Raw genomic sequence first — 255,043 nt, 5'->3', positions numbered from 1 at the left:
AATGGGAAAGAAGAGCCATTCAAATAATGAAAGAGGGAGAAGGCTAAATGACCCTTATGGAATGGATTTAATTTCAGGTGTTGACATAGATTCATGATTTCTAATATGTGTAAAAGTATAACTGTGAATAAAAATATGTGTGGATTATTTCCCAACCATATCCACAAAATAGGCCTATTAGCAAAGGTACCTATTGTTAGTTCTTTTCTTGTTGCTATAACAAAATATCTGGTGACAGTATTCTGAAGAAGGTAGGACTTGTTTTGGCTCACGGTTTCAGGGTTCAGGCTATCAAGGCAGAGAAGACGTAGTAGCAATTACAGGAAGCAGCCGGTCACATTGAGTCCACAGCAGGAAGAAAAGCAAGATAAACGCTGCTGTTTGTTTTGTCCTTCTGACTCAGTCCAGGAACCCAGCCCATGAAATGGTTTGGTGCTTGCCATATTCAGGCTGGTTCTTCCCAACACAGAAAAGCTCTCTGAAAACACCTTCACAATCGTGCCCAGAGCTTTGTCCCCTACGGGGCGCTAAACCCCATCAAGATTAGCAGTGTTGCCCAGGGCTGACCTCTAATGGTGCTTCCCCGTGGGAGACAGCCTTTAGAGAAATCTCTGACTCCAGAAATGGGCTGGGGTGGACGTAAGGCCGGTCATGAGCTTAGCCTCTGTGGCAGAATTTAAGGGGTACTCAAGTTTTAATGGGGTGTGTTGACAAGGCACAGCTGTCGATTTGAAGCTTCCAGTGGCCAAATCTGAGAAGATTGGGAGTAAACAGCCAGGATGTATACATTTTTCTGTCATGTGGTCATAAAAATACTAATATAAGAGAAAAAGAATGTGGGAGAGAAAGTGAAAGCAGAAGATGAAACAAATGGAGCAAGATGTTAATAATTTGTGAATATGGATAATGTATTATTCTTGAAACTTCTCTTTCAATTTTAAATTATTTCCCCCCAAAATCCTTAGAGTTATTTATTTTTTAGATTGCTATCTTGATTTTTTTAAGCTTTATTGTGTGTGTGTGTGTGTGTGTGTGTGTGTGTGTGTGTGTGTGTCAGGGTATGTGCCAGGGCATGTGCACATGTGAGAGCCCACAGCAGACAGAAGCGGTTGTTAGATCCCCTGAGCTAGAGTTTTACCCAACAATGCAGATGCTCAAAACTGAATTGGGTTCTCCGTAAAAGCAGTATACACCCTTTACTGCTAACCCATCTCTCCAGCCCTTGACATTTTTATTTCTATAAAATAAGACCAAGGAGATGGTTCAGTGGGTGAGGTGCTGTGGCAGAAGCAAGAAGACCTGAGTTCAGATCCCCAGCCCCCGAGTAAGCCAGCTGTGCGTTAAGGTGCACACATGTACATAACCTTGCCAGCTGAGCTGGAAGATGAACAGGGACAGGAGATCCTGGAACCTTTTGGCCAACCAGTCTAGCCAATTAGTGAGCTCTAGGTTCAGTGAGAGACCCTGTCTCAGAAAATAAGATGATGAAGCAGTTAAGAAAGACACAAGTGTATCCCCCTCTGGCCTCCACATATGTCGTCATGGGCCAGCACACCTGAATACATGCAGACACCATACATACAACTATTCAAAGTATAAACAAAATAGATATTTATTTTGCAGAGTAAAATACTATCTTCCTAACAGATTAAAGATTAATACAAACATACATTCCACATACTATTACAGTTATAGAGAATCACTGTCACAAACAATTTAGCACAAGAGGAAACATTTATAATGTGAGGGCAATGCAAAATAATAAAAGATCCACACATGTAAAACATGTTTCAATATAGAAAAACTTGGAAAGATATATGTTAAACAGGAAAGGGCGTGATAGGGTTCCATGCCAATATACTCATGATCCTAGCACTATCTGAGGAATAATTAATGTTCTAATTCTGAAATCTGAACCACCAGCATAATCCAAGGGGTAATTATAATTCCCCCTCCTTTATGGCAGGCTCTTTGATGGCTGGTGAAGCTGTTTTGCTTTATCTTTGTGATGTACAGTTTGGAGAGCTTCCTTTATCATCCCCAAGCACATGATGCTTTTCAAAAAGAGAAAACAAAGGGGGTGAGAGGGTTCAAAGGCTGGTTTCAAAATAGTCTATGTACTGTCAACTACTCGTTGGTTAAGAGGCACATGGAATAAAGAAGGTGTTCATTCACAGGATAGTTAAATATTCAGACTTTTAGGAAGTCATTTCTAATGTCAAAATAAAAGCACAGGTTTTTTTTTGCTAGTTTAAAGTTGATGCAATTAACAACACATAACTACCTGAGTGAATTCTGACCTGTATATTCATCCATGTCTGCTCACCCCCTGCTGTTCAGAGTAAACGTTCGTGGGTGATACAGACATCCAAAATAATAAGAGCCTGTATGGCTTTCCTCCCTCAATTTTAACTAAGGAGTCTATTAATTAATCTGCTAATCTAGGCTTCTGCAATCCTTTGTGGGGTTCTTCCCTCTCTCTCTTTCTCTCTTTCCTTCACCCTCACCCCCTTCACCCCTCCACAGTACTCCCTGCATCTCTCTTTTTTTTTCTTTATTCCTTCCCTATTTTGTTTTAGAAAAACTCTTTTTTTGCCATTCTACTTTTCTTGAGCCCCAAATCTACTCCCTTTATATTCTGTGGTCACTACACCTGAATGAACATGAGTCAAACTTTCATTTTTAAAAATATACATACAGAGAAAACCAGAGAGACGGCTCAGTGGTTAAGAGTACTTGCTGTTTCCCAGAGGACCCAGTTCCCAGCTTCCACATCAGATGGCTCACAACTGCCTGTAACTCCGTTCTGGGGAATCCAGTGACCTCTTTGGCAGGTATCTGTACACATGTAGTGCTCTTACATACAGTCAGGTACACACACATACACACAAAATAAAAATAAATACACCTTTTTAAAATTATGCATATGTAGAACTAAGCATAGTGGCTCATGTCTGCAATCTATAATCTGAACACTTGGAAGATGGAATAGGAAGATCAATAGTTCAAGGTCAGCCTGGACTACATGGTATTCCCTGTCTCTAAATAACAAGCCTGTATCATATTTTTTTATATACAGACTATCTACCAAAAGGGGTCATTATTCCTAAAGAACACTTTCCCGTGCCAGTTTTTAGGGAGATGAGAATGAAGGTACTGATGAAGATTTGCCCTGCCATCCTGTAAACCTTGAGAAGCTGGTGTAAGATAGAAAGACTCTTCCTGCACTGGGAGTACATCCTAGGTTCCAGCCCTAGGACCATATAAGCCAATCATGGTGGCACACACCTACAGTCCCAGTATTCAGGAGGATAAGATGAGGGATCAGAAATCCAAGGTGATTGCCAGCTACATATGGTCAGTTTTGGCTGCTTGAGACCTTTCAGAGGGAAAGAGAGGAGGGGAGGGAGGAAGTGCAGGGGAAAAGGAATGGGGGAGGTAGAGAAGGAAAAGAGAGAAAGGATTCTTCCTGTAAGATGTGGAGATTTGGATCGCATTGGTGGAGTCTTTGACGTGGAGTCTGTCAGAGATGTGAAGCACAGCTAGGCTGGGGAACTGACAGACAAATATAAAGCCATGGCCAGGATAGAAGGAGTATTAGAGATTGCTGTTTTTCAAATAAGTTAAATTGTCGTTCTCTCTGTTTCTCTGTGTCTCTGTGTCTCTGTCTCCCCCTCTCTCTCTGTCTCTCTGAGAATGAAGAGCTGCCTTCACTGTACCGAGTTCTCCGTACACCTGGTGATGTTTCCCTCCACGTGCTTTCTGGAGGAACTTCAGCCACACATTCTTTTTTTTTTTTTATTTTCTTTCTTTAAATTTTATTTATTTATGATTAATACAGCATTCTGCCTGCATGTGTGCTTGAGAACCAGAAGAGAGCACCAGCTCTCATTGTAGATGGTTATAAGCCACCATGTGGTTGCTGGGAATTGAACTCAGAACCTTTGGAAGAACAGCCAGTGTTCTTAACCTCTGAGCCACCTCTCCAGCCCTCAGCCACACATTCTTACAAACTGTTGATCCTGAAGATACATGTAAGAATGGCTTCCAGGAGACGAAGTTGCTGCTTCCCTAGAAGATGTGGAGCTCTGCATATTGGCGGTCACTTCACAGCCCGGAAGATAAAAAACAAAACGAGGCTGCTAGGGCATGACCTTGAGGGTAGGTGGCATTTGCCACATGAGGGACCATGAACTTGGCCCAATCGCTGGCATTCTCACAATGGATGCTGCAGGAGACTTCCCTTGACCTCAGGGGCTAGCAGTCACTGATTAATCCCAGAAATTGAACAATGATCAGGCTGACTCACTGCTTCCAGGTATCTAAAGGAGTGTCCGATGGCAATTTTACAGAGCATATGCCTGAGCAAGACCACATTCTCCATCATAATCCAAGCAGAAGGTGTAGAGAGGAAAGGGCCAGAATTACACATCCCTTTAAAGGGCCAGTCCCAATAGCCTCTTTAGGGGGCTTTCAAGCCCGCCCCACACACACACACTAAGCCCCACCTCTTAAATGCTCTCACCATTCAATAGTACTACCCTGGGAATATGATCTAGGGCATGAAAGATTTCTTGAGCTAATCTTTATAGGGATGGAAAGGTGGGCATGCTTTCTGTCTCTCATCGAGTCAAGGATTGTGGTTATCTTGAAAAACAGCTGTCCCTATGGGACACTGTGATTACAGCATTTTCTACCTGGGCTTGCTTCTAAGATGTGGCAGTCCATTTTTGTCCAGAACAAGGGACTACTGTCCTTCATGAATTCAAGAGAAAGCCGAAGGTCCCTCCAACCCATATGCATCTTGAGGTACAATGCCTTAAGCCGGGACACATGAGTTTCACATGGATAAATGGTGATCTATCCACCAGACATAGTGAAAATATCAGCTTGGCCACTTGGCTTTGTGCACTTGAAAAGATAACTAACCTCTCTGACCTTCAATTCCTTGGCCGTGAAGGTCTCTACTCAACAGCTTTCATTGTGATCACAGGCAACATAAATAAAGTATTTGGCCCAGTAGCTGACACATGTCAATAAATGAGAGCCGTTGTTATTATTTTCCCTACAAAATAATCCCAGGAGGCAAGAACTACTGGCATCAGACTCATAGCCTTTTACAAAGGAAAACATTGGAGCTTAAAAGGTCGCAGAACTTGTTTGAGTTCACATGACCAGCAAGCTGAACAGCTGAGATCCAACCTGCTTCTGCCTGTTTGGGAGAGCCATGTTTTTAAACAGGGTGTCACCTAATAACACCGTCTGAAAAGTCTCCACTCGTAAAAGCCATCCACGCGGGTCTCTAGACAGCTGGTTGCATGGGCTCTGGGTGTCTGCAAGACTGTTTCAGACAGCTGGAGCCAAGGAAGTCCAGACCGAAGGCATCCGTGGGAAGCGCTCTACAGGACGGAACAGGGGTCTGGAACAAATGCCTTCTACAGAATCCCAAAGGTTCTTGTCGTCACTACAGTATCAAGGTTTAGGGCTGGAAGGGTGGCTCAAGGGGTAAAGGTGCTTGCCGCACAAACCTGGTATCTGGATTTCGGTCCCCAAAACCCATGGCAGAAGGAGAGGACCCGCACATGTGTGCCATGGGACACACAAACACACAACTAATGTTTCAAATCTTTAAGTAATACAGTCTAGTAGAGAGAACAGAAAAAATCCAATTCATCAACTGGAACTGCTGGAATGTCTTTGGAAGGGTAATAACAATGTTTTTATGTCATGATCTTCATACCAAACAATGCTTGGCAGGGCTTTCTGGGAACCATAGCACACTCTTTAGCACTTTTTTTTTCTCTCCAAAAATAATGAGCGAGTGGAAATAGCCACCATGACAGAGAACATGGTGCTCATGCCACGGAGCAAACATTGTCTGGTTCTTTCAACAATTCTGAGGTCAGGACACCGCATGACCTCTGCTTCAGACAGCCCGTGCTGACAGTGCTAACATGTCCTGCCTGTTCTGTCCACCCTAGGGAATGTCTTTGAAGTTGGTGGGAAACTCAAGACTTCATAGAGAAGCTACAGATCCGTGTCTCTTACCATCAAGATAATATCTACATTCATATTAGTATAATCAACATACTTCATTCACAGCTGCAGGACAGCCAAGTCTTCCTGTCTCATACCGACAGGTAACTAACTCTTAAAAACTTACAGGCTGGCTGGTCTCAGAAACACTCCACCTCTATTATGTCCTCAGAATCCATTGTCCTTGAAGCCTATTGAACTCTTGGTTTTACTCCCACTGTGTTTCAGTGACTTAATCTCATCTAACCCCCAATACTTCGCCCCAGTTTAATGCCATGCCCCCCTTGCCCAGCATCCTTGAAGTCTGTCTTCAGCTATAGTCAATTAGAGCACAAGTTCCTTCGTTCCGTTTCCTGTAACAGTTCTTCGATTAATCAAAGACAGTGGTACGTAATGCTACTGCCTGCCCGTAGAGTCAGCAAACGGTTTCCTTTCAACCTTGTCCTAACCACCCTCCAAAGGAGATTTGGTAGACTATAACGAGATGCTAGTTGTTTTAAGGTGTGAAGCTTTGGTGTAGTTTTCCAGGCAGCAATACATAGCACGCAGTGTTACACCAATCGATAAACAATATTATATAAGCACACAAGTAAATGCCTCAGAACATAAACACTGGGGTCAGGCACCAGCAACCACTTTGTGACTTTCTACTGTCCAAAACAGTGGCTCTGCCAGGCACGGTGGTGTGACCTACAGTCACAGAACTCAGAAGGCTGAGATAGAGCCATCTACAGAGCCAACCTGGGAAACCATAGGGAAACCTTGTTTCAAAACACAACAACACAAAACATTTCTTAATTTTGTTTTGTTTGAAGACTAATAGTAATATTTAACATTTACCTGCAGGACTTGTTGCCAAGGATGTGCCCCAATAGCCGTGGGTGACCATTGCAAATTGGGTGATAGGCTAGGAAGCTCCCATTGGAAAGAGACCCAGCATTTGTACGCATCTACAAACATGGAGCACTTGTTTAAGTACAATTATGAAATGTAATGTTTCACTTAAGATTTTTTTAAATCCCACTTCAAAATTTAAAGAGCCAGCACTCCACACATATCACACCACAGATATCACAAGTATACACAAAAAATAATTGTTCAACTGATTCACTTTATGAAATATTTTCATAAACATTTTCCTGACTTCTTGACCGTAGAATCTTCAATCAGCTCCTCATACCATATCGATCTGGGGATATTATTTTTCTGAAAAGAAAGTAAAAAAAAAAAATTATTTTATCCTTTGGCATAATCAGTGAGTTTTTACTTGTTGGCCCCTTGGAACTCTGGACTTCAAAACATTTTATGGTTAGTGTGGTATAAATTTTTAGGAATACTGTCAGACTTGGGGAGACCTCTCTCAAGGTCTCTTTCATGTAGAAGCTTCAGATATCTAGGCAAACTTATTATTGATAAACTTAAATATGTTTGGGGTTGAGATATATGAAATATTTATAGTTGTGTATACTGTAATTTATAGAATATTACCAATAGGAAAGAATTTTTATTTTTAATCACTGGTGTAGACAAAATCCTTTTTTCACAATTTTACTCATGTAGTGATGAAAAGGATTTCTTGCATATTGGTTTTTCTTTCATATATTTAAAATACTATTTTCTACTCTCCACATGCATAACTCTGGAGCTGGGCACTATAAGATACTTTTAACCTCTGGACTTACAAATGTTCCTCTCACCTTTGAACCCAAGAACAAAAGCAGTAAAGGACAAAGGACGTTTGTGTTATGGTTTCCCCGTGTTGAACTTGTATCCTAGAAGGTGTTATTCAATAGATTATGGAGAAAACAGGAAGTAAAGGTTATTTGTGGGTGCTCTCTGTGTGGAGAACTCAGGGAAGGAACTCATACTCCACAAAATATAGTCTTAAAAAAAATGCAGCAGCTTAAAAGTGCCCGTGAGTGGTAGTTAATGAAATGGTCCTCAGTTATCACTCCTGAACATACCTTGTCTGGGGTCCAGAGGTCATACATGCTATCAATGACCAGGAAGGTAGCAGAATAAGAATCAGAGGTCATGGTACTGATGAAAGTGTTTAATCCAAGCCAGGGACCAGCCCTGATCTCGTGAACAGAAAGGAACAGTCTGTCCTAGGAAACGTGAAGAACAAAGAATAGATGGCTCAGCTCCAACTAGCTCCACAGATGTGTACAAGGCACTAGGCAGGCACTCCACAGCAGAGGCTGGCAAAGGCCACACGAGAGCACTGGAACCAGGCACCCATCTCACACACCTTTCCTTTCCAAGTGGCCCCACCAGGGAGCAGGTTCACTCTGTCTGAAGCCATGTTCCTTTAGCTATTGCTCCAGGAAGAGATTTAATGTGCCAGAACCAAATTTACAAATCATAAGGGAGACCCCTTGGAACCTTCCATTAATGCTTTTAATTACATCTGATGCTCACCAGGAAATTCACATTGCCATAACAAAGCTTTGCTTTTTAAGTTATCTCCCACAATAAATAACTCTAAATCAGAGGTTCTATTGCATTCACATGGAGAAACATGAAGCCAGGGAAAAATTAAGTAATTTCCTAAAGCCACCTACCTGTGATCCCACAAGAACTCTGGAGTTCACACTCAAACTCTTGGGCCCATTGCCCATAGCAGCTGGAAGAACTCCGGACAGCTCATAGCAGTAGTTCCATCTGTTTGGGTTGACCATTCTCCATAGAAAATCCTTTCTCTGCGTTAAGATTTAGTGTCCTTCAGGATAAACAATCCATCCAAACTTAAGGGCTGTCTCCATTCCACCGTTGAGTCGAAGGCCACGGTTGAACATCTAGAGAGTTTCTGTTAGGTTTGTTTTGTTGTTTGTTTGGCCACCATCAGCAGCATGTGACATCAGTGACAGATCCCGAAGAAAAATAACCTGCTCCTGTGTTCAGTGTATTCAGTATACTCTGCTTCTCACAAAACAGCTCAAACTGTTCAAGGAAGGGTACCTTCTGGAGAAGCAATGAGTGCCAGCTGTGATTCTGCCGATCCCACCCTGGGGCTATGCTGGCAGCAGCCACACCATTCCCTCTGCTCTATTAAAGAAGTCTGTGGTGTAACTCAAGGCCTGTCCTCTCCCAGCACAAGTATGTGGCGCACATTCCAATTCACGGAAAGCCATTAGGAAATGGCTGCAGGGAACCCAGAAGCCAGCGCTGCCTGCAAGGTCTCCGGATTCCATTCTCAGGTTTATGATAAGAACTTGTAAAATTACACTGACCCTTCACATCCCTCTCATCATCTCTGCAAAACTAAAAGGGGTGCAACACACCACTATTGCCCATAGGCTCATCCCATTATATGCTTCTTATATAAAATTTCAGGGTTGCTCCCCGTGGAAGAGGAGAAGGAAAGAGTAGACGAGCCAGAGGGAATGGAGGATGTCAGGAAAACAAGGCCTTCTAAACCAACTTGTTCAGAGCTCATAGGAGCTCACAGAGACTCAGGCAGCAAGCACGGGGCCTGCATGGGTCTGCACCAGGTCCTCTGTGTATAGATGATGGCTTTCAGTTTAGTGTTTTTATGGGAGTCCTAAGTGTGTGAGCAAGTGGGTCTCTATTACTGTGCCTTCTCTTGGGCTCTTTTCCTTCTGTTTGTTTGTCCAACAACAGTGTGATAGTTTTTATGTTATCTAATTATATTTTATTATGATCCCTTAGAAACCTGTTCTTTTCTAATGAGAGACAGAAGAGGAATGGATCCAGATGGGAAGGGAGGTGGGGAGGAACTGAGAAAAGAAATCGGAGAGGAAATCATAATCGGGATATATTATGTGAGAAAAGAATGTAGTTTCGATAAAAGGAAGAAGAGTTTTCAGCATTGAAAACTGAGCATTGCTGCCAGAGTTGGAAAAACATCTCTCCAGTCTCATTCGTGTAGAAGTTTCAAATGTGATTGTTTTTGCTTGAGAAAGCACTCATGTTAAAGGTACTTCTTTGCCCCACCCCCCCACTCCAGGTCAGCCCCTCCACTACTGTTCCCTTGTCAGACCTGTTTTCCTCTGAGCTCCTGAAGACAGAGCCCTGTTTTCAGTGCTGCTGCTGACACCGTGCTCACGGAGTAAGACAGGAGCTATGCCAGGCAGGCAGACGGCTGATGCCCTCCAAGTCTCTGGTCCACTGGGTACCACAGCTGGTAGAATTATATGCAGAGCCACACCTCGCTCCCAACTAGTTCTGTTCATGTCTAAGGAATCCCGTCCTCACCATTAGTTCTGCAGCTTCCCTGGCTGGGAAGGCCTCAGAGTCTCAGGAACTCCTTATCAGTGAGCATTAGAAATACTGTCTCTTCTTCACTCACCTCGCATGCCTCCTCCCTGTCCCTACCCCAGGGTGTCGGATGTTTAATCAATTTAGCACAAAAGTGTGTAGAGTGTTAACAACAATGGCTGCAAATAGATACTAAGAGGACTGAACAAACTGGAAAACAAACACTAGCCTCACTTGATTTATTTTGGACCTTAGCTCATTCATTCAAAAATTCCCCAACCGGATAGATAAAACCATTGTATATACGAATTTCAATGTGGATAAAATATTTTCCTTATTCCTATGTTACATATGGTGAGAAGTGTTCATGTGTGTATGGGAAAACAGTATTTTTACTCTCAGTACTGACCACATTTAAACCTGAAGGTCAAAACTAGCGTCCCATATTGGCGTTCTCTCCACATGCACATTTTTGTTTTATTTTATCCTACCCTTCTTGGGTGGTAACTCAGAGGACTTATCAAATTCAGGTCAATAAAGGAAAACTATGGAAGTTGCCCAAGGCTATATTAGGGAACTTGCTCTTTGTAGGAAAGGCAGGGTTTGTTTGTTTGTTTGTTTGTTTCCTCATCACAAACTTGCAGTATTATTTTTAAAACCCTGGAGCAGTGGTTCTCAACCTTCCTAATGCTGCAACCCTTTCCTTTCAAAGTTCCTCACTTTGCGGGGACTGCCAACCATACAATGCTTTCATTGCTACTTCATAGCTGCAATTTTGCTACTGCTCTGAATCATAACATAAATATCTGATACGAAGGATATCTGATATACATATGACCCACAGGTTTCGAACCACTGCTCAGTGGTTGGAGAGATGGCTCGGCAGCTCGGCAGCTCGGCAGCTCAGAGCACTTCCAGAGAACCAGGTTTGTTTCCCAACACCCAGATGGCAGCTCACAACTGCCTGCAACTCTAGTTTCAGGGGATCTGACGGGCTCCTTTCTTCCATGGGCTCCTGCACACACCTGATGCACATACTCACATTCAGGCACACACACACACAAGAGCTCTCCTCTTCTGCTGGTGAGAACTCTGCTCACACTCTCAAGCCTTCAGCAGCTTCCTCTACTGTGCGGTTTTTAAATATGAAACGCCCACCCCCATCCCCCACTGGCACAGGTTTTTGGAAACTTGGTCCAGCTGGTAAGGCTGAGGGAGAGGCTGTGGAACCTCTGGTGTAAGAGTCACGGATGGCAGAGGTAGGGCACTGGAGGGAAGCCCTGAAGGGCTTAGGTCCCGGCTTCCATTCTACCCTCACAGGTATTTGCTTCCTGGTCTGCTGCACAGAGAACAAGCCACGACGTCCCCCTGTCATGGGTTGAGCCACAACACAATGCCTTTTCTCCAGGATGGGTTGTAGTCCCTGAAACCATAAGCCAAAACAAACCCGTCCGCCTACAAATGGCTTCTGCCGTGTATTCCTCACCATCGTAAGAGAAGGGACGTGAACACATCCAAAGGCAGCTATGACCAGCATAGGCTTCTTACAGCACAAAGAACACCACCATTCACAGGCACATCGAAAAAGCTGGTATTGGACAGGATCTAATCTTGAGGGATGTCCTAGGTTATTCAGTACTTAAACTAAAATAATGGATAATACATGTTTTAGAATTATTTAGGTGAAAAGTAGCATAGATTCAACAACAACAAAAATGGCATCAACAAAAAAGGAGACGGTAACAGCTCAGACAGAACAGCGAGTTCAAGGTTGAACAGTCTCAGATTGCTGAGCCACTGCTTGTTGACACGATGGAGCCGGCAGGGTCTTTTCCTGTTTTGTGTTTTCCGTTCATCTTTGGGTTGACGTTTGTGTGCACATTTGTCCTCCATAGTTATAAAGTGACTGCCAAAGATGTGAATGTCCCATGAAGACACAGAAGAGCAAGCAAATGACGGCCTGTCTTCTGTTTTGAAACTTTTCTCCTCTGAAAGAAACGTTCCTAAAAACTCCTTGCCGTTCCCCACAGTCCTATTGCTCAGAACCGTTGTATGCATCCATTGCTAAGCTCACTGCTGACAAGCAAAACAGGCTTTCCCTACTTATGCTAAAGCAGACATGAAAACAGGTCTACTCTGGCATGGCAGTGGTGAATCAGCTATGGGGACCAGCCATATGCGATCCCAGGTTTGCCCTCAGTCTGAACGTTTGTAGCGTTCCTGGGTTCCTCCTCAGGTTTTTTGCATGGCTGAAGATTCTGTTTATCTCAGCACCCCATAGGGCCTAATTACAGAGTTGCCCGTGTCTTGAAGTGACTTAAATGACTATTATGTTTCTGCCTTTAGAAAATCAGTTTAGCCAAAAAGGCTCAGGGTGGAAATGCTGAATGAGTCATGGATTGTTTTATTCGGTGTTTAAATAGTTGGTTTGCAAAATGTCTCTCTTCTAATTCTTTGGAGTAATGCCTAAAACTGAGAAAATTATAAACATTTTTTTTTTAAATATAGATGCCTGGCTTTTCTTGAAAAATCAGATTGGACCAACTGGGCCTCCACACCTACACAATGACCCCCTCTGCAATGGAACAGCGGGACCTCCTATGATCAGCTTGCCACAAACCCCATTTTGAATTCTGCTGCTTGTCTGGGCCACCTAAATACCTGAGCTCAGTGTTGCTGGCAGCTAATCAAAAATACCCACAGGGCTGCTCAGTGGACCTGAATATAATAAACTCAAGAGTTTAGGCAGCTCACTCTGAGACTGAAAAGTAAATACACAGGTTAAAGAATAAAACCATCAGGAGATCTCAGGCCTAAAGCCCATTCCCAGGGGAAAAACATCCTGAACTTCACAGCCTGCTTCCTCTCCCCACACATCTTGGGAAGATGGCCAACACTGAGAGGAGAGAATGAGGAGAGAATGAAACTTCCCCTTGTTCCTTGGTCTAGTCTACAACAATCGCTGTGTCACAAGAGGCCCAGAACACTGGATCTAATTACCTGCTGATCACACTTTCAGCTTGCAGAACAAGCCAGTTCCCACTAGTGACAGTATACAGTTACTATCTGCTATGCTTGCTGGATCTGACCACAATATTCTTTTCAGGAATTTCTTACCCCGTCTATCACCCCCTAAGCACAGACATGCTTACCCTATCTTGATAGGCCCGATGGCAGCTGGCCTGAGAGAAGTCTGAACACCTGTCTCAAGGAGATTAGAGCTTTCAGTTTTCTATATTTCTCAAAGCCCACATTTCCTTCTTTTTTTAAATCCCACATTCATGATCCTGCCCATTAAAACTCATCTTTCTTTCCAAACGTTAAGATCCAAGACAGGAAAGGCCAGAGAGGCTATTTCCACTAGTTATTTCAGTAGCTGGCTGATTCCAAACTAAATTACAGCCAAAATATAACTTCTTGGGATCACAATCCAGAAATGGCTCATATTCAAAATAGACAAGAATGTGCCTAGGGACTAGGAAGAAGTCTCGGTGTGTAGAGCATTTGTCACGAAAGCCTGAGTTGGATTCCTCAAAACCAGACAAGATGGTGGATGTCTGCAACCACCCCCTTCCCCTGTGCCCCTACAAGGAGACGGAAGGCAGACACAGAAGACTTTGGAAGCTCCCTTGCCAGCTCCCTTGGCATGAAGAGCAGTGAACAAGAGAGACCTTGTCTCAAACAAGTTGGAAGTTTAAGAGTGGCACTGGAGGTTGTCCCCTGACTACACATGCATTCTGTGGCATGTATACACCCACGGTCACCCACAGGAACACACACACACACACACACCATATACTAACACAGAGAAAAATATAAGGCACATAGCACGGTACGATGTTGCCCATGAATGTGGGCGACCAAGTACAGATGCCATCGTTTATAAGATGACCGAAATAGGTTTTAAAACTAGGACAGTTTTTTTTTTTTTTTCCAGATCAGCAAAATGGGGAATTACATATCCTAGAGATCACTGTGGCCTTTGGAGACATTTCTATCAAACTGGATTTGGCCATAGGGAAATCAGGTCAGGGTAATGAGATCAGACATTTTGAGTCCAAAGCCCTCCTTCCAGCATGTAGAACCTGAACAGTGCTTCTTACTGACACCCAGGTGACGGTCTGTTGTGTGTTCTGTTGTATGTGGTGGCGTGGTCCGCATGCTTCAAGGAAAGCCAGCTGAATAAAAGACTGCATTCTTCATCATATGGGGTGTAGCAAGAAACTGTGCATTGTCTAGAACACCTCTCTCCTGGTCCTGTCAACACCCTAAGATGTGTCTGAAGCAGGGTGATTAGGCAGGGACCTGGGGACATTGAGATCTTACTTCATTTGCCTCTATTCTTTAGGCCAGCCCAAATTCAACTGGAAGTTGTTAGGCAGTTCAAACACGTCCAGCACTGTGCCAAGGGCCATATGAACTGTCAGACATGCCTATGGCAAACTCTTGACCTCCAGAAGCTTTGCTCTCGTGGTAGCTGGCTGAAATCATCCATACGGAGAAAATAAAAAATAGTTCAAGGGCATAGCGAGTATCAACAATGGTTTTGTATGCTTGTGACTTCAATTTTCTCGTGTGACACCCCACCAATACATTTACAACAAATTAAATTAATCATAATTTAAACATTTTAAAATCCAGCATGGGGTATATTCTAATCTATAATGAGAGGACAGATAGCGTCAAGTGTCGACAATGATGCGGGCCAACTAGAGCTCGTAGGCGTCAGTGGCAGAAGGACAAAGCTGTGCAGTTACTTTGGGAAACTGGCAGTATTTCGGAATACATGGACACTGGGCTCTCTAAATGTGTATGTTCTGTGCCCAGGGAGTCAACCAATCACAAGCAGAAAATATTTGAACAATTATTGCATTGACATTGAACATGTTGAAGACCTTCTTTCTTGCCATTAGTCCCTAAACAACATAATCTCCAATATATAATTTTTGCCTTTGCATTAGGTACTGGATGTAATGCATAAGAGAGAGGCCAAGCATAGTGACTCACAGCTGTCATTCCAGCACTCAGGAGGCTGAGGCAGGAAGGTTGCTGGGTGTTTGAGGCCACTCTGGGCTATGTTGTGACTTCAAAGCTACTCAAGGCTACAAAGAGAAACCCTGGCTAAAAGGGAAAACCAAAGAAGGGAGGCAGAAGACACAGAAGAAAGGTGAGAGGGAAGAAGGGGGTAAGGGATAAGAAGTACTCTACCATTTTCTACAACATCTGGGTATCCTCACCGACTCCTGGAGCCAATTTTCACAGATTCAAATGGATGCCTGTATGTTCTATGACCCAGCAATCTGTTCTTCTAGCTACCAGAAGTCCATGCATCTTCATCAAAATACACATACAGGGGTGGGCATCAAAGCACTATTTATAATATCCCCTAACAGGAAACAACCCGAGTGACTGCAAATAGTAGATATATAATATATTCAAGCATTAATACACTACAGAGTAGTGACAATAAACAAACTCTAATGATAAGCAACATATGGATGGGCCTCCCCAAAATGATGGGAAGAAGCCAGGTGAAAAGATAGCTACGTTCTGGACGGTTCTATTGATATAAAGCTCAAATATAAGTAAAACAAATCCATTTCACATTGAGTAAATTCAGAATGCTTACCTTTGTTTAGGAATGCTAGGCATTAGGTTGAAGCAAGATGAAAACTGCAGGGTGCCATTAGGGGTTGATGTCTTGATATCGGGGCTGGCTATATGTCTGAGTTCACGTTGTGAAAATACAATTTGCATGCTTTTTTACATGCTTATTTATTTAGCACTCACACAGGCAAGTAGAGATCAGAGCACAATTTGCAAGAGTCCTGGAAATTTCACTGAGGTTACCATGCTCTATGACAGGTTCCTTAATCTATTAAACCATCTTTCTCACTCCTACGTGGGTTTTTATGTGTGTTATTTGTCAATAAAAAAAATGTCAAAAAGAATCATATTCAGGTATTATAATACATCAGCATTTCTTTAAGATTTTTATTAATGGAGAATTGAAGCCAAGAGAAGTTGTAGAAATTGGCTTCTGGTGATCTTTGAATAAGACCAGATAGTTCAGAATTTTGAGCTCTTATGTGTCTTGGGTTTTGTTGTTTTCTTTTTTTTCTGTATTGTTTCTCTAGTAATTTTATTTTTTATTGTAAATTTTATTAATACATATGTTTTTTCCTGCATATATGTATGTTGCCCATAACCATGCTTGGTGCCCACACAGGTAAGAAGAGGGTATTAGATCCCCTGGCACTAACATTATGGATAGTTATGAAATACCTTGCGGACGCTTTTGATATTCATTAAGAATGGAAGTTCATTCACCCTTTTCATGTAAAAGTAGCACTACCTTTCTGCGACGAGGGGAATGTTGTTATCCAAAACTTAATGGGTACCACCATCTAGACTGGTCAGATGCTCTGCTGGACCCATGGGCGAACTTTGGACTATTTGTCACAGACATTCTTGAGGAAGCTAGACATATTTTACCTTCCCTATTAGGGTATTTTCTCATTTCTCACAAGTATGGCTTCTTCAGCTCCAGGGAGTTAAGGACAATCACAAGACGTTGGGACTGGGGGACAGAATGCGAAAAGAACTGATGTTGATGGGAAACGACCAAGCGCTGACACTTGCAAGGTGAAGAAGTTTAGGTGTATCCCTGCTGATTAGCTCCTCTCATTTTATCTACTTCTCTAGTGAAACAGAAGCCCTGTTTTACCTGCCTCATTGGGTTGTTTTAAGGTAGAAGTTAGATCATGCCTATGAAACTGGTTTTGAAAACTGACACATACAGAAGAACTTGTACAAATTCTATGATTCTGTGAAAATGCTATTAGTAAGTTGCTTATTTCCTTTGCACACAAGTATCCATGTGAACCATGACCAGTGATGAGGACAAGCCAAAGCAAACAAGACGAAGTCCCTGCTGTTACAAACCTCATCAGATAGAAGATGACAGGTAGTGAAAACTGCTGTGAAGAAAATGAAGCCACGCAAAGCACCACAGAGTCACTAACAGGCTTCTCTAGTTTGGGTGACCAGGGAAGAGGAGGTGCAGTGGACCTGTGCCCTGAGTGTGAGCATGAAGCTCTGTGGAGAGTTCTTGAGGCAAAAGCAGCATGAAATATGCTGATGTGGGAGGGGAAATAGAAAGATGCATACAGCTTAGACAGAGTATTGTGTCAGGAATGGGCTCACCTGGTGAGAAGAAATAGATAGCAAAATGAAGACAAAGCTAAGCCCTGTTTTCAGCAGCGGAAAAGTGAGAAGCAAAAGACTTTCTCCCCCATGAGATCATAAACTTTTCACATATCGATAATATCACACACTGGTTTCAGAGGTGTCTTTACTGGGAAGCTAATGAAGTACACATTTCAGCCCTAGGAGGCACCCCACATTCTTTGGTAAATTAGATAGATAGTTAGATAGATAGATTTTATATATTTATATATATTATTTATTTATTTATTTATTTATCCCTTTGACAGGTTTCTGTCATCAGGACCTCAGCAGTAGGTCAGGCTCTCTAGGGGTTTATAAATATGCCCGTTTGGTACTTTCTAAGTCTTCCCATATGACGCAGAAGGCCTGGCATGGAGGCTTCTGTTGGCCACCTTACTTCCTCTTTTCCTTACTAAGGCTCAGACCTTCCAGAACCGAGCATCTCCTTGCTTTTCTCTCTTCCTCCCACAATGCCCTCACTACACCTCTGTAAAACTCAACTGAAGTGCTCTCATGCTGGCAGTCCACCCATCCTTTTTCGGTCCCATGTTTTTACACAGGCTGTTTCTGTAGAATCCTCATGCTCTGTGAAGCTGAGGGTAAGTAAATGAGATCCTTACAGATAATCTTGTGGAAGGGTGACAGGCAATGGGTTGGGAGAAGGATGACAGCTCAGAGGAGATGCACAAGGATGAAGGAGTGTGGGCTTGGGAGGGAACAGAAGATGAAGCTGAGGGTAAAGCTTGGGAAGGAAGCAGATCTGGGTTCTGGGGAGCTTGTCCCTTTAAGGTCTCTTCTTTAACCTGAAGCAAAACTTTCCCAGAGCAGCCACAGGCCACTGTCAGCTCTGGAGAGTGACACTGGTCTCAGTGTTGACTACACAAAACAATGTGATTATCCTGTCAGGATCTGAAAGAGAAAAGACAAAAAATTAGCATAAATACAAGGCAACCTACTTAATTAAAGGCACAAACCAGGGCAGCTAAGAAGCAGAATATCAAACAGTCAGGGAGAGTTTCAGGGAAAGTGAGGTACATAATTGAGACCCAAACAAGGGTGTTTTTATCTCAAGGTTAAAAGAAGAAAATGAGCCAAGCAGAAGTTTCCAGACATTGTTCCTATATACTTTCTACCAAGCTCGCTCCTCTCCTTAGGAGCGAGACTGACAAAGGGCTCCTAAGCTAATCGTGGCCTTGGGTCAACAGGCTGTCCTCTGGGTGAGGTGTGGCTCTGTAATGGTGAAGTCACAGGGCTTTCAAGATCATCACTATTTCACAACACAAGGACTAGTCCAGCTGGAAGCAACCTTTGAGACCATGTGGCCAACCTGGTCTTGTTATGAATAAAAAGTTCCAAAGGTCAGAGAAAGTTGTGACGGGACAGAACTTGAGTCCCTTTGCTTCTACTGAGTGCTGCTTTGGCTTCACTTCTCCCGTTGTACAGCAGACACGTCAAGCACCAGCAGTCAGAGGGCTTTTGCTGGGGGCAACTGGGAACAGCCCATCCAGCAAGCTTGCTGAAGCTGGCTCCACATCTCTCTGCCCACAGCCTCCTCCTTTTCCCCTTTCTGTTTTATCCTCTCTTGTCTCTCCCCCAACCTGCCTCTGTCCTCAACTCGGTGGTGGCACCACAGAGAGTTTAAACATATTTTGTCTGACAGTGGCTCTGGGAGACAGGAAACAGAAGGCAAAGTATTTCCTTCTTTTTAAACACCTTCTTCCTCAGTTCCAGGCCATTTCTGGTGCTGCTTCTAAAACAACCCAAAAATGAAGCCTCCTCAGGGTGCCCAACTAGAGGGAAAGTCCAAGATAGTGAGTCATGGAGGGAGGGAATGGCAGGGTTAAAACAGAGAGAGAGCTGCCATCTGGTCCAAATCTTGGCCCACCCAGAGGTTTTTCTCCCATAGCTCTCTCTTCCCTGCTAGCCATTGTCCCTACTAGAAAACTGCTCATGTTTCAGGAAAACCCCTCCACAAAAGAACAACATTTTAATTCTATACTCTTAAGACCCAACAGCTTTCAATAAGAAACAAAGTCCTGTGTAGATACTTCTAAGAGAAAGATTAGGAGACAGGATCTTCTTGAGCCCCTTTAGATTATAACTCTGAAAAAGCCAGTCCTACCTGATGCAACTACAAGGGAAAATCAGAGCATTTCCCTACCCCACTGTCAAGGAGCAGGATCTCAGTATCCACTCCCATTGTCTATCACTCGCCCTAGTCAGGAACTCTTCTTTAATGGAACCACATTTCTCATAACGTCCTTTGAGGTTACAGCCTGAGCTGCCGTCCTCAGCAGGGACATGCAGCACAGCCTATACTCTCTGTGTCTCCTCCTTTGATAAAGATGAAAGGAAACATAAAACCTAATTGTGGCTCAAGAAATCCTGACTTAAATAATTGCATGCATGCTGACTTCTTAGCCACCTGTCCTGAGACAATCATAGCTTTAAATCCAGTACAATGTGGTCCAAGTTGGTTCAATGGGCAGTGAAGTGGTTCTTTGTTTTCAGGACCTGCTGGGCCAGGTTAAGAAAGAGACAAGCTCCTCACTTGGTTGGTATGCTCCCAAGGGTGTCAGCATTACACAATCCCCGGCTGGACGGCAGGCAGAGCTGGCCCTCTCACTGGAACACAACAAAGCCTTGGGAGAGACATTTTTCCTGCAACTCTGCCAGCATTCCTAATTACTCCAGCTCTAGACTTGGGGGGCTTTAAAAATGACAAAGGGATGGGTTTGGGATTTATTTTGCTCCCCCAGAGAAAACTGCAAGACTCTCGTGGACTTGAGATTTGCAGAAGTGCAGGCTTTCCCACTTTCAGTGCCACACCAACAGACCCTGCCAAGGAGAACTTGCAGTTCTGTGGGCACAGGGCTAGACAGACCTTTTCTCTTTATTAGGCCACCCTTGTCTTAAACTTGGACTGAAATAAAGAGCACCAGCATCAAACTGGGTGGCTGTTGCTGGGTTGCTTTGCATTTTGAGAGAACAACAAGACCTCTTTCATTCCTCTCATTGGGTTCTCTCCAAGTAGAGTGGTCTTTTCAAGCTAGTGCCTTCACGGGTAAGTAATGAATGGGTCAGAGAGAAAGCACGGAGTGTAAGTATATGTGGGCCAGCCTGTATATAGTTAAATTTCTAGTGCTAGCCTGGTACAGTTTTGTACACCTGTAATCCCATTATTCAGAAGGCTCAAACAGAAGGATCACACATTTGAGGCCAGCCTGGGCTACATATCAAGACAGTGTCAAAAAATACCCTGTCACAAATATGTTGAGGGCATGGTGGATTCATTATGCAAGACTGTCTAGATGAGGACCTCAGAGAAATTCTCGCTCTGTCTCTCATAGTTCTCCTAAGCAATTATGGTACTATTGAGCTCTTAGCATTTTTGCGGGCCATCTTCAGAACCTAGCCATATATTGTGGAGGCCTCTGCATCTGTAGCTTTGTCCGGCTGACCTGTAGGACACTGATTGCACATACTCCCAAATCCCAGAAGACACCTCTCATGGACAACTCAGAATTTCAAAAGGCCAGATTCAACCCCAAAACATATCCCAACATCTATGTTTCTGACAATAAAGAGCTCAATGGCAAATATTTAGAAATCTACTCTATACCAGGAGTAGCCATAAACACAAGAGAAAGGTCCTTATTCTTTGCCACCAGGTAGGATTTATCACCTTGTACATGCTTGAATTTGTAGATATGCTAATGAACTTAGCAGATGGCAAAGTGGAATCCTAGGAAAATGCCAAGATTTGCCCCGGAAGAGCAGATATGTTAAAAGGATCACCATGGGTGGTAACAATGTCTACTTCAAAAGAGAATTTTCAGTGTCTCTACTAAAAGCAAGTAATAAATGTTTGAGGTGAGGGGTTATGTTTGAGGTGAGGGGTTATGCCAACTGCACTGGTCTTAGTGTTGCATGTAAGTACGAAAACCATACTGTTTCCCATTACTACAATTATGCACCAACTAAAACGTGTGGCTGTGTAGGAGCAGGGTGGACTTGACTGTCTGTGTGACTGGACTGAGGGACCCTTAGGAAACTGGTAAGGAATACCTCAAAATGTATCTGCAGGACATTCCCAAAGATGGTTAGTCTGTAAGGGTTCTGACCTAATAAACCCACTGGTGAATCTAAACTTTATAGACACCTGGAAGGTTGTGGAATGCAGAAGGTATATCTTTGGTGGGGGGCGGGGAGGCTGCACTCAACAGTGTACCTCGGTCTGGTCCCTTATTGCTCTTCCCCTTTGCTTCCTGACTACCATGAGGTGAGCAGCCTTTCCTCTGCCAGACCCTTTCTTCCCTGTTTCTACTCAGAAACAAGAACCAAATGACTGTAGGGTAAAACCTCTAAAATCAAAACAAGTCTTTCCTTCCGTAAGCTGATTTTTCTCGGGTATTTGTGGTCTCGAGGAAAAACTAACTGACACAGTGCCGCAGATGTGAACGAGAGTGGAAGAATTGTGTTTTGTTAGCGGTGTGACAATATCTGAAGCCCAGTTTCCTTGCCTGTGTTGCCATCACAGATGCTTGTAGTGAGAACTGTGTTTTGTAGAGTTGATAAGGCAGTTGACGCAGTGCCTGCTCAGCACACACACTCAGTAAGTGTTCACACACGCTAGATCCAACAACTTCTATTCTTATCCAAGCTTCTCTGAGAGGAGAAGAATTCTGTTTGGATATTTTGACCATATGACCTATTTCAGTCTGAATAGTGTTAGAAATGGAGACATAGGAAGAAGAATGATGAGAATTCTATAGACGCCACAGCCAAGTGTACCCTGCTAAATCCTAATATTTCCAGTAGAAATACTCTCAAAGCAGCCTTTATTTTCTTTCCTCCAGCTTAATAATCTCTAATGTGGTTGTAGGTAATAATGGATATAAATTTGTAATGTAAAATTGGCTCTAATGTAATAATCCTTACATTTACCCACTGTTGGGGTTAGAGGGTGAATTCCATTGTTCCTTTCATCCTTCTGATGAGAGAGGTTTAGTTCCTGAGCACTGTTAAACATTTAGCACACACAGATAGTCCAAGCCTTCTAACTCATATCCAGTATTATTTGGTTGTTGTCGTCGGGGTTTTTATTCTTTAAGGTTGTTTTTCCTCTGTTCTTCTTGGTAATATTAGCAGTGTCACATGTAGGGACAAAGGCCTCAAAAGCACACATGCTATAACCTTAGAGTTCTTTGCAAGCAGCTTTGGGGTTAGTCTTTAAGGGTTTTAGTTGGATGCTTCACTAAGTATAATGTCTAAATATTTGTCAGCTGCAGGCTTTGAACTAGAATTCTGCAAAGTAGAAGAAAGTGGATAGAAAGGAAAGCTGGAAATGTTTCAAATTGCTGGTTCCCTCTTTGGTTCATAACTCAGCCTCCAGGGGGGGGGACTTTTTTGTGTGTTATGAATTGATCTTAAATGTAAAACATGGGCAGTAAAAATGATTTTCTAAATCAATGAAATCCCCAGATTCCAGGATCTTGGATTCCCTCCCAGACCCCCAACTTCTCTACTTCTTACAATTAGCCCACATGTATACCATCTCTCCAGGGCACCCCCATGCTTCTTAGCCCTTGGAGAGCCTTCTCCACAGCAGAGCAGAAAGCAGTTCCACAAACAAACCGGTAAGCAATAGGGATACCCACTCGGCGTAACCCCTTAGGAGATGAAAGCTCTTTAAAAGAAGCGATCTCTACTGCGTGAAAGCCGAAGAGGGCTAGTGTATCATGAAGAAATGACATGCTGATTACAACTTCTGTTCATGAAAAATGGTGGAACCAGCAAGCAGCATATGGAGAACAAGAACACTTTCCAAGCCCCCTTTCCCGAGTCACCCTTATGAGCTGAACACAGCATGCCCTCTGATAGCAAACAGATCAACTGAGAGCTATGTGTTCTCAGATGATGGAGTCCAGGACTTTTCGAGCTAAAATTGTCTTGCTGCCATCTGAAGCTTGGAGACATCCCTCCTAGTCAATATGCCAGAAAGCAACGGTCAGGGTGCCAACTCCAGATCCCTCTGCAAGCACTTAGCAGAGCTCCTGGAGTAGAGGTTTGCGCCTAAGTGTTCACATGTAAAGGAAAAGTAGGTAATCAGTTCCAGGAAACAAGCCTCTACGATGTCTTCCAATAACTTTGCATTTCAGGCTTCTAGAATTATATTAGGTGGTTTTCATAAACTATTCCATAACTCATAGGAGCAGCAAAAACTTCAGGGTGTGTATTACCTTATATTTCATCCTGACCAGATACTCCATGAATTAACCCAGGCTTGCCTTCTCTAGACAGATTATATTATCATGAATGCTTGGAAGTCACAAAGAAGATTATCGTATTATCTTAAGTGATCTTATAATTACTATATACATTTTTAACGTTGTATTTATTTGTTTTGTTTTTAGGGTTTTGTTGGTTGGTTGGTTGGTTGGTTGTTTTTTAATTGGAGAAGTGTATATGACTGTCTTGTTTTCGTATATGTCTGTGTACGACATGCGTGCCAGGTGCCTACGGAAGCCAGAAGAGAGCATGGGATTCTATGGGACTGGATTACAGGTGGTTGTGAGCTGCTTGGAGGTGCTGGGAATCAAACCCCAGTCTTCTGGAAGAGTAGCCAACAGTTGTAATCACTGAGCCACCTCTCCAGCCCCTTAAATATTGCTTTGTGAATGTAAAATATATTTTCATTATTTTTCACATCCAAAGAGTGACCCTATATTTAAGCATAATTTATCACATTATCTAACAGTGAATCTGGCCTCTGTCTAAATTACTCCCATGTCACCCCAATCAGCTCTCATGAAGAATAGTCATAGTTGTCATGTACCATCTACTATGTATGGACAGGAAACCTGTCAGGAGCTTTACCTATATGATTTCATTTTATCTTCATAACAACATTTGTAATTACACCCAGTTAAGAGACAGTGAGTCTGATGCTGGAGAGAGGATCTGAATTCAGTTCCCAGAACCCATGTCAGGAGACTCACAACTGTCTATAACTCTAGCTGCATGGGACCTGACACGTCTGTCTGCCACAGTCCCATACTCCTGTGTATGTTCCCATATGTACACACACAAATGCACAAACACACACCCACACATAATTTAAAACAATAAAAAGAAATCTTTTTAGAAAGATTTTAAAAAGATGCTGGATCTAAAATTCAGAAAAGATAAGTAATTTTCCCAAGAGCACAGCCCCAAGCAGCGAATCCCAGGGCAAATTCAGGCATGTCTGACTCCAATCCAGGGTGATCACATACTCCTTTGCCCAAGAAGGGACAGTAAAGGGAATGAAACACCTGGTGCCTTATTTTTTCCATCGGGGAGGGGGAACACTAGGAAAAAACCCATGAAGCCTTCTTGTGGGGACCATGAGATGGTGGCCAGTGTTCCACACCAATGACACTTGTTCCCGTGGTGTTTCAAATATATGTAAAGACCACAGCTTATTGGTAGCGTTAGATAGAAGGGACCTTGACAAGTCCAGGTGAGTCTTAAAACACAAGAGGCTGTTGGGGTCGGGGAGAAACTATCCATAGGAAAGCCAGACCAATAATCACCTTTTCATATTTATAAAGCTTAATGTAGATCAAAAAAAAAAAAAGCATCTCATTCATTCACTCACTCATATATCCAGAAAACACTTCTCCCGGATAAATTACATACAGTGCACTGAGCTAAATAGCGGAGAAGTAGGTCGGATGCCCCTGTTCGGTGTAGCCGTAGGAAGATCTGACACAAATCACTGCGGGTGTGGCGTTCTGCGACAGTATCGGGAAGCCCGAGAGTCTTTGCAGGCAGAAATTATGGAGGGATGAGAATGACTGGGGGAGGGGAGGCAGATTACAGAGCTGTCCTGGGCTCCTGGAAGTGAGGCAGGTGTTGGAAAGTAGGTCCTTGCTGTGAAAGTTTGACCAGAGGCGTGCTGGTGACCTGCCAGAAACAGGCTACAAGAGAGTCCCGTGGAGAGGAAAGGGTTATTGTGAAGACAGCTGTCCTAAAGACAGATTTTATTTTTTCTTCTCTGTGTAGCCCTGGCTGTCCTGGTACTCACTCTGTACATTGGGCTGGCCTTGAACTCAGAGATCCTCCTGCCTCTGCCTCCCACCACAGCCCCAGCTAAGTTTGGCTTTTTCAGCAAAGCTTTTCAACCCTTCCAATGGGCTACTGTCCCACAGTTCAACAAAGGTGTTCCTTTGTTCCTAGTTCCCAGCAAGGAAGGCAAAGAGGTCAATGAAAACCCAACTAAAGACGCCCACTTCAATGAAGGACCGCCTCCAATGCATGACTGATGGAAATGCGGATAAGGAAGACCTGTCCAGTACTAGCAGCAGCAGCAGCAGCACACAGGGCTGCAGGCTCAGCTGGCAACAGCTTGTAAACAGAGTTGTTTCAGAAATGCACACCTGTCATTGCTCTGCACCACAAAAGCAAGACACACACACCCCCCTCTTCCTCTTTTCTCCTCAGCCTGGCCCGGTGTACATCTTGGGTGCACTCAAGGAGAGTGATAGCACAGCCCGGCTCTTGTTTTCAGTGATAACCACTGCCGCCCTCCATTTTCTGTCCTCATTCTCAATCTAATAGCTGCCAGCCTGGGAAATATAACAATTTATTACCCGTGTCAATTTTGGAAGCTTGCAACTTTGAGTCAAACCAGAGAGACTGGAAAACAAAAAAAACACTGTATAAACCTAGCAAGCCTGAGTGGAAAAACTTCAGAGAAATGTAAATATATATTCCTTTTGACCAAATTAGCTAAGTTAGCCACAGACATTTCACCTCACAGATCACTGGCCCATTTCATAAGGATGGCTTACAGACAAGGGGCATTTCAGGAAGGGCTTACAGAACATCTTTGTCATCTACTGGCCCTCCCCACATACTAGAGTGTGTTTGTCTAGCATCATCAAAGAGCCAGTATTAAACTGTGAGCCAGAATCAGGCTGCTGTAGCCGCTTCCTCCACTCATGTCCTTGGGCAATTTTGTTTAAACTCTGAACACAATTTTCTCTTCTTCATGAGGTTGCTAAGATGCCAGAGACAGGTGAAGCTAGCAAAGCTTAAGCTTCAGGGCCTGCCTGGCGCACAAGCACGGACCTCATTTTTAACTCAGATTTCATGTCCATTTTCTTAAAGGGGAAGTCCCCAGTTTTAATAAGCTTGGGGGCCCAGAAAACCTGGTTCTTTCTCCTAATCATACCTGATCCACTTCATTCTAGAAAGAAAGGATAAGGCAAGCCTCCCCGTGGCTTCAACTTTGCTCCATAGCCTATGCTGACCCCATAAAATAGGCAAACCTTACTGGTATCCCTGTAAACTCCTTGATTCACATGAGTCAACAGCTCCGAACCCAGGACATCCGACTGCCAGATTCCACCCATTTAACATCTCACCTCCCTACCGGCTGGACCCAGCCCCTGCCCTACAGACTAAAAAGCCCAAGCTCAGGACTTGAAATCCCACCAACCCCGACCTTTGAGATCCTGGCCATGGAAAGCTCTACCCTGGACCACTCTGCCCCTCTCCCCTCCCAAAAAACAAACAAACAAACAAACAAAAAAAAAAAAAAAAAAAACCTTCTCTAAGCCCTGTCTTCTGCTCAGTTCTCTGCTGCCTCTCACCTGAGCAGAGGCAGCCACCCTCCTAAGTTTTCCCTCCCAATAAACCTCTCATGTGAGGTTTGTTGTGACACATGACCTTGTGGGATTCCGTGGCTCTTGACTGCCAGGATACCCTTCCCCTCAGAGCTGTGCTACTCAAAGTCCACCTTGGGTGGTTGTGAAGGACTCACAGGTGGTCCCTTCTCTAGAGAATTGACCTTGGCTGCACGGGAGACCCTTGTCTTAGAGTTTACACCACAACCCCCTCCAGGACAGCTCTAGTACTGGTTGGTAGAGAGTGGCTCCTTGTGCAAAATGCCACAGGAGGATCAGTGACACCCTTCACGATCCTTGAGGATTAGACTGGAGCTAGGCTCCGGCTAGGTCACAGCCATGCTCAGCTGTTTCCCCTGTCCCATCTGCTTCTCCCTCCCTTCATCCGACCTGTCCCACTCAGACATGTGCCCAGACTCCTGCCTGGGACAGAGCTTTTGGGGAATCCAGTCTAAGACGGAAAACGATCAGGAGAATATCAGTCATTTTCTATGGCAAAGTGCCCAGACCACTTGTGAACAGTCAGATGCCAGGAGCCTTCAAGACCTCTTGTGGCCCGTGCTAATACAGAAGCGTGTTCACATCTCAGTCCAATAGCTGGGTCTGAGAACCATGCTGGGGTCCAGTCTCAGCCTGAGAGTTGTGAGTAGGGCCTGGTGGGGTAGCTCAGTGGCAGTGCGCACACTTAGCATAGGCAAGACCCTGGAGCCAGCTTAGGAGATGCTCAGTAAGCAAAGTGCTGGCCTTATAAGCACAGGGACTTTACCTTTGTCCCCAGAACTGATGTTTAAAAAAAAAAGTTAGGCATGCACATATACAATCCTGTGATGGGCAGGCAGAACCAGAAGGGTTTTTTGGAGCTAGCTCACCAGCCAAACTATTGTATTGGCTAGTTCCAGGCCAGCAAGTGGCCTTATCTAAAAAATAAAAAGAAAGTGAAAAAGGAAAAGTGGATGTCACTTGAAGAATGACACCTATGGTGGTCCTCTGACCACCACACTCATGCACACACACACACACACACACACACACACACAAATACACTCTGGGTTCCATCCTCAATACGTGTGTACACACACACACACACACACACACACACACACACACACACACACACGTAAATGGGCACTCCCATGCGCGCATGTGTTGTTGTGTTTTGTATATAATAAAAGCTACAAGTAGCTTGACTTGGGAAAGGCTATTTTGCAAAACTCTGCAGTGTGGACCGCAGAATCATTTGCTTTGTATTAGAATCAAGAAAGATGTCAAAAGATGAGAAGAGAATGAGCCACAGCAGCGTGTCCCTTTGACCATTTCTGTGGCATCTTCCGCCTTCCGAAGCTTTATCCCCACTTACTGATGCTTACAAGAGTAACTCCAGCTATCTAATCCTGCCTCATTTTAGAGAGTTCCAGCGTTTAGCAGGAAAGAAACTGAGAGCCTTTCCTCTCTCACCTCTGAGTAGGTTTGTGACTTTGAATGAATTAACACTGGCCTTGGAGCACTCCCACCCGAGACACGGAAACTTCCATATGTCAAAGAGCAAAGACATTCAGGGAAAGATGACCAGGGCATGACCACCACCCACAAAAGAAACACAAACTTATATCATCTAAAAGGACACTCAAGAAATTCCACCTGAGAGAGAATAAAAGGTGAGACAGAAAGGATATATTCCTTTCCCAAGTAAGCGCTCATCCTGAGAGAGCTAGTGAAAATTAATACAATCCCTCCTTCCACAATGATCAAATAAAAGCTTTCCCTGCAAGCTGTGATGATCCAGAGCCAAGCCTGGGGTATCACTGAGGGGAGCAAAGAGCAGGTCAGGCTCACTAGCATTCCAATAGCAAGAGCCTGGGAGGAGCCCAGTCATCTGAGGCTTGCTCCCCCTACTAGAGTTTGTGTTTCTCAAGACAGGGTTTCTCTGTGTAGCCCTGGCTGTGCTGGAACTCTCCCGGTAGACCAGGCTGGCTTCGAATTCACAGAGATCCGCCTGCCTCTGCCTCCCCAGTGCTGGGAGGAAAGTTGTGCGCCCTAGCACCTGGCTTCCTCCTCTACTCTTTTTTCCTACTCTGTCCATCAGATTTGTGATCGCACATCTGGAACCGCTCTGTGTCAATCAGAAACACCGATGTAAGACAATAGACATAAGACAATAGTGGCTGTGCGGAGTCCTGGCTATAAAAAAGAAAGCCCTTCAGAACAGGCAGAGAAGATCCCGAGGCCCTGCTGGCTTGTTCCGCCCAGTCCTTGAGGCACAGAAACAGCAACCTTGAGCTGTGCGAGGAGGCTCCGCTATACCTGAGAGTTCACATAAGAGTTCCACACCTAGAGTCAGGTGTCCCTGGTGAAAATGAATCTGCCTGTAGAGAGACCCTGTCTTCAAGAAAATGATTTTTTAAAATATTTTCATTGCTGCTGTGGCGGCGTTTTACGGAAAGGTTAACATTTAACTGGTAGGCAGAGGAAAGCAGAGGGCCCTACTACACAATGCATCTGCGGCTCCATCCAATCAAATGAAAGGCTGAAGAGAGGGTTAACCCTTCCTGAAGTATAAGAGAATTCCTCCTGTCCAGGTGCCTTCAGAGAAAGACGTTAGATGGGGTTTGGTTAGTCTCCAGCCCCCGGAACTTCAGGCTGGAACCACACCAGGTCTCTGGGCCTTTGAGCCGAAACTACACCATCAACTCTCCCAGGATGTCACCTAGCCAAAACAACTTGCAGATCATCCACCTCTGTAATCATGTGAGCTGCTGCTCTTTACACACACACACACACACACACACACACACCCCTACTGATGGTTCTGTTCGCCTGAAGAAGCTAACTAATCTTCTCAAATACAATCGTTCTGTTACTCGCTTAACAGCTTGCACACACCTTGTGTTTCCCTTCATGACCAGGCAGGAGAAGGCACTGAGTGGCTGATAGCGGCGTGCCTCTTGGCCCAAAACGTCTGTATTCCAAGGCAGAAGAAAAGTAATCGTAGATACTTCTTCAATCCAAGATGTCCATGAAAACCCTCCAGGTTACTGTGAACTCCAGCTGACAGGGAGAATCAGCCTCATGGGCATAGACACTCAGGAAGCCACGCAAGACCACAGTGGGAACAGAGATGGGAAGCCATCCTAGAGCAGCTTTTCAGAGGGCTTAGCATGGCCGAGAAGGGAGTCATTTAAGCATCGAATGTTTCTGCATGTTCGTCTTCCTCCAGGAGCCTGCACGAGGAGACCAGGACCTTGGGTAAATAAGACGCCAACGACATTTCTGTGTTTAATGCGAGCTTACCTGCTGGTCAGAAAGCAAGGTGAGGACTTTTCCTTACAATCATGGCTCCAGCTACTCTCTTATTTAAACTTACCATGGGGCTTTTATTTCTGAATGGGTAAGCACTGATGACCACTGCTCACTGTCATGACAAATGGCCTTGGTTGAACCCTGTCTCTTAATACATCCTCTGAATTGCCAGCCTGTTTGAGCATTTCTCAGAGTCCTTAGCTGTGAAATGATCCCTCCTCTTCATATGCCTGGGAATCACCTTTTTATCCTGAACAATTAGGTGTTTCTTCTCCACCAAACTGCTTCCTCCATGTGGCTATGCTCTCCTTGGTGGCTACGGTGGTCTGAGCCACGTTTGCCAAATCTAAACTACCCCACCGGGAGATGCCCGGGTCTTAGCAGCACCTTTATTTTCAATGCCCAGAGCTAGGCACAAACAGAAATAAATAGGTACCTACCCAACGTCTATCGAATTGAGTTGAATTGAAACTGGCTGTAAGTCTCTTACAAGCCGTTTTCTTTTTCTCAGCTGACTCATAAGAGGTGTGAGAAGAAAGCTGAATGACCAATATTACCCCTCTGATACATTAAAGGGCCACTTCCTTATGGACTTTGGCTATGCCAACTGTTAGGGTGTCCCTCTAGGCCTCCATCACATCCAGACCTAGGATCACATCCAGTCATCCTTACACATCGGCGACTGTAAGAGAAGTAGATGTTCTGCTTCATCAAGTGACAAAGTGCCATCAAAGAAATCTGAAGGTCTGGATTCTTGCTCTGGCTGTTATGTTCTCTACTTCCCATGGGCAGTTAGCCTCACCAGGACTTTCAAGTATGGTCTTTAAAGTTTTCTCATTCAAGACTGCAGATAAATTGGAATGTAATCCCGCAATGTGAGGTATAGTAGGCATAGAAAACAAACTTCCCAAGAATAAACTTGGAAGAGTACAAAGGGTTTCTTTGATGATTTAAAAGGCGTTTGAGCACATGCCTGAGGCTCATCATGGTGAGCGCCGTTTACCATTGCGCCGTAAATCTGTATAAACAAGAGTTAATTAAAAGCTTCATTTGAGAGAACGAGACAGAAACTGGTTTTTAATAGCGTTATATCTTTATTTTCCCCAGTGCTGGAGAAGCAAGCCCAGGTCCTTGCACGCGTTAGTACTCCTGCAGGTCTGTATCCTGTTTGAATGGAGTAACAACAGTATCATTTTCAACCACCTTTAAGTGGAAACGTTCACTTCAACTCCCTGGTTTAATCACTGTTTACAAGTTCTCAGCGGTTTTGGAGAATGGCGCTAGGCCTTACAATATGTGGTCAGTGATTCACACCCAAATCACTGTTTTTAGGCCCAAGAAACAAACATTTGGACGTCTGTAAATCTTGTAAGATCCGCAGTTGCCAGGAGGTTGGGAGGCCTTGAGGGGGTTAGTCTCATCCAGAGAGAACTTTGCAAGCTTTCACAGCACCACAGAAACTGCCCTGAAGGAGGAACCCGGGGCTCCCCCAGACTGCCTGGAAGCATTGCCTACTCCAGAGTGGCCTGGGGGCCGAGCGGAAGTGCACCTGGAAGCAGACACCTTTGGGTGATCCGGCTTGTGGCTTTTGTCGAGGATAGAACCACGAGGAAACTCTGGGTGTGTGCTCCCTCTGTAAAGGCTGCGCTGTAGTCTCACTGCCTTTCACAGCAAGGTGGTCGCCAGTGGATCTCCCGAAGCCCAAAACCACTGAACACCCCCACCACGATTCAGACCTGCTGGTGCTGCACCACGACCTCCACCAAAGCCTATGCGAAGACAAAAGGCGTGGCTGACAGAGGACAGAGGGAAAAAAAAGCAAACACACACACACACACATACTCTTGGACAAGCAAAATGGAAGTTATGCTTAAAAAAAAAAAGAATAGAAAAGAAACTAGTTTGTGTAGAGTGAGGTGAGAACTGATGGGATAAGCAATGGAAGCTAAGAAAAGGCTGGAAATGAGATGAAGAAACATCAACATTGGGGCTGTGGGGATGGCTCAGAGGTCAGGAGCGCTTCTCTGCTCTTGGACAGGACCCAGCTTTGGTCCCTGGCACCCACATGTTGGCTCCCAACCATCTGTAACTCCGGGAGATCTGACACCATCTTCTGACCTCCATGGGCAGCAGGCAGGCACACAGTAAGCATACATGCAGGCATCTTATAAAGAAAAAAAAAATCACGGAGAAATTGCTGGAAGGGTTGTGCGGTGCTGCCAGGGGCACTGAAAGCTAGCTTCATTTCCAGCATCTGCATGAAGCAGAAACCATCTTTAACTCCGGAGAGGGCGGGATAGGGCAGATGGTAGAACGAAATGTGCCTTTGGACTGTGGCTAAAAACCTGCAGCCCAGGTGCGAACGCTGCTCGTCAGGTGAGTCCAAGAGCAGCACCGGACCTGATGCAAGACTCCTTGGAAATGCAGAACCTCTGCTCCTCCGGAGAGCTACCAAAGCTCAGCTTTTCCTTTAACCTGTCCCTCGGGATGGCATTTTGGAGCCCTAAGACTTATTCTCCTTCGATTTGTTCCCCTTTTCTCTTTAACTTTTACCATCTTCTCCCTCGAGTTTGCCAAAAGGGTCATATGTAAAGATCAGCACTGGGGGAGGGGGTGAATGTGTGTGAGTGTGTTTGTGTGTGTTTGTGTGTGCGTGTGTGTAGTTTATCTATTTTAAAGCCCAAACCAGCCTCAATCATTAAATGTCAGAGCAAAAATAACACTGGGCTCCCTAAAGGCACCAGCAATAGCCTTCCCCACAACATCTATATTTATAGTATTTATTTATGCAGCACCTTAAGTATACACAGTGGGGAGGCAGAAACATGCCAGAAAAAAATGCATACGGTTCCTGACCTACAAAAAAAGCATTTTCCTTTTTTTTTCTTATAACCCAAGGGAATGGCCAGGGTGGGGATGGAATTATGAAATCTTTAAACCAAAACACATGAAATGAATAGAAGGAAGCTGTAGGCATTTGTTAAAGTCTCCAGACCTTTCTAAGAAAACAACTGAGACTTTCCCAAACACTACGTGTGGGTGGATTTTTGCTTTGCATGAAATAAAGTCCTCAGTTATCTGAAGAAAGCACACATACACACTCTCTGCAGGAAGCAGATTTTGAAGGCATTTGGTCAAAGACATGTTTATTAAATTTCCAAGGGAAAAAAATATCTAATGATACAAAGAAACAGCAACATAAAGTAGGAAATAAGCATATGGTAGAATCTTAGATGCCCATTCAAATCTGCCTCCACAGTATTCAGTGCAAAACTCATGACAAGTGGCGACAGTGGACACCGAACTTCATATGGACCATCACCCCATTTCCACGTAAGTAAGCTGCTCCCAGATATTAATAATCAGCTTGTTCTCAAAACTTGATATGAATGATTTAAAAATTGTTCTTTCTCCTTTTCTATATCTTCAACTTGAAAACACATATTTCTCAATCGATTTCAGTGTAAACTTTCCTTTTCCTTTTTTTTTTTTCAGACAAGTTTGGCCTCCGCCTGTTGAACTGACAATGTGACACCATGACCAGGCAGTAAATGTTTCTTCCTGAAGTCACTTCCTTTCCTTTCTCACTTCAGCTTGTCTCTTTCTGCATAATTACTTCTCCCAAACCAGAACGGATGGCACCAAGGGCTGGCGATTCTGGTCACTTGGCAATTCAGTTGAGAGGTGGTTCAACTGGTAGAGCACTTCCCTTGCAAGCTTGAGGGCCTCAGTTTGATCCCCACTACCCGAATAAACCTGTGGAAGGTGGTAGCCCACACTTGCCTCACTTATAATCTCCATGTGGGGGCTGGAGGGGAGGGAGACAAGCAGATTCCCAGGACTCACTAGCTAGCCTGCTGGTCCTAATAGTGGACAGCTGTGTCACTGAGAGGCCTCGTCTCAAAGGAGATAGCCAGGCTTCCCAAGGATGGCCGTGGATATCGTCCTCAGGCTTGTGCACACAGAGACATACGTGTGCACCTGCACACATGAGTATTCTTGCAGACATTTCTATGGACACACACGCACACACATTTAAAATGTTTTATGTGGCTCTATACTATATTTAACTTGGATCAATTCTAGATTTAGGTCTCCAACTAGGCTCGAGGCCTACCCCCTTTCCTTTCATGCCTTGGAGCCAGGGAGGCAGGTGAGGAACCAGAACACGGTCGTAAGGAGTAGCGACTCCTTGCCTCTTTGGTCTTTTGCTCTCTCTAATCCTGGCCTAGCGTTCATCCTCATCCACTGCCCTGCCCTGTCACCACAATGACGTAGTAACTCCTCCTTGGAGGAGGAGCCAAGAAAACACGGAAACGTATTCCCTTCCTCCCTGTTATATGTGCTAGTGTGCTATATCCCAACTTCTAGCTTCAAAACAGGGCCAGCCCTAGCGGAGCTGGCTGCCCGTCAGGAGCAAAAAATGGAACCCTGGGCACAGTTTCTTGCCAGATGGCTCAGGGCAGGAGCCTCTCTGCTCTAACCCATGTATTGAATGGGTAAAATAAAACTTGGGGGGAGTCAAAGATGAATCTAGAATCCCTGAGGGTTTTTACTTCAGAATGTAAAAGGCAGAGTGGAGCAGGGGACAGTGACGCACACCTGTGATCCCAACACTCAGGGAGGCAGAGGCAGGCAGATCTCTGTGAGCTTGAGGCCAGCCTGGTCTACAGACAGCCCAGGACAGCCAAAGCTACACAGAGAAACACTGTCTTTGAAGAAGAAAAAAAAAACAAACTAATAAATAAATAAGTAAAAGGGAGAGTCAGAAGAGAGCAAGATAGAAGGCAAGTGGTCCGGAGAGTTCTTCTGGAACCAAAAATGCCAAACATGTCTGGCCATGCTTTACTGTTCTGGCCCCTCCCACTGGACATCAAAGCAAAGTTAAGAACTCAGAAGCATCTTAGTCCCAACTTATCACATAAAAAATAAAGGCATTTTAACTAGTCAATGGTTTGCAACCTTGATTATCATGAGGGGACAGTGCCTGAGTCTTGCCTCTGGCAATGGGATTAAATAAATCCATTTAGCCATTGGTTTTTGGTTGTTGTTGTTTTTTGTTTGTTTGTTTGTTTGTTTGTTTTTTAACTCTGCAGGTGGTTCTATTAAGTGGCCAGACCATGAGGACCCACGATGTCTGTGTCCCTCCACAGTCAACAATGCTGAAGAATGACAAGAAACTGCTTTTTTGTCTTCGTTTCTTTTGGCAGAACCCAATTCAAGCAGTCCCATTAAAATGCCCAAAATCCTGGAGAAAGGTTAAGGGTTTTTAATGAAGTCTCTGGCCTCCTGCCAGAGGAAATTGGAGAAAGATAGCCCATGATGACAGGGCTAATGAGTAAATTTTCAAGTAGAAATTGCATTCTTACAGCCACAGCAGCTGTGGAAAAGTCAAAATTGAATTACTCTCTGTACTCAGAAGGCAGTGGGCCCAGCCCCAGGGCATGGTTGCCTTGCCCTAGTCATGATGCAATTATCCAGCTGAAGTGAGTGGGTGCAGGTCTTTGGGCAAGCAGCTGACTCTCTTAGCTTGGCCTCCTGGGATGGCACCAATGCCAGTTAAGTAGAGGTCGCTTGAGTTTGAAAAGGATGGTGGCCAATTTGGGCCCCATAGACTACTAAGTCCACAGTAGACTGCTGTGAACTCGCTGGTCATGAGCTGGAACACAGTGACCTAGAGCTCAGGGAGGATTAGGCAACCATTGATTACAAGACCAAAGTCCCAAGGCAGGGAAGTACATCTGGTACTCCCTGGGAGATATTCCCAATATAGCTGCCCAGGCCAGAACAGCAGGCCCAGCGAGGTCTTAGCCAAGACAAAGATTTCTCTTCACTCCCTTCCTGCTTCTTAGTACTCTCCTGGGGACTTCCTGTGTCTACTGTAGACTCTAAGAGCTGTAAACAGCAGGTGATGCTGTTGAAAAGTCTGTTGTCCTGAAATAGGAAGGTGTTTGTGCCCTGGGATGAAAATTAGGGGAATCCATGAGCAGATGAAAAGAAGGCCAGGATACAGAGAACAGATATGCTTTCAGAAATCTCACTCTCTCTCTCTCTCCCTGTCTCTCTCTGTCTCTGTCTCTCGTTCTCTGAGACAGGATTTCACAAATGCTGAGATTACAAATGTATACGACCATGCCCACCCACCGTACCTACCACTGCCTTTCAAAGCTAATGCTATCTCTGAGTCTCACCCATTCAGGAACTCACGCGCCAATAATTAATAGTGCTGTGTTTTAGAGATACAAAGATGAATTAAAACCCAGCCTCTGCCCTAAGGGAACACATAGTCTCGAAGACAATGGTGTAACAGAAGATGGGATCATAAGAGTGTCCCCAAACACTTTATAGAAAGAGAGAGGGAGACCCGTGTGGTACCCTGCGCCACCTCAGAACTCCGTGGAGAGGCCCCAGTGGTAAGACGTGATCCCTCGACTTTGGGCATTCCAAAATATTAAAACTGTGAGCCGAATGAACCTTTATTCTTTCTAAATTATCCAGTCTGTGTTGTTAAATTATAGCAACAGAAGTAAACTAAAACAAGTCTGACGGGCCACGATACGCGGGTTGAGACAAGAAACAAGATGTGCACAGGTGCGCTGAACAAGAAAGAGCCTTGTGTGACCTCAGAGCCATCTGCAGATAGGACCTGAAGTTTGCGGCTACGGGGGAAGAAGGCAAGGTCCCGGAGAAAGCTGAAAAGAATGCTTGTAGCAGACAGGGCCGTCAATAGTAACAAGGATGTATGGTGTTCTGCCAGGTGGGAAGCTCTAAGGTGCGGCTGCGGGCACTGTTGCCAGGTAGGAGTGTGACTTTCAGAAGACTAAGAGTCAGTCCTTGCCACTTTGCGTCTCAGATGCAGATTCAAGAAGGAAGCTGAGTGGTGGCTGGGCGTAAGTGACGTATTAGAAAAGTTGGCACCACAGATGGACAGGCTCCTGAAGAGAGTTCCGGGCTCCAGCACCAGAGAGACAATATGAGAAAGTCTCTAAAGAGAAGACTCATGGCCCACATGACAGAAGCCAGATTGGGGGGGGACAAATGTCCTCTCGTTTAGCTCTCTGGGGAGGGGATGTCACAGCATAAGCCTGCAGCCACGCTCTCTGGTTCTCAGGCAGGAGACAGGAGAGGAGTTAGGCATCAAGATGTGCGCTGCGGACACCTGATGTAAACGCACTTCTCAATCCCAGAGCCTGGGAGTCTGGTCATCAGAGAGCCTGGGACAGCCGCCTCAGCGGGGTAACTGTCTGTGGGAATCTGTGAGAGCAGAAGGGCCGCTGCAGGCATCGTGGCCTGAGCTGCAGTGTGCTAAAGCGACATCCTCACAGCAGGTTTCTGTATCTCCAGCCAGCCAGCAATTATTTCTCCACAGCTGAGAGGAAGGAGGCCGCTGCTGTCTGTTAACAGGTCTCCACCGCTCACACCCACAAAAACAAAACATTATCTCATCGCTTCCGGAGTAATGCAAAAACCTGGTCTTGCAGAAAGGGTCCAATCATCTCTCTCATCCAACCTATAAAGAGAGATTTCTGCAGCCAAGAACAAAACAAAAGGAGCTAAGATTTGAACTACAGGGGTCTGCTTCCCAGGGGAAGGAACCACTCTCTAGGTGAGTTCTTCCTGTCTGCAAGCCCACTTGACTTTCCTTTGATGGTCGCGTCTCCCAAAGGCCAGCATGGTTTCATCACCGTTTGAATTCAACCTACTGATTCCATCTTTCCTCCCCCGGTTCCCTGCGGGAGAGGAACACAGAACCCCTGGGCGTGTTGATTCAACTACTTCTAGGGGGCTGGAGCTGGAGCTCAGTGAGAGAATGCTTGTGTGCCAAAAAGGAAAAGAGAGTTCTATACTTAGAAGTGGAACTTTTTTTTTTTTTTGATCTATGAGAAGAGACAGACGCACAGATACTATGCTTGTTAGTGAGTGCCAGAGAGAAGCCCTATTTATTCAACCAGCTTGATCAGTGAGTTCCAGACAGCTACTAAAACAAAAATCATGCTCTGGGGCAACCACATCTATTTTTGTCAGGGTGAGCCTCCACAGAGAGCCCCGGATAATGCTTCTTCTCTTTATCCACACTCACCAAATGTTTGAATACATAAAGATGTTGTTTGAAATCCTCTCTCTGTTGCCTCAACTGAAAATTGACACGGAATAGAACACTCGTGAGTGTCACATTCCATCTCATGGCAGTGTGGCTTCCATGGCCAAGACAAGAAGGAGCAGAATTCCTGGAACTAGAGGCTTGTGTAAAGACCTGTCTCATCTGATCTGGCACCCTCCTCTTTGGTTCTGTATGTGTGAAAACCAGTTCTACTCTTGAGTCCATAGTTCATTGGAGACTAGGAAAGCAAAGCCTCCACTAGGAAAGTAGAGGTTGGAGCTGTCCACATGTAGGCAATGTTAATCTCAACTGACTCCCAGACAGGCCCAGGTCAGGGACAAATACCAGAGAATGTTTTGTGTGCTAGTCCCATAGGCCTGCCTTACAAAGTCAGCCAGTGGTTTCCCTGGCTCTGACTTAGTGCCACTTGAGTATTCAGTCTACTTGAGATTCTCTGGGCCATGTGTCTTCTTGTTCTTGGGCCCTGGGAGAATATTGTTCAGTTCTCAGTTCTGTTTCTTTTATTTTTAACAGTCAACACTGGGCTTATGCTGGGCATAGAACTCCCTTGAGGCTATGACTCAAAACAAGAACACTAGTCTTTCCTCTCTGTCTCTGATTCTGCCTCTCTCTCTCTTTATCTCTCTCTCTCTCTTTCTCTTTCTCACACACACATGAATAAGTTCTAGTTTCCCGGAGGGAGGGACTGGGAGGGAATGAGGGATCGGGACACGGCTGGGATACAGAGTTAATAAAATGTAACTGATAAAGAAAATAAAAAATAAAAAAAATAGAGTTTATGCATTTAAAAAAAAAAGTTCTAGTTTCCCACATAGAGAGTTGGACAAATGCAGAAGATAATTCAATATTACAACTAGAGAGTTGTTTTATGAACTTTTGGCTAAGTATGAATTGATTCCACTTCCTGCAAATGTCCAGTTTCAACACAGAGAACCAGAAATGCCCAATCCATTTTGCCAATCAAGCCACAAAGACCATTGAGTGAGGTAGATTTGCCTTTTGGAAAAAAAAAAAAAAGTTTCCAACAGCCCAGGCATAAACATCTGCTCCATATGAAAACCTCTCTGATTATGGGTCATTACACCTCTTATCTCCCACAGATCACTCTTCTGTTGAAACTAAGGCCTAATTCCTCTTCAGAGGATTTGTAATGGAGCTGATGAATTAGGACCAAACTAAAACGAGCTTCCAAAAAGATGGTATTATCTGGCCCTCAAAGGCATGGAGAAAGTCAAAGGCTAAGATACAGCTGCCTTCAAACACAGCTGGACCAGGAGCTTTGTCTCTGCTTCTTCCTCCAAGAGGTCAAGTTCCTGCTCTCTCAAGTCTAACTTCCTCCTACAGCAGAACCTTGGTCACCAACAATTCCTAACCACTTCATCGTTAGAGAAAGGGCCTCCACTCCAACGCTCTGCTTGTCTGTCATCCTCAGATGTTTTTGCTATAGGCTCTGATGGAGGGTGAGGTACGTGACAATCCCACCATAGGGAAATGTCATGACTGATGAGAACAAGTGAGGTCCGTGTCTTGTTCCCGAGTTCTAACAATCAACCCCATCTAGAAAAACAATCATTCCTCTGTTGTGTCTCCATGTGCCAAAAGATAGAGGCTTCTGTCGGTTTTTAGATGAGCCACTTCCGGTATTTTTTTTGCACTACTGAATTTACAATAAGGACGATCCCCTTTCTATCAGTGTGTAGTGGTGAAAAGGAAAAATTGAGCCTCCCCCCCAATAGAAGTCCTGTACCTTAGAAAAAGATTATCTTCCATATTCTGGATGAGGTCAATCCTTAAGGAAGGCAGTAAGTGAGAAATAGTAAGCTCATGGGCTCTGGAGTTAGTATAGGGCTGAGTTCAAGTCCTTACTCTAACATATAGCTGTGTGTCACAAAATTAACTTGACCATCTGTAGACAAAGATAGTATTTACTAAGTCCTGTCACACTGGTTTTATGGTTTTTTGTTTTTTTTTTTTTTTTTGTGATTGTATTCTGAGTTAATTAGGCTTACCTACCTAAATCACCAATGATGTATTTTTGTGGAATTGCATATTTAGCAATATAATAGGGATGAAAATAAAACACGAAATCTTTCTCCCTAGGCTGTGCAAACAACCTGCCTGCACCACAGGAAATAGACTCCAGTGTTACAAATACCATGCTAGATCTTAAGTCTGGATGCTACCTACAAAGCCCTTCCTTTGAATAATCGCTATTGAAATGCTCAAGCTCGTTTCCCTTGCCTATGAACAGGGTTTATAATAGTGCCCATAAAATACAGAAGTACCATCAAAATTCAGCCTGTGTGGTATTGTCATGGTTACTGCTGAAAAAACCGATAAATACCCTAACCTCTAAGCTGTTGTTAGTTCTTGCCATATCCAACCATCGTCTGCTATAGGCTAATTCTAATCACAGTTTCTCTTTTCTTCCTCATGTCTGGGAATTGTATCTTATGAATGATGTTATATTGTATCGTAAATGAGACCTGGCTGTGTCTATTACGTATTATTGCCTCTCTCCACCCTAAGACTTTGTACGTTCACCAAGATTCACTTGTAGCCGAGCACTGCCCTTAGACGTCATGCTGTGGGACCAGGTCACAGCAAAACTTCTATAATAAGTTCCCCAGACATAGGTGCAGGGGAAAAAATCCTTGGGTAAAATAACCTGGCCTTCTACAAGTCAACTGTTAGTGAGTTAAGTCATAATGAGACGTCAAAATTGACTGTGAGAGTAAGGGTCATGTTGTTCATCTGGAAGAATCAGGTCTCTGATCTTAGGGATGCATAATGATGCATATATTAAAAATACTTTCTCCTGTTTGTAATTATTAGTAAGTTGCCCAGGGACTCATGGTAATTATCACCTGGGGCTGCTACTCAGAGGGCACTAATTGCTAGGGCCAGGTGATACTGGCCAGAAATGTCAAAGTGAGCAGGATGTGAAATAATCAGAGGACCACGATCCACAGGCTATCAGTACACTTGAGAGGTCTTTCAGCAGCACAGAAAGGAAAAAAAAACCAGGGCCTTGATGGGATTTACATATTTCTAAAGTCTGTCCTGCTTCTAATGGTGCTATTTGCAGCTGGCATCACCTAGGGTAACCAGCATTTAGATGCCAGAATGCAAACCTGAGATGAAGTGGAAGTTAGAGACCCTTTGTTCATTGCACAAACATTTAGGAAGCACTCACCGAACATCTGTCACAGCCTCGGGCCTATGAAGATAAGTCCCCAGCCCTAAGGGAGGGGGGATGTTGGAGCCAATAATGTGATAAGGGCAGCTTTCCAGGAGTACACAGAGCACCAGGAAGGCCCAGAGAAAGGTGTGGCTAATTCCTCCTGGGATGCTGGAGAGCATCTCTTTGACAACGTGGCTTTTAAGCGGAAACTTGAGAACCTCTCCTGCTAATCAATATGAGAAGGGCATTCCAGGTGAAAGAAGAAAGCAGGAGCTATGGAATCCCTGTTCACTAGGAAGCAGAGGGAACTCCAAGACCTGTGCCAGGATCTTTTTTTTTTTTTTTTTGCATTTTTCATTAATTATTATTTTTTTTGTTTTACTAATTACAATTTATTCACTTTGTATTCCAACTGTAGCCCCCTCCTTCAGCCCCTCCCAATCTCACCCTCCCTCCCTCTTCTCCTCCCTTGCACCCTTACAACCCACAACCGTCCACTGATAGGGGAGGTCATCCTCCCCTTCCATCTGACCCCAGCCCATCAGGTCTCATCAGGACTGGCTGCATTGTCTTCTTTCGTGGCCTGGTAAGGCTATACCCTCCTCAGGAGGAGGTGATCAAAGAACCAGCCACTGAGTTCATTTCAGAGACAGCCCCTGTTCCCCTTACTAGGGTACCCACTTGGACACTGAGCTGCCATGGGCTACATCTGTGCAGGATTTCTAGGTTATCTCCAGGCATGGCCGTGGTTGGAGTATCAGTTGCAGAAAAGACCCCTGTGCCCAGATTTTTTGGTTCTGTTGCCCTCTTTGTGGAGCTCCTGTCCCCTCCAAGTCTTTCTATCTCATAAGATTCCCTGCACTCTGCCCAAAGTTTGGCTATGAGTCTCAGCATCTGCTTTGATACCCTGCTAGGTAGAGTCTTTCAGAGGCCTTCTAGGGTAGGCTCCTGTCCTTTTCTGTTTTCTCCCTCTTCTGATGTCCATCCCATTTGCCTTTCTGAATGAAGATTGATCATCTTACCAGGGGTCCTCCTTTTTGCTTAGCCTCTTTAGGTGTATAGATTTTAGTATGTTTATCCTATATTATATGTCCAATGTCCACTTACAAGTGAGTATATACCATGTGTGTCTTTATTCTTCTGGGATACCTCACTCAGGATGACCATTTGCCTGCAAATTTCACGATTTCCTTGTTTTTAATTGCCAGGATCTTAAGGCCAAGCAAAATGAATAAGGAGGGACAGAGAGGAGCCAGCTAGTCCTTTACAGAGCTGGGAGGTCAACGGGGACAAAGTCTAGGTCAGGTCAACAGTCAACATGTCAGAAGCAGGTAGAACAGCCACAAAGCCCCCTGGTTGCTGGTAGCAACCACTTGTAAACAGACCAGTCAGCTTTCAAAGCATGACAGCCTGAGCTCAAGCCATGTGGTAGAAGGAAAGAAACTGACTCCAGTGCAGTTAGGACCCCAACAACATCTCTGCCCCTACTGCACCCATCAGCAGATCTCGCCATTTGGGTCACTACTGTAGCTCATGGGCTTCACAGGTAGATAAAACTGTTGAGGTTTTTTTTTTTCTCAGCAGCCTGCACAACACCTTCCTATACTGTGAAAAACTAGCAAACAGGAAGGATGCTTCCTGAACTTGACTTCTCCATGTCCTCTGACCAAAGCAGTAAACAATTATACCTCACCATTAAATTCTGGTGGCCGAGCAAGAACAATGCCAATACCCTGCACTGTTTCGTGGCTCTCAAAGATACCCTTGACCAAAAACTTAAGAAAGATATTCCTTACCCGGCACTGAGCTTTTTATTTGGCAATCTATGGCTTCTGGGAGATGCATTATCCTATCCCCTGTGTAGAATCACTCAAATCAAACTCATTTATTTATATTTGCAATAAAAAAATTATACACATATATTTGTAGAAAGCCTATAAAACAGTAGGTTTTTATGCAGATTTTTCAAACATCCTTAGTGTTAACTATTCCTCACCTGCCCCCTCCTCGGCTCTGCCCTCTTTCTTCTCTTCCCACCTGAATCTCCCTTCCATTATTCCCTTCTCCCCTTAATGTCATCTGTCAAGTACAGCTTTCAACATGCATAACTGATAAAATCTGAGTTTTTACAGCTTAAAAAGAGAAATTGAAGGAATAAAGTATTTTCACCCTCAAGATGAGGGTCGCAGGCTGCCTGCACTCCTCCCCACCCTGAATCTCTTCTGAGCTGAAATTTCACAGCATGCTCTCCACAGCAGCCCTTCCCCACAGCTCAAGGCAGCCTATGGTCAATGGCGTATCAGCATGCAGAGATGGGGGAGACCACCTCCAATCTAGCAAGAACAATGCTGGGGTTCTGAGAGGGAGCCCAGCTCTTCCTAACTGAACTCCATCAACTAATTTCATTCTCCCGAAAAATTCTCTGTGTCCTACAACTGGCCAGCCTTCAAGAGTCATCCGGGATCTCCTTTTATAGCTTCTTCCTCAATCAAAGCAATGCAGTAAAATTACCCGTGGTCCCTTGGTCCAGAGACTATGTCAACACAGGCACGCTTCCCCGTGGGCTCCATTTTCTCCCATAAGGACAGAAGAACTCTACTAGTTCAAACTATGATCATAATGGACATACTGCTTTATGATCTGATTTTTTCTTCTTAGCGTCTCATCAGTTCTCCTAGAAATCATTTTAAAAACCAACTGCACTATATTTTTAAATCATGCTTAGTGTTCTAAGACGTGTTGGTGTTGTCACTTTATTAGTTTCCAGCATTTCCATGGGAAGTACAACGTGCTGGTGGCATCCTCTTTGTGCACACACAGTTGTCTTCAGGATAAATTCCCACAGTGGAGTTTCTTGAGCAGGAAATGTTCCCTTTTAACACTGTGCCAGATAGCCTTTCACTACTGTGACAAATACCTGAGACAACAAACTTATGAAGAAAAAGACTCAATTTGGACCATAGTGTTGGAGGTTCTGGTCCATGAGGAGATGAACCTACTGATGTTAGGCCTTGAGCAGGGGCAGGACATAGTAGGAGCTTGTAATAGAGCAAACCTATGACATCATGGCCAGGAAGTGAAAGGAGACCAGTGGACTGGGGTCTCAGTGACCTGAAGAGCTCCGGCCAAGCACCCACCTCTTTCCTTCATCACCCCAAAGTGCCAAGTAGGGGCTCAGCCTTTAACATGTGTGCCTTTGAGAACATTTTAAGATAGAAACTGTAATAAATACAAAAGCAATTTCACCAGTGTGTGTGTGGCGGGGGGGGGGGGGGGAACTTGATTGAGGGGGTTATTGCTATGGTTTAAGAATGTGGTTAATCTTAGAGAACAAAACCAATACTAGCTTTAAAAAAGAAAAACTAAGTAAACTAAATCTTTTTGTGGTAATGTATGCTCTCCTATAAAACATAGCAGCACTTGGGAGGCTGGAGCAGAAGGAACAAGTGTTCAAGGCTGCCAGGCAGTGGTGGTACACGCCTTTAATCCAAGCAGTCAGGGGGCAAAGGCAGGCGGATCTCTGTGAGTTTGAGGCCAGCCTAGTCTACAGAGCTAGTTCTAGGACAGCCAAAGCTACACACACACACACACACACACACACACACATGCGCAAGCGCACACAACTGTCTCAAAAAAACCTAAAAGACAAACAAACAAACAAACAAAAAGAGTTTTAAGGCTATCCTGAGTTACACAGTGAGGCTGCATCACAAAAACAAATAGTATACTATAATTTCTAGGCAGCAAAGATTCAGAAATGTGTGTTTTGATACCACATAATGTTACCTACAACAGGGCAATAAATGCTGGATTTGAAAAACCAGACTCATAAGTCTCTATGAAAGATTTTCATCAAATAAGGGCAGAGTAGAGTCCACCGTGCTTTGTCCAGTGGCTCACAGCCTGACCGCACAGTAGAATCACCCAGGGAGCTTGGCAAGGTTCTCAAAGCTTGTACCCAATCTAGACCGGCTGAATGAGAGTCCTGGAAGGAGGCAGAGCCGTTCCTGGCATTGGCAGGGATCTACCGTGCAACAGGAGGAGGAAGCAAAAAATCCCCCAACATGGCAGATAACTGAGAAAGAAAAGGGGGTCATGCTGGCTCCCCTAATTACCATACAGAATCCAACACAGGGGGAACTAGAAACCTCAGCAACTGGGGACCCATAAGGGCTTACGGCTGGGTTTCATGGCATTTAAACTGAGAGAGTCAATTTAATGCCTTTCAAAGCACGGTGTTCTCGTCTGCTCCAAAAGTACCAGGCTTTCAAGAAAATGCTTGCATTTTCACCATCCCTATATGGAAACCAGGACAACAGATGGCAGGATAATGGATTGTATCTGCCCAAGTCAGAGCTGCTTTTATTTGCAAGGCACCAAATTCATACTGAGCGCAGGCTGATAACGATTCTTTCAAGTGGACATGAAAACATCATGGGTCCTGCCTTTACTCCCTCCCACAGGACAAGGGCTCACCTGTGACTGAAACATATTACATGGCCTCTGACAAAAAAAAAAAAAAAACTGCTTGCAGAAGCTGTAAGAGGCTCATCTCTTCAATGACTGAGCATTGGAGAATCTCCTGTGCCCAACAGGAAAGCCTGAAATCACAGCAGTAAAGGTTCCCACGAGCATACCACTCCAGCAGATGGGCCTGCAAAGCAAGCGCTGTCTGTTTATATTTATTTTTTACACAATGAATGTTAACACTCTAATGACATACCCCTTGTGTCCTCTCAAATGGGCAGCAGGGTATTTTGGAACGCAAATACAATATGCGCATGCGCAGGCCATCCATTTCCTAAAGGAACTCACCTACAGGAACCTGAAGCGGGCCTAGCCCCTGGCCTGGGCTCAGCAGCAGGAAAGCTTGAGTCTCTCATCAGTCAGAGGCGGCTGGCTGCCAGCTCTGCTTCTGGCAAAGTTGGCTTGCAAAAAGTCCTCAGCCTCGTGGGAAAGGAAGGAAGGAGAAAGAGCCCCAGAGAGGAACACAAGAGCTGGGCAACCAGTAGGCCCTTTCTCCCACCCGTGAGGCGGTAGCCTGGTGTAACTCCCTTATCCAATGTTGGAATGTCGAGTAGCACTCGGAGGGGTGTCGATAATATGACACAGGCCTCAGAAAGCTTCTAGTTCGGAACTGCTGATATACAGATGGGAAGAATGAGGCCAGAGAAATAACAGGTTTGCTGAACGCAGGGAAATCAAACAAGGGGGCCCATTAGCTTTGTAAGCCCAGCAGCAGTCCCCAACTGTAGCTTCCCTGGGAACTTTCAGAATAAACCGTGTCCATCCCCACCCTCCGGAAGGCTACCCAAACGGGTCTGAGGAGTTTCACGCCCTGCAAGACTTGACTCAGCTCCATGATGTAGCCACGTGGCATGTTTGTGGCTTGGTTTCTGCAAAGTGGAGGGTGAGGTAGAAGCAATGGAGAAAAGCACAGAGCCACCAAAAGCCATTTTGAAGGGTTGGGGGTTATTCTGAGACGATGCTTGTTGGTTACTTCTGACCTCAGTACCTGAAGAAAACAACCTGCAGGAAGAAAGATTGACTCGGGCTCCCAGTTTCAGAGGCTCAGTCCATCCTGGTGGGAACACATAGCAGAGGCCTGGTGGGACCAGGCAGTAAAGGCTGTTCACACCACAGGGAATCAGGAAACAGAGAGTGTCAGGATCCAGGGACCAGGCCCCAACCTTCAAAGGCCCAACCCCAGGGCTTTCTTCCACCAGTTAAAGCCCACCTCCTGCAGGGTCCACTGCCTCCCAAAATAGTGTCACTAGCTGGAACTAAGCCCTCAAAACATGACATTTCAGATTCAAACCATCAGCCGCTGAGAAATGCTATGAGGAAAATGCCAAAGTAAACCCTGTAATTTAGGAAAATAGCCCTAATGGTGGCATGAATAATGAACAGGCAGGGAAGAGGCTGGAGGTAGGGAAAGCCCTTGATTAGAGGAAGTAAAAAGATGAGAAGCTGGGCCAGAGGGAGCCTAGAGAGACGAGTCGTGGGCTGAGAGCAGAGGTCTGGCCAAATCCTCATCTTTCCCATTACATCATTGCATTTGGCAGGTGGAATTAATAGTGCCCTGTGGTGGACTGGCCAAGGGGTGGGGAAGTCTGGTATCTACCTCCCTACCCTCTGGTCCCTTTCATGTATTTACGACTGGAAAAAATCCCACTTCCTTCAAAACTCAGGCTGTGTGCACACCTGCATGCGCATACACATACTCACATGTAGGTGAAAGCCCACAGGCACCCAAGGAGGACACTGATGTCCTGCTCTATTACTCTTCATTTGTTTTTCCTTTGAGACAGCGTCTCTCACTGAACCTGAAGCTAAGCTAGAAGCCAGCAAGCCCCAACCATCTTCCTGTCTTTGCTACCCTCAGAGATAGGGTCTCTCTCTCTCTCTCTCTCTCTCTCTCTCTCTCTCTCACACACACACTCTCTCTCTCTCTCTCTCTCTCTCTCTCACAGGACCATGTCCAACTTTTTCTATAGGTGTTGGGATCTGAACTCGGGTCCTTCATGCTTGAACACAAGCACCCTTATTCACTGAGCCGCCTCCCAGCCTACCACTCAGGGTTTTTAATAAAGGGTGGAGTGAAGCAAGGCAAGTTTGTCCTCTGTGTTCTCATCCCACCCCTGAGAATAGCCCTCCATCTCTTTGGGGAAAGCTCCTCTGGGTGTCCCCTGGCCTGCAGGCAGCCATGTTGCCTGCAGACCTGGGTTACACTATTACCGCACTTCTGTATTCCTCTGTCAGTATTTGGAAAATTGTTCTGTGACCAGGATTTCTTGCTTTTCACATATGACAACCCCCCCGGCCCCTGTGCACCTCGTGAACTTCTGTCAAAATTCCCATCAACCTTCCAGCCCTTCAAAAAAGTAATCCCCTATGAGGATTAAGATAGTAACTGCCAAGGCTGATCATAAGCTCCCAGACAGCTTCAAAAAGACAGAGGCTTTGCCTTAGTCTGTGTCCCATCGTAACAATACCCAGAAGAAAGATTTCAGAAGACTGCTTGGCAGTTTAATGCTGGAGGCAGAACTCCTCGTGAACCCACAGAAACGCTTGCCATGGTGAGGACCACACTTACAGGTGCTGCAGTCCTGCCCCTCCAGCAGGACGCTCAGAACCAACCTTCCAGCGTCAGCGGGAGCACTGAGAAAGCACCTACCCAAGTTACTTGGCCAGTCTTCGGGACTGCATGGAGCACCCACCCTCGTGAGGCCAAACCCTATTTGAGAATTGTACATGGGGCCGGCTCTTAGTGGCTCTTAAACAACAGAGGGGGGAAGGTGGAAGTGAGCGTCCCCTGCCCGGGGTGCAGGAAATTTATCACGCTTTCTGGGCTGTTCTCCCCAGGACCAGGCCTTGGAGAGAAAGAGTGAGTGAGTGTGTGTGTGTGTGTGTACAGGTGTGTACACCTGTGCATGAAAATCTGGGGACCGCAGGAGGATGCTAGGTGGCGTCCTATTCTGTCATGCTCCATCCACCCTATTCCCAGTGTCTCCCATTGAGCCTGGATCTAGCTGCTGGCCAGCAAGCTCAGGCATAGCCACACATGGCTTTGTGCATGAGTGCTGGGGATTTGAACTCAGGTCCTCATGCTTGTACAGCAAGTGCTCTGACCCAGAGAACCATCTCCTCACTCCTGAGATTTTTCTGTTTGTTTGTTTGTTTGTTTGTTTTTGTTTTTTAAGAAACATGCTGCAAGATTAATGGGAATTTCAGAAGGGCAAAAACTTAGGCCTCAGCAATGCCCATTGGTTCCTTTGCCATGAACAAGATGGATCTGAGAACTCTTCTAGCTCCCTGAGAGCCAAGGAAGGGAGAAAGTGTTGACATTGAGCTCTCAACTAAAAGCCGAGAGCCAGCCCTGCAGTCAGAGTTCTGCTCAAGGGCAGCATTGCTAAGTCCAAAAGGAGGAACAGTATCTAGAGCAATCTCTCTACAAATTCTTCCTCCCCTGAGGCAAGTACCATGTCTCTGCTAAGGTTACAAATAGCTGAGATGTGGGAGGCAGGGAAGAGAGTCGGAAGAAATAGGGTCGGGGAAAGCCCTTCAACACTGGCTCTCTGCTGCAAGAAGTAAAGAGAATGATGCCTTCCAAAGGAGAGCATCCCTCTGGAGGAGCCCAGTGAGCACACCTGTGCCGTGCTATTCCTCCTGAGGCTTTGGCCAGTCCCACAGGTGGGACCAGGGGGTGCAGCTGGACTGGCCCAGCACTTCTCCCCCAGGCAAGTCTAGACACTTCAGGATCTTCCTGCTACTTAGGTATGTGGTCTGGCAGGACTCCAGGGAGTGGGTGGGAGTGGGTGGGGGTTGGTGGGGAGGGTGGGCCTTTAAGGTAGCCGTGAAGAGGAGATACAAAGCAACCACGCTGAGGGTGAGTTTTAAAGTCAGTCTGATGGAAACACAGCCCCTGCCTGCCTCTTCCGCATCTCTCTCAGCTCAGGTGGGAGCATATGTCCTCTCCAGGATGCCACTGAGAAACCTACAAAATGTCTTCTCCATCCATCTGTGCAGTCTCAAGACATTTCTTAAAAGCCGTGGTCTTTTGCTCAAGGCCTTGCATCTGGAAGCATTGCTAGACCGGGGCCTCAATACCCTTTGAGTTTTCAGTGAAAAGCAACACTGGTCTCCGGACTGCAGCTCCTCATCTGAGATCTGAGCAAAAGATTTTTTACCTCTGTCTCTCTAGCTGTAGACTTGCCTGCAGAAACACAATGACCTCACAGACTCCAGCTCTGGACCATCCTGTGTCCACTTCAAGTGGCCTGTGGAGCTCTCCCCAAAGCTGAGTTGTAGGATTTCAGATCTCACCCAGCCTTTGCTCTCCTTTCTAGGGCACCACCCATGCTGTGCTTTGAAGCTGAGATGCCCCTACATCGGCTCATGTTTTGAACACTTGGTCCCCAACTGATGGCACCATTTTGAGAGTGGTGGAAACCTTAGGGGGTAGGGCTTAGCTGGAGTGAGCCTTTTGAGGTCCTGCCTGGTCCCAGCCCCTACATGCCTTCCTCTCCACCATGAGAAGAGCAGCCTCTGCCATGTGCTTCCACCGCCATCATGTTCTCTCTCACTTGAGGCCCAGAATCTATGAAACGAAGGACTGCGGACTGAGGCCTCTGAAACTGTGATCTAAAATGCACCTCCCCCACCAAACCACCACCTTGCTTATGTCAAGTGTTTTGTCATCAAGGGTGAACGACTGACTCAATGAACACCTAACTTGATCCAGCAAACAAAAAGCCATTTTCCAATTGAGCTTGAAATCTCTTAAGTGCCTTTTTTTTTTTTTTTTAAATCTGGATGAACTTGGCAATCATTAGCTAAGCCTGATTACATGCTTAGAACTTTGCCTGGCAGTGGGAACACACAAAAGTAAAAAGAAATAGTCAGCCCTGGGTCTTCACTCTGTACGAAATACAAGGCTGACCATAAAGTGTGGCAATGGCCCTTAGAGACAGTTCATAAATCATTTGCATCCTCGGATTGTTCTAGGCCTCACTTCCTACTTCCACTGCAGTTGGCCTTCTGGGCATTGCCATAAGACAACAGAGGTAAATTCTTTCGCAGCTGCCCTGGCACAAATACACAGCACTGAGCTAGGGCGGGAGTGAGAGCACACAGGACCCAGACAGCCATATCATCCATACATTCTGTTCGCAATTTGTCGGTATCACCATCTGTTGGCTTGTTCGTGTATCCAAAGCCTGCACCTGCATCTCCACAGCCTGCCCTCCCCCTGAAGAAGGGGGGGAACTAACAACCGTGCTAAAACCAGCCTGACAGTCTTGACCCACATTTCAAGGCTTCTAAGCCGATGCAGCTGAGGCGTGTCTGCAGCTGTGCCTTTAAGGGAGCAAGACAGGCAGCTGGGCTCATCTTTAGCTGAGCACATTGCAGGGAAGTTGTGGTCTCTGGGAGAGTTATTGCAAAACAGCTCACTTTCCCTACCTGGGAGCGCAAGGAAGGCCAAGGCAAATACTGACATCCTAAAGAGTCATCCTGCTTAGACAAGAATACTAAATAGACATTGCCAGCTCCTTATTTAAGAGTTGATACCAATCATCAGGCCCTTTGTCCCTGGACCTCCGGCTTGAGACACTGTTCTGGGCAGTTCCAGGGACCAACGACAGCCAGGGGGTTGTACTGTCTGAGCCACAGTTTGCTCTCCACTGCAACTGGGTTTGCAGTAAAGATGAGTTAGGCCTCCAAGGGAGGCTAGGGAGCTAGCTCAGTCAGGGAAGTGCTTGCCATGCATGCATAAGTTCGGATCCCCAGGACCCACAAAATAAACCAGCTTGGGTGGCAGAAACCTCTAATTTCCGCTGGAAAGCAAAGACAGGGGCATCCCCACAGTGGGCTGATCAGTCAGCCGGTTCAGTTTAGTCAGTGAGTTCCAGAGTCAGTGAAAGACTCAAGACAGACAGGCGGACAGACAGATAGAAAGATGGAGACTGGAAAGGTAGCTCAGTGGTTAAGAGCATGTGTTGCTCTTGCAGAGGACTTGGGTTTCAGCATCGACGCTACGGTCCACAACCATCTGTTAGCTGGAGTTCCAGAGAATTCAATGCCTTCCTGTGAACTCTGAGGGCACCGGGCCCATTCGTGGCACTCACACAAGCATGCAGGCCAAACACTCTTAAAGTTAGAATAACTGAATCTAAAAATGTTTTTAAATAAGAAAAAAAAAGCAATGAGAGAGGCACCCGGCATGATCTCTGGCCTCCACATGCTGTGCACACGCTCCTCTCACTTCTGAACTTACTAACTAGCAATGTGATTCTGAAAAAGTGACTTGGTTTTTCTGAGTCATAGTTAATAATATGTACTTATAGAATTTATGTAATGATTAAATTATAGGTCACAATGTGCGGACCACGTTCCTTTGACAGCCACTGTCTTTAGCCACGGAGACATGGAAGGCAGCCATTGTGCCTCTTGAAATCCCGCCTCCAGTCCCTAGCCATGCCACCCTGACCGCACCCCATCTCTTCTCACACCCCCTTCCTCTATGCCCTCTACCTGGCACTTTGTTCTTTTTGTAGTCGTCATCCTGCTGCTCCCACAAAAGGGCAAAAGCTCACTGAGGCCGTGAGTCATGATCCAGAGGTCAGCAGGTGCCTCCTGTACAATGACTAATCCATAAAGACCTGCGGACAGATGTGTGGACTTGCAATCTCTCCCAACTGCGCAAGCGCTCCCTCCACCCTCCCTCTGTGTCTGTCTGGTCTGTCTCTATCTTGGCCTCACTATGTAGCCCAAGCTAGTCTCAAGTTTATAATCCTTCTGCTTCCGTCTTCTGAGTGCTGGATTTACAGATATGCACCTCTGTTCTCCTGCATGGACAGTTCTCCTCTGACTGGTTGGATATGAGTTCTCGCGTCAGAAATCGGGAATTATATGGTCCAAAGCTGGGGAGACATGAGCTTAATGTTTACTAAGATTAATCTGCCACCAGATTCCCTGGGGATAGGAAATGCAAATTCGGGAGCTCGTGCAGCCTTCTCTGCCTGGGTTGGATGACATACTGGGTAATCTGTAAGACATCACACAGGTCTGCCTTTCCCATCCTCCCGTTTCTGTTCTCCTCAAGTCACAAAGCTCCCCACCCCCGCCCCACCCAGCAATGATCAAACTCAAGGCTAAGAACTTTGCCTGGGAAGGTACTAAATGAGTCTCTGGGATGCAGTAAAAGACAGAGCCAGTCACGAGCACCTCCTTCTCCTGGGTTTCCTCCTGACTTCCTGCCACAGGCCCAGTTGAACAAGTGCTGATAGGGGAAGCTCCTCTTGGATAAGCAGAGAAGATATACATTAAAGGCTGGTTTCCGGTCACTGCTGGGTTCTTCATCGGTTCAGACCATGTCCCCAGGTACAGAGCAGTATTGGAGGTATCCCTCCTGGAAACAACAAAGGCCTATGGTATAGCTGAGACATAACATCGCTCCATAACAACATCTGCAAATCACCCAGGGGTTATCTGTATTGCCTTTAATCTGCATTCTAGGGAATGTCTGGTGCCCTGCTCCTGTCTGAGCTCCTGCAAATCACAGTGATAATGACAGCATGGAGGGTGAAGGTTATTACAGTCAGGGTGGTTTTACTTTTTAAGAAGAAAAGGCCCAGCCTGGCTCAGAGTGGCTCTGAGGGAATCTAGATCCCAGACAGGATACGGAGGGGGGATTTGTCTGTGTTTGCTTATCAGAGCAAGAAGTACAGAGAGCATTTTCCAATGCCAACGGCAGACTCCCTGCTAAGAAAAGACTATACTGTGGTGAGGGAATTTTCCTCTCCTGAGGGAGGGCATCTGCCCCCAGCAAGGTCCCAAGACTGAAAACAATGCTTTGCCTGCCCAGTGAGCATGCTGGCTTGCCTTGCAGTCTCTAAAAGTCACTTCCTTCAGGAAGCCCTGCCCAGCTGCTCCCAGCCAACCAGGAGGTCCAACTCGCCTTAGGAACTTAACTCTCCAGCCATCAGAACTCATTAAGCTTCCACCTGCTCCAGACTTTCTCTGCAAACATTTTACCCATAGTCCCCACAGTGAGGCTTGTGTGTCTGACAGGATAGCTCTGTAAGGATGATCGCAGTCCCCTTTACTAGTCCCTAACCTGCTCCATTCTCACCCTCTTTATGATGCTTTCTGGAGAAGCACATTACAGCCCTGGCCCCCTTCCCAGGAATCCCTATCTCTTTCTCCACAGAGATCATCTCTTTCTACTCAGTTATGTTATGCAAATATGCCTTTTGTTTGAATCCCAAGTGTGGGATTTTAGTTGGGCTCTAGTTTGTCCAGAGCTGAGATGGAAGATGTGGCAGTTTGGAGCAGAGAGATGGAGAGAAACGCTTCGGGGTGCAGTGGCTTGGAGGAGACTGCTTGCTATGCGTTTCCTGTTGACAGAGATTGGTATAGCCCCCAAAGACCCATCAACCCTAAACACCTGGGAAAAGTAAAGGTGTCTGCACCCCCTCTCCCCACTAACCCTTCTCTCTACTACTTAGGGTTGGGAGGTTGGAAGGGAGGTAGAGGCCTAAACACCCCAAATAAAGCAGAGTTTTAAAACTGAGTGCTATGGACTAAAGCTGTGCCCTCTGGTTGGAAGACTCAGAACGTGTGCCGTGTTTTCTTTCCTTTTATGGCTTTCACAAATCCAGATTTATTGCTCTCACAGGGAAAGATGGCTCAAGGAGGAAAAAACCCATTATATGAGCTGTGACACTTAAGCAGAAAACCAAAGTGCTTCATTTAAGTACAAGACATGGTCATTGAGGAGTGCTAGGTAGTTCACAAAATCCCTGGAGAGCCCCAGGCAAGGGCCTCCAGGGTAGACAGCTAGAATAGTAACCCCACACACATCACAGAACTGGTCCAGGACAGCCAGCACTTTCACTACTCTTGGATTCAGACACTGCAGTTTTAGCCTGTCCACACCCAGCCGGAGCAACTGAATGCTAGCACTGGAACCTCGTCCCCGCTGCTTGAGAAAGCAGGTATAACCTGATACCGCTTCCTCCTACGTGGATTCTTATATCTTCTGTAATCAACTGCAGAGTCTAGTGTCCTACTGAATCTGGCTCTGCTATTGGCTCCCTGGCAACAAGGGAGGCTGGGAAAGAAGGTATGCAACTTCTCTCATGAGAAATGAGTCCTCAGAGATTGAATGGGGCATTCCCCAAGTGCTGAACCATGATAAGGCATGGCAATGTCGACCTCACGAGTAGATTTAGGTGCCCTGGGCAAACAACCTCAGCCTCACCTCAACCTGTCTCTACATACTTCCCTTTCCTTTCTTCCTGTTTCTTTTTTCCTAAAGCTTGTCTCTACATATACCATTCAAGTTATCTATTTAAAGTGCATAATTCAGTGATTTTAGTTTTTACTATACTGAGAGTTATACAATGTGTAGGCACTTTTAAAAAAATCGGTTTTACTTTGGTGTTCCTTAATCCTCTACTTCTAACCCAGAGAAAGAAAGTTAGAAGGGACAGGTAACGTAAAGACCTCTTTAAACTCAGCTCCTTCTGACTAGGATTGCTGGGTATCCTGCAGTCCAGCTAATCAGCAAACCTGAAACACAGCAAACACAGCAGCAGCCTTCTTCCTTCTCAGAGAAGTGCTCTCAAATAGTCCCTTGGCTCTGGTATTTATACCCTCCCAGAGTCCTCAGAGTTAAACTATTTCCAGCTGGCAAAGACCACGCCCCTCTCTGAGCCACAGGAGGCCATTATCAGCTGTGGACAAACTAAAAGCAGCTCCATATCCCACACTTGGCATTAAAACAAAAACCTGCTTACATAACTTATCTGAGTTTGTAAAGAAACTTGCACTACATACTATGATCAATTTTAGGATTTTTTTTTTTAACTACACCAAAAAGAATTTCCAGATCACCCTCTCAGCCGCACCAACCACTAATCTATTTTCTGGCTCTATAGCTTTGCTTGTTCTAGACATTTCTCACATAGAGTATCTTACACTATGTAGTTGTTTGTCTGAATGCCTCTGTTAGTGTTATGTTTTCGAGCTTCACGAAGACTGTAGTGTATAATGCTATTTCAATTCTCTTTACTACCAATATGTTCTGTCGTGTAGACACACTACACTTTGTTTATCCATTCGCCCACTGATGGACATTTGGGTTGTTTCTACTTTGGGAATGTTATAAATGTGGCTTTGAGCATTATGGACAAGTTTTGTGCAGTTGTATGCTTTCATTTCTCTTGGGTAGACTCCTGGGGGTGGAATTCTGGATTATATGTTAACTCTGCATTGCTAGAGTTTATGTATGTAGTTATTATATGTTAACTCTATACTATAGAACTGGATTATTTCCTTCACTAACTTCTAAAAAAAGAATTTTTAGACAGGGTTTCTCCGTGTAGCCCTGGCTGCCCTGGAACTTGCTCTGTAGACCAGGCTGGATCTGCCTGCCTCTGCCCCGAGTGCTGGGATTAAAGGCGTGTGCCACCTCCGCCTGGCTAGGATACTTTTACAGCTCCCATCTCGCAGGAGACATGGCTAGAGATCAACAGCCTTGGCAAAGGCCACTTCAGATGGAGTGTTCACACATCCTTACCACGCTTACTCTACTTCTTCTCTTCCTCTAAAGGTCGTGTCCTCACCCCTGCTCTGGATCATCCGTATCCTTTGGGTATGTGTCCTTGTTGATCACACCCCCTTTATTAGATTCCTAACAGTGCCGTGTGGTCCAGTTACTCAGTGTTTGTCCTTCTGCTTCCTTCCACCTCTCTTCAACCCACCAAGAAGATAAATAAAGGGAGATGCCAGCATTCTGTGATAGATCCTGGTGCTATCACAAACACCAAACAGCCACCCACCTCTTCTGCCTCCCTGACAGAACCAGTTTTGTTTACGTGACACAGAAATGGCTCTGGTGATTGACTGGTGATTGTTCCAAACCAGTCATGACAATTCCACTCTCCTCTGAGTTATTGGTCCAGCAGCAGACGTATAGCCCAACTTCAGAGAGTGAGATGCAAGAAGTTGCCATTCTAAGAAAGGTTTTCCCCTTCGTTAAGAAAGAAGGCTGCAGCCGAGTGGGGGTGGCACATGCCTTTGATTTCCCAGCACTCAGGAGGCAGAGGCAGGCATATCTCTGAGTTTGAGGCCAGCCTGGTCTACAGAGAGAGATCCAGGACAACCAGGGCTACACAGAGAAACCCTGTCTTAAAAAAACAAAGAAAAAGGAAGGAAGAAAAGGAAGGGAAGGGGGAAGGGAAGGGAAAAAAAAGGGAAGGGAACAGAAGGGAAGAAAGGAAGGGAAGGGAAAAGGGGAGGGAAAGGAAGGGAAGGAAAAAGGAAAGGGAAGAAAAAAGGGAAGGGGAGGAAAAAGGGAAGGGAAGGGAAGGAAAGGAAAGGAAAGTCTGGGCCTGAGGCAATGGCTTATCAGGTTAGAGAAATCTCTGTTAGCATGAGGACCTGAATTCAAATCCCCAGCACCCAGGTAAGAAATCTGGGGGAAGGGATGGCCGTGCCCACTTGTAACCCCAGAACAGTGGAAAGTGGCGACAGGAGAATTTCTGGCTCTCCAGACCAGCTCCAAGTTGAGTGAAAGATCCTGAGTCAAGAGAACGGGGTGAGAGTAATAGAGACAGATGCCTGGCATACAACCCTGTCCTCCGTGCTCATTTTTTTTTTAATGTAGCACGTGTGTGTACATACACTACAAAGATTTCAAACATTATTGAGCAAAGAGAAGGAGGGAAGTAAACATCCCTGTTCTGCCCAAAAGTGAGTTCTATGAACACAGGGTGGCCACCACAATGCTACCCAGCTGGGAACCCCGAAGTCAGACCGGTCACCTGGTCCAGAAGAGTGTGTGCCCCTTGGTGCCCAGCACAGGGCTGCTGACACTCAGAGAGCCCGGCCCTCCTCCCCACCTACCCAAGAGCCCAGCAGCCGTTCTCTCTGCTATACTTCTGCAGGCTCTGGAGGCCACCCCCTCGGGGCTTCCGTCACCCTGCCTCTCTGATATGCTTAACACCTCCCGCTGTCTCACATCACCCTGACACCCCCACTGTCCCATGCCCACTTTGACATCCAACTGCCTCAAACATGCCCTAGCACCTCCTGCTGCTTCACACCCGCCCTGATACCTCCACTGTGTTACGAATGCCCTGACATCTTCACTGTCTCACACCCACCCTGACACCCCCTGTCTAATGCCTACCTGATACCCCCACTGTCTTACACCTGCCCTGATATCTTCACTATCTCACCCACCCTGACACCCCCTGTATCACAGCTACCCTGACATGCCCCTGTCTCACACCCACCCTGACACCCCCATCTCACACCCACCCTGACACCCCCATCTCACACCCACCCTGACACCCCCTATTTCACGCACACCTGAGAACCTCCTGCATCTCTTACCCTCTGTCTCTCCCACCCGCTGATCCCCCAGCCTCTTAATCCAGCCTGGCCCTCCTCAAGGAACCATGTCTCTAAGCTAGGAAAACTCTGAATCCACTAGCCGCCTAACATATAATTAAGGAGGGAATAAACAAGGAATTATTTATACTCATAAAGGGCAAATCATAAGAGAAATTCGAGTAGCTGGGAGAACACACTGAAGAGTTTAGCCTCCTGAGCTTTCAAATATGTTTCAACCAATCAAATTCAAAGTCATTAAATATCTAATAATATGCTGACAAGGTCCCGGGGAACGGGGACTTTTTGCCCTATTGATAGAAACAAAAATTGGATCATCTCTAGAAGACAACCTGACCTTAAAAAGTGTGCGAAGCCTTTGACCTAATTAATTCCATTTCTAAAAGCGTGCCCTAAAGAAGCAGCAAGATGCGCGTTCAGCGAGGACGCTGGGCCCAGCACGGACCGAGAAGCGGGCCTGACGCCCGACACTGCGTGCTTAGCAATTAGGCAGTCTGCACCACCATCACACCTGACACAGCAGCAAAAACATCGCATCATAAAAGCTTAACAGCCGTGTGCACGTGCTGTGTAAAACCAAAACAGGCCTGAAATACGGTGCTGTATGTTTGGGAAATGGGGGAGGGGCCTCGAGGGGCTTCAGCATGTTTTCCGAAATGTCCGCTGGTGTCTCGCTTCTTCATGGAGTGATCGCCGGAGATCTTACTTTCATTAGGCTCGTTAATGTTTTTCAACTTCCCACCCTGTAGATTACATTTTTTTAAAAAGACAAGCCAGTAGAGCCATACTTTGATAATGAATTGTGCTTCCTGGTATCGGAATAATCAGGAGCTATCAGCTCGTAGGCCTTCTGCAGAAATTCTCAAGAGGCCTTGTGCGCTGCCCGCCCTTGGGATTCCACACCCTTGGGCCGGGCGAGCTCTTGGAAGCAGTGGGAAGCGTGGAGGGGGGGGGGAGCCGCTCCCAACAGTCTCCGGCTGAGATGCTGCTGCTTGTCGGACGGATGGTACCCAAACTCTGGTGGCGCTGGCCCAGAGCCAAGGTCTCAGCTGGAGCCCCAAGAAAACCTGAGACGCTCGGCCGTGCCCTTGCTCAAGGCTGCGGGAGAAACCCCTGTGCCGAGCCTCGGAGGAAGAGCCCACGTTGACTTGCTGGGACTCTGGGTGGTTTGCGGTTAACCACACAGCCTGAAGAGCAGGGCCAGCTGGAGGCCAGGTGAGAACGGAGTGTGGGAATGAGTCACAAGAGATGGGAAGAGGCTCAGCAAGCAACACAGAGCCTTATGCTGAAACCAAGTGTGGGTGTTGGCAGAGGTGGGGCCGAGACACATACCAATGCAGGCTGTTTTGAAGGACAGCCAGGGTTTTTGTTTGGTTTGGTTTGGTGGTTTAAAAAAAAGAAAAAACTAGTCTTAGGTGTCAGTTTCCATAAAGCATTTTTGTAGAACTGATTTTGATGATAATAAAATACCCAGAGGTAAGACTTGGTGGTCCATGTAATGCCTAGTATTAGGGAGCCCAAGGCAGAAGGATCATCAGTTTAATATGTTCTTGCAAAACAAGATCAAGAAAGAAAAGAAAGAAGAAAATGTCCATTCTGAAGACTATCCACATGATTTGGTTCTCCTGGGGGCTTTTAATATCTGCAAAGCCCCTAGCTATTCTTCACATGCCACCAAGGTAGACTGGGCATGGCCTGGCCCCCATTTGGCAAATTAGGAACAAACCTGAGGAATCAAGGTGACATTTCTGCAACTTAAACCTGTTGGCAGATCACAGCACAGGACCTATCCCACAGGTTTGTCTACCGCTAAGTGAGGTCTCCTTGTCCAGAAACCGGTGAGCTTCCATGAGGCACCGGGGTACAACATCTGGGGACGCTGAAAGAGGGAGCATGAAAGAACTCAGCTCTGCAGAGGTCCCACCACCACCAGCGTGAGGCTCACCCACACCTGAGAGAACTGGCTGGCTGCACCGCAGCTTCCTCCAGAGAAAGGGAAATCCACTCCTCTCCGAATGTCTCTTGAGTCCCTGCCTAGCAAGCGTGTCAGGCGTGTTATAGACACTAGGGGTACAGTGACAGACCACTCCCATCCTCACAGGAATCCACTGATTAGGACCACAGACCACCCATGTATCCTTCAGGTTTACCGTGTCCTCCTGGGGGCTAGAGAATGACTCAGCATTGAGTGCACACTGCTCTTCCAGAGGACCCAGGTTGGAGTCCCAGCACCCAGGTAGGCAGCACGCAACCTCTGTAACATCGTGCCCAAGGCCTTCTTCTGGCCTCCACAGGCATCACACACATGCACACACATACACACACATATATACATATACTCACACATACATGCACATACAAATATACACATACACATATATATACAAACACATAAACACACACATGCATGCACACTCACACAAGCACACACTCATACACAGATACACATACACAGATATGCATATCATATTTTTATAATAATTTTTACTTTTTTATATTAATCACAAGTTATTTACTTTGTATCCCAGCCATAGCCCCATCCCTCATTCCCTCCCAATCCCACTCTCCCTCCCTCATCTCCTCCCTGCCCCTTTCCAAATCCACTGACTGGGGAGGACCTCCTCCCCTTCCATCTGACCCTAGCTTATCAGGTCTCTTTAGGACACATATCATATTTTTAAAACTATTTTAAGTGTTCACTTTCCAGTTCATGGGGGATAAAAGCAAAAAGAAGAAAACTTTTATAACTTACAAAAAAACTATATAAAGTTCTTATGTTGGGCTCCATAATACAATTGTGTTGGAATCCAGTCACATTCATTAATTTCAGGCTTGTCTGTGGCAGCTTCCATGTGACAATGGCTAAGTTGCGCAGTTCTATCAGAGAGCGTATGGTTCACACAGCCAAAAAATATTTAACATCTGGCTCTGCTTACAGACGAAAGAAATCTCCGATCCTTGAACCGAAGGAAGGAGATGACTGCAGACTCAGATAATTTCTGTGGAATTAGGGGGGGTGGAATGTATGAAGGCTGCCACGAGGCTGACCTGGGCAAGGAAGCTCGCGCCTGAGGGAGCCTCCTTCAAAGCTGTGCTCGCTGAAGATCACACGTGTCAACTCCCATTGCTGGAGTGTTCCCAGTTCTCACTGGGCTGTGGGTTCTAACTACGGGAAATAACAGGTGTGTCCAGAACATTCCTGCCCACCAGGCCCAACTGGTCAGGCTGCCCAAGTGTTCCAGGCCTAGGAAGGACTCTCAGGTCCTCTGGGAACACACTTGTGTGCTTGCTGATGGTGGAGGGTTCAGTATGGAGCCACAACCCCTGTTGCGCTCACACTTGGAGAGAGATGCTTCGCTGAGTGTCAGGCTCTTCTCTACCCAGTGTCCCCACGAGCTGGGACCAGAGCAAACCACTGTGCTCTTTCCCACTGCTGCCCTGTGAAAACAGCTCTCACTTACTCTTTGCCACCACCTCCCGCTGAACCGGGAGACGAGATCTTAGAACTGGTTGCACTGCCTTCTATCTACCTATCTATGCAAAACTCTTGGCTCCTGTTCTACTCCTCCCCATCTTTCCCTATGCTGATGGTTCAGGCAAATTGTGCCTGTATGAAACCAGAGTGCTGTAAAATAGTTTGCTTTAAAATCTGCTAGATAATCTGTGACACAGTCTTGTTTGGGGTGTGTATATGTGTATGAAAGGAAGAGAGAGAAAGGGGGAGTCTTACTACACAACCCTGACTGACTTCAAGCTTAAGATAATCCCCCTGCCTCTGCCTCCTGAGTGCTCAGTGGAGAAATGTATCACTATGTCTGGCTTGATACAGTCTCACTGGCATTTTCTAATCTGCTTGCCAGTTGACCGCCTATCCATTCCCTGGCCTTTATGTTGTAACTCCAGCCCACATAAACACACAGTCAAGTATTTGTGGTCCTCCCAGACTCCCTTGAACCCAACAAAGCCCAGGTAGGTCTAAGAAGGGCATCCATGCCAGCCAGTCTCTAATGCTTAGCATGCCAGGGAGGGACCTGGGAGCCAGAAAAGTACTGTGCTTCATCACCAGCTTTTTGTTTCTGGCCGTCTGCAGGACACAAATGCTTGCCCTGAGCATTAGGCTGTGGCTCTAGTGTCCTGTCTAGATCTAGTCTGCCCCAGGTCCCCCTGCATTGACTTTGACCAGGGTTCAATACTGTAGTGTCCAGATTCCCAATTCCATGTATACCCTGCCACCAGGCTCTGCCCCACCTGCCAGGCCCCATCACAGTTATTCCTAAGCCTTGCCTGAGGGTCACATGCCCACTGGACCTCACACACCGGTCAAGACGTCCACTGTTCCCCTTCTCTGGTGCTTTATCTTGATTGTCAGCTTGATGAGGTTTGGAATCAGTCTGAGACTCATCGCTGGGCTTGTCTATGAAAGAACTACCAAAGAGACTGGCTGAGGAGGAAAGACCCACCCTGAATTCGGGTGGCCCCTTCTGGTGCGTCATCAGGTAGAGCGTGACTCAGGGAAATGGAGGAGATGAACGAAGCGCAGGCATCCATCTCTCCTGCCATCCTGACTACAGAGGTTGTGTGGCCAGCCACCTCCCACTCTCCATGCCTTCCCTCAGACCATGAGACCAAACAAACCTCCTTGGGTCAAGTTGTGTTAGCGGGTGTTCTGTCACTGCTACAAGAGAACTAATACATCCTTGCTACCCTAATTAAAAAAAAAAAAAAAGTCTTCTGCTCCCTCCCTCAGCCCAGAATCTGCTCCCAATTCGTGCAAGAGCAGGGTTAGGCACTGAGCAACCCCTTTGCACCCAGTGAGCTTTTCCAGTCTGGCTTGTCCCCTCACCTTGAATAGCACTTGTCACCAAGATGCTAGCATTGCTCAAGGCCTAACCTGCTGAACTACCACAATACCTGGGTCGATGGCCTGACTCCAATCTCTCCCAGAGTAGAACCCAATGTGGGAAGGTAGGCAGAGGGGCAAAATATCACAGATACCATGTCATCTCCAGGGTGGGCCCAGCATCAAAGGAAAAGGCAGGCAGTGACCATTCGGTGGGAGAGACACAGCTCGGGGCTGGGCAGCATCTGTGTCTTCCTTTCTACGCTTTAAAGGACTCAAAAAGCAGAGGGGACAACAGAATGTGCTCATAAGGCTCCTGAGCCACGAGCCCCGGCTCCCGGCCTTTTCCACGTTTACCTCCACGCGTGTGAGTTTATCCGGGTCCTCTGCTGTCTCTCTGCCCCTCCTAAACCAGGAAGAGATTATATTAGGTAGATTTTTTTTTTTAATGGCTTTGAGCGTGTGAGGCCTTCTGTTCTCCAGAACTGGTTTTGCGAGAGTCTGCACTCACTTTCAATCCAGTCAGTGAATGTGGTGTGAGAGTTACTCATGCTGCTTTCTGACTCTCCAAGACAAAAATGAAAATGTGTGCAAAATGTGTGAGGCAATTGTAAAGGGTAGTACACATTATCCCTCTAGCAATTCCCTTTAAGAGGGGAATTCTCAGAGGTTGGGGGTGGGGTGGGAGAGGACAGGCGTGACTTCTTATCTATCCTGTCATCTGATGGGATGTCAGATAGATAGCTGTCAGGCAAGAAAAAGCACCTAGCAGGAGGGACTGTGAAAAGACTTGACGGTGGGTTTACCCCAAAGCAGAGTGAGCCCAAGCATTTCAAGCTAGAGCTGTCAAAGAAGAATGTGTTTGCAAACCAGCTGAAATTTAAAGTCAACCTCAGCAGGCCAATGAGAGGCCTTCCCTAAAAAGGTAATCAGACCTCGAGCCGCCACGCCACGCTTTGGAAGCTCTGACAGCACTCTGTGTCGTCCAAAATCCTTTCATTTTTAACTCCAAGTAGGCTGGTGCACAAATAGGGAGTCAAAGACTTGGAAAGCTGGGACGACAAATCCTACTTTGAATGCCAGGAAAGATGGGAAGGCTTGAAGAAATGACATAGACGGTGGCAAAGCCTTTAGGGTTATAGCGCGCAGAGTGAAGGGGGCTTAGAATGGCGGGCCTGTGTCTCAGCAGGTCCATACTCAACAGTCCAGTCGCTTGTGCCCAGTGGAGAGAGAGTCAGCAGACAAATGTCCTTTTCTCCCTTGCTGCACACACAACTCAGGACTATTAAGGCACCATGTTTGCAGACAACGCACAAGACCCTCGCTTTCATTGGGGGTCTCAGTGAGCACTGGCTTTAGCTAAGACTATTTTTAATGCTTTTCATTGTGAAATAAATCATACAAAAAAAAATGGAACACTACCTAGATGCACATTTTAGAGAAGAATCAAAACAGAGCATCCAAAGGTGTGATGGCGCAGACCTTTGATCCCAGCACTCAGGAGGCATGGAGGCAGGCAGATCTCTGTGAGTTCAAGGCCAGCCTGGTCTACATAGTGAGTTCCAGGACAGTCTCTCTCCCCTTCCCTCTCTCTCTCTCCATCTCCATCCAATAAATATATTTCATACCAGAGCTGTCATTGGCGTAGCATATGTTTAAATACATCCCAACAGTCGGGAATGTTACACAGTGAAATTCTACCAAGAAAGAAAGAGAGAGAGAGAGAGAGAGAGAGAGAGAGAGAGAAGAGAGAGAGAGAGAGAGAGAGAGAGAGAGAAAGAGAGAGAGAGAGAGACTGAGCATCCAAGCCTTACACCAGCTCAGCTGAGAGCGGACACTGCTGGTCCTTGGACACTGCCTCTGAGTTGCTCCCTCGGCTGTCTCTCCCACTCTCCCTTCCCAACAGGACAAGCCACTGACCTAACACTGGGGTCACTCATAGCCTTCCTCCTTAGTTTCAGTCCATTTGTTCGGGACCCCTGTCTAGCACCCTCTGCTTTTGACCATCATATGAGGAAACCGTGAGAACTGTGTTCTCTTCAATTTGATCTCTTAACTGGATGCTTTGTTTTATGCTTTCTCAAGACTCAGCCCAGGCTGCCCTCAAACTTAGGGTCCTCCTGCTTCAACCCACTGCTGCTCAGTGATGTTTTGAAATGTGTTCGTATGAATGTGTGTAACTGTGATTTCTGTGCATTCTCCGCTCACGGGGTCCCACCCCGTGAGTGTACTGCTATCAGTCCTTGTGCTGTCATATATGGGCCTTTTCAGTTATCATAAACAAACTAAAAATAGCATTCTTACATTTGCCCCTTACACAGGATGGGCAAAAGTTCTCTAAGTATGCTCTAAAGAATCACAGCTTGGCCCCAAACCATGAACACTTAATGACAAAAAAAGGGACCTGAGCAGCCAGGTCTTCAACGAGCTGCTAGTTCAGCTAGTATTTTCCCCAGCAGGCCTCCCTTTTGAAGGAGTAGGTTGATTTACATCCTGGCACAGGCTCCTCAATCCCTCATACCCACCGAGGAGGAAGTGCGCTTGCCTCTTTTCCTTCGCTTTGATCTACCAAGCCCTTTCTCTAGTGAGTGAGGGCGCTGGCTCTTTTGTCTAATTGGTTTCGTTTTGGTTAATAGAGGAACTCCCCCATTTTCCCCCAAGACAGGATGTTGTACGTAGCCCAGATTGGGATACCCACAATCCTCCTTTCTCCACTTCTGCTCTAGGATTACAGTCCTGCACTACTATGCCTGGTGCAAAGCTAGTCTTAATGGTTGTTCTGAAGAATGGGTGTCCATTCTTCAGATTTGCGTTGGGCAATTCCGCCTTCCCTCAGAATGAGAAATGCCGAGAGCAGCACGCAGTTGCAGCCCTAGTGAGAAACTGAGGCTGGGAAATAACAAGGCCTGCACTCTCTTCACCGTCTCCCGTTGAATTTGGCTCAGTAGGGAAGACTCTCAAAAGTAAATCATTTCACAAAGCTGAGGAAAGACCACGCGCCCTGCCCTCGGGGTAAGTTTGCCACCAGTGTTCTCTCTGCATAAACTCTACCCCAGGAGGGGAACCAACACAGCTGCGCCAAACTGAGGAAAAATCCAAGAAAGCATCCAGTTCTGACCCCGAGAGCAGAACAAAACAAGTGATGATGCTCACACAGACAGAACAAGCCCTCCATTTTCACTTTTTTCCTCTCCTAGTCCCTACCCAATCCCATGGCTACCGTACCTGGTGTGTGCGCAGTGAGCATCAGCCAGTCATTCATACCAACGGGTCGTCCCGGGGCACCTGGCTCAGGACAGGTCAGCTCAGGCACGGATGGATGATGTGGAAGCTGGAGGAAGGCGTTTGGAAGGGAAAGTTGAGTTTTTACTTTGTATTTTGAGAGTTTTCATCCCCAACTCCCACTTGACCGTATTATATTTCTACCTTCTCCCTCCCTCCGCCTTCTTTTCCTCTCCTTCCTCCCTGTGAGTTCTGGGTGAATTGAACTCAGGTCGTCAGGCGGCAACAACCTTTCCCCACCAAGCCATGTCACTGGCCCTGGGCTTCCATTTTCTACTCATAAAAAATGGAAGTTCAGAAAACTCAAGCTCAAATTCTATTTTTGATATTTTTTTTAACTCCAATCAGTTATTACTGGAAAAAAGGAAAAAAAGCAACCCTAAAGGATGGAAAACAATCCAAGTCTCATAATATTTATCCCTGTTACATACCAGGTACTTTTACAGAGGTCATTGTATGACCTTACAAGAAGGCTTCACCATCTCTTACTTAACAAAAGACTGGAATGTTCATTTTAAATCTTTTGTGGGCTCTAAAATGCTTGTTCGTAGCTATTCAGTTGAGAGTCAGAGCTGTATTTCTCACTAAATAATTTACATATTTTGGTTTTATATTTCTTTGTTAATTAAGTTATTTGACAATAATTATTTAATTTATCAGGTAAAGCATTTTTAATAGGTTTTATTTTTTTGTTTTTCAGATTTTTGAGATAGGGTTTTCTCTGTAGCCCCGGCTGTCTTGGAACTCTGTAGATCAGGATGACCTCCAACTCAGAAATCCTTCTGCCTCTGCCTGTCAAGTGCTGGGATTAAAAGCTAGACATAGCTGTTACAGTATCATGATCTTACTTTCTTTGCAGGTATAAGTAAAGACACACACACACACATACACACAGGGGCTTTTGTTTTGGAGTTTTTTATTGGGGTGGGGGGAAGGGGTTTCAAGACAGGGCTTCTCTGTGTAGCCTTGGCTGTCATGGGCTCTTTATAGACCAGGCTGGCTTCGAACTCACCAGTTTTTGTTGTTGTTGTTAATGCAGTTTGAAAAAAAGAGGCCATTTGAGTAAAGATCCAGTTATCCAGGACAGTCAAGGTGTTTAATTGACTCTGATTGTTAATCAGGACAAAGTGAAAACCTCTGTCAAAATGCATAGTCACAGGACAGTGCGAGTGGAAAGGCTGGGAGAGCGACCTCACCAACTCCCTCCCCCCTGCCAGTCAAAGCTAGGCCTGGAGGAAGAAGCTGCTCCCTCCCACCCTGGGGCTAGCTGGGAGTGCAAACAGAGACCCAGACCCACAGTCACCTCTGGTGTGTCTGCGCAGGTGCTCTGTGAAGTGCTTGTATTGCAGGCACGGAGAGTAAATCTTTACGAAAATTTTTTTATTACTACTGGCAGATGAGCAGGGTTGTGTTCATGCCAGGAACTCTGTAAGCCATCCTTGCCTGTAATATTTTCATTACATTTGCGTATCTGTGTGTGTGTGAGTCTGTGCAGCTGAATGGTCCACAGTGCACACGTGGGGGCCAGAGGGCAGGCTGGAGGGACCAGTGCTCTCCTTCAACACGTGGCCTCTGGGGCTCAAACTCAAGTCAGCAGGCTTGGTGCCACGTGCCTTTCACCACCGAGCCACAGGCTCACCAGCCCTTTAAAACATCCTTGTTGACTCTTTGGGCTATGCTCCCTGACAGTTCTATTTCTCCTTTCTTCCTTCCTTCTTTCCTTCTTTCCTTCCTTCCTTCCTTTCTTCCTTCCTTCCTTCCTTCCTTCCTTTTCTTTCTTTCTCTCACTTTTTGTTTGTCTTGGTGTTTGTTTGTTTGTTTGTTTGTTTTTTGAAACAGAGTATCATGCAGCCCATGATGACCTCAAACTTGCTACATAGCCTAGGACAACCTTGAACTCCTAGATTCTGCCTCGACCCTCCCCTGCCCCTGCCCCTGCCCCCGCCTAATCAGCTTGGGCTACCTTGCCCAGAATATCACTTAATGAGTTCTGCAACATTAAGAATAAATCCTGATATATGGAGAGACCCTGTCTCTCCGCAGTACGGTGACCTTGGTGCCCAGGGGTCAAGGCCACAATGGAGTGATGGAAGCACAGAAAGAGGAGACTGTGTGCTACCAAAGGCCTCTTCTCCATTTTCTACTAGGACGGGAAGGATGGGTCAGTGGTTAAGAGTACATGCTACTCTTACAGAGGACCTGAGTTCAGTTTCCAGCAACCCATATCAGATAGCTCACAACCAGCTGTAACTCCAGCTCCAAAGGATCTGATACCTCTGGTCTCTGGCTTCTGTGCACACCTGCATTCACACACTCATATACATAAGCACAGATGAACATAATTTTTTTTTTTAAGTTTTGAAACATTTACAAAACACCAGTATACCCGCCATGATCTTTCTTTGGGGGTAACATACAGCAAGGCTGTATAAAGCAGGAAGGTTGACAGAGTTGATTAGCAAGCTAAAATCCTAACAGAATCCCAGTAAGGGAGTTGGCCTGTGCCCAGACATTGGTCACACAAGAGCTCCAGAGAAGCTCTGTCTTCACATCACACCTTTACAGAAGCTTAGAATGAAGTGAAACAGAATATTGACAAATAGGGGTGTCGGGGAAGCCCCTGTTCTGGAGATCTACTAGTGGAGTCCAGGCAAACAATTCCTGGAGCTCAGACAGATCTGAACACCAGGAGGACAGTACGACAGGTGTGTAGGCCACTGAGGTATTCAGGGTCTAGAGGGGCCAGGAGCTCCACAAGGAGAGCAACAGAACCAAAATATCTGGGCCCAGGGGTCTTTTCTGAGACTGACACTCCAACCAAGGACCATGCATGGAGATAACCTAGAACCCCTGCACAGATGTAGCACATGACAGTTCAGCGTCCAAATCGGTTCCCTAGTAAGGGGAACAGGGATTGTCTCTGACATGAACTCAGTGGCTGTCTCTTTGATCACCTTTCCCTGATGGGGGAGCAGTCTTATCAGGCCACAGAAGAAGACAATGCAGCTAGTCCTGATGAGACCTGATAGGCTAGGGTCAGAGGGAAGGGAAGGAGGACCTCTCCTATCAGTAGACTGGGGGAGGGGCAGGGAGTAGATGAGAGAGGGAGGAAGGGTGGGATTGGGAGGGGACAAGGGGGGCTACAGTTGGGATACAAAATGAATAAACTGTAATTAATATAAAAAACAGTTCAACAAAAAAAATTGAATCTCAAAAAATATATAAGAATGCAAAGCAGGTGAGGACAACATTAAAAATAGTCATCTAAATAGTTCATCTAAAAATAGTCTAATTCCACCCAGTGGCCAAAGCTTATTAGATTTCACGTTCATTTGGGTTCACAGTTTGTTTGTGGACTCCTTTGACTTGAAGGGGGAGAAGTGGGAGAGGTCTCCCTCAGCACTCTTAGATTCAGCCATGCCCTGACCCTTTAGCTGCAGCTTTCAGGTATCAAGAAGAAAATGCAGCTCTGGGGCGCTGACAGTGGTCTGTGCATGATTTAGAAGGTTTGAACCTGAAAAGGCCCCACAGGCTCATATTCTGAGCACACCGTCCCCAGCCAGCAGTGATATTTGGAGGAAGCCGTAAAACCCTTAGGAAGGAGGCCCCTAGCTGGCTGAAGGTGGCCACTGGGGATGGGCTGCGGCTATCCTCCTGACCCCTGTCACTCTCTGCTTCCTAGTCAGCTACAGTGTGAACACAGGTCCACCATGGTGAACTGGACAGCTCTGTCATGCATCCTCCACCCTGGTGGATTTAAACCAGGAGCCAAAACCCATCTCCCCTCCACTCACTTTGCTTCTGTCAGGCATTGTGGTCACAGTGACACAAGAGTCACTAATGCAGACTAGAAGTGGCTAGGTCTTTTTAATCCCACTTTTCATGTATCTTTCTTTAAAAAGGAAAAATGAGAACCATGTTAGAACCATAGTGGGCCAGGCATAAGACTCCCTACAATCACCCAGCCTCTCTGTTTGCCAGGTTCTCATGTAGCTCATGCTCCGGTTTGTGTTTCTGTTGCTGTGATAAACACCATGACCAAGAGCAACTTGGGGTTTATTAAGCTTACACTTTCTGGGTAGGGCAGGAACTCAAGCAGAGGGAACCTGGAGCAGAAACCACAGAGAAATTTTGCTTACTGGTTTGCTCTCCAGCTGTGCGCAGTCTACCTCTCTGGCGCAGCCCACCTGACTAGGGATGTTTTCCTCCAAAGTGGGCTGGGCCCTTCTGCATCAGTCATCAATCAGACCAACCTGATCTGGGCGATTCTTCAGTCAGGATCTCTCCAGGGTGACTCTTGGTTGTATCAAGTTGACAATAAAAACTAACCAGGTTGGGGGTGTAGGGTGTGGAGAGATGGTTCAGCAGTTAAGAGCAATGGCTGCTCTTCCGGAGGACCTGGGTTCAGTTCCCAACACTCACATGACAGCTCACAACTGTCTGTATCTCCAATTCCAAGGGATCCAACACCCTCACACAGACACATGCAGGCCAAACACCAATGAATAAACAATTAAAAAACAAAACAGAACAGGTAGGGACAACTGATATCAAGGTGAAAAAAGTAGGATTGTGGCAAAGCTCCTGACACAGTCAGCTATAACCCAGGGCGCTGATCATAAGACATGAACCCACCATTAAAGCTCTTCCCTAGGTGAGACAAATGTAGAGCTTCTGGGGAGAGGGAGTTGGAATTAGAAGGTAAGCAGGCGATTGCCTCATCCCTTTCCACAGGAACGGCCCCAGTACATGGAGGACTAGGTCAGATATCCTGGGTTTTAGTTTACTGGACCCCGCCATCATGTCATCCTATCTATATCCTCCATGGAGGACTGGGATATAGCCCACCTCAGCCAGTGGTGCAAGCCCTAAGCCCCTCTGTGTAAAGCAAGGGGAACAGTTGGTAAAGCGGCTTGTTCACTTGGATCTTACAGCCACACGGTGTCCTTCCCACCCACTGCTTCTTTGTCCCCTCTGTTGACCATCCTTTTCTTGGTGACTTAGTGGAAGCTAGCCAAAGGCAAAAGGAAGCAAGTAGGGGAATCGGGAAAACCAGGGAGAGTAGTGCTGGCGGGGTAGAATAGACTAACTTCAGCCAGGGCCCAGGGAGGAGCCTGGAGGAGCTCAGGCTCTCCGGGTCCAGCAGACCCCTTCCTCTGTGAGGCTAGATCCCATGCTAGCCCCTGTCATCCTTCCACGCCCCAAATGGCCGCACAGGGAACATTTCCAGGCTTAGCCAAAATCCCTCACACTTGGTTTTGCTTCACAGTTTCTCTTCTGCCAGCCAATGAGCCGAAGAGCAGCTCTGACACAAAGGCCCCTCATCTACTGAACACAACAGGTGACTGACACTGTGTGGTCCGAAGGACACCTGAGGTCTCTCTGCGAGGGACAAAAGGACAGACATTTTTGCATCCTTTGCTCTCCAGCGTGAGCAGAGTGAACCCGAGGCTCTGGGGTTTGTTTTTAACAGATCAGTTTGCCAGCCTTTAGAGTCAGCGATGTAGCACAGAAGAAATTAAAGTGGAGCGGGGTCACACAACTGAACCTCCCTAATTAGCTGTGAGATTTGCCAAGTAATTTAAGCCTACGTCCTAGTTTTCTAATCAAAAATACAGAGTGACTGGTAGCCACGCTGCCTGCCTTAAAGACTGCAGATGAAGCTGATGTAGGAAAATGGACACAAGGAGTCTTGCAAGTTCACGTGTGAGAGCCACAGAGTTTCCTGAAGCGGGAAATGAGGCGGTTTTAGCAGCCAAACGATGTCCTCCACACTACTGATCACAGGTCTGAATCTTCCCCAAACGCCTGGGGATCCCTGAATACGTTAAAGTGGAAGAATTCTGCAAATGACATTAGCAAAATTGGAATCCCTGTCTCACCTTTATCTCTTCCATCCCCATCCTCTGCAGCTGATACAAACAGGACACAGCAGGGAGCCACACAAGCCACCAACAGTAGCTGCCACAGTAGAGAATTCAAGGGCAAGTTCCAGATTCGGAGCCTGCTAAGTTAGTGCCCTTGCAGCTTCAGAGCCCCATGTGCCCTCCTGCCATCCTCTGAGCACTGTTCTGTGCCCTTGGGCCTGTGGCTACAAGCTTTACAAACTCTGATTTGAGTGCCATCAAGTATTCCTTTGCGTGCACACACACACACAGACCCTGAAGGAAAAAGCCTTCTCCATTTCCTAATTTTTTAGTACAGAAAATGCCCGAGATTATGCCTCTCATCACACATTCGTAGATCCATCAGCAAACAAGGCTGGGAAGGAGCTGAGCCCTTCTGAAGTGCATGGTTCATGCTGGCAAAGAAAGGTGGATGTGGAACAGGTGGCAGGGAGACGGCCAGAGAGTTGGTAACAGTCTGGAGGCAGCAGCCATTTGGGTGCAAGGATATAATTCATTGTTTCTGAATAAAGCAGGAAGGATTTGCTTCTGAGTAATTAGTGGCCCACAAAATCACTGTACAGGCTGAGGAAATATGAAAGTGACCTTAAAGAACTAGGTCCTCAAGTATAGGGCTGCTTAGGCTGAACTCTGTAAGCCAAAAGCTCTAGGCTGTGGTCACACCTGCAGTGCTGACATCTCCATGTTTGCCAGTGTCTTATTGAGCCGGACCAGCTCAACAGATGTCCCGCCCTGCCACTTGGAGCCCACAAAGCCAAGAACTAAATCCAGGCTTTTAGTCCGGCTACTTCAAAAAACTCCAGTGGTTCTCCAAGGGCATTAGCAACAGGATCTTGGCCCTGCCTTAATTCAATGGTCTGAGCCACAGAGAAGGACATCCAATGGGCAGAATCCTGTTAGAGTAGAAATCTCCACCATGTGTATGTTTGTAGTATGTCATTGTTAGCTCTTGTCTTAGTCACCGTTCTATTGCTGTGAAGAAACACCACGACCAAGGCAACATTTAATTGAAAAGCATTTAATTGGGGTTGGTTTATAGTTTCAAAGGCTTAGTCCATTATCATCATGGCAGGGAGCATGGTGGCAGGCAGGCAGACATGGTGCTGGAGCAGTAACTGAGAACTTAACATCCTGATCTGTATGCAGCAGGCAGAGAGCGAGTCTGGGCTTGATATGGGCTTTTGAAACCTTAAAATGCACCCCCAGTGACATATTTCCCTTAACAAGGCCACACCTACTTCAAAAAGCCACACCTCCTAATCCTTCTAATCCTTTCTAACACTTCCACTCCCTGGTGACTAAGCATTCAAATATATAAGCCTATGGGGGCCATTCTTATTCAAACCACCACAGCTCTCAATTCCTTGCAAGCCAAGAAGCATCTCTGAAAATGGGTAAAAGACACAAAGTACCTATCCACAAATTCCAACAGAGAAACCCAGCTGCCCCTGCCCTCTCTTCCAGCCATGGCTTCTCATTTCAACTTGAGTCAATCCATACAAATCATTAGGGAGAGGAGGAGACAAAGTCTTGGTTCCCAGGTGCAGCCTGTGAAAATCAACACTTCTTATTCTCCTGGCCACAGTCAGTGGCTCAGGACAGTTCAAGCTGATCAGACTCCTGAGGGATCTATGCACAAGCTTCTTAAAAAGCTTTACTCTCTCCATCTGAACACAAACCTGAAAGAGCTGGATCTGTTCCACCTACTGATAGAGTAGAATGGGGACAGTCAAAATGAGCCAAGATAAGAGGCAGAGCTGGGATCTGGTGACGCTCTGAAGCCCCCATTCAACCATTCCTGAAGCCATCTGGGATTTTTAGATTCTTTTCAGAGCTTCTCTGGGTTCTGTGGACATGTTCAGCATTCATCCTGCTCTGCAGTGTTACCCAGGTCTTAACCTTTCCTTTGCGATCCCATTCAGAAGAAACACCCCAGTGAATTAAATTTTCAAATGTTTTTTTTTTCCTGTGTATATTTACATTTTTATTGGACGGGTAAGTAAGCATATTCTTTTTGTGTCCTAAAGAGTGAAGCTCTGGTCTTATATGTGTTAGACAGTACTCTATCAGTAATCTGTATAACCCCAGCTCAATGCACTATTTCTTTCATTTTGTATATGTGGATGTTTTACCTGCATGTATCTCCTATATACTGCACAGATGCCTGGTGCTCACAAAGATCAGATGAGGTGTCAGAGCCCCTGGAACTGGAGTTACAGACAATTGTGAGCTGCTATGTTGATCCTGGAGATTGAACCTTTTGAGTCAGTGCTCTTAATTGCTTAGTCATCTCTCCAGGCCCAAATCTGTTGTTTTTAATCAATGAAATAAGCTAATTAATAAGAAGAGCTGTATTTGTTTTGTCTAATTCGGAAGCTGTTACATGTGCTAACTCCTCCACAACCCCAGCTGGTTTTAAGCCGCACCTGGATGAAGGAGACAAGAGGCTGAAGGAGTCTGACCCTTTGCGTGGAGGGAATCCCTCCCTAGATGTACCCAAAGCATCTTAGGCTGCGCTACCTTGGAAGAATAGGAAGCTGACTGCCACAGATGCTGGTGGGAAATGGGGATGTTCCCTGATGGGCCACTACAGCTGAGAGAACTATTGGGAACACAGTGATCATGGCTCCTTCCGGGTCAGCCTGCAGCCAAGGACCGAGCAAGGCATGGAGAAGAGCCAGGGTCCTCTGAGCCCATGTGGATGAGGGGAAGCACCCACACAGTTCCAAAGCTGCCACTGGATGGCCACAGCCTTTGTGAGGCTGCTTGTACTCCCTTCTCCTCCTGCTCCCCCAGCCTCAGGCCTTGGTCCTAAAGGTACCCCCTAGAGGCTCTCTCAGACACCCATCTTCCTGCTTCCCAGGAGTCCCTGCACCAGAGGCATAAAAGACAGGAATCACCAGGCTTAAGGCTTACACAGGTTCAATAAAAGGACAAGTGGCTAACAGTGCCTGCTCACCCCTCCACCTCTTCAAATCTTCTTGTGGAAATAAAATTAGCTTTTGTGGCCCCAGTCGCGTAGCCCTTTATCCACAAAAACTCCCCTCCACCCAAGGCAGTGCAGCTGCCTTCCCACCCTGAATGCCCACAGCACCTCAGGTGCCCCCTTTTCTGGATGTAGCATCTGCCGATATTTGCTAATATTTGCATGCAGAGCCCTGGGGTGAGTGAGGTACCCGCTCAAAACCAGTTCCCCACCATGATGGGAAAACGATGATATTCCGACAATGAAAGAAACAGTTGCAGTACCTGGCCCCCCAAGAAAAGCTCGATGCTCTTTCCTCTCTCCTGGCTCCTCAAGACCCCCTCTGCCCAGGAGCAATGGCGCAATGGGTGTCTGCCTTTTTCTGCCCTTCCCAGGAGGAGGCGCTGAAGACACCCACCCCATCTTCACACACTGCCTCCCAGGGCTTGGTGTCTACAAGAGAAGAGACAGCCATATCTACAGCTTTGAGATATGGGCTCACCCAGGGCATTCTGAGTGGGCTGGCGCCAGCGACCCTGCCCTAGAACACTCATACCTCTGCCTGTGTTTAGGACCAGAGTTCATCTTCCTGCTCGTGTGAACACTCAGGGTGGGGGAGATAGTTAAAGACAGATGGAGTTTCACTCTTACTATAAACCCAAGAGACCTGAAAACAGGGACCACGGAGATGCTTGCCTGCCCCTGTCCGTTGCAGCACCACTCACTGTAGCCAAAATGTGGAGGCCAACAAAGGGCCATTGGTGAGTGAATGTGGAACCAAGACTTAGCACATCTATACCACAGAGTCAGCTTGAAAGGAAACAAAATAGGGATTTTTTTTTTTTGCTTGTTTGTTTAGTTTCGTGTGTGTGTGTGTGATGTATGCCATGTTTGTGCCTGTGTGATTTTGAATGGAGGCCAAAAGAAAATGTCAGGCTTCTTGCTCTGTCACTCTCTGCTTTATTCCTCTGAGACAGAGTTTCTCACTGACCATGGAGCCAGGCTGGTGTCTCAGCACTCCTCCTCTCTACCTCCCACAGTGCAGGGGTTAGAGGCATGCACAGCCATATCCTTTTTTGCATGGATGCTAGGGACCCAAATCCAGGGCCCTTGCCTACCAAGCTATCTCCCCAGGCTAAAGAAGTGAGCTTTTGATACATGATGTATAATTCAGACAAGCCCTGTGTCATGGCTATTCTTGGTTGTCAACCTGACTACACGTAATACAGACCTTTGCGGTAGGAAAACATGCACTTAATCCAGTTTTGGTTTTTGTTTGTTTGTTTGCTTGCTTGTTTGAGCTAGGGAAAAGACATGTCTTTAAGCTGGATCTTGAGGCAGAAAGACACACCTTTAACCCAGAGCTATTCTGGGCTGCGCCTTCTGACGGAAGCCTATATAAGGATTTGGAAAAAGAAAGTGTTTGCTCTTTAGCTGCCTGCTCTAACTTCACTTGGGAGTCCATTCTTCTCGATTCCAGAATATACTGAAGAACAGGTTAGACGTCCAGCCTATGACCTGAGCAACTACTGGATTCTGGGGCTTTCTGCTCAAAGCCGGCCATTGTTGGGCTATCTGGACCACAGCCTGTAATATATCCCCTTTCTATACGCAGATTCATCCTCTAAGTTCTGTTACTCTAGAATAGGGGTTCTCAGCCTGTAGATCACTACCACCCCTTTGGGGGCTGAACAAATCTTTCACAGGGGTCACCTAAGAACATTGGAAATATCAGATATTCACATACCAATTCACAAGAGTAGCAAAATTATAGTAACAAAGCAGCAACAGAAGTAATTTTATGGTTGGGGGTCAACACACCATGAGGAAGTGTGTTAAAGGTAAGCAGCTCTAGAAAAGCTGAGAACCACTGCTCTGGAAAACCCTGACCTCTACAGATTTTGCTAAAGGGGATGGGGTGTTTCTGTGACAGCCCTGACCATATTGTTTTGGGGAGGCTTGTGGGAAGGACTTTGGAACTTTGTGCAAGAAAAGCCATTGAGTACTCACAGCTTGGCGGGCTGTTCTGCAGGATAAGAATGTGGAAGGCAATGCAGAAGGTGGAGGCCTGGCTTGTGACGCTTCAGAGGGAAGTTTAAAGACTCTGTCAGGGATATTTGTTATTTTGGATTAAGACCCTGTGTTAAGATTAAGATTCTGGTTAGTTGGGGCTGAAGAATCAGCAGTGGTTAACAAGATACTGGAACTACTAAAGTGAAACCTTTGCTCTGCAGGGATGCTAGACGCCAGTTGGCTGGGGCTGAGAAAGTAGCACTAATTAAGAAGAGACAAGCATCCTTAAGGTAGTTGAGAAGTGTTTCCTGGGAGCACAGAGAAGCTGTGTTCTAGAGGTGGCTAAGGTTGTACCTCATGCTGGCAGCCCAGCCTGGTAGTGGAAGAGTCACCCAAGTGGTGCTAGGTATGAAGGGGTCGTGGAGAGCAGCTGATGCTTGGCACTGTGAGAGCAGAAGAGGCCACTAGTGAAGGTACAGCCTCAGTGGCAGTTAAAGACCAGGCTTGATGAGACGTTGAGGCTTGGCACCATGAATCGAGCCCATGAGAGGCTGTTGGTAAAAGTGTAGCCCAGTTGCAGTGGAGGACGCCAGCATTTTGGAGACGCTAGTTCCACGGGATGACCACCAAGAGCAGCAGCAGTGGTGGAGTGGAGCCAGCCAGACGCCTACAAGACAAGCTGTGTGCTGTGGAGGGAAGAGCTAGAGAAGTGACCCCAGCCCTTTGGAGGAGCACAGAAGATTGTGAGTGGATCCCAGATATTGGAATTGAGTTATTTACACTGTTGGAGTTTGGTTTTGCTTTGATATGATCGTGACTGTACCCTGGTTCTTCTATCTTGAAGTAGGAAAGTATTACTTTATTTTTATAATTTTACAGGTGCACAGAGTTAAGAGACTCTTAAGACTTTGAATTTTAATAGACTTTGGATTGTTGAAAGAAAGTGGCTATTCTAAAGAGACTGAACTTTTAATGTATTTGTCTTTGTAAAGCCTGGGATCTTTAAAGTTATTTATATTTTTAATGTGAGATCTTGGGGGTGAATGAGAAAGGAAAGATTGTGACCTAACAGTGATGTGTTTGTGTGTCAAGCTGACAAGGGGTCAGTTGGATAGTTTTATGTCAACTTGATACAAGCCAAAGTCATCTGAGAAGAGGAAACCTCAATTTCAAAAACGTCTCCATAAGATCAGGCTGTAGGCAAGCCTTTGGAACAAGAAGGGCTGGGCCCTGGAAAGGCTGGTTCTGGGTATGTAGCAGATGAGAGCAGAGGCCTCAGGGAGCCATGAAGCACTCAGTTCTTGTGGGATCCTGAACCTTCTGGATGGCTGCAGAGTACGCTAGCATAAGGGCTTATGTGTTTGTCATGGCCATAGCATGTCCTCATTTTTTATACCACAGTCCTCTCTATTACTATTGCTGTGAGGCCCAGGTCCTGTGACACAGGTGCCCACAGAGCGAGCCTAGTTTGGCATGAGCCTTTTATTAGAAACTCAGTTCACACCATAAGGGAGTCAGGAACATAAATTCCTGTCAAGAGCCAGTGGGAAACCTGGACAGACCCCCTCGCTGGCCATGGACAGCTTGGAGATTGGCTGACAACACAAGAAAACATGGCTTCAAGTTATCAGTGCTTCTGAATTTTGAGAGGCACCAACCCAAGCTTGCTTTAGTAAAAGCTCTAAATATTTAGTTCATTGTTGGCAACTATCTCTTTTTTTTTTTTTTCCTAAAAATGCACTGAAACCACCTTCCAGGCCTAACAACACAACACATGCCCTAGGCTGGAAATTGCCCACAACCTGCTGGGTTGTTAAATCTGTGAAAACATAATCAGAGTAGTACATCTGAGCCTTACTACTGCTACAGAGAAATTACACAGCCATTTATAATGACTTAATGAGCCTCTGCCTTTTGTAACTATTTTTTTTTTAAGACAGGGTTTCTGTATAGCCTTGGCTGTCTTGGAGCTAGATCTGTTGACCAGGTTGGCCTTGAACTCACAAAAATTTGCCAGCCTTTGCCTCTGGAGTGCTGGGATCAAAGGTGTGTACCACCACTGCCCAGCTTCATAGGCTCTTTTAAATATCTAATTTTGATCTTATATTGACTACCCTAACAATGACTTTAATAAAGATTCTAAACCACTGATTTGAGTTTGTTCAGAGTACATATTCCTGAGCACAGCAAACTCACTGTAAAGTGTGAGCCCCTCTGTCCATGCCAGGACTGCATCTTGGTGTCAGGTTAAGGGCCCCAGTGTCAGGCTGCTTACTTGTGAGCTGAAAGTGGTGGTGCATGCCTTTGATCCCAGCACTTGGGAGGCAGAGGCAGGTAGATCTCTGTGAGTTCAAGACTAGCCTGGTTTACCAAGCAAGCTCCAGGACAGCCAGGGTTCCCTCTTTGGAGGGGAAAAAAAAAGAAGAAAGAAAGAAAGAAAGAAAGAAAGAAAGAAAGAAAGAAAGAAAGAAAGAAAGAAAGAAAGAAAGGTCCCTTTGTTCCAGATAATATAAAAATATGGTCCCTTTGTTGCAGATAATATGAAAGTATGGTTTAATAATGTTTGCTATTAGCCCTATAATTATTATAATTATGGTGGCATTATCTAACCTGCTATCACAATCAGACACCTGATAGAATTTAAAATAGTCTTACGTCACCTGGGGCATTTCGGATATTACCTCCTAAGCCGAAGCCCCCATTCCACACCATCTGCTCTGCTGATTTCTATCTGGCCTACCTCCCATCCAGAATCCCCAAATACTTGCTGCTGTTATTCATCTAGGCCAATTTCCTCCATCCATGCCGATCCGGCCATGTGCTTCTCTCCATGCTAACCCATAGAGACCCCCTCTTCCTTCCTCCTCTGATACCTGTTTGCTTTTTCCTCCCATGATCCTCCTGTCCTCATAGCCTGAGAACTTTGGCCACATCTACCCCATTCTGCCCTGCCCAGGTTTAGTCTTCTTATTAGTCAAACAGGAATAATGTCTTGGGCAAGGTTTAATCAAAAAGGATTCATCTGGGCAGCAACCAGACCTTGGGGGTCTAGTAATTACCATTAAAAGACAAAGCAGCAAACCAACCCCCAACAAACCTTGTTAACCTCAGAGCTCATTTTCTGAACTGTGAAATGGGAACATGAAGGCTTTATAGTGTAGCAGCCTTACAAGTTAGAGCTGTTTCTGCACATATGTAAACCACTGAGTCTCCCCCCAGAAAATGCCGGGCCTATTCCTTCCTGCCCTGTACATCGCTGTGCTTAACAGACACTTAAAACTCCAACTCTGAAGGGAAGAAATGATTTTTATTAGAGATAGTTTTGAAGACATGTCAAATCTTGGCTCCGTTTTCAACAGTTGACACCTATCTTTTTTTTTTTAAGATTTTATTTATTATTTATACAACATTCTGCCTGCACACAAGATCTTACTATAAATGGTTATGAGCCACCATGTGGTCGCTGGGAATTGAACTCAGGACCTTTGGAAGAACAGAGAGTGTTCTTAACCTCTGAGCCATCTCTCCAGCCTGACACCTATCTTTTTGAGTAAATATTATGATTACAAAACAATGATGGATAGTGGCATTCTTTCTGTCTCAAGGTGAACAAGATACAGGTGGGACAAGTATGGGCAGCTGTGAAGGGGGTAGGTATCCAAGCTAGAAAGGGGCTCAAGGGAGGCTGTCATCCAGAAAGCGAAGCTTCCAGCCTGGCTTCTCCAAACTGGCTACTTAGCCATTTCCCCAGAGACCTCTCTGGCCCACAGGAGCCTCATTTCCTAGAGGGAGGAAAAGGGAAGAAAGTAAGATCTAGGGAGGCAATGGTGGAATGAACCTTTCGGCCCAGCACTCTGGAGGCAGTGACAGGCAGGCAGGGAGGTGGGTGGGCAAAAAGAGAGAGAGAGAGAGAGAGAGAGAGAGAGAGAAGGAAAAAGAGAGGAGAGAAGGAGAGAGAGAAGGAGGGAGAGAGAGAAGGAAGGAGAGAGAGAAGGAAGGAGAGAGAGAAGGAAGGAGAGAGAGGAGGGAGAGAAAGGTCTGTCAAACATCATATGCTTTTCCTCTGCTCACTCCAAGGCCACTCTCCCTGCATGCAGTGGTGCAATGGTCACAGGGTCCTGTTGAGCCTTCTTCTTCCGTCTTTACTTTCATGGTTCCAGCTGGGCCTGCCTTTCCTTTGCTCTCTGTCAGCTGTCCTTCACCATACACCAGCCCACCTTCACACTGTCCACCAGGAATAGTTTTAGGGGGCCAGGGTGAACGGGGGGGGGGGGGTTGGAATTATGAGCAACTTGACACCAAGTTTGCGCTGCACTGTCTTGTCAACCTAAGAGTTCTAGTTGGCAGGGTGATTTTGACTTCCAGCCCCTAACATTGAAGGCTTTAAAAACACATCTACATCACTACAGTAAGTCCAGGAACATAACCACCTGTCTGCCTTTTTTAGAGTTTTAGGTCAAAAGTCCAGACTCTAGGAATGGGTAAGCTCAGCTCCCAAGATACATCATTTCCAGAGACAAGCAATGGTGGGAAAGCAGAAGAAGGGGATTTAATCGATGCACAGTAGGAAAAAGAGCAAATAAAGGAATGCAATGAACCCAAGCTCATTTTTAGGTTTAAAAGAGAAAGAATGGGCAAAGGAGTGTGAGAAGCAGGCATAATTAAGTCCTCACCAGTGGCAGCCGGTTGGTCACTATTCTGGTTCTGCAAGATGGTCCAAAGTTGTTGCTGTCACCACTTCAAAGGTATGTTCTGGCTCCCATGAGAGTCTGCTCCTTCTGCTCCAGGGTGCAGACTCTCCTTTTGGGGGGGGGGTCATCTTGCTCGGGGATGTAGTGTAAATCATTGTCACTAAGATGTTGATTGGTCAGTCATCCTATTCCTAGAATCCAAGGTAACTTCAAGAAAGAATGGCTCAAGAGGAAAGCAAGAGAGAGTTAGGCCAGTGGCCAGTGCCCTCCTTCGAGCCAAAACCCTCGCTCCACAGATAACAGAAAATCTGTATTAGGGTAGAGAGAGGCGCCTGAAAAGGAAGTTAAATAGTATCCTAAAACCCTTCACAAGATTCTTCATAATTTGGTTATAGGCAATACATGTAAGCCAAAGGGGCTTATAAACCGTAGACCTCAAATATAAGGCAAATAGATCGCAAACCATTGTATATCTTACAAATTACTATAATTTGCATATCCCTTAATTAGTATATTTTGAAACACTCAGATCATTTAACATAGGGGAATCTCAAAAATGCATACATATCATGAGATGGAGTTAAATTTGTCCCTTGTTTTGTTGTTATTGTTCAAGACATTTCAAGATGTGTGCACGTCTGTATGTGCCTGCCTGCCTGTGTCTGTCTATGGCTGCCTGTGTCTCAGGGTCGGGGAAACGCACATACACATGGAAGATTGATATCAGGTGTCCTTCTCAGTCATTCTCCACCTTTTTTTGGAGACAACGTCTTTCACTGAGCCTGAGCTTGCCAGTTCAGCTAAACTGCCTGGCTAGCAACCTGCCCAGTGCTGGGATTACAGGCATGTACCATACAGGCATGTAGTATGCCCCGCTTTTTTACATGGGCTCTGGGGAATCAAAGTCGGGTCTTCATGCTTGCATAACAAACACGTTTCTGACTCAGCCACCTTCTCAGACCCAGAGATGTGTTGTTGTTGTTGTTGTTGTTGTTGTTGTTGTTTTGAGGCAGAGTTTCTCCATGCCGCCCTGGCTGTCCTGTAAATTGATATGTTGACCAGGCCTCGAGCTCACAGCAATCCACCTGCCTCTGCCTCCCAAGTGCTGAGACTAAAGGCGTGCGCCATCACACCTGGTATCTCACTCTTCTTCTCCCAGTCCTGGACAGCCTCTTGTTATCCCATTTGGCCATAGACCTGACCTTGCTTCTCTTCAGACACCTTGAAGCCTTGCCTCTGAGGACGCGTGTGTCCCACTGGCTGGCTGCATACAGGAGGCACTCTTTGGCTCCTGTTGTTTGTGAGACTTGGTTTGTTAATGGGTCTGAGAAGTTATCAAAGTGACAGTTTCATGTGTCAGCTGGCTCTGGATCTTCTGCACAGCTGGGTGACGGGAGTTCCTAACGTAAGTGCAGCAAACTCTGTGACAGACACTTGGAGACAAGAGGCTGCGAGGTGTGGATGACATTCCAAATAGTACAGGAGCGTTTGGAGATCCAGCTTTGGAGACCTTGGAAGAACTGCAGATTGCCACCATCCCAATGGCCTGAGGAGGGCAGAGGACTTAGGAATCAGGTCCAGTCATTTCACTGCCCCACCCAGAGAGTTATCAGCCCACTGGCACCCAACGGTGGCCTATGGCTCTCAACTTTCCTTTCCTTAATGATGGGTGGAAGATTCTGAGAATTTCTAAAGACGATTCTTTCTCCACTGTGCTTGACATACACACTTTATAAGTTCAGGAGCAAGGCCTGCTGTCTGGGATGGCAGAGCTGGGATTCCATTCTTTAATCATCCTTATTTTTAGTTGTGGGGACAAGAGAGTTGAATTACTATGCTATCATTACCTTGGGCTGGACTCCATCTACTCAGAATCTTAGTGGAAAAGTTTGGCCTTCTTTTTTCCTCCCATAGCCTCTAATCTTAGGGGAATGGGTTTGCTCCAAAATCTACAATCTTTTAATAATCTTATTTTTCCCCCTCTTAGGCTTCATCTTCCCCATTGTCGTCATTACTCCCAGATCAGTCAATTCCCCCCACCTGTACACCTACTACCTAGGGAATGCTGTTTTTAAAAGTCATCTTTCCTTTAATAGCTAAGTGTGCAGAATATCAAGGAGGCATCGGGGGAGGTGGGGTGTGATGCCCGTCATGGAATTTGGAGAGCAAGCTGGTGTTCAGGAATTCAGAAGTCAGCAAAGGTGTCGGTCCTCTGTTTCTGGAGACTTGTCTGCCCTCCAGTGAATATCAGAATACACCTCTGATCTGCCTGCTGCCTCTCAGTCCTCCCATGGTAGCTCTGACCTTTCCAGCAGGGCGTGTTACAGTGGCAAGCTTCCCATTGGCTCATGGAGCCTCATGCGGCATCAGATGAGTAACTGTGTCTTCTCTGGCTTCCCACAGCGTTCTGATTAGCCTACTTTGCCTAACCAGAGCCAGCAGGAACTGCCTCAAACCCTCCATATCCCTTGTCACCAACTCTCAAAGGCTTGCTTGACTACCCAGTGATGTTAATTGCCGGAGTCATTCTCTGAGTGTCTATGGTCTTAGAATTCTTTCTCTCCCTCTCTCCCACCCTGTCTTGCTTCTTCTTTGTCACTGTGTTATAATGATTCCCTTGATTTTATTTTTGACACAGGGTCCCATGTTGGCCTCAAATGTACTATGTAGCTGAGGATGATCTTGAACCTCTCATCCTCCTGCCTCCAGCTTATGAGATTACAGACAAGCACTGCCATGCTCCTGCCTGCAAACTGCTGGGAACTGGCTTCATGGCTTTGTGCACCTTAGGTAAGCTTCTACCAAGTGAGCTACATCTCCAGCCCGCACCTTGGTTTTTAATCATCCCTGTTGTCTATTCGGTTGGTGCCATGCCTTTGAACTAACTCATCTTAAAGAGGACGTTAGGGATAGGTGGAGGGTAGGGTGAGGCTGGACAGGAAGCAGCTATGGGCTGTGTTGAGAACATGTGAACTTTTCCAGAGCAAGGCGAGCTGCACACACAGTGGCCCTGACCCCCTTCCCACGAGGAAGCTCAGTGCGGTAGAACAGGGAGGCCTGGCTCTTGGGGTGAGCCACATTAATGAAAATCCTGCAAAGCTGGCAAGCTCACCCATCCCACTCCGCGTCTCCTATTTAGATCAGTACTTCCAAAAAAATTTTTTTTTCTAATCACAGAATCTCCCACTGAAGGCAAATGCAGGCAGAATTCCACAGTTAGAGCTGAGTGGCGGCGGACAAGGAGATGTTGAGATGTGAAGAATGCTTTCCTCCTCCATCTCCCTTTCTCCCACCCCATGTCCCCACAGGCTCCCCATCAAACATCCCAATAATAACTGCCCCCTGAACCAAACCTCTTCCTTTGATCAAAACACTGTAATCTTAGCCTCCCCCGCCCCACATTCCCTTTCCCAGCCACAGGCTAGGACAGATGTTCCCAAGCAGAGAGCCGAAATTCAATCGGAGGCATTCCTCCGGCTGTTTACTTGGTGTTTCATGCCTCACAAGTTCTGGGTACCCTCTGCCTGAATCCTGCCTATGCCAGGACAGCAGGCAGTGCCAGGAAGCGGGGCTGGCATTGGGTGGCAGCAGACACATGAGAGCTAAATCCTGCTTTAGGATGCTCATGTGGCTCCCTTTTGCAGACAGATTCTTGGCTCTGTGGTTTGGGTTTTCCTCATGCTCCTCACACATTCTGCACTGAGAATGCATTGGAGAAGCACCTCAGAGTTCATAAGAAGGATTTGGGAGAGGAAGGAAGGTGTGGAAATACTGATGGCCAAGAAAACCCCACTCCTGAAAAAAGTCCTGGGCAGCACTTAGCAAAGGCCCCCAGCTACTAATAGATGCTGTGTCCTTTTCTCTTAACCTAAGAACCATATTTAACAATGGAGATGGAGATGGCAACGTGTCATCTGGGTATCTTGACATCTCTGGGCACATCCTGGCTCTGCAGTCTGGAGCCAGACACTGCTTCAGACAATGGCTGGAGCAAGTAAGCATCTTTATAAGTTTGGCCAACATTTTCTTTTTTTTCTTCTTTTCTTTTGACTGGTTTTTATTTGTTTGTGCAAAATAGGGTTCCTCTGTGTAGCCCTGGCTGTCCTGGATCGTACTCTTTAGACCAGGCTGGCCTTGAACTCACAAGTGCTCGGATTAAAGGCATGTGCCACCACTGCCCAGCTTGGCTAGCATTTTTTATGAAATAAAAAGGTAGTCTCTATGGTCTCTTCTAGCGCTACTTCTGTAATTAGTGGGTTCTGTAATTAGATGGTTATTGTCCAGCAGACCCTGAGAGCCTCTTTCTGAGCAAAGGAACCATGATGGTTAGTCTTCATTGACAAACGAACTGTATTTGTGCCCATTTGGAAGCCACACCTCTGGGCATATTTATGAAGCTGTTTTAGAGATTTTCGACTGAGGAGAAAAGGCCATCTTGAATATAGACAGTTCCGTCCTTGCATTCGGGTCCCAGACTCAAGGAAAAGGGGAGAAGGAGGAAGTGTGCTGAGTACCAGCATTCACCCCTCTCCTTCCTGACCCCAGCAGTAACATGACCAAGCAAGCTCATGTTCCCACTGCCGTGCCTTCTCCACCATGATGGCTATGTTCTCTCAGGCCTCTCCTTCCTTAAATTGCTTCTCCCAGATATTTTCTCACCGTGATGAGAAAAGTAACCAGACTCTGGGCCAAGTTACATTGGCTAACATCCTCTGTATTAAATGCAATCTGCCTGTGACCCCTGCCCAGGACCTCCCAAAACAAAACAAACAAACAAAAAAAAAAAACTGGCCCAAAATAATCCATATGCCAGGCCAAGGGAAGCTAGCCACCAGGAAAATGGCCATTCTGTCTAAACAGAGCTCCCTTTTATTTATCATGTCTAGACTCTGACACCCTTTTGTGTCCAAAAGAAGAATGTAATGTTCTTATTAAAACATCAACAACACACACACACCAGCCAAGCAGTGGTGGCACACACCTGTAATCCCAGCACAGGCAGAGGCAGATGGATCTCTGAGTACAAGGCCAGCCTGGTCTACACAGTGAGTTCCAGGATAGCCAGGGCTGCACAGAGAAACCCTGTCTCAAAACAAACAAAACAAAACAAACACCAGAGCAACCTGGGCAGACGATATCCTCGCTGTCCCATTTCTTCAGGGCACTCCTATCACCGACTTTAGGAGCACTGGGACCAAGCACAGCTGTGTCGCTCTTTTCCTCATTTCCCCATGTGCCCTTGCAGTTAATACCTATCAGGTGTGCAGACCCAGGCCTGTTTTGCCCTTGCAACCTGAAAGCACCTGAGATATAATTGCTTCATTCTGTTTCATCAGCAGTTGATGAGTAAATCCTGGGTCTTACATCTCCTGGGCTGCATGTAACTTGAGCATCAGGTATCACTACTTGTTCCTGTTCCAGCAGATAGAATTGAATCCATGTGGCTCAATGAAACAAACACGTGTTCCACGTCAGGAACCCTGAGTGCATTATTACTACCCAGGGACATAGCCTTGAAAAAGGTGTGTGAGGTCTGTCCTGGAGTCAATGCTACGCCATCTCTCCGCTCCCTAGGACCTTTTCAGAAAGAGGTCCGATGGGCCCGTGGATGTGGATGTAAACTACACAATGGTAAATGGTTGCCCTGAGAACCCAGACATACTGCAAGGGGCATGAAGGCAAGACAGTGCAAAAACTAGCAATCGTGCCTCTGAAACCGATTAGACCATGCAAGGATGACTTGTACAAATTGCTTACCCTGGCTAGGCCTCTGTTTTCTCGACTGTGAAATGAGGGTGTTAAAAGAACCTACCTTAGGATAACTAAGTTAATATCCACCCAGGGTTTGGACAGGCCTAGTGTATAGTAAGGGCTCTATAGATGTCAGTACTGTGAAGAATACAGTACTCTGGCCACATCACATTCCTGGGCTCCCAGACTCTTCTTTTGCACCTGGATTTGAAACAACATCTTGTGCCTTTAGAACGCTTGAGAGGAAGTTTGGTGGGTTCAAAATGTCCTTTTCCTGCAGGAGTGGTGCTGCGCCTTCTATTCAGCTCCAGTTGACTGTCCCTGCCTCCCACGAGCCTCAGATCTCTCCTGTGCCTTCACTGCCTCCACTGCTGCTGGAAAAGACGTCCTGGTATTCCATCCCACAGTCACCTGTCGTGATATCCCAGAAGCATGTCCTACTCCCAGTACTCCTCATCTGCTTGGCTGCCTGAGCACACAACACACAGACTAGGAAAGCTGAGTCCAGAAGCAGCCCAGGCCTGGCGGCTCCTGTGAGAAACCCTAAAGGTTTATTATTTGCTTTAAACATCTTCAAAGAACTTTTCCTTTAATTTTCCAGTTAGTTTCTATGTTAGGAAACATAGAAACACATTCCCTGAATCTGGAATGAAGCATATAGTTTTTTTTTAATATATTTTTAATTAAAATAGATTTACATCACTTTTTATCCTCATTTCCTCTCTCCAACTCCTCCCAGCTCCCGTCCCTCAACACCCCCACGTACCCCTTCTCTCAAGCTGATGGCCTTTTCTTGATTATTATTGTTAAATATATATGAGAATGTATGTATGTGTATGCACACCAATATATACAAATTCAGCTTTCTGAGTCTGTCTTTGTTGATGGCGTCTATATGGTTTTGAGGCTGACCACCCTGCACTGGACGACCAATGAGTGGGCTCCTCCCTGAGAGAGACTTAATTCTGACTAGTTGCTTGTAGTTCATTGTCTAGGGTTGGGACTCAAACCTCCCACGCTATCATGTCTGTGGACACTGCTTCAGCCTTGCTTCTGCCCTATTTCTAGGAGAGACTTCTCTGCAGATGTCCTGGTGTTCTGGCAATCTTTCTGGCACCACTTCCCCGGGCTATAGAAGCAGAAGCTGTGATGTAGACAAACCCACTGGAGTGGGAATCTACTGGGGTGGGCTCCTTAGGATCTGTTGATCTCAGTATGTGTCCAGTTGTGGTTTTCTGTGCTGGGCTTCATTTTCCATGAGAGAGGTGAAGTGAATACATCTTTTCTTTTTCTTTTTCTCCTTCTTTCTTTCTTTTTTTTTTTTCAGACAGTGTTTTTCTGTGTAGCCCTGAAACTCACTCTGTAGATCAGGCTGGCCTCAAACTTAGAGATCCACCTGCTTCTGCCTCCCGAGTGCTGGGACTAAAGACATGCACCACCACGCCCGGCTTGAAGTGGGAACTTTTAAAAGCTTTATGTCTACACAAAAAGCATACTCAGATACGCTGCTGGCTGGGCAGTTGCTGTGAACCTCGTTGGTGGACCCTGGAGAGAAGTGCAGTGCAGCCAGCCTCCAGTGGCCTCTCTCTGCCATTGGAGGAGAGCCATGCAAACAAGCGAGCTCCAGCCCCAGAGGGCCTGGCCCGGTGTGACCAGCCTGCTTGGCAAAGCGCTGGGCCAAGAAGCTGCTTTCTGCCATCTATCCCCACAGTTGCTTCCGCAATGATTTTAATTCAATCTGACCCAAGATGACCCTGTGGTTGGTCCCTTGGAGGGTCGCCTCTAGGACAAGAGAATAGGATTAGATGTCCACCCACCCTTTAGCATCTCCTCAATGTGTTGTCAGCTGCTGGCTGGATTTCTACACTTTCACACAACGTGTTGTCAGTGACACCCTCGTGTCCGGCCAGGATGCCATCCTTGGCTGGGAGAGTAGATTTCCTAACACCAGATGTGGCCTGCAGACAGCCATGCAACAGTGGCTGGTTCCCAGGATCTGCTCAGATGGTACAGGGCCCTTGTCCTTGAATCACTACCCAAGCCAAAAGCTGGGGCTCTGTCACCCCAGCCTCCACAGTCCCTCCATGACTAAGACTTAGGTAAGAACTGACAGGAGTCCGTCCTGGGTCTAACTCAGGTGCCAGTGAACAGCCCCAGAAGGCCTCTGAGTCAGGAAGGGCTGGGCAGAGCATTTGCACCAAGTTACCAGGTCACAGAGCCCCTGTTGTGTGGCCTGAATCACGCCATCCTCTGTATAGGTGCTTTAGTGTGACAGGCATTGCGGGGTTTCTCTGCAGTGGTCAAAAATATGTTAACAGGCTTCTCCTTGCCTACTCTCAGAAACAAATCTAAGTTTGTTTTTGGTGATGATGGTGGTGGCAGTGATGGTGGTTTTTAAGATCTCATGTTGCCCAAGCTGGCCTCAAACTCCTGATCTTCCTGCCTCCCCAGCATGGCTGTTACATGTATGTGCCACTCTGCCCACTTCTTTTTTCATTTTAAGATGTTCTGTGAACTGAGACACTGTTGTTGTAAATCCCATTTTGCAACTCAGCGAAGGTCTGTGACATGCCAGGATGTGAATCCACTCTGCCTCTCAGCCATTATTTAAACAGCATCAAGCCAACACAGCCGGCTGAGCAGTGCACAAGGTGCTGTCACGGACACATAGAGGTTAACTTCCTGATCCCCGGCTGTGGTGATAGTCCAGTTAAGACCCTCAGAGACTACCTAGAGCAGAGGCTGACAAGTCTGATCCCAGCACTCAGGAGCCAGAGACTAGGAAACTGCTATGAGTTGGGCTACAGCTCGAGACCCTGTCTCAAAAGCAGACAGATCTCTGAGTTTGAGGCCAGCCTGATCTACAAAACGAGTCCAGGACAGCCAGGACTACACAGAGAAACTCTGTCTTGAAATAAATAAATAACAAATAAACAACAACAAACAGAATAAAGCCAAAGACCAAGTATAGTGGAGTACGCCTTTAATCCCAGCAGGGGCCGGTGAATCTCTCTGAGTTGTAGGCCAACCTGGTCTACAGAGCGAGTTCCAGGATAGCCAGAGCTACATAGTAAGACCCTGGAAGGGTGTACAAAAAACAAACAACAAAAGACCATCAGAGACCATAAATGCAGGATCAGCTATAGACCCTCACCTCATATTAAAAAAAAAAAAAAAAACACTAATCTGTATTCTCATAAGAAAAGAAAATCAGGATTGGATTTTTCCCTTGAGGAATACTTTATAAGCAAAGGACGTCTATCTCTCCCATCATCTGGCTCCCATTAGTCCCATCCCCCCATCCTCCTTCCACTGGAGGGTAGACTTGAGTGATATATAAGATCACTGGCTACACAGCGGGAGTTCAACCTCGGGGGCCAGAATTGTCCTTATCCTGTAAACTGATCTAAAGCAGACCATAGCCACCAGCTGGGGCAGCTAGGCGAAATCCTCTGGAGGTGAGAGCCTGATGCTATAATGTCAGAATAGGAAGAAAATGGCGGAGCCTGAGAGAGAGGAGGTGCCTATGGCCAGAGAGAGAGGGATGTACTGGAGTGAAATTAGAAGACAGAGCCTGTGCAGAAAATCACCTGTGGCATCCAGGCAATATGGTAAGAAAACAGCAGCTGTTTCTACAGACAAATGCACCCCCTTAACAAGATAAGGAACCAAAGTGTTGCAGGTAAAAACCACAGGACAGCTTTGCAAGTCTACCTTAGACAAGAGTGCATTCAAAGCAGCGTTTGGGGTCATGGGGCAGGGGGTGTCAGAAAGCTGGAATCATCTGGAAATAATTCAGCAAGATTGGGGCTAATACAAGCTGAGCCTTCTCAGGTCTAGATCCCCGAGTCTCAGGGCTTAGACAGCCGTTCCGCTTAGCTCTGTGCCAAATGGTTAGATTCCGTAGACACCTCGTGAGAGAGGCGGCCTAGGGACCAGTGGGGACCGGCTGTGAATCCCTGGGTATTTCCTCTGGAAAGGCCATCTCTCCTGAGCCCTGGATGGTTCTGGAAGAAGGTGACCTAAGGTCTTAAACATCTCACGCCCTTTTGCTGTTTAATAGTTTCTTTGTGGCTTTTTTATGTAATATCCTTTGCAGAAACAGACAAAGCTTTTACGTCATCTAGCTCAGTGCTTCCGGGGATGTTGTGCCCATCATCAAATCAGCTCCTTTAACCTTGGACCGGAGGAGGAGACACAGCCAGTCCAGTGTATAGTTAGAGCAACTCAATCTGCCTTCTTTGAGGGAAGTGAAAAAAATAATAAAATGTTTTGTTTTTTTTTTTAAATAAACAATGACCTGAGTTGATGGAGTCCCAACTACCCTGGTCTCCCCTGAGGTAGCTCAATTAGCCAGGCTACAGAGAAGTGTTCCTTAGACCTGTGCCAGCTGGGTCTCGCCTTGGGGAGGAGTCACATGACAGGCCCGCAGCAACTAGGACAGCTCATATGAGCCCTGGTTACTTTGCACCTTCAGGTACCTTTATTCCAACGGTTCTAGCCCTCCTCTCAACCTGTAGGGAGGATGGCGGCCCTCTCCCACCCAGCTCACTTTGCTTCCCTCTCCCACTGCTAACTGGCTCTCTCTGCCTGGATCCGGGCCCGCCGACACATTCCAGGATGGAGGCAATTCCTTCCTGCGCCAGTTGTCAACCAAGAGAGATGAGGTGGAGGACAGATGTCTGCTAGGGGAGCCAGTGGACTGTGACCCCAGTGGAGTCACCTGGGAGAGGGCGGTGGGGAGACAGCTCACAGCAGTAGGAGGCTGGGTTACATAAGCCAAGCATGTGGGTTTGCCCACTGCCAGTCACCTGCTGTTAATTAATAAGCTGCCTGTCAGGAGCCCAACAAGGAAATAATCTTCCTACTTAAGCAAGCTCGCCTCCCTGTAGGCGTGAAGGCACTTTGGCACAGTCATCAGTCCAACGATAACATACATTGGACCAAAGAGTGTGACCAGAATGTGACGACAAAAAGACCAGGGTTCCTGTTCAGTCAAGACAGGCAGAACAGACCTTCGTCATAAGTCAACGGGTCTGTTCAGCCCACGTTATTCACATAACAGGATTGCCTACAGCACACCAAAATCCTGCGGAAGCGCTGAGTGTTGAATCAGACAGCAGCGGGTCTTCCTTCCAAAGGGGCATTTTTTCCAGACAGATGGAACAGTGTGTGCAAACGCTAGAGAGGGGGGCCAGTGTCCTCCAGTCCTGACGTGATCAAATTCAGCTCAGGTTCCAAGGGCAGAAGCCAAGCCTTCCTGCCCAGGGGGCCACCAGCAAAGCTTGAAATCTGAGTAGGGAGAAAGATGTCAGGACCAGTGGGCAGCCCAGGGGAGAGAAGGGAGCTCGGCCTTTTGCTGGGGGAGCCAGCCCTGACGTCTGCTAGCGTGGAGGCTGGCCACCCGGAATCCTTGGAGGTGATGTGTGGGGCGCCGACCTGGTTCGGATGACAAGCGCCCGAAGCGCAGCTGCCCGCAGGAAATACTGGTCTGCTTTGCTTGAAGAAAGAGCGGGATCCAGTGTGGGGCACAACTTCAGCCCCAGCACTTGAAAGCAGACTCGGGGGCATCTCTGTGAGTTCCAGGCTAGCCTAGTCTACATAGGGAGTTTCAGACCAGGGCTATATAATGAGCCCCTGTCAACACATACACAGAGAAAGAGAGAGAGAGAGAGAGAGAGAGAGAGAGAGAGAGAGAGAGGACACTGGAAAGCCCCCGTAGCTGGCCTTTCGGGAAAACAAGAGCTCTCACAGAGACCGCAAGTGGAGCGCTGCGCTCATCTGTACACAAGAGAGGGTTTTGAAAGTGCCCTGGGGAACCCAGAAGGGTTGCAAAGGGAGCAAAGGTTACAGAACATAACTGAATTTACTGCAGGCATATTTTCTGCCTCTGAAGCAACAATGTGATGGTCCCTCAAACATCAGACTCGACTCAGCAACACTCTCCCTGGCTCCATCCCTCAGTTTGTGATCATCTCCCCGAACCTCATGAACACCTCACACCTAACATATCCAACCTGAGCTTCATCACCATCCCTCTTCTGGGTCCTCTCCAATGCACAGGCAAAGAGTTCCCTCAGCTCACCTTGGCACTTGACCCAGAAATCAGGAAGGGTGTGTCTCCCACCTCTTTTCTCAACCCCCCTAATGCTGCGACCCTTTCAGACAGTTCCTCATGTTGTGGTGACCCCCAACCACGAAATCGTTTTTGTCACCACTTCATAACTGTAATTTTGCTACTCTTATGAATTATGATGTAAACATCCATGTTTTCTGGTGGTCTTAGGTGATCCCTGTGAAAGGGTTGATCAACACCCCCCCAAGGGGTCATGACCCCCGGGTTGAGAACCACAACTCTAATAATTTCACTCTGGAAACCACAGTCCTGGTGTTCGGTGACTTCTGCTGTTCTAACAAGTTGCTACAAACTTAGAGGCTTAAACCACAACACAAATTTATCACCTTGTAGTTCTGAAGGTCAGAAGTCCTGAAACCCAAGGTGTCAGCAATAATGTATCCTTTTAGGGGGCTCCTAAAGGAAGAGCCGGTTTTCTGCCAGCCTGAGCTTCTGCAGGCCTCTCCCTCTCTCTTCAAAGCCAGCAACGTGGGAGCTTCAGATCTCTTCTTAATTCTGACTTTCCTCCTGGGCTCCCTCTATAAAGGGAGATGGTTCGCATCCCTAGACCCTCATTCACGTTTGCAAAGACCTTCTGCCTTGCAGGGGAACTGATTTGCAGGTTCCACCGCTTAGAAAACAGACTCCCTTTGGAGGACTGTTGTCTTACCTACCAAATTCATCACCCCGGAGTCATTGCCACTCTGTGTCACACCCACAGTCACCAGGAAATTCCCCAATGCACAGGAAGGATTTGATGGGGGTTAAAAAGAGCAAGAGGAGAAAATAAAAAGAGAGGAGGGAAGATGCTCCTGCAGCAGACTTCCTGGAAGACAGGATGCCACCTTTCAGTCTGTCACCCCGTTTGCCCCTCTACAAAGCATTCTTCCGCTTTCTATCTCTTTCTACCCTTTCTTTTGGTCACGGAACCTTTGCTGCTTCCTATGTTTGAAATATTATCTACTTTTGGGGGAGAGGGTGGGGTTAAGTTAGTCTCCTTCTAAAGACCAGGAAGACCTGGAGTCCAAGCTTGCCTTGAACTGATGGTCCTCCTGCCGAAGCCTCCCGGGTCTTTTTTAAATATTTATTTATATGTATATGGTTGCTCTATCTGTATGGACAGCTGCACGCCAGAAGAAGGATGATCACATTATAGATGGTCGTGAGCCACCACGTGGCTGCCGGAAATTGAACTCAGGACCTCTGGACAAGTGGACAATGCTCTTAACCTCTGAGCCATCTATCTCTCCAGCCCCCCAACATGCTGCTCTTACCCGAGCCCTTTTCTCACAGTTGTATAACTGCCTGTCGGCTGCCTGTGTGCTGCTCTGAGCTGTAAGGACCTTAGCGGGAAGAGCCCAGTCATCTCGTTCTCTGAGTACACAGTGTACAACCATCAACCTGCCGCAACCCAGTGCTAGGCTCGCAGGCGTAATCCCACCATACCTCACAACGCCACCTGTTTCATTGACAACTTCGTCATCAAATCTGCTTGGTCAAACCTGCCGGCGCTGGCTTCCGGCAGCCTCGACCCAGGGTTCTACTTTCCTAGATTTACTTCTTCCTTTATGACCGGCCTGACTGAAGGGAGGGATTAGTGACAAAGGGACCGGTGACGACGTCAGTAGCCACTTTCCTGGGGGAAGGGAGGGAACATGCACAGTTCAGTGTTTGTCATCTGGCCTCGGCTCTGGAAGGCAACTGAGGACAAGGCCCTGGCAGGGAGAAAGAGCTGGGAGGTTGTCCAAAGTGGAGATCCAGAGGGAGGTTTCCCTGCGTGGGTCCCATGGGCAAGGCTGCACCTGCTGTCTACAGCACCCTCACTGGCCAGAGCCGGACTCCAGGGATGTAATAAGAATTCCAGGCCGACACATGAGGTGGCAGCTGGTCACCAGCCATGCTAATGTTGTGAGGAGACAGGGCCAGTGTGACCTGTTCAAGCAGGCATGCATGACTTGGCTCACATTCCTTCCCACCCACCCCTACTCTCATTTTTCCTCCTCTCCCCTCTGTACCTCCAAATGCCAGATGCACTCAAATGGGCAATGCCATCAAATGTCTAGCCCCTTCAACAAATGTCACAATGGATGAGAGCCAATCGTTAATGAATGACTTCAGTCAGGCTTAGTGGTGCAGGTCTGTAAGCCTGACCAAGGAAAGAGGATCAAAAGTTCAAGGCTAGCGGGCCAGCAGCCTGCCCCAGGCATAAATGAGTTTGCTGTCAAGCCTAAAGTCCTGAGTTCAATTCCCAGAGCCCACTAGGTGGAAGGAAAAAGACAACCCTAGGCTGGAGAGATGGCTCAGAGGTTAAGAGCATTGGCTGTTCTACCAAAGTTCCTGAGTTCAATTCCCAGCAACCACATGGTGGCTTACAACCATCTATAATGAGATCTGGTGCCCTCTTCTGACCTGCAGGCACACATGCAGGCAGAACACTGTATGAATAATAAATAAATAAATAAATCTTTAAAAAAAAAAAAAAAGACAACCCCTACAGCTTGTTCTGTGACCTTCACATGTGAGCTATGATACACACATGGACACACAGACACACAATGGAGACACACAGGCACCAATGCACACATATGCAGGCACGCACGCGCACATGCACACACATGAACAAAAGCACATGCATGCACACATGCTCATATACACCCACACATGCACACACAAATTATAAATAAATAACGTAAAACGATGTTCACGGCTAGTGAGATCCTGTTTTAAAAAGAAAAAAAAGCAGTCTGGAGAAATGGCTCAGAGGTTAAGAGCACTGGCTGCTCTTCCAGAGGACCCAGGTTCAATTCCCAGCACCCACATGGCAGCTCACAACTATCTGTTCAGTTCCAGGTGGTCTACTGCCCTCTACTGGCCTCCTTGGACACTGCCTGCACATGCAGTCAAAACACTCATGCAAGTAAAATAAAAATAAAATCTTTAAAGTTACTATTAATAGACCCCTACAGCCCTCTTTTTTTTTTCAGCTACATGAAAAGTTTTGTTTTGATTTTTTTCCCAGCTTTACAACTGATTATTTTTTCTTGATGGCCATCTAGGTTGTTTCAGGTTTTTTTCCTCTTTCAAACACTTCGACAGTACCTTCTTCTCACTAGCCTGTGTACAAGAGTCTCTTAGGCGGACAGTGTCTCCACAGCTGCGTGGAGAGCAAGTTCTAGTCATCACCCACACACAGGCGTGTTCCCAACTCCACATCTTCCCCAGCTCTTTGGCAAACCTTTTGGTTCTCCCCAATCTTGGGGGTTTATAATGGAATCTCGCTTTTCCTTACCTTAACTTCCCTGATTACTAGTAAGATTGCACCATTGTGCACTTATAAGACCTATGTTTGCACCATCCATATCTTCTGCCTAATTTTGTCTGTTGCCTTTTTTTCAAGCTTTAGTTTCTTGTAATATGTTTCATTCTTTTTTTTTTTTTTTTTTTTTTTGGCACATTAAAGCGTTTGTTTCCTTTATGAATGTTAGCTGAAGCCTTTTTTGTTTTCTAACTATGGTTGGTAAATAAAAGTGCAAGTGATTTTTTTTTTGCATAGTGATCTAATATCCTCACAACATTCACCTACTCGTTTTACAGAGCTCTTTTCAATAACAACTCTAAATTTGTTTTATATCTCTTTATCACACCCCCCCCACACACACACACACCAAAAAAAATCCATCATCAAAGGCTTTCTCTTGGTGAAATAAGATTAGGGAATCTGCTAGGTAATGAACAAGCTTGTTTTGAAACCTCTGGCTCTCCTATACTCTGTCAGCTGGGACAGCAACGCCCCCTTCTGGCAGCCTGCCAGCAGGACAGAACTCCCCTGGAGATGGCAGCTGCGTTTGCTTAGATCAAAGAGCCAGAGTTCCCAGCCTAGCTGGAGGTCAGCCTCACCACTACAAAACAGTGATACCGGCACAGAAGACTCGGCCACCTGGATTAGACCAAATGACCTGATTAGAGCATGGCCTTTCTTGATTGTCCACATCCACTCTACACTTCCCTTCCCAAAGTCCCAGGGACATCAGCACACAGGCCACAGGGAGGAGACAGCCACCCACCCACACCCCTGGCCTGCTCTCAAACTGAGCCCCAACTCAAGGTTTACATCTAAAATGGCCACATGGACCCTGAAGAAATTGGGCAGCCTCAAGGCTCCGTGCAGAGCCCACAAAAAATGTGTTCTGTGAATTGCTGGATCTCCTCGGGTCAGCCTTGGTGATGCTGGAGGAGAGCTGGAAGAGAAGAGAGGAATGAATGTCCATATATCAGGCACTGGCCACTCCTGGACCCCAGCTGTCGCCACAGAATGGTAGGTAAGTGATTTTCCCAGAGAGCTCCATCACTTCTCTCGTTTCCCCAGGTCATACCGGGTTCTGACGGCCTAAAAATGTAAGACCTGGCTTTATTTCTATCATCAAAGCTATGAAAACTGACTGTGCCTGAGAGTCAGACGGGTTTGAGTTCAAATCTCCGTGTGAACGCAAGCACGCCATAGTCAACCCATAAAAGCTTCGGTTTCTTCCTCTGTCTAAAGGAGAAGAAAATCATTTCCTGTGAGACTGTTGCAATGACTGGGTTCAATTTAAATAAAGTGGACCACACCAAATTGGCTGCTCGAAAACGGGGTTGGGGTCCTTGGAAGGATGTGTGGAGTCCTTGAAAGGTTACACAAGGAGATAATGAGTCAGTTCCCTGTCTAATGGCGTGTTGGATACTTGCCAATCTTCCTTCCCCCCTCCGCACCCCGTGAATCAAGAAAGGAGAGACAGCCTGTATGTGTTCAGGATAGAATTTGTTTAGCAAACATCAACCCACTTTCTGCTTAGGACAGATCTGTAGGCTGGTTAGAACTGGCATAAGCCATGCTTCAGATGAAGAAACAAAAGTTCCAAGAAGCACGGAAATGTCCAAAAGTCACATGTTGGATACAAAAGACAGGAAGCTGTGTGTGTCCTTTCCAGGATCCTGACTGACTGGGGCCCTGGGTCATTATCTTTCTGATAGCTGTCCTGACAGCTAGTCTCAGGCCGCAGATCACTGCAGAGCATTTAACCCGTTTCCTAGACAGAGCAAAGCGCTGGGTTAGAGGATAAATTGATCATTTCATTCCCATCAGCAACAGTTGCCTGACCCACGTGACCCTTCCAGTCTCCAGGGTTTTCCTGCTAACAAGAATTGACTGGAGAGCTATTGTTTTTATTGTTCTTGTGTTTCACAGGAACTGCGGTTCTGTGCACTGTCCTGAGCTGGAAAGTGCAATCAGATAATGGTGGAAACAAAGGTTAGTAGCTAGAAAAGAGTGAAAAAGAAGTGTTTTAGAGGAATCAGCAAATCGTTATTTAAATGTAAAGCATGCCTGCACTTCTCTGCCGTGGTCATGATAGTGACCTTGCAATTTGCACTCTAAAGGTCTTCTCGACCAAACGTGTGTCTGTTTCATCCTCTACGCATCTGGCCTGGCATCTGGCAGATAAACAACTGGCCCCATCTTCTCAGAAATGCCTCCTCCTCTGGCCTTTAGTCATATCCAGCTTGTTTGTCTCTTTAAATGAGGTCAACCCGGTGTGACTAGAGAGATACAGTATACCACAGGGAAAGCCTATGAAGAAGAAAATTAAGGGAAAATCCGATGCCTGGAACATGATCCTGTGAGGGACCTAAAAAGGAATATACCTCTGGAACCTGAAATATGGTCTATCTCTAGGAATGTAAAGAATGCACACTGTTCTCTGTCAGACAGATTACTCATTGCTTTGCTTTGCGGCTCTTTTGTACGTGTGCGCATGCGTGTGAGCGTGTGTGAAAGAGAGAGAAACAGGGTTTCTCTGTGTAGCCCTGGCTGTCCTGGAACTCCTGGAGAGTGCTGGGATAAAGGGAAAGCAGGTGTCACTACGCATCGCTGTTGGACTACTTTAATTCATGCCTGGTCTAAGAGGCAGAGCAACACAAGCGTGTCATTCACTAACACAGACACACACACCCATAAATAAAAATTGTTAGGACTCAAACCCAGGACAAATGGCTAATGTGCCTTTTAACATATTAAAGCTGATGCTGGTTCTCCCAGTATCCTCCTGGCTAGCATACCCCCCCCCATCCTAAACTCTGGGCTTTCTTCTCACTAGCTCCTCTGGCCCCTGTATAACCCAGGCTACCCCTTGTCCGAGGCTCCTCTTTTGCTCTCCCTCCCCAGATGGCCAAGTTCACTCTGGACTCTCCTTGATGACTCTGCCTCTAGCTGTATAGTACTTTTATCTACAGTAAACTTTCCCCTCCACCATACCTAGAAGCGTCATGTCCTCCTTCTATTTCTGTTTTCATTCAAAAATAGTAAAGATCAATCTTTTAAAAAACGCGACAACAATGACAGGGGCTTGGAGCAGCCTTTCCTTTTACACAGTCCACGGGACTGCTGTGCGGTAAGAGGACTTGCTATCCTCTTCTTCAAAAGGATGGTTTGGGAGTTTTGTTTCTCTTTTCCTAGGTAAAAACCGACATGCCGGCTAGTTAAGTTGTATATTTTCTCCGGTTACAGGCGTGATTTTGAAAGGCTCCGGAAGGCACCTTCCTTACCAAGGCTCCTCCCAGGTGGCCTGGGCTTTTGCTTGCGTGTTCATTTGCATTTGGTCTTGTTTTGTGTTCTGTGACCTTTGCACATTTTTCTTCCCACTTGCCCCAAGCTTCTCAGACGCATCAAAGGAAACAGTGGTGTCCCAAACCTAAGTTACCGTCTAAGTAGAACCAGACCTCTGTAGAACTGAGGAACAAGGTCAAGACCCAAGGGCAGAGGGCAGGATTGAAATCCTGATCTTCCAGTTGCCAGTGACATTTGAGACTATCCGAGCCAATCTCTGCATTTCACAGATAAGGAAACGGGGGCCTGGCCGTCCGGCTCTCTGCTACCTCTCACCTTAATGACAACTCCAAACCCAGCAATCACAGCTCTGGGGGGTAATAGCCGGAATTTGAAACTTTTTGGAATGTTTCCTCATTCCTCTCAAGATCTCAGGGGAAGACCCTCTGCCATGACTGTTTACACAGTGGGTGACTGAGCTGTAAATATAATCCTAGACCCTGATTTTCCCAGCATCTCTTCCTAACAGTAAACAGAACACTTACTATACTTTGCAAAATGTCAGCAATCATTGAGGAAGTTGGTGCTTTGCCAAGTTTACACACCGTGGAGCCTCAAGTGTGGCTCAGAGCCAGCCTTTAATGCGACAGAACGCGCTAGCATAATAGTTCCGAAGCTATGCAATCCGCTCAACTGAATTCAAGGTTGCTGTGGCACATACCTGTAATCCCAGCTGAAGCTGAGGCAGAGGGATTGTAAATTGGAGGCTAGCCTGCTACAGAGCAAGGGATATTATGAATTGCAGGAGAAACTCTGTCTTAAAAAAAAAATACTTAAAACAAATCATTCCTTGATAGCTAATGTAATGAGGGCTAAAAGAAAGCTCCAGGTAACCCATAAAGTCATTCTTGATTATAGTACTGGTCTCAACTACTGTTGTATAGTATTATGCACAAGCTTTTGAGTATGATATATCTATGTTTTTAATTATAAAGAACTTTGGTCCAGGGTAATATTCGTGGCGTACAGGCAATTCTGCTGGCCTGCCCTCAGGGGCCTAGCAATTGCTTCCATCAGGACCTGCTGCTGGTTGTGTGCGGTCTGATAAAAGAACCACCCGCCACCCCAAACCTCTCCCTATTTCCAATATTCTCTCTCTCTCCCCCTTTCTGCCCTCTGCTCCCCTTTCTCACTCCCTCTCTGCACCCTCTTCTTCTCTGTCCTCACGGTTCTGCTCCCATCTGTCTGCCTGTCTGTCCACATGTCCACTTGTCAGGCTCTACCCCTTCTCCAGGCCCTCGCTGTTAGGATTTTGGAACAAACCTGCTTCTGGGTTGCCTAGCAACTTATGTCATCTTGTGTTGCCGGCCAGGTGGCCACTCCTGGAAGGCGTGGTTACCTTGCCCCTTAAAGGGACCAGCCAGCCCTGTGGTCTCTCTCTTGGTCTTTTCTCTATGGGGCACCCCCTCTCTCTTTTCCCTTCTCTCTCTTTTCCTCTCTCTCTTTCTTCCCATCATGCCCTACTCTCCCTTCTCTCCCTCTCTTTATATCCACCTAATAAAGCTCTTTTATATATAAGATCTGTCGTACACCTAATCGTCTTTATTTAATTAGTTTGTTCTATAACCTTACACTCGCTCCTCTTCCTTCCCCCAATAAACCACCTTATGCCATGTCTGTTGCATTGTGTAATCCCTCAGGGGCACACCTTTGCACTTGCCTGCCATAGTACTCCTTCACCTAATTATATTTCATAACAAATATGAGGTACTTAACAACTCCTCATACCCAAACCATCTCTTTTTTATAAGAAATCCCCAGTATAGGAGTCCATCGTTAGGGAGACTGTATGTGGAGCTATAGAGAACTCAGTGAGGAACATGGAGTTCCTTCTCCTTGAGCTTGACAGTAACTACGTAAGTCCATTACCACGCTGGACAGTGAGGTGCACAGAAGTGCTGGAGGTAGAACCTAGCCAAAATCAACCCAAGGAGAATGAGATGTAGACTCAGCCTACAGCACCAAGTTTAAGGGTGGCTGCCCAGGACAAAGGGAGCCAGACAGAGATCCTGCAAAATGGGATCAGGGGACGTGGTTTTTGTGCGCCTTCATCTTGAAATCAAAGAAACTGAAAGATGCACCAGGGAAGACTAAGGGTGCGGAAAAAGTGTTCAAGGGGACTCAGCTGAGACGCCATTAACCTGGCTCCTGAGCAGCTATGCGCCCTAGCAGAAGCCTCGCCTGCCCCTTAGGTGCTGCCGGGCTCTCTGCGTATTGGAGGGAAGCTGTACTTCCCCGTGTAGGTAACATTCCGTAACAAGGCTGAGTCGCTTGTGTATGGAGGGATGTGGTGCAGGTCCTCGGAGAGATGCTAGCTCGACCTCAGGCAGAAGTGTCCTCTGAAATTCGAGCTGCCTTCTGCTAATTCCCCTGGAGACCCGGTGTCAGGTAGCTGAGGACAAGATCATCAACAGCCCCACCCGCCCCTTCCGCTGCTCAGTGGATCTCTCTCCTCCCGCCCACGTCCAACTTTTGAATAGGAACCTTGATAGCAAGGAATTCCCCAGTCCTGAGGTAGGAGACGGGAAAGAGAAAGTGATTCCTTATAATCTAAGGGCAGTCCAAAGGATGAGTATGGGTATAAGGTCCACAGTGGCTCCAGAGAGTCAGAGATGAGGGAAACTTACAAGGCTTCCTATCCGACCCAACCTCCTCCCCCCTACAAACACACAATTAACGAGGGTTAGGGGTATAGGGGCAGAGCTGTTGCCTAGCACACTTGTGTGTGTGTGTGGTGTGTGTGTGGTACTAAAGCTTGAACCCCATCCTTTTGCATGCCAGACATTCTTCCACAAAGCCACCTCTCCAACCCCCAACTCCACACAAAACAAATATTCTTAAAGTAGCTGTAGGTTGCAAGCTCCTTTTGGGTTTGTTTTTTCACTCTAGACTCCAGGGTGCACCAGGTCCGCCAGGCTCTGGTCCCCAGTAGCTGCTCTGGACTGCTAGAGTTGCCTCCCCTTCTGTGGAACAGCCCTTCATATCTGTTAGCAGTGCCTTTACCTCTTGTGCCCAGTAGCTTGGAGGAGTGATGGGAACAGGAGCAGGAGTTGGTCCGGGAGTTTAGGCAGCAGCAGTCCAGCTCTCATCCTTGACCAGAGAGAAGCCAAAAGGAGACTGCATTCTGCTTTACACGTCAGAAGCATGGGGAGGAGGGGGAGCTCTAGCTTCTGAGCTGGTTTCTTATTATCATTCTTCATGAAGATGTGACCAAAACTCCAGCCCAGGCGCCACCACTTTAACCAGCAGCTTTGGAACAACCTTGGGGCTTTCATGGTGCAAATATCTAGTAGGGATACAATTAGTCTTTGGGCCTGTGTACTCAACTGCTGTCTTCATTTTGTCTCCTCTCATTTACAGCTGATCTGCCCTCAGATGGTCATCTATCATCTACTGCCATCTGGCTAGGTCTCTTTCTGGCTCAAGGCCTGAAAGTCAAAAAGGATGGAGACTGTAAATCCCAGTTTCAGCCCAGCTCCTAAACGATTGTAGACCTCAGCTCCTGTGAGGGAGGTTTTCCTTTCTAGATCAGGGATTTGTTAAAGGAATGCTACTTCCTCCTGGTTGGAAAAATTAAATTTGCTTCGGCCTGAGTAGAGAACACTTTTCCTCTTTGTACCAAAGCATGCTTTCCCTGACACACTGTACCTGCACCTACATAAATCTCAGGAACAAATGCCCCGGGCATCATAGCAGTGTCTGCTCAGACTAGGGACAAAGCAACAACAGAAAAAGGAAACTGTTGTAATTCCTTCCACTCAGACTCAGGTTGTTTAAGATTTAAACATGAGGCAGGTAAGATGGCTCAGCAGTAAAGAGCATTTTCTGCTCTTACAGAGGACCCAAACACAGTCAGCTGCATCCACGGCAGGTGGTTCGTAACTCCAGCTCCAGAGGATCTAACACCTGACCTCCACAGGCACTAACACACGTGACACACACACAAACACACACACACACACACACACACACACGAGAGAGAAAGAAACACACAAACATACAGATACTGTTGGGATCAGTAAGCAGGCACTTCTATGGCCAGCTTCAAGGGACCTGATAGACCGGTTATCAGGCAGTTGTGAAGACACCTAGACCACCTGCTGATCACCTAGAACTACCTGCACATGTCCCTGGGTCACCCTATAAGAGAACTGGGGCCCTCCCCTTCCTCTCTCTCTTCTTTCTCTTCCTCTCTCTGGCTCTGTCTCTCTCTCTCTCTCTCTCTCTCTCTCTCTCTCCCTCTCTATCTCCCTCTCTGTAACTCCCTTCCCCTAATAAACCTCCCACGTGGACCCGCGTGTAACCTTCACATTCGCACATTTCCTAACAGATACACACACATCATAGACATATATGATGTATGTATATATGTATATATAATTGTTTTGTTTGTTTTTCAAGACAGGATTTCTTTGTGTAGCTCTGGCTGTCCTGGAACTCACTCTGTAGACCAGGCTGGCTTCAAACTCACAAAGATCCGCCTTTGTCTGTGTGCTGGGATTAAAGGAATGAGCCACTACCACCCAACCATAAATATTTTTAAATGAAATGAAATAAAAAGATTTAAGCTATATCCTTCCAAATGCTAGCTCAATACAGATAAATGATAGGTAGAAGAGAGTAGATAAATTTTTATGAGTGATTCACTGAACTATTGGGTGGCCATATGCAAAAAATAAAATAAAATCAGGTTTATCCCTCACTCTAAACACCAAGATAAGAACAGATGAACCAAGAATATAAATGTGAAAATGAAAACATAAAAACAAAAGGGGCGAGAGAGAGAGAGAGCTGGCCCAATGGTTAAGAGCCCTGGCTGCTCTTCCAGAGGACCCAGGTTTGATTTTCAATACCCATATGAAGGTTCACAACTATTTGAAACTCCTGTCCCAGGGGATCAGATGCCTCTTCTGGCCTCCTCCAGCACCAGGTACATACATGGTGCACAGATGGAAAAACATCCATCCACATAAAGTGAAATGAAAATAATTATATTAAAATTATTTCTAATGAGGAAAAGATGCATAAAATACTTCAAAATGAAAGCGAAACAAAGTCACTCTTAAGTATACCTCATAAAAGTCATAACTAATAAAAGTAATAAAATATTAGCAGCTACAACTCCATAGCAATATAAAAACCTCCTAAGTAAAAAGCTGTGTGAAATCATCTCAAACCAGATCAAATGCAAAAGAATTTCTAGGGAAAAAAAAAAAATCTCAAGAACCTCATAAAGGGAAAACCAGCAATTCATGTAAAAAGAAAAGTAAATGAAAATACATTCACCATTGCTCATAAGAGAATTGCAAATTTAAAGTCCGCTGAGAAGCCATCCATCTTTCTGAAAGACAGAAACCCAAACGTTTCATAACAGACTCTAGATTAGGCTGGGAAGGGGGCTGCTCTTAAAATGTGATGAGGCTTCACGCTGGTCTATCTCAGCGGAAGGGGGTCTTTTGTTAAACCTAGCAAAATCACATGTGATTTTCCCTCAGACCCAGTAGCCACAGTTTTAAGAATTTATCCCAAATACAGCCATGAGAATTGTGAAATCACACGGGGCCACGTAATTCACTGTAGCACCATCTGTGATGGCAAAGACCAGAAGCAACTCAAATATCCTTTGGTGGAGGGTTGGTTGGATAAATCATGGAGACTATCACGATGGATTGCTGGGAAGCTGTTAAAACGGGGGCTGGAAAGATGGCCCAGCAGTCAAGAGCACTGGTTGCTCTTCCGGAGGACTCAGGTTCAATTCCCAGCACCCACACGGCAGCTCACAACTCCATGACTCATAATTCCAGTTCCCCAGGAACAGATTCCCTCTTCTGGCCTTCCTGGGCACCAGGCACACAGCAGTGAACAGAAGTCCATGCAGGCAAAGCACTCATTCACATTAACACTATTAATAACAAACAATGACAACAGTAGTGATAAGTATAGCTCCCAGAGCATGCTGGTAAGTGAGAATAGGTCGAGGGAGGAAGTCTTGCTATATGCTCACAAACAACAAAGGAGATAGAAAACAACGGACTAAAAACCATCATCGCTAAGATGAGGAAGGAGGGGGCAGATGAATGGGGAGAGAGACAGGTATGAAGCTAACTCTCTCTAATTAACACCTTCATAGCATTTTTACTTTTTTTTTTTTTTTTAACATTCCAAAAGTTCATTTTATTGGTATTTGAACCAAGGTCCTGCCCATGGTCAAAGGTAAAGCTCTGGACAGAGGTAGAGAAAATCAGCATCTTACTCTCTCCTTTGATACAACCTCTGAGAATCCACCAACCCAGACACTGCCGCTACCCCAGTGGCCAGCGAAAGTGAGCCGACTCAAGGGCCCGATGCGACGCGTTCACAGGGTCAGCTGACCACGGGATGGAGGACAGGCGGGGTTGAGAGCTCCGCCTGTTGAATTCCGCAAGCACAGGCCAGGAGCTGAGCGCAGGCTGCTGTGGCTTGCGCTTGGCTAGGTCTCTGTCGCCCTGCCTTTGGACTTGCAGACCACTCCTCCACTTTTCAGCTCCCTCACGATTCCTTGGGACAGGCGACCGGTGACTGAGCATATACACCTGACTCGCTGCCACTCGGAGGCCCAGCTTGCCCTCTGGACTCATCGCAATGATTCCATCAAATGAAGAGCTGGTGCCGTCTATACCCTCTCTCTGCTGCCCTTCATTTGCAGCTAGGCATCGCCATTGCCACACAAACAAGCCCGCAGATACCGCAGGTCCTTCGGCACCGTCCCCAGAGCCACCCTCACCAATACGACAAAACCCAGTGGAAGGACAGTCGCAGGTTTCACGGCCGCCGCATTCAAACTCGCGTTTGGAAAAGGCAGCCTCGCCCCCTCCATCAAAACCCAACTGAGACAAATGGAACTAACAAGATATCAAGTTGATTTCATAACCACGTAGAGATGAATCGTGTCAAGTGACTCGAGGAGACAGCCGTTCTGCCGAGCATGCTTAGGGGGTAGGGCCTAGGGACAAAGAGACAGCAGAGAAATCTGAAGCCGTTTTTTGTTTGTTGTTTTTTTTTGTTTGTTTGTTTGTTTGTTTGTTTTCTATCAATCTTCCAAGTTATCCTACAGGACAAATGACCCAGTTTCTTCAGGAAATAAGAAACGCAGAAAGGAAAAGGAAGACGTTTTATGGCTTAAGAAAGACTTACATTCGCTGGGTGTGGTGGCACACGCTTTTAATACAGACACTCCAGAGGCAGAGCAGGCAGGTGACTGAGTTTGAGGCCAACTTAGTCTATAAGAGCGAGTTTCAGGATAGCCATGGCTACACTGAGAAACCTTGTCTTGAAAAAACAAAAACAAAAAGGAAGGAAGGAAGGAAGGAAAAAAGGAGAAAAGAACAAAGATAGGGGCTATGACCAATGCAACTGTGAGGAAAGAGCTTTACAAACCTCAGAGAGGAGAGGGCTTTACTGACCTCAGAGAGCCTCAACGTATTATCTAGTGCCAGATAATACTAAGGAATTACTCTTGCTATTCAGTATGATTTCATTGAATTATATGGTTTGTTGCAGTTCATCTTCTGTTGCGTCACCGAGTTTTATCTTTTTTTATTTGTTTGCATTTCTTGCTTAGAGGTGGGCTTCTCCCACTAGGGCTATTGTACTTTTATTAATTGATTTTAAATTTTATATTGCTTCTTTTTTTCTTTCTTTCTTTCTTGGTCTTTTGAGACAGTGTCTCAGCATGTAGCTCTGGCTGTCCAGAAATTCGTTATGTAGAGATCCACCTGCCTCCCCCCCAAAGTGTTGAAATTAAAGGTATGAGCTACCACAGCTAGTTTATCGTGCATTTTTTAAAAAACATTTGTTTTTGTATATGTGTGTGTGTTCGTCACACCCGTTTGAGTACCTTCAGAGGCCCAAGACCAATGCCAGGTCCTCCCTTGGGACTGGAGGTAGTTATGAGCCTCCTAACATGGGTAGTGGGAATTGAACTCAGGTTTTGTGCAAGAACAGTAAGCTCTTAACCACTGGACCATCTGCCCAGCCCTTACCTTGGATATGTTTGTTGTTGAAAAATAATAATTCTGTATAGGCTAGGAAGGCTTGGAACTCACACTCCTCAGTAACCCACGTGCTGGGATCACCACCACGCCTGGCTACTCTGGAAGGTCTTTGTCTTGTTCATCAAAACTCAAATCTCACCTCATTAAAAAAAAAAAAAAACATACTTGTAAGGAGCCAGAGAGATGACACAAGCAGTTAAGAACACTGGTTGGTCTTTCAGAGGGCTCAGGTTCGATTCCCAGCACCTGTGGCAGCTCACAACTGTCTGTAACTCCAATTCCAGGATATCTGGCTCCCTTTTCAGGTCTTTGCACATACCAGGCAGGAAAATGGCACACAGACATTACACATAGACAAAACACCCATAAAAATTAAAAATTAAAAAATGTAAATGTGTTTGTATAATCATGTGTAGTACATAGTCCTTGCTTCCTTTCACAACCATTTACTGAGAATTTTCCTCAGATATAATCCTCCCCTCCAAAAACCTTGATATTGGTTACAGACATAAATCTCATCGTAGACATACTTAAAATCAACAAATTGGAAAGGCAGCCTAAGGAATGAGAGAAAATATTTGCAAATCATATACCTGTTAAAGATTTAATACCCATAATATATAAAGAATTTTGACAATTAAACAACAAAGGAAAAACAGCCTTGAAATTTCAATGTGTAGTCCTCTAATGAGGACACACAAGTGGCCAACAGGCCCATGAAAACATGCTCATCATTACTGATTATTAGGAAAATGGCAAATGAAAAGCATAGTAAGATATTACGTCTTCCCTGTTAGGATAGCTACAACCAAACAAAACCCAGAAAATAATTAGTGCTGGTAAAGATGTGAAAAAGTAAGAACCTGTGATGGGAAGGTAAATGGTGCAGCTGGGAATTTTCCAAAAAGGTGCAAATTACTATATGATCCAACAATTCCAAAGAACTGAAATTGGGATTTTGAAGAGATGTTTACATACATACTAATAGCAGAGTTATGCACAATTTATCTGAGACAGAAACAAAACAACTGTCCAGAAACAGGTAAGTTTTCAAACGTGCTGTATTCCCACAAGGGAATATTATTCTGCCTTGAAAAAGAAAATTCTGATGAGCACTGTGACACAAGTAAAATTTTATACTAAAAGGCATAAGCCAGTCCCAAAAGGACAAGTGGTGATCCCACGTATGCAAACTCACATTATAGAATCAGGAAGTCAGTCTTCAGCTGAGGCCTGTGAAAAAGACGGAATGAGGAAGCGTGCTGTGACTCCATCTTTCCTACCCCTTGGGAACTGAGCGCTCCAGGCAGCATTTGTGGACCCCCTCCCCTAGCCGCTTTCCTCATCCTCTTTTTATTGTTTAAGGTTTCTTTATTTTATGTGCACATGCATGTCTGCACACCAGAGGGGGCATTGGAGCTCGCTAGACTCCAGTTGTGAGCTGCCATGTGGGTGCTGGGTTCAATTTCCAGCACCCTCCAGAAGAGCAGCTAGTGCTCTGAACCACTGAACCGTCTCTCCAGCCCCTCCTCCCATCCTTCCATCTTCACATCCTTTCAACGCTGCTCTGCATCCCAGAGCAGATCAGCCAATCCCAGCACCAAGCAAACAGCCACTAGGGAACAAGGCGCCCCCTCAGGTGAGAGGGAGCAGGGGCAGAGGTCCAGAGACGAGAAGCTGCTGGAGCTGCAGGGTTAGCTTCCTCACGCACACACGATGGGGCAGCGCGCTCCAGGACCCCATGTGAACATGCCTGTGAACACGCAGGGTTCTCTTCGCGTTGCATCTGGTTTGATATGAACTCAGCCCACTCTACGTGCTTCGGGTCGGATGAAGACAGCTGAGCGGCCGTTCTCAGGGCCGGTTTTTTTCGACTGGTAAAGGCAGACGGAGCTAAAGCCCTGATGTTCCCTGGTGCCAGTGAGGAGCTGTTTAGGACAGCTGTCAGTCCAGAAAGAGGAGCTCGTCTGTGGCCGGTGTTAGAACGTTAGCAAAAATCCACACCGTTTTCCCCATAGGGATATGCAGATAGATGTGCCTGCTGTTTCACTGAGTACTCTGCAGAGCCCATTCCTACCTGAAGGACAATGCCTCCTCCCTTGCGCTGGGCATATGGAGCCATCTGCCCTGAAGTCCCTTGATTTCACAGCCATCAAGACTCAGGGAAGAGCCGGGCTTGGTGGTGCTCGCCTGTAATCCCAGCACTCGGGGAGGCAGAGACAGGCGGATCTCTGTGAGTTCCAGGCCAGCCTGGTCTATAAAGCAAGTCCAAGTCAGCCAAGGCTACACAGAGAAACCCTGTCTCAAAACAAAAACAAAAACAAAAACAAAACAACAACAACAACAAAAAAAAAAAAAAACAGGAAAGAACCAGGAATCAGCAGTCTATCTCTGATCATACGATTGCAATGTGGTTTAGGGCAGGAATCAGTTTATCAGCAAATCCAGAGCGAATACTTTTTTGTCCTCATATAGATAATTACAGGTGTGTGTGTGTCCCTAGCACACTCTTGTAAATAGTAAATAAACAGCACCAGTATTCCTCTTCAGGCCCAAAGAGCATGTGTGTACAAGGAAATAGAAAGCATTTATATCGTCAGCATATAAAGAGAAAGAACAGGGAGGGTGGGATAAATAGTCCTGTGGGCCTAAAGTGAACATTAGTGTCATCACCAAACCGCTGTTTCCAGCCTGTAGACATTTTGGACCCACCCCTTTTCTGCCCTTCCTTCCTTCCTGCTCTTTGTTTCTACAGCACTTACCACCATGGTACCTAAGCCTTCAGATCAGCTCGTTAAATTCAAAAGAAAGCCATTAGTGGGAAGACACGTTCCTCTCCTGGAGTCCAATCCCTGAAGCTGAGCTTGGAGGAGGAGACACAAAATGAAACAAAGTCCTTGGATGATGGGACCTGGCATACTTGGAGAGGAGGAGCCAGTGTCGAATATCTATCAGATGCCCACAGGATGAAAAGTCTTAGCTGCCAGGAAGTTTGGAGTAAGGAGTCCGCTTCTCACCCTGGAGTACTTAGAGCCTCTAAGTAGGCTCTCCTCGGCATCAGCAACATTAGAGCAGCCCATTATTCCAAGGCTAGGCCTTGCCAAAGAGGACGCTCATCTTGAGAAAACATCGGCTCAGCCTCTCCTCTTTGGCTGTACTGAGGGCAAACCACTTAGGTAAGCCAGGAATACACAGACCTGTTGAGGTAGAAGATCGATGGGGCAGCCAGGACTAGACCAAGAGTCTCAGGGTGGTAAGAAATTGACGCCACCAGAGGCAAGATTCACAAACTCCTATGTAGGTGATACCCAGAGAGGCAAGATCCTCTGGGGCTGGAGAGATGGCTCAGCAGTTGAGAGAACTTACTGCTCTTACAGAGGACCAGGAGTTGGATCCCAGCACCTACATTGGTCAATGAGAATCCACACCCTCTTCTGACTTTCAAGGACACACACACACACACACACACACACACACACACGGGAGGGGGGGGAGAGAGAGAGAGAGAGAGAGAGGAGATCTTTTGAGAAAGGGTTTCATTGTGTAGCTCTGACTGTCCTGGAACTCACTATAGATAGATAGATCAGGCTGACATTGAACTCACAGAGATCTGCCTGCCTCTGCCTCCCGAGCGCTAGAATTAAAAGTGTGTGCCACAATGTCCAGCTAGAAATCTTCTTGTAACTCCTTAATCTTTTCTTTCTAATAACTATGGCTCTATGGTTGTCTGCTTAAGCCACAAATCAGGATATGATTTGATAAAATATTTTGATGCTATTTCTAGAACTAACAGAGCTTTGAAGAGGTGTGCAGTGAGGGTGAGCACACTGAAGTCTCTGCGGAACAAAACTCTTTAGAGAGCCATCACTGACAGAGTATTGAAAACGGGACTCTCCCAGAAAGCCTGGGGCAAGGGATCGCAGGCTTCTGCCCAGAATTCTTCTTTCCTGGCATTCTCAAATGGTCAGTGTTAGTATTTTGGAACACAACACGCTCCTGGGTTACCCAGCAGCCTATGATGTCATCATATGTCGCCAGCCAGGTGGCCACACCTGGAAGGCGTGGTTAAGGGCCGATCCAACACATGGTCCCTCTCTTACTCTCTTACTCTTACTCTCTTTACACTCTTCTCTCCTCTTTCTCTCTCTCTCTTGGGGTGCCCCCTCCCCCCACCCTTTTCCCCCCTCTCTTCCCCCACCATGTCCCACTACCCACTTCCTCCATACCCCCCTAATAAACCTCTCGCTAAGAATATCGGTTGTCCCCCTGCTTCATTTCTTTTTAATTTTTAACAGTCAGCGATGCCTTAATCTCCAGGGAAAGAGGTTTTTGGGGATTTTGTTTTGTTTTATTGGTTTTTCCAGAGAAGGTTTTCCAGTGTAGCCTTGGCCATCCTGGACTCACTTTATAAACCAGCTGGCCTTGAACTGAGAGACCAAAAGATAAATTAGCAGCTATTATTAAGACCTGAAGTAGGTACGTAAAGAAGTCCAGGAATGCCCTGAGGGGAAGAGCCACCTCACTGCATTCTTTCCCCACCCACTAGAGATACAGTTGCTAGGAAACTGGCCCATCCCCCTAGGGGGGGGACACCAGGTCATTAATGGTCTGGGAACCTTCCTATAGCCAATCGATTCAAACTGTAGCATTTTAGCCAATGGATGCTTGCCAGGCAGGAATCACCCCTGCCTTGGGCATGCTGGGATGGACCAGAATCTTTAAATCACCCAACTAACCTGGGCACAGGGCGCTCGGCTCCCACTGCTTCGGCAGCGGGTGTGCAGCCCAAGCTGCAGCTTGTAATTTACAATAAAAAGAACCTCATGTATTTACAGCGGAGTCTAGTTATTCCTGGTCTTTTGGGGTTCGTGAACTGGGCAGAACAGAACTCACAGCAATCTTGCTGCCTCTGGCCTTTTGTTTTGCTTTTTGTTTGGGATTTTTCTTTTCTTTTTTAGATAGGGTTTCTCTGTGTAGCTCTGTCTGTCCTGGAACTTACTCTTTAGACCAGGCTGGCCTCGGGAACTCACAGAGATCCACCTGTCTCTGCCTCCCTAATGCTGGAATTAAAGGCGGGTGACTAAAGGGAACAAATTTTAATCTCCAGACAAATGGCTGCTTTCCAGAAACTCATTCCCTCGTCTCAGTTTTGGTTCTGAATCCCCAACAAAGTATCTTCTCTTCTACAAACATCTTATGGATTTAAAAAGGAGGTTGTCCTTGGAAATTTTGTTTTCTCTAAAATAAACGCCCTATTTCCTTCTGATAGTCTTGCTTTCTGGAACTGTGATTTAGGATGCCCCTTTCCCGGCTGTGCTGACCAAGCAAGCTCAAGTCTCTGGAGGACTTGAGCAAAGTCATGGCACACTTTGGCCACTAGGCGACGCTCGAAGTTTCCTCCATCCGCGCTGGTTTAGCAGCTAGAACAGTCAAAGGCTCAAGAGTTGAGCCTATGTGCTTTCCATTCTTCCTGTCTCTGTATTGGAAGCACCTGCCTCGGGTCTTGTCAAAAAGCTGGCGTGGAAAAGAGTCACTAAACCAAGATGAAACCAATCAGAAAAGATACCACAGATGACCTAGCATTTTCTTGGCCTAGAATATTCCACAAGGTCAGACAAAGAAGGCCAAAAATATTTTTATATGTCTTTGGCATGGATTTGGATTGGAGGGAGATAGACTCCTTGAAGCCACCCAAGACATCATCTTAAACACCTCTGTCCCCTCCAGACTAAAATCAACTGCCTGCAATGAAATACTCTATCCCTTTCCACCCGGGCACTTTGCAAGCCAAACATGCATTATGTTGGTTTGTTGTTGTTGTTCTGGTTTGTCGAGACAGGGTTTCTCTGTGTAGCCTTGGCATCACTTTGTGGACCAGGCTGGCCTTGAACTCACAGAGATCCACCTGTCTCTGCCTCCCAGAGTCCTGGGATCACAGGCATAGGCCAAACTGCCTGACTGCATCATCTTTTTGCATAGGCTTTTCTTTTGGTTCACATAGCAACTATAGATTACAATGAAAAGCTATTTCCTCCATAAACTGAATCTGGATCCTGCAAGGTTTACCACCAGGTTTACGTCAGTCTCAATGGCCTCGGGTGTAGACAAAGCCCTGGGCACTTCTGTGAGGGTGTTTCCAGAAGGTTTGACTGAGGTGGGTGGAGTGAGAGTACATCGTCAGCCCTGTGTCTCTCTGTTTTCAGGCCGCGACTGCCAAGTGACCAGTCTTTCTGCAGCTTGCTCTTTGTGGCCATCTTGTCACAGCAATGAGGGAAGTCACTAATACAGATCAGGGAAAGTCAGGAAGGAAGGGATTTATTGGGGCTCCAGCGAGTTCCCTAACCTTTGGGCTCTGTCATCAAAGTTACTTCACCAAACCCAAGAGACTATAGCAATTATACTACTGTAGCCCTCTCCTGTTCGTGCTCTGGTGGCAAAAATACCATAGGTAAGGCAGTTTACCCCGTCACTCTGGCTGCACAAAGATTCCTGCTCGTATGTAAATTTGCCAAAAGTTTTTTCCTCCACAGGCTGACGGGATGCTTTTACCCTTGAGACAACCTGGATTCGTCCTAGGGAGGTGTGCCCTTGAGCGCAGTGACACACAGGTTACATCTGGCAGTTGATCAGAAAAGCCTCCGAGGACTTGGTCTTTATCCGGCTTTTTCCAGACAGATCTCTGTGAAGGATCTTGCCTTTGATGGGGCTGTCCTTCCTCTAGGGCATCCAGAATCTGCCTCACGTGACAGGTGGTTCTGTGTAGCGTGTGACCTCTGGCCGGCGTGCTCAAGAATCCCCCTGCAAAGCAGTACAGAACAGTCAGTGTGGAATGTAGGCGGCACAGCACGGCCTTCACCTCAGGTAGCCGCTGATACCTGGCTTCCGGTGTGGCTGCCTCTCCCAGACTACCAGAACAATGCCCCTGGCACGACCCCAGGTCATCTTCGGTCTCTACCTTTGCGCCATGTCCCTCCAGCATCAGGGAGCAGAGTTAACCTGCCAGCTTCAGGGTGTCTCGGGCGAGGGACAGGATGCACAGACTCTGGTCGCTTGGCCAGTTTGGCCGGACTGAGATCTGAGGTTATCGGATGCGTGATACTGTAAAGGGGAGGAGCATATGAAGCGATTCCAACTTTAAATCCCTTTCTGACAAGAAGGCGAGGATAGAAAGACACACAGAGGACTGGCTGCACTTGATCTCAAGTCCCTGGAAATGTTAAGGAGCCAGGAAGGCGAAAGGCACGCGCCCTCCTCAATTGAGTTTGCCCTAGTCGGAGTAGACGGCGTAGACCGCTAGCTCCGCCCCGCCCCCGGCAGCCGCCGAGACTGCGCTCCCCCGGGTCCCACAGGGCCCGCAGCAGAGCACAGGGCAGAGTCGGTCTCCTGAGCCCATCGGACGCCTCACTGAAGGAGGCTCACAAACCCAGCAAGGCAACCACGGGAGGTAGTTCTTTGAAAGAATGAGGAAAAGAAAAGGGGGGGGGGGGGAAGAATCCCACTTGCCAGATCAATTTTTTTTTAAGATTTATTTATGTATATGAGTGTTCTCTCTGCATTTACACCTGCCAGAAGAGGGAATCAGTTCACGTTAGAGATGGTTGTGAGCCACCACATGGTCGCCAGGAATTGAACTCAGGACCTTTGGAAGAGCAGACAGTGCTCTTAACCACTGAGCCATCTCTCCAGCCCCAATTTATTTTTTTTTTTAAGATTTATTTTTTATTTATCCGGTATTCTGTCCGCATGTGTGCCTGCAGGCCAGAAGAAGGCACCAGATCATATTTTGGATGGTTGTAAGCCACCACGTGGTTACCAAGAATTGAACTCAGAGCTTTTGGAAGAACCATAACCATCTACAGTGAGATCTGGTGCCCTCTTCTGGCGTGCAGGCACACATGCAGGCAGAATATGTGTGTGTGTGTGTGTAATTATATAATTTTTTTAAAGAAAAGAACATATTTCATTCCAGTAAAAGAAAGTAATTGTTAGAATTTCTATGTGGTAATTTCAGACATTTATAAAAGTTGGGGAAATAAGAGTGAGTCCCCCTAGGCCTTCACTCAGATTTAATAATTCTCAACACCTGGCCAATTCCATTCCAGCTGGACCCCAGGCTCCCTGCACCAGTCTGCTGAATTACTTTAAAGCAAATCCCTGAGCTTGCATAATTTCACTGTGAGTACTTTTCCATTTTATGGTATTTCTAAGCTGTGTTTATTTCATATTGCCTATTCACACAATCTGTTCTGCACACCAGTCTAGAGATTTCCCATGACACTGAAAATCTTACCCACACCAGAATTTGACTCAGAACTTGAAACTGAACAGTGAATCAGTTATGGGAATAGGAAGCAACAATTTCCTTATCTGGAAAAGTGTTTCCACTCCTGTGTCCTCACGAGAGGGGTGCTGTGTTGGTGCCTGGTTCCCTCCCAGTGAGAAGCAAGGGACAGTCCTTCATCCACAGTGACAGCCTGGACTGAATTGCAGCATGCAGGGAAGGGGATGTGTATGACAGATTCCTCCTCAGAGTAAGGTGTGATGATCCATTCCTTCAGACACATGAGTTCAGGATTTAGGATATGCATTCAGTATTGCAATAATCTGTTGTCAGCTAAAGCTTTCATGCACAGTGAGAATGATTATTTTCACATGAAATATTTTTCCTCAAGGAAATTCTGGAACACACACACCTGCCTAATATTAAGAGCCCTTTGAAAAAGAGAAACATGGGAAATACACAACTGAGGTTTATTCTCCATCTATCCCTGTGTTTTTAAAATCAGCACACCTGCCATGTCTTTAATTGCTTCCTGATAAATGAACAGATCCGGCATAGGGGAGTTTTTAAGTTGTCTCTTTTCCAGTATAATAGTAGCAAATACTTACATTTCTGCTAATAATACATGTTCACAAACATAATGTTATGTTTTTAATCCTCCCAAGTCTAGAAATCTGCATTTTAAAAGAGGATGGAAAAACTAAAATACAAGGGAACCCAGAAATGCACACAAATACATTTCACGCTTACTTTTAGGTTACTAGGTGGTGGATCCTCTCACTGATATTGGAATCTTGGTGTCGTTATTATACTTAAAGGCACCTGTGTCTCTCCAAACTGGAAACTGTGATCATGTGACATCAAACAGAGATTCTGGGCCTACCATGGAATTCCCCATTTCCTCCATTCCCTTTCAGCACACCAACTCTCTTTCTCAGGTATCTGTCACACTAGTGGTCCCACTTTCTAATCATTCTTTTCAGAGAGTAAGGATTCCAACAGCAAGCCTCCAATCCCTATAGTCTCTGCTCCTTGCAGATGAGAACCAAAGGGTCGGTGCCTGTTTCTGCTGAGCCACGAGCCAATAGACCAAGGCACAAAGGTCCAGTAGAAAGCCCAGGACCCTCAAGCACTTCCAGGAGAGGGCCAAGGAAGTGACCAGTATGTCTGTGGTCATTGGCCAGTGTCTTCCAGGAAGGTGTAAGCATCCCCCTGTCCATGTTGCCAAGAGGATTTGGGCACACTTCCACTGCCCTTACAACAGCATTGCTGCTGATGCTCTCAGCAGCCTCCTGCTAGTTGAAGCCAGAGGTGGGCCTGCTGATCTTCAAGCCCCTCCGTGCCCAGCCCTAGAGAGGTAAGTCCCCACATCCATTAACAGTTCAAAGCTAGTGCAGTGGCACACACCTATAATCCCAGCACTCAGTAGGTAGAGGTAGGAGTATTAAGAGTTTAAAGCCAGCATGTTCAGGACAACCTGGACTACATGGGACTTTGTTTCAAAAAGATTAATATTCTAACAGCATGATGGTGCACACCTAGCACTCTGAAAGCAGAGGTAGAAGGATTTCTCTGAGAGTTCAAGGCCAGCCTGGCCTATATAGCAGTGAATTCCAGGAAAACCAAGACTATCTGTTATCTTCATGACTCACAGTTAAAGCTCTATAACTCAGAAATGGTAAGGGACTCATTCCAAGTCATACACCCAGGTGGCAAAAGAGCAAGGACTAGGCCCAAAGTCTGTTATCTCCTCCCAACACTTGTATGTAGGGTAGAATACAGACTGGTAAAGCATTCTAAGATTTCAACCATTTCCTTCTTTGCAACCCTCCCAATGTGACCCCTCCCTCCAATATGTTCCAGAGAAGTACTATGCCACAGCAGGATCTTTTTCAGAAAGATCTTTGCAATCCTTGGTCAGTGAAGTAAATGGTTTTCTCATCAGACCTGGGGAGTAAATGGTAGGGCTAGACACCCATGTCAGTCTCCCAACATGTGACTCCTAATTTCCTACCTCAATACCCTTGCACCACTAACCTCCACCTTAGTACTTCTCTCTTGTTAACACTGCAGCAAAAACACGCTAGGAGCACACAGTCATCACCAGAGCTGGGTTTGCTGGCCTATAGTCCAGAGGGAGAGGCAGGTACTGGGAACAGTTAACTGTGGGTTTATGTCAGGAGGAATGCAGAGGCTCCAGGAAAGTGGGGCTTTGCTACTGCATGATGTTACAAAGCAGAACAATTCTGTGACTGGTCCCTTAACTCTTCTCTAGATGGCAAAGAGGGGAATAAGCTGTGGCTGGACTTGGACAGGAAACAGCAGTCCCTATTGCCAGGATAGAGATTAGTTGGGACAGTGTCTTAGTCCTATGTTCCTATAGGATCACAGAGTTTTGTTTTGTTTTTTTTTGTCCTACCTCATCAAATTCCAAAAATGGTCTTTTCCAATGTATCATCTTTGTAAAATTAACAAAGGAAAATCTCACAAAAAACATTATTACTGCTTATTTTCATTCAACAATGTCCTTTAAACCTCTCCATGCTCTATTTGATAACTGCAAACTGTCCCATAGAATGTATCAGCCATCATTAACTTAGGAATTATACTTACATCATAGTTGTTTTGCTAATTGCTTTTCCTGGGTGACTTGTGCTTTAGTCCTAATCTCCTAAAAAGAACTGTAATTTATCTTTAATCCAAATTTCCTAGAACCCAGCACATTGCTGCTACTCATGCCACATATTTGACATGAGTATGTTTATACCGTCTTCTCACTTTCTAAAATGTTGAGAGGCTCATATTTGAGCATTCACATTCACTGAGCAGGAGATTTCTTACATTTCCTAATCTCATATGGTCCAGTTTTTTCTTCATGTGTCACTCCTAACATGTGGATCACATTTTCCCACCTCAGTATCCTGTTCCACTTCTGGTCATTTAAATTCTACCAGTGTGCTATATAATTTCAAAACAAGGCCAACCCAATATTCTTGTTTAAAATTTTAAAAATTAAAAATTACATTTCTTTTGTATGAAGCAGCAGCACACACATGCTCTCGGAGAGGACACCATATGGAAGCCAATATCCCCCCCAACCATTTGGATCCTGGGGCTCGGACTCTGGTCGTCAGGCTTGGCAACAAGGACTGCCTAAGTACCACCTTCAACCATTTCATTTTAAAGATGATCAAAGTGGGATTTAGAAGACCGTGGCCAAAGCACATAGTTATGTAGATCTAGGAGCAAGCCAAGGTGCTGGCCTCTACAAGACACAACCACAAAGGTTGGGGACACAGTGGGTGAGCAATGGTATTTTTCTTTGAGGAGGATTAAGTCTTCTCAGACACCGAAATGAATAACTGATTGTTGCTACTTGGTACCCAGCACTCTGAGAGAACTTCCTGCTGGGCTGCTTTTCCTCAGAGCTCTGTTCTTGCGCTAGCTTGATATTTTCTCTTCATCCAGCTGCTGAATTGCAGAGCTCCTCTTTCCTTGCGTTCCTACAATTCTTGGCAATCCAGCACATCCTGGCAAGGAATCCAGGCTGCTGACTAACAGTTATATAAGATGAAATCCATTAGGCCTGGCCTCGCCAGAAATGGGCCCAGATTTACGGCACCTGAAGATCATAACAGAAAAGCCTGGTTTAAGCCCTCCCCCCCCCCCCCCATTTATGTAGAATTATCCAAACACATTGCCCTACCCTTTTCCTAGGTCTTAAGAAGAACCTGGCTCTGATGATTAAGGGGACTTGCACTTGAGTAAATATCAAGAAGTCATGCTGCTAAACAGAGCTGCCTGTGAAATACCCAAATCTTCGGACAGTCCCTCTTTGGATCATGTATGAAATGATACATCTTGCCTTTTCAAAGTATGTCAAAAGACTGAAGGTTGGGAGGAAGGGAAATTCGGAGGGAGGGAGGAGAGTGGTGTTGCACACCTTTAATCTCAGCACTCAGGAGGCAGAGGTAGGTAGATCTCTGGGAGTTCAAGGCCAGCTTGGTCTAGTGACTTCTAGAATAGTCAGAACTGCATAGGGAAACCTTGTCTCAGAAAGAGAAAAACAAAAACAAAAAAACACCACCAACAAAAACTAGGGATGGAACTACAGTTGTGTTTTGCTCTCAGAAGAGCTACGGCATCCCACAGCTGAGCAGCACTGATGCTTCCATCTGCGGAGAAAAGCAAGAGATCTGTTCCCTTACTGGTAGCAGCTACTATGCTGCTGAACAGTTCCCACCATCTAAGACTTAACACGGGATAGGAAAGGAAATTTAGTTGGCAATTCATCAGATTTGGAAATGTGAATTTTTGACAGAAATTTGTTCAAAGATTTAGCCTATAATAAGTATATTAAATGCATGCACAAAAAAACCATCAGTATGAGACTGAATCATTTATCGGTCCATCTTGAAAGGGGTACTCTAAAGTAATGTACAATGTTAATAGTGAAGAACTATTTTTTTTTAGTTTTATTAATTATACTTTATTCACTTTGTATACCCCCATAAGCCCCTCCTCGAGTGAAGAACTATTAACTTTCCTTTTGTGGATGCTTTTTCTGCCTTGTTGGGTATCAAACCCAGAGCCCTGCACATGCCAAATATTCATTCTACCATCGGGCCACCTAGGCCTCAATCCTCTTTTATCTGTAATAATTAATAGATTTTGTCCTGTTAATGACAAAAAATGAAGCCCTCAGACTCCAGAGGCAGCCGACTTGACAAGCATATTACAGAAAAGAAACAAACAAAAAAAAAAAACCTCAGAGAGGGCTCCAAAAAAGGATATGATCCACATAGCAAGGGCTACATGCCTTTATATGGTTACAGAACAGAGAAAACAGGAGTGAGTTTTGAGGCCAGCCTGCCTGGTCTACAGTGAGTTCCAGAAGAGCCAGGGCTACACAGAGAAACCCCATCCCAAACCACCCCCAAAAGAAGAAAAACATTTTTCTACTCTATGTCCTATCAACTCTGCCAACACAAAGAAAATGTTCTTCCAAGAACCTTTGAAGGTTGGCAAGATGTACACATGACCAAAGTTGAATCTTTGGTTTAGATTACTGTATCATTCTATTCCAGATAGTAGGTTATACTTAAAGATTCCTTGGTGCCATCTATTATGTAAGTCAATATTCTTGTTTTTGTATCGTTTGATGTTTTAATGCTCCTTCTTGGACAAGCAGCCACTCAACACTCACCCATGTCTGAGGTTTTAGTGACTACCAATCTTCAGCTTGGATTTTTCTCAAAGCACATGATTTAGGGAGTAGAGAAATAGGGATTGTCAAAAACTGTGATTCCCACTACCACCCCAGTCCGAGGCAGGCCCTCGTAGAGCTAGCTTCTAAGTGGAGATGCTAGGAATTGATTCTAAGGTCTCACCCCCACTGGCCATATGCTCTGCCAAATAACCACATCCATAGCACTGTTCCATGTACTCTTCCGTTTTATTAAAATTCTGAGACATAGTGTCACTAAGTTGACCAGGCTGCCTTTGAACTCAAGCTGTAGTTCAGATAAGCTCTGAACCTGTTCCAGCCTCCCAAACTGCTAAGGATATAGGCCTGTGCCACCTGACATTTCAAGCTCAGAAAGGTTAGACCTCAACAAACACATTCCACTTCTAAGGCATCCATATGCAGCGCCTACCTGCGCCAACACTATCATTCTCTTCTCCCATTGTTGCAATCCAATTCATGTCCTATCCCCATTTACCATATTCAGAACCTGAATAAAAGGAAGCAATTGGTTATCACCCAGGAATCCCACAGGCCAGAACCACTGCTGCTCAACAGCCATCTCCTCGGCTAATTCCCTACACGCTAGGATAGCACTTTCCCAGTCCAAGCTGCCACTCGATACTAGTTTTAAGGATCCTCACGTGAGCATATGCGTATTTTTGTGCTACGAGGTATTGGCAGTCTGATCCTGTTATTCACTAAATTGGCTGCTACTAAAGTAAAGCTGGTATAGAAAACAATATATTGATCAATTTTTTAAAAATCAACCTAATTCATGAAACACATGAAAACCTTACCTATTCATATTACATTTCCCATATGTGTAACTGCTAAGCCACAAAATAGCTGAGAGCATACCTGGGTAATAGGGGACTTGTCAAGTATGTATGAGGCCCTGAGTTCAACCACATTGTTCTAAGAAATGCATAAACTGTAATAAATGTCTTGTTGGGCGGTAGTGCCTTTAATCCCAGTACTTGGGAGGCAGAGGCAGGCAAGTCATTCCCAAGAAAGCTATGTTCCAGAGGACAGCCTGGTCATTTCCAGGAAAGCTATGGCTACAAAAACAGTCTCAAAATGTTTTACAAATAGGAGCCAGCAAGCTGCTTTAGCAGATATCCTGCTGCCACATGAGAAAATGGACTCTCACATTGTCTTCTGACATACATGCTTGCTATGGCACATCTGTGCACACAGAGGCGGTTTTTATTTACTTTTCGGTTTTTTGAGAGGGGTTCTGTGTGTAGCCTTAGCTGTCCTGGAACTTGCTCTGTAGACCAGGCTGGTCTTGAATTCTGAGATCCAGCTGCCTCTGCCTCACAAGTGCTGGGATTACGTGTGTGTGTGTGTGTGTGTGTCACCAAGGCCTGGTACACAAAACAGGGGCTGGAGAGATGGCTCAGATGTTAAGAACACTGGCTGTTCTTCCAAAGGTCTGGAGTTCAATTCCTAGCAACCACATGATGACTCACTTGGCATGTAGGCAGAACACTGTTTATATAATAAGTCTTAAAAAAAAAAAAAAAGTAAAAAAACAGCACTAAATTCTTCAATCACGACAGCCAAACTAAACTCTACACATTAACAGGAATATTAGACCTAGGAAATGAGATGGCTATGGGGTTTTACAAGCCACGTTTTTCTCCTCACAGCCTCTGCTCACTCCCCTGAAGTCACACACTGGGGAAGCATTGGGCTATCACACACATCAGCTACTGCTTCATTCAATGTGTCACAGCAGGTACCGAGGAGGAGATGGGAATACTCCAAGATACTTTCCAGATGCACTTTTACTGTCTGGCTTTACAATTTATATACAATACCATCTATCCACAAAGGCAAAAAAATCCAAACCAGCTCTACCTTCCTTGAACACATAAATAAAAATAACAGTAAGACAAGTATTTGGAACAGGATCTGTATGGAGACAAGTTATTAGACAATAGGAGCTAGAGGATTTTAAAAGGCAGCTCTACCCCTATTTGGCAGATTATAAATATATAATGAAATTAAAATAATAGATCAGTGTCTGTCCATCCATCCACCCTCCTATCTACCGTATACTAAAGTGCTCTTCTATATCCTCTGTAAGGAGGGTGAAATGGAAAAGAATGTGGCTTCAAGGCTAAGAAAGGCAACATTCACAAACTCTGTTCAAATGCAGGGCAAGGATGCTCAAGCAACATTAGTGACAAGAGCAACACGTCTTCATACAGCTGAGCATTTACCAGAAATACTAGTTCATCCCAGAACAATTCACCTGTCACTACAGTGGGAAGAAATCATTAAAAACAAGTGAGTAGTTAATACCAACTCATGCAAATCTAAATTAACTCTGCCTTTATCTACATGTTTATTTCCTGAAATCTTATGGGAAAAAAAAAATCCACAACACTAAAAACAGCCAGGGCTATAAAGAAACCCTGTCTTGAAAGAACATTTACCTTTATCTATCTATCTTGGGTAAAGTTAGATCTAAAAGTGATGAGTGAATGAAGAAAATACATGACCCAGTATCCCACACTTCCCAGCTCTCACACTGGGTGGCTCATGGCTACCTATTAACTTCAGTTCCAAGAGATTCAATGTGCACACACCGGCGCACACCGTACAATCAGCTACACAGACCACATATACACTAAATCTTAAAAAAAAAAAAAGGGGGGGGGGGCTGGAGAAGTTAAGAGCTCTGGCTGCTTTTCTAGAGGATCCAGGTTCAATTCCCAGCAACCACAGGGCATCTCATAAACTGTAACGCCAATTCCAGGAGAGCTAATATGTGGTACACATATACACATGCTGGTAAAGCATCCACACATGTAAAACAATAAAATTTTTAAAAGAATACATTTTAAGCCTTTGACTCAATTCTAAAAGAAATGTTTAGAATTTTCTGTTATACCTAGAAATGAATGGCTTGGTGTGGGGGCGCACACCTTTCATCCCAGCACTTGGGAGGCAGGAGGAGGATCTCTGTTTGATGACAAAGCAAGTTCCAGGACACCCAGAACTAAGTTAAAAACCCTGTCTCAAAAGAAAAGTCTTATAAGACCTAAATGGGTCTTGAAAAGCCCATTTAATAATCTAAAAGTCACACAACTGTTGCTGCTAATTATGGACTACCCCTTCTACTAAGATGGAACATTTTTTTAAAAAATAAAAGTAAAATGGTTACCTCCATTTTCTAAATAAGATATGAACTTCGTAACAATCTTTGTATAAGATTACTTAAAAAGAGAAAGAAACAAATCCAGAGGGAGAATGTTTAATAAATGGTGTTGAGACAAATAGCTGTTTTGATCAAAAATAAAATCAGTTCTTAAATCTTACACCATATAGAAAAATACATATATTATGATGGATCAAAGATTAAGAAATAAAAATGCAAATATCCCAAATTCTACACACAATTTTGGAAGGGCTGACAAGTTCTCTGAAACCCATTTATGGAATCCAGATTATAATATAGAAGAGGAACTGTTAATTTTAATTTCTATAGTAGTAAAATATCAATGTCAAATACTACACGTACTTTTAAGATTAGGTCACATGCAAAACAGGAAAGATGAACACATTAACTTATTATTATTATAACTTTATAAAACCTCCAAACTGAACTAAGAACAGAAGCATGTCAGTATAAATGGATGATGACTTTTTAAAAGAAACACATCAGTTTGAGTTTGAGAGCATACCATACAAGTGTTTATGTCTATTAAGCCTTGTAGAAATGGAAACCAGCTAAATCCATAGTTCTTGGATTCAACATATGCAATGTCATTCTCAAATTTGATTAAAATAATAAATAAAATTATGTTTAATATGAGTAACTGTAACAGACTTAATCTATTGTAGAAATTCTAGATTAAAATGCAACACTTTCACCTGCATTAATCTCATATACAATGCAAAAACATTGCAGATAATTACCATTAAGAATGCAAATATATTTTTACCATGGAACAAAACGTGTAATGTTAGAAATCATACATTTGTATAATCTACAATGAAGCTGCAGACAGTCTACATTATGGTACTCTATGTTAAGGTGAAAACAATATTTAAGTTAACAACAAATTTACTTGAGGCAAAATATGTTTATTACAGAACAGAATCTTATAGTAAGCAAGGCAACATTAGATCAAACATTTTAGATTATTTTTGATGAAGTATAGCTTTAAAACTGTAATAAAGATCAACATAAACTCTAACATGCTCTTCTCTTCTTATAAATGGGATGATGTAGAAAAGCAAAGCTTTAATGTATAGGGGTTGGAACCATCTGTAAAAATTGAAAAACACTGAGGTTAATATTAATAATCCATCAAAATTTTAAAATTTACTTTGAATTAGTAAATTATTCTATCTTTTTGTACTACTGGAAACAGGAACACAAAAGACAACTTTTAAATATTTGTTTATGTGCGTGAGTGTTTTGTCTGTGTACTATGTACATGCCTGACGCCCCCACAAGCCAGAAGAGGGTGCCAGACCCCCTGCACTGGTGTTAGTAAGCTACTACTACTACTGCTGCTAAAAGGAGCAGTCAGTGATTACGAAGCCATCTCTTTGGTCCCAGGAAGGAAATTCTGTATGTAAGATAAAGATTAACTGCCCCAACTACAGTAAACTCCATAAAAATAGTCTGTTAAACTGCTCTAAAAATTAACATAGTTGTGGAAGCCAGGCTGTGCTGGCACAAACCTTTAATCCCAGCACTTGGAAGAGAGAGGCAGGTGAATCTCTAATCTCTGACAGCCAGGACTCTGTTACACAGAGAAACCCTGTCTCAAAAAAACCAAACCAAACCAAAACAAAAAAATAACAGACAAAAAAACCTGTAATTTTTCAAATGAATTAATTCATCATTAAAGATCAGTACTATCAGAATTGAACAGCTGTCTCATCAGAGTTCACTTTCATTTGCCAATGGTATAGTATCTTGATAGTAACTTTAAAAAGCTTAAACCACTATACACTTACATCTGTATATTTCAAGGAGGTATCTCTTAATGTCTATGGAAACATCTATCTATCTATCTATCTATCTATCTATCTATCTATCTATCTATCTATCTATCTATCTATGGTTTTTCTAGACAGGGTTTCTCTGTGTAGCCTTAGCTGTCCTGGACTCACTTTGTAGATCAGGCTGGCCTTGAACTCAAATCCACCTGCTTCTGCCTTCCAGAATGCTGGGATTACAAGCGTGCACTACCACATCCTGCGAGGTAGTAGTTTTTAAATACATATAAAACAGAGATTTTAATAAAGTCCCAGAAACTTACCACCAATCATCTATAATTTTCAACATTTGGCAATATTATTTTTCTGTCTGGCCCTCCACAAACATTTTGCATGCTGTATTTAAAGCATGTTTCCACACATAAAACCTTCAAGTGATTTTTTAAAAATTGTGTCCCTCCCTTTTTTATTGGAATGAGGTCTTGTTTATGTTGCCCAGGCTGGTCCTGGAACTTGTGGGCTCAAATGACATTCCCAGGCAGTGTCCTGAGTATCTAAAACTACAGGCTGGCACCACCAATCCTGCAACATTTTGTTTCCCCCTGTTCCCCCCCCCCCCGCCGTCATCACACTCAGTAAGGTTCATTTTCTTCATACACTTTAGTATTTATTTTGTTGAAATGGGGTCTCATATAGCCTAGGCTGGCCTCAAACTCTTGATCCTCCTACTAACCTACTCCTGAATGCTAAAATTACATCTAGCTAGTACTTTTAAAAGATGAAATTTAAATATTCTTTAAATCCAGAATCAAAGTAAATTATAGAACATAATTTATAATTCAACTGTTTATAGCATGTTTTTGTTTATGAAAAAAAAAGGCTATTTAAACTAAAACACTGGTATTTTTTTTTCTAGCTATCATGCTGGTAGTAAAAACTGAAGGTATGTGACTCAATGTTGTAAATGGGCACTGTAATATATCACAAGTGGTTATGTAAACAAAACAACTTTCTTAAAGGAAAAGTAACTATTACACATTTAAAATGGCACCTATTAGGCATGTGGTGGTGGCTCAAGCCTTTATGGAAAGAAAAGAGCTCATACAGGTTATTCATGTCATGACAGCAATGAACCAAGCCTAAGGCTGAAATTCATAGAACTTTGGGAAGGGTCTCATTTCTTTTTCCCCAAACACCTCCTAGCTATCTCAAACAAGACTATTAAAACTTTGTTTACAGTGAAAACAACTTACCTTCACATCCTGCAGATTTTTATCGGAATCCCGAGAATCCTAATGTCCCTGTAGTTTCATTTATGTTTCTGAACAACCCTCTGGAAATAAATAGCCTCAAGCCCCACCAAAATCTTGTGTGACTACTGTCAAGTCAATGCAGTGTTGATTACTTTTTTTCCTTAGCACTTCCTTCATTATCCTCCTAAAATTAACAAGTACTAAATAAAACCCAGCCATTTCTTCTGAAGACAAGGCCTGTGACTCTTACTTGGGACTCGTATCTGGTAGTGATTTAGTGCAGTCAGAGCTTCCACTGCATCAGTTTTACACTTCCACTCCAACAGCCCAGAGAGAGTTTTAGCAGAAGCTAAAACAAAACAAACACAAACCCAGTTATTACTTGTCAGCAATCTTGCTGAAAAACACGAAAACTTTTCAAGACATGCTCACTTACCTTTTGCATCGAACACTTTATATTTGATGAATGGAAGAACTTCGTGGTCATTACACAACTGACAAGGAAAGGTAAAACTTTGTCAGAAATTTAACTAAATATAGTTCTTTATTAAAACAAAACAACAAATTCTTTGGTTATAATACATTTCCTCAGGTTTTAAAGTTATCTAAATACTAAAGAAAGGAAGTACAATTCCAGAAAGTACACACCATTCCTCACGTTATAAGAGTTATAGCAGGCCTGGTGCAGTAATGCACGCCTGTAATCCCAGAATTCAGGAGGCAGAGACAGGCAGATCTCTACTGAGTTCAAGGCCAGCCTGGTCTACAGAATGAGTTCCAAAACAGCCCAGGCTACACAGAGAGGCCCTGTCTCGAAAAACAAACAAACAAAGGCAGTATATTTCAAAAAAGGTTTAAATGAGAGTGAACTATGAAATGTCACATAAACTGAAACACAAAGAGCGACACTGTCTACGCACTTTTCTCAGTGCCTACCTTTGTGAAGGTCTCTTCTGTGACGCACAGTGGAACGTTATAATAATGCAGCACACATGAGGGTGGCTGGATTATGTTCTTAGATGCTTGGCCAGCACTTGTAAAGCGATTATTTTTGCTCATTGCAAAATCTTTGTAGCTACTTGTACCATCCTCCAGCTCAAATATTTGACTTGGAACTACTGAATGTTGTTTAGAAACACTGAAGATCAGAAAAGAAAAATACCGTATATCTTGTTAGATAAAAAACAGCAAGCTGTCACAAATACTCCCATGACTCAAGAAAAGAAGGTGTATATAGTATACAGTACAGGTAACCACTGGAACCCAAGGGCATTGTTCCAGGAACCCCGCCCCTCTGTCAAGGAAAGAACAAACAAGATGCCAAGTCTCTCTATCAAATGCCATAATAGTATTCACATGTATCTATACACATCTTTCTGTATTATTTACTCTTGTAGTTTTTGAGACAGGCTGGCCTGGAACCCAGTATATAACACTGAGGATGACTTCGGCTTTCTGATCCTCCTGCCCCCACTTCCCAAGCGCTGGGATAGCAGATATATGCCACTATACCAGATTTTATTGCCTTCTTTATAATGCAAATCACCTCTATAAACGTCTAATATCTAACACAGTATAAATGCAAGATATAGTTATATTATTTAAAAATACTATGTTTATGCTCCTACAGATATAATTTTTCTCATAAACATTCTTCAACTATGGTTGGCTGAATCAATAGGTACACTTGAACAGAATACATCAAGTGCATTCACTCTGGGTTATAATCAATCATTTTTATATTTTAGGTATCAATTAGAAAGAAAATATATTCTCATGTTAAGAACTTACCTGTTTTAATATTGTTTTGTGATAATAAAACTAAAGAGTAGGGAGACCGGGATTAATGGCTCAGTGGTTAAGCCATTGCAGTGCTATTACAGAGGATCTCAGTTCAGTCCCCAGCACCAAGGTTGACTGGCTGACAACCCTCTGTATTTCCAGCTGCAGGGACATGAAAGCCCTCTTCTGGACTCTTTGGACTCAACTTGAACTAACGTATACATACTTAAATATTTTTGCCTTTTATCCCTCCCCCACCAGAAACAGGGTTTCTCTGTGTAACAATCTTGGCTGTCCTGGACTCACTTCGTAGACCAGGCTGGCCTTGAACTCATAGATCTGCCTGGCTCTGCTTCCCAAGTGCTGAGATTAAAGGCATGTGCCACCACTGCCCAGCTATTTTTTTTTACTTTTAAATAAAATATATACAGAAAATTAGAACAATTACTATTAGTTCACAAGCCTACTCCTTGGTTGCTACCTGACATCATCATGACCAGCACAACCAGTGTGTACACACCAGATATAAGCTTATCAATGCACACTCTCTCTGCCTTGGTTTCTCTTCCCCCGACTTCCCTCTCCTGGGGCACCTCACCCTATCTCCTCTTCTCCTACACTTTCCCACTCTGTCTCTGTCTCTCTCCACCTCTGTACACCTCTTCATACCATTTCTGTTGAGTGTGGCGTTTTAAAATATCTTACTACAATTACATAACCCTAAAATTTGTCAGTAATACTAATTGTTTCCAGCTATAAGCCCAGTTACTACAAAACACTCTAAGATTAACAAGAATTTCAAGACATTTATAACGTAAGACAAGTAATTACCAAACATTAAGTCTTTTCCCAAATAGTTTCACATTATTGAGGTGTGTGACAGCTCTCTCCACCGCATATTCGTCACCCATTTCTACAAGTGCTGTGCCAGGAATGGTCTTCATGAATTTTACCTGAAAACACAAAAATCCCCCCAAAGATAATTTCTTAAAATCTTACTCTTATTTTTTGTCCCTTCTGAGATAGCCTTAACTCTTACCAAACTGAGTCAAGTTAAAGGGGAGACTGTAATTGAACTCTACAGCACACAGAGCACAGGTGCACCCCAAGACTGTGTGGTCTACAGGTAATCTACTTAATTCCTCTAAGTCAGACTGTCACTCTAAATCAAGATGACAGAATTCCCAGGTACTCAGCCTATTTCATCAATATTCAAACAAATATTTGAGTATCTAGTATGTTTTGATAAGCACTGTGCTAGGCACTACTAATTTAACGGTAAATATAACCATCTTCAACCTTTATATTGTAGTAAATCAGAAATATCAAGGTAATAAATAAATTTTAAAAAAATGCCCTAGATAGGAATAGCATTACACTATTGGGTACTTAGAACTACTAAACCAAACAGTAAGCATGACAACTTGAACACACTTTTCTAACCTGTTAGCCTCAAGGGAACATAGAGAATACATGTAAATCATAAGTTATTATTTATCTCCATCCTTTTTAATTTTAAAGGGATACCCTAGCACTCTATATCATACCTGTACTTGAATAAAACATAATATTACCAGAAATTTTTTTTTACTTGAACTCTGTTGCTTTGATGTAGGCAATACTTTATTCCTTGATTTAATCCAATAATATCCTTAAAATCTAGGTTATTATAATTATATATGTTTAAGTATAAGTTAATGTGGTTCTTGTAAATCCCACCCCCCCCCACCCCCCAAAAAATGGAAAAAGAGACAGAAAGATGGATCAGTGGTTAAGAGTACTATTGCTCCTGTAGGTTTGAGTCCTAACATCTACAGAGTGGTTCACAACCATCCAGTTCTGGGGATCCAATGCCTTCTCAACTCCATAGGCACCAGGCACACACATCCCACAACACATACACATGCAGGCAAAACATTACATACATACAAATCTTTAAAAAATTAAATCATTGGAAAAGTTTAAATATGAGTATCTTTAAACTTAAAGAAGTATGATGGTTTGAGTTTTATGTTCCATAATTCATCATTTAACATTATTAAACACCTGGAGGCTGAAGAGATGGCTCAGCTGTTAAAAGCACTCACTCACTGGCTGCTCTTCTAGAGGATCCTGGTTTAATTACCAGCACCCACATGGTAGCACACAACGTTCTGTAATTCCAGTTCCAGAAGATTAAAGCCCTCTTCTGGCCTCCCTGTCTACCAGGCACACAACTGGCACTGATTTACATAGGCAAAACACCCACACAGATAAAATACAATAAATAAAAAGTTTTTTAAAATCTGAAGTAACATGAAACAGTAGAATTAGTCAACATACCGAAAACTAAATTGTGACAATTAACACAAAAGACATAGATTAAATGTCCTGAATTTAGTTGTCTACCTACCCTTAGAGCAAATATGAAGTATTTTTTTCTTTTCTTCCTCTTTTTAGTATGATGAAATAATGGAGACAACTCTTATTTTAGGACTCTCAAGACTAGGAATACCAAGTTTTTAAGCCATGCTCCCACTCCCACTCCCACACCAGTGACTCACATGTTTATACTGTCTTATCACTAGGAAAATATCATTAAGTTCACTTATAATAGAGGAAAACAATATTACAGTATTGAAACATTCTATCAAAGTGGGTAACTTTTAAATATTAACTGGGTACAAATAAAAACTGTTCCTCTAAGATTATTAAGAGCTCAACAGTTAAGAGCACTTACTGCTCTTAAAAAAAATCTGGTTTTGTTCTAGCACCCACATGGTGGCTCATACCATTCCTAACTCCAGTTTCAGAAGCTCCAACACCCTCCTCTGACTTGCATGGACACCAGGCACACACAGTGATGCACAGGCGTACATGTAAGCAAAACACTCATACACATTAAACAAAATGATATTCCTATAATGGTATTTAGAAAGCAAGTATATAAAAAGACCCCCCCCCCCGGAAGTCAAGCTCTGAGACACAGAATTATCTAGCTCCATGAGTATAACTGCTTTTTCAAATTCTATAGTTTAACATGTTAAATGCTAAAAAACTGTTTGCAGTGATAAAAATTATAGGCTTTCTTCAACTACTAAAATAAACACATCCAAAGTTAAAAATGAACTTAAATATAGCCAGTTGATCCAACATCATAGCTTGCCCGACACAGTATACTGTAGAGTATCAACATCAACTTTTTGCTCATGTGATCCTATCACTGAAGTCTAGGCTGTTGCTGCTTCTTAGGATTACAGAAAGAATAACATATCTCTTGTTGGTATGACAAATTTTAAATTTAGAGTCCGATTTATATTAAATGTATCACATTTATAACATCACAAAGTAGAAAAACCAGTGCTAATATAATATTAGTCAATACAGGCTCCATGTTTTACTACACTAGTAGAGGATTAAACCGCTGCTTTGGACCTAGCTCATTATACTGTATATTTAAAACATTTTTATTACTAACCAGCAAATTATTATTCCTGCAAGTTTTTAAAGCTTACATGAGTCGTTACAGATAGAACTTAGATGCTCCTGATAAATGTCTAGCATTTTCCTAATTACTACTAGATATCCACACCCAAATAAACTAACAAAATAAAATTTACCTTTTCAATATTTCCATACAAGCAGAACAAGTTGAATACTCTTGAACAATTCATTTTGAGCTGATGTAATCCACTAACCATTACAACAGAACCCGAGGGACTTCCTCCATGCATATAAGAGGAAGAAGCTTGTGGTAATGGATAAGCAACAAGTTCAGGTGTGTCTCTGGAGCCCATTCTATAACGACTTGGTAAAGGCAATAATGGACCATGAGATCCTGTAAAAAAGACCAAAATAATAAATAAGTACAACATATGTATATATTTTCATTTCCAATTTATAAAAATTAGTAGGTGTACTTCACCATATAAGAGCCCAGGACCTTGTGTAAGCTGTAACCCCATCCCCACAAATTAAATCCTCAATATTAGTTTCATGGACATCAAACGAATAACAAAAAAAAAACCTCAGGTATACGAATCAAATCAGCATTTATATATGTACCAGATCCAACAAACTTAGGGTTCTCGTGTGTGCGTGTGTGTGTGTGTGTATACACAAATTTATATTTTCAAAAGGTTTAAGACTAGTCTCTATGATTGAGGGAGCAGTGTGTAAAGCTTTGGGCTATGTATATATGCATGCATGCATATAACACCATAATTCAGCCAGACATGGTAACACACACCTATAATCCAGTACTTGGGTAAGGCAAAAGGATCCAGAACTGAAGGTCATCCTTAGTTACATAGAGGACACTCTAGATTATGAGATCCTTCTTAAAAGGAGAAAAAGGAACAAGACAGAAAACCCACCATATAGACTCTATTAATTCTACTATATGTAAATTATAACTCCAATTTAAAAAAAACTGGCAATCTTTTAGAGAAATAAGACATAATAAAATATATGAAACTACCTTCATATAAATGTAAGAAAAAAAAAAACATTTTCAAGCCAGTGGGATGGTGCATGCTTTTAATCCCAAAACTAAGGAGGCAGGGCCAATTGGGTCTCTGTGAGTTTAAGGCTATCCAAAGTTTCAAAGTAAGACCCAGCTTCAAACAAGGTCCCACAAAAGAAAAAGCATTTTCAGCTCTACAAAAAGCTGCCTCTACAATCTTATACATTTGTACAATAATCTTTATAAAGCTGTACTCTAATGTACTCTCAGTAAATGAAGGCTAGGATTCATTAGTTAGTACTCATCCACAGATAAGTCTACCATTCCCCATTAGAACTTCATTGGGGGGGTGGGTGCGATGTGTATGATAATGGTGGAGAGAGAGAGGACAACACTTGCAGGAATCTGTTCTCTTGTTCTACGACATGGGCCAGTAGCTTTACACACCAAGTCATCTCACAGATTTGCATCTACTATTTAGGTCTAGTAGCTATGCACAAGTCTAAATAATGCAGGTAACTCAATTCAAAAAGGCCATCTCACATACAAAAGTGTATGCGTAGGAGGGAATGTGTGGGGAAATGGCTCAGCAGTTGGGAGCAGAGAACCCACATGGCAGCGCAGCTCAGAAGTGTCTGTAATTCCAGTTCCAGGGAACCCAACACCCTTACGACATACACATAGGCAAGACACATTAAAGAAATAAAATTGAGAACCCAGCAGAAAATATCTAAAATTCTAATGGAAAACTCTCTCTCTGCTACATCTTTTAATTACCGAGAATCTTCATTTCAGAATAAACTTGCCAAATTTAAGACTTGTAAACTATCGTTTTTGCATCTACAACTTCATTTTTAAGCTTTTTGCGTGTGTAACAGAATAGAACGGTGCAGAAACCGAGGCACTAAAAAGTAGGCAGAGAGTACGTTAATAGCAATTACGAAGAACCCAAAAAGCCAGGTGCAGCACTGGGGGAGGCAGAGGCAGGCGGATCTCTGTAAGTTCGAGGCCAGCCTGATCTACAAAGTGAGTCCAGGACAGTCAAGGCTACACAGAGAAACCTATTTTGAAAAAAACAAAAGAACCCAGAAGCAGCAACTAAAATGGAGACCTAAAGTGCACAAACATAAGCTGAGGGGCTGAAGAGATGTTAACAGTCAAGAGTTTGCTGCTCTTCTAGGGAACCAGGGTTTGGTCAGTTCCCAGTACCTTCTGGCCCTGACCAACTTACCATATCCATCATGTCTAAATGAAGAAGGATGATCTCCCAAAATGGCTTGTCTCTGGCGACCCTTTCCTCTATCTGACACAAAAGTAGAAACATGGTTTTAACAATTTTGATCCAAGTACGTAAAGAGTTTTCACATGGGAAACATCCATTCAAAACATCCATATACTTCATAAAGGAAATATGACTCCTGGTTAATTTTAAACATCCATTCATAGCCAATTTAAATACAAACACCAAAAGTTTAAGAAAACAATTTTCTATCTAACAAATTCCACTGGAAATTATGCTCTTGATAAATGCCAAATACAATCACACTTTCAAGTTTAAAGGTTTAGATGCTTTGCAGGAAGTCAATGTACACACTGCTAGAGCTTGACACTGTACAGAAGTTTTTACCAATACATCTCTTTAAAACAAGCTTGTAAGTGCAGTACTTTGAAAGACAGTACCTGAATCATACTATTAGCTTCAACAGCAACACATTTTCAAAGTGGGCTTCTTTCAAGAAGTTTCAGCATAAGCCAACAACAACCTGTATTACATGGTTTCACAATCAGTAAACACAGAGTATTTTATATGTACATACACATATTTACAAACACCTACTGATTTGAGAGCTGAAAATTTGCACATCACTGGCTTATGTTGTATCATAGATAGGTCATTTTCTATTGACCATAACATCAAGCAGAAGTATGAGCAACCTCCAGAGTTTAAATTCGCCAAGATAAACCTAACCAAGGGGGCTACATTATTGGATAAGAATACTACAATACTCTAATTTTCAAAAACAGCATGCCAATTTCCTCAAATCTTATTTGAGAGATCATTTTTAAAAATTACTTCCAAAATAGGACTTTTAGTGTCAATTAGCAGATTTCAAATTACGCAATACTTTTAGACGTTTGCTTATTGAATAATAGTGCCCCAAACATCCTTAGCCACCCAAACAAGTGAGATTTATGGAAGGTGAGAAATGTTTTAATTTTCACATCAGTCCAAAGAAGCCTATTCTTAATTACGTATTTTAACCAAGCTATCATACCATTGAAAGGGATTGAAGAGGGTCATCTAATTCAACTTTTATTCAATTAAAAATAAAACAAAACCGTCTTAACCATCCCTTTTGGCCAGTATCAGCAATGCAATAAGGCATCCATTATCGGTCTTTACATTTACAGTAACCTAAATTTTACAAAACTACTTTTTATACAAAATAGAAAGTGATCCTTCACCCACATTCTAACCTATTTAAAACCTTACACTAAGTACTGAAACATTCTTGGAAATGTTTCAACAGTTACTATGACCTCACCTCCTCAATCATTGCTTCTCTACGCCCAAACCTTTTTTCTTACACGGTTTCCCAATATTTGTCTTAATCCTCTTAAATTAATCCAGTCTGCAGATCGGCCTAAGCAGATAACACCAAACACTTAAATTCAATTTCTTATCTCTTATAAGAACCATGTTTTTATGAATTTAACTGTTTAGGCTTAGGATTTGCTGTAGTAAAATATAGTCACATTTTAAAAAATGAAATTCTATTTTATTGAGGTTTTCTATGTCTTTTATTGATTGTTCTGTTTTAAGACAGAGTCTCACAAAGCTCAGGTTGACTTCAAACCCCTGATTCTTTGCCTCTGCTTCCCAAGTGCTAGGACTATTTGGCACGCACCACATATGACTCTTCATGAAGATCTTTGGGCAAAACAGATAATTTAATTTTAATAATCTGTCAATCTGAGGCAAGCTTAGAGTCTTACATAAACTATGTTTATATTTATAAGCTGCAAGTCTAGCCAGAAAAGCTACCTATCAATAAAAAATTAGAAAAACGAGAGTATTTTTCTTCAAAAGCATAAATTATTTTACTTCGTTTATGTTTTGTTATTTAAATATCTACTTTACACATTTCTAAATAGATTATCTAACTAGAATTACATGAAAAAATTAAGCTGCCTTTATAAAAGTTCAGACTTTTTATATGAATACACATTAAAAATATTTTGCTGTGTGTGATAATCCACAACTTTTATCCCAACACTCAGAAGGCAGAGGCCTGCAGCTCTCTGATAGCCTGATCTATATAGACTGAGTTTCAAGATAGCCAGGGCTACACAGAGAAACACTGTCTCCAAAACATGACCCAAAAAAGAAAGAAACCTATTATGTTTTAATATATGTTAACCCAAATACAACCAAAACTATTTCAAATGAGTAAATAAAAGCCAAAGTTCACACTGAAAATCTATGTTTTCAAGAACTGCCAGTGGACAGAAGTGAGCAATTTCTCATCAACCATTTGTCCTGTTGTTTGAGTTCCTAAGGATTTGGTTTCCGGTAACTGCACCATATAGACCAAGCAAATTTCTGTAAGTATCAAAAAAATTGGGGGTCTAACAAAGCTACATTTTACAAAACAAACTTATTTACAATTTCATTCACAAGATTAAGTGATTTTCTGGAAACTGAAAGCTAAAGGAGCCAATCTAAATCCCTGAACATGCAAAGGACCACATTGTGCTTTACTCTCTCGTTTTGCTGAAGTACATGCACCACAGAGTACCCACTGCTCAAGAGATTTTGGATGACATAAGTTTTCTAGCTAACTTGTACAGACACATTCATCTTGAGTTTTTCTAACGTGATTCAAACATTAATATTGTAGTTGAGTTGTAGCCAATACTGAAGCCCCCTTGTTTTTACAAGATAAACATTTTAATTTGTATATTCCAGAATTACCAGTTACAATTTATCAATAAAATCTATGCTTATGAAATTTAGCATTGATAGGCTATTGGTGAAAATGAATTTCAAATAAAATGCTCGTAATTTTCAGATTTATCAAGTTGAAATATATTGTACCTTGAAAGGACATGATATTTTCATCTATATTTGAAATGTCAAATTTTCTGGTTACACAAATTAACATAAGTAAAAAAACCCTTAAATTGTTACAAAATGTGACAACTTACAAACAGCTACTTTTACAAAGATCAAACCACACAGAAAAACATCTTTTACATATAATGCACCTTTTCATTTTGTTAAAATCTCTGATCAGTGTCCATAATTAGGAAAAAACAAAAGCAAAGCAAACTTAAAATGCCACAAATGTGCACTTTTTTGTGCTGAGGATCATACACAGGGCAGTACGACTGACCTGTTTATCCCCAGACAAATGCATACCTTTCTAATCCACATATCTTTAATGTGTGTGGATTGGTTGAGCATTATCAATTCCCAAGGCCTGTAGATAAACTGACCCCGGGTTAAAAGCCAATTAACAATTTAAATCTAAGCTGAAAACAGTTACATCAATGGGCAGTTAACTTTACAACATCGCAAAATGTCTAGTTTTCATAAATGAAAAATCTACAACTGAAACCTCAAGGGAAATCAGATCGATATACATACAACTTGAATAAATGGGCACAGTCTATCATGGTGTTCATCCCATGCAAGTCTGAAGTACTGTTAAATGTCGTCCTTTAAAACTTGGGGTGATGATGCATGTAGTATGCAGTCAAGGTGAATTGCAAGTCTGAGTTTTTCAGAGGGCTTTTGCTGATGCCGATGTTGTGCATGATGAGGTGTAGAGTCAGCCTGCCGGAGTCCTCTATCCTTCTTAGTGCCTCGTCCAGCTTGGGGGAAAAGTCCTTTCCATAGAGAAGCAGTGTGCAAGTTTGCAGTTTGTAAGGAATATTCTGAGTCAGTTTCCTCTCCTCCAAAGAGAGAGAGCTGCTTGGAGAAATGCAAGTCCTTGAACTGCGGGCGTGCCTGTATGTGAGGGCTCCTTGTTGAACTAAATATAAATAAACTCAGCAGATACCAGTAGGGGGCACTAATGTCCAAGGTTAATTTCCAGCATTACACAGACTTTTGCAACAAAAGCATTCAGCAACAAGGTTTTCATTTTCATTAAACTAGCTCATCTCAGAAAAAAAAAAAAATTAACTGCTTGTAAAAACTTCTCAGCAGATCCCAGTAGATTCTAAAATGTGTAAAATACCTACCTCGTCTTCCCAAATAAGGTTTAGTGTAGTCCCAACTGTCATTGTCATTCCTAATAACATTTAGACGAGTTGGCTGTTAAAAGTGAAGACAAGTAAGTTTAAACTGAACACCCAAAGTATAAATATTTCTTTGGTAGAGTGCTGAAAAGAAATACTTACCCTTGCATATTCAATTTTTAGTGTGCAACATCCGGCATATATATCAGCTCCATTGAGTGCTGCTTTAGCTTTCTGGGCGCAAAGGACTGACTCAAATGTAAAGCTCTATTAAGGAAATGTGGCTGAGGGCTTCCTGAATCTACCTGTTCTTCATTCCCAAGGAACTAAAAAGACAACCAAAACTGTGTTTCTGCAAATGTTTTCCCAGATAAATTTTTAAATAAATCTTTAAAGATTGAGAATAACAAAAGAAAGCACAACATCATTACCTACATTAATCCTTCCAAAGCATATAGTGAATGGAAGTAGGTTCTATCCCCCTGATGACTGGCAATCTACAACTTTGAAACAGAAAATTATTCTATTCTTAAAATGAGAATAGGTCCAAGGAAGCAACAGTGTTAGAGTACTTGGCCTAGCGTATAGAGGCCCTAGGTTTAATTCTCAGTACTTTATTGGACTATTTCATGGCACAAAGCTATCAAAATAGTAAAATTCCCTATAAGAACTAAGTTTCCTTTTTTCCCTTTAAGTTCGCAGGATGCTATGGTGCACAGCTTTAATCTCAGCACTCAGAAATGGCAGAATCAATGGCCAGCCAGAGTTAATAAGACCCTATCTCAAAAGCAAAACAAATTTAAGTCAAGGGGGAAAAGTATCACTTGCCAGAAATGCTCAAGCAGAAAAAAAAAATCAGTATGAATTACAAATAATTCTATACATCAGTAACACATTTACAAATAAAGGATATTCAACCATTGCTTGTATCCCATTTCTCTTGAATATGACAATACGCTGTACTTTTCCAACAGGGTTACATACTGTATACAGAACATCCTATGGAACAAAAGAGTATATTTATTCATTTTTTATATTTAGAAAAACAGTATTATATTCCATTGTTTCATCTAAAAAGTAACAGGGCTTTTTGTTTGTTTTTTAAAGAGGATCTCACTGTATAGGCCAAACTGGCCAGGCAAACTAAGATAGCCTCAAAGTGAGAAATCTACCCACTCCTGCCTCACCACACCCAGTTATTAACCACTTTTTTAAAAAGGGTAAAGAACAAGGTTAGAGCAGTAGTTCTCAACATTTTTAATGCTCTGACCCTTTAATACAGTTCCTCTTGTTGTGGTGAACCCCAACCATAAACTGATTTCATTACTACTTGATAACTGTAATTTAGCTGTTATAAACTGTAATATAATATTGGATGTGCAGGATATCTGATATGTGCCCACAAAGGGGTCTTGGTCCACAGGTTGAGAAGCACTGGGCTAGTGGTTAGGTTTCCAGAAGCTGACAATCACCTGTAACCCCAGTTCCAGGGGGTTTATGATGCCCTCTTAAAGCCTCCAAGGGGACTGCACACATGTGCTGAACAGACACACATGCAGACAAAACACCCATACATATACAACGAAAATAAATCTTAAAACATTGTCTAAGCATGCTATTGCACATCTTAAATCCTAGTACTTGAGACGCAAAGACATGCAGATCTCCATAAATTCCACGCCAAATTGGGCTACATAAGGAAACCGTGTCTCAAAAAAATAAAACAATAACAACAAAAACTAGATGGCAGGTAAGAAAACTACACATGTTAAATACATACCACTGTAATTGGATATAGAGGATTCTGAATAGAGAGCAGGAGAACCTTGTTGCCTCCTGATGGGTCATCAGTATTTCCTGGCCGAGTGATTCTTTTGCTTGTGGAATAGTTGAAGAAAGCCTGCTGGCCAGCAATGTACACAGGCACATCTGCAGCGAATGTCACGCATTCTTTGGCACTATCAATATTTTCAAACTCCACTAGAGCCTGTCGTTTAAATGGCATCATCATCACATAGCTAAAGAAGAAGAAATATCAAAATACAACATTACTTATTTTGTCATATAAAAGCAAACTCCAATCCCCTCAAGTGAAAACTTATTCAGTTCATGCCCTACTCAAGCCCAATTAATACCCTTCCCACGCAGTAACTGGAAAACATCAAGATAACCCGTAGTTAAACAGCAGAAACTAACTGAGCATGGTGGCATATCTGTAATCTCAGTACTTGGAAATAAAGGCAAATGGTGATTGCAAGTTCAAATCCAGCCTGTCTCAAAAAAGAAAAAGCAGAAATACCCACACAAGAGTAACTAAGAACTAACCATTCCTATATTATCTTATTGATCCCAACACTCAAGACAGAGCCAGGAATACCTCTGTGGATCTTAGGTCAGCCTGGTCTACACAGTGAGTTCCTGACCAACCAGGGCTACATTGTCAGACCCTGTCTAAAAAAGCAGGAAGAAAAAGAAAAATCACAGTGCACGTTTTATGACCACGACAGAAGAAACAACATATTCCCAACTGATAGGAGTAAGAATTTTCAACTGTTTTAAAATAGAATCAACATGTTTTAATCATATGAGTAAACAAAAAAAAAAAAAATCAAGTCAGGTACTCAAACCACTCTGCTTAACAGGTATCCATGACCCATAGCTTCATGTTCAAAACTAACAATTAGTGCAGTATTAGTAAAAACAAAACAATTACACATCATTTTATAGTTCAGTAAATAACTACTTTCTTCATTTATAAACCTCAAGAGTAATTACTACAAACAATCTGCCTAGAAGCAGTCTGGTATACTATAGGATCTCAATAGGTAACTATTATTCTATTTCTTCAGAACTTGCCTCAGTAGATTCTACTATAGTACGTAAAATAAATCCCAGCAAAGAAAATATTTCTTCTAGAAATAAATTCTTCAATGAAGTTCCGAAGTTCTTTTTTTAAGATTTACGTTTTATACATTGTTCTGCCTGCATGTGTGCCTGCAGGCTAGAAGAGGGCACCAGATCTCATTTTGGATGGTTATGAGCCACCATGAGGTTTGCAGGGAATTAAACTTGGGACCTTTGGAAGAACCACCAGTACTTTAACCTCTGAGCCAGCTCTCCAGCCCCTTGAAGTTTGGAGATCCAATACTCTTTTAGGACCTCAATGGAAATCATAAATACAGACAAAAACATTCATACACATAAATCTTTTTTAAAAAGTAAAAATAATTATTATCGCTCATATAACATAAATTTTGTTGCCAAGTTAAAAATGCCCCCTAGAAGAAACACAGAAATATTAAAAATAAAGGTGCAAAAGGTACTGGCCTATAATACATTTAATTACTGTCTATTTGATCTCAGCACTAAAAAGGCAAAGACAGACGTTATCTGTGAGTTCCAGGACAGCCAAGGATGCGAGGAGAGACCCTGTCTCTTAAAGTTTTCTATACCCCAAATAAGACATTAGCTAGAAGCAAACTCAAGCGTTAACCGGACAGTGAACAAATTTTTTAATCTTTAAAAAAATAGTTTGAGAAAGGCCAAACAGAAAGAGAAATGAAAGGGCAAATGAGCATGAAGTCAGTATTTTCAATTCAATACCATGAAAATTTTTACCTACAAACTTGCTGAATAGCTGGTGACATATCAAAGTAAGTACATACTAGTCACCCCAGGGAGGTTAAAATAAGCTTAAAGCTCACTGGCACAGTGTCTGCTTAGCATATACAGTACTTACTGTTCTGAATTCAATCTCTAGCACCAGATAACAAGCTTAGAAGTTTCCAAAGTTAGGGCTGGCAAGGCATCTCACTGAGTAAGGGTACAAAAGCCTTAAGAACAGAGTTTAATCCCTGGAACACACAGGGTGGAGAGACCTGATTCCCTCAAACTGTACTCTGACCTCCACACACTATGAATGTAAAAAGTAAGTGTAAAAATTTAAAACAAAAAAGGTTCCAAAGATGGCAGAGACTTAAAATCCTAGCATTCAACAGGCTGAAACAGAATGAATACAAGTTCCAAGCTAGCCTGCCTTATTATATATATATATATTTATTATATATATCACATATATATTATATAATATTATATATATTTGGGACCCCCAGCCCCCAAATAAATAAATAAATAAATAAATAAATCAAACAGGAGGTAGATGTTTTTTCCATAGAAGAGCATACACAGGCAAACAATACATACAATGCTAAATACCAACTTGAAGAATCAAGCAAGGCTTGCACTATCCTGTTTTCAATGCCTGTGAATCCCTGCTGTCCTTACCATATTGTCCCAAATTTTTCCAGTGCTTCCACAAGGTCTGCTTCCACCACAGATTCACAGAGCCCTCGAACATGAACAACAGGGGAAACAGAAACCTTATGATGACTTCCACCTCCCTCCTAGGGAAGAGAAAAGATTTTCCAATTAACTTCAAGTCTAAATTGCATCTTTCAATAAATTCAGCTCTACATTATAAAGCAAACACACACACAAAGACTAACTTAAAGGTAGCAAAAAGGACCTCAAAATAAAATAAACTGAATAAAATATATTTGATTTGAAATTTATTTCTAGTAAGTTCCTCCTACCCCTTCCTTTATTTTCCACTCTTAGGCTTTGGTTTTTCAAGACAGGGTTTCTCTGTGTAGACCAAGCTGGTCTCACACACAGGAATTTGACTGTCTCTGAAATGTTTATTTCTTAAAAAAGAGTGATTTTGAGACTAGCAAGTCAGCTCAGTGGGTAAAAGGCACAGGCACTTGCCACCACATCTGACATCAAAGTCCAATCCCCAGAATCCATACGTAGTAGGAGGAAATTGTTTGCACAAAATAAACGTCTTCAAAAAGTGTTCAAGCCAGTAAGATGTGGTGATAGGCAATGTTTTTTCTGTTTTTTTTTTTTTGTTTTTTTTTTTTACTGAAGTAGGTGGTGGGCTCTTGAGTGCTTAATACATTTTTGTTTGCCCTACATATTATATAATGATATTCTGTAATTTTTACAGCTCATAAAATACTCAATATTACTTCCCCTTTTGCACTTTATATCTGGATAAACAGACACATAGACACTTTTCCCCTTCAACTATAATAGGGTTGTGGGCATCACAATACTTCATCCCTAAATAGCTCAACATTCCTAACAATAATAATCTTTTACATAACCTTTACCATTTTCATAAGACAAAAATAATTCAATGAAGTAAACCTAACAGTCTGTCTGCTTTCATTTTTCTCCAACTGTCTATCATATGGCTTCTAAATGCACTTTTTAGTCTATTATAAAATTCACTTTTTGAATTCAGTTTTGAGTCTTAGTCTCATATTACTATATCTTGGCAGTAATTTTTGAAGAGGCCTTTTACCTTTGCCAGTTTTTCTCTAAGAATTGCCTATCATGAATAATGACTATGAGGAATACAGTGTAGAGAATGGCTAGTTTTCAAATTGGTCTTTCCTCACAAAAAAATGGATTATAGACCAGTTTTTTAAACTCCCTCAAAAAAATTTACTTACTATCCACACTACAGTCATTCCCTGAAAGCTGAGGCACATGAAAATGTTATTTAGTCTACATAATATATACAAATCACAACTTTGTACCCCATATTATTGCCAAGGAAAAAAATTTAAGAGCACTTATAATATTTGAGGGAAAGATGTTTTTTCTCAACCTCGAGGCAAAAAAACAAAACCAACCTCATACTCCTTGTACTTTCTTACTCCCACTCGATCTACAACTCTTAAAATTATCTACATTGGTATTTCTCTAACTTTAATTACATTCCCATTCTGTTTGAGACAGGCTCTCACTATGTAACCTTGGCTAGCCCAGACAGAATTCACTAACCTTATTTCTAGGGAGTATGCTACTCTGCCATACCCATCTTATCTTCTATCTTTCATTTTAAAAAATTTTAAATTCCAGTTATTTCCAATTGAAAAGCCGACAATCTCATATTTTCTTTTCTTTTTGGTTTGAGACAGCGTTTCTCTGTGTAGCCTTGGCTGTCCTGGAATCACTTTGTAGACCAGGCTGGCCTCCAACTCACAGCAATCCACCTGCCTCTGCCTCCGAGTGCTGGGATTACAGGTGTGCACAACCACACCTGGCTATCATCATTTCAAACTTTATTTCTACCACTCCCTCCAAGGCTGTTTTTCTATCCTCCTCCTACCCCAAAATAGTAGCTTCTTAAACTCGCATACATCCAAGGTTAGCTTAAAACTTTATATGTAGCAGAAAAAAATGACCCTGAATTTCTGATCTTCCTGCTAAGATTACAGACATGCACCAAAAAAATATATCCCAACCATTAACAACACTCTTGCTAAATAACCATTCTATTTGATATATGGCCATGACAAGAAATCTGAGCTCTTCTACACCACAGAGCCTCTTTTCCCCACCCTAAAATCAGGTATGTGTATATGCAGCGGTGGTATCAAGGAGCACAATGCTTCTCTCATGCTACAAAAGTACTCTACCACTGACCCTTACCTCAACATCCTAGTACTTGATTTCTAAACTAGTGGGTAAAGCAGGATTGATAATCCCCACACCTATACCAACTAAACTGGATGTGGTAGAAACACTCACAATTCCATCACTCACATCACATCACCTGTTCAAGGACAGACTATGAACCTATTAATACTTTTGGCATGTCTTCTCCAATTAAAGAATCATTTTTAAATCTTTTCTCCCATAGTAGTCTTTCCATTTCAATTTTGTGATACTTAGGCTCTCTTCTGTTCTTTTGTATCTATTATTTCCCAACCTCAAAGTAATATTCCAGATGTATATAATAGCAAATGCAAAAATCCTTTCAATATTCGCATGCTTTTTACAATTTTTCATTCCTTTCTTTTGGCAAACTGGGTCAAGCTACAGTGGATCCCCACTAATAGGCTCAGGCTTGTCTAGTCATAACCATGCTAATATACATGCCACTCAAAGGCAGTCTCAAGGACAAATTCTCACAAGCCAATCAAACTTTTTTGTATATGGCTATAATCTTTCATTTGGAAATCTTAGGGGCAACAATATCATCTTACTGTTTTACTATCTTATAAGTCTACTTACTAAAATTAAAAAAACAAACAAAAAACAAAGAAACCTAAGTAGTTAACTTATTAACAAATTTATGATTTTTGGCGCATTCTGTTTGGGCAATTCTGTTGTTACTGTTATTTTGACAGTATCTTGGAGCCCAGGCTAACCTCAAACTCACTATGCAGCTGAGGCTAGTCTTTAACAACTGATTATCCTGCCTCTTCCCAACTGCTAGTTCATCCCTGACCTTTCTTGGCTTTCTGTATAGCCCAGGCTAACCTCCAGCCTCTGTCCACTTAAAAGTATTAGAACTGCTGTAATTACAGGTATATGCCATTGTACCTGGCTCTTGGCTTTGTTTTTAGGAACTGTTTCACCACACTGCCCAGCCTGGTCTTGATCTCACAGGGCTCCAGACTTTTAACCTCCTAAGTAGCTGGACTATAATGCCTGGCTGGCTATCACTCAATCCTTGATTTGTCTGTTTACTCACTAGAATACAATACTTGAAAAATGATCTTCAAAATAAATTGGCACTCCATCTTAATTTATTTTTGGTAAATAAATTGGTTTTGATAAGAGATGCCATTAGTATGAAGGTCTAGGTTTCTTTCTTAAAATTAAGAAGATATAGAAACTAATGAGATTGAAGATTATGCCTGATAAATTATATCTGCTGCTTATAGAGACTGGAGAAATGGCTTTGCATGATGGTTGCTTCTGAAGAGGACCCAGGTTCCGTTTCCAGGGGATTTGAGGCCTTCTTCTGACCTACATGGACACTAGGCATGCACACAGTGACAACATGTAGACAAACATACAAAATAAATTGGTCAGGCATGGTGACACACACCTTTAATCCCAGCACATAAGAAGCAGAGGAAAGTAGATCTCTAAAGAGTTCCAGGCCAGTCAGGGCTAAAACAGTAAGACCCTGTCTCAAAAATAAATCATATGCTATTTATTCCACAAGAATAAAGTAACTATAATACATGCCATGAACTTCTATAATGAAGCTTTGTTGAAAAGTGAAACCCAATGAAATAAAACCCCTGGGAGTTTGTGCTCTATGTAAATACTTACTGCCCAATTCAAACCATTCAAATAATCAATCTCAATCCCACTCCCTCTCAGTCTCCTCTTCCTCTCCTCCCTCCAGAGTCTTGATCTGGAACTCACTAGATAGTTCAAGTGGGCTCCCCACAGCAAAGTTCCTGAATTCCTCCTCTGTGGGTACTGGAATTAGAGGCATGTACCACACCCAGGCTTCATATTTCTCTACCTTCAAACACTGAGATCATTGCTAATGAGCAATTCCTACTTTAACTGTTCCTCTTAGTCACAGTGTTCTTTAGTTACTGAATCATGAAAAGTCAACCACCTTACTTTTCACTTCACACATTTACAACTTGAGTTGAAGATAGTTCAACACTGTACCTAATCTGCATTTATTCTTTTAACAGTCTGACCACAGATGTATCTCTTCAATAGGCTAATGACCACTGAGGTTGGGCGAACTCTTCTGTTAAATGAAAACCACATTTCAACATGGAGCACTAGACTCTCTACCTTAATTATGTACACATTTCATTAACTGCAATGATTTCAAAACAGTACTGAAAATTACATGGAAAATTTTTGAAAATGGGGTTGCTCAAGAAATGGCTCAGCTGTTAAGAGCACTGGCTGCTCTTCCAGGACCTAAGTTCAATTCTCAGCACCCACATGGCAGTTCACAACTGTAATCCAGTTCCAACTAATATGACACCCTCACACAGCATACATGCAGGCAAAAATACCAATGCACATAAACAACTCATTTTAAAATTTTGATAATGGAAAAATGAGTCTTCATTAAACTTCACATTAGCTTATCAACTGTAGTGTTAAATTAATTTACTGAAGAGGAGTGTCCGTAGGGTCAAAAACAGTTGCACTGCCAACATCACTCTACAGGCTTGGCCCCAGTTATGCAGTTAAGTGAAAGCACCTCGTTCTTGAATTTATAACTACCATACAGTAGCTCCTGTCTTGATCATTTAAAAGCTGTTTTAATTAACTACAGCTTCCAGTAAGGAAAGACTTTCATATTTTAGACTACACTCCAATTCACATACAAATGAATGCAATTAGTTTTTTCTTTTTTAATTCAAGCGGGGGGAGGGGGGCTGAAGAAAGGGCTCATACAAAAACCACACAGCGTTCTTGCAGAGAGGACCAGAGTCTGACTACAGCACCCTGGAGGGGCGACTCAAAACCTCTAACTACTTGTAACTCTACCAAGGAGTTCAACTTAGAAGCTGCCACGGGCACTTGTTATGTCCCCGCACATGTAACTAAAAATGTTTTTGAATTTAAGCTAGACCAGTAAAAGTTTCAACAACTTTGGAAAGATGAGCTGCCTCTGATTAAAGGGGCTGGAACACCTGAATGCTGGAAGACGTGCGCACTCCACAAACTTCCGCTAACATTTGCTCTCAAATTTATTAAATGTTTAAAGACATTTAATACCTTAAATGTCATCTATCTTAAGTCATCAAGCCAGTTTAAGGGCCCCCAAAAGGGACAAAACCATTCGGATCGGTTTGTTCCCTTGAACTGCACGGAAACTGAAGCTGTGGGTCTCTGATGAAGGAGGATTCAGGGAATGTGTTTAATACAGCTCTGAATTCATTTCCTCCTCCTGTGGAGACAAACTTCAAGTACACTAGCAATGAGGACCTCAAGACCCACTCTCACCTGCCCACACACTTTGCTAACATTTCGCAAGTGCCATCTTGAGCCACTACCCGAGAAGGGGTGCTCGGCCTCCTTGTCCACAAAGACTTTTTAAAAGAAAAAGTTAAAACTGGCGAGGGAACTTGGGTTCGGGGGGCAAAGGGGGGTCACGGGGCGGAATCTGTCATCCAGTCGCGCCTTTCCAGGAGCCCCGGCCCTGCAAACCTTCCCGTGGCGGTGCCCGGCGTTTGAGGATGCCGTAGGCTGGCCGGTCCCGGCACAGCCTGGTCCAGGCCGGAGCCTTCCCACCTAACAAAGGGCCGATGCCGCCGAGGGCGCGCGGCGAGGCCTCCCAGAGCGGAAGCGACACGCGCCCCCGCCCCGCCGCCCCCGCCCGGCGACCCTCCCCGGGTTCGGGGCCTCCCGCCGCCCCATCCGCCGGCGGGATCCGGGGAACGAGGGCCGTGAATAAATAATAAGGCCGAGTGCGCGCAGCAGCTCGGGGAGGCAGGCGGGCAGGCGGGCAGGCGGGCAGGCGGGCGGGCGGGCGGCCAGGCCGCCGGAGGGGACGTGGCGCCGCGCTTTGTTACCGAGGACTGGGGCATGCTCCGCGGGCCGCCGCCGCCGCCGCCGCTGCCGCCCTCGTCGTCGCCGCTCCCCGCCTCATCGCCGTCGCCCTCGTCGCCTTCCTCGTCGCCGTCGCCCTCCTCGCCGCCGTCGCCCTCGTCGTCGCCGCCGCCGTCGTCGCCACGGCCGCCGCCGCCCTCGCCGCCGCCCTCGCCGCCGCCGCCGTCGCTGTCGCTCCCCGCCTGCGGCGTCGCTTCCTGGCGGTTCTCGCCCTCCTCCGCCGAGTACACGAGCTCTCCCTCCTCGGTCTTGAGGCGCTTGGCCTGGCTCTCGAACTCCCGGTCCTCCTCGTACGTCTCCTCCTTCGGGGAGGACGAGGTGGAGGACATGGCGGCGGTGGAGACGGCGTGGGAGACGGGCCTCAGAGGTCGCCGAGGCGTCCCCGCCGCGGGCTGCGCCTCCTCAGCGCGGGTCTGAGCGGCCCCGGCGTCCTCCGCCGCGCACTCCAGGAGCCCGTGGCTGAGGAGGGAGCGCGGGCTGAGGGGACGCTTCCCTTTATCACCCAGCCAGCCTCCGGCCTCTCCCTCCGCCAGCTTCGCCGAGCCTCCCAGCCCCGGAGGGGACGCGAAAGTAGGGATGGGGCCGGGGCCGTCGCTTCCGGTCTTCCCTCCTCCCTAAACCGCTCCCCGCCGCTCAGGCGGAGCCTCCACCCCGCCTCGACTGCCGCCGGGCGGGATGGAATCCTCGGCCCGCACGTTCCCGCCCCTCCCCCAGCCAGCCCCGCTTCCTATTGGCAGGGGCGAAGCCGATCGGGCTTCCAATTGGCTGGGGGAGCTGTTCGTCAAAATCCCAGCCTGGCTTGCCCCCCCCGCCCCCGCCCGGCTCCAGTGCGGGCGGCGCAACGCCCGCTGCGCGCGGCTCTGCAGCGGTTGCGGCCCCGCGGCAGTTAGCGCTGTTAGGCCCCGGGACCTGGGGAATCTGGCGAGCCGCGGTGCGTTCGGCAGCGTCCGGGCTGTGGGTGCTAACCGCCTTCCCGCTAATTTGAATGTTTTTTTTTCTTCTCCTTTTAAAAAGGCGAGGGAAACCGCGAGAATCTGCGCACACCTACCCCCACGCAGCCCCAAAAGTGCGTGTGCAGAATTGTATCAGAGTGCGTGGGCTGTGCGCCCTGGATACTGGAGAACAGCTGTGGGCTGTTACTGCATGTGGCCAGGCAACCAGACGAGCCGCCGCGCACACCCGCGTGTGGCGTGTTTGCAAGCCGGGTTCTGCTGCAGACACACTTAGCCAAGTCCCTGCTGCAGTTAACGCGTTCTCAACCCAGTCTAAAACCCCTTGTCACGGTTCTGCATGATCCATTTCACTGTCATCCGTTGTCCAAAATAGGAAACTGTATCACGATTCCATTGGTTCCCAGCCCACAACTCACTTCCTCTGGGAAGCCTAAAGACTGTTTTTAGGTTTTAATTGCTGCCTTTTTTGGGAAAGGCCTTTTAATACCTATCTCAAGATGTTTAAAACAAAACTTAAGTGTGCTTAAGGGTGGGAACTGTGTTCTTTTTATCTTTGTAATCCAGTTCAAGTACAGTAAACCCCACCCCACCCAATCCGGAGCGGATTTCAGTGACCTAATTAAATGACCGACCCTTGGTTAATAAAAGTACAGTATTTCTTTCAGGGAAGAAAGCTGTGGGGCCCTAAGTTCCTTAAGCCTTGGAGAATTGCCCAAGACCAGTTGTCTCTGTCCCTCAGTCTAAACGGGCCTCTTCATTTCCCAGCTCTTTCCTGTTTCCTTCTCTAGCTGCTTTTTTTTTTCCCAAAGTCATTTCGTCCCCCAGAAAGATACTGTATTTTCCACTGATCACGCTTTTAACCTGTTATTTTCTCCTTTATACTCTGCACCGCTTGTCATTTTAGAACCCCAACTCCAGGTGTTTCTACATACTACGGCTGTGTGTGTGTGAGGCTCCTGGCAATACACTGACGAAACTGAAAAGTGGAAATTTATTTTTTAAGTTAGATAAGACGGAAGTGTACCGAAGATATATATTAAAGAAGTGGTTGTAGAGCTGGGGACCGAGAAGGAAATATCAAAGGCGAAAACAAGTGCGGTGGGAAAATAAATCCCAGTAAGAGAAATGGGGGACCAGTTCCGCTTAAAATCTTCCCTTCTGCTGACTCAGATGCTCCATACAAATTTAAAATTAAAACTTATTCTGCAAGGAAGTTCAGGTACAGGAGTCAAGAAGCTGAAATCTGTAATCCCAACACTCAGGGAGGCAGAGGCAGGCGTATCTCTGTGAGTTCGAGGCCAACTTGGTTTAAAAAGTGAGTCCAGGACAGGCGGAGCTACACAGAGAAACTGTCTCACAAAAACAAACAAAAAGCTGAAATCTGAAAAGCCGAAGTTTAGAGCTGGAGGGATGGCTCAGCAGTTTAAAACTCCAGCTACTCTTCAAGAGGATCCAGGTAGGATTCCCAGCACCAACGTGGTGGTTAACAACCATCTTAACTCCAGTTCCTGGGATCTGATGCTCTCTCTTCTGGCACCTCCACAGGCATCACACATCCTCGTGGTACACAGACGCAATTCAGGCAAAACACACATAAAATAGATGAATAATTTAAAAATAAGATTAAAAGCCTAGCTTATCTTTAGCTTTTCTGTCCTTGGTTACGTAGGTGTGTAAATCTGCAAGCATTTGTTACTTATTTTGGAGACCAGGGCTCGCTGTGGAGCCCTTAGCTAGCTTGGAACTTTCTTTGTAGTCCAGGTCGCCCTCATCCTGGGTTTAAAAAGCAGTCACCACTACTCTTCGCTGTTTGTCCTTTTTATATTAGTTTTAGCATCAAAAATTGAGAAAGGAGGATGAATTAATTGTAGCTTGTTTGCCAGGGAAATTTTCTTCTGGTGAAGTGGGTAGTTCCCAACGTATTTTTATTTCACTCAAATTATAGAAATATAGCTCATTGGAAGTATGTCCGGTCCTTGGGTTGACTGCCCTATACCAAAATTTTTTTAATTAAAGGTGAAAATATAGAATTGGGAAATCAATTTTTGTCCCTCCCCCCTCATTTTCTTTAAGATAAAACAAGAAGCCAACTGTTGTGGTGATTGCCTTAATCTTAGTACTCAGGAACTCAGTCTGATCTTCAAGAGTTCAAGGCCAGTCCGGTTTACATCATTCTAGGAACACCAGGGCTATGTGCAAAACCTGTCTTAACAAGATAGTATTTCATTTGTTTTGGAGAGACTGACTATTTAAGTATTCTATGCTGACCTCAAACTCAGGATCTTCCCTGCTTTGCCTGTACTACCATGCCTGCTTTGTTTTATATTTTCATATAAAAGGTGAAGTTAGCAAACTATCTTCACATTCAACTGTAGGTTTATTGGAACTCATACAAGTATTCTAAATACTTGTTAAAACATTTTCAGTTTTCAAAGCCCTGAATTTCAAACTATGGATTATAGGCCAAATTAAAATGCAATTCTCATGCAAAATACAAGTCACCTTTAAAAATTATATTAGAGTATTCTAGTTGCAATTTACTGTGGAGGTGAATTAAATTTCCTTATGCATATAAAAATGGTAAATCTGTAATCTATCCACTGCTTTCCAGAATTATACTGTTGGTAGAAATTGGAGCATGAATGACTAGCATGGTAAGCAACTATAAATTAGGTCTACATACCCATTGCAGAAATAGTCATAAAATCATTTTCATTCATGAATAGCCCTGGCTCTGGAATCGGACCACTTGGTTCCTGTCCTAGAAAGAGAGAGAGGTTCATTTGTGTTGTTATTGTTTTGTTTTTTGTTTCTGTTTTTTTGAGGTAGCCTTGGCTATTGTGGAACTCACCCTGTAGACCAGGCTAGCCTCAAAGCCTCAAACTCAGAGAGCTGCCTGCCTCTGCCTCCCCGAGCGTTGGGGTTAAAGGCATGCTCCACCACCACCTGGCTAAGAGCCATGTTCTTAACTGCATCTCTAGAGCAGGACTTTTGTTTTGCTTTAAACTTTTCCAAAACGGCTTAATTGTAGAATGGGCAGAGTAATAGTAATGCCTCTGGTAAAGAGTCTTTGTCAGAATTTATTGACATGACCCTTTCAGTGGTTAGTACATGGAATGGCATATAAGCGACGGTTATTATTATTGCATGTCAATTATTATATAAGTATGCATGTATACATTTATATGCATGTGTATATCTCTCAGGTATGTACTGTATCAACTTTATTGTAAGATCTGAAAAGCAGGGAACAGATTACGAAACTGTAATGCACTCCTGTAATCCCCTCATTTGGGAGACAGAGGTATGATCTCATGTTTGAGGCCATCCCTTAGCTACCACATACACATACACATACACATAGACATACACAGTGAGTCCCTGCCACAGAACAGAAACAAAGCAAGTGAGAAGGCAAGAACAAGCTCCTAGCTTTTTAGTGTCCTTACCACCTGGAATGTCTTACTGTTTACATAGGTCGACAATGAGATTTAAAGTTGTGAGCAACATTTGGGGCTAAGCTATGAAGGACATGGACTATCAATTTCCCCATGTCTGCCCTAGGCCCACAAATCTAGTATTGCTCCCCTATCCCCAGGGAGCTGCAGCAATGGAAATTCTTGTTGCTGCCTACTGTCCTCAACAACAGCCAGTCTAATTAGAGGACTGGAGAAGTAGCCAAAAGCCTAAACCTGTAAAACGTTAGAGATTCCAGACAGTCATGGCCTTCAGGAAGGAGTTACTCCTGACTTTCTTGGCATTTCTAGCTACCAAGCTCTGTCATTTCTTTATCTAATGTTTTATATGATTATATCAAATTATATGATTTATGATTTACTATTGTTTATTATATTCTTGAGTCTTCAAAATAGTAATGAGCTATCTAGCATTCTTTTATTTTCTATTTTATTTAACTATGGGTTTTGTTTGTTTGTTTGCTTGCTTGCTTGCTTGCTTGTTTTAATTTTTGGTTTTTTGTTTTTGAGACAGGGTTTCTCTGTGTAGCCTTGGCTGTCCTGGACTCACTTTGTAGACCAGGCTGGCCCCAAACTCACAGAGATTCGCCTGCCTCTGTCTCCCTGAGTGCTGGGATTACAGACATGTGCTACAGCATCCGGCTTTATTTATGTTTTTTAAAACATGGTTTCTTGTGTAGCCCTGTCTGTCCTGAAACTCTGTAGACCTGTCTGGCCTCGAACTTTGAGGTCTGCCTGCCTCTGCTTCCTGAGTGCTGGGATTAGAAGCCTGCGCCACTATGCTTTAATCAAAGCACCTACTCTTGCTGTCTGAATGACTTATCTACAGCAAGCTGAAACACTGCTCAGAGGTTAGACAACTGTCTGATACCATAACATTTTGTTGAACAGTATCACCATTTTCTTCTGATCCTTACATCATTTGAAGTGTGGCTACAAATGATGGAGTTTTCATACCCAAGCTCAATTTCAACACTGTTGCTATTTCATTGAATACACAAAACTCTTGTTTCTTGCCTGAACTCCTATAAAGATTAACTAAGCTTTTATACATTCGTCACTATGAGTCCCATTTCCAGAATACTGGAGCTGTAGGGATGCTTTAGGTCAAGGCCACATGCTTTATGTGAGATCCAGCTATTCAGAAACAATCCACTTACTTTTGGAGAATGTTGGCAAAGCCAAAACATTCTATTTCTAGGACCCTTCTATTAGTTTGATGAAAGTCACCTAGAATAAGTATCATAACTTGTCCCTTTTACTCAACCAGACTTTGTTGGTTATGATGAAAAGTCACTGTTCAGGAAGAATGCACCATACAGGAAATGCCTGAGGCAATATTAACTTCAAGTGTAGTCAAGTGTAACCACAGTGGTGTATGCTTTCGAGAGCTGTGCACATCTGTTTGGGGGCTCCAGCTTCCCCACAGTATTTGGACTTTTTTTTTTTTTTTTTTTTTTTAAGTCTAGGGCTGGAGATGGTGCACCAACCTCTAATCCCAGGACTCAGGAGGCAAAGGGAAATGGGACCTCTAACTTCAAGGCCAGTCTACATCAGCAGTTCTCAACCTTCCTAACGCTGTGGCCCTTTAACACACTTCCTTACGGCATGGCATCCCCCACCCATAAAATTACTTCCATTGCAACTTCCTAACGGTAATCTTGTTATTGTCCTGAATCGTAATGTAAACATCTGATATGCAGGATGTCTGATATTGGACCCCTGTGAAAGGGATCAAGATACCCAAGTTGAGAACTGCTGGTCTACGTTGTGAGTTCAAGCCATCCAGGACTACAATGAGAAATCTTCTCTTAACTGATCAGGCTGGAGATATAATTCCATGACAGATGTTTGCCTAGGTTATGTGGGACCACACATACAAAAAAAAAGCTGACTCATGATGGGGCATTCCTATAATGCCAGGGCCAGGAGTCTGAAACAAATGGATCCAGAATGTAAGGTCAGACTCCACTACATACTGAGACTATCTCACCAGAGGGGAAATTTTGTGAAAAGTCTGCAAAAAAATGAAATTGGCCTTAGAACTGCTTGTGCATATGCCAGATGGTAAAATTCAGGTTTAAGGTGTACATTATGGATACTTCCCCTTCACTTTAAAAACAATATTTAAATTATTTCTACTTTTCTCTCTGACATGTCAATTGGGAGTATTTTAGATGTTAAAAAGATAATTTTAGAGCCAGGAATGGTGGCAGATGACTTGAACCCAAGCACTTGAGAGGCAAGGCAAGGGGGGGAGGATCAAAAGCTCAAGGCCATCCTAAGCTACACAGCAAGACCCGTCTTTTTTAAAAAAGGGAGGAAAGGGGGGCTGAAGAGATGGCTCAAAGGTTAAGACTACTGTCTGTACTTCCAGAGGTCCTGAGTTCAGTTCCCAGCAACCACATGGTGGCTCACAACCATCTATTATAAGATCTGGTGCCCTCTTCTGCCCTGCAGATGTACATGTAGACAGAACATTGTATACATAATAAATAAAATATTCTTTTTTAAAAAAAAGGAAAGATAACCGAAGGTTTTTTATAGCACCCTTTTAGATTCTTCTGGCTAGGCAATTATCTTCATATTTGGAATATGATAAAGAACACTTGAATCAAACAGGAATGATTTATATACATAATTTTTTTTGGATATTTTGTTTATTGGTGTTTCACCTGAATGTATGTCTATATGAAGGTGTCAGAATCCCTGAAATTGGAGTTACAGATAAATGTGAGCTGCCATGTGGGTGCTGGGAATTGAACTGGGGTCCTCTGAAAAAGCATTCAGCTTTCTTTACCACTGAGCCACCATCTTTCATACCCCAACAGGACAGGTTTTAATAAGAATTATGTAGTTGTTTCTTTTATTGCAATGCTTTCCTCACCCACAAACCAGAATATGATAGGACACCTTTAAAACCAGTATGCTTTAGTAACGCCAGTGAGCTCTTAGGTTTGGCCTCAACCCGTGTTGTCCAATATCACAACCAGTGGTCATATTTGCTGTTTACGTCCATGAATCTGTAGAAGAAGAAAGGAAGAAAGCAGTTAGTCATATCTTCACACATAGATGGTTACAGCTATATATTTTTGGGTGGAGTCACTGAGTCAGTGTTACTAGGAACTTACCTTCCAGAGACTAGAGTCAAACACAAAGTAGGGATCAAGATGGATGCCTGACATGAAATGGAATTTCTTCAGTGACCTGTTCTTTGATCACCTCCCCCTGATGGGGGGAGCAGCCTTACCAGGCCACAGAGGAAGACAATGCAGCCAGGCCTGATGAGACCTGATAGACTAGGGTCAGATGGAAGGGGAGGAGGACCTCCCCTATCAGTGGACTGGGGGAGGGGCATGGGTGGAGAAGAGGAAGGGAGGGTGGGATTGGGAGGGGATAAGGGAGGGAGCTACAGCTGGGATACAAAGTGAATAAACTGTAATTAATAAAAAAATAATTTTTAAAAAATAAAAAAAATAATTTGGCAAAAAGTGAAACTTTTTGAGAGACTTAGGAGCCAGCCTGGGCTATGTGAAACTTTGCCCTACAACACCCCAAATTACATAAATCTGTGCATTACATGAATGCATAATAAGCAAATTATGTGTTCAGGTATCAAGACTGAAATATAGTTTACTCTGTAACCATATTTAAAATGAGCTCATAAGCAAATATTCCATCCCATTTATTTAAATAAACAGACATGGCTTCTTTTGTGCACTAGATATATCAAAATGTGTATGATTTAAATTGTTTAAAACAATTGGGATTAGCCAGGTGCGGTGGCACACGGCTGTAATTCCAGCATTCAGGGAGGCAAAGGCAGGTGGATCTCTGTGAGGCCAGTCTGGTCTACAAAGTGAGTCTGGGATAGCCAAGGCTACACAAAGAAACCCTGTCTCAAAAAAAAAAAAAAAAAAAAAAGGAAAAAGTCCTAGCTGGGTGGTGGTGGTGCCTTTCACCATAGCACTCTGGAGGCAGAGGCAGGCAGATCCCGGAGTTTGAGTCCAGCCTGGTCTACAGAGTGAGTTCAGGACAGCCAGGGCTACACAGAGAAACCCTATCTTGAAAAACCAAAAACAGAAAGAAGGAAGGAAGGAAGGAAGGAAGTCCTTTAGGGCCATTGACTCTTTGGGTAAAGGTGCTTCCCACCAGGCCTGACAACCTGAGTTCAGTTCCCAGGACCATATGATGAGAGAACAGATTAAACTGTCCTCTGTATCTCCATGTGACAGGTAAAGCACAGAAAGGCTTATGTTTTCTTTCTGAATACTAATAATTACGTGTGAATTATTACATGTGCAATTTATGCTGATAACACCAGAAATGGAGCCCTTAATTTTCTCCCTCTCCCTGGGCGAAACTACTTCTTTGGGAATATAATTTTTAAGCAACTTATAATTTTTGTAAACTATTGATTTTTTTTTAATCTCTAGATAAAAAAAAATCTTATCTCAATACCTTTTAGTAAAAGAACTTCAACCAATGAATATTTGTTAAAGTATTGATGAATATATTCATGTTTTTTAAGTTTTATTTGGTTGTATTATTGTTATTTGAGACAGGGTCTTACTCTGAAGCCCAGACTGACCTCCAACTTGTGGCACTTTTCCTGCCTCTGTCTCCTGAGTGCTCGGGTTACAGGTGGGAGTTACCACTTTGGGCATCAGTGATCTTGATAGTGTACAAACAAAGTCAACTGTTTCAGTCCAAGCACAATTGACAGGATTCATTCCAGCTGCTTTAAATTAGAGTAGTGAAGCACTTACAGAATTAAAAATACTGAGTGGAGACCAGGAATGGTGGCACATGAGTCTAACCCCAGCACTCAGGAGACAGAAGCAGGCAAGACGACTTCTTTGGGTTCAAGGCCAGCCTGGTCTGCATAGTGAATTTCAGGACAGCCAAGGTTATGTGGAAAGAGAGAGAGAGAGGCCCTGTCTCAAACAAACAAGAATAGACTGCTGCCAGGTATGATGGCGCATGCCTTTACTCCCAGCACTCAGGAAGCAGAGGCAGCTAAATCTCTGGTGAGTTCAAGGTTAGCCTGAATTCCTAATCCTCCTGCCTCCCAAATGCTTGGATTATAGGCATGTGCCACTATGTGTCTCCATAGTGAGTTCCAGGCCAGCAAGGGCAACACAGTGAGACCCCACCTCACAAAGACAGCAGCAACAACAAAAAGGTCAGAGTACGGATGGAGTAACCTCTGAACTAGAAAAGCAGGAGCACTGAGAAACCAAAGCTGCAGTGCCTAGAACACTGGGACGCAGTCATGGAAGACACCATGACCAGGGAGCTGCAGAATCATACCATTCCGTTCAACAAACGTGATGGGCACACTGCAAAGGCTTCTGAGAGTCACAGAGCTAGAGAATGCTACAAAAGAAAGAAGAAACCCTTCTGCAGCCACACTTGTCAGCAGAAACACAGAAACACCAACTGTTGGATGAAGAAAACAGAAATAATCAAAGACAAAATTTACCTCTTTGTTGTTGTTGTTGTTTGTTTGCTTTTGCTTTTGGTTTTGCAGTTTTTTGTTTTGTTTTGTTTTTGAAACATGGTTTCTCTATGTAGCCTTGGCTGTCCTGGACTCATTTTGTAAACCAGTCTGGCCTCGAACTCACAGAGTTCCACCTATCTCTGCTTCTCTGATTGCTGGGATTACAGGTGTGCACCTCCAAGCCCAGCTTTCTATTTTTGAATTTTAGATTAGTTCAGTGCTGTAGTGAAACAGAAAGACTGACTAATGACTTCCAGATTACCAACCTAAATCTTAAAAATTCAACATTAAAGCAGAGAATGTGCTCAAAAAATATCTAAAAATAAGATGGAGTGAATCCAGTTCTTCACTAAGTGCTATTTACTTACTTTTCGATATTTTGGAGGTCCAGGAATAACAGTTTGTAACTCAGACAGATTTAATGACTCATCATCCAACTGACATCACTGATGCGTTGGGCAGGTAGTCCTGGGTGGTATAAGAAAACAAACTGTGCAAACCAGGAGGATCAAGACAAGAACCAGCATCCCTCCGTGGTCTCTGCTCAGCTCCCGCCTCCAGGATGCTGCGTTGAGTTCCTGCCCTGACTTCCTGGTGCTTTTGGTCCTAGTGTTTATTATCACAATAGAAACCTTAAGACCAACTCCAAAGCAGCAGGTCCAAGAGGCCAGGGACACCAGAAAAGTCCTGGTTCCTGGTTCCTGGTTCCTCATTATCCCACAACCTTGCCTGAAAGCTGTATGTGAGGTCCTGACTAGAACTGAGAGACAGCAACTGGAAGGAAAACTCATAGTTGGGCTAAGTGGACCAACCAACTCGTCTCCTTTCCCGTGCCTCACTGGAGTTTCTGCCATAACTTATAAAGAGTTCCCAGGGTAGCAGTTCACTGGTATCCAACTACTACACGGAAGGAAGTGTCCCTCTCTCCTTCTCTGCTCCCACCTGTGACTGCATAACAATTCTTGCTAAAACTCACTCTCAGTGGTCCTAGAATTGAGAGGCAACTAACTCCATCGATATTTTGCCTGACCATGAACGTTTGACACTCTGACTGCTGTGTTTAAGCCCACCCGAGGCATGAAGAAAGACCTACTCCAGACTCAGTGACACCTCAAATTTTCCTGCAACCAGAAGGAAGTTCATGACAACTTAAAGAACATTTTTAGGAAGATGATGAAGCTAGAGCTTTAGAACACTCTCTTTAATATTATTAAATGAAAATATTAGGGCTAAAATAAAGTTCAAGTACTACTATGATTATATTTCCAAGGAGTTTAAAAAGCTGGGCATGGTGCCGCATGCCTGTAATCCCAGCACTCAGGGAGGCAGAGGCAGGTGGATCTTTGCGAGTTCAGGGCCAGTCCTGTCTACAGAGTGAGTCCAGGACAGCCATGGCTGGACAGGGAAACTGTGTCTTAGAAAAATAAAATAAAATGAAACAAACAAAAACAAAACCAAGGAGTTTAAAAGAGTATTATATATTTTCACTGCTGTAAGCAGTCTTTATTTTTCCACTATGATAGCATCAAAAAACCCTTGATTTAGATGATTACAAAATCATTTTAAGAAAAGCCATAAAACCCAAACTGGTGTGTGACTCAGCTAGAGACAGGTGCACTGACTCATGTGGAGTGAGGGTTAATGTTCCTCTTTCTGAGGAACATTTCTTGGAGCATCCCCAAATTCAGAATTGCCACTGATTTCTAAGAAAATGTTGTATAAGAAAGAAAAATAAATTCTTGACTTTTACTCATGATATCCAACAGTGGATGGAAGTACGTAACATGTTTGCCTTCGATTGGAAAGTTGCTTTAAACATTGACAATTTCTAATTTTATTTTTTTAAGTGTTACGGATTACAGCCTGTAACATTTGCAGAACACAGTGTTCCTCTTTCCCATCTAATGCATGTGAGCACAAGCAACAAAACCTCCCTTATGAACAGGAGCTGAGTAATACAAGGACATAACACAGAAACAAAGAATTTAGGCTCTAAATGCTGTAGGGATGAGAAAGGACAAACCCACTGTCAACATTCATACAGTGATGTTCCTTGTTCCATTTAAACATAGGATTAACTATTTTCCAGGTCTTCATAATGTTACTCTTGAAGAGTTTAAGTTAGCCTGGGTGACTCCATTTTTAAATAAGGAGCCATCTTGACCAGGAGCTGAACTCAGGTACCAGGAAATATCACAGAATGTGCACCTGGCAGAAAACAAAGTTAGCTCTCCAAGCAACAGCCTCCAGGAAAACTCACAGAGTAAATGTTTAGTAAAAAATAGAGACAATCTCCCTGGCAATTGTGATTATGTAAACAATCACCTCTCCCCTATGGCTTTTACCCAATTCTGTAATGTCAAGGCATGAACCCCCCTGCTTTCTCTTATGGAAACATGAACTCCCCTGCTTGCTGTCATGGAAACCCCCTGCTCACAGACTTTTCCTTTAAGAACCCTGCTCACTCAGGGCTCAGGGTCCCACTTCTCTACTGCTGTGTCAGTGAGACTTGGGTCCCAAGTTCAATCACTCTAGTAATAAAGCTCTCTTGCTAATGCATCGAGTCACCTCCTGGTGATCTCTGAGGGTCCCATGATCCTGGCATTACACTCTGAGAAGCAGATAGTTCTGAGCCTACATCTTTTTGTTTGTTTGTTTGTTTGTTTTTTTATTAAGTAATTTTTAAATTTTTATTAATTACAGTTTATTCACTTTGTATCCCCCATGTACCTCTCTCCCTGCTCCTCTCCCAAACCCACCCTCCCTCTTCCCCACCCATGTCCCTCTCCCAGTCTACTGGTAAGGGAGGTCCTCCTCCCTTCCCTCTGATCAGGTCTCATCAAGAGTGGCTGCATTGTCTTCTTCTTTGGCCTGGTAAGACTGCTCTCCCCTCAGGGGGAGGTGATCAAAGAGCAGGCCAATCAGTTCATGTCATAGACAGTCCCTGTCCCCATTACTATGGAGGTCACTTGGACACTGAACTGCCATAGACTACCTCCGTGCAGGGGTTCCAGGCCATCTCCATGAGTGGTCCTTGGCTGGAGTATCAGTCTCAGAAAAGACCCCTGTGCCCAGACTTTTTGGATCTGTTGTTGTTCTTGTGGAGCTCCTGTCCTCTCCAGATCTTACTGTCTCCCACTTCTTTCGTAAGATTCCCTGCACCTGAACCTACATCTTGATAGAGAGAGTGGCTGAATAGTTGGCACACTCTCTTTTAGTCATGCATTTGAATCAGTAAACAAGCATATCGATGTGTGAAGCTTGTGTGCCTTGAGGCTTGGCGACTGTGAAGCTGAGGCTGAAGGGAAAAGACAGGTGATAAGCAATCTGCAGGGTTGGGTAGGGCATTTCCTCAGCATAGATAAGGTCTGAGCTTCAATCCCTGGTATTAATCAAAAAAGTCTGAAGAGGGTTGGGGATGTAACTCAGTTGGTATACTGTTAGTCTAGCATCAATGCAGCCCTGGGTTCAGTTTCCGGAATGGCATAAACTAGATGCAATGGCACACATCTGTCATCCAGCCAGAGGAAGATCAGAAGTCTGAGGTCATGCTTGGCTGTTCAGTGAGTTTGAGGCCCTCCCGGAGTTACACTCTTTCCTTGGTCTGGTGTGTCTGACCAGTTCTTAGACTGCCTCTCTTAATATGCTCACGCACCCCTACAGTCACAGTTTACCCCGTTAAACCTAGACGCTGGCTCCTTTCCTATTCCCAGGAAGAGTCACACGTCAGTCTGTGATGGATGGCTAGTATATGATGGATGGTTCAGTTTAAAATGGAGCCTTCTAGGGCAATGAATGAACAGTGAGATTAGACACAGCAACAGCTTTACACAACGTGGACTAACTTAGAACACGGCTGGCTCTCAATGTTCTAGAAAATTTACAGTGAGATGGGACTGGGGTCCACTGTTTCAATAACGTGATAAAGTGATGGACCCAGCACCTCCTTGGGATGTTTTCAGGAAACTGATGAAGCGCAGGCACTTGAGCACATCTGTCCCTAAAAGCGTGCAAGAAACCAGCTCCCTGATTACCTGCTGGAGATCCAGGGAAGGGACACCACTGAAGGCTTTTATGTGGATATTTATCTTTTATGGGATTTTTTTTTAGGTTCCTCTGTGTTGACTAAGTGTGGGAACAGGCAGATCACATCTGATTCACCAAAAAGTATCTCACTAATCCACCTCTAGATTCCATATGGTTTGCATACCTTGAAAAACTTTTCAGAAAAGCTGACTATGACTACAATGTAAGTAAAATATAAGTCCAATCACCATTTTATAACTTACGTAAGCAGACATCATTAGGTTATTTTCTAGTGGACAAAACATTTCCACAAACTGGATTACAAGAGTTTGATAGACTGTCTCTGACATGAACTCAATGGCTGGCTCTTTGACCTCCCCCCACCTCCCTGAAGGAGGAGCAGCCTTACCAGGCCACAGAGGAGGACACTGCAGCCAGTCCTGAAGATACCTGATAAGCTAGGGTCAGATGGAAGGGGAGGAGGACCTCCCCTATCAGTGGACTTAGAGAGGGGCAGGGAGGAGCTGAGGGAGGGAGGATGGGATTGGGAGGGTATGAGGGAGGGGCTACAGCTGGGATACAAAGTAAATAAACTGTAACTAATAAAAAAATAAAAATTCAATTAAAAAAGGAGTCTGATAATGAAGGCCTTTTAGATGGAGGCTAGTTCAGAACAGGCTGGGCACTACAAGCCAACAGGGACAAATCTATCTCACCATTAGCCACTGCCTTCTGCAAGCACCAGGAATTTTTTTCCTTCTCTGTCAGTGCTGGGGATTAAGCCAAGGTCTTGCACTTGGTGGGCCCGTGTTCTTCCATTAAGTTAGTTACATCTTCAGCCTACAGCTATTTTTTGTTTTATCTTTCTTTCTTTTTCCTTGAGACAGGGTTTCTCTGTGCAGCCCTGGCTGTACTGGGACTCTGTAAACCATGCTGACCTCAAACTCAGAGATCTACCTGTTTCTGCCTCCAGAGTGCTGGAATTAAAGACCTGTGCCGCCATTGCCTGGCCAGCTATATTTTTAAGCTTATATTTATGAAGCATAAAGAGCAAGCCTCTAACGATGTCACTTCTTCAGAAACTATGTTCATCACTCCCAATTAAAATTTAAATAAAACTACATAGAATAAATGCATATGTTCATTCCGAAAGTTTAGAGTGTCTTGTACTGAATGACACAATCTGTTAGAGACTATGCTAGCCAGTATTAGGATGACATTCTAGTCCATCCTTGGTAAGTGAATTTATAATAGACACCCTCCCCTCTTTCTTTAACAATCTGGTTCCGCTCCCCTTACAAAAGAAGTCTTCTTTCCTACGAGGACCCCAAGTCACACATTCCAGCTGAGGCTGAACTCTGGGACCATAATCCATCATCCACCCGAGAACAGTGAGCTTGATTGCTCCAATCTATACCAGTTTGCAAAGGCCAACAGAATCCTTTGAAAACTAAAAGCCAAAATAAAACAAAACAAAAACACCACCATTTCCACATTTGGGGTTTCTGGGGTTTCTACCAGGCCAGTAGTCACCATTGAGACAGCTAAGATCATATGGGCATGAAAGCACATGATTCATTATTTTTGTTCATTTTGATCAAAGTTTGGGAGAAAGTCGTTATAAAGAAAGAAAATCCCAATTGTTCTATTTTACCAATAAAGACTCAGGAGCCAGCTGCTGGAGGGAAAACTGGTAGCTAAGAGAGGCAGAGAAAGCACTCAGCTGACCTTCCTACTCAGCTCTTGTTCCTAAGGAAAAAGCCCAAAACCAAAAGCTAAAAGCCAAAAGACTAGCTTACTAGCTCAGCTGACAGGCCAGGAGGGAGAGGCCTGCTAGCTCACCCAACAGCCCAGGAGGAGAAAGCCAAGAGCTGAAAGCCAAGGAGCCAAAAGGCCAAAAGCTCTTCCTTCCTCTCCATGCTGTCTTAGCCTTCTCTCACAGTCCCTCTTTTCTGTTTACTCCCTGTTTCCTGGCTACTTGCCCTGCCTCTTGACCTAGGGAAACTTTATTTAATCCTTTGTACAGAAAGCTCTTGGATTAAAGCTGTGTGCTAGGGCGGGCTGAACCACACCATAACCACCTGTTTAAAATAAACAGAAAGTTCTCGGATTAAAGGTGTGTGATAGAGCTGAGCCTCTCCACAACAAGAAACAGGTTTTCATCATTCACTGTCTCTGGGTTCACAATGGGATCAAATGTTCTGCAACAAGAGAAAGACAGCAGGTTGGAGGTACTGACAATCATTCTGAAACCTATAGCATTTAAAACTAAATAAAATTTAATATTTTTATTTATTCTTTGAAAACTTGATACATGTCTACAGTATATTTTGCTCTTATCCACCCCATCCTACTATCTACCCCTAACTCTCCCCAGAGTCCACTGACACTCCTCTCTCCAGACTTGATGTTCCTTTTATTGTTGGTCGTCAGTATTATTATCATTCTTAACAGCACCCTGAGTGCAGTTAGTGCTGAGTGTACTAATGAATGTGAGACCATCCACAAGGGTATGAGCAGTCATCCATGGCTCCAACCCGCCCCCCAAAAGTGACTTATCCCCTTTCAGCAGCCCTCAACTACCAACCAGTTCTTAGCTATGAGTGGGTCTTCAGAAGCCCCTCCCCATCACTGCTGGGATTTTGAATGGCTTCATCTTGAGCAAGTCTTGTGCAAGTAACCCCAGCTGTTACGAGTTAATATGTGCACCAGCCATGTCATAACCCAAAAACAGCATTTCATAGCTCTCTTCTGCATAGCTGCCTTTTCTATTTTCTCCATCCACTCTCCTGCTATGTTCCCTGAGCCCTGAATGGGGGAAGTCAATATAGATCACCCACCTAGGCATTCACAGTTATATATCCTCAGGACTGTGACCAGTTATTTGCCTCTGCACTGACCGCTACACAGTGCAGAAAGGAGCTGCTCTGAACAGGTTGAGGGCAGCTCAAATGTGTGGGTAGAAACATAAATATTAGGAAGATAATTTGATGATAAGAGTGACCTAAACAATAGCTTCCTCATTATATTACGTGCTTTGATGACTTTGCCCATCTGTAGGCTAACACGAGTATTCTGAGCTTATAGGACACAAGGATGCTCAGCAGATTGCTTATTCAATACAATTGTGTGTGTGTGACAGAGAGAAAGAGAGAGCGGCAGCTCATCAAAAGAGGGCATCAATCCCCTGGGGCTGGAGTTACTTGATATGGGTGCTGGACAGAACTCCAGTCCTTTGCAAGTGCTCTTAACTTCTGAGCCATCTCTCCGGCCTCTACACTTTCTTTTTGATACTACTCTTTTACCAAAGTAATAACAATAAAAATAAAGCCTGGCATAATGATGCACATCTTTGATCCCAGCACTCGGGAGGTGGAAGCAGGAGGATCTCTGTGAGTTTGAGGCCGGCCTGCTCTGCATTGTAAGTTGCAGGCTATCTAAGGCTACACAGTGAGATTTTTGTGCCACCCCAACCCCTCCAAAAAAAAACCCTAAGATACTACCCTTTCATTTATTATACAAATCATTTGCAGAACTCCTCTTCAGGGATTCCCCCGGTGTCTAGCTTCTATTACCTTCTATTACTTTGTCTATAATTGTTGTTTATGTCACTTCATGTGGTCTTTGCCAGAAGTAGAGGGAGAGTAAACCAGCACCCCACAAGGTGAACGATGCTTGATACACACCTGCTTAGATTCCCACCACACTCTCCGTCCCTCTGTTTTCCTGCTCACATAAGCATACGCCGTTCTTCCTCCTACACAATGGATGGTCTCCCCAGACTTCTCTTTTTGACCCAAATTGTGAAATCAACCCCATGAATCTCCCATTTCTCTGAGAAAATAAACTCCCCTTTGGTTAAGCCTATTCAGGAAAGATTTCTTTCACTAGGAAACAATTCGAGGCCAGCCTGGTCTACAAAGAGTTCCAGGACAGCCAGGCCTACACCGAGAAACCGTGTCTTGAAAAAAATAAAACAAAATACAAAATCATACACCATGCTCACATGCTCAAGTGACATATACACCGGAGACATAGCTCCCCACACACTACAGACATACAAATTAACGGACTGATAAACATACACTACAGCACACATTCTTCACAGACACACTCCGCCCACCGGTACATAACACCAGCGACATATTCTTTCCATGTCACATATAGAGCTATCAGAAAAAAGAAAGGAAAACTGCGCATGATGACACCAGCTTCTAGACCCAGGAGGTGGAGGCAGAAAGAATTCAAGATCCAGGATAGTCCAGGTACATAGTGAGACTCTGTCCTCAAACAAACAGACAAAGGAGGAACAGAAAACAGTAGAGGCTTGACACTTTATATCCCCTCCTAATTGCCAGTAAAATAGCAGGAAGGGGGCATATAGTTTAAATGTTTAGGGGCCAGCATGCTGGCTCATTAGGTAAAGGCACTGTGGATCTGAGTGTGATCCCTGGAACTTACATGGCAAGAGAGAACTGACTCCTTTAACTTCCAAATGTGTACCATGTGTATCTACACACACACACACACACACACACACACACACACAGAGAGAGAGAGAGAGAGAGAGAGAGAGAGAGAAATGCAATTTTTGTTGTTGTTTTATTATAATTTTATTTAATTATTTATTTTACGTGTTTGGTGTTTGGGTGTTTTGTCTGCACACCAGAAGAGAGTATAAATCTTATGGGACTACAGTTAAAAACAAATGTGAGCCTCCATGTGGGTGTTGTGAATTGAACTCAGATCCTCTGGAAGAGCATCCAGTGTGCCCAACCACTGTGCCATCTCCCCCAGCCCCTTCTATTGGTTTTTCTTTGAGAAATATCACTGTGAAAGTCTGACTGGCCTGGCAGTCACTATGTAGACTAGGCTGGGCTTGAACTCCTGGAGAACCATCTGCTTCTGCCTTCCAAGTGCTGGGATTAAAGATTAGCCCCACAACATGCATGCACACACACCTCAGTCCCACAACCCCTGATCAACTTCAAAGCATCCAGTCAAATAGTCTGTTCCCTGTCTACCTGCCACAGTGAACAGGGACTTGTACTCTGAAAAGAAACAAACATACATTTCTGGACTTGGACATTAAACCACAGGCGGGACAGGCACAAACCACAGAGCTGAAAACCCGACTCTTAGGTTGCGTCTAGCTGTTGAACCAGGTAGGTTTAGTCAGGTCCTTTTCTTGTTCCCAGAATTTCAACGCGCAGGCATATCTCCACTCCTGCCCTCCCCACCCAATCAAACAGTGATTCTTCGTGGGGGACTGGACCGTCTCAGAGACAAAGCCCCCAGATTCTGACCTTAGAGGGTCCTCAATCAAAAGACACCCTACAGAAAAGCCTTTCCAGCCACAATCCTACCAGCAGCTTTTGCGTGAGTCGGTCTTTTAAAGGTTAATTCCCAGAAGGAAGATTCCCAGAGAAGAGTGGTGTTTAGACCCAAGAAGTCAAAACAACCTTCCTTCCGAAATGAACGAACTCCAGTTACAACGTTATTGGCTGGTGTGATGGTGCGACCTTTAATCCCAGCACTCGGGACGCAGAGGCAGGTGGATCTCTCTCTATACATTCTAAAACCAGGCCACATATTAAGTTTCAGGCCAGCCAGAGCTACACAGTGAGATTAAAGACTTGTATCACCAAGCTTGTTATCATGACTAGCCAGACTGTATTGTTTGTGAATGGGAGTGCCTGTGTGTTTTCTGTGTACAGACCAGAAGGTATCGGATCCCCTAGAACTAGAGTTATAGGAGGCTGTGAACCCTCATATAGGTGTTGGGTGCCAAATCTATTACCCTATGCAATAACAGAAAGTGCTCTTAGCCGCTGAGCCATCTCTCCAGACCCCTTTTCGTTAGAGTTTTAGAGAAAACAGCCACAAGACAGGGAAGCTGTAGGAGGAGAAAGATGGAGAAAAGAGAGTCATGCCTTTTAAGTTAGGCAGGCAGCTGTAGAAACGGGTGCAAGGGAGGTTCAGGTCTTTAAGGAGACAGCAAGAAAGCACACTTAAGAAAAATAAAAAAGAAGAAAAAGGAAATGTGACTTTTATTTTAGTCAGAACTCAGACAAGCTAGCAGGCTTAGCACTAAAATTCTTCAATCTTCAAGTAAGCCAGGAGTGGTGGTGCATGCCTTTAATCCCAGCAGGCAGATCGCTGTGGGTTTGAGGCCAGCCTGGTCTATAAAGTCCAGGACAGCTGGGGCTAGCTACCCAGAGAAACCCTGTCTCAAATACGAATACAAATACAAAACAAAACAAAACAAACAACAACAAAAGTAAGTGCATCAGGGGAGGGGTTTCTGGGAGCTATAAGTGCATTGTTTCTCAGGCTGGAGAGATGGCTCAGAAGGTAGGAGCACTGTCTGTTCTTCCAGAGGTCCTGAGTTCACTTCCCACCAACCACATGGTGGCTTTCAACCATCTGTAATGGAATCTGATTCCCTCTTCTGCTGTGCATGAAAAGTGTTCATATACATAAAGTAAATATATCTTTTTTAAAAAAGTGCATTGTCTCCTTAGTCCTTCCATCTCCTTAGCTTGCCTGCAGGTAAATCAGCTTGCAGAGGGTGGTCTTCCGGACAGGTGATGGAGAGACCCAGATGGAATGATAGTATGCAGTGTTTTAATCTTTGAGGTGGATCAGAATATCATGTGTCTACCCAGGGCCAGAGGAGTAGTAACTCAGATTTTTTTTTTTTTTTTTTGAGACAGAGTTTCTTTGAAGTCCTGGCTATCCTGGAGCTCAGTATGGCTTCAAACTCACAGAGATCCTCCTGCCTCTGCCTCCTCTGTATGCACCACAACACCTAGGCCAGGATCTTTTTTTTTTTTTTTTTTTTTTTTTGAGGAGGAGGAGGAGGTAGTTAAGATTATCTTAACTACAAGTAACAAAATCTAGACTACAATGGTTTAAATACCAAGCAGTTTATTTTTGCTATACAGTAAGAACATGGGGAAAGTAGCTGCAGGCTTTGGTTTAATGTTCTAATTATGGCAGCGTGTAATTTTCTCACTCTCCCCTCATGGTGCGAGATGACTCCTGCATTTTCAGGAGTCACATCCTGTTGCAAGCTACAGAGGGAAAGAGGAAGCCAGATTGAATGTTAGCTATATCTGTCCCCACTGTGTCACCTTATAGCCGGAAACATGCCACACAGCCTGCCGATTGTCTGGGAATCTATGCCAAAGAAAGCGGCTCTTACAGTCACAAGGACAGATGCTCGGGGACATAGTCAAGATGGTGGCCCAGGGAGAAAACTGTGCGGCTCTGGGAAAAGAAGCCTCAGATCCAGGAGGTGCTCAGGACTCTTGCCTGGCATCTTCTGAAAACTACGCTGCCTAAGTGCAAATGTTCCCTTGTCTCTGGCTATTTGGGGATCCTGCCCCACCACTGATAAAGGTGATAACTTTGTCCATACACTTTTAGTCATGGGGTTTCTGAACACAGTGCTGTGTCCCAGAGTTTTACAGCACGGTCTGCTGCTTTATATTTGGTTATTAATTATTTTGTTCCCGGAGGTATGTTTCTTACAAGCAACCCATCACTGGGTGTGGTGGCGCACACCTGTAACCCAAGCACTCAGGAGGCAGAGGCAGGCTGATCACTGGTCACAAAGTGAGTGCAGGACAGCCAGGGCTACATACAAAGAAACCCTGTCTCGAAAAACAAACAAAAACCAAAACCAAACAAACAAACAAAAACAAGCAAACTATCACACACCCCAAGTGATGCTATATAATCTTGCCTCCAAAATTATCCCTGTTTGGCTAAACAAAAGGCCCACATACCCGTGCAGGACAGAATTAGGAGCTAAGGTTCAAGGGCTGTGAAGAGAGAAGGATCATGGGAAAGAGAGAGAGAGGTACGAGAGGAGAAGGAAGTGGACCACCATGAGTTAACATCGAGAGAACCCTGAGGACAGAAACAATTTACTCTGGATTAGCATGGAGAGAAAGGGCTCAGATGAAAATGTGCAAGTATTAATGGGGATGTTGACTTTGGGGCTGGGTGGTAGCTTAGGGGTTTATATCTGCCCAGCCCCAGGTAAAATAAAGCTTATCTAAAAATCTATCAGGTGTCTATGTCTTTTATTGTTTGATAACATGTTAAATAAAACCATTGTAATAATTATAGGCTTTTAATAATACACATTTTTATTTTCTACATAAGTATCTGATAGCCCTTTCAAATTACTCTCAAGCCAGTCTCGAAGGAGACTCCCTGAAGCCCGCTTCTTACTCTATGGCCCCATGAGCCCTCCGGAATCTCTGAACATGCAAAAAGCACTCAGTTAAAGAATTTACATGCATCATCCTCACAGCATCTGATTCAGTTTTTTTTTGTTTGTTTGTTTGTTTGTTTGTTTGTTTGAGACAGGGTTTCTCCTTGTAACCCTGGCTGTCCTGGAACTTGCTCTATAGACCAGGCTAACCTCAAACTCAGAGATGTTCCTGCCTCTGCCTCCTCGGTGCTGGGACTAAAGGCGTGCACCACCACTGTCTGGCTGTATCAGATGTTTTTCTGTCGCTGTGATCAAACACCATGACCAAGGCAACTTCCAGAAGACTTCATTTTGGCTTTAGCCTTCTAGAGAGCTAGATTGGTGATAACAGAGCAGAGTTATCAGGCTGCAGGTGGTAGGAGCAGGAGAACACAGATGTCAAACCCTAAGCAGGAAACAGAGAGCATACTCGGCATGACACAAGCCTTTTGTGTCACCTCAAAGCCTGCCCCCAGTGACACACTTCCTCCAACAAAGCCATACCTCCTAATCCTTCCCAACAGTCCCACCAATTTGTCGTGAAGTACTGAAACATGTGAGCCTTATGGGGCCATTCTCATTCAAACCACCACAGCAACCCCAGCAAGCATCCAGAAATGGGAAGCAAGGACTCCCCAAAGATGGGTTTCCCTGTTCTCTAGATAGAGCTGAGAGGCTAGGACACCCAGAAGTGGACAGAGTCCGTCAACTTCTACCAAAGAGAGCCTCCTTCTCATACGAGACTGTCGCTCGCCAAGCTAGGGAGAAGCTGAAGAACCAGAAGCCCTGCTTCCACTTTCTTGTCCCAGTCCACATAGTCCTTTTGATAAGCTCCATTCATTTTTTTTTTAACAATTATTCATCATTAATTGTCTCCAACCAAAAGTAACATAGTAGGTGTTTCAAGGAGTCCAATGGTGAGCAATTGTGTGTTGTGGGGCCAGGGTACCATGGAACTAGGAGGAGCTAGTCTGGAGCAGAAGTGGGGCTAAATTGCATCCAACCCCAGAGATTGAGAACAATAGGAGTGGGATATTTCCTCCCCTGCCCAGGGCCTGCATGTCCTGCCCTCTCCCCCCCAACACACACCTTTGCCTACATCAGAGGAGGTCACTGTAGTCACAGCCAGGAGAAACTTCCCCTGTCCTTAACAAGGTCAAAAGCAAGCACCTGGAATTTCCCTTCATGCAAATAACGCATTTCCAGGACCTTAGCCCTGAGCAGTGATGTGCACGCATCCCCAAAGTCCTCTACCCACTTCCCAAACATTTAAATAGCCTTTGTCATCCCGTCCCCCCCCCCAATTAAATGAGCTATCTTACTGAAGCCTGCCTCCCATGAGTCTATTCTCTCCAGGCTCACCCGCCTCGCTTTCCCTGGAAACGAATACATGTTCTTAACCACTGAGCTATCTCTCTAGCCCCTCAAAGAACTGTTTGTTTGTTTGTGACAGAGTTTCTCCTTGTGGCCCTGGCTGTCCTGGAACTCACTCTGTAGACCACGCTGGCCTCGAACTTCATAGAGATTCACCTGCCTTTGCCTCCTGAGTACTGAGATTAAAGGTGTGGGCCACCCCCCCCCCCAGGCTTCCCTCAAAGAATCTTAAAAAACAAAAAACAAAAACAAAACAAATAGTCTGTTACATGGCTCTGTCCCCCAGAAACTTATGTAAATATTTCTCAAAGGCTCAAAAATAACTTGCGTTTGGATTGTCAGTTTGTCATTTAAAAGAATATGTCAGTCAGTCACAACCAAAGATATAGAGAGTGAATATGGGAAAACCGGAGAGGGCTCATTTGTTAAGGTGATAGCATTATGGGTAAATCTCTCCCCTTCTCCCCCCGACCTTGTTTGATTCATCTTGCAGTTATATAACGGTGTCTGGTTTTGTTGTTGTTTTTTTTCCGTGCCTAAGGAAAAAGGTTACAGCCAGATATAGGAGGTCACACCTTTAATCCCAGCATTCAGGAGGTAGAGACAGGCAAATCTCCGAGGCTAGAGAAAGAGAGAGAGAGGAGAGAAGAGAGACTGTGGTCTTTAGAACCCAGATATTCTTAGAATGCAAGCAACAGGAATCCATTTGAGCTAACTCAACTTCTACCTCCATACAAAAAGGGAATTTCAGAACACAAGGAGGTAAAAATACAAGAATGTTACAAGGGACACAAAGGAAACAGATGTAGTTCTAGGTATTAAGTACAAAAATCTCCAGGTATGATGACAAATGCCTTTAATATCAACGCTCAGAGACAAAACCAGGCAGGTCTCTGTGAGTTTCAGGCCAGCCTGGCCTACGATGAGTTCCAGCACAGGCAGGATTCCATAGGAATTGGACATCCACGAAAAGCGGGTGTTAAATGCCCAGAATTCACAGGGGATGGTACTATTTTAATTAAGAGCTCACGCTCGCTCTTTGTCTCTTTCTCCTTTGTTCTTTCCCTCACTCTCTGCTTCCTCAAGGTCTCTCGCCTCTTTATATAGCTTCTCTCTTTGCTCTTTCAAATAATACACTCTGCTTCTCCCAAACAGTTGCCCCAAGCTTGCACACGTATTTGCTCTACATGGTCTGAGTTCCAGCTGTTAGGAGACAGAATCTATTTAATCTGGCTGCTGCTTCCAATCTAACCAAACATCCAGCCAGGCAGTCATGCAGCATAAACAGGATCGCAAGACTCACTGCTGGAGACATTTTGAAGATAAGGAGCCCTGCTGTCTGGGCAGATTCCTAAAAGATGTGTTCCTAGTGCTAGTGCTTCGGATTACATTAGAATCCATATCTTTCCTCCTGAAAGCCAGTGTTCTGAACTCCCTATCACACCCATTTCACATATTGATTTCTCCCTTCAAACAGCAGAGCTATCAGTGTGTTTGTGATGCTTCCTTTATAAAGCTGGGGAGTGAGTCATATCAGTCTGCAGTTTTGGTATATCCTCTGTCTGTCTGTCTGTCTGTCTCTCTCTCTCTCAACCTGGGGGTGGAACCTTGGGCCTTGTACTGGCTATGTAAATGCTCTATCATTCAGCTCTAGCTCTAGCTCTAGAGAGCTTAACTATTTCATCATTTAAAATAATGAAAGTATTGGGGCTCGAGAGATGACTGGCTGCTCTTCCCAGGGACTCAGATTCAATTCCCAGCACTCACATCAGGCCAGTCACAGGAAATCCGACACTTACAGTCTCTGCACTGACATGGGCACACCCACATATATCTGTGTCATTAAAGCATAAACAGTCCTTTTAAAAAACAAAAGCATCACAAAACTTTGAAAATTTGGAAGAAAACTTAAATAGTGATGAAAACCTTTCATCTCTAGAAACACGGGTGCCTATCTGCTCAAAGTAACTCTAAACTAACTCACAGTAAAGAACAACTTAAAACGTCCATGACTGGGGCAGAGTCTGGAACCCATGTCTGGCCTGCCTCGGACACAAAGGAAATTCAGGTGGGGATGAAGGCATCAACAATTGGATCAATAAGGGCTGAGGGCATCGGCTGGTCCCTGGTGAACCAGCACTTGAACATTATTCCTCCTGGATCATGAAAGCAGCAGAAGAAAAGCTAGAGTGTTTCCAAGATGGGCCATCAAAGCAGGGATGATTCCCCAGGGCTGCGGGTCTGGCTTAAGGGTAAAGCCATGTGAAGCACAATTGAAGCTCAATCTCCAAGACAAAAACAAATAAACAACAGCAAAACGAGAAGAACAGAAATCTCCACACACAGCTACAATGCTATAAAGATGACTCGCCAAGGCTAGGACTATATAGCTCAGTAGCAGAATAACAATGTTTTCCCAGCATGCACCGGGTGTCCTGGGTTCTACACCTAGCACTGCAGAACAGGACTCTGCTAAATGGATTATCATGGTTTGTTGAAGAGTTGGTGCCAAGGTCACCAAATACTCTGAGAAGACATACCTTGTTCTTATCCTTCATTCCTCCTGCTCTCCTTTCCCCTTCCCTTCCCTCCCCCAGTCCTCCCCCACTCTCTCTATCCTGAGGACCATCAGGTGGTCAGCTCTCTCCCTACCACATGCTCCCCATCGCCGTGTTCAGCCTAAGCATAAGCCAAGAAACCTATGGACAGAAACTATGAAACTATGTTCCAAAATAAATCTTAACTCTCTTAAGATATTTATCACAGTAACTAGAAACAAATACACAAATAAGCTAAGAAAGAAAGAAAGAAAAGTCACCTAGCAGAGCAAAATGGAAAGCTCACCAAATTCTTCAGCTCTGGTTTATTTCACTGATGATCTTCAGTACTATTCCATTTTCCTACAAATGAATTTAATTTTTCTTCCTAGCCAAACATTTATTTATATTGCGTTATATCATATTATATTTATTATTGTATTATATATTATAAGCTATATTATATTATATATGGCTATATAGATGTTTTTAGTCATTCTCCCATTGATGAACACCTAGGTTGGTCTCATATCTTGGCTATTGCAAGTGCCGAAATAAACATGGCCGTACAAGTATCTCTGGAATGTTGACCTGGATCCCTTTAAGTACAAAACCCAGAGTGTTTCCCTAGATTTTTTAAGAAGTGATTTACCAGCCTATCATTCTGTGCTTCCATAGCTTTTCTCAATTAGTGTTCCTTCAGGAGGAGGAATAGAAATGAGATGACCTACATTTGTAGGGGTTACCCCACCAAGAGTTGTATCAGGTCACTCCTAGACATAGAAATGATGGCTTCCCAGCCCAGGACCTGTAAAGACACCATTGCCTTCAAGGAGACAGCCACACAGTAACACATGGTCCTCTCAGTGGCGTTGCAACTGCTCTTTAGTCCACAGCAGTTCGTCATCCTCAAAGGACATTATCATCTTCTGGCTGGCTGGATTATTTTATGCCCAAGTAGATTCTCCAAGCTGAAGACCACCTTGATGACAACTGGTCCTGTGGTTGGTTTTCCTTAAGCATTGTTTCCTATTTATTACCATTTATATAAATAAAAGGAGGAATGATTTAAAACCTTCAATATCTTACACAGAAAGCTGATTACATAAGTTATCTCCTTAAACTGCCGCCGACTCAGAAGATCTTAAGCAAAGACCAAAAATGTTGTCTTTGAGAATCCATCATGACATTCAACCATGGATAGAGGTACAGGTAAGAGAGAGGTTCATCACACATTCAAGGTAAACTTTATTATATAGTGAGTTTCAGACCAGCCAGGACTATATAGCAAGACCTTGTCTCAAGAACAAACACGTCGCGAATGACAAAAACATAAGGGAGGAAAGAAGGCAGAAAGGAAGGGAAGGAGGACATTTTCCTTGACTCTTGAGAAGTACTTCATTTGTACCAAATCAAATTTAGCCCATAAAACCCTTCAGACTCTGACCTCCACAATGCCAAGGTTATCGCTTGTTCTGGTGTGAAATGCCACTGACACCATTCTTTATCTGTTCTGTTTCTAGCTGGTACAAAATGTTCCCCTGGATTGATTTCTAGACACTATGTTTTTCTTCTTGGTCTAAGTGGTATTTTAACAATCAATTTTATTTCTCCTACTTTACAGAAACATTGTTGTTTGTGAAGTGATTTTTATATGCAGCAGCCTTACCAAATTCTTATTCTAATAACTGATCTATAGATTAGTCTATCTTTTACAGTTTGCAAATAATAACACTTTTACTTCTAGCTTTTGGATCCTTCTTTCTGATCTTACTGGGCTGCTAACGTAATGTTTTGTAGCTGGAATGTAGCTGGTGTTGTCTTTGCTTTTCATTCCTGATTTTGTCAGAGATGATTTTAACCCGTCATTTGCTGGAAGGTTTTTGAAATATCCCTTTTTTTCTTTGTCCTGTGCTTTGAACAATACTGCCTTCTCTTCTAGTTAGTGTTTCTCTTCTCCTCTATCTTTTAACTTGCTAACAGGCCCCTTAGAGTCTTACTTTAATTTGCTAAAATATTTAATAAATTTAATGTTTTCATTTCATTGAATTTGTTCCAATTTTCACTGTCAGTTTTTACGTTCTTTTGTCCGTGTTTTCGATGGTAAGCATATTTTATATACTTGTGAATCTATAAGTATCAAATTTTGTTTGATTTTTTTTTTTTTTTTTCAAAACAGAGTTTCTCTGTGTAGTCCTGGCTATCCTGGAACTTGTTCTATAGATTAGGCTGGCCTTAAAGCCATGTGTCACCATACTTGGCTTTACCCAGTTCTTATAATAATTCTTAACCATGGACCAAAAACATTTTTGAGCTTTTTATTTTGGGAAGAGAAAAATAAAATTTTATTTCTTAAAATTTGGGAGTGGGTCACCAGCAAAATTGCAAGAAAGTTTCTTCTATGACATCACCCATTATTCTTTCAAACTTCTCTTTCGTATTTTTAACTCTTGTTCCTAGCCGGATGTTAAACATGAAATTTTATGTAATAAATGAGTCTTTGTTAAAATGATTACTTTCTCAGGTTTCCAGTTGCCAAAACGAATACGACTGTGATGCAGAGAATATGAAAGGCTGGTAGAGCTCTTATGAGCATCCTTGTCTCCCCACATTCAGGTCGGCTGCAGGTACCACCTGCTTCAAGTTCTCACACAACCCCGAGAAAAAGAATTTCGATCATTTCTACCGCCAGTGATTTCCTTGGAATGGTGTAGAACAGAGTAAGAATAGGGAAAAAGGAAGCAAGGACAAGATGTCTCAGCCAGTAAAAAAGTCGCTTGCCCCCAAGCCAGGTATCCTGAGTGCAGTCTCTGTTTGTTTGTTTGTTGTTTGGTTTTTTGAGACAGGGTTTCTCTGTGTAGCCTTGGCTGTCCTAGAACTCACTTTGTAGACCAGGCTGGCCTCAGAGAAGTCACAGAGGTCACAGAGTACTGGGTTTACAGGTATGTGCCTCCACGCCTGGGGTCCAATCTCTTAAAACCAATTGTCTTTGGGTTTCTGTTGCTAAGATGAAACACCAGGACCAAAAGCAAGTAGGAGGGGAAAGGGCTTATTTGGCTCACATTTCCATATTGCCTTCATCACCAAAGCCAGGACTCAAGCAGAGCAGGAACTTGGAGACAGGAGCTGATGCAGAGGTCGTGAAGGGGTGCCACTTACTGGCTTGCTCCCTATGGCTTGCTCAGCCTGCTTTCTCATAGAACTCATGATCACCAGCCCAAAACAGTCACTGCAGGCTCATCCAGGAAATGCCCTACCAGGCTTGCCCACAGCCTAATCTTAGAATACACTTTCTCAATTGAGGCTCTCTCCTCTCAGGGGCCTATAGCTTGTGTCAAGTTGACACAAAACTAACCAGCACTCCACACAACAATGAAAAAAGTAAACAAAGTCCACAAAGTTGTCATTTGACCTCCATGAATACACAATACACACACACACACACACACACACACACACGATAATGAAAAATAAACGAAATAAAAAAAAAGGAAGAAGGAGAAAGAAAAAGACTAGGGCTGGGGAGATAGATATTGTTACTTATCTGGTGTTGGGCTATATAATGTGTATTATTAGCCCTATGATTATCATGGCGGTATTATTTAACCCGCTATAACAATTAATAAGACACAGACAACTGTTGGATTTTATAGTTGCCTTATTTACCGTAGATATTTCCACCTACGATGTTCTCAATAACCTCACCATCCACCTCCCAGCCCCCATTATTATTGTGAGTGCCAGTGACACTGCCCAGTGAAGGTCTGTAAGGCCCCTTAGAGTTCTCAGACAATTCGTGTATTTTGACGGATGTGGTGATTTGACCAAAAGGGCGACAAGCAGCATAAAGTCCTCAGGACACCTACTCCTCAGGGCTCTGCCTCCCAAAGCACATCCATAGTGGTTCTGCTAACCAGTGGGCCACATTCTACAAGTTCTACAGCTGTTTTCCTGTCCCTCCTACACAGCCCCCAACACAAGTACTTTTAGGATGTCCAGCCCAGAATATAAAATTACAATAACTATTTTCTTTGAGGAAAAAAAACCTGTACAACTTCACTATCACTGCTGAATCCCGTTTTGCAATGAGGCACTTTCATTCTTCCAGAGAAGATTAAAAAGCTAAAAAGGGAAGTTCTGAAGCAGATAAAATGTTTAAATGGAAGGAGGAAGTAAAAGCATTCATGTCACTCTAAAATGAAATAATAGTAACTTATAACAGCTTTCAATAGTTACTTAGTTCTTAGGAAAAGGATTTACCATGGCAACCGCTGCATCGAATTGCTCTTAAAAAGATTCCAAGCCGTGCATACACACAAAAGGGGGATGGGGGAGAAAAATGTATCTCTTAGACCTATATTCGTTCAGTCTGTAGTCAGAAGGCTAGCTAGTGGCACTGTGATAACACAAGTTCAGGTATCACGCGTGCTACATGCTACTATGCTTTCTCTAAAAGAAAACATGTTAACCTTTGTTTTTACTTTATGTGTCTGGGTGTTTGGTATTCACGTATGTCTAGGCACCACATGCGTACAGTGCCTGCAGAGGCTAGACTCCTGGGACTGGAGTTACATATGGTTGTGAGCTGCCATGCGGGTTCTGGGAATTGAACCTGGCCCTCTGAAAGAGTAGCCAGTGCTCCTCTTAATCCCTGAGACATCTCTACAGATTCTTTACCTTTTTAAAAAAGATTTATTTTAAATAAATATTTATAAATATTGTATGTGCATATCTTTGTGTTCTGTGTACATGAGCACAGGCATGCTGAGAAGCCAGCGGGGGTCAAATCCTTTAGCTAGAGTTACCAGCATGGGTGAGCCCCTCAGTGTCAGCATTGGAAACTGAATTTAGGTTGTTTGCGGGAGTAGTACATTTCTTAACCACCGAACCATCTCTGTAGCCCCAATGCCTCACTTTCTATGCCTCACTTTCTATACAACACCGTCCAGGACAATATTGTAGACATATGTTCATAATGGAAGAATCATTTTTTTTTTTTAAGTAGCTTGATCTCCTTCCTAACAGCTTAGGGCTCCTGGTTACGTAAGTGTGAAATAGAATCTTCAGTAAGTAATGTGTAGGGTGTCTCCTTTCGGGGGATTGCTGAACTAGTGTTATATTATTTTTAAAACAATTTTTGCTGGGCGGTGGTGGTCTACAGAGTGAGTTCCAGGACAGCCAGGGCTACACAGTGAATCCCTGTCTCAAAAAATCAAAACAAGCAAAACAATTTTTATTACCATGAGTTAACTGTACATATTAACTGAGTTCAGTGTGGTATTTCTTTTCCTCCCCCTTCCCTTTGTTTCTTTTTTGTTTGTTTTGAGGCAGGGTTTCTCTGTGTACCCCTGGCTGGCCTGGAACTCACTATGTAGTTCAGGCTGGCCTCGAACCCACTTGGGAGGCCTATGCCTTCCAAGTGCTGGGGTTAAAGGCATGTACCAATTCAGTGTGCTATTTCTGCACCTGCATACAGCCTGCGCTACGGATTTAACCCAGCCACCTAGGGGCGGGGACATAGCTCCTCCAACCTCTAAACCTCCTGCTTCTGCTCCCCCCCAATCAGCACCATCACTTCAGCCTTAGAGAAGCTGAAGGATTCACACTGTGTGATGGCTGCAGAGACTCAGCTCACAAGCACGTAGTCCCAGCTCAGTAAGTACCATCTAGAGGAATGAGCTGGAGCAAGGCAGGCCTGTGTCTCAATACCAGCTGCACCTCTTTGAGCCCAGTCTTCTCTGTGCTTCAGTTCTCTCAGCTATGAAATTATAGCCTGGCCTTCACAGAAAAGCCACATAAAGATGTAAATTTGGATTATTTTTCTGAATGTTGGAGTCCTAACTGAGAGAATGAATCTCCAGGGTCTAAAGGCATATTTCTAGGCAACTTCAGCTTTCTACCAAATTCTTCCTATTCCTCAACAAGGAAAAGATCAAAACGTGCAGTCAGACTTTGGGCTCTCCCTGCAGAGTATGACTGGGAAGGCTTCTAGAAAGAGGTGGTGCTTTGGAGTGAGGAATGAGTAAGAGACTCAAAACTGCTCTTAATCCTCTGTTCAATGGACATTGGTGACCATTGGGACTTCCTTAGCGACGTTATTAAAGATAAATGCTCTGGCCCAGCCCAGCCTTCCTGCTAAGAATCACTGAGTCAGATCCAATAATCTATATTTTAATAAGCTTCCCAGAAGACTCTAAATGCACCAAAGTTTGAGAATCACTGCCTTTCCTAGAAGCTCCTCCCTCCTCCTCTGTGACCTGGTTAGCTCTGAAGGAGAGCGCCTGCTCTCAGTTTAGCTGGGGGCTACTGCACAGAAGCATACAGTTGGTCTTTGTACACGGTTCTTAGCACAGAACCTAAAGCCTTTGGAATGTCCTGAGTGATGAATCTTTTATTTTATAATAACGATGGGGGAAAGGGTGTTGCAAAGATTCAGGATTGGGGGCTGATTACCAGAGAAATCAACCCTACCTATAGTTCTCTCTGCTTCATGCTGGTGGTTGAACTATGAGCTCTCAGCTTCCTGCTCTATTTATTGGGATGCTTGCTGCCATGCCACAATGCACTCTTCTCCCTCTGCAACCATAAGCCCCAACAAACTCTTTCTTCTATGAGTTGCCTTGGTCCACATTTCATTAACATAAAAGAAAAGTAATTAATACATGACCCACCCCTAACAAAAGACAGAGTATCTAGAGAAAAGACTAACAAAGTATTTAGTAAAAATTTATGTGCGGTCAGATATGGTGGCACATGTTGCCAATCCCAGCCCTCAGAGGACAGAAGCAAGAGGATCATGAGTTTACGGTCAGCCTTGACTACGTATCAAGTTCGAGGCCAGGCTGGGTCATGTGAGACCTTTCGAATGAAGTTCCAGTGAAGTTCTTCACAGAGAAGGCTCTTGATTGTTATCCTTAGACTCAGCACAGTGTGACTAAGCTTGGACAGAGAAGGTGTGACCAAGTGGTGTTATGCCCAAGTCTCACGGACCCCAAAGACCACTAAGGAGCCAGTTCTGATGCAAACACAGTAGGGTCTTTATTCCAAGCTCAAGCTCGGGCCCACACTGTTACCGATGCAGCAGTTCTCAAGTGTAGAGCCCTGAGCTCAGGGAGAGAGGGGTTTTTATTGCAGTTACAGCAAGGTCCAGGGAATTCCAGCTTGGCAGTTCTATGACTGATTGACATTTAGCAAATATAGGGCCAAACCGAAATTGTTTGTCTGGAGGAAAATGTTTACTTAGAAGGCCAAACCATAGTTGTTTTATTCAACCTATTGTAAAGAACACCTGGGTAAACTCCAGGTATTCACTGATTAGCCATTGCTAGGGGTGATGGTTAAATATTACCAGAGGTCGAAGTGAGTGGTCCAAGCACGTTTGTGGGTTTTTCTCCTTTTTGAACCTGGAGTTTATGCCCAGGTCATTTACCCTTAAGACGAAGCTTCTTTTTCAGAAATGGGGTTACACAGGCCTCACAGTGGAACCCAGCAAGGTTTATCTTCTTTTGATCACTCTTGGCTTCTTGGTACAGCATTCCTACTTTCCAGGCATAGGGCAGAACCTCTTATAAAATAGGGGTCTTATGACCAACCCGGTATAAGACGAGGGAGATGAGAGATTTTCTTTCTGGCCAGCTTGAAGACAGCAAAGTCAGGAAATTCAGGCTATATTCTCAGCTATTATGGCGTTGGGAAAGGGGATTCTGATTCCTACAAACCTTTATAAAAAGGTTCTGATTCCTACAAACCTTTATAAAAAGTAGCTCTGAAGCTGGGCATGGTGGTGCATGCCTTTAATCCCAGCACTTGGGAGGCAGAGGCAGGCAGATCTCTATGAGTTCAAGGCCAGCCTGGTCTACAGAGTGAGTTCCAGGACAGCCAGGAGAAACTCTGTTTCAAAAGACCAAAATAAATAAATAATAAATAAATAAGTAGCTCTGCTATTTCTGTATTTATGTTTGTGAAAGCGTATTCCACATGTGTGCTAGTGCCCAAGGAGGACAGAAGAGGGCATTGAATCCCCTGGAGCTGGAGTTACAGATGTTTGTGACCAAACTGATCTATGTGCTGGGAACAGAACTCAAAGTCCTATGGCAGAGCAGCGAGTGTGCTTAACCACTGAGCCATCTCTCCACCCCCATCTATAACCCTTAGTAGAAGAAATTCTAATTTTGGGGTCTAGCTTCAGAAGAAAAAGGGAAAGTAAGACACAAGAGGACAGAAGGGAGTGAGAAAAAGACTTTGCTCTTTTGTTTGTTTGTTTTTGTTTTTGTTTTTGTTTTTGGAGACAGAATTTCTGTGTCCTGGAACTTGCTCTGTAGACCAGGCTGGCTTCGGACTCACAGATATCTACCTGCCTCTGCTTTCCAAGTGCTGGGATTAATGTCATGTGCCACCAATGCCCTGTGAAACTCTTCTGAGATCTAAAGTGTCCCGCTCTGGGTTATTATCTTCTGAGACCCAGCCGTTACTGGCACACAGCTGGCGACACAGAACTGGTTGGTATGTGAAGAAATAATGTGCAGTTGGCTTCAAAACAAAACCAGGGACAGGGCCCAGGAGAGGAACCGTGTCACACTTTTATCCCCTTCCCTCACCCGGCCCTCGTGGCACATTTCTTTACCGACTGTGGTTAAAGTCAGAAATGGCAGCCACTATGCTGCAGTTCTCTGACCTACATTTAGAGGAGAAGCGGGGCTTACACCAGCCTAGTAAAGGCTGCACCAGAGAGGGCGGGGCTTCCCCCAAATCCCTGGGCCAGCTTCTGATTATAATCTACACCACACTCTGTGGGCATCTCAGCAGGCCAGGAGCACCAGAGTTGGAGTTGGGCACAGCCCTGCTCACTGGTATCAGTCAGCTAAGAGACAGAATGCCGGGCCTGTCGCTGGACTTTGAGCTGCCTGTTGATCTTTGAACTTATGTAGATATTATGTCTACCAGACTCCTCCTACCTGCTTAGCTAGACTCCTTGCACTAGCTGTGCTTGGCTATTTACTGACAGTCAAAAGTCAGTACTGACCCTAAAGCTGCTACCACAAGTCGGCTCGCAGCTACTTTCCCTCCATGCTGTCTCGGGGGCCCAGGCAAAGGCTCAGCTGAAAGCTTCCGCTTCTGAGCCTCAGCCTGAAGCCCAGACTGCTGTTGCCCTGTGTTTGCTGTTAAGTTCTAGCTGCTCCCTCTTCTCCTCCCCCTTGACCTCCTCACCACCATCTAAACAAGACCCACAGTTTCATCAACCAATATCACCTGTTTTCGTCCGTTAGTGATGCTACAATAAAAATACTTGAGATTTTGTTTAAAACAACAGCAAAAATCTATACCCAGGAGCAGGGATGCATGCCCTTAATCCCGGCACACAGAAGGGAGAGGCAAGTGGGTCTCTGTGAATTTGAGTCGAGCCTGGTCTACAGAGCGCATTCCAGGACAGCCAGGGTGACATAATGAGACCTTGTTTCAAAAACTTTTTTGTTTGGTTTTTGTTTTTTCAAGATAGGGTTTCTCTGTGTAGCCCTGGCTGTCCTAGAACTTAACTCTGTAGACCAGGCTGGCCTCCAACTCAAGAGATCCACCTGCCCCTGCCTCCCGAGTGCTGGATTTAACATAATTGGGACTAAAGAGATGACTCAGTGTTTAGAAGTACTGGCTTCCCAGTCAATAGATGGTGTCGCATACCTTTAATCCCAGTACTCAGGAGGCAGAGGCAGGTGGATCTCTGTGAGTTTTAGGCCAGCCTGGTCTACATATTAAGTTCCAGGGCAACAAGCACTACACCGAGAAACCCTGACTCTACAATCCCCCCCCCCAAAAAATATATATATATATAATTTAAAAAGTGCTGGACTTGGGTTTAATTTGCAGCACCCCAGCATCCACATGGCAGTTTATAACTGTCTGTAACCCCAGTTCCACGGGATCAGATGCCCTCTTCTAATGTCCATGGGCACCAGGCAGGAGAGTAATGCACAGACATACACTCAGGCAAAACACTCATACACATAAAATAAAAATAACAACAATGATTAAGTTAAAAATTAAATACCTGAGATAATTATAAGGAAAAGAATTCTCATAGTTTTGGATATTTTGGCTCACGGTCCATTGGCCCCATTGCTTTTAGGCCCCTGGTGAGAGAGCCATTTACTCCATGGCTGGGAAGTGACAAAAGAGGCCGAGGTCCCATTTCCTCCTTTGAAGGCACACCTCAGTGACCTGAATATACCTTATCTTTCTTCTGTTTTTTTTTTTTTTTTTAATAAATGTGGGTTAGCAAACACAAGGGTTTCATCATAGACTCTATTTGTGCCAGCATAGATTATTCGCATTTGTGCCTCTCCTGTCCTCCCCACCTCCTCCAGCCAGTACCCTTTCTCTCCTAGTTAGCCCCTCCTCAGAAATCTTATTACATGCATTACTCTCCCTCTTTATTTCCCATAAGTCCATTGTCCTGCAAACTGGGCACTCTCTGTTAAAATCTCTGCTACTTTCCAAGGTCGCCTCTATAGGGGCCAAACCTTTCCTGCTTGGATGTTTGGAGGACCCATGAGTTACTAATCACAGTACTGACCAAGGATTGTTTCCCTCCTCTACAGAGAAAGAGATGCGGTCAGTTTGGTAGAAGATGACACAGAATCAAGGGCTACATGCCTGAGGCCCCATGTGCTAGACAAGTCCATTTGGGATTAGCTGGCCAAGTGCTTCTACTCTGAGTAGAAAGTAAAGTTCTCCGTGGAAAAGCATCCCTGTGACTAGAAGGCTAACCTCCACTGACTGCTGGGAAGCACCCTAGGAACTTAGGTTAAACTTAAGGCAGTATCTCACACAGCTTCTAGTCCGTTAGTCAAGGGACATTCCTTCCTTCCTTCCTTTCCTCCTTCCTTCCTTCCTTCTTATTTATTTATTTATTTATTTATTTATTTATTTATTTTGCTTATTTGAGCCAGGGTTTCTCTGTGTACAGCTGTGCTGAAACTGAAAATCTCTCCTTTCTTCCAAGATGCAAACATCCACAAATCCTTGAAGCCAGTCTCAGTATGTTGCTTCATGTGGCACTGGTAGATAATGGGTTTTGGAATTTTTCTGGGTTTTTTTTTAGAAGGCAGGAATGAGGATCATATCATGTTAAATGGTAAAGGCCTTGTCTTATGATCAGTGTGTAACTATGACATAAGCACAGTGGCTGGGACATATCTCAACACTTGACAAATTAATGGCATGCTCACAAGGCCAAATTTAGTGATCTTCCTGAACAGCTTTCATATGCCTTCCATTTTGCTTTCCCCAGTAACAAATCCAAAATGGTTGATGAAACTAGGTTGGACTGAACCATGAAGAATTCTGCTTTGGGCTGGAGAGATGGCCCAGAGGTTAAGAGCACTGCTTGCTCTTCCAGAGGTCCTGAGTCCAATTTCCAGCAACCACATGGTGGCTCACAACCACCTGTAATGAGATCTAGTGCCCTCTTCTGGCGTGCAGGTGTACATGCAGACAGAATATTGTATATATAATAATTAATAAATCATAAAAAAAAGAATTCTGCTTCATGCGGACTTGATAGGATTTTTTCAGGTATTCTGGCTTTTAGGTACAGGTAGTTTTCCCCTGAACCCAAATATAGAGCATGAGTTAAAAAAAAAAAAAAAGGTGTGTGTGTGCATGTTAGAGAGAGAGAGACAAAATATTGAGTCTGGCATCTGCTGCAAGATAGTTTCTTCTAGACTTGACATAGGAGCTGCACCGATGAAATCTCAACAATATGGCTACCTAAATAAGACCTACATAATGACTGCACCAGCTGATGTGCTAAAGTGGATGAGGGAAACTTCACAAGGCCTCATCCCTAGATGAAGAGCCACAGACAACCAATGGATTCTAAGAGAGGGAGAATGGGTTTCTGCCGGGACAACACCCCTAGTGGGTTACCTAGCCCTAAACACATGTCCATAGAAGCAACACTAAATAGACTCAGTAGGTTACATACGTAATAAGTACACATGTAACAATCATAATTTAAAAAGCTGAGGCCACAGATCTGAGAGGGAATGAGGGAGATGGGGAAAGCTGGAAGGGTGGGATTAACATAAATATAATTCTCATGTGTGAAATGCTCAAAAAAATAACAAAGCTGAATCTTAGAAACAACAACAAAAAAAATTTTTTTTTTCCTTGAAAAGGGAAGGAATTATCTCAGGTAAGGTGTCCTGAGACATGCTTACAATAAATAGCATGGGACTTCAGACGATAAGAAAGGGAACAGGGAGGCAGTAACAGGTCAGTCTGATCTCTTTCCAGACAGAGAGTTTCCTATTGCAGCAGCCTGCCAATGGCTTAAGGCTTCAGAGCCATCTTTATGAATGCTGGAGCTGAGGTCATGGGAGTAGACCTGAAGTTTCTGTGAGGCATGAGGAGACAGGGTCCATGGGCTCACATCTCCTCAGGCCTTGGGCCTGTTTAGGGCACCATGCACCCACCCACAGAAAAGATGCAAGCCTTATTCGTCAACAGTCCAGCCTGGCACCTCTACCTCTGGGTGAGGGAGAAGTAATTATTCTTCTTATAGAACTGCCGTCACAATCTTTTACCATTTAACATATAACCATCAGGCTTTATCCAAAAAGTACAATTAAATACCTCGTAGACTTGAACAATGGTTCCTTACTGCATCACTGCTTTGATGCTGACTTCCCTAGGGACAGTGAACACTGCTGTAGATTTGGGCTTTGAATGAAGAGTAGTGCTGTGAGATTAAGGAAATGGGCTACTTGGATAAAGAAAGTGAGGTTTACAGCTTACACAAACACTCCAAGCACACAGGGACAGGAAACCAAGACATGCACTCTTCAAATCTTTGGGAAATATGGTATGTTTCACCCCAAGGCAAGCGAGAAGAGCTTCCCTAGTACTCTTGGTGCTAGCCACCCAAGGTGTCTTTCTTTCTGTGGCAGCACGAGCTTGGCAGAACATTGAGAACTGGAGGCTGAGAAAAAAAAAAGTCTTCCTGATCACAGGCATCTTTGCTAGCACAGCATTGCTGAAAGGGCTTGTGTATGAGTCAGGCACACATGTTAAGTGGGCTGGTGAGACTTGCAGAATCTCTAAGGGTTCGTGATGAAGCATACTCAAAGCAGTGGCTTTGAGTTACTGTGTGAGCACAGCCCTGTCCGTAGTTTGACGTATTCAGGTCTTTTTGTAATTATATGTTGTACTTCACTGAAGCCTGCTGTAAACTCTTTTCCTTTGCTCTCAGAGTTCCCCTAAATTCATGATAGAGAATTGGGGCTTTGTAGCACGAATGCTTAATACTTCTTCAGATTTCACAGACAGAGACAAGTGAGGCAGTTATGATGTTTATTGATTACAGGAACATGAGCTTGGTTCTCCTAATTTCCTGATCACAGCTGTGTTTCAGTGCTCACTGAGGCTAAGACCAGAAATATAAAAGTAGTGAGTTATTGTAGAGTAAGTTTAATTCAGAACATGGCTGCTCCAGCAAGAGGTCACATCCAAAGACCTTCCAGGTCTGTGTGATCCGGCTGGAATATAGGCATACCTTTAACTCCAGGAGACAAAGTCAAGCAGCACTCTGAATTCAAGGCCAGCCTGGTATAGAGCAAGTTTCAGGGAAAGAAACACTTAGGTCCAGGCTGGGTGGTACACACTTTTAATCCCAAACAATGAAGGTGAAGTTAGTTTGTAAAAAAAAAAAAAAAAAAAAAAAAAAAGCACCCAAATTTGAAAGCGATGTCTAATTGTGTGGCAGAAAAGGTGACAAATCAGAGAAGATTTGACAGAATAGGACACATCCAACTCTTGGGGCGAAGAAATAAGCCAGATTGAATAAGTCAGCTGGGAGAGGAATTTGAGCCAGAACAGCTAAGCTGAACCAGCCAGTTATGAGTTCAAAAGCACAGGAGAGGGTGAGCTTATTAAGTAGTAATTCTCAGAGGCTGAAAACATTCTAGGCCCCAAGGTTAGATTGTACAAAGGCTGGAAGCTTCCAGGACTAGGCCTAGGTTAGCAGAAGGAGGCAATAAGCCTCGAGACAACAACTGAAACAAGCTAATAAAAGTTCCTTTTACAAGTTTACACTTCTTTAGGCTCCCAAACCTCTCCTCCTCCCTAGAGCCAGCATCCTTCTATGGCTACAGTTTCAGTAATGAAAGACAGAGGTGCCTGTATTTCATCTCATGGTCCTATCGAGGTTTCTGACATCGTTTTCTTAATCCTAGGTCATCAAAAAAGACATTAGAGTAAGTCATCAAACCTCCAAACAGCTATTTATTTAAATCTAGTCCCAGATATGGCCTGAGAGGTGAGGAAAATTGAAGATGCCAGGGTTGAAGAGATGGCTCAAACTATCAGAGCTAATACTACTCTAGCAAGAGAGGGAGTTTTAAGGGTTAGGGGTAGTTTAATCCCCAGCCCTCTTTTCAAGGGGCTCACAACTGCCTGCCATGGCAGTTCCAATGGACCCAATGCACTCTTCAGTTCTGCATGAGCACTGCATAAATGTGCACAAATCCACACTCACACATACAAACATAATCGAAAAAAGGTCTAGAGAAATAGCGTAGCAAATTAAGAGCATTTCTTACTCTTGGAGAGGACCGGTGTCCAGTTCCTAGCACCCATGCGACAGCTCACAACTTCCTGCAGCTCCAATTCTAGGGCACCCAATGCCCACTTTCGAGCTCTGTGGGCACCCAGCATGAATGTGGTGCACATACATACCTGCAGGCAAAACACTGAAAACATAAAATAAGTAAGTCTAAAACATGAAGATTTCTATTATCACCTTAGGCTCCCAGAGTCAGAAATTGCAGGTAGCTGATAACTAAGGCACACTAAAGTAAGGACCTTTACACACTTAACCTGTGCACACTTAAACTTGCAAAGGATAAAAAAAAAAAAAAAAGAAAAAGTACCTGGCACTTACCTGGTACTTGGACTGCAATAAACACCTGCTCCCTTAATTCCTTCTTTTTAATTCATTTGTTTATGAAACAGACACCATTAATCCCTTTTCTCTTTTTTCTTTTTTCATTAATCCTTTCTTTTTCTTTTCTGTCTTTCATTTTTTTGTTTGTTTGTTTTTGTTTTCTGAGACTGGGTCTTTCTCTGTATCTCTGGCTGTCCTAGAACTCGCTCTGTAGACAAGGCTGGCCTTGAACTCACAAAGATCTGCCTGACTCTGCCTCCTGGAGTGCTAGGATTGTAGATGTGTATGGGGATTAAACGCATGTCCCACCACTGCCCTGCCCATTATCCTATCTTAAAGATGCTTTGGGCAGCTATCAGAGGCTCTCTCTGATTACACACAGGAGGGCCTACCCTCTGTGTCTGGCCTGCCTAAGATTCAGATTGACAGTCAGAGGACCCACACTAGGCCGTAATTCTTTGAGACCAAAACAAAAACAAACAATCAAACAAAAAACAAAAATGGACCATCAGTCAGCCGAGGAGTCTGCGATGGAATCACACTATAGATCAGGCTGCCCTCGAACTCACAGAAATCCTACCTCTGCCTCCAGAGTGCTGGGATTAAAGGCATGCGCCGCCACGGTCAATCTCAGGATTTTATTGTCCCAATATTAATAACCAGCATTAATTGCCAGCTAGGTCCGCTGAGCGCATCTTGTGAAGGTGCGCAGAGAATTGGGGATATTGGGGTTTAGAAAGACCACATGAGATGGGCAATATGGCTTAAAGGAGCGTGCCCCTAAGACTGCCCATCTGAGTTGATTTCTCACAGCCCTTTAGGGAAAGGAGAAAACCGAGACTGGCTTTTGACCTCTAAAGTGCCCGGTGCGCGCGCACCTGCGCAAAATAAATAGTTGATTTTTTTTTAAACTACAAGCCCCAAGATGCAATTGCAATTTTCTTAAAGACTACCATTCCCGACATGCACTGCAGCCGGGGTTATTGACTGAAAACACCTGCAAGCTTCAGTGGAAAGTTTGCTTCTCGGTTACCTCAGGCAAAGGAAAGTTTTGAAAAGTCTCCAGAGCATTTTTGCACCCCTAGGAGTGGTCAAATACTTATATCCAGGCAATAAAGGGAGGAGTTAAGCCGAGCCCCTCCCCTTCTCCCTGGAACTTTTATCATTCCCAACGTGATCAAGGCTAGAGTTTGAACGGCAGAGAGTAGCTGCTCGCCCCGAACTTTCCCAATGGCTTCGGTGACCAGAACCGTGTTTGGAGAGCTGCCCTCGGGGGGAGGGACAGTGGAGAAGTTCCAGCTTCGGTCAGACCAGCTGAGTGTGGACATCCTCTCCTGGGGCTGCACGATCTCTGCTCTGCAGGTCAAAGACAGGCAGGGGGAGGCCTCGGACGTGGTGTTGGGCTTTGCCGAGTTGGAAGGTGGGTCGCGTCCAGCCCAGGGCTGCGGAAGGGCCCCAGACCTAGCCCGCACAAACTCCTGATCCGGGTATCCCGGGTTTTCCCGGCCACTCACGGGACCTAACCGAGGTCCCCAAGCTTAGGGCAGTCTAACTTGGAAGCGTGTGAATGAGCTAAGGTAAACCGCTAACAGGATTGTGTGTTTGGAAAGAGCCGGATGGAATGCAAAGAGCTGTAGAACTTGGCCTCTCTTGGACAGCCAGACTTTGTCACAGTTCACGAGGAAGTCAGGTGACAGACCAAACTCCTTCGAGCGGCTTTCGAACAGGGCTGTGTTCCTCTTTTCTGAGGAAGGAAAATCAAGGATGGGCTTCTGCTGCTATCCCAGTCCCACCCCCTTTATCGAATTTTTTTCTGAGGACTCCTGGAGCAAAAATGCCTCAGAATATATAGGCCTGGTGTAAACTCATCTGAGCGCTTGGTTGCTGTGATCAGCACTTGTGGGGTACAGTGCTTCTGGCAGAACATGTTCTCAATGCAAGGGGACAAAGCCACTGCTTTGGAAATAAGGTCTAAGGTGTGGACATAGTCATCCTGGGCAATTCGGATCTTTTTTTTTGGACAGGGTGTTAGGCACTCCGAATTGGATAGCACTATGTAGCCAAGGCTGGCTTGGAACTACTGGTTATCCTGCTTCCACTTTCTCTAGTGTTGGTATTACTGGCAAGAGCTGGCAGTATTCTCTCTCTCTCTCTCTCTCTTTTATAATAATTTATTTTATGTGCATTGGTGTGAGGGTTTCAGATCCCTTAGCATTGGAGTTACAAACAGTTGTGAGCTACCATGTGGGTGCTGGGAACTGAACCCAGGTCCTTTGGAAGAGCAGACAGTGCTCTTAACCACTAAGCCATCTCTCCAGCCCCCAGTTTTCACTTACTACATGCACAGGTTTTATTTTAAATCTTACGTTTAAAACTCTGTTATTGCAGTGGACTCATCCAACAAGATAGGCAAAGGTCACTTTCAACTTACAGTTTAACTGGGGAGACAGATTTTAGACCCACGATTACATAATTAAGTGGTTGGATTGCAGTTTGATTTGCAGCAGGAGTAGAAAGCACGTCTTGCTATTCCTCAGCGTTGCATGTAACCAGGCCGAAAAGTAAGTAAGTAAGTAAAAGTAAGTAAGTAAAACAGCCAAACAGAAACAGAACTAATTCTCTCTGCTCAGTAGTAGGGTGTAGACAAATTTTCTACCACAAGAGGAGGTTTGAGGTTTTCCTTTTGGCGCTTCTTTCTGCCTACTTGGTTCTTCATGTGTTTAACTTGGTTTGGGGTCAACAGGAAAACCCTGTTTTGTTTGCTTATTAAAAAAAAAAAAAATTGTCCCTTAGGCAAAAATAAATGTGTTCCCCCATCTTTTTGTTAAACTGCATTATAAGAGTATTGCTGAGGTTCCTGTCTGTCCTGGTTAGTCCTATCCTGTCCTGTCCCCTCATTCCCACCCCTACCTGTCTTTATGTTTTTATAGCCCGGAGGGTTAATCTTATTCCCAGCAGAATTTCTTCAGTAACTTGAGAAGGCTGTTGCAAGGAACAGGCTGGTGGAAAGGTGTGGAGACTTGGAGAAGGTGAGCCCAGATTCCTTGGTCTGTTATCAGACATCTTCAGAGTTGGGAGTCTGTAGGAACTGTGATGGAGGAGGCTTTAGAAACAGTTTGCTGAGTCACTCCTTTCTGCTGGGCCCATAGCCCTTTTGTGGGCTGAAATCACAAAGAGATTATCCCGGTGGCTTGGAGGGAGAACCTGATCCATATAAGAGAATTAGGGCTGGTGGCTGGGTACCCACTCTTACCATCTGTCTGAGACACACAGAGGCCCTCACTCCAGGCCTCTTTCAGTTCAGAGGTTAGAGTACAGTGGACCTGAAACAAGATCTCAAGATTGTCTTTGAGATCCCCATGAAATGTGAGACTGAGAATATGCCAGCCAGGGGCCACCAGTTTCTTTACAGGCATGGAAGTACTAATTATTAAGCTATTCATTTCAGTCTGGGGTGCCTATGGGAGGCTTAGTGAAAGAACTGAATTATCCCCACCTCTTCATAAAAGCTCTAGACAAAAGGCCTTAGCTCCCCTAAGTAAGAGTAACCCAGCAGGTCTCTTGTCGAGGCCCCTGTGGCAAGGAGGCTCTAGGGCAGTGGTTCTCAACCTGTGGGTCACGACTCCTTTGTGGGTGGCAGATCAGATATCCTATATGTCCGATATTTACATTACGGTTCATGGCAGTCACAAAATTACAGTTATGAAGTAATAACGAAATAATTTTATGGCCGGGTGTCACCACAACATAAGGAACTGTATTAAAGGGTCACAGTGTTAGGAAGGCTGAGAACCGATCTCTATAGCATTTTCTTATCAAAATGCATCACAGCTTCACCAAATGAAAAACTCTTAAAATACTCTTAGCACTGTATCAAGATGGACATTTTCATTCCTGAGCTGTAATTTGAATACTGAATTACTCTAAAAGGAGAGAAAGCTATTTTCAAAAGAGAAGTTGAAAACACCTATAGAATATTAAATAATGCTTCCTGAAATGTCAGCTCTCTTCAAGATTATGACACAGGAAGCCTAGTTCCCCTTGTAGAGTCCTGTTTTTCAGGTTTTCATAGGCTCTTTCTGTGTTGTCAAACCTAGGGGTTGGCACACGTTACAACAGGAAGTATATTATCTCAACTGTAAACGTATAACGCGGTTTTCTGCTACTGCCTTGGTGGATTTTAGTATATTAAAACTCATTTTAGATGCCAGGCTTAGTGGTGCACACCTTTAATGCCAGCACTTTAGAGGCAGGGGCAGTCGGATCTCTGTGAGTTTGAGGCCAGCCTGGTCTACAAAGAGAGTTCCGGGACACCGACGAACGGCCGTGACACAGAGAAACCCTGTCTCAAAAAAACAAACAATAACAATGGCAGCATTTTAAAGAGTGGGTCTGGTGGCACCTGATTTACTTAGTGAGTTCTAGGACAGCTGGGGCTGCAAAGGAAGACCTGCTAATGGAAGCATCAAAGTGGCTCACCAGGTAAATGATGATTGTCAGGCTTGCTGCCAAGGCTGATGATCCCAGCTTGATTCCCCGGATCCGCACGGCAGAAGGAGAGGACTGACTCCTGCAAGTGTCCTCCGACTTACACACATGTGAACACACCCACATACACTCAAATAAATAAGTAAATAAGTAATTGTAATTTATTTTTTAAAGTTTGATCCTGTAAATTTATGTAAACAAACCAAGTAAAGAATCTGGAGTGAAAGGATTTACCTTGTCCCATAAATGTTTCGAGGTCTGAGGAAACACTGAACACTGATGATTCTGTGAAACATGCCCCTTTTGTAACTGCTGGTCTCCCAGATAGATTTTTACATAAACTTCTTGGTTAGCAGGCATGACCAGAGGTCAGAACAGTTCAATTTCTCCCCGGGGAAGATTAGATCTTCTGTAGAATTCTAAAAAGGGAAATTATATATGATCATTTAGTTAAAGCCTGGAAAAAATTAGTAATGTCTCCTGTGGGTTTTTCCTACCCATTCTTATCATCTGTGTGACCCACCAACAATCATGTTGTCTTCAAAGCCTGTGGTAAGAATATTTGCTTATAAGCCACAGGTATAAATAGCCTACCCATATATACAATCAACAAGACTCCTTCCATTTTTATTTCCCCACCAGTTACTACCAAATACCCAGCTATTACTGCAGTGAGAGCCAGTATGGCTAGAGTAAAAAAATACCCTTGATGCTTTGAAGTCTGGGGATGCAGTTCAATGGTAGAGCATGTGACTGGCAATAAATAAAGTGCTGGGGTCCAGATGGTAGTGTGCTCGCCTAGTATACATGTAGCCTTGAATTCCATCCCTAGTGCATAAAACCCAGGCAAGGCTGGTTTTGCCTATAATTCCAGCGCTTGGGAGAGGAGGCAGGGGAATCAGAAGCTTAAGATCATCTTCATCAAGGTCAGCTTGGGATACCTGAGACCCTGACTCAACAAAACGGCAATACCTTGGATTTTGAACGGAGAGTGGAAAGACTGAGGGTTGATATTGCCAGTGCCCCGGGGTTGCTGGGACTTTGAGAACTCCCGATTTAAATGTCAGAGTGTGTGCTGTAGGGAGATGACTGGAACCTGTATCTGCCTGTGTTTGACCAGACAAGCAAAGTCTCTAACTGGAAAACGGTTAATCATTTTCATCTCTTTGCCTTCTTTTGCTCCTAAATGGCTTCTTTCACTCTGCTACAATTTTTATTTTATTTCATTGTGCTTATTCTTGATAATATGTCATGGAGATAATATCTAGCATAATTAAAGTGATTGTCAGTTCAAGTCCTTTTCTTACAGCCTGAGGACAGTGGTTCAATGGGTGGAGCTTCTGAGGGAAATTAGGGAGTAGTTTTACTTCAGACTTTAGGGCCCTCTGGCAAGGTTGTAGGCTGCCTGATAGGGGTGGCATGGGAGTAAAAAGGCTATAGACCACTGTTAAGCATTTATTAATTCATTCTGGCTCAAGAACCAGGGCAGACTCAGCCTATTCTTTCAGTTCAGCAGTTGAGTTCACTAAGGTAGCATTCATAGCTTGACCCAGGAACTTTGACCTTTTGATGATAAACAATATTTTCTGCAATTCAAAACCCTTCTAGTCATGCCCACTTAAGGATCTGAGTTTGTCATTGTTCTTAGTCCTGACTGGACCAGAAGGCTTCATAACATCGGTAATTGTCCATGTGTTTGTTTCAGTGCCAATTGGGAATAATGGTTTCTCTGCCCTTACGGTTTAGTCTTTAGAAACTATTTATCTAAAGAACTGCCAAGTGCTTTTCTTTTCCAGGGGCTGAGAGACTGTTGCCAGAAGAGGTTGGCAGTGAAGGGATTTTCACAAGCTCAGGATTGTGAGCTTTACTGTCTCACATGCGTCTCTCTCCAATGCCTAGCACAGCTTGGGAGAGCGGAGGCTCCAGGCCCATTTGTTAGATACTTCACGGTATCTCTGAGAAATAGGTAGAGCCAAACAGTTTTCAGTTTTTTGTTTTTTTTTTTTTTTTTTTTTTGGAACAGGACCAAAACTTTTTTTCTTTATGTTTTTGAGCCTAACTGGGGCTCAGAAAATGATGTACCAGTGAGGTCTTTAAATGAAGCTTCTGCCTGTCCCCCTGTCACTCCTTCACCATGGATAAAAAACAGACTTCTTCCCCAAAAAACCAGAAACCTCTTCCTCAAAGCCAGCCATGGTACATAGTAAAGTAATTCTCACATCTTTCAAAGTTGGCTATAAAAAACTCTCTGACCCTCTGTGATGGACTATAAATCATAAGACCCCCTAAATGAGAACCCCAAGCTTAGGAGGGAGTTCTTTCCAAAGAGGCCAGCAAGAACCTAACAGACAGGCGCTGCTGGGTTTCCTCTTCAGCCCCTCAATATTGTCTGAAGCCCATTTTATCAAACTACATTTTTACATAGCTTGTATCAGACATAAACACAGAAAAGTGGATAGCTCACCGTAGGTCTTTTAGTCTGGCTGAAGTCTCTTTTGTCACAGAGTGTGACCAAATACATTTGGTGTGTTTGTCTCTGTTAACTCACCTGTCTTTTGTTATAGGGGGTCAGACCTGACCCTTATGATGAGTGCAAAAGGAATCATTCCCTTTCTGGCCCAAATGCACATGAAGCAAAACCAAAAAGAGGTTGTGTGGCTCTTTGGGGCTCCTTCTGGTTAGCCACCATGAGGGGTTTAAAACCACAGCTTCTGAAATGGAGGCAGGTGGGAGGCAGAAGGGAGCAGACAGAGAGAGTGCCACCTATCTAGGGAGATGGTAAAGCCACCAGAATGGCCTGTGCCTTCCAAACAGTCTTACCTCAGCTTTCGCCAAACATGAACTGAAAACATTTGGGAGAGAGATTCCCAGTGCCGCATGTCTATAAGGCCAGCGCTTGGGAGTCTAGTGCAGGAAGAGTCCCAGGAGCCTGGGTTATAGAGTGAGGCCCTGCTTAGAAAGGAAGAAAGAAAGGAACAAGAAAAGAGGGGCTGGAGAGATGGCTCAGCAGCTGGAAGCCATCTGCTTTTCTTCCAGATTCCCAAGTTCAGTTTTCAGTGCGTGGCTCACAATTGCCCATGGCTAACTCCAGGCGGTTTTAAGGTCTTCTAGCCTCCTCAAACACACACATACTAAACTAAAATGCAAATAATAATAATAATAATAATAATAATAATAATAATAATAAAACAAAAAAGAGACTATTTGGAGGAGAGGATTTTATTTGTACTAAAAGTGCTTAGACTTTTTCCAGTTGTCTAACAATACTATTATAACAATTTATGTACTATTTACATGTATTAAGTATTATATGCAATCTGTGACTTAAAGTATTTGAGAGAATATGCATAGGATATATGTAATGCCTTACTATTCTCTATGAGGTTGTGGACATCTGCTGATTTTGATGTCTTAGAAGGGTGGGTCCTGAGTAGAATAGACCCACCTGGGATACTGAAGGAAGATTGGCAGGGAATGATATGCTTAAGAGCAAGGACTCAGGGTACAGCGTAGTGACCAATAATCCCAGCATTTGGGAAGTAGAAAAAGAAGGATTACAAGGCCAGGCTAGACCTGCCTTGTAATGATCCTGCCTAAAAGGGAGAAACACAGACACATAAACTGGAGCCAGACTTTAAAGATTCAAGTTTGGATTTTATCACTCAATGGTGTTTGGGGGCAAATTATTTAACTTTTCTGTAAAATGAAGGTAATAAGAGCATCTCCCTTGCTGAAGTACTCCAGGGAGATGCAGAGTTCTTACAGAGTGTCTCGGACTTAGAAACGGCTCAGTGATTGTCAGCAGGGACAACTTTCAGGGTGAAACTTGGAAGCATCACAGATTAGCAGGGAAGAAAACAGAACAGGGGACTTGAAAGAGAACGGTTAGTGTTTGGCTTATGCCCAACCAGGTGGGCAATGGGAAGCTGTGACCTGCCACTGGCCTGATCCATTCAGGGTTTGTATCCTGAGACTCTTCTACAAGTGGGGAAAAAGAGTTTTCGTTCTTGAATGCCATTCTCTGCTCCTCAGAAGCGGTGGTGGTGGTACAGTGCCTTGGGGAAGGAAAATGAAATTCTTTTTGTCTCCCCACCCCAACCCCACGAAACAGGGTTTCTCTGTGTAGCCCTGTCTGTTCTGGAACTTGTTCTCTAGACCAGGCTGGGCTTGAATTTAGATAACAATGCACCTCTGCCTCCTGAGTGCTGGGGTTAAAGGCGTGGGCCACTACCACGCATGGAAAATGGAATTATTAGTGTACACAACAATAACAAAACTTGCAAAAAAAAATCCTTAGTATTTTCTATTGTAAATCAAGCGCAAAGGAACATAAAGAGGTGGGGAATGCTGCAATATGCTTATGTTCAAAGTCATAATTACAACGAACAACTTTGTGTTTAATAGCACCTGCCCTAAAGCCCAGGGATATTTGTGTTCATCAGGGTACTTTGTAACCATCAAGAGGAGTATGGTAGGTAGTTATGTTAGGGGTGGGCACCTGTTCAGACTTTTGGATAAATGAAAAGTTGCAGAAGAATGCGGCTGGCATAATTATCTTTAATGAATGTGTGTGGGGTTGGGATATAGCTCAGCTGGTAGAATGCTTGCTTAGCATTCAGCAGCCTAGACTGTCTATTAGTACTATGAACATATGTATGTTAAAACAATTCATTGCGGGCTGGAGAGATGGCTCAGAGGTTAAGAACACTGGCTGTTCTTCCTAAAGGGTCCTGAGTTCAATTCCCAGCAACCACATGGTGGCTCATAACCATCTACGGTGAGATCTGGCGTGCAGGTACACATGCAGGCAGAATTCTGTATAAATGATAAATAAACAACTCTAAAAAAAAAAAAACACAATTCATTGCTTATCTGAAATGCGAGTTTACTTGGGCATTCTGTGTTTCTGCCAAGCCTGTCATACACCCTTGTGTTTTACTTAACCTTCTTTAAAGGATATTTTTCTTTCCTAAGTATTTTTGAAGTTTAAAAAATTTTGGCAGCCGCTGGAAAGTGGCTCAGTGGTTAAGAGCACTAGCTACTCCTCCTATAGAGGACCTGGGTTCAATTCCCAGCATCCACATGGCAGCTCGCAGCTGTCTGTAACTCCAGTTCCAGAGCATCCATGGCACCATGCAGGCAAAATGCCCGTACACATTAAAGGAGATAAATTACAGTGTGTGTGTGTGTGTGTGTGTGTGTCCGTGTCTGTGGGTATGTCCCAGCACTGAGACTAGAGTTGTCAGGTCCTCTGGAGCTGCAGGTGCAGGAGGCTGAGAGCCATCTGATACGGTGCTAAGCACTGAATTTGGGTCCTCTGTAGGAGCAGTACAGATTCTTAACAACTGAGCCATCTCTCTAGCCCCTGCTTGTATGGTTTAAAAAAAAATAAAAAGTCATAGTTTTCTTTCAAGACTGTGTAAGAGGTGTTTGAGAGATTCAGCAGTTAGAGCACTTGCTATTCTTCCAGAGGACTCCAGTTCAGTTCCCAACACCTACATGGCCGCTCACAACTATATGAAACTCTAGTCCCAGGAAATATAATGCTGTCTTTAGGCCTCCTTGGGCACCAGGCATATATATATATATATATATGGTGAATAGACATACATGCAGGCAAAATAGCCACATAGATAAAAATAATTAAAACAAAAAAATATTTTAAAAACTGGGCCTAATGGTATATACCCTTAGTCCCTAATGGCAGAGGCATGCGAATCTCTTAGTGCCAGGCCGGTCTACTGAGTGAGTTCCAGGACAGAGATTCTGTCTTGAAAATTAAAAACAAACAAACAAAACCAACAAAGAATGCAAAAAAATGAATTAAATTATTTTATTATTCTTGTGTTTGCTATTGATTTATCTTTTACTAAACCAGCTGTATGCCCAAGTCACCATACAGAGACTAGGATTTATTTAATTAACCCAGAGCACAATGCTGGGCAATAGTTACTCCATCCTAAACCTCCAAGCCCGCATAGTTTCCTACCATTCAGATTTCACCCATTATACTTGCGACATGACTTGAAGTTCTCTCCTGCCGACCTCTGCCCCCTCTCTTGCTTCCTTCCTCTCCCCTCTAGACTAGGAAGTCCCACCCAATTCTCTCCATTGCTCAGCATTGGGGCTGTTTTATTGACAACACAGAGGACAAATGGTGGCATGTTTACACAAACTTGAGACAAGTGATGCTTAGAATAAGCATCATAATGCAATGTACGGATAGAGACCAGATAGTGGGGCAGAGAAATCAGCATTTGAATGAACAAGGGTACATTCCACAAGAATATTATACCAACATTCTTGTTCATATATGTTTGTATGGTGTGTGCATAGGCACAGAGGTCACCATACCCATGTGTAGGTCAGAGGACAGATAGGTTGAGTCAATTCGCTCCTTTAATCTGTAGGCTCTGGGGACCAACTTGGGTGGCCAGGCTTGCACCTCTGTACAGCAAGCACCTTTACCCACTAAACCATCCCACTATCCCTAGAAGGAAGAAGTCCTGTGTAACAATACCATCTTGAAGTAGGTATGAAGGTAGGTATGAAGGTAGTGGTGAATTTCTGTGATACCCTTAATACCAGCAGTAGGAGGTTGAAGTAGGAAGATCTCAAATTTGAGGCCCAGGTGGCCTACATAGCCAAAATGACCGAGTCTTTTTGCCTTTGATTGAGCTTGAGCTTGGACCCGGCTATGGACAACTGACACATCCTTGTAGTTTCCCTCAGAAGAATGCAGGAGGCAGCGGTGTGAGCCTCTTAACGTTGGATGCTTTGTTTTTTTTTTTTTTTTTTTAAGAAATGCTATTATGTCCTGTCTGTCTGTGCAGGCTACCTGCAGAAGCAGCCCTATTTTGGAGCCGTGGTTGGGAGGGTAGCCAACCGAATTGCCAAAGGAAGATTCACGGTGGATGGGAAAGAGTACCACCTGCCCATTAACAAGGAGCCCAACAGTCTCCATGGAGGATTCAGGGGGTTTGATAAGGTGAGTTGGGCGTGTGGCAGGGGCCCCTCTTGGCACATTTTCAAGTCCCCCAAAGCCTGTATTTGCCAGACGTAATCCCAGGCCAGGGAGCACTGGTATGGTGGAGGATCCAGGAAAGAGGTTACCTCCACACTCAGACAAACTTGGGCTTGGGAAGACAGAGTGTGGCTTTCACAGTGCTAATTAGCATCAGGGTTGCAGAAACACGGATTAATGATCACTCCTAAGACTTACTGCACAGGCATTTGCATCCATTTTCTCTGGTCCTCATTAAAACCAGGTGTGATCACTAAATGAGAACGCCGAGGTCCCAAAACACTACACATGTCCTAGTAGGCTAGCCAGGCTTGGCGGCCTGGCCCCAAGCCCTCATTCCTACATCATAAGTACTGGTGTCCTCCGAGACCGCCATGGGGCTACCCAACTCAACATACCTCCTCGCGCCTGTCCTCTGTCTTCGGTTCCCTTCCCCAGGCATAGTGTGCACCACACCTAGCTCTACCCTTCCACTGAGGTGCTCTCTTCCCCACAGCTATCTCAGGTTGTCTCCAGGCCCTCTTTCTAGACAGATACTCCCATTACCTAAGCAAGTCTCTGGGAGAAAGGACAGGGAAGCAAGTGGATGGAGCAGAACCTCTGTGGTGTGCAGATCCCAGCCTCCTGCTTCCGCGCCCTGCTGTGGGCCAGTTCACAGACTGACCTGTGAGGGAGAAAACCCCTTTGGGGTTTTCCTTTGGGCTGTGCAGCTTAGGTTACTTCCTAGACTCTAGCCAGAGAAGATGAGAACATGGGTGGCAGCTAAAAGCCACCTCTGCCATTTCTTCTCTCCCTCTGGCCACTACCTCTCCTGTTGAAGGAAGTTGGGTGCTCTCAGTTTCCCCCACTTCTGTCTCCAGCTTCCTGTCTATGGCCTAGAACCAGACTGCCCAATTGGTTTCCTTTCCTCAGTGAGGTGCTTCTCACACCAGGAAAAGCAGAAGGTAGAGGAGAGTATCGGCTCCGCCCATGTTAGGGCTGAGCATCTGTGGAACATTCCAGGCTTGTGAACAAACCTCAACCCAGAGGAAGCTGGACCAGCCTTGGTTGGGACAGGGATCTTCAGAGGAGCCTCAAAACAGCTGCTTGTTCTAGCTTGTTCCCCCTTCTGTTCCACTGTGTTTTTTTCTGTGATATTTATGAACACATACTCCCTTTATGAACACAGTCGAATAGTCTCCATCCATTTTCTTTCTTTCTTCCTTTCTTCCTTTCTTTTTTTCTTTCTCTTTCTTTCTCAGGGTCTCAAGCTGGCCTTGAATTGGCTAAGTGGCCGAGAATATTTCTGAATTTCTGATTGTCTTTTCTCTAGCTTCCCGTTGCCGGAATTGCTAGTTTAAGATTTATTTTATTATTTATGTGTGTGTTTGTGTGAGTGTATGTGTGTGAGAGAGAGTACACGTGTGTACACGTGCCTAACGGAGGCTAGAGAAGGTGCTCTAGTTGTGCTCCTGGAACTGCAGTTACAGGCAGTCGTGAGCTTCGAGGTGTGGGTACTAGAAACCAAACTTGGGTCCTGTACAGGAGCAGCCGGCACTCTTAGCTGCTGAGCCATCTCTCCAGTCCGGGAACCCCCAGTTTTGTGTGGTGCTGGTGACGGAACCCAGGGCTTCCTGCATGCTGGGTAGTCACTCTGCCAGCTGAGGCACAACCAAGTTCACAGACCAGGCGATTTGTTAAGACAAAGGTGTAAATTAGCTCACAGTTTTGGAGGCTGGACTTTCAAGAGCATGACACCAGCCCTTGGTTCTGCTTCAGATGGCAGCCGCTCTCCCTTCACGTCAACCTAAGGTGGAGAAGGCGTCTTAGAATAACTGTGCCAGCTCAGGGCTTTCTTCCTGTTATCACAAAACCACCGAAGCCACCGTGGGGGGAGGAGCTGTGCTTGCTATCATGACCTCATCCAACCCTAACCACCCTTTGGGTGCTTTGCCTCAAATGCCCCTACCATGAATCTGAGAATCCAGTTTCCAACAGACAAAACTTTTGAATGGCATATTCCAGTCTTAGCAATGTCCCTTAGTGGTATGGCCCCTCTCTGTGCGCCAGGGAGCCTAACGGCCTTGGGTTCCTGGGGCTCCAACAGTGGCCCCTTACACAACTGTCAGAGGAGCACAGACTGAACTGTGCAACACGGATGTGAAAGGGAGGATGCTGTAGGGAGGAGTATGAACAGGCACATAGCAATGGGGGGGGGTGGATTTGAGCTGCCCTTGAAGAGCAGGTAACATCCATCCATCTGTGGATATTGGAGGGAAGGACTGTGGCAGGAAAGACTTGGCTTTTATGGAGCCGTGGGCATTGGGGACAGAAAGTTTTACTACAGTAACAGGAGGAGCCTTGCTGAATTTGACACTTTATTCTTTATTTGATCTCATCGGTAGATAAATAATTTAGCTTGGAGATAATGTGCTTTTTCTATTTATGTCAACACTTTTTAAAAAAAGGTAAAAATTGAGTCCTGACAGGACTGGAAATAGAACCAGAAAGATGTGAAATCTCTGGAAATTTGGAAACTGTGGGCCAGGAGAGTCTTCCTGTGGATAGGCATTATGTCCTTTCTCTGAAGGTCAAAAATCTAGGTGGCAAGGCAGTAACCTTTTATTTCAAACATTTAATTCTTAAAAATTTCCATTTTGGGAATTTTTTTAAAGTTTTTTTTTTCATTAGGTTACACTTGTAACAGGCTTCCTTAATTTATTTAAAATTTTATTTATTAGGCAGAGGCAGGTGGATCTCTGTGAGTTCAAGGCCAGCCTGGTCTACAAAGTGAGTCTGGGACAGAAACCCTGTCTTAAAAAATACAAACAAAATTTATTTATGTATTTATGTATTTATTTATTTATTAGTTTTGTGTTTATCTGTATGTATGTATGTATGTATGTATCTTGGCGTGTATACGAATGTGTGTGCTCTCAAGTGCACATGGTCACACCCTTGTGTGCGTGTGTGTGTGTATCTGTGTGTATGTACCAACTGCGCATGTGGAGGTCATAGGACAACTTGTAGAAATCCGTTCCCCCTTCCACTGTGGGTTGTAGGAGTGGAGCTCTGGTTTTGCTATTGCTCACAGAACCATCTTGCCATGCAAATGCTTTTGCCCACAAAACCGGCTTGCTACCCCTAGGTTCTTTTATGTTTTGTTCATAGCTTTAATTATTTTATGTGGATGGGTGTTATTTGCATGCCTGTGCCCTGCATGCCTGGAAGAGGGTGTGAGACCCCCTGAGACTGGAATTGTGGGTGGTCGTGAGCCAGTATGTGGGTGCTGAGAATTGAACTTGGGTCCTTTGCAAGAGCAACAAGTGCTCTTAACCACGGAGCCAATTCTCCATGCCCTAGACTTCCTATTTTCTAATGCCTCGAAAGTTTACCGTTTCTGAGGGTTAATTAGGGCATCGTCCCTCTAATGTCAGGGAATTTGTTCTCAGTGCAGTGTCTTTCACTGTGGGGGCCGCAAAGGCCTCCATCCCTGCTGGGCTTCCCTTCCTGTCGAATGCACACTGTGTAAGAGAAGACCCTGCTGCCAGCTGAATAGACAAGACCTGGCCTCATGGGCTGTTCCTCCGGTCCAACAGGTTATTAATCTTTAACTCTATTTGGAGTGACATGGTTTAGCCCCAACTGTTCTGTTAAGAAAAATGGAGATTTGGTCAGTTGAAGTCATGCATATCAGAGAGAGGGGAAAGGCAAGAAAGAGATCACAAATTCGAGGCCAGTCTACACCTAAACCTATAGCCTACCCCTAATTTCTTTAAAAAAGGGAATATTTAGTCTGCTGAGATGGCCCAGTGGTTTAGAGCACTGGTATTGTCACATGCCTGTAGTCCAAACACTTAGGAGGCAGAGGCAGCTGGATCTCGCGTGTGTGTGAGGCCAGCCTGGTCTACACAAAGGTCCAAGACAGCCAGGGGCTACTTAGAGAAACCCTGGAGAGAGAGAGAGAGAGAGAGAGAGAGAGAGAGAGAGAGAGAGAGAACTTGCTGCTCTTCAAGGGGATCTAAGTTCAGATCCCAGCACTATGTCAGGTGGCTCATAACTGCCTTTAACTCCAGCTCCAGGAAAGCTGACTCCCTCTCTGGTCTCCACAGAGCCCCTACAGATACACATACATTTTTTTTTTAATTGAAATAAACTATTTTTACTTTTGGTTTTTGGTTTTTGGAGACAGGGTTTCTCAGTGTAGCCTTGGCCATCCTGGACCCACTTTGTCGACCAGCCTGGCCGGGAACTCGCAACAATCCACCTACCTCTGCCTCTCTGAGAGCTGGGATTACAGGTGTGTGCTGCCGTGCCTGTTTGCCGAAAGCAGAATGTGAACTAGCGTAGGCAGGTGGACTTGATCTTGAATCCTAGCTCTGCACTCATCACACGTTTGCTCTTAGGCAGGGTTCCACACTTACCTCCCTTTAAACCATGAAGTACTCTAAGGTTCCCTTCTGTCCTGCAGTGTGTGTGTGTGGGGGGGGGTAGAAGCAGGCAACCTGACATTGAACTCAGGACTGAGATGACAGAAGTAGTTGGAGCTATGAGAAGTGATCAGTGTCCAACTGCGGACCTACACCTGGATGAACCAAACACTTTACTCCAGGTGACTCAGGTAGAATAGATAAGCAGCCAAGGAGCACCTTGACAAACACAAGTTCTTTAGTTACAATCAGCCCTTCACCAGTTATCCAGAACTCCACAGGAATGAGACTGTGGCCAAGTCATTTTGATATTTGTAGGACAAGGGAGCAGGCACAGGCTCTGGTTCAGGTAACCTGAGGCGAAGTTTATCCATTTGAGGAATTTTTTTTCTTTTTCTTTTTTTTTGGGGGGGGGGAGCGAGGGGAGTTTTTAGACAAGGTCTCTCTGTATATACCTGGCTGTCCTGGAACTCACTCTGTAGACAAGTCTGGCCTCAAACTCAGAGATCTGCCTGCCTCTGCCTCCCGAGTGCTGGGACTAAAGTCATGTGCCACCACCACCCAGCTTCTTCTTCTTCTTTTTTTTATCCCCCAAAATGACACGTATAACTGGCTTCCTTTTTTCCTGAGCTTTGGTTCTCTGGTCCTTTAAGAATGGTGCCCCTGTGAGTCTGCTCTAAGACAGTGACACAGTCCATGTGAAGTTGCTGGTCAGGTGTGGCGAATAACGGGCCCTCGGTAAATGTTGGCTTTCCCTTTACTAGCCACACGAGCCAAGGACTCCTCGGCAAAGCTGAGAGGCTCCACTGAATCCCAGGATTCCCATTTCTGTTTGCAAAAGCTCTTTTGGAGAACGTCTCCATAGTTCTTACCTTTCTTAGAATTATGTTTGCTAAAATAAGAAGACCCTTCAGGATCATTTCTTCAGCACCTCTATTTTAGGGAAAAGTTGGTTCCCAAAGCCACACACTGAGCTAGGGACACCTTGGTCCCTAAATCAGGACTCCTTACTTGTGGCTTGGAACTCTTCCAAATGGAATAAGCATGCTCTTTGCTTTAACCCCTGCCCAGGAGGCATGGCCAACCTCAGAGTATTTAGACACATGTTTACAGAGGGTTGGGAGTGTAGCTTAGTGGGAGGACACTTGCCTAGCATGAGCAAGGACCTGTGTTCCAACACTAGAAGAATAGTCTATGTACACAACCCCAGTAGAGAGGGTTGGTTAAGTTTTTGTTTTGGAAGATAGTATCTCATGCAGTCATGGCTGGTCTTGAACTCCCTAAGAGCTGAGGGTGACCTTGAACTCTTGATCCTCTTGCCTCTGCCTTCCAAACATTGAGGTTATAGTCATGCATTACAATGCCAACATCTATTTGGTCCTAGAAATTGAAGCCAGAGTTTTATGCATGCTGGGTAATCACTCTGCCAGCTGAGCTGCATCCCCGGCCCCAAGCTTATCTTTAAATATTACAAGTAGGTTTTGATGTCTTTAATTTGTCAGACTGGAAGTCTAAGTTAAAATACACATCAAAGCCCAGTGGTGGTGGTGCCATGCCTTTAATCTTCCCTCACTTCAGAGGGAGAGGCAGGCAGATCTCTGAGTTCAAGGCCAGCCTGATCTACAGAATGAGTTCCAGACAGACAGCCAGGATTATACAGAGAAACTCTATCTCAAAAAACAGAAAAAAAGGAGGGGTGGGGAAGGGACAGGAAAGGACTGGAGAGATGGCTCAGAGGTTAAGAGCACTGGCTGCTCTACCGGAGGTCATGAGTTCAATTCCCAGCAACCACATAGTGGCTCACACCCATCTGTTATGGGATCTGATTCCCTCTTCTGAAATGCAGGAAAACAGAAAACTCATGTACATAAAGTAAATAAATAAATCTTAAAAAAAAAAAAAAAGCCAAAGGAGAAAAATAAAGGAAAACATAGATACATAAAGTTAGGAGGAGAAGAAAATATAGGAAATGCAAGTAGATGAAGAGGAAACTTTTTTCTCAAAAGCCATCTCTCTCTGTATAAAAGAGTTTTAGAAGAGTTAAGCTCCAGGCTATTATTCGGCAGTCTTTATTTCTGAATCACCAGCTCCCTTTCTAGATTCTGTGCTCTTTAAATATTGAAATGTGGCATTTCAATGGGGATAGAGTGGTGAAGCAGCTTTAAACACTTCTTTTAGGTCCTCTGGACCCCTCAGGTGTTGTCCAACGGCGTCCAGTTCTCTCGAGTCAGTCCAGATGGGGAGGAAGGCTACCCTGGAGAGTTGAAAGTCTGGGTGACGTATACCCTGGATGGTGGAGAGCTTGTAATCAACTACAGAGCACAGGCCAGCCAGACCACGCCGGTTAATCTCACCAACCATTCTTATTTCAACCTAGCGGGCCAGGTAAGTGAATTTTGTTTTTTTTTTTTTAATTTTTATTCTTATTTTTGTTTTTTTGGGTTTGTTTTTCTTTTTCAAGACAGGGTTTCTCTGTATAGCCTTGGCTGTCCTGGAATCACTCTGTAGACCAGGCTAACCTCAAACTCACAGAGATCTGCCTGCCTCTGCTTCCTGAGTGCTGGGATCATAGGCGGGTACCACAAACACCGGGCCAGGTAAAGTGAACTCACATCTCTCCTGCTGCAGCCGGAGTGCTGGAAGGATGACCAAGGGGTGTGGCTGGAGAGACAAGCCCATCATGGAGATGAACTCATGCTCTCAGTGATCAAAAGGGCCTAGCAGAGTATCTGGCTTTAAATAGATGCTCAGTAAAAAGAAAGTCATTGAAGAAGAACAGGTGGATATGTCATCCTGCCGAGGGAAGCAGCCATTTCCCATGTGATGCAGACAAGTGACTGGTTGTTTCAAGAATTCCCTTTCATCTAGTTGTATGTATGCACATTTGCTCCCTGTGTCCTTCTGCTGCCCCCAGAATTACTCCCATCTAAGGTGGCTTTCATCCTTAAATGTTGGAAGTGATCATGTTTGCCTCAGCCCCTCTAAATATGCTGCGGGGGTGGGGAGGGGTGCCTATGCTTCGGCTGTGGTCCTACAGCCTCTCTCAGGGCTTCTGGTGGTCATTCTTGCCCTGCGCTGTGCAGTGGACAGGGCACTGGACTTGAACTTAGAAGACCTGTGTTCTTAGTTTCATAATAGTGCCCGTAAAAGGAACTTTTATTCGCCTGGTTCAGTTGTTGTCTCGGAGGCTAACTGCCTCTGGCTGCTATCCTAGGCCTAGTCCTGGAAACTTCCAGCCTCTGTACAATCTAACCTAGGCCTAGAATGTTTTCAGCTTCTGAGACTTACTACTTAATAAGCTCACCCTTTTTTTTTGTTCCGAACTCATAGCTGGCTGGAACAAACTGAGCTGTTCTGGCTCAAACCCCTCTGCCAGCTACTCAATCTGGCTCTTGTCTCAGCCTCTGAATTGCTCTGCTTGGCCTCAGACTAACTCTAGAAATCTGCGCTAATCTTCTGGCTCCTTCTCATTCTCTGGCTCATTCGGTCTTTACCTGTGTCTAGCTTGTTCAAAGCGCTTTATGAAGTTGTTGGTAAAAAACATTGAAACCAACAGGGGGACCAGTAGCAGGACCCTTAACAACATCTGAGCCACTGATAGCCCCTTCCATTGTTAGCAGTCCCCGGTAAGCTGAGTCATTACCTCCTAATTGTTTTAACCCATTGAAGAGGCTGTTCCATGATTCAATAAAATATGGAGCCAAACTGCAGATTCTATCTCTATGACTTCCTCCTCATCTGAAGAATTCAGTTTATCAAATCACTTGAATCATGTTGACACGATTTCCTACAGGCTGGTGGTCATGACCAACTGGTGATAGCTTCCCTTTTTTACCTTTTTTGGGGGTTTACTGCTGATTTGCTGGTGATAGTTTCCTGAAATAGCAGATACTTGTACATAAATGGCAGATAATTGTAGATTCTGAATCTACAAAGTTCAGGCTAACAAAGATGACTCTTCTTGTACTTGTTTGTTTGTTTTCAGGGAGGGTCTCATTCTGTAACCCAGGCTGGTCTGGAACTCACAGCAATCCTCCTGCCTCGGTTTCTCAACTGTTGTGATTACAGGTGTGAACTGCCATGCCCATCTTCTAAATCAATAAATAGGATTTTCTAGTCTGGGGCCTGAGCTTCAGGTTACCACCTTTAAGTTTCAAGGTTGGGGTCCTCAGTGGTGGTGGGGAATCATGTTTTTCAAAGAATGGAAAAGGTATGAAAGTTGCTGGTGGTTTTTGCTTTTTATCTTTCTGTCCAAGCCTGTGCCTACTGAAAAACTCAGGCACCATGATTTTAATTGAAACTTTACCTAAAGAGCTATGAAAGATATCAGGGAGGGTTTGAGATGGAGAGGAAGCAGTGTGGTTCTGATGTGATGAGATAGATGTGCCATCAATTGATGTGCCATCAATCAAAAACCCAAAAAATCTGGGCTTTTGGCATTCAGATTTGTTTTCTCATAATCAAAGAATAGCTCCAGGAGTCTCACTGATATACTCATTTCCACAAATAAAACAGGACTTATTCCTTTCCTGTCCTCATTTATTTATTTTGGGTTTTTGAGTCAGGGTTTCTCTACTTTGTAGACCAGGCTGGCCTCAGACTCACAGAGATCTGCCTGCCTCTGCCTCCCTGAGTGCTGGGGTCACAGGCGTGCACTACTGCACCTGGTCTGACTTCTTCCTTTTCATATCTCTACTATTCCTTTTCTAAGAAACAAACAGGGCATTGTCTAGAAGCATCCCCAAAGGCTTTGTTTCACATTTCATCAGCCAAAAGTGTAACCCATGTTCTAGCTCTACCTAACCCAACTGCCGGCGAGGAGATTAAAACAGAATGATTGCCTTTGGGGTTTGGTGAATATATGAATATAGGACCTGAATCTAGTTAACGTTAGTCCACAAGTCTGATTTCCTCCAGGAGCAAAGGAGCTGATGGAGAAGAGTCACTGTGACTTTAGGGTAGAAATCTCTTGGCTTTTACCTCTAACCCTGCCAGAGTCATTAGGAGCTGAATTGGGCAGTAGTCATGGCGATGCACAAAAAGGTCTTTAAAGCCCATGCCAATCATGATGGACTCTGCGTGTAAACAGTTAACATCAAGCAACAGTCAAAGGAAACTACCAGGACAAACAAACAAAAACAAAACAAACAAAAAACCCCACTGAATTCAGAGACCTGTCTCAAGGTCTGTCTGGGAACCAGTGTTTCGTGCCAAGTTTTCAACAGCCTGGAAAGGAAGTGAATCTGACAGTAATCTTCCACCAATGTAGAACACTGTATTTTCCAGAACAAAAGACACAGAAAATGTGTTTGTTTCTTTCAGTGAAGAAATGTCTGGGCTGTTCAGAGAATGGGCTCCCAGTACACATTGCCTCTCCTCTTCCTAATGTCTCCAACGCATCCATCTGTTTGGTGTGTGGTTTTCATGTTGGTTGATTTTCTTCCTGCCTTAGTGCTTTAAAAAAAATGTTTTTGAAAGAACAAAAGAAAGAAAAAGAGTCAAGGAAGTTCCTCAGCAGCTTTGCTACTATTGGGAAAGCCATGGCAACGAGCGAGGTGTTTCTCTACCGGAGAGTTGTATGAAGTCAAACAGTTCTCTACCCTACAATAGAAAGGACCAAATCGCTGATCTAGTGACTTAGACACGATCAAGAGCATCATGTTGTGACGTGGATGGGAGGCCTGAAAATGTCCTCTGTGGGATGTGTGAGGTTCCAGAACAGAAGAGATCAGTCTAGAGCCATAGACACCAAAACAGTATTCCACCTATAAGTAGGTATTTATCTGTGAAGGAATGGCAGCAAAGAGGCCTGTTTCTGGGGACGGAGAGTGAAGAGCTGGACACAGGCTGGGCCAGTAGTCTAGAGAGTGACTGTCTCCACCAGGCTTCCCTCGCTGATGTTAGCAGGGTTGTGTGTGCAGAGGGTGGTGGAGGAGGTAGGGAGCCTGGCTCTTGTGTTTGACTCCTGATCTAGTGCAGCTGAGACATCATTTGCAGCCTTCTGTGCTAACTCATTGGCAGGGCCTCCAGCACAGTGTAATGAAACCCATCTCCACTGTGTTTAGATAGACAGTCCCTGAACTTCGGCCCCCCTGAGTCTTTCTGACTATAAAGATTGATGTCCACCTAGCCCCCTCTTGCTTCTCTGGAACCTGGCAGAGCTTCTGCTGAGCTATGCTCAAGGTTTCTCAAAATTGGCACTGAAATTTTGGGTGGGGTGATTCTTGGTGGTAGTAGGGGCTCACGGGGACTTGCGTGCAGGTAGGGTGTTTGGTGGCCTCCTTGGCCTTTTCCAGCTCAGGAAGCATCAGTCCTATGTTTCAAGATATTGCAGATGTCCCTCTGCAAGGCAAAATCATCCCAGCTGAGAAACCTTGGTTTAGCTGATTTTTTGAGTGACCATAAAAGTGAAAGCTCACATTTGACTCCTCTTTCTCATTTTCCATTGTGTGGCTTTGAGATACTGAAAATAAAAAAATAAATCCTTACATGGTTTCATATTATAAAAGGATTTTCCAATTTACAAACACCTATCTCCTTAACTAAACTGTACCTCAGAAGAACCCTGGGAAAAGTGGGGGTATCTCCTAGTTTTCTACCAAAACAAGTACGGCTCCAGAAGACTTTGTATTTAAAATTCCCTGGGGACACCCAGCAAAAGGCGGAACTGGGTCAACCCTGGACCTTCTGATCTCTAACCTGGGCTTCCTAGACTAGCTGGTTCTGTCCCAAAGAACAAGCTCTCAGGAGCAGGGACTGCAAGTCTGGCCCCTGTTGTGTGACAGGGAATGTGTCCTATGGGTAGGAGCTAAGCCAGAGAAGAGTGGCAGATGGCCTTCTCCAACGAACCTGGAAGTGATCCCTGGCTCTGCAAGACTCGTGTCCCCACCCCCACTTCTCTTTATCTTGTATGTGAGACTGTTGTATACTAAGGCCATTTTTTGTTGTTGAATATTATATATATATATATATATATATATATGCACACATGCTTACCATAAACCATGTATGGAGACCTGAGAACAACTTATGGGAGTTGATTCTCTCCTTCTACCCCTTGGGTCCTGGGGACAGGCTTGGCACCATGTGCCTTTGCCCGCTGAGCCACCTTGCCCACCCTACAATTACATTTGACAGTTTCTTCCAAACTTGCTGGCTCTATGGAGGTTCTGTCTACCTACCCTTAAGTGACCTTATTAATCACAGCTATCAGTCAGCAGTCAGTGTTTGAAGACATTTTTGCAGAAGATAAGAAAGCAAAATGTAAAATAACACCCAGTAGCCAGGTGTGGTGGCACACCCTTTGATCCCAGCGCTCAGAAGGCAGAGTCAGGCAGAACTCTGTAAGTTTGAGGCCAGCCTGGTCTACATAGTAAGTTCCAAGACACCAGGACTACATAGAGAAACCCTGTCTCAGCCTCCAACCCCCCCCCCAAAAAAAAAAGACCCAAGCGGTACATCTTCTTTTTCTCTTTTCCTTCCCAGGGCTCCCCAAATATATATGACCATGAAGTCACCATTGCAGCAGAGGCATATTTGCCTGTGGATGAAACTCTGATTCCTACAGGTCAGTGAATTTAAACTATTATGTTATGTAGAACCATGATCCCTAGCCTGAGAAAGGTTGTTACTGTGTAAACCATTACTAGGGGAAGTCCTAGTAAAAATGGTGGTTTAGTTAACAAGCATACTAACGTCAATCTTTTCAGTTTTGATATTTGTATCATGCTTATACAAGATGTTAACAGTACAATGAGTTGATGAAAAGTATAACATGTAACAAGTTTCTTACAAGGGTACTGGCCATGAGGGCTGTCTTAGTTACTGTTCTCTTGCTGTGAGGAAACACCATGACCAAGGCACCTTATAAAAGAAAAGCATTTAATTGGGGGCTTGCTTAACAGCTTAAGAGGGTTAATCTATGACCATCATGATGGAGGGTGTGGCAGCAGGCAGGCATGGGGCCGGGAGTTTACATCTGATTCACCTGAAGCAGAGAGAGAAAGAGACCAACTGACTGGGCCTGGTATAGGCTTTTGGGACCTCAAAACCCACCCCCAGTGACACACCTTCTCCAACAAGACCACATCCCCTAATCCTTCCCAAACAGTTCCACTGGCTGGGGACCGAGCCTTCAAAGAATGAGCCTCTGGGGCCATTCTCCTTCTAAGCAATGTTGGGAGGGGAGAGGCCAGTGAGATGGCTCAGTGGGGAAAGGTGCTTGCTATGCAAGCTAGACCTGGGTTTGTCTCTGGAACCCACACAAACAGAAGGAGAGCTCCGATTCCACAAAGTTGTCCTCTGACCTTTGAGCACAGGCCATGTACATGTTCATTTGTGTGCCTATACCTTCAGACCTAAACAGCAATAAAGTTAAAATTTTTTACAAAGAAAGAGGGTAAGTATATGGGCCTCCATACTTAACAGCGGGAATTAGAAACTTTCATAAATATAGTGGCTGTAAGAGTCACTGTATGGGCACACACATTTGTTCTCAGCACTCAGAAGGTAGAGGCAGGTAGATCTCTGTGTCACAGGCCAGCCAGAGCTACATAGTAAGACTCCCTCTCTCACTCAACAAACAAACAAGCAAGCAAACAAACAAACCCAAAACCCAACTGGGGAAAGATGCTTGTAGAACTTCCACAGTGTAGCCTTATGGATTCCGTCCTGTTTAGTTCTTGAACTTGGAGAACATGTAACTTTTCATTTTTCTTTTCTCTCTGTCTCTGTCTTTCTCTGTGTATGTTTCTACCTCTCTTTCCTTCTCTTTCTCTCTGTCTGTCTGTCTGTCTTTAGATACTTGGCAAAGCCTTAAACATACATGGTTTTTCTGGCACTCTGTGACTACTCACTCTTTTCCTAGAGTCCTCCCCTCCTCCCCACACATACACACTCCTTCTGCCACGCAGCTTTGTGCAAACCTGTCTTGGGAAAGGCATAGCTTTCTGTCATTCTCTTCATCCCACTCTTCCTGGCAACTGCCAAGATTGACAGCTTGCCTGCCTTATTGTTTTTCTGTCAAACTTGAATAAAACAAGCCCCTTCCCAAAAACCAGCAGGGCGGTGGTGGCTGGTGGTTACACACCTTTGAGACAAAGGCTTCTGTGAGTTTAAGGCCAGCCGGGTCTACAGAGCATTTCCAGGATATCCAAAGCTACACAGAGAAACCCTCTCTCAAAACCAATATAAAAATAAATAAATATGAAATTAAAAAATGGAATAATAATGAGAAATTGAAATAAATGGACTAAAATGTTTTGGCATCTCAGCTTTGAATATTTTCCTGGTTGCTGAGCTGGATTTAAAGGTTTTTCTGTCTATCCGCCTAACGTGTTGTCCCCTGATAGTCATGTGACTCACAGATGGGCAGGATTATTGTACTAGGTACAGAATTATTGCATTGCAGCGTTTATGCAGTGGCTTCTGTTTGTGACTGATAAGGGAGCAGGTAAACTCAGTAGCTCATAAATGCTGCATATGAAATAGATGTATTTATCTATGCACATTTATGAATCATCTTATGCCATTCTGCTGGGTGTTAATCTAACGAAGGTCACGGAAAGGCACACCTGGCAGCTGAAATGCGTCATGATTGTGAGGGGCAGAGAACAGTAGAGCCTAGCTTGGAGCGTAATGGAATGCAGAAAAGTCTCGTTTGCCTCAGTGCTGCACCACAAATGCCACTATGGTGAGATTCTGCACCTTGTACTAATACTGAAAACCTGTTGAGTGGGAGCTGAGAGTTCCGGACTCCGGTAGCGGGAGACCTGTTCTGGTCTCGACTGTTCTGTTTGTTTCTTTATGTAACCTTGGCTGGCCTGCAACTATGTAGAAAGCTGCCTTGGCCTCCCGAGTGCTGGAATGGGGATCTCAAGCGTCCACCACCATGCCCAGCTCTGACTTTCTTCTTCATCAGGCAAAGGGCCTCCTGTGTGTGAGTAATGCTTTAACATTTAACCGCACAGATTCCTAGTTCCTCTTTTGCAAATAGGCTGAAAGTAGGCACCTTAAGCTAAGCTTGGGCTATGTCAGGACAATGTCATTTAAAAAAAAATGAGGGAGACTGGAGAGATGGCTCAGCAGTTAAACGTGCATGCTGTTATTCCAGAGGACTGGAGTTCAGTTCCCAGCACCCACACTGGGCAGCTCACAACTGCTAAAACACCAGCTCCAGAGAATTGAGGCCTCTGGCTTCCACTGGCACCCACACTCATGTGCACTTATCCCCAACACATATACATAATTAACAATAAGATACTGTTTTAGAAAAGTGTAGTGTGTGTGTATATACATACACATATATATACATGTATATATATACACACACATATATATACATATGTATTTAGAAAAATACTATATTTTTTAGAAAATTAGGACACCTATGTTAAGTATTCAGTTTTTTATTTTTTTAAGTTAGAAGACCTGTAAAGCAGTTTTGCAATCAAGAGTATGCACTGTCTTGTCTGAGTTTTGTTGTTTTGTTTTCTGTTTGGTTTGTTTGGTTTGTTGTTATTGTTTGGTTTGATTTGGTTGGTTGGTTTTGTTTCGTTTGTCTTTTAGTTTTCAAGGCAGGTTTTTTTTCTGTGTAGCCCTAGCTGTCCTGGAACTTGCTGTGTAGACCGGGCTTCTTGTCTGGGTCTGATTCCCACTGTCACAGCAGACAGCTCACAGCTGCCTGTAACTACAGCTCAGGGCATCTAACTCCATCTTCTGGCCTTCTTACGGGTCCTTGCAAGCATGCAACCACCTGCGTGAGCACGCAAGTACACAGTGAACGGTGGGAACAAATCTCTTTTAGAAAACTAATTGGCAATGTGTGTATCAGGCAGTGGTTCTTGCCAGGGGGCTCCTTTCCAGGGCCCTCTGTGGATACCAAAATCCTCATCTGCCTAAGCCCCTTATATCAAAAGGTATCGCGTTTGTAGATACCCTCCCTACCTCCTCCCTTATATCTTGTTTTCATTTGTTTTTTGGTTTGAGATAGACCATCACAATGTCATCCAGGCTAGGCTGGAACTTACTGTGCAGCTCACAGTGGTCTCAAATTCACAATCCTCCTGCATCAGCTTCTTGGGTGCTGGGACCACAGGTGTGTACCACCATGCTTGGCCTCCGTGCTCGGCCTCCCTTTCCACTTGTTTACATCTTCTCTAGATCACATAGCATGTACCTAGCATGTTGCAGCTGTATGAATAGCTGTGATACTGTGCTGTTTAGGAATAACTAAAAAAAGAAATCTACACATGTCCAGTACAGATCTAATTTTTTTTCCTAAACAGTTCAGCTTTTCATGGGATCGAATCCACAAATACCAATTCTGGTATTTATAGATGTAAGTACCAACTGTATCATTGTGAAAACTTTCTTTGAAAACCAAATTTGAATAATAATGAACAGAGATAAATACACTCCATTTTCAAAACCTAGAAAATACCTAGCTATTATTTATAATTGCCATCCTTTCACGTAAGAAAGATTTTGTATGTCTTTGTATGTCTGTGTCTGTGTGTATATATGTGTGTGTCTGTGTGCATATATGTGTGTGTCTGTGTGCGTGCATGAGTGTAGGTGTATGTTTTTGTGTGTGTGTGTGTCTGTCTGCCTGTCTGTGTGTGCCTGTGTGGTGCATGCATCCTGCTGTGCTACATCCCCAAGGGGGGGAAAATTAATACCACAGAAGTGAGAAATCTTTAATTTCAAAACAGAGAACATTTAGCTGTAAACTTCTCTATTGTCTCATTTACTTATTCCATGTGTGTATGTGGGTATTCGTGGCAGTGGGTGCCGTGGTAGAAGTGTGGAGGCCCCAGGATAACTTCAGGTCATGTCTTTCCTCCACATCAGCCCTGGGGATTGAACTTGGGTTGTCACTCTTGGCAGGAAGTGCTTTTACTGGTGAGCTAACTCACTAGCCCATTTTTAAAATTATGATAGCAGATCGTCCCAGGGCAGGTAGGATTTCTGTGTACCAGTGAGGCAGTTAGTGTAAGCTCATAACAGGACGTGAAAGTTGTTCTGGAAGGCCATGCGCAGCCCTTCCTTTCTGAGGCTCTGTGAAGATACAGGCAGTCAGCCACTGGTCCATTACTCTCCAAATCCACTGGGACCCCCAGCAGAGCTCATGATGGAGTCCTGGTTCTCTCCCACATACCCATCTGTTCATCAGTCCAGGTTACCACTGCCTGCACAACACTCAAACACAGCTGTGTGGTCCTTTTGGAAGCCTCTCCAAAAGTAGGTACCTACTCTTGCTTTGTATCTCTGTGCTGGAAGAATCCGTAGGCCTGGCCCAGGTTCTACAAAGAACAAGGTTGTAGGAGCCCAAGACTTCCTCTGACTTTTATGGATTTCGTGTGTACCAGAGTTTGCCTGTGTCTGTGCGTGTATAACGTAGGTGTGCCTGGTGGCTGAGAAGTCAGGAGAGGGCATTAGATTGTGAGCCACCATGCGGATGCTGGGAGCTGAACCTGGGTCCTTTGGAGGAGGAGTACCTGTTCTTAGCCGCCCAGCCATCTCTCTGCCCTCCATGACATTAGCCAAAGCTCCACAGCAGCTGACGTAACCTCCTGGTGGTCTTCCCAAAATAACCCTGAGACTTTATGAATAAATACATGCCGAGGCCATGAGCTTTGGCTCACTCGCTGACTAACTTCTAACTTACAGTACCTGTTGACTCTGCACTGTGTGTGCCATGCGGCTGGTTACCTCTCCTCAGTTTCACACCACCGTCTTCCTCAGAATCCCAGGGTGACTCCTTCGCCTCTCTCTATCCCAGAGCTCCTCTCCCTCTGCCGGAACTCCCACCTCCTCATTTCCTACCTCAGCTAATAGGCCATTAGCTTTTTATTGTGCATACAGACACGAGAGATTCCTTCTACAGGTGACTTAATTCTACAACCAGCCCAGAGGGTACACCCATCATTCCACCATCCAGAGTGTGTGTGTGTGTGTGTGTGTGTGTGTGTGTGTGTGTGTGTGACATGTGTATGTGCTCTCAGAGTCACAGATGGTTGTGACCTGCCTGGTGTGGGAGCTAGGAAGCGACCGTGGGTCCTCTGGAAGGGCAGCAAGTGCTGCTAACCTCGGAGCCGTCGCTGCAGCCTCTGATTAGAGGTCCAGCTTTCCGTTGCTCCGCCCGGGTCCTCTCTAACGTGCAGCGTTTCGGAGACAGTTCCCACCACAGTCCTTCCCTTTTGTGGCTAGGACTTCAGACTTAGATTTCTGTTTTTACTCCTTATCTATGGCCTGTAATCTATGCTGTCTTGCGGGCAGATGATGATGGTGCAGATCTAAGCTTTCGGGGTGTTTTTTTTCCTCTGGTCAGACATAGTAAGCAATTTTTCAGGTGATTGGAGAGCTCACATCATGAGATGGTAGCACTTTTTTATTTCACTGTCGTAGGAACACTGAGGCTGGGCCGCTCTCTCTGCCTGTGTGTATCTGGGGAGGAGTCCTGCTCTCCGTTGGCAGGTTTCCTGTTCGCTCACTGATTGGTTGCATAAAATGGACACTGTGGTATAATACATGGCACCGAAACAAGTGCTACAGGAAGAAATGACTCCCTGATACACTGCAAGTTTCCGTGTAAATCTTTACCCCAGGCACCCTTGGCAATTGTAGAGAACATAAAAAATTTCTTCAGCTCTTTTTGGCCGGTAGAGCATAGAAGACAGCAGTCTATGTGCCTGGCTTCTCATTCTCTCCTTTGTCCTGTCTCCTACATGAAGAGGCTGTCCCCTCCCAAGTCTCTGCATTCATAGGGACACGCACAGCTCTTACTTGAGCCCAACAAAATGGTTTAAAGGCACTCTTGCTTTCTCCATAGGAGATTCTTAGCAGTCCTGGAGTTTTATAGCACAAACCAGCAATATCCCTTCTGTGTTCATTACTCAGCTACAAGATTCTGGCATCTTTGTTCTTCTACTGGAAAAACAAAACAAACAAACAAACACCACCACCAACAACAACACAACCAAGCAGGGTGGTATCTCACATGCCTTTAGTCTCACAGCATTTAGGGGTCTGAGGCAGGAGGATCATCTGAACCCAAGAGTTCAAGATCAGTCTAGGTAACATAGACCCCCAGATCAAAAGAAAATAAGAATTAAAAAAAGGAAAAGAACATACATTAAATAAGACAAATATTCTGAATAAAATCCATTGCCTAGGCCTGGCGTGGTGGTGCATGCCTATACTCCCAGCACTTGGGGAGGCAGAGGCAGGCAAATTTCTGTGAGATCAAGGCCAGCCTGTTCTAACAAAGTGAGTCCAGGATAACCCAGGCTACACAGAGAAATCCTGTCTGGAAAAACAAACAAAACCCATTGCCTAGTTGCCAAAACTACTCGGGATGACATTTTTGGTCCTTCTGAGTGCTAGCTATTGATCACTGCCACCCCTTTCTTGCACCTTGGCAGGCTGCCCTGAGGAAAGCATCTGTAGGGCTGAGAGCTCATTTCAACCCACAGCTCGGGCTGCAGTCGACTGCATGTTGGCGGTTAGCTGTTTCCCCAGAGCAATTGTTTTCAGCCACTTAAAACAAACAAGCCCCAAACCCTTGCTGCTCATGAAACATTTACCCATTGGTGGGACCTTAAGAGCCTGCTTTCATCAGGGCATCTTGAGTCCTCTTGAGTGTGTTTGCTTTGTGTGTTAAGAGTCAGATCTAGCCCCGAAATGAAACTCCTAGAGGCCATTTACAAGAAAGGACAGGTAATATCAACAGTGTCCAGAATCCGACAATGGTGGCACAAGCCTTTAATCCCGGCACCCAGGAGGCAGAGGCCAACCTGGTCTACAGAGTAAGTTCTAGGACAGCCAGGCCTACATAAAGAAACCCTTGTCTTGAAAAAAACAAACAAACAAACAAACAAACAAACAAACCAATGTCCAGAATAGAGAAAGCTGCCATATCAGACACTTTTCTTTTCTCATGTTTGTGTGTGTGTATAGGCGTGCTGACACATGTGCACGAGGAAGCCTTAAACTGATGCCTGGAATCTTCTTCAGTCTCTCTTCTACCTCATTCTTTAAGGCCTCTCAATCAAACCTGGACCTCAGAGATTAGGCTGGTCTCGGAGGATCTTGTAGCTTGTGTCATTTCTTTCCAAGGCTGGAATTTCAGGGAAGCCACCTCCGCTCCCTGGCATTTACACGGGATTGAGAACGGAAACGTGGGTCCTCACACTTGTATAGTGAGGTCTTTAACCACTGAGCCATCTCCCTGCTCGCCAGCAACAAGAGAAAACTGTTACCCTAGCAGGTAGCAAGCCAGCTAACTGTGTGCCCGTGAGAGCCCAACCCGGAGATGGATGAGCTCCCGGAGGTGGGTAACTCATTCGCCTTTGCCTTACAGGACGGAAGGGAGTAGGCGGCGACATGGCTGCGGACAACTGTGTTTATATTTTTGCTGTGTTGTATCTATAGTAGTATACAAGGAGTTAAGAAAATAGAAACAGCCCGGTGGTGGTGGTGACGCATGCCTTTAATCCCAGTGCTCGGGGGCAAAGGCGTGGGGAGCTCTGGAGTTCAGGGCCAGCCTGGTCTACAGAGCAAGTTCCAGCTAAGACGACATAGTGAAACCGTGTCTCGAAAAATCAAAAAAATAAAAGCAGAAATGAATGCTTTGGCCAGCTCATCATCTTCTTACAGTAACATTAGGGGTTTTTGTTGTTGTTGTTTGAATTTAAATTTCCTTTCCTTGAGAAAATATACCTCTTATTTTAAAAAAGTTTTACCCAGTCTGCTCAGTGTCCCACCCCATGCTCACCTGCTGTTCTTGCTGCAATGAGTTTTGAAAAGCTCTAAAATTACATGAAAGCAGCCCCAGTTTACCCAAATTAGAGTTCTGGTAGGAAAGGCTTACCACAAGGCTGTGCAGGGGGCCCAGCTAGACGCTTCTATTTTAACTCAACCTCACTCTGTTCAGACCACAATCCCGTCAATGGCTTAATTACTTCTCTGGGGTGGGTCTGTCTTCCCCCCCAAAGAAATAACAGTTTCCAAGGTTGCCTCTTGTTTCCAAGATGCTGCCAGTTCTGAAGGCTGAAATTCGTGTGCTGGCACTTGGGGTTTAGTCTTTCTGGAACCCCTCACAGAAAATTCAAGACTTCCTCCAATCCTGAGAGAATTCCCGGTGTTTATTCAACCATCCGCAGACTTCTTTCTCTTTCCTTCTTGCCTCCTGCATCCTTGGCCCTGCTGACTTTTAGCTCCTGATAGTCCTCCAGCCTGAATCTTCAGCCTTTCACACTGGTCACACTGAGCACTCTGTCGGTGCTCTCCTGGTGTAGGCAACTTTTTTTTCTTTTTTGTCTGATCAGTTCCTAACTTATATTATGGGGACATAAATTTTGATTAATAAATGAATAGACAAATGATGCTTACTCTCTAACTAAAAATAAAACCGTAAAGATTTATTCTCCATCTGGTTCCTAAAGGCATCTAAAGTGCAAATCTTACTTTGGTCCGGGACGTGGCTCAGTTGGTGGATTACTTGCCTAGCATGTGTGAAAGCTCTGAGTTCTTCCGAAGCCCTGCTGCTGCTGTACTGGTGCACACCTCTAATCCTACCCTCGGGAGATGCAGGCAGAATAATCATAAATTTTGGGTCACCCTTGGCTACATAGGAAGTTTGAGGTTAGCCTGGGCTACATGAGACTTCATCTCAAAACAAACGACACACACACACCTTTTCCACATTGCTACCCAGCCAGACATTAGCTGCTTTCCCAGGCTGTTCTTGCCATACCGGTCTCTGATCAGCCCCCACCCTTGTCCTGTGGGGGCTTTGAATGTCCACTTTGCCTCATAAACCCCCACTCAGCCTTCAAGGGTCATTCTTTCTTCTTGGCCATCCTTCCCAGCCTTTTCTGACACAGCTCTGTGCCCTCGGCATGGTTTTGGTAAGATCTGGCACCATGAAGAGTGTCTTTCCAGTTCAGCCCCGTCGCTCTGTTCCTCCACTGGTGAGATGTTCCTCAGAGATCTATCAGGAGAGTTGATGTCTTTGGTTTAAAGCTAGAGAGACGAAGCTAAGGCTGGTGAGATGGCTCCATAGGCAAAAGACGCCTGCCACCAAGCCCAATGACCTGAGGTCAGTACCTGGATTCCACATGGTGAAAGAAGAAGATCAGCCCCCCAGCTGTCCTCTGATCTCCGCAGGCAGACTCCACACACACACAGTGACACACGTGTGCATGTGCATACGCTCCTATACACACAAAGGCACACACAAAATAAAATGTTAAAGAAATATAATACAATTAATATATACACTTAAGGCAGGGGCTCACTGTGGAGCCTGACTATAGAGATCCAGCTGGCTTCAACTTACAGAGATCTTCCTGCTTCTGCCTCGCAAAGGTTGGGATCAAAGGTGTGTGCCACCACATCCCAGCATAAAAATTGTTTGTTTTTTTAAAAAAAGAGATACTAATCTATGCCAAATACAAAAATGAAACCAACTAAGAACTAACCTGTGTGTGTTAGGAACAGCTACTTTTCCCCCAGGCCTTTCCCCTCTAACCTCTTTTGTTTTTAGACAGGGTCTCACTCTTTTGCTCTGGCTTTTGTCCTGGAACTCACTATGTAGACCAGGCTGGCCTCGAACTCAAAGAGGTCCTCTTGCTTCTGCCTCTTGAGTTCTGGGATTAAAGGTGTGTGCTGCTATGGCTGGCTCCTTGCAGCTGTTTTAAATGATATGTTAATGCAGTGTCGTGTGAAAACTGGAACTCAGTTCTGCTCCCCACCAGCCGTGACCTCCTCGAGTCAGCCAAGAGAACTCTGGTCCTTGTACATCCAATATGGGAAATCTGAAGAGCTGAACTCTCACATCCTGTCCCAGTTCTAAAACTCCCCCCCCCCAAAACCACATGGCATGTTAGTCAAAATCTTCTTGACTGGTGTGTCTGGAAATCTGATGGAAGAACCTCAGGGCTCCAGGAGCTCCTGAGAGCCTATGGCAGATCCTGCGTGAGCTGGCCAAACCGTCTGGGTCCGCACAGGGGCTTTGTCTTTCCCCCTCTCTCACAGTAACAGCAGTCTATGGCTGCCTTACTAGGTAATTGTACACATAATGTTGGCCATCGCTTCTGAGAAGAGCAGTAGAGTTTTCCTGATGAGTCAGGCTGGGTTGGGTGGTTCATTTTGTCACGAGTTCATCACGGCTGCACTTCCTGAAAGGAAGCTGAAGGAGAGAGGCGGCACACTAAGAAATCAATGTTCCCCCAAGTTCCACCAGAGAAACGGTAGCCATGAAGGGCTCAAAGAGCGGCTACCGTTTCTGCTTGATCTGATGCATGCAGTGGACTTCACTGGTCCGTCACCTCCTGTCAGGATTCAAGCCTGGGCACTCAGATGCAGAGGACAGAGCTGGCAAGCACACTGGTCTCCTCTGTAAGGAGACTTTACCCGCAGCCCTGCAGCTCTGGAGACAAGCCCCTCCAGCTCCCACTACTCCTCTCCCAGTTTCCATTTCCAGGTGGTAACAAGTACCTACTGGGTGCCAGGTACTGTGTCAGACCTAGGGGAGTAATACTGAACAAACTGGGTAGGTTCTGCGGACATCGGGAATATACAGCAGTGTCCACAGCACAGGCTCTGTCCTCGGTAAAGGAAGGCTACGGTCAAAGAAGGACCGGTGAGGCTGGGGAGATGGCTCAGTGGGTAAGAGCACTGGCTGCTCTTCCAGAGGACCCAGGTTCGATTCCCAGCACCTAAGTGGTAGCTAACAACCACCGTTAACTCTAGTTCCAGGGGATCTGTCTGTTTCTCCTTTCTGGCTTCTGCAGGCACTATATGAATAGGATGCACAGACATACATGTAGGGAAAAAAACCCACATACACATAAAATAAAAATAAAGAAGTACATGTACGACTGGCACTAAAGCCAGGCTTGGCTGGACACAGCTGTAGCCCCAGCACTCTGGAGGCTGAGGCAGGAGGATTGCTGCAAATTTGATGCATTGAAAATTCAAGGGAAGCTCCAGATGCATAGCAAAAGCCTGTGTATATAGATAGATGATAGATTGATAGACAGATATCTAGATACATAGATAGATGATAGATACATAGATAAAAGGCTAGCAAGATGGATGAAGGCGCACACACAAAATAGAGAAGGAAGTAAGTAAATAAATGAATAAATAAATGAAGGGGGTGATGCTATAAAAAATTGGGCCCATGGCATTAGAGCTGCTTGTGCTAGGACAGGTCCTGCCTGAACAGCATGCAAGGAGGTCACTGAGGACCCAGGGACCTCTCCCGGTGGCAGTGACGCTTCCCAGGAGGATACATTTCTGAGGACCTCCCCGTAAAACCATCTAAGAACAGCTCTGTGGGCCTCCAGACTACCTCCCTGAGCAACCTGTGTAAAACATGGCACCCGCTGCTGCAGGATTGGCAGACATGAGCCAGCCCGCTGGAAATTTGGCAGGAAGATAGCTCCGAAGTGAGCAGCAGCCGAGCTCCATATTCTTCCTGTGGAAACTACAGGGTAACATCGAGTGAATTCGTCATGATGGAAGTTATTTGCTAGACTTGATCAGTACCCTTAGAGAACTGATTCTGCACTCATGCCTCGACCTCCCCTACACCCAACAAGGCTACGTAGGGCTTCTCGGGGTCATTCTGTTCCATAGAGGCTGAAAGATAACGGGGCTTTGAAAGCTGCATCAGAAGCTGAGTTAGTTCCCACAGCAGTCTATTTTTATTTTACATGCATTAGTGTTCTGCCTGCATGTATGTCCATGTTGAGGGTGTCAGACCCCCTGGAACTAGAGTTACTGACACATGTGAGCTGCCTTCTGGGTGGAATTGAACCCAGGACCTCTGAAAGAACAGTCAATGCTTTTAACTCCTGAACCATCTCTCCAGCCTCACAGAGTGGAAATTTTAAGGTATTCACTTGCTGCCTCATGCTCTCAGTCTCCAAGATTTGCATGTTAGGCTCCTTGCTTGCCCAACCCTGCAGCTGAAGCATCAATACTAGCCTTCTGAATCATGCCATGAGTCTGAGGCTTTATCTTTAAATCATGGAGGTCTTTGGAGTATTTTAATCCAGGAGACTGACGTTGCACTGTTGTCAGTTTAGAAATACCACTGCACCAAGCGCAGGGGTAGGGCTTCACTGGAGACAGGGACCAGTTGATAAACTATTAATATCCAAAATAGGGATCCAGCTGCAAAAAGGGAACTGTGTAATGTTTAGGAGGTAAAATCAGGTGGCTGGGGAAGATTGCTCAATTGAGTACTTGAAGTCTTGAGTTCCATCCCCAGAACCCATATACAAAGAACCAGGCTTAGAGCATGATGTAATCCCAGCACTGATTAGGCAGAGATCCCTGGAGCTCTCTGGCCAGCCAGCAGAGCCAAATCTGCAAGTTCTAGGCCAGGGAGAGACCCTGTCTCAAAAATAAGGTGAGCCAGGCAATGGTGACACACACCTTTAATCCCAGCACTCGGGAGGCAGGGGCAGGCAAGCAGATCTCTGTGAGTTTGAAACCAGCCTGGTCTATAGAGCAAGTTCCAGGCCATCGAGAGACCCAGTCTCAAAGAGTGGCCCCTGAGCAGTAGAAACGAAGATATTAAACAGTGATTAAGTGGTAGTGGAGGGGAACAAAAAGCGGGAAGGAAAGGAGAGTTACAAGTGCAGGAAACAAGCTTCCAGAGGAGCTAAGAGAGCAATGGTTTAGCCTGAGAAGTAAGGGAGATAAAGGTGCCTGTAGGGTGTCTGGGTAGAGCAGGTGACAAGCAGGTGGGTGTGGTATTAGGAAAGAGAAGAGAGGGGTAGAGATACTGATCAGCATGTGAACTTTGTCGTGCAAACCTTGTGGCTTTCCAGAAGGAAAGAGAGGCTGAGGTGAGAGCAGCAATGTGAGACCAAACTCAAGGGAGCCCACGGAAACTGCCCCTAATATTTTAGGTATGAGAAAGACCCGTGCAAAGGGTGCCGGGGACAAAAGTGTCACTGCTAATCCCACTAAACAGCACGATAGACGGTAGAAGCCAGTTTGTGAATGTGGAGGAATGACAAAGTGAAGAGAGTCAGAGAGTATGGGCCCGTGAGTGGTTCTCAGCTAAGGTAACTTGAATGCAGACTCCTGGGGCCTCATCCTGGTTTGTTTGTTCTGGTTTGTGTGTTTTGCTACAGGCCTGGGGTGAGGTGGCGGGGGTGGGGCGGGGGGGGAAGGCTCTGTCTATCCTCACTAGCCTGTGTGAGAAATGGAAGAGGAAGGGAAGAGGAGAGAGGGCATCTCCAAGAGGCATGGGTCCCAGTCAAATTAGAGGGGTTTTAAGGGAGAGAGAAACTGACTTAGACAATTGAAATGGTTATGAGAGAACTCAGGGAGCCAGGCCGTGGGTGGTGGCAGCACTGGGGAGGCAGAGGCAGACAGATCTCTGAGTTTGAGCCCAACCTGGTGTACAAAGTGAGTCCAGCACAGCCAAGGCTACACAGAGAAACCCTAGCTTGAAAAACCAAAAATAAGAAAAAAGAGAGAGAACGAACCAGGGAATCCAACTGATAAAGACTGAGGCCCCACATTTGTATAGCCTCAGTCAGGGCCTCTCTGCATTTTCATCTGGTTCTACCAGAAGTGAAGACAAGGAAGGTGATTTCAGACCTAGAGTTAGAGTTTTGTCGGATGAAAGGGCAGGATGTCAGAATGCAAGACAGGCCAATGAACATCACTAAATTGATAGTTAGCTCAGGCCATAGACAAAGGGTCTTTCATAAGCATCAAAGACTGAGAAGAATGGAAAGAGAAAATATGGTGACATCTCTAGAAGTCTCTGAGATGATCAGACCTATCAGGAACCTCCGGCCTGTGGCAGAGCCGGAAGGCTTGGAGGTCACAGCTGGGCAGAGAGCAACTCAGGCTGAATTTTACTTAATGGCAAATCCCCGTATTCTGTGCAGATGAGAATCTAAGATGGAAAAACACTGTCATGAAAATGCCTGGTGTGGGGTTAACCATGAAACATTGCCTTCTCACCTGAAACTGACCTGGAACTCAGCTTAGCTTTTCCTGCTGTGGCCGTTAGGTCATCTCTGGAACCCTCACCCTCCTCCACTGCAAGTCAGAGCCAAAAACCAGAAAGCGCTCGGTGGAATGGAAAAGGCTTGGGGGCGGAACCCACCCACACAGTAGTAGAATGACGCCACAAACCCAGCTAGACAGCAGAGGAAAGGGCAGAAGAGCTTTGACATTGCGTGATCTGTGAATTTTTATCAAAACGCTGCCTTTACAGAAAAATCCCAAGGCGCTTTACTTGCCAGCTGCTGGAATGAAGTAAAAATTCCCACCCAGGGTGTTATTTTTCATTATCATTCTCTTTATATTGTTTCCTAAAATAATAACTGCCATTCTGGAGATGATTTACCAAGACGGCTTAATTAGGTGTCAGACGAATACCTGTGCCCATGAGCGCCATTACTGCAGGCCTCCTTATGCAAATCTCTCTGACTGTTCCCAACCTGACTAGCTAAAGAGACATAATTGGAGCAGCTGGGCTGCAAGCACAGCTGGGCCATCCCCATGGAGACCAGACTCCAGCACTGAGTGCTTCCTGTTGCTCCAGCCTTCTTGCTCCCTCTTTTTTTCAGAGACTGTGCAGCAGCCCATTTGAGCTCAGGTCTGTGCACACAGTCACTGGGGAGCTTATTAAAATACAGATTGTCCTCCAGTTGAGACCTGGGTCCAGGACTCTCACAAGCCCTTAGGTGAGGCATGTACGGTTGCTGCTGGTCCTTGGGTCTTTCTCCAAGCAGCTCTCTCCCAGGGCCGCAACAAAGCTCCAGCCAGCCTTTAGGAACCTGTGTCGCTTTCTCATGCTGGCCCCATGTCTCCTTTTGTTGCCCTCCCCATCTCCTCTATGGTCTCTGAAGGCCCTTACTTCCCTGTACCCCCTCTTCCCTCCAGCACTCCGTTCCTGGGCTCTGTCATCAGGCTTGTGTTCTTCAGGTTACTCTTCAGCAGATGCATTCAGCCAGAGCTCATCTCAGCTATGTGACACGTTCAAGGCCAGCCTGGCCTAGATAAGACTGTCTCAAAATTGAAAGTTTTAAAAGACAGAAGAAAAAGTAACCAAATATCAGATTAGTCCCCAAATGAACAACCAGTGTCACTGCTTCCATCTAAATGTGTATGCCACCACCGCCTGGATTTTTAAAAAAAATTTATTTATATTTGTTGTTTTGAGAGAGTCTCAGCTTGCCTTGAACCTGCTACTTAAATCAGGCTGGCCTCTGCTGGGTGGTGGCGGCGCCAAACTTTAATCCCAGTACTCAGGAAGCAGAGGCAGGCGGATCTCTGAGTCTGAGGCCAGCCTGGTCTAAGAGCAAGTTCTAGGACAGTGAAAACCACACAGTGAAGCCATATAAAAAAAAAAAAATATATATATATATATATATGTGTGTGTGTGTATATATATATAATATATATAATGTATATATATACACACACACACGCACACACATATATAAATAATGTATATGTATCTATACACCTGCATGACAGAAAAGGGTATTAGATCCCAGTATAGATGGTTATGAGCTATCATGTGGTTGCCAGGAATTGAACTGGCCTGAAACTCCGTAGTCAAAGAATAACGTTGAAGTTCTGGATCTCCTTCAAGGAGTCATCAGGACATCTGGAAGAGCAGACAGTGCTCTTAATCGCCGAGCCATCTCTCCAGTCCCCCAAACCCTATCTTTTAAACAAAACAAACAAAAAACAAAAACAGGCCGGCCTCAACCTCCCGAGTGCTGGGATTAAAAGTGTGTATGGCTGGCATCAAAGCCACTGTGCCTGGCTTTCTCTGTCTGTTTTGAGACAGAATCTCTAGCCTAGCCTGTCCTCAAACTCACCACATAGCAAAGGATAACCTTGAACTTCTAATCCTCCTCCCTCCAGTGCTGGCACCACATCCTGTTGACTGTTCTTAGGTTTGCTTACTTGTTTTGAAGCAGTCTCTATGTCCCAGGCTAGATGAATAGGCTCCCAAATGAGATGCCTCTCATCCCCTGAACAACCCTTTGAAATAAGTATCACCCAGTGCTTCAGCTGAGGGAGCTGAGAACTAGAGAGGCAGATATATGGTACACAGACACACACACAGAAAAAATGCTTGTCCACATAAAAATAAAATTTAATTTAAAAAAATGTCATTAGGAATGCGTCCTGCTCTCTCCAGTGCTTCATTCCCCTGCTATTTTGAAAGCTGTTGATTTGCTCACACTGAGTTAAGCATCTCTGCCCTTGTGTTTGCTGTATGTGCTGATAGAAAGTGGAGGGGTGTGAACGTTACAGAAGGCGGCCCTGGTGTGATGTCTGGAGCCCTTGCTGCATGACTGTAAGTAGAAACGAGCCGGTATGCTCCTGACCAGCTCCCTGACCAAATGCCCAGTGACGTAACTGCAACATTCTGCCTGTGAATTTTGGCATCTGGTCCTGGGAGGGCGGCATGCTGTGTGATACTCGGCAGTACAGGAAGCCTGTCTTCTGCAGCACGAAGGCCAGGGGTCCTTACCAGGGGAGGTGTGGCTGCCCTTAGGAAGTTCCAAGGACCTTCTGTAAGTGCATATGCACTTGTACTGCAGAGAGAGAGAGAAAGAGAGAGACTATAGCTCCTCCAGTATTCTTAAGGATTCGTGACTCACAGTTTAAAACCCATTGTTCTAAATCCTTAAATAATTAACAGTGGAAACTGAAAAACCGAGTGGAAATATCCTGTTCGTAAATGAAACTGGCCATGCCCCAACACTTCCCTTTTACTGCGTACGCATGTGCATTTATGTGTGTAACAATCAAAACAAGCTAATTGTGTGCCAAGTAGATGCTAGTATTAGCTCCATCTTATAAATGGGGAGATTGACTCTTACAAAGACACAGAACTTATCCAAGGTCAGGAAGTAAGTCCATCTGAATCCTAAGATAGTTTACACAGTTTTGCAAAGCAAAATGCAAGGGAAACCATACAGAACATTTGTTTTTAACTTGGAGCTGATGGCAGAAACCTATAATCCCAGCTGTTTGAGAGGCTGGGAAAGGAGGGCTACAAATTCAAGGTCTGTTCCGTCAAAGTCTCGAAACCCCACCTTAAAAAAGAAAGCAAAAGGAAAGCTTGGTATGTGGCTGTGTGGTAGTGTTTGCCTAAGGCCCCAGGTTTAATCCCTAGCAACACACACACACACACACACACACAGAAAACACATAATCTGAGACAGGATCATGTCTTCCAGACTGGCCTGAAACTCTGTAGTCAAAGAATAACCTTGAATTTCTGGATCTCCTTCTTCCGGTCACCTGAGTGCTGGGATTACGCACAGGCAGCATCCAGTTTATACAGTGCTGGTTGTATAACCCAGGGTTTTCTGTATCCGGGGCCAGCAGTCTATCAACTCAACTGCATCCCAACTCAAAACCTTTTCAGATGACGCCAGTTTTTAAATGTTTGTGTATGAGCATGTGCTGGGGATTGAACCCAGGGCTTTGCATAGGCTAGGAAAGTACCCTTTTGTTCCAGTACATCTCCAAGCATTGGGATCCATGTAATGCCATATAAATGTGTCTACGACATGTAACATTATATAAATGTATTTAGCTTGTGTCCCAAGCATAAGTTCATAGGCAGCAGAAGTCTGTTCCTGTGCTGTCATCTCTCTTCCCTCGTCTTGTCTTTTAAGATTAGGTTCCTGGGCTGGAGAGATGGCTCAGAGGTTAAGAACACTCACTGTTCTTCCAAAGGTCCTGAGTTCAATTCCCAGCAACCACATGGTGGCTCATAACCACCTATAGTAAGATCTGGTGTGCAGGTAGAATGTTGTAGAAATAATAAATAAATCTTAAAAAAAAAAGATTAGGTTTCTGTCACATCTCTGAAAAACCTTTGCTGGCCCACTGGAAGGCCTTGGCCTTTTCACAACCCTGTAAGAGTCTATATTGTAAGTCTGTCTCTGCCATGTGGTTTTAGGCTTTCTGAGATCAGTTTAACCACTGACATGATGATACAGAAAAAAGAAATTGAAATAAAAAAATTCCCATTTGTGCATATGCACGTGCCTGTGAAAGGCAGGGGATAACCTCAGCTGCTGTCCCCTTGGCACCATCCACCTTGTCTTTTGCGGTCTCTCACTGGCTTGGCCTGCTGGCCAGTGAGCCCCAAGCAGCTGCCTGTCTGCATCTTCCTAGAGCTGGGATTACTTGTCACCATGCCTGGCATTTAAAATTTATAAATTGATTTTTAATTTGTTTTGATTCTTTTTTTGCATAGGCTCTGAGGATTAACTCAGATCCTCCAGCACTCTGCTCGTTTAGTGACTGTCCCAGTCCCTGTTTTTGGCTTTTCCCTCATCCAAAAGTAATTTCAAGGATCTGTGCTCATGGTGTAGCCTCTCCTGAAAGCACCTAGAAGCAATGTGGGAAGGGGAGGGTAGAGAGAGAGTAGCCTCCACAGGGACGTGTTGGCCAGTGCTGAGAGGTGAAAACACCCTGGAGTGACATCGTGGAGCAGCCGCTACACGACAGATCACCGCTGCAGCACAGCCACTCATTGACTTGTTTAGGGCCTCGGCAAAGGTCAGTGCTGACACTCAGACATCTGAGGGCTCCTCTTCCCTGCTTGCCTGCTGGTGGTGGCTTTTGGTGGGGAGCTCAGCTGAGACTGTCACCCCAGCTGGACACACTTCCTGGCGACTTGGGCTTGGTGGCTGGCCTTCAAGAGCAGGTCTTGAGAGAGCGGCCCAGGCTGGAGCCTAGCCACTCTATATTCATAACCTCATCTCGGGAATCACATCTCAGCGCCTCTGTTGTTAGAGGCAGTTATTAAGATGCATGTAAGTTCAAGGGGGAAAGAAAGATGCCAGCTGTCAGCCAGGGAGGGTTAGTACCGTGTTGGAAAGGGCACGTGAGGGATGGGATGTAGACCAGGGTGCAGTCTGCCGCAGGCGTGAAGAAAAGGCTGAATTCCTTGACAAAACCTAAGTGTGAGACCCTCAGTGGGATACAAGAAATCAAGGCAGGTGGGTTGCAAAAGAGTTGTGAGCTTTCACTTTCCGAGAGTAATTATCACTGTCATGGATGCAAATAGGAAGAGGAAGACTGACTTGATAGAGGTCTAGCATTGTGAGAAAGTTCTGATCTGATCAGATCCACTTCTTGAAAAACTGGCAGTGTAGGGTTAGAGCAGCATGCTCATGGATTCCTTGTTGACTCTCTCCGTACATACCCCCTTTTCCCACCATTTCCTCCCTCTCCCAGATCACTGTCACTCCACCGCCACTGCTGTCATAATTCTTGACCTCTTCACTATTCATACTGCTGGTGTCTTGATCTCCTAGCCCCATAATCGTGCGTCTTCAGATGACCTTGTCCTCCATATACCCCCCCTGCTCACTGCGGCTGCCTTAGGTTTGACTGTTCGTCCCACTGCAGCCTTCTGCGACCACTTTTTGGGACAGCATTCTTCAGTAACACAAGGATCTGGGGTCCTTTGACCCTTCTGCTGTTCCCTTCCACTCTCACCCACCCACTCATGACCTCACGTCCACCCCATCCCATCCCAGGTTAGGAGCTCATCACTGAAAAGCACCCCTTTGCATATGCTCTCAGCTGGCTTCTCCTCCTCCTCCTGTGTTTGCAAGCAAGCCCCAGGCTGTTAGAGCCAGCCCACTTACCACAGCTGCTTCCCTGAAGCCTTGGGTCTCACCCTGTAGCCACGAGAACATGCAGAGGATTCTTCCTGCTGAGTGTCCTCAGGCTTTGCTGGACCGAGGAAGCAGGATCAGTCGAGTCACTCCTGTACCCTTAAGCTGTACCTTGAGCTGTCAGAGGTCACCAGCTGCCGGGCTTTAGGTTTTGCTGCTTATACCTTACCACACTTCCAGCTTTATCAGGAGGATACAAATCCTCTTCAGAAAGCACACAAGATGGACGGACAGACGGACGCACGGATGGACGGACGCACAGGCAGACGGACAGTAATGGGTGAATCTGGTGGCTTTCACACTGGAACCATGATGTGACATCCTCTCTGTGGTCACACTTTTCATTTCGTTTACATTTTCTGTGCACTCAGCTTTGCTCAAAGCATGCTTGACATCTCGTTGCTCATCTTCGCACAAAGCAAAAACTCGTATATGGAGATTAAACAAAGTTCAAAGAACGCGTTTATCCTCCAGAGTCTTAGAAAAACCAAGAGAAGAAGACTTGGGGGCTGAGGGTAGAAGGTGCTGTCACCAGCCACCACAGACATGTCATTTTGAGTCAAAAAAGGGACACTGGGAGGTGTTGAGGTCTGGAGATGTATCACCTCAGGCCTCAGGCACGTCCCTTCTGCAACCGGGTCAGCATCTCTGCAGAGTGAGGTGTCTGCAGGAGTCAACCACACCGGCCTTCTGGACTTGCGTTCTGACTTGGTCACTGACCACCGCCCCCTTCTTAGTGGCTCCTGGCCTCCAGCGTCGGTTCCAAGTAGCTTTTCCATCAAGCTGAAGCTCTAGTTCATGCCAGCCACCACAGAGGACAGGACACTCCCTGCTCCTGCCCTTTTGGCACTTCACCACAGTGTGGTGAATGTTTGATAAAGTCTGTTCCATGCCTGATGACAACAAAATAGAAAAGGGACTAGTCTGACGGAGGACGTGAGAGTCCTCCACGAAGAATGCTTTTAGGCAGTTTACAGAGTTCTGTTGTTGTTTTCCTTTATATTTATTTTTTGTAAATGTAAATTACCTGAGACAGGCTCTCTCCATTATGTAGCTTGGCTGGCCTGGAACTCTGAATGTAGGCCAGCACACCAGGCTGGCCCGGAACTCTGAATGTAGGCCAGCACACCAGGCTGGCCCGGAACTCTGAATGTAGGCCAGCACACCAGGCTGGCCTGGAACTCTGAATGTAGGCCAGCATACCAGGCTGGCCTGGAACTCACAGAGATCCACTACGACCAGCTTTTTGTTTTCACACCGGATCTCAATTGTCGCTCAGGCTGATCTCAAACTTGAGATATTCCTGCTGGTCCCCAGGGGCTGGCATGTAAGTATGCTCCACCATATCATATCATACTCTTTTGTTGTAGTTATTCTTTTGAGATAGGGTCTTACTTTGTACCCCAGGGTAGCCTTAAACTCAGGGTGATGCCCCTGCCTCATCCTGGTATTTTGTTTATTTGTTTGTTTGGTAGGTTAGTTGGTTGGTTTTTTGAGACAGAGTTTCTCTGTGTGGCCCTGGCTGTTGGAACTCTTTTTGTTGACCAGGCTGGCCTCAGACTCAGAGATCTGCCTGCCTCTGCCTCCCAAGGGTTGGGATTAAAGGCGTGTGCCATCACTGCCCAGCTTTGCCTCATCCTTGTAAGGCTGAAATCACAAGTGTGTATCACCATGGGTGACTTAGAGAGTATTCTTTTTTCTTGTTTTATGTGTATAGGTATTTATTTTTCCTGCATGTGTGTTTGTATACTGTGGGCAAGCCTGGTGCCTGCAAAGGCCAGAAGAGGGCATCAAATCCTGTGGGACTGACCATAACAGGCATTTTGTGGGCTGCCATATGCGTGCAGGAATTGAACCTGGGCCCTCTAGAAGACCAGCCAGTTTGCTCTTAGCTGCGGAGCCATCTCTTTAGCCTTTAGAAAAATATTCTTAGGTAATCAGTTGGACTTTGCCAAAGAGTAGTGGGGGTTACAGAAAAAGACATTCCATTATTAGAAAAATCCCAAAGACATGGTAAATCTTGGGGACAAATTCATACCTACCTATGAAACACATGGGTGCATACCAATGACACATACACACGCAACAATTAGGCCAGGCTGCAGTGGGGCACACCATCAATCCCAGCACCCAGGAGGCAAAGGCAGGCAGATCTCCGAGTTCGAGGCCAGCCTCATCTATGGAGTGAGTTCCAGGACATCCATGGCTGCACAGAGAAACCCTGTCTTGACAAACCAGAAGAAGAGGCCAGACAATGTGTCTCGCCTTTAATCCCAGAACTCAGGGAGGCAGAAGCAGGTGGATTGCTGTGAGTTTGAGGCCAGCCTGGTCTACAAAGGAGTCCAGGACGGCCAAGGCAACCTGTCTAGAAACCCTGTCTCAAAAAACAAACAGATAAAGGAAGAAAGAAAGAAAGGAAGGAAGGGAGGGAGGGAGAGAGAGAGAGAGAGAGAGAGAGAGAGAGAGAGAGAGAGAGAGAAACTACGTCAGTGTGGAAACGAGGCTCTGTAAGAAACAGAAGTCGAAAGTGAAGGCCGTCACAAACTCTCCTCCCAGGGTTTGAATCCCCGAGGTGTATGTGAAGGTGGGAGGAGAGAGCTGACTGCTGTTCTCTCCCTCCCTCCGTGGCATGAGCATCCGTGCACACATAACCACACTGCACACTAGCAGTCAGCTTTATAGACCTTTGTGACTAGTCCGGGAGTGTTTGGCCACACAGTCATTACATGACAAGAGCACCCAGGTGGGAGCAGCACCCCCTTCCGGCTCCCCGGTCCTGGCGGGTAGCAAGATGGTGTCCAACAGCAGTTACCCAGGTAGCAAAGCCACGTGTCCATGAAGAAGATCCCCTGACAAAAGAGAATCCTGAGCTAGTGCCTCAGAAGCCATGAAATCGTCTGGGCTGCCCTCTCACTCTCCGGTGATTTCAGCATTGTAAGGAAAGCCTGTCTTCAAGTTCACTGCTCTATCAGGGGCCGCCAGACACCACAGAAATAATAAAGGCATTCTCTCAGAAATCTACAGTATCTCAAGAAGAGATGAAATTTATCCAACCAAAGGTCAAGAACGATCATTGTGGCTGCTGTCTACCATCAGACACAATAATAATAATAATAATAATAATAATAATAAAATAAAATAAAGAAAAGAAAAAATTATCTTTACAGTCAATTGTGGTGAATACCTTTCACCCCAGTAGGGGAAAAGAGAGAACGTAAGATCTCTGAGTTCAAGGCCAGCCTGGTCTTCATAGTGAATTACAGGATAGTCAGAGCTATATAATAGACTGTGTCTCAGAAAACAAAACATACATATACATGTATTATATATTTATGTGTATGCGTGTATATATATTTACAATAAAGAACCTATGAAACCAAAATTACAGTTGAACAGTTGTATAGTAAACAACCTTGATAAATATTTTGCAAAAAGAATGAAATACAGAAACTTTACATGGCCACGTGTATCTTGTCAGCTTCTCCACAAGCTGACTTGATCACACTTATTAAAGTCCACATGCCTAAATAAGAAGTACCGAGGGGATCCCCGCCATCCAGGATTTGGGCTTTGAGATTCAAAATTACACATTCTCCCAGAACTAAGGAGGTGCGGAGGCCTGATGGCGCAGACATGCTCTTGCTCTTGCGTTTCTAGCGCCACCTTCTGGAAAGCCGGTGCCTTTCTTTTACCTTCTGTTCGAAGGGATGGAAACCGAGAAAAGGACAGGCAGGGGCAGCCCTCCCAAAAGGAAGGGGAAATAGCTCAGTCTTTGTAAAGTGCCCTCGGGTCCCTTGCAGGGACAGGGACTAGAGTTCAATTCCTGTAACATACAGAAAAAAAAGCCAGGCATGATGGCATTTAGCCAACATGGAATGCTGAGTCCAGCCTTTACATGGCTTTTGAAGATTTGAACTCAAGTCCTCATGCTTACAAGGCAAAAGCTTTACTCTCAGAACCATCTCCAACAACTCAGAGGTTTGTTTTTTGTTTTTGTCTGTTTGAGGACTTTTATTTGATTTTGTTTGTTTTAGGGACAAGATTTGTTGTTGCTATTGTTGAAACAGGGTTTCTCTGCATAGCCCTGGAACTCATTATGTACACCAGGCTGGCCTTGAACTTAACGTGATCTGCCTCTGCCTCCTGAGTGCTGGGGTTATATATGTGTGAAGGCACAACTGGCACACTTAAACTGACGATCCTCCCGCCTCCTCCACCGCCTGTATGCCCGGATTACAGAGTATACTACCACATTTAGTTTTACGTGGTTCTCGGGATTAAATGCAGCGTTTCTTGTATGCATGGATGCACTCTGCCAGCAGATCTGCATTGCATGCCTCGCTCCATTTTATATTATTTCAGATACTGCATTTGGCCATCAGTTGCATATTCTGATCCAGGGAACCCATCAACCCATTCTCCTTCTTGGGAGCCAGGGTCCTATCTCCTCTACAAATTGAAATGTAGGCAATGAGAGAATAGAACCAGTGGGTCTTTAGGACAGTATATATAAAGCTTTGGTCTGGGTAATAACCATCTTCGCTTTCTCCAATGTCTTCCCAGGAGTCATTGCTCCAGTCGAAGGAACTGCATTCGACCTGAGAAAGCCAGTGGAGCTTGGGAAACACCTGCAGGATTATCACATCCCTGGTTTTGACCACAATTTCTGTCTGAAGGGGTCGAAAGAAAAGAATTTTTGTGCAAGGTTGGGAACTCCATCCTTACTGCCTCTGTGGGGGAGAAGAAACAGCAGTTCTTATTTGAGGAGCGTTTCCTGTGACAGTTTCAATAGCACCTCATAGGAGCAGGGGTCAAACGCCACACCCCACACCCCATATCTTTCTTTGTAAAGCCACCTGCATTAAGTGAATTCTGTAGAATTCTTCTTTCCCAACCTCATCTTCCCTGCCCCCTTACCCAGCATCCTCTCTGGCTAGCCCTCTCTGCCTATTCCAGAAGCCCCCATTCTGTCAGAAGCCCTGATTCTCCTCTTCTGGTCACTCCTGCCATCACTGAACACCAGAGCCCTAGGTACATTCATGTCTGCAGGAACGATCTGAAGGCTGGCCATGCGGCTCTTGAAGCTCTCATGGCCCCCATGTCCAATTTGATAGACAGCTGAGCACATGCTCTCTTATTGCTCAAATCCAGTTCCTTGGGACATTTTGTATTTGGAAGTCCCAATCTCTAATCCCTAAGAACATGCTTGGCACGAGCAGCTAGTTAGCTCATGATTGTAGAATCAGAGGAGTCTAGGGGAGGAGCGACTCATACCCTAACAGAGACAGAAAGGACTTTCCAGACCTCCTCCCTAGAGCTCTAGGAATAGGGGCCTCTGGGGTTCTACCTGCTCAAGATAACGTTCTACTGCTTATGTATGCTCATGTCTCTCTTCTCTCCACCCCTATCCAAGAAACCTTTCCCACCTTCTCCCCATTGATTCAAATCCTGGGCCTTCTCCTCCCAATTTTTTTTGTTGTTGTTGTTGCTTGTTTTTTGAGACAGGGTTTCTCTGTGTAGCCCTGCCTGTCCTGGACTCGCTTTGTAGATCAGGCTGGCCTGGAACTAACAGAGATCCGCCTGCCTCTGCCCCCGGGAGTACTGGGACTACAGGCGAGAGCCGCCAGGATGGGCTCCCAAACATTTTTCTCCAGCCTGTTGGTTGACAACATATTTTGCATTTAAGAACTTTTTATTATATTATTATTAGTGTGTGTTTAGGGGAGGCAGGGGAGAGGCACTTTTACTGGCTGAGCCATCTCACCAGCCCAACAACATATTTTGTTAGAACGATTTCTTGTGTGATAAGACTGTGACCCAGGCCTTTCTTTAAATCCCTTTGATTGGAAGCACAGGCCCAGGCCAGTAGATGGTGGTGCACACCTTTAATCGTAGCACTCAGGAGGCAGAAACAGGCAGATCTCTGAATTCCAGGACAGCCAGGTCTACACGGAGAAACCCTGTCTCAAAAACCAAAACAAAAGAAATACAGAACCAGGTCGGAGCACAACTTTTGCAGAGGCCCAGCTTAAAAGCAAACAAAGCCGGGCCTTGAGCTCAGACATTCACCTGCCTCTGCCTCTGGGAATGCTGGGGTTAAAGGTGTGAACCACCAGCACATCTGGCTGAACATACCACTCTTGCTGAAGACAAGGTGAGCTGCTTACAACCACTTGTAGCTCAGGGTTCAGCAGATCTGATGCCCTTTCCTTGCCTTCAAGGGCACCTGTATTCATGTGCACATTACCATACATGTGCACACACTTAAAAATGAGTAAGTTCGACGATAGTTTGCATGCCTTTACTGCCAGTACTTGAAGGCCGGCAGATCTCTGAGCTTGAGGCCATCTTAGTCTACAGAATGAGTTCCAGGACATCCAGGGCCACGTGGAGAAACCCTGTCTTGAAAAACAAGAACAAAGTCAATCAATCAATCTTTTCAGAACCCTGTGGCCAGACATGGGGATGTCCTTTAATCCCAGCACTCCAGAGGGAGAGTTCCAGTGCAGCCTGGGCCACACCCTTGGGGAATATGTTTTAGTGGCAGGGCAGAGTTATTGATAAGCAAGTACAGGACTCTGGCTCCCATCTCTAGCTCTCATCAGCAGAATCTCTGGACCCTAGAATTGCCTCTCTCCAGCATGGCTGCTCCTCTCCAGCTCCCACAACTCCATAACTGGCTGCAGTCAGTCTGTGTACCGTTGCCCAGGGAAGCCAAGGTCATGGGAGAAGTTCCTGAGTCCTCAAAGTTAACACATGGCTCCCCTGTGAAGCTTCCAGAATCTTATTGTCCTGTTCTCACCCCCTGCATCCTTCTTGGCCCTGTTCTGCGTGGCCAGGTCTGAGTCCCATCCCAAAGCCATTTCCTGGCCCCACTCAGACTAGGCTTGTCTTTACCCACAGGGTGCATCATGCCAGGAGCGGGAGGACCCTGGAAGTATACACCACCCAGCCTGGCGTCCAGTTCTACACAGGCAACTTCCTGGATGGCACTCTGAAGGGCAAGAGTGGAGCGGTCTATCCCAAGCACTCTGGTTTCTGCCTCGAGACCCAGAACTGGCCTGATGCAGTTAATCAGGTAAAGCCACAAGCTGGCTCCTCGGAGCGGCGTCCATTGGTTCACCGTCACACAGTAGGGCAGGTCACAACACTATAAAGTCAAGGTGCATAATTAACATTCAGGCTTTTGCTTTTCAATGTGTACAACCACAGAAAACCCACAGCTAAATAACTGTTGTTAAAAGTGCAAATTTTGTACCTTCAACAGCTCTCTTCAGTGCTTCTCCTTTGTAAAAAGAGCTTGTATTCACCTGTTTCCATTGTTGTCTCGGTGACTTACCACCTCTGGTAACCTAGGCCTAGTCCCGGAAGCTTCTAGCCTCTGTACAATCTAATCTAGGCCTAGAATGTTTTCAGTGTCTGAGACTTACTGCTGAATAAGTTCATCCTTTCTTGTTCTTACCGAGCTCAGCAGGCTGGTTCAATTCAGTTGTTCTGGCTCAAACTCCCCTCCCAGCTGACTGATTCAGTCTGGCTTCTCTCTCCTTCTGTCTTCACCTGCGTTCTTTCTCTGCAACCTGTCTCTATTACTGTTCTAGTAAAACTGCCTCTTCTCTCTCTACACTCCTTGTCATCCTCATTCATTTTATGCACTTTCTTGCGGGGTGTGGGGGTGGGGGGAGGAAGGCTGTGCGGTTACATTCCATGGAGGTCCAAGGACAGCTTGCAGGAGTTACTTCTCTTTCTTCTTGTGGATCCCAGTGATAAAACTCAGATTATCAGCTTTGGCCTTAACAACCTTTACCCCTTGAATCTTCTACCAGCTTGTTTTTGTTTGTTTGGTTTTGTTTGTTTTTAAGACAGGGTTTCTCTGTGTAGTCTTTGGCTGTTCTGGACTCGATTTGTAGGCTGGCCTCGAACTCACAAAGATCCACCTGCCTCTGCCTCCAAGTGCTAGGATCACAGGAGTGCACCACCACACCCGGCTCACAACCACTGTTTTAAGAGGCCCTCCAAATCCTTCCTGTTTGTTCTCTGGTTTCCTGTCTAGTTGTTGCTTAGAGCCTCGCTCCTCACAGTGTCAGCCATGGGAAGAAGCTGTGGCTTACCCTGGAGTCCAGGCATGATTTTCGCAGCAAGCCTCGCTTTGACAAAGTAGGCTTGTGCTGTGGTAGATTTTCATCCATTTCACCGCAGATGAGTAACACGCTGACCTCACACTGGCGCCAGCCCACAGACTCCGCTCCAGAGACGAACACAGAGGCACACCCTACATGGCTGTGTGTCCAGCTGTGATGGTTGCAGGTTCGAACTGCTGATTTCATTCCACAGCCCCGGTTCCCTCCTGTGTTGCTGCGGCCTGGGGAGGAGTACAACCACACCACCTGGCTCAAGTTCTCTGTTGCCTAAAGGAGACTCAGGATGCCACCTGGTTCTGGGCCAGGCCAGCCTCCCATCCTGATGAAGAAGACGTAGAAGTTTTAAAAGTGATCTTGCGTGTCAAGTCATACAGCCGGTAGCTGCCATAGTAATCAGCTTGAATACCGTTGTCCTTTCCCAAAAGCTGGCTTCAGGCCATGTCTAATGACCAGCTCTGTCCTCTGTCCAGTCAGGTGACAAATTGCCTCTTCTACCAATGCCATCATCTAAGGTCTGATCCTAGTGGAGAAATTGTCCTTCTTCTGTAGGCTCCTTCTCTCCATCCTGGCTCCATCTTGTCTGTGTTTGTTATGCCTTCCTTTCTTTGATGGAACTCTCTTTGTTTTCCTGTGTCTTTTACCACAGACTATCCTCCAGAAGTCAGTGTAACCATTCTAACCAGAACTTGAGTTCACGCTGTGAGAATTCAAATTCTCCTCTGGGCCTCTACCTCAGTCTGCCTAAACATTCCTAGGGTCGCTGAGGGACAAGCAGTGTTTTGGACCCTGTTCCATCAGAGCCTTTCTTCTCAGACTTACTGTAGGAGCGGCAGAGGTGGCTCAGCAGTGAGGAGCACACGCTGCTCTTCCCAGGACCGCAATTTAGCTCCCGGCACCCACGTCAGGTTCACAGCTGCCTATAACTCTAGCTCTGTGGGATGGAGTGCCCTCTTCTGGCCTCCGTGAGTGCACACACACATGTGCACACACCCACAGACACACAATTAAAAATAGATCTTAAAAATTACAAAAATCACTTTAGAAGCATTAGAGTGAGCTGAACTATCTCTTTAGTTTTAGAGATGGGTGTGACTTAAATTGTCAGATCCAAATATTCAGAATAATTTAGGTTTTCCTGCCTTTGAGCTTGACTAGAAGCCTGGCTAGGTATAGGAAGACGTGTGGGCATAGAGGGCAGGAGCTGAATGAGCACGTCTCACACACAATGCCTGGAGCACTAAACTTTGAGCTAGAAGTAGATACTACGCTGAGGCAGAAGAGCAGTGTCTCTTCTTTTCCGAAATGATTGCATTGTCAGTGACAGGCTCTGACTGCTGATTTTGGGGTGCGGGGGAGAGATGTTATTATCTGCTGCAATCAGTTGAAATGAAAGCAAAATTTTCATCTTCAGGAGACTCTTGTTTGTTCACTCATGCGTGCATGTGTGTGTGTGTGTGTGTGTATGTTGTGTGTTCGAGTGCACATGCATGTTCCATGTGTGCCATGTGTGAAGACTAGAGAAGGATTTTGGACATCTTGTTTTCCCTCTCCCTGCCACTCCTTTGGGTCAGTGTCTCTCACTAAACCTGGAGCTCACCTTTATTCATCGGGGCTCTCTTCCAGGAAGCCTCATCTGTCCTCTGCCACCTCTGTAACCCCGGAAAGTGGGGTTACAGGTGTTGAGACCATGCCCAACCTTTGTGTGTGGTGCTGGGGTCTGAGCCTGGGAGCTCATGCAGCCACACCTACATGCACATTTTCATGATGAGCTATGCTCCCAGCCTATGTCATCCGTGAGACAAGGGAGAAGACGCCATCTGCAGAGTAGGCCTGCAGCGGATGTGAGTCAGGTTCTTCTTCTGGTCCACAGTTCTCGGAAGATGTGGGAGCACCAGGAAAGGGTGAGCAGCAAATGCGCAAGCTGACAAAATCCCTAAGCAACAGCAGCATGAGCCTGGAACTGTGGCCTTATTCCTCTTTCCTCACTAAAGCAGACACATCACTGCTAAGAGCTCCTGACAGTCTGTGCTTTGATCACATTCTTTTAGGACCCTCTGTATAAACAAAGTATTACAGTTCCCCTTGTGGGGAGCTGTTTCCTCCAAGAGGGAAGACAGAAGGTCATAAAAATCAGGAAGTTCCTGAAAGTTGTGCAGATTTGCAAGGTCCCTCCTCCAGGTTATAGAAGTAGTGTTATCAGGGTTCTCGAGGGTGACAGAACTTACAAAGTAAGGAGAACAGCAGCAGGCAGGCAGGCGAGGTGCCTGAGCAGTAGCTGAGAGTTTACATCCTCACGCACAAATAGGAGACAGAAGGGCAGAGGCAGAGGGCAGAGGATGGCATGGGCTTCTGCAACCTCAAAGCCCACCCCCAGTAACACACTTCTTCTAATAAGGTCATGAATCCTAATCCTTCCCAAACAGCCCCACCAGCTGGGGACCAAGCATTCAAAACGAGTGAGGCTGCGTGGGCCATCCTATCCAAGCCACCACAATTTGTAATACATAGTACTGATAATCAGGGAGTCCCTGCCCAATTTCCACTGGTATAAACGCAAATTAACACTACTTCATTATCGGGAAACTTGGTAGGCTCTATCATTATGGCAAAACTCAAGATCTATGGATGGGTATAGTGTCTCACCCCTTTAATCCCAGCGCTCTGGAAGCAGAGGCAAGCAGATCTCTGCATTTGAGGCCAGCCTGGTCTACATAGTTCTAGGATAGGCAGGACTATGTAGAGAGGCCTTGTCTCAAAATAATAAAATAATAGTAACAGTAATAATAATTTTAAGAGGCTGGAGAGATGGCTCAGTGGTTAAGAGCGCTGTCTGTTCTCTCAAAGGACGTGGGTTCAATTCCCAGCACCCACATGACAGCTCACAACTGTCTGTAATGCCAATTCCAAGGGATCTGTCACCTTCACACTAATGCACATATAATAAAATTAAATAAATCATTTAAAAATTTTTAAAGAATAATAATTTTAAAAACCTAGTTTCCAGAACATGGTCCAAAAATGGAGTCATGTGAGGAGAATTCTGGATGCTTATGAGAAAATGAGACAAGAGTCTCAGGGCCCCAGTTTCTCCAAATCCCAGGCTTGTTCTCCGAATGTGTTTTCATGCTCCTTCAGGAGTAGCAGATAAGAGTGAGTTTACTTCAGATTACTCATTATTGCTTGCAGGTGTCATTCAATTGCATGGTTATATTCCTCTATGGAAAGACATGTTTTTGCCATGTGTGGCTTGTTGTTGTGATTGTATATGGTTTGAATTCACCATTCTAAACCCTCAGAGGTTGTCTGAATAAAGTTGGCTGTTGCATGAGGCTTTAGTCTGCCTCATTTACCAGCTCTGTTCCACCTTAGGCAACTCACAGCTACTGGCCTGTAACTCCAGCTCCAGGGACTCTGACACCTCTGGGCTCTGTGGGCACTTGTGCTCACTCACATGCACACACCTCCCCACATGCACACAATTAATTATAAATCAAAATAACAGTGATGATGTCTGGAAAGCAGAATATGGAAGAGGAGGCATTATATATATATATATATATATATATGTACATATATATATATATATATATATATATATATAGTGTGTGTGTGTGTGTGTGTGTGTGTGTGTGTGTGTGTGTGTTTGTCTGTCACTATGTCTATGTAGATTTGGTTGTCCTGGAAATCTCTATGTAGACCAGGCTGGCCTCAGACTCAGAGAGATCCGTCTGCCTCTACCTGGTGAGTGCTGAGATTAAAGGCATGCACCATCATGCCTGGTGAAAGTAGAGAACATTTTACTAGACTGATATGGCCTGCTTTGTCAAAGACAGATGCCTTGCACTTGCAAGGTCACCAGAATAAGGGTGGGTGTGAGGTCTCTGCCACTAAAACTTCTTTCTGGAGAGGTTACATACAAAGCTGGGTATGTAGCTCCGTTGGTATAGTGCTTGCTTAGCATTCATGAAGCCCTGCGTTCAATACACAGCACAACATGGGGCCACAACACACTGGCATCTATGAAGCATAGGGACATAGCCATGGTCAGCTGAGATACATATCTCTGATATCAGAGACTGAAGCCATTACCCAGGCAGCTGGGCAGAGAGAGGCAGTGTTTGACGCAAGTTCACCAGGCCGGATCTAACTGATCACAAGAGTTAAAGAGTCTGGCAGGACCTTGGGACTGGACAAGAGCTTTAATAGCTTGGCTGAGACCCACAGGGGGACATGGTCTTCAAGAAGCAGGACGCCTTGGTGAATCTGAATGCCTTAGAGGAGCATATAAATCAGATTCTTATCATGCTAGAGCAATCACAAAGAGATGAAAACAAAACAACACAGCAAACAATGGGACCTGTCTGGGTCAACTGAAAGCAAAAAAAGACAAAATTTGTGTTAGGCTAGTGAAAAAATTGACAGAAAAGCCAAATGCATTGAGAGCCTCTAAAAGATGTGAAAACAGTTCATGGAAGAAAGAGATAGTACAGATGAAAAAGGCCAAGTTTATCCCAGAGATGGGCAGCTATCCAACCAGAGTAACCTGTGCACGTTTTCTCCTGCAAGAGAGTGTACCAAAGATGGAAATCATTCACTAGGGTCAGGGCAAGCAGCCAGACATCTGACAGAAGGGTGGTACGCCTGGCACTGGCTAAGAGCCTGTCAGTCCTGTGGAACGGCACCAGGCAGCAAGTGGGCTGGCAGCTGGAGCCAGCCCTCCCTGAGCCTGCTGGAGGGGAGAAGATGAGTGAAATCCTCCTGGCAATTCCCAGGACGAGGCAGGTCAGCTCATCTGGACAGTGCAGCCCTAAACCAGGTGCTGCCTCCCATCTGCGCCAATGTGCACCACATTTGCCTTTTGGGGAAAAAATGATGTTTGTGTGAATTCTTTTCAGGAGGTATTGGGCCTTGCTAACACTTTCGTTTTGCTTTTCAAGACAGGGTTTTTCTGTGTAGTCTTGGCTGTCCTGGAACTCACTCTATAGATCAGGCTGGCCTCGAACTCACAGAGCTCTGCCTGCCTCTGCCTCCCGAGGGCTGAGATTAAAGGCATGCCCCTCCACTGCCTGATACAAATACTTCTTAAAGTATGGTCTTAGCTGCTTACCTCTGAGGCCAGTTTGTCCTTGTTTGGACTGACCAAGAGTAGGTCTTCAGAAACCTAGCCCACCATTTGTGAGATCTCATATGTTAACTTCCAACTATTTTACAGATTTAGGAAAGCATGTAAAGGCGTGTAAGGATGTCTAAAGAAAAGAGGATGGGAAATCAGCTCACACTGGAGGCAGGGAGCAGGCAGAACTGTGGAATTCTCAGGAATCTCATTGGTGACATCCAACAAGGTGGACAAGAAAAATCTTACAATAAACAGCCTGTGCTTGTGAATGTTAAACAGGGTTAAAGAATGTGTTATGTGAGGCTAAAGATGTTCCCAGCAGCCCTAAGTATGTAAATAAAAATGCAGTGCTAAGGGAGGGCTTACCTCCCTAACAGCTGTTGTCCAGGACACCCAAAACAATCTGGCAATTGTCTCTGCTGTTGGCTATCTGCAAGAAACAAGATGGTGTAATTCCACGGTACTTTGCCACATATGGAAACAAGCCACACTGGGACGGAGCAGGAAGACCACAACCGCCCCACCAACCTTTGTATAGTGCCAAAATGTAATAGCTGGGCTTCTAGGAAAGAGCTGTCCCCAGTGGTCCTACTCTAGCCCTTCATGTTATACTGTCAACATGCCAGCCAGAGGCCTGCCTGCTAGTGCAAGTACAATACAAGAATGACTGTTAGGGCACAATTATTTTCCGATTGGATTTGAGGCCCGCCCCACAGGCAGGAATCTGTGTCTGGTGCTGTAAGTCTGATCCAAAACCCGTGGCTGTGAAGGTCATGGGTTCTTCTGGGAAAGCCACTGCTACTGTTTCTGCTGACAGATATGGTGGGGCTTGTGAAATCGACTCTAAATGTTTATGTTCATAATGCTGCTGGCCTTGGTCAGGTGAGGCTCTTTCTGCTGGGATAAAGGTTATGGTGGCAGTCACTACGGCTGTGTGACTGCTCACAGTGCTGAGGAGTGACTATGGAATGTTCATAAATAGGTCATCTTTTATCAGTGCCTCCACATCTCAAAAAAGGAGACAGGAAGGAAGGAAGGCAGGCAGAGATGGAACATGGAAGAATACTGTCCTCCACATAGAACACTGAGGCACAAGATTGAGCCCACTAACATTCCCTTCCGGGTGGGAGGGAAAGCTGAGCTCTCACTCCTCCTAAAAATACAGAAGTAGTATACAGGGTGTGGTGACCCACACCTTTAGACCCAGCGCTCAGGAAGGCAGGCAAATCTCTGTGAGTTCCAGGCCAGCCTGGTCTACAAAACGAGTCCAAACCGAAACACAACAGCAACAACAAAAAACAGTAGTAAGCTAGGCATAGTGGTGCACACCTGTAATCCCAGCACTCAGGAGGCAGAGGCAGGCGGATGTCTGTGAGCGTTAAGGCCAGCCTGGTTGACGAAGCGAGTTGAGGACAGCCAAGGGTACAAAGAGAAACCCTGTCTCAAAAACAAAGCAAACAAAAACTAACAAAATAAAAATAACACAAAACCAGGGCTGGGTGGTGGTGGTTCATGCTTTTAATCCCAGCACTCAGGAAACAGAGGCAGGCAGATCTCTGTGAGTTCCAGGCCAGCCTGGTCAACAAAGAGAGTTCCAGGACAATAATCCTAAGAGAGTTCAAGCAGCTATCTAAATAGCAAACCAAATATTTTAAGAAAATAAACATGCCAGCTATGGGAGAGCATACCTGTAATCCCATCACTCAAGTTTTACAGGCTGGAAGATCATTTTGAGGCCATCCTGGGACACACAGAATTCCAGGCTAGCATGTCTTAAATAAAAGCCAAGTGGAAACTGGGCAGGAGAGGATGGTGCATGCCTGTAATCCTAGCACTTCAGGGGGCAGAGGAAGGCAGATCTCTGAGTTCGAGGTCATCCTGGTCTACAGAGTGAGTTCCAGGACAGAGAGAAATCCTGTCTTGAAAAAAATCAAACAAGCAAAGTGGAGTCGGGGGGAAGGGATAGAAAGCAAGTAATACTAGAGATATGGGTGGTTCACAATAAGAGGATCAGGCCAGGGTAAAGCGTTAGCCTATTAAGTGTGAGGCCCTGAGTGTGAATCTGCAGAACTCCCAGAAAGCCAGGGGCAGTAGAGTGATCCTGTAACCCCAGTATAGAACCCCCAAAAGTTTGTGGGTGAGCTAGCCTGGAGTATGCAGTAGCTAACAGAAACTCTGTCTCAAACAAGGTCACAGGCCTACTCATGAAGCTGGCCTCTGACCCCCCACGTGTGCTTGCACGCACACACACATACTCAGCGTAACAATTATAAACGTCTCTGTGTACCCAACAACAAAGCCTTCGGATACTTTGAAGAATCATAGCTAGAGGCATAAGCTGCCTTAGCACTGGGCCTAACTTTGTAGCTCTCCTGTGAAATACTGCTTCGAAGTTCCTGAAGATAACTGTCATTTTTCCCCAGTTTATTTCTTTTTAGCACAGTGACCTCTGCTGGTACAATTGTAGATTAAAACACAGTTTCTACTGCATAGAAAGGCGCATTTGGGTAGAGAAACCTAGCAGACACCTAAACTCAGCCCCTTAGCCACAGTGCTTCTCTCTGTGCAAGCGGCTAATGCTAATGCTAGGAAATAGAGACCCTTACGGGGGTTTTCAACTAGTTGTGTTATTAGGACCACCAAGGGGCTTTTGCACTACTAAGCTGACTAATCCATTGTGTAGAATGTTTTTAAGGTCCCTAAATGATCCTATTGCAGATAGGGAGGAGAGCAATTGTCTTAGCAGCTTTTCTGAGTGTCTCACTGTGGTCACCAATATTACATGTACCAAGTACACAAATATGTTTAATACACAAGAACTCTCTCTCTCTCTCTCTTTTTTTTTTCATTAATAAGTCTCAGAGAATAGTCTTCTGGACCAGAAGTATTAGCTTGGTGCCTTAGTCATGGTTACTATTTCTGTGATAAAAGCAGTGACCGAGGCTGGAGAGATGGCTCAGAGGTTAAGAGCACTGGCTGTTCTCCCAGAGGTCCTAAGTTCAATCCCCAGCAACCACATGGTGGCTCCCAACCATCTATAATGGAATCTCTTGCAGCAGATCACTGTATACATAATAAATAAATCTTAAAAAAAAAAAAAGCAGTGACCAAATGTAACTCAGAGAGGAAAAGGGTTTATTTGGCTTCTGCTTCATCATCACTGTTTATCATTAAAGAAGTCAGGACAGGAACTCAAGCAGGGCAGGAACCTGGAAGCAGAGGCTGATGCAGAGGCCATGGAGGAGTGCTGCTTACCAGCTTGCTCATCATGGCTTGTTCAGCCTCCTTTCTTACAGAACCCAGGACCACCAGCCCAAGAGACCACCAGCCCAAGATGTCATCACCCACACCTAGAATGGGCTGGGCCCGCCCACTTCAGTCACGCATTAAGAAGATGCCCTACAGGCTTGCCTGCAGCCAGATCTGAAGGAGGCATTTTCTCAACTGAGGCTCCCTCCTATTTTGAACATAGCTTGCAGCAGGTTGACATCAGTAGTGTACTTGGTTAACTGATGTTGGCAATAATCCACCAGTAATCTTAGCATTCAGCATCTTCAACAGGTATTTGTTTTAAAATCTGAATCTAAACTAGGGGGTGGCAAATACTTTGTGAAGTCAAAAATTTGTTAAGTAAACATTTTAGGCTTTGATCCAGTTCTGCCACTTCAGCACAAAGTCATGGGCAGACATGAAAATGTTTTCATTAACTATGATTTTTTTAAAAATCATCGATACATGAGATCATGATAAATAAGATCATAGGTACATGAGATCATGGGTATATTCCAATAATGCTTTGAGGATTCTGCAGTTTGAATTTCACTTAATTTACACCATCAAATATTGGGACTTGTGATTGCTCAACCACTTCAAACTGTTAAACCTTCTACGAAACAGAAACAGGCCAAATTGGCTTAAAGGTAACTTATATAGCTGGTTGTAAATCAAGTTGTCCAAGAGAAAGGCCTCCCCTAATAGTCTTCCCCACACAGGCATCTTCTTACCTGAAAGCCATTCTAAAAATTGTTTTAGATATTCCAAGTCTGTTACCCATGGGATCCTGGGAGCAAACCAGAGCTGTCAATCCTTTGTCAAGCATCTCTACCCAAGGAGCCATCTTGCTGGCCTCCTTTTTGGGGAAGGAGGGGCTCATTTTCATTTACATGAATAAATTCATTGGCCAGTGGTAAGCAATACAGTCTTGTGCTCCTCCTCCTTTCCTGGACTGTGGGAGAATGGACAGTCCCAACCCCGTAATTAGTTATTCCCCCTTCTGGTGGCCACCATCCATCTTGAACCTTCTATAGGGGTCTCCAGCCGTAAGTCATTCTGTCATGCATTAAGAGCGTGCAAACAAAACCCAAAAACATTTTGGAGTTTTCAAGGGATTTGGAAAGATTTTATGTTTGTACCAGGATTTATATTTGTACAGTGATCTAAACAAAACTGTGAACATTAGACGAATCTTAGTTGGAGAGAAAGCAGTGCTAACAGTCCTCTGCACAGGGGTGAGGCAGCTTCCATTTACCTTTCCTCAGCTCGGCACAGTTTTTTTTTTTTTTTTTTTTTTAAGATCTATTTATTTATTTATTTATTTATACACTATTCTGCCTACAAACAGAAGAGGGCACTAGATCTCATTTTAGATGGTTCTGAGCCACCGTGTGGTTTCTGAGAATTGAACTCAAGACCTTTGGAAAAACAGCCAGTGCACTTAACCTCTGAGCTATCTCTCTATTGTTGTCTTGTTTTTGTTTTGAGACAGGGTTTCTCTGTGTAGCCTTCGCTGTTCTGGACTTGCTTTGTAGACCAGGCTGGCTTCAAACTCACACCACCAGTGTGCTGAGATTACAGGCATGTGCCACTGTGCCCAGCTGTACATAGTTTTATCCCTGAAGCTGGATTGATTGAGACAGGGTCTCACTGTGTAGCCCTGGCTGGTGGAATTCACTATGTAGAGCAAGGTGGCCTTGAACGCAAAGGCCTGCTTGTCTCTGCCTCTCAAATAGTAGGATGTGCAGGTTTTTTTGTTTTTTTGTTTTTTCCTTCTCTAAATGTCTTTAAACCCTATTGTCGTCTAGGCTAGATTTCTTAAAAGATATGTTATTATCAGAGTCCTTGAAACTTGAATAGAACCCAAGCCTTTCAAACCTTAGTCACTGTGAAGCACAAGGGGCCTCCAGCAAGATAGGAGGCAGTGATCATTAAATGAGACCTCTTGGGCCAGGCTCTCACCAGCTCAGTAGACCTTAAGCACATACTTTTTTTTTTTTTGGATCCGCCTGCCTCTGCTTCCTGAGTGCTGGGATTAAAGGCATGTGCCACTGAGCCGGGCTGTGCACATACCTTTTGCACAGCAATTTCCCAGACCTTTTTTGAGCAGTACTTTCAAGACCAGAAGTGTGTGTGGGTGTAGAGGAATTTTAATTCAGAACATGGTTGCTTTTGCAAGAGATCACATCCACAGACCTTCTAGGTCTGTGTGATCTGGCTGGAATACAAACATGCCTTTAATCCAGGAGATGAAAGCAAGTAGATCTGAGCTCAAGGCCAGCCTGGTAGAGAGCATATAAGAAATGCTTAGGCCAGGCATGGTAATCCACACCTTTAATCTGAAACACTGAAGGTAAAGTTAGTTTGTGGAAGAAAGCACTCATGTTTGATGTGATGTCTAATTGAGGGGCAGAAACAGTGCCGAATCAGAGAAAGACTTGATAGAATAGGGTATGCCCAACTCTCATGAGAAGAGAGAGGAAAGGGAAGCTACTTAAGGGGCAATGCAGAGAGAGGAGGGAGTTTTACAGAGAGAGGTTGAATATGAGAACGAGCCAGAAAATTAGAAAAGATTGCAGCCATCAGTTTGCCAAACAGAGCAATTCCGAGGCCTAGAGAAAAGCCAGATTGAATAAGGTAACTGGGAGAGGAGTTTGAGCCAGAACAGCTGAGTTAAACCAGCCAGCTATGAGCTCAGAAAGAACAAGAAAGGGTGAGCTTATTAAGCACTAAGTCTCAGAGGCTGAAAACATTCTAGGCCTAGGTTAGATTAATTGTACAGAGGCTAGCAGCTTCCAGGACCAGGCCTAGGTTAGCAGACAGAGGCAGTAAGCTTTCGAGACAAACAACTGAAGCAGGCAAATAAAAGTTCCTTTACATGTATGAGTTTTGTTTGCATGTAGGTACGTGTACTGTATGCATGCAGTGTCTACAGAGACCATGAGGTCCTCTAGGACTAGAGTTACATACAGTTGAAAGCCACCATACCAATGTTGGGAGTTGATCCTCGGCTCTCTGGAAGAGTAGCCAGGGCTCTCAACTGCTTAGCCATCTCTCCAGGCCCCCAGATGAGAAGAATCCTATGCTAGAGCCTAATGAGACTAAGTCAATCTCATAGGCACGTAAAACAAAATACAAGCTTCTAATTGATATAATATTAAGTTCCAATTTTTTTATGCTTAGCTTATAAAAATTAATTAGAATTCAAATAATTTGTTTCTTCACCCATTAATATTTTCACTCAGGGACCTAAGTGTTAATC

The 255,043-nt window shown here is 44.8% G+C and overlaps 2 protein-coding genes and 2 long non-coding RNA genes across 6 annotated transcripts; 1 reads left to right on the top strand and 3 right to left on the bottom strand.

Annotated features, from left to right (window-relative positions):
* Positions 1-80,981: 80,981 nt before the first annotated feature.
* LOC132646338 (uncharacterized) lies at positions 80,982-95,815 on the bottom strand. Of its 2 annotated transcripts, XR_009584516.1 has the most exons (3): positions 95,697-95,815; positions 82,367-83,930; positions 80,982-81,475 (listed from the first exon to the last, which is right to left on the bottom strand). It is a non-coding gene; the product is annotated as an uncharacterized LOC132646338 (long non-coding RNA). The 2 variants fall into 2 exon arrangements; XR_009584515.1 differs by lacking the exon at positions 95,697-95,815 and having other exon boundaries at positions 82,367-89,946.
* Positions 95,816-125,701: 29,886 nt separating this feature from the next.
* On the bottom strand, positions 125,702-151,215 carry Hnrnpll (heterogeneous nuclear ribonucleoprotein L like). Its single transcript, XM_060364038.1, has 13 exons — positions 150,511-151,215; positions 144,428-144,546; positions 141,924-142,161; positions 141,057-141,142; positions 140,306-140,402; positions 140,147-140,219; positions 136,128-136,199; positions 134,052-134,269; positions 131,284-131,405; positions 129,607-129,808; positions 129,107-129,164; positions 128,921-129,019; positions 125,702-126,734 (listed from the first exon to the last, which is right to left on the bottom strand). Exons 1-13 carry the CDS (start codon positions 150,874-150,876, stop codon positions 126,679-126,681), a joined length of 1,806 nt encoding a protein of 601 aa, XP_060220021.1. The 5' UTR covers positions 150,877-151,215; the 3' UTR covers positions 125,702-126,678.
* A 1,297-nt stretch (positions 151,216-152,512) lies between these two features.
* LOC132646337 (uncharacterized) lies at positions 152,513-192,460 on the bottom strand. Its single transcript, XR_009584513.1, has 4 exons — positions 192,201-192,460; positions 191,277-191,426; positions 157,890-157,999; positions 152,513-154,261 (listed from the first exon to the last, which is right to left on the bottom strand). It is a non-coding gene; the product is annotated as an uncharacterized LOC132646337 (long non-coding RNA).
* Positions 192,461-192,609: 149 nt separating this feature from the next.
* On the top strand, positions 192,610-244,802 carry Galm (galactose mutarotase). Of its 2 annotated transcripts, none has more exons than XM_060364030.1 (7): positions 192,610-193,040; positions 202,942-203,096; positions 209,720-209,926; positions 215,027-215,108; positions 239,818-239,959; positions 242,158-242,332; positions 243,451-243,579. In XM_060364030.1, exons 1-7 carry the CDS (start codon positions 192,851-192,853, stop codon positions 243,547-243,549), a joined length of 1,050 nt encoding a protein of 349 aa, XP_060220013.1. In that variant the 5' UTR covers positions 192,610-192,850; the 3' UTR covers positions 243,550-243,579. The 2 variants fall into 2 exon arrangements, with proteins under 2 accessions (XP_060220013.1, XP_021490047.1); XM_021634372.2 differs by lacking the exon at positions 243,451-243,579 and adding an exon at positions 243,586-244,802 and having other exon boundaries at positions 192,721-193,040.
* The last annotated feature ends 10,241 nt before the right edge of the window (positions 244,803-255,043 follow it).

The sequence above is a fragment of the Meriones unguiculatus genome, chromosome 1 (assembly GCF_030254825.1).
Source record: "Meriones unguiculatus strain TT.TT164.6M chromosome 1, Bangor_MerUng_6.1, whole genome shotgun sequence".
In the NCBI taxonomy this organism is placed as follows: domain Eukaryota; kingdom Metazoa; phylum Chordata; class Mammalia; order Rodentia; family Muridae; genus Meriones; species Meriones unguiculatus.
The sequence above is the reverse complement of the archived record's forward strand: the minus strand, read 5'-3'. Positions and strand labels throughout refer to the sequence as shown.

Coding starts and splice junctions, on each gene's coding strand:
- Hnrnpll (XM_060364038.1), bottom strand. CDS start 150,876: ATGTCCTCCACCTCGTCCTCCCCGAAGGAGGAGACGTACGAGGAGGAC. Junction 131,406..134,051: donor TGTATGGAAATATTGAAAAG/GTAAATTTTATT, acceptor TTGTGTTTTCAG/GTAAAATTCATGAAGACCAT. Junction 129,020..129,106: donor TAAAGTGTTCGATGCAAAAG/GTAAGTGAGCAT, acceptor GTTTTGTTTTAG/CTTCTGCTAAAACTCTCTCT.
- Galm (XM_060364030.1), top strand. CDS start 192,851: ATGGCTTCGGTGACCAGAACCGTGTTTGGAGAGCTGCCCTCGGGGGGA. Junction 209,927..215,026: donor ATTTCAACCTAGCGGGCCAG/GTAAGTGAATTT, acceptor TTTCCTTCCCAG/GGCTCCCCAAATATATATGA. Junction 215,109..239,817: donor TGAAACTCTGATTCCTACAG/GTCAGTGAATTT, acceptor ATGTCTTCCCAG/GAGTCATTGCTCCAGTCGAA.